Source organism: Ovis canadensis, chromosome 20, assembly GCF_042477335.2.
Source record: "Ovis canadensis isolate MfBH-ARS-UI-01 breed Bighorn chromosome 20, ARS-UI_OviCan_v2, whole genome shotgun sequence".
In the NCBI taxonomy this organism is placed as follows: Eukaryota; Metazoa; Chordata; class Mammalia; order Artiodactyla; family Bovidae; genus Ovis; species Ovis canadensis.
The window spans coordinates 62,525,844-62,781,618 of record NC_091264.1 but is presented as its reverse complement, the minus strand read 5'-3'; the positions used below and the strand labels follow the sequence as shown (position 1 = coordinate 62,781,618).

General features: G+C 50.8%; 1 protein-coding gene, 3 long non-coding RNA genes and 1 pseudogene across 9 annotated transcripts; 2 read left to right on the top strand and 3 right to left on the bottom strand.

Annotated features, from left to right (window-relative positions):
• Positions 1 to 68,502: 68,502 nt before the first annotated feature.
• LOC138425738 (uncharacterized) lies at positions 68,503 to 74,416 on the bottom strand. Its single transcript, XR_011251366.1, has 2 exons — positions 74,236 to 74,416; positions 68,503 to 69,600 (listed from the first exon to the last, which is right to left on the bottom strand). It is a non-coding gene; the product is annotated as an uncharacterized lncRNA (long non-coding RNA).
• Positions 74,417 to 74,447: 31 nt separating this feature from the next.
• RREB1 (ras responsive element binding protein 1) lies at positions 74,448 to 234,947 on the top strand. Of its 6 annotated transcripts, none has more exons than XM_069564003.1 (13): positions 74,448 to 74,571; positions 176,387 to 176,502; positions 180,067 to 180,189; positions 180,760 to 180,972; positions 185,184 to 185,273; positions 186,409 to 186,572; positions 204,823 to 204,967; positions 205,430 to 205,566; positions 218,177 to 218,366; positions 219,196 to 222,055; positions 227,597 to 227,758; positions 232,375 to 233,181; positions 234,166 to 234,947. In XM_069564003.1, the coding sequence occupies exons 4-13, from the start codon at positions 180,802 to 180,804 to the stop codon at positions 234,675 to 234,677; spliced, it is 5,238 nt and encodes a 1,745-aa protein (XP_069420104.1). In that variant the 5' UTR covers positions 74,448 to 74,571; positions 176,387 to 176,502; positions 180,067 to 180,189; positions 180,760 to 180,801; the 3' UTR covers positions 234,678 to 234,947. The 6 variants fall into 6 exon arrangements, with proteins under 6 accessions (XP_069420104.1, XP_069420105.1, XP_069420103.1 ...); XM_069564004.1 differs by lacking the exon at positions 74,448 to 74,571 and adding an exon at positions 75,273 to 75,417; XM_069564002.1 differs by lacking the exon at positions 74,448 to 74,571 and adding an exon at positions 116,284 to 116,358.
• LOC138425737 (uncharacterized) lies at positions 193,385 to 197,301 on the bottom strand. The gene is made up of 2 exons (XR_011251365.1): positions 197,231 to 197,301; positions 193,385 to 194,641 (listed from the first exon to the last, which is right to left on the bottom strand). It is a non-coding gene; the product is annotated as an uncharacterized lncRNA (long non-coding RNA).
• A 4,037-nt stretch (positions 234,948 to 238,984) lies between the features above and the next one.
• Positions 238,985 to 240,526, bottom strand: LOC138425361 (uncharacterized). Its single transcript, XR_011251187.1, has 3 exons — positions 240,265 to 240,526; positions 239,633 to 239,716; positions 238,985 to 239,185 (listed from the first exon to the last, which is right to left on the bottom strand). It is a non-coding gene; the product is annotated as an uncharacterized lncRNA (long non-coding RNA).
• Positions 240,527 to 248,547: 8,021 nt separating this feature from the next.
• LOC138425342 (protein mago nashi homolog 2 pseudogene) lies at positions 248,548 to 249,775 on the top strand (annotated as a pseudogene).
• The last annotated feature ends 6,000 nt before the right edge of the window (positions 249,776 to 255,775 follow it).

The following is a 255,775-nucleotide window of genomic DNA, read 5'->3' as shown; positions in this document are numbered from 1 at the left end:
ATGTCTGCACTCCACTTGTAGTCTATAAAGTGCACAAGAGCGTAATGTCTAGAAAACCAGTGTACATACTTTAATTGAAAATACTTTATTCCCTGGTGATCCAGTGATTAAGTCCTCACCTTCCAATGCAAGGGGTACCGGTTGGAAAGCAGAAGCAACATGGTTACAAATTCAATAAAGACTTTAAAAATATTTTAATGCTGAAAAAAAAGTTAACCATCATCTGACATCACAGGGTTGATACAAACCTTCAATTAAAAAAAAGTAATCACAGTATTCTGCAAAGTGAAATAAAGTAAGCCTTTATTTCTTAAGGAAACGGATAGAAGCTCCATGGCTCCATCCCGTAGATGAACAAAGGAATCAGAAGCTCATTGGTCTAGGAGTCAGTTAGGGACACTGCCAGGGTTCTCTGATAGTCTCCTCCCTGCCACGCACGCCCATCGCCTGCAGCAACTGCCGGACTGGAAGATAAGCCATTGCTCACGACTTAACCTTCAGTCACTTTACTCACCGAGGACGTCATCAGTGCCACCTCCCTGCAAGGAGAGAGGAACACAAAAGGTCACTAGAGAAACACATGAGGTTGTGACAGAGCCCCTGACCCAAGGACCCCCAAAGTCTAGAGGGGAAGAACAGACCATAAACAGATCACTACAGTGATTGCTGTTGTTCAGTTGCTACGTCGTGTCCAACTCTTTGCGATCTCATGGACTGCAGCTCGCCAGGCCCCTCTGTTCTCCACTGTCTCCTGGAGCTGGCTCAAATTCACGTCCATTGAGTCAGTGATGCCATCTAACCATCATGCGCTCTAACCTACAAAGTGCGGCCAGTGGTTTGACATAAAAAGGTAAGTAAGTAACCAACCTCCGGGACACAGGGGAGGGACCTGCCCAGCGGCCAGGAGATAAAGTGAGGTTTTTGATCCTGAGGCCGCCAAAGCCCCAAGGACAAAAGCAGGGACTCACAAGAACTGCTGATCCCTTTCATCTCTTTTTTTTTCCTTTCCATTCCCCATACATTAATTTACTGCAATGAGGAAATCAAAGACTACAGTTTTTAAGGTTTTGTGTCAAAACTCTGAAATGGTTGTACTGTTCCCACCTGCAACTGTGAGAATGTCGTCTTCCACAATCCTGCCTCCTCCTCTGACTCATCCTCCTCCTCCTCTGACTCCTCCGTGAACCTTTTCCTAGTTGCTGCATAGGAAATGGACAGCTCACCTTCTTACACTGCAGGGTAGGTCACAAGTGTGACCAAGAATCCAGTTTCCTACAGAGACATGTTAAATGTGGCTAAGCTGCCTCACCCAAGCAGCTGAAACCCAGAGCAGAGGCAGGGTGTGGATGGTACCTTCCCAGATTCAGGGCTCTGGGAGGTATGTGGTGCTTCTGGAAACAGCACATCCCAGCGGAGAGACCAGAACCCCGTCAAATTCCTCCTCTGCCAGCACTGCACTGGGACCCTGGGAAGCTTAGCTCACTTTCTGAGATTCTGCTTCCTTGGCGTCATAAGTTGGAGTTTCCAGGATGTAGATGCTGAGATGGAGCTTGGCTTGCGGAGCATTTATTAGGCTCCCCAGGTGGCACAGTGGAGAATCCGCCTGCTAATGCGCTAGACCCTAGATCCACCCCTGGGGGGGGAAGACCCCCTGGAGAAGGAAATGGCAACCCACTCCAGTGCTCTTGCCTGGGAAATCCCACGGACAGAAGAGCCTGGTGGGCTACAGTCCGTGGGGTCGCCAAGAATCGGACACGACTGCACGCGTGTGCTGAACACCAGCACCTGCAGAGAGGGGGGTGAAGCAGTCAAGTTCAGGCAGAAAGAGAAGCTGAACTTGGACAAAGGCTGAGCTGGTCCCATGGGGATTTGGGGAGCATATGTTGGTCCATCAGGGCTGGGGCTTGATGGCCAGGCTTTTGTCCTCCTGCTAGGATCCACTCGTGTACACAGCCCAGGGTACACACGACTCTGAACAAGAAGCTGATGGCCGCAGGCTCTGATGACTGCATTCCTCAAGGCAGGAGCTACAAGCCTTTCTTTGGAGGCCCCGGGCGGGGCACCTCCATGCCCACCAGTCTCGTCTGTAGGAGGATGATGATGGTAGGACCTACCCTATGCTGTGGTGACCTTGAAATAAGCCCGGCATTCAGCACACAGCACACCTGGGACAGAGTGGCACCTGGTGCCCTAGGACACGTGTGCTGTGATTGCCAGTGGCATCACAAGCAGAGTAAGATGGGAGGAAAGTGGTTCCCTTTCTTTAACTCATCCAGCGCATACGAAAGGACCAGCCCACGTGTGAGGCGCTGCTCTGTGACCGGAAGTGCTGGTCTAAGTTTCCATGTGGTTAACAGGTGGCCAGGGCCGCCCTCATCAAGAAGAGGACATTTGAGCCAAGACTCGAAGGAGGCACAAGTTGGGTGGGGGAGCTGTGCGTGCCCTTTGGAGAGAGTGTGCCTAGTGTTCAAGATCAGGGGACAGAAACAGCATGAGCAAGAGGAGGGCAGAGCTGAGGTCAGAGAGGTGATGAGACCACTTCCAGGTGGGGTTTTGTGCTGAACAAAATCACACTCGGATGAAGTCAGATCTCACCACCAACTCAGAGGTTCAGAAATGCAGGTGACACAGCCCAGTGATAAACACCACCCTGGGCTTTAATCAGCAAAACGAAGACCGTGGGAAACTCTATAGGAAAAACAGCCTGGCTTCTCCAAAAACAAGCAAAAATTGAAAAATGGCAAGGAAGAAAAGGAAAAGGAGAGCTATAGATTAAACGCCAACATTTTGGCCTCCTGATGAGAAGAGCCGACTCTTTGGAAAAGGCCCTGATGATGGGAAAGATTGAGGGCAGGAGGAGAAGGAGGTAACAGAAGATGAGATGGTTGGATGGCATCACTGACTCTGGACATGAGTTTGAATAAACTCTGGGAGATAGTGAAGGACGGGAAGTATGGCGTGCTGCAGCCCATGAGGTTTCAGAGAGTCAGACACGACTTAACAACTGAACAACAAGAAATAGATTAAAAAAGACAGGCATGTAAGTCAACCCTGCAATGTAAACCTTATTTGGATCCCAGTTCAAGCAAGCAAACTGTCTTGTCATCAGCATCATCAAAAGCCCCATCTTATAACTAAGAAACGTCAGTGCTGAGCAGAAAAGTACTGATAATAAGTAATTACCCTGGAATCCAGCCAGCCCACCCTAAAGGAGATCGGTCCTGGGTATTCATTGGAAGGACTGATGTTGAAGCTGAAACTCCAATATTTTGGCCACCTGACGCAAAGAGCTGACTCATTTGAAAAGACCCTGATGCTGGGAAAGATTGAGGAGGGGAGGAGAAGGGGAAGACAGAGGATGAGATGGTTGAATGGCATCACTGAGTCAATGGACATGAGTTTGGGTGAACTCCAGGTGTTGGTGATGGACAGGGAGGCCTGGCATGCTGCAGTCCATGGGGTCGCAAAGAGTCGGACACGGCTGAGCAACTGAATTGAACCCTGGAATGATTCAAGTGGCCACGTGACCTAGGAAAGGGGGACGATGCATCTGGGATCTGCTGTGAGTTCAGGGCGGCCTTCATTCCCAGAGCTGCAGATAAGCATTAAGATAATAACTCTGCTTCACTTTCCCATATTCCTGTCTGAGGTGAGCAAGGAGGCGCAGCTGCAGGCTACTCTGGTCAGTACGGCCAGCAGGCCCGGGAACATTCCTGATCTGGCCTGTCTCGCCTCCCTTCCTTGTTTTGTGTGAGAATCGAGAACTCAACCGCTCAGCCTCCGGCCGTGTACAGGGCATGAGACGTGGTCATCGCTCCCTGCCGTCCTCTCCCGGCTCTGAGGAAATGCTTTGTCGTCTGCTCAGGGCTGGGATGGGGAAGTCCCAGCTCGGCCTCTAACTAGACCTGAAGACTGACTGTCCTCCTGACCCCTTTATGCTTTTCCTTTCCTTGAAAGAAGGTTCACTCTGTCTCCCCTGCAAGCCGAATGCTCTGTGTGATTTTCTTAAACGTTGTAGGTAGGAAGGCAGTCTCTGAATTAGATGGTTTCTACTGGGCGTCCCTGATGGGTCAAGTAGTAGAGAATCCACCTGCAACGCAGGAGATGCGGTTTCGATCCCTGGGTCAGGAAGATCCTGGAAAAGGAAATGGCAACCCACTCCAGTATTCTTGCCTGGAGAATTCCATGGGCAGAGGAGCAGGCTACAGTCCATGGGGTTGCAAAGAGTCAAACACACACACACACACACACACACACACACACATTGAACTTGCAATGCCCTTCCATCTGAAGCCAAGAGAATACAAAAATGGATTTTAAGAGAATACAAAAATGTACCAAATGTTACCTTTTTTTTTTTAGTTTTGTAACATATGCTTTTTCCTTTTTAAATTAATTTGATTTTACTTTGTGTTATTTAAACCTAAATTCAAGCTGATAGAGAAGTATATCTAATAATGTGGATGGTCATTGTTATTCCTAGAGCTTACCATCAGTGAGATCTTGCAGTCTCAGAAGATGCTGGAATATCACTCTGCTTTCTTTAAATCCTTAAGGTGGTTAATCTGGAACTATATATTTGGTGGCTCAGACAGTAAGGCGTCTGTCTACAATGCGGGAAACCCGGGTTCAATCCCTGGGTCGGGAATTTCCTCTGGAGAAGGAAATGGCAATTCACTCCAGTACTATTGCCTGGAAAATTCCATGGACAGAGGAGCTTGGTAGGCTACAGTCCATGGGGTCACAAAGAGTCAGACATGACTGAGCAACTTCACTTTCACATACATACAACTGCTCTGTTGTTGAACAGGTAGCCACAAATGGCTAGCAGCTATTGAATATTTGAAATACAGATGGTCAAAACTGTGATGTGCTGTAACTGTGAAAGGCACATTGAGTCTCCAACATTTTGCAAGAAAAAAATGTAAATTGCTTCAATAATTTTAAATGTATTACATGTTAAATGACAACATTTTATGTATATTTGGTTAAATAAAATGTCATTAAATTTTAAAAAATGCAATAGATAACTGATACTGGATAAACTCTAATTTTCATCCATCAGAGGGAAAAAAGAGAGAGGCTATAGAAATTTAGCTCCAATTCCAATTATGCTGCCTTAAGACATCTACAGAAGAGCAGGAATTGGCAAGAATGTGCTTCATCCAAAAGCTCATTAAAGGCACATAGCTTCCCTTTAGGAATCTGCTGGTTGGACCTCAGGGTTTAAAAAGTGAGTTTATTTTGCTCAGCCACTAACTGTAATTTGCATTTGGCATTAGCCTGTTAGAATGAGTAACTTCCCGCTTTCTTGCACCAAGCACATGGCTCACATTTTAACATGAAAGTTCTTTTCTCCACCGTCCATACCATTCTTCAAAATGGTAGAGAGAAATGGGAAGGAAATCAGGCATGGAAAAAAGAAAAACCCTGTGAAAAGACTGGCTCCGTGTCCAGAGTGGAGAGTTCCTTTCATGCCTGCAAAACGAACATGGATCCTGAACAATTAGAAAATTCTGCGTGCCTCTCCCCTCCAGGTAATGCCCGTCTGAACCTCAGTATTTCTTGGGGTCAAAAAAAAAAAAGCCCAAGTGGAAGAGAGAAAATCCAGGTCAGCTGCAGCAGAAGGAAGCCTGGCCAGAAAACAAGTCCACTGGGACAGAGGGAGTTATTCAATCTGCAAGCCTGAACAAGACCCGAGTTCTTCAAAAGGGGGTGCAGCATGCTGGAGACAGCAGTGGGGAGCCCTGGGGAATCTCAATCACCTTTTCTGAAAGGACAGCAAGGGATCCAAAGAGTTTCTGAGACGATGCACATTCCTCACACAAAACACAAACTTCTTGCTGCAAATCCACAGCTTTTCCAAGTATATCAAAAATTAATTAGAAAAGTTGTACCTGGCCCCTTTTCTTTCTATTGGGGATGTTTTATTAACCTGAAGTTTCTGAACATACTAGTCTCTGAATAAATAAAATAGGAGAAAGTCTATATAAAAGCAAGGAGAAAGTACTTTTACGGGAATAAACCGGATACAGATTCTGGGCTGCATACTTAACTGTTAAGGACACCCAGACACGCAGCAGAAGCGCTGGCCTTTGCCACATCAACCAAGCTAAACGCCTGTAACAGCCCCTGTCCTGGACTCTTGATGTTATCCAGAAAGAGCCCAGTGTTCTCACGATCACCGTCTCATTCCTATACACAACATCCCCTGACCTTCCATTTTGTAACTATAAAAAAGTTGGGTGCCAAAAGACTAACTGATTTGCCCCAGGTCACAGGGTCATTAGCCAGGACCTACACGCCAGGCGAGCAGACAGAGCTCACGGGAAGCCAGCCACACCTCGATGGGCACAAAAATCATATTTTAGTGTTTCAGCAACCATTTTGAACACGATCTTTCACCCCCAAACCACATTATAATAGAGTTGTCGCTTCTGTTCCAAGAAGGCTCTTTGAAGGTGCAGAGTTCAACAAGCTCTTCCTTCACCCAAACAGGTTTGCCCAGCCTTCCCCATCCAACAGGTGGGAGGAAGTGGAGGCTGGGAACCAGGACCTTCAAACACAGCCAACTCAAAACAGAGTCCAGCCAGCACCGCCGCAAGTTCCCCACCCCGGGTATTTGACTGATTCCCACTGGGTACGTAAGGCAGGCCCTTTGCGCTTGATGTAAATGGCAACGAGCCAGTGAGGCCCCTGAGACATGTCCTCCACGTGCCCTAACACTGGCCCCTCGCTACAGGGCCCTTCAGGATCGCGCCCCAGTTCTCAGCCCCAGCTGTCCTGAGCTGATGCCAGTCAGGGAGTGTGCCTCCCACCTCCGGGCCTGAGCAGATGTCCAGCCCACTCATCCTCCATGTTATCTGCTGCTTCTTGCAGGAAGCCTTCCCGGCCTCCCTAGACCATACTTTTCCATAGTGCCCTGTCTCACTCCTAGTGTGGACTTTAAGACAGCACCATACACGGTCATGTGGGATGAAAGTGCTAGTCACTTAGTCATATCTGACTCTTTGTGACCCCATGAGGCTCCCCGTCCATGGAATTCTCCAGGCAAGAATACTGGAGTGGGTAGCCATTCCCTTCTCCAGGGGATCTTTTCGACTCCCAGGATCTTCTCAACTCCCAGGATCAAACCTGGGTCTCCCCCATTGCAGGTGGAGTCTTTCTTTGCAGTCTGAGCCACCAGGGAAGACTGTTCATTTGTCTGTATCCCTGACCTAGACCGTGAACTCCATGAGAGCAGGGACCAGGTCTGCCTTTTTTTTTATACTCTCAGCACCTAGCATAGTGCCTGGCTGTGAATAAATCATTGATTGAATATTTGCAATCAACAAGCATGCATGGCTTACTGTTAGGGCAGGCTTGCTACTAGACTCTGAGGATGAAAAGATGAAGAAGCTATATCTTCTGTCTTCAAGTCAATTATAATCTTTTAATCTGTGGTGCTTGTTATCTTTATTTTACAGAAACACAACTACCAGACTTCCCTGGTGGTCCAGTGGCTACGACTCTGTCCTCCCAAACCAGGGGACCTGGGTTCCACCCCCAGGCAGAAAACTAGATCCCACATGCTGCAGCCTGATACGGTGCAGCCAAATAAATAAATATATAAACACACACACACAGAGAAGAAGGAAATGCCAACCCACTCCAGTATTCTTGCCAGGAGAACCCCATGGACAGAGGAGCCTGGCAGGCAACAGTCCATGGGGTTGCAAACAGTCGGACATGACTTAATTAAACAACAACAGCAACAATTATATAGCACAGGGAACTATATTCACTACTCTGTGATAAACCATAAGAGAAAAGAATAATATATGTATATATGTATGTATCTGAATCGCTTGGCTGTACAGCAGAAATTAACGCATATAAATCAACTATATTTCAATAACTTTAAAAAAGAAAGCACACACATACACACACCACTACCCAGTGGGTAACTGAGGAGAGGGGACCCAGGGAGCCCTGGGGCTGGTCACAACCCCAACGAGGACCTCCTTCCCTTTGGTATCAGGGATGTTCCCGAAATGGTTAGACTCAGATCGGCTTTAAACTGCTGCTTCTTGAGAACTAACAAATAGATGGGAATATTCTAGGCCACAAAATAGCATCATGCCTTGAGGCCAGCTGGCTGGCCAGCTCCGCAGAATAAGGAGATTCCAAATGCTCATCCGAATAGGAACAAAAGTGGAGAGAGAGAGAGATGAGAGGTACACTCTGTTTTCCTTTCTTTGCAGCTGTCCGTTCCAAAACGAACTGAAAATAACATACAGCCTCCACCCCTCCCACTTCAGCCATTGGAAAGCGAACAGCCCTAACATCCTTGACCCTTCCTCAGTGGTTTTCTAAACTTGCCCCCACCCACCGCCTTATCCTGAGACCCTACTCAGTCGCTCTCAAAGTATGGTCCAGGGGCCAGGATCAACAGCATCACCTGAGATCTTGTGAGAAAGGCAAATTATCTGGGCCCTCCCTGGACGCACTGAACCAGAAACGCTGCTGGGGGTGAGGGCCGGGGGTGCAGGCCATCTGTGTTCTAACTGCCATCCCGCCCCCGCGTGAGTGTGATGGGGGTCTCACATTTGAGAGCCACCGCCTGGTTCTCTGTCTCCAGGGCGCTGGCTGCTCTCGGATTCTCTTGTTTGTTTATTTGGATGCCTAATCTATCTCTTGTCCTCTCTCCCTGGAGTGGACATGGCGGGACAACTGGGAACTTGCCAGTCTTGCTTGGAGCTGTGCATCTTCCAAGGCTGAGAACAGGCTGTCACGTCAAGGAGCTCGGTAAATATTTGTCAAGCAAACAAACAAACCTTCCTCTTTCTGCTTGTTTTCCCCCCAATTTCCCGGGAACTGGCCATGAACAATCCTGGAAGGAGTTAAGCCACCCTCGTGAGTCATGTGGACCAAGTCTGCTATCTGTCGGCTGGCGATAAGCCTCCAAGGACAGGAGCTGTGACCCCACCCGGCCCCCTTCAGCACCCTTTCCCCCAAATCTCCAGAACTCGCTCACAGCCACCAGAATTCACTTTTCCAAATGGCAGAGTCGAGACATTGCGGGCCCATCGACAGGGTGCGGGCTGGCCAAGGAAAGCCCTTCTACAGGGGAATCGACCCTCTGCAGCACCTGCAACACCGGTGGTGGGTGAGTGCCACCAGGCACAGCACCCCAGGGTGGCCCCCGACCTCTGTGCACATGGCCACCCTCCCCTCCCACCCGTCTAGGGAAGGGAACCCAGCCACTCACTACCAGGCATAAAATCCACCTACAGCTTTCACGGCAGAATTGTTGAGAAGGTCCCCTGTTAGGTCAAAGTGGCAAGAAGGCCAGACCTTGGAGAAAGAGGCAAGGAAACAGCCTCATGAAAGGAAGATACCAGCTGCCCCCTACTCGTGGGGCACTGCTGTACATGCAGTGAAGTGGGTTTTCCTCATCTGAGGCTCAGGGAAGAGCCCTCGCAAGGCCTCTGAGCCATCAGCCATGGACCTTGACCTCTCACCCAGCTCTGACCCAAAGCTGTTCCTTTTTTTTTAAACTAGCTATTTTGTACTGGGTTATAGCCCGTTAACAACGTTATGATAGTTTCAGGTGAACCGCAAAGGGAGTCAGCCACACTTATGCGCTGTGCTGCGCTCGGTCGCTCAGTCGTGTCCGACTCTCCTGCAACCCCCTGGACTGTAGCCCACCAGGCTCCTCTGTCCATGGGATTTCCCAGGCAAGAAGACTGGAGCGGGTTGCCATTTCCTTCTCCAGGGAATCTTCCCGACCCAGGGATCAAACCCGAGTCTCCTGCTTTTTTTTTCTTTACCTCTGGGCCACTGGGAAGTCATTCATGTACATGTATCCATTCTCCCCTAAAAACCCCTCCCATCCAGGCTGCCACATAACAGAGCAGAGGCCCCTGTGCCAAGCCTTTCTGGAAATTCACAAACACACTGTGGCTCTTAGGCCCCTCCCCAACATGGGTCAGGCCAATGGCAGCGTTATACTCAAACACCTGGAAGCAGGAAAGGAGAAAATGAATCTCAGGAGAGGGAAGCTGAGCGAGCTGAAGGGCCAGGTTAAGAGGACTCTGGGCTCCCAGCTTCCCCAGCCTCCAGCCCTGGGTCACCACACCCCACTTCCTGGGTTTGCCTGGGGCCCGCCTGGACGGTTAATATTAACCCAGGGGGATGAGCACCCTTGAGGGTTCACAGGGCCTCCAAGGCAGGTGGGATGCTGACTCATTGCCTCTGCGGCAGCCACGTTTCTCCACAGCCCCTGGCAGGCTGGTGGGCTGGCTCCATGCTGAGTAAAGGAGGGGGCGGTGGGGGGGGGGCCTGGTTTTGCGTCTCAATCAGAGGGAGCAAGAAGGAAGTTCCCGAAGCGTCCCTTGATTGGCCCCCTGTGGCCCCCTCTGCCTTCTGCATCCCTAAAGGTTTATCCAATTTTCCCCAATCGTGTCAGCTCCCACACAAGGGAGGTGGGTGCTGTGGAAGGAAGATTTATAAAAAGCTCCCTGGCGCAAACCAGGAAGGATTAACGTCTCCTGGATTGTAACGTGTATGCAGAAGGCTGAGTCCCTCCAGCTAGCTCCTGCGGGTTCCAGAAGCGAAGTCCAGTCTGCTCAGCCCCCACCCTCAGCCCTAGCCCAGCCTGCCCTGGGGAAAGGACCCGAGGCTGGCTTTACACCAGGTGCGTCAGCGGATCTCTGACAAGGATGGAGAAGCTGGGCACCAGGCGCCTTTCTTACTGCTCCCGTGCACCTGCAAACTGAATTAAATAAAATGAAAAGGCTGTGTGCGCTTGAGGTTATGGAAACTGACAACTTTATAAACTTGGCACACGTGGAAATAACAGGAGAGCGTGGGGGACCTATCGTTGTAAAATCACATTATTCTGAATGGAAGCACTCACGCCCAAGGCAGAGGGTCTGCCCTCCTGCTTCTCCAGATGCCTTTAAAGCCCCCCAGATCACGGCCAGGCTGACAGCTCTGGGGACACTGGCATGAACACACCCATCCTCTCAGCTCTGACACTCCCGCCCCGAAGGAGCTTTGAAACCTCACTTCTAAGAAGGCCACTCTCCACCCTGACCTGTCAGTCGTGGGGGATGGGCACGTGGCCAGGGTAAGGACAGTGGGGGACGGTGGAGGGAGGCACGAAGGCAGCACACAGCCAGAACAAATCCAGCTCAGGCCTCAGCCCTGAAGCAGAGGCTGAGACTCCACTGCTCCTGCTGAGCCGAAACACACCCGGGTGCGGCCTGTGGGTGCAAGCTGATCTCGCCTTCTGATTCATGCCGTTATTAAATCAGCAAGTTGGACAAGAGGCAAAATCAGCCAGGGCCCAGCACTCAGGCAAAAGCTAAAGAGTGCATGGCAGACTGGATGGGAGGGGAGTCTGGGGGATCCATGTAGGTGTGTGGCTGAATCCCTTTGCTGCGCACCTGAAACCATCACCACATGGCTAACCAGCTACGCCTGTGTGTGCACGCTCAGTCCTGCAGTCGGGTCTGACTCTTTGCAACCGCACGGGCTTTAGCCTGCCAGGCTCCTCCGTCCATGGGATTCCCCAGGCAAGAGTGCTGGAATGGCTTGCCATTCCCTCCTCCAGGGGATCTTCCTGACCGGGGATTGAACCCATGTCTCCTGAGTGCCTTACATGGGCAGGTGGACTCTTTACTACTAAGCCACCTGGGAAACCCATTAATCAGACATACTCAAATATAAAATTAAAGATGCTTTTTAAAAAAAATAAAACCAAAAAACATTTTTTTAACCTGAAGAGTGCGTGACCCAGAACACATGGACAGACTGGATGGGTAAGTAGAAGGGGTGAGCGGCCCAGACAAGGCTGCGAGTTCCTCCAGAGCCCGGAGGCCCTGATGGCAGAAGCCTCGCTCCCTCTGGACCACACTCGCCTCTCCGGGGAGACGCCGCTTCCCTCTGCGTCACACTATTTCCATGCACCAAAGCCAGCCAGTGGGGCACTGACACCTCTCACCAGCTCGGAGCACGCCGCTGACACCTGGCCTGCAGGCGGGTGAGCTGAACGGGGGGCCTGGGGCCTGCCCTTTCTGCCATGACCCCTGTTGCAACAGTGGGTCAAAGTTTAAAAGCAGCTAGGTGAAAACATCAGTCACACGCGGCCCGTCTCCCAGCAGACAAGCCCAGCAGGAGAGAAAACAGTCCACAGCACCCCTGTCCTCCCAGCAGCTTAGTTTAGGAAATCCTCGAACCAGACTTCCCGGTGCTGAGCCCCAGTTACAACAGGATTCATGGGATTTTAATGTTTTTTCCAAAATAAACAGTGAGCTAGTGCTTTATTTTTTAACACATTGCTTCAACATCCAGCTAAATTTTTTTTATTGACGTATACTTGATTTAAAATATGTTAATTTCTGCTGTACAGCAAAGTGATTGTTATATACATATATATTTTTAATATTCTTTTCCATTATGGTTTATCACAGGATATTGAATATAGTTTTCTGTGCTGTGCAGTAGGACCTTGCTGTTTATCCATTTCCAGCTGATTTTTGTTTGTTTTTATTCAATTTATTTAAATAGTAGCCCCCCTCCAAAAAAAAGTGTTCGCCCATTTCTTATTTTTAGTAAAATAAACCACCAGTCTGCCAAGGGGTGTTTTCAGAGATAAGGTCACAGAGGTTCTCCTTTAAGGCTGCTCATGGATCAGGGCTCGGGGTCACCAAACAAATCCTGTTGGATCAATGAGTCACCCCGAGCGCCGGGTGCCGGCAGGAAGGACATGGGTGTCAGGCTCTTCTGAGGGGTGACACCTCTGAGGGGAGGCTCTTCTGAACTTTGTCCCCCAGTCAAAATGTTCAGCTGAACCCAGAATCATCAGCTAAGCCTCCCACAGCCCTCAGAGGAGGAGTTGTAACTGGGTTTAACTGGTTGAGAAAAAAGAGCAAGAGGGTACAGAAATGGCGCCCCAGACTTAATGAGCTTACAGTGGAGTTTCCCAGAAAAGCTAACAGAAATACAGAGTGGTCAGACTTGAAAGGCCTCCAGGATGGTCATCATTTAAGTGCAACATGGGTGCTTTGGATTTTAAAAGACAGAAACAGGAGAACATTCTAATGGCCTGTGGGTTTGGGACCGGCTCGTGAGAGACAGGACTGCATAGTAATGGGAACCAGCTGCCACTCTCCAGACCCATCCCACCCACCTCACGCTTCCTCTTTCCACAGCCCCCGGCCCCCGGGCCATCTCACCCACAGTTTCCACAACTGACACCCACAAATCTCTGTCTTTGGCCCAGGCCTTTGGGATCTGTTCCCAAGCACAGCATGGCCCCCACAATGAAGAATCATCTGGTCCAAAATGCCAACAATCCCGAAAACCCTGTTGAGACACAGCTCCACCAACCCTCCCTCCCTCTGCTCCCCAAAAGCTCCTCTTTTCTCCACGAGAAAGACGGAGAAGCAGTCTCTCTCCAAGAGGGGCAAGAGTCGTCAGTAGCGTCTATCACGGCTTACTGTCCGTGTCTCTCCAGGCTCCTGGAGGCCAAGGCATCTGTCTCCTCCTTATACCCCTGGAACATGGTGCACAGTGAGGTCTCGGGGACTGATGTGCAAAGAGAAAAGGGTGAGCCTGACTCTGGCCAGAAAACATTATTACATTGAGAATAATACTGCTGCCGCCGCCACCCTCATCACCAACTCACAGCATCTCCTATTTGCACTACAATTACTGGCGTTTCATATGTAAAGAGCACAAGGTGCCCAGTATCACAGAGGACACGGAGTTTTACATGGATTGTTTTTCTGCTTTAGCTTACACAATAAAGACTGCTGCCAAGCCAGCACATCAAGGTCAAAAGAGTGTTTCAAATGCCAACAACAGCTCTTAACCAATCACACATGCACAAAAAAATCTACCCGCTCTCAGTACATGTTCTGCCTTGTGCAAAGTGAGGAAATAAAACATCAGCCAGGAGAAAAATTCTCGGAGAAATTGTTAAAAAAAAAAAAAAGAGAGAGGGAGAGAATGCCAGGAGCGATCACCCTCTCTCTTGGCGAGGATGAGATGGTGACAATCACCAACTCAATGGACGTGGGTCTGAGCAAACTCCAGGGAAGCCTGGTGTGCGGCCGTCCACGGGGTCACAGAGAGTCAGACACGACTGAGCGACTGAACAACAGCAGCAGCAACTCTTGGCCACAAAGCAGTGAAGACTTAGTATAAAACATGTGGAAATAAAAAGGTGAAACCTCCCTAAACTTCCTCAGCTCAGCTGACTCACTCGTCCAGATTCCAGGAGGCTAATGAACGTCAGCGGTAGGAAAGCAAGTATGTAAAAAAGTGAGAAAAACATTTTAAAAATCTGCTTTGGTCTCACCCAGCTCAACCAAGTGGCTCCTTTGTACCTCCCGAAAGGATGCTCAGGATGCATATGCCCAGGCATTCTCACCACAGACCCGTGGATTCTCTCCACGGACCCGGGCATTCTCACCACGGACCCGTGGATTCTCACCACAGACCTGGGCATTCTCACCATGGACCTGTGGATTCTCACCATGGACCCATCCTGCCAGAAAGCTCTTTATCTGGGAGCATGACAATCACCCAGCCAGAGAAATAAGACCCACAATGAGGCAGTAGAGACATTAAAGCCAAATGTGAAGTGGACATAAGAAAAATAGATTCAACACCAAAGAAACTAATGCAGATCACGGACCTCCTGCTTCGTTACGTGTGGATTTCTATTCTATTTGCAAAGGGATCAGGAGGTCCGTGCCAAACGCGTGTAGGTGGAGAAGCTCAGGGTCCCTGCTGGCCCCCGGCAGCTCATGCAGGAGCCACATTGTAGGGCCGGGTGTGGGGCCACCTGCTGCCCCCAGCTACTCTTGGGGGTGCAGCTCCATCTCAGGAATCTGCCCAGGTGCTGAGGTCACACGTACATCCCCTGAGTTTATTCACTAGAAGAGAAGGTCACTTTCAGTAGATGATGAGGAGTTTGGTTTATCTTGACCAAATATTTTTATGTATTGAACCCCTCAGCTCAAAGCTGTTGCCCTTCCCACCCAGCTGGATGGGAAAAGATGAAGAAAACACATCTTTACATGGTGAATAATGACCCATGTGCCACTGTGCTTTGTAGAATGTGTATCTGTGTTTATCACAGCTTTAATAGAGCATCGGAAGGTATCCAGTAAATCACTACACCCGTAACAAAGATGCTGCCATCCCTGGCAAGAGTGTAAGATGGTGCAGTCACTGTGGAACACAGATCAGCAGTTCCTCAAAAAGTTACACACAGAATTCCCATGCGATCCAGCCGCCCCACTTTGAGGCAGGTGCCCAAAGCAGTCACCTGTCAGTGAGGGCGATGGTTATGACGGTCTAGGTGGGGAGGATCAGCGTCACTAAGGGTTTGGTGGCTTGGTCTCAGTGGGAGGAGTAGCTTCAAGCAGACGCCACTTGTCCTTTCTCTTTCTTTATCTTGGCAAAATATATGTATGTGAAACTTACCATTTTAACTCTTTAAGCATCCATTTCAGTGGCTTTAGGTACATTCGCCTCGTTTTGCCACTTGTCCGCAGAGTTTTGCATCTTTCCAGCTGACTCGTCAAACATTAACTCTCCACCCCATTCCCTTTACCCCTTGGAGCCACCGTTCTGCTCGTCTCTGTGAATCTGACTGTGCTGGACACTTCGCAGAAGCGGTCAAAGGCGGTATCCGTCCCTTTGTATCTGGCTTATTCATAGAACATAATGTGTCTAAGGTTCATCCATGGTGCAGCCTGTGTCCGAATTTCTTTCCTTTTTTAGGCCAAATAATTTTCCTTTGAATGCGTATACCTCATTTTGTTTATCCATTCATCTGTGGATGGATACTTGGGTTATTTCCACCTTTAGGCTGCTGTGCTAAATGCTGCTATGAATGTTGATGTACAAATCTCTATTTGAATATATCTCATAAATGAAACAGAAAAGACCAGAACAGCCCTTATTTTCCCTCCCTGGGTTGGTAATCCAAAGAGTGTCAATATAAGCCAAGGTACCTGGCTTATAAGGGTGCTTGAGTAACTGGCACCCTTACTGATGGGACAAAAACAAAGCTGATCCTTTCAGCGCTCCAAGGCCCTCCTGGGTGAAGGTAGGAGACGGTCCCTCTGAACTGTGTCTTCTACAGTTCTTACTCTAATTAAGAGGGAGACCCAGGTGTTGGTGTCAGTGGGAGAGGATAGGAATTAGTACGGAGCAAAAAAAAGGGGTGGGGGAAAGGCACAAAAAGTCCCATCAACCACCCGGAGCAGCAAATCGGACTAACCAGAGTGTCCGTGACTCACTAGTCCGCGGAGTCAGGGTTGCCGGCAGGAGGGAGGGAATTTGTGTTTCTAAAACTTCTTGCCACCAAACTGTAGCCTCTTTCTTATCTTACCTTGTAGCTCAGTTGGTAAAGAATCTGCATGCAATTCAGGGGACCCGGGTTTGATTCCTGGGCTGGGAAGATGCCCTGGAGGAGGACAGGGCAACCACGTCAGTATTCTTGCCCGGAGAACCCCATGGACAGAGGAGCCTGAAGGGCTGTAGTCCATGGGGTCACAAGAATCAGACATAACTTAGTGACTAAACCACCACCACCATCTTAAACCAGCAGTGTACAGCATTTATCACAGCTGCAAAAAAAAAAAAATTACATCAGCCCTAGAAGCTCTAACAACATGCCAGAGGGGAAGGGGGAGGGATTTGGGGTCAAATCTTAAGGCGCTTCTTCTGAAGAATAGCAATTGTTCTGTGGTCAGACTTTCCACCTGCTTCATAGATGGCAAGGCAGCAGGCAGACGAGGCACAAGCCCACTCTCAGTGCTTCGTGATGCAAAAAATACGAGCACTTGAAAGAACAAGTTTCTACACACTACTTGATAATGCTTTCCTATCTCCTTCAACAAGAAGTTTGAAGTTAAAAAGATACACAGAAAAATGTCCTGTGAGATTTAAATGGCTGGGTAAACACTGATTTTTCTCTGTACTGGTCAGCTCGGAATGCCATAACAAAAAACCACAGACTGGGGGCTTAAACAACAGATGTTTATGCTCTGACAGGTCTGGAAGCCCAAGCTCAAGGTCCCAGCAGGGTTGGTTCCCAGGGAGGCCTCTCTTCCAGCCCTGTAGACAGCCACCTTTTCGCTCACTCCTCACACAGCCCTGCTTCTGCATTCATGCAGAGGCAAGAGAGAGTCCTATTCTTACAAGGATACCGGTGCCATCTCATTAGGGCTGCCTTGTGACCTCAGTCAACCCTGTTTACTTCCTCAAAGCCCGTATCTCCAAATGCAGCCATGTAGGGGGTCCAGGCTTCAACATATGAAAAGGGAAGAGGGGAGGGACACAATTCAGACCATAATAATTTGCTAGCCTGTTTGCATAGAAATCTACAGTTTTCCAAGCACTCTCATGAACATACTCATCTTTAATCCTCTGGATAAATTTGCAGATGGACCAGACAGGTGTTACCCCCACTGAACAGAGGAGGGGCCTGAAGGTCGGGTGGTCCACGACTCGCCCAGGGACTGACAAGGGGGAGAGTTAGGGCTCAGATCCAGGGCTGAGAGACTTCAGGGTCTTTAGCAAAAATAAATGATTCGGTGGTTCAGTTAAAAAGAATATGTTTTCAGCATTTGCTATGACCCTTCACGGGGCAAGTCCAAAACATGAGAGGCCCCGCACAAGCTGAACAGCCTCACCAACTCAGTGGACGTGAATTTGAGCAAACTCCAGGAGACAGTAACGGACAGGGAAGCCTGCAGTCCATGGCGTCGCAAGGAGCTGGACATGGCCTAGCAACACGGGGCGAAGAGCACATGGTCTGAAGAGCCAGATACCTGCACATATGTCCACTTGTGTCCAGGACGTGTGTCCAGCCTCCCCTGACACTCCCTTCACCTTTCTGGACCTGGTTTAGGTAACCCCTTGTCCCCTAAAGCCTTGCAGCCCACGAAGAACTTCTCTGGGATTCTGGTCTCCATCACTCTTTTGAAAACGAATACCTTTCTGCCTGGAAAGTGATTTCAGCTTTCATGTATTTACACCCTGTTTCCCCAGCCGAAGCCATTCCCACCTCTATACAAGACCAATTGTGCCCTGCAGCAGTCCCAGATTTTCTCTTTTTTAAGTTTTCCCTGAATCTCAGATATCTGCCAAGAATTACTTCACTGATAACAGCCTGAATCTCAGTGACATTACAGTGCCTTCTCCCAAGGCTGAGAAAGCATGAACTATGAATCTCCCGGTCCTCGAGTCAGACGCTCCATTCTCCATCATCCAGGGCTTGCATGCCTGCAGGAAAAGTGCTATGAACATTCCTCGCCTTGATTTTTACTTTCTTCTAGGAGATTTTCCAGAATAAAGAGTTCCTGCTGGCTGGCACTTCTTGGGTGTGGGGAGAGGGAGAAAATGTCCCTCCCCAAAGTGTAGTGTTGTGTGGTTACAGATATCCAGAAACAGAGAACCGAAGGTTTGGTGATCCGACGTGTGTGTTAGTCACTGAGTCATGTCCACCCTTTTTGCGACCACGTGGACTGTAGCCCGCCAGGCTCCTCTGTCCATAGGCTTCTCCAGGCAAGAATTCTGGAGTGAGTAGCCATTCCCTTCTCCGGGGGATCTGCCCAACCCAGGGATCAAAACTGGGTCTCCTGCATTGCAAGAGGATTCCTCACCCTCTGAGCTACCAGGGAAGCCTTTAGTGATCTGACCATGTGTTAAATTTCAAGCGAATACCTGGGCTTGCCAGGGAGGTAGGCCCTGTGTGCTTGCCCTCAGTCTGGCCAATACCAGCCCTAAAGCATTGAAAAAACAGACACACAACTAGCTAATACCAGAGATGGGCATGCTCTGTAAAATCTGGACTCTGGAAGTTATTCTCTTTGGGGCTGGTAAACACATATTGAGAGTTACAATATCGTGGCTTCATCAGGTAAACTAAATATTAATATAAGAGTCTTGCATGTGTGTTCACTCACTCAGTTGTGTCCAGCTGTGTGTGGCCCTGTGGACCAGGCTCCTCTGTCCATGGGCTTCTCCAGGCAAGAATCCTGGAGTGGGTTGCCATGCCCTCCTCCGGGGGACCTTCCCAGCCCAGGGACTGAACCCGCGTTCCTTGCATCTCCTGCATAGCAGGTGGACTCTTTACCATTTGTTTCAAGACTGTCATAACAGAGCATCAGACCCAAGTCAAGGCCCTTCTAAGCTGGGGACCAGCGCAACAACACAGATTGCACGCTCGTGAGTCTGCTTCATTTCATCTCCCTGAACTGTGAAACTCTCCTCTGTAAAGTGAAAATGGTAGTCCTTACTTCCTAATGTTCTCGCGAGGATGAAATGATAAACACGTGTGTGATAAGCCTGACACACAGTGAGAGCTCTGGGCCTGCGAGATTTTTTTCCTGGCTGCTCACCTCCTTTTGCTCTCAGAATTCATAGTGATCCCCACTCTGCAGGCTCTACTGCAGGCAATCAACAGGTCCTTAGAAAAAGTCAGGGGTAGTCCCGGCTTGTCTGGTAAAATTGGTTTCAGACTAGGCACTCATTAAATGATATACTTCAGATACTCTCAGCAAATTTAGCTGCAAAAACAGGAAATAAGGCGAAGTTGAAGGCAGCTTTCCTTCCCAAGGAGCCAACTTCCATGTGCCGTGCGGGCCCACACTCTGCTGCTAGCGCTTGTGTGTCGTGCTGTAAATAACATATTCTACCAGGAACCCTCAGTCGGTACAGAAACGAAGAGTCTGAAAAGATCAGACAGATGCTGTGTGTCGCGAATCTGTCGGCTTTGTCTATTGCATGTTCATTCAATCCCTGTGCAACTGGGGCCGTTGTGATGAAATAATTAAAGAAAACTGTTCTTTTTATTCCCCTTCTCTCTTCTTTTAAAGAACGTTTATCACATTTAAATAATCTTTACACTTTGTTTTGAACACTTAGGATAACTGGAACTAATTTTTGCACATGGTGAAGCAAGCGTCTAAACTGCTTTTTCTTTTCCATAAAGATATCCTGCAGACTCAGCACCATATATTAAAAGTACAGTCCTCTCTCACTGCACTTCAGGAATTCTATTTTTTTTTTTAGAGTATCATTTGAATCATGGGTTTGATGTGCATGCCCAAGATGAGATAAAATAAATGGATAATTATAAGATATCATCTTGACGGATACGGGATCCAAAGGGTTGACGATCGTGTTTGTGTGTATCTGAGTGTGTATGTGTGCACAGGCTTAAGTTAATAAGTCTCCAAAATGCTATTAATTTCTCCAAATTTATTTTAAAGGCTTAGATTGGTTGACAAAAGGAACTATTTGCTTTGATCGGGACTTGCCCCTGAAAGTCTTCAATTATAATTATATCATCACTTTATTTTTTTCAGATCAGGATTTTAAGTATGAAAGGATAGATCGATTTAACATAGAAAATGCGAGCTGAAAAATACTCATTATACTAGTCATAAATTTGAATTAGAAGTACCAGTTATAAACTCATGATACTTTTATTTTCATCTTAAAAATGTATATATTGCCTTATATTATGTAACATATAACACATAATATTATACTATATATAGTTATACTATATTATATAAATGTTATGTATATATACACCTGTGTGTGTATATATATATATATCCTAGCTCTGTTCACTGAAGAGACCTAAAAAAAATGTCCAAATCAGTAGCAATCAGCATTATTAGCGGCCAGATCATGGTCCTGAAATGCTAGATCTCACTAAAAGAAACCAGGGCTTCCTGGAAGAATGACCGATTATGGTCTGAGGCACAATGTAGAAAATAAGCCTGAAACTTTGGTCACACCAGACAGTGAGGAAACAGACCACAAAGATCCTATCAAAAGGACACAGGAACCAAACTGAAGAGGCTCCTACCAGCAAAAGGTAAAGGAATTGGAGCTTCAAAAATAACTGCAATTGTTTGAAACTCACCAAATACATTTTAATTCATGGGGTCATGGTGATACAGACACATTTTAAAGCTAGTGCATTATCTTCAGAGAATGACAAGGTCAAAAGGAACCAACTCATGATCTTGAAAACTAATGAATAAAAGGAAGAAACCAAAATCAAACACTTATCCTGCCTTTCTATTATGAGCTGAACAACTGGGCAACCCAAAAGTAGGCGAGGTGAAGAGTATCTTTAAAAAATTTTTGAAACTAGAAAACTTTTTTTTTTTTAGAAAACTTTTTTAAAATAGTAAAATTAGAAGATCATCATTTTGCAATCCCCAAACAATTAATGCATTTAGACAACAATTGCCAATGGCTGCAATCATCACACAAATAGATATGCCGTGCACCCCGATTAAGAGCACCTCATAGGTGATGTATGTTATAATGCATCTCAGAGGAGGCCTGCTGTTTCAGATTTTCTCGTGATTAGAATGCAAAGTCTGATCACTTGGTTAAGGCGGTGAGTGCGTGAGATTTTGATCTGGAAAAGCTACAGCTGGAGGACTTCCGTGATGGTGCAGTGGCTAAGACTCCCGAGGCAGCAGCCTGGGTCCCGTCACCGGTCAGGGAACGAGATCCCACGTGCCCCAGCTAAAGATCCCATGTGCCTTAACTAAGACTCGGCCCAGTCAAATAAACAAGTTTCTTTTCTTTTCTTTTCTTTTCTTTTTTTAAGTTAAAATTGAAGAAAGAGGAGAAAGTCACCCAGAACCCCGTGTGGAAAGAGGCAGAGTGCACACAAGGAGGCGTCCAGGTTTCAGGGGCAACTTGGCAGAAGTTCTAGCCTCAACACCCCATCCTCGGCGTTGGAGCAGCTCATTCTCCCTTGGAACAGTCAGGCACTGCAATCAACATAATTCAGCCATTGTTTCCAAGGACAAAACTCTCCTGGACATTTTCTAAGCAACCTAATTGCCATTACTCGATTTCCCCCCAAGAATAGTTTCTGTTGTTTGTGACTGAAAGACCCTGACGGATACAGGATCCAAAAGGTTGACGATCGTGTGTGTGTGTGTATCTGAGTGTGTATGTGTGCACAGGCTTAAGTTAATGAGTCTCCAAAATGCTATTAATTTCTCCAAATTTATTTTAAAAGCTTAGATTGGTTGACAAAAGGAACTGTTTGCTTTGATCAGGGTTTGCCCCTGAAAGTCTTCAAGATAAACAGAAGCCTGGCTTGCATAGAACTCTGTGTATTTGAGAACTGTTGGGAGTGTATGTACAGTCTTCTTTGGTTTTATATAAACCTGCCAAGAGAGCGACAATGACAAGCCTTTCTCAGAAAATTCTTAAAGAAGCAATTAAGTCTGAAAGCACACTCCACATTCATGTTTATTCAGCACGCACATGTCTTTTCTGAAGCACGCTCTCTTGTGCTTCCTAAGGTTATTTTGCAGATATATCGTGCTAAACTGTGACAGTATTCAAAAATATTCACTGTCTCTGCCTAGGGGATATTTGTATTTCCTCTTCCAAATCTCATCAGGCTTGGTCATGTGACCCAATTTGGCCAACTGAGTTCAGTTCAGTTCAGTTGCTCAGTCATGTCTGACTCTTTGCGACCCCATGAATCGCAGCACGCCAGGCTTCCCTGTCCATCACCAACTCCTGGAGTTCACTCAGACTCACATCCATCGAGTCAGTGATGCCATCCAGCCATCTCATCCTCTGTCGTCCCCTTCTCCTCCTTCCCCCAATCCCTCCATGCATCAGAGTCTTTTCCAATGAGTCAACTCTTCACATCAGGGGGCCAAAGTATTGGAGTTTCAGCTTCAGCATCAGTCCTTTCAGTGAACACCCAGGACTGATCTCCTTTAGGATGGACTGGTTGGATCTCCTTGCAGTCCAAGGGACTCTCAAGAGTCTTCTCCAACACCACAGTTCAAAAGCATCAATTCTTCAGCGCTCAGCTTTCTTCACAGTCCAACTCTCACATCCATACATGACCACTGGAAAAACCAGAGCCTTGACTAGATGGACCTTTGTTGGCAAAGTAAAGTCTCTGCTTTTCAATATGCTATCTAGGTTTGTCATAACTTTCCTTCCAAGGAGTAAGCGTCTTTTAATTTCATGGCTGCAATCACTGCATCTGCAGTGATTCTGGAGCCCAGAAAAATAAAGTCAGCCACTGTTTCCACTGTTTCCCCATCTATTTCCCATGAAGTGATGGGACTAAATGCCATGGTCTTAGTTTTCTGAATGTTGAGCTTTAAGCCAACTTTTTCACTCTCCTCTTTCACTTTCATCAAGAGGCTCCTTTGTTCCTCTTCACTTTCTGCCATAAGGGTGGTGTCATCTGCCTATCTGAGGTTATTGATATTTCTCCCAGTAATCTTGATTCCAGCTTATGCTTCTTCCAGCCCACAGTTTCTCATGATGTACTCTGCATATAAGTTAAACAAGCAGGGAGACAATATACAACCTTGAAGTACTCCTTTTCCTATTTGGAACCAGTCTGTTGTTCCATGTCCAGTTCTAACTGTTGCTTCCTGACCTGCATACAGGTTTCTCAAGAGGCGGATCAGGTGGTCTGGTATTCCCATCTCTTTCAGAATTTTCCAGTTTATTGTGATCCACACAGTCAAAGGCTTTGGCATAGTCAATAAAGCAGAAATAGATGTTTTTCTGGAACTCTCTTGCTTTTTCCATGATCCAGCGAATGTTGCCAATTTGATCTCTGGTTCCTCTGCAGTGTGAGGCCACCCAAGACGGACGGGTCATGGTGGAGAGGTCTGACAGAATGGCCAGCTGAAGGTGAGAGGTTAAGTCATGGCCAACATGAAGAGCCAGCAGACTCCAGGAGATAATGAAGGGAAAGCTGATGCGCTACAGTCCACGGGGTCACAAAGAGTCGGACACGACCTAGCAATTGAACAAGAGCCAGTTAGGGTTCTTCCAGGCTATCTTCCCTCTGTCCTGGTGGAACCACGGAGGTTTCCCCATCAGCTTGAGTCCCAGGAAAAGAGAATTTGGATCAGAGCCATAGCTCACCCATGATGGACATGAATAAGTAGGAAGAAAAGTGCTAAGCTGCTGGGATCTGGAGCCCTTTTGACCAAAATGCAGCTTCACTTGACTATTAATTCCATGTTATTGATCATAGCTACTGTTTTCTAGGGGCTTCCCCGGTGACTTCGTGATAAAGAATCCACCTGTAATGAAGGAGACGTAGGCTTGAATCCTGGGTCAGGAAGATCCCTTGGAGGAGCACATGGCAACCCACTCCAGTATTCTTGCCTGGAGAATCCCAGAGACAGAGGAGCCTGGCCGGCTACAGTCCATGGGATCACAAAGAGCAGGACACGACTGAGGGACTAAACAAGAACAACTGTTTTCTAAACACTGTTCACAAGCCAAGCAGTCGCATCCTTCCATCACCATGAACTAGGTACTCACCTCTTCACCTGACAGGTAGGGAGACCACCCCATGGAGGGCAAGGCACTGCCGCCTGCTCAAGCCAGCCCTGAGACCTGGACCCGGCCAGCTGTTTTGTTTTGTTTTTTGAAGTCTCGTTGATTTCCAATCTTGTGTTAGTTTCAAGTGTACAGCAAAGTGATCGAGTGATTCAGTTATACACATATATATATTGATGTATACAATTCTTTTCCTTTATAGGTTATTACAAGATATGGAAAACAGCTAGCTCCCTGTGCTATACAATAGGTCCTTGTTGGTTTTTTGTTTTTTATATAGAAGTATGCATATGTTAATCCCCAAATCCTAATTAATCTCCCCCCCACTTTCCCCTTTGGCAATCACCAGTCTATTCTCCATGACTGTGAATCTGTTCCTGTTTCATGGACAAATTCATTTGTATCATATTTAGATTCCATGTGTAAGGGATATCATATGGTATTTGTTTTCTCTGCCTGGCTTACTTCACTCAGCATGATAATCTTGAAACCCATGCATGTTGCTGCCAGTGACACTATTTTGTTCCTTTTATGGCTGAGCAGTATTCCATGATATATATATATGTATATATACATACCCCACATCTTCTTTATCTACTCTTTATCCATTCATCTGTCAATGGGCATTTGACTTGCTTCCATGTCTTAGCTATTGTAAACAGAGCTGCTATGTACATTGGGGTGCATGTATCTTTTTGAATTGCAGTTTTCTGCAGATGCATGTCCAGGAGTGGGATTGCAGGATCATTTGGTAGCTATATTTCTAGACTTTTTAAGGACCCTCCACAGTGGCTGCACCATTTTCCATTCCCATCAACAGTGCGGGAGGGTTCCCTTTTCTCCACACCCTCTCCAGCATTTATTGTCTGTAGACTTTTTGATCATGGCCATTCCGGCTGGTGGGAGGTACTACCTCAGTGTAATTTTGATTTGCATTTCTCTAATAGTTAGCGATGTTGAGCCTTTTTTTCATGTATCTGTTGACCATCTGTATTTCTTCTTCAGAGAAACTGGACCAAGCTGGTTTAACGCCAGAGGCTCCTGCTCTTAAAACTACGTTCTGCCAAATTGAGAAAGTCCTGACAGACACAGCATTTCTGATACCACCCCCGTGCTCACAGAAGCCCTCAACAAATGTCCACAGCCCCTGCCTGGAGGACAATGACTAAATGGTACTTCCTGAATGTCTGAATCAATGAATGATATATATTGTACACCCACTGACAAATCGCATTTTAAAACTTGTATAGGGTCTCTCAGAACACACACAAACTGTGTAGACTGCGACTTCCCAAAACTATGTCCTGAAAGAGCAGAATGGACCAAATACCAGCTTTAGAAGGAGTGTTGGATACGGGCTGTGCAGCTGCCAGAGGCCCAGAGCCAGAGGCTAAGGGCCTACATCCTGGTCTCTTCCCCTGCTGCGTGACGCTGGCCATCACCTTAACCTCTCTGAGCCTATTTCATCAGGTAAAAATGTTACTAACAAAACTGGTCTTCAGCGTCAATTGAAATAACCCATGTAAATCACTTTAGATTCTCTGGGCTGAAATGTCCAAGCACAGGGCCTGGCTGGACAGAAATGCGTCAGTGCAGGAGAGGTCGGTCCAGTAACCTCCAGAATTTTGTGGCAGGGCACTTGAGGATAACGGGATTTTTGAGTTACTGAAATTTCTCTTTTACACGTTATATAAAACACATAGACATTTTTAAAATTTATTGAAAATTCCTGATTTTTAAAAAACAAAAAAAATCAACCCAGAATAGTCATTAAAAGGAGATGCTGAAGCTGAAGCTCTAATACTTTGGCGACCTGACGCAAAGAGCCGACTCATTGGAAAAGACCCTGATACTGGGAAAAATTGAGGGCAGGAGGAGAAGGGGGTGACAGAGGATGAGATGGTTGGATGGCATCACTGACTCAGCGGACATGCGTTTGAGCAAACTCTGGGAGATGGTGAGGGACAGGGAGGCCTGGCGTGCTGCGGTCCATGGGGCTGCAAAAAGTAGGACAGGACATACCGAATGAACAGCAACAACAGTAAAATATTAAAAGATTAAGGAATTGCTCAATGGAGACATTTCATAAGCAATCTAAAATTCAGGGACTTCCCTGGTGGTTCAGTGGCTAAGACTTTGAGCTCCCAGTGCAGGGGACCCTGATTCGATTCCTGGTCAGGGAACTAGATTCCCACATACTACAGCTAAAGATCTCTCGTGCCACAGCTGAAGACGGAAGGTCCCACGCACTGCAATGAAGACCCAGCAAAGCCCAATAAGTAAACCAATATATGTTCTTGAAAATTAAGTTTAAACATAAAATAAAATTCAGAACGTCTTATAGATGGACATGGTGCAGCTCATTTTCTCCCTGCTGTCATGAAGATGCATGGGATCCATTTGTAAATATAAGAGCTCTATACACCCACATGTAAATTTGCAATGAGGGCAAAGAGTGTGCTGAAGGCAGCCTAGAAGGATTGGGACAGAACTCGGCTGTGTGCTCTGGGTTGCTGAATTCCAGTTTTGGAAAGATCCTCAAGGGAAAGAAAGGAACTGACGCTTACTGCGTGTCCTCTGAATGTCAGAAACTGCATCAGTTATCCCTAATTTTCATCGCAACTCTGCAAGGTCTGAAGTTTCAGAAGACTGTACAACCTGGACAGGTCACACGGCCAGTAAGCAACAGAAACAACTCAAATCCTTATCTGTCTGACCCCAAGGTTCAGTCTCTTCCCACTGGACCAGCAGCGGACAAACGACAGTCCACGGCCAGCTCCAGCTGACCACCTTTATTTTTATCCCACCTGTGAGTCAAGAATAACTTTTACATTTTTAAACAGTCAAAAATAAATAAATAAAGAGGATATTTTGTGACGTGTGAATATGGTGTGAAATTCACATTTCAGTGTCCATAAATAAATGTTTACTGGAACATAGCCACACCTGTTTATTTACATATTGTCTACGGCTGCTTTTGTGCATGTTGCTGTTGGCAGAGATGGGTGGCTGGGCGGGAAATCATACAGCCACCAGAGTGTACAATACTTTTTACCTGGTCCTTTTCAGAAAAACACTGTCCCACCTCTGCTCTAGACCATGTAGCCTTGAAGGTGACCGAGGCCTCTGCTTCTATAGATGAGGAGGCACAAGTTCGTAAAGACTGAATAGATTTGCCCCAAATTAATAATATTGGGAGCAACACCAGACCAGCAAGCGAGAAGCACCAGGTGGCCCACAAGGCAGGTTGAGAAGGAAGGTCAGCGCCGGTCTGGCCACACGTCTGGCTGCGATGGAGAAGGGGAGCAGGTGGGGTACGGGAGCAGGGAAGCCAGCAGGCATGGGGGCCCTGGAGTGCACACTGGAAATGGAGTCCCATCTGGAGGAAACGACAAGGAGGCAGGGTATTCAGAGAAGACCGTCTCATCCACAGCCCGGACGCTGGGTTCAAGCACAGGGTCAAGGTGGAGGGACCCACCAAGGAGGCCGGAAGAAGTCACAAGCAGAACCTTATCTTTCACTCAGTGAAACAGATATTAAATATAATAAAAACTTTTTTTTAAAAAAAAGTACTTGCTGGCAAGGAAACATTTCTGAAGCATCGCAAAGTGAAAAAGGTTTACAAAGCTATTTATATGGCCTGGTCTTAACTTTACTTTCTGAATATACATTTATAGATGCTTACATAAATTAAATGATTTGAAATGATATATACCAATACACCAAGGTAAAATGGTAGTTATGACAATGCCATCACAGGTGTTTTTTCTTTGTATCTGGGTATTTTCTGATCTTTCTGTAGTAAACTTTTATTGCTTTTCTAGCAATAAATAAAGTCATTCTGTAGTATCGGTCTGGGAATAGCAGATCAATAGAACAGAATAGAAAACTGAAAAAAAGATTCAATAGGTAAAAGAATCAGATGTGTGATAAATGTGGAATTTGGAATCAAGGGGGAAAGATGGGTAATTCCGTACCCAATTAGTTCAATTGGCTAAAAGTTTGGAAGATAAAGTTGAGCTCTAAATGCATGTAGATATGGTACAAATGAGGAATGTTTACAACATATTAGTGAGAAAAAAGGTTACAAAGTATGATTTTTCAAAAGAGGCTACATATGTATATGCATGTATATAAATCTTGTATGGGTAGATGCTGGGAAAGATTGAGGGCAGGAGGAGAGGAAGGTGACAGAGGATGAGATGGTTGGATGGCATCGTTAACTCAAGTCTGAGTCTGAGCGAACTCCAGGAGATAGTGAAGGACAGGGAAGCCTGGTGTGCTGCTGTTCACAGGGTCACAAACAGTCGGACACAACTGAGCAACTGAACAACATGCTTGAATAGATAGACAGATGACAGAGACGGATGGAAAATACAGATATCAGCTCAGTCCAGTAGCTCAGTCCAGTAGCTCAGTCATGGACGACTCTTTGTGACCCCATGGACTGCAGCACACCAGGCTTCCCTGTCCATCACCAACTCCCAGAGCTTACTCAAACTCATGTCCACAGAGTTGGTGATGCCAGATATATATACAGTATATATCCATACAAGAAACATAAAGAGAGATTCACATCAAACTTGCAACCATGGTTACTTCTACCAAGTGAGAGAGAAAAGAGGATGCTTTCACACGCAACACATTACACACGTTATATATTTGAATTTTTGTCTTGAGAATGTAATATGTGCAAAACTATAAAAATAAAAACGAAAGCCCTATAATCTCTAAAATAAACAGAGCCTAGAAGATTCTTCAGTGTGTCACCATGGAAGTGACTAGAACAGCCCTCGAAATCCATTAGGTTGGTAAGGTTCAAGTTTGGCCTGAAGCTAGCCAATGGTAGGGTGCCAGGATCAATTTCCTGATTTTGACAGTGAACCATATTATGTAAGATGCTGTCGCTGGGGGAATCTGGGTGATGGGTCCAGGGGAACCTCTATTTTGGTAACTTCTGGCTCATCTATAATTAAAAGCTTTAAAATTTTTTAGGTTGAATTCCACGAGGATGTCTATCCCGGACTGTTTTTGACCTACGAAAATGGTAATCTCGTATAGTTAACTATATAATTGAAGAAAAGGCTTAACCTAATCAATTGCATGTGAACCGGTGTAAGGAATTTCGGTAACAGTAGAGTGGTCTGCACAGGGATGAGGATTCAGTGGTTCCGTGGGGCAGGGGTGGTCCTGGGGCATCCTGGGGGTACGAGTCCACTTCGTTCCGACCCACCTCCACCAGGCAACATCTGCACCTTGATGCCCAGAAAGGTACACATCTCTTGATTTGCAGCTTTCCACCCGGCTCCCTTCTAAGTTTCCATCTCACGAAGCCATCAGGATAGTTCAGCGGGGACAGATGGAGTTACAAAGCCAAGGGTGGCCCCCGAGCCTGTGACGGTCACCTGCCAGGCCAGCCCTGTGAGGCCCTGACTGCAGAGCGGACTCGCCACTCCCTCTGAGACGGGGCTCCCCAGTGACCAGCTCAAGTCAAAGATGCGGCCAGGAGAGTGGGCCTCAGAGGGGCCGAGCACAAGAAGAGGAGCCTTGTGGCAACTGCTGCACAGGATCAAGGGCCCCTGGGGCTCTGAGCCACCAGGGAAGCCCAAACAGAGGTTAAAAACTAACAAAATAAGTTAAAAATAGAAACCGTATTAAAACTGCAATATCTGGAACATCAGGAACACTTCCAAGAGAGTAGAGAAAAGGTGATGGCTTGTCACTGAAGTTAAATGATCTCAGGTAATACAAGGTGTCCTGGCCTGGACGCCAAGACAAGCGGGCTGCAAAGCAGTCAACTGGAGAGATGTGGGCGGTCGCCTGCCAAGCTGCAGTTTTGTGCTCCGTGAGCTGGAGGGGCCGCCCAGGCTGGACTGAGGGCCGCCCCACTGGTGGTACCACATCCCGGACTACAGCCGCATCTCTCTTCGCCTGGAGCTCTCCACTCTGCCTGTATCTCTCTGAGCTTCTAGGCCCCGTCTCTTGAACTCTTGAGATTTCCAACCTAGTCTTTTCCCCTCTAACTACATGCTTTGAAATCTAACCTTCCCTCAAAACCCCTGACCCACCTAGAGATCAGTAAGTCACCCCGTAATCTTTCCCGAAGGCCTGGTGGCTGGGCAGCCTGTAATTTCCTCGCCTCGCATCACCAGCCCCACAGAGCCCAGGACTGTTCTCGGCAGGCACAATTGCTGGTGTTTAGCAGACTCTGGACCTGCTCGTCTCAGCAAACGGTTTTCTATGCTCACGGTCCACAGAGTGCCGCCTGGACCTCTCACGCTGAAACCAACTTTGGGCAGAGGTCCAGGTTTGCAGAAAGTCAGAACCGAAGTTTGGTGGCTCCACCCCAAAACCCAGCAAGGAATCTCCAGGGAGGGCGCCACACATCTGAAAATGGAAAAGACACCAAAATTTCAACCATTCCCCTTCTTTCCCCCACCTCGTCCCTCCCCACAACTGGCTCCTCTTTTCTGCTCCCAAATAGCATAAGAAGCCCTTTTCTTTCCACGAGGACAGTCTGAAGACGGTTAACACAGATTGCTAGTTAGTGCTAACCACAGTGAGGGAAAATGTCAGATATTAATGCTGCTGTTTTTATATGGCAGGGTGAGCATTCAGGGATAAGAATAAACGCTTATTGACAGGGTCAAACACCACAATATGTACATATCACTAAAGTGTGTTTGCAAAATAGGCAATAATGGCTCTAAATAGACTGTCTCGGAATGACTAATAAATAATAAGCATCTTGCCTTCAAAATTAACAACAGAGAAGCGTATTATTTAGAGCACTGTAGTGAGAAGTGGCTTTCACTGGGGGGCCGGGGCCACAGCAGGAGGGGCCCAGACCCTATCCCTGTCTTCACCTTCCTTCCCACACAGCAGGTCACACGGCATGGCGACAAGACCAGAGCTGCCCAAAGAGGTGATGTCAGAGAGCCTCAGAGGCTGGCCCTGGAGAGCACCTCCCTCTTCCCTGAGCTGCAGCGTCCCTGGTCCTCCACTGACCATCGCTGGCCCAGGTTCACGCGAGGTAAAGAAGGAAGTGCCCACAGAACCATCCCATCCAAGGACACTCAGCCTCTGGGGTTGGAATGGATACACAGCCCTAGAGGGCAAGAGTCCAGCACCTCAGCCCCTCTTCTCTGTGACCTGGGATGACACCAGAGCGCGTGGGAAGCCCGTTCCTCTGTCTTAGACGTGGTAGCAGCCCTTCAGAGCCTCACCACAGGGATTAAAGGAGATAAGTAAGAGACCTGGGTCAATGTAAAATGATATTCCGTGAAACGCATGAAGCAATAATATGAGTAAGAAAGGCTGTATTCCTTTCACCTTATTTTTGCTATTTGTTGTTCAGTCGCCAAGTCGGGTCCAGCTCTCTGTGATTCCCTGGACTGCAGCACACCAGGCCTCCCTGTCCTTCACTGCCTCCCTGAGTTTGCTCAAGTTCATGTCCCCGGGGTCAGTGATGCCCTCCAACCATCTCATCCTGTCATCCCCTTCTCCTTCTGCCTTCAATCTTTCCCAGCATCAGGATCCCCACATTCCTTTTAAAATGATCCTGTTATGATGCTAATAAAATCTTTCAGAAACAGCTACTCTCAAAGTTAATAAGCACTGCCATCTTTGCAGAACTGAATAGTTACCCCTGGACTGATAGGAACACCAAATATGTATATTTATTCTTACAGCTTGTCTGGTTTCCAAGTCCTTCGAATACAGCTGTCTGAACTAATGCTCAGTAAGGAAACCAGTGGAGAAACCCAAACTCAAGGAAGCCAGCAGCTTCCCCAGGGTCACCAAGGTAACGGACACTATGGTTGGACTTTCAGTGCTCCGTTGCTCTGTCGACAAAACCACGGTGACTCTGGAAAGAAGCCAGCACGTCTGGGCAGACCAGCATCAGTCGGTGGTTGTCCACTGTGGACAAAGATTCATCAGGACAAGGCCTGTTGCTGGGCTTGCTTGTAACATCACATGGAGAGTTCCCAAGGGTGGGGTTCAGTGCCCAGGCTCCCACACACAGCAGGGACCTCAGACCAGTCATTCGAGCGGGAGCTGCTCCATCTTCACTTTATTCTCAGGGCTACAGGAAGGCAGGTTAGACCCAGATCCCTGGATATCCCAGAGCTCACATCCTCCCCCTGGCTGTCACCACCTCATGTAAATCCTCAAAAACCCCTGAGCCCTTTCCAGATTCTGATCCCACATCCCGATCAGATGCAATGAGGAGGGGAAAGAAATCAGTCAAGTAGCCAGATATGTTATTTGTTTGATACCAAGAGTAGGCACATGTGAAATTGCTCAGTTGAATATATAAACTCAGTTTATAATCAGAATATTTTTTCACTGGAAAGACAGCCATAGAGACATAAAAGAAGTCTTTCTGCTCCCCTGTTTCCTCGTGTTAAAACTAGAGTTATTTTTGGAAGGCATTTTGGCATTATTCATCAAGTGCTTTAAAAATGTTTACACCCTTTAGCCAAGTAATTCCCTTTCTAAGAAACATGAGCAGAAACTCAGACAAAGACACACATGGAGATACCGACGCTTACAGCTGGGAAGAGTTAGCCATAAACGTTCGTGTTCATCACTAAAGGAGAGTGTGAACTATGATGGCTTCTTGGCAATGCGTTTACCAATGAACTTTATTTTTTTCTTTGTCTCAGTATTTTCCAAAATTCTCTATAATAGGAAAGAACCGAAATATCCATTGACAGGTGAATGGATAGACAAAAATGTGGGACATACATACAATAGAATATGGGTCATCCTCAGAAAGGAAGGAAATTCTGATACAGGCTACAGTGTGGATGAATCTTAAAGATGCTAGGCAAAGTGAACTAAATCAGTCACAGAAAGACAAATGCCGTGTGACTCCACTTATAGGAGGGCCCTTGAATAATCAAGTTCAAATAGACAGAATGGAGAGAGGTGGGTGCCAGAGGTTTGGGGGAGCAGATGGGGAGTTAGCGTTTCATGGGGACAAGAGTTTCAGTTTGGGAAGATGAGAGAGTTCTGGAGATGACGGTGGGGACGGTTGCACACACTGTGAAGAAGGGAGAGGCTCTTCTTTAGGCAGAAAGAATGAAGTCGAATCATTTCCTTTTGATGAGTCGCTTTACATTTTGTACGAAGTATGAACCAAACAGAGACAGCAGAGACACAAAGGAAATTCCATATTTAAACTCAGGGTTAAAGTTACAAGTATAAGATATACTTGCCTTTGTGAAAAAAAAAAAATCTGTCTTGCATAATGACAAGAAAGAGAAATTGAGGATCGTGTCACGTTGCCCGGGAGTTTTCTGGATGGCCGCACCTGTTCCCTTGAGATGAGTGGTGAGAGCTGGCAAAATCGTGCCCTCCTTTCCAGTCCCACCGTCTTCAAACGGAGGCCGCGGCAGGGGCACCACTGTGTTCATCCCCAGGCCTTCCTAAGTCCACCCGGCCGAGAAGCTGCTATTTAAGAACCAGCTGAAGGGCTTCCCTGGGGGGCCAGTGGGTGCGATTCAGGGGACGTGGGTTCAGTCCCTGGGTGGGGAACTAAGAGTCCACACCCCTCGGGACAACTAAACCCAAGCGCCCCAACAGGGAAGCCTTTGGGCCCAGCACAGTCAAAACAAAAAGCAGTAACAAACAAACAAGAACAGCCGGAGAGTTGTGGCCACGTGGTTCAGCCACGTTCAGCAGGTATAAACCAACCGGAAACTGTAGCACGATCCCACTCATATTCACATATTTATCGAGTATCAGGTATTGAGCTCTCTGGTGTTAGTCCCTCAGTCGTGACCCAGTGGACCGTTGCCCGCCAGGCTCCTCTGTCTGTGGAATTCTCCAGGCAGGCATAATGGAGCGGGTAGGCATTCCCTTCTCCAGGGGATCTTCCCGTACCAAGGGGTCAAAACTGGGTCTCCCACATCGCAGGCAGACTCTCACCACCTGAGCCACCAGGGAAGCCCACTATACAATTTCGGCAAAATACAGACAACATGAAATTGACCTTCTTGACCATTTCCAAGGGCACAGCCCAGTGGCATTAAGTGCATTCATACTGCTGAGCAGTCCTCACCGCCTTCCACCTCCAGAGCTTTTTCATCTTCATCATTAAACCCTCCCTTCCTCCCACTCCTGGCCTTGTCTCTGTGAATCTCACTGATTTAGAACCCTCATGTAAGTAGAATCGCAGCGTTTGTCCTTTTGTGACTGGCTTAGTTACTTAGCATAATGTCCTCAAGGGTCATCCATGTGGTAGCAGCTGTCAGAACTTCCTTCCTTTTTAAGGCTGAATCGTCTTCTACTGCATTTGTGTAGCCCTTTCTGTTTATCCGTTTATCCATTGATGGACACTTGGATCGCTTCCACCTTTTGGCTGTTGTGAATCAGGCTGCGATGAACTCAGGTATACAAACATTGGATGCAAATTTTAGGAACTGCTGAGCTGTTTGTGTTCAGGAAAATTAAGTAGGTGACTTCTGTCTCATTGGTGCCAAGAAATCACTCATTTCATGGAATCAGAAAATGGCAAAGCAGGAAACTGTTATAAAACCATCATTGATATCTGTCCTCAGATGAGGAAAGGGACATAAAGTGACTTAACTAGAATGGTTTGGGAAATGTTCACTTCTTACATGTAGGGAGAGGGGAACCCCTCTCCCAGGCAAAAATATCCACCCAACTTGTCCTACCACATACGTCAAATTCCTGACACTGGAGATTTACTTACTTAGATGAAGGTACTGGTCCTTTTACCAGGAATCTCCTAACAAAATAAAAATAGCTCTGAGGGAAAGTCATTATTGACCCATACGCCTTGTCTTGAAAGACTGGTTTTCCACAGAACAATAGATTTAGAGTCAGGTTCGCACGGAACGGAGTCCTCCCTATGGGAGAGTCGATGCAGAAGGCGGGAGGCAGTGTGACGAGGGGTTTTAAGCATAGATGTTCCACAAGGAGACAGTCATCTCCCGAGGAGCTCCAGGCACCCAGCACCAGTCAGTACCAGCGCTGAGAGTCTGGAGACCCGGAAGTGGGAAATGAGAAGAGACCAGCTAAAGCCCAGCTCGGGCAACAGGCCAATTTTCTCTCTGACTAGCTTATTCCTAAATAGTATACTTCAAGTCAAACTACAGGTCTTCTTTAGATGACTTGGGGGCCATGAGTAAGTTCTGGATAACAACAAAATACTTTGTTAGGTTTCCTCAGCTATATAAAGAAAGATTTTTGTTTGTTTGTTTTTCTTTCAAGAAGAATGGAAAATACTCATATGGGTCATGAACTGAGGGACTCATTTCTCTTCAACAGGTTTCATCCTCTCCAGTGGTCAGACACATTTCGCGATGGAGTTGAGGTAATTCTGTCAGTCAAAGGAGGTGTTGGAAGACCAGGAGAGCCCCAGCGTAACACACCCCACGGGCACAAGCAGCTGAGCGCTCCTCAGTCAGAAAGTGCTTTCCACAAACACGGTAGCCGTATTGGTCCCGTAATAACAAGGTTGGGTTCTTATAGGGAGTGTTATTTCTGCATCCAGTTCCAAAGCCGTGAGGTGGCTCTACGGGATCTCTGGAAGAACAAGGGGTTAGAAAAGAGGACTATGGGAGCCCAGGGAAAACCAACACCTACCGATGAACTTGACAAGAAGCACAGGCAAGCTACAGAGATTTTTGCAATCCTCTTTCAGAGGACACCAGAAACCCTCTTATTTGTTAAAACGACAGGAACATCTAATTGGGCCCTGGCACATATGAATGTACTGTTTTATATGCAGAAAACTGAGAGGATATGGAAATTGAGTCATTAAACAGAGCCAGGACATCCCTGGTGGTCGGGTGGCTAAGACTCCAGGCTTCCACAATAAGGGGTATGGGTTCAAGCCCCGGTTAGGGATGTTCCGTATGACACGTGGTGCAGCCAAAAAAAATTTTTTTTAATAAAAGAGAGTCAGATACTAGTAATTAGGGACATTTGTACTCATTAGGTATATAGGTTGTGAAACTAGGAATCTGCCACGCTCTGATGAAAATCCAGAAAACAGTATTTCCACATTCCTGCTATGGTGATGTATATAGTATCTGATAAGTAAAGTCCACACTAACAAAATCGATTCACATCAAATTAGCCTAAGCCTTAGAAATAAAACAGTGACATTAATCCAATTCCCATGGTGGTAATGTTTGCTTGATTTGCTTCACTGGCAAGTTAATTGAGTCCCCATCTGCTTTATTCGCTCACGTTTCCCAGGAGGCCAAGCTCACGATATGTCTTAAAGTGGTTCCCAGAGGCTTCCTTATCCTCTGTGTCACCCAGCCTAAGAGGCACGCTGGCCAGTTTTCAGCCAATCCCGCTCTGACAGAGCCAGAGAACAATCCTTTCTCCAGGTCCTATAGCAGCGTTGGTGGCCACTGAGGACCAAGATACAATGGCCAGAGCTGCTGGTAAAAGCGCGAGAAGGCTCGGCTTTACTTTTCCATTAAAAAACTATATATACAAAACAGATTCCTATGTGGTTTCTTGTTATAAAACACTATACAAAAGAAAGCACAGGCGACTTCCGTTATCAGTGCGGTATAGATTCTTCTAGCAGCTTCTCTAAGCATTTCTACGCCTCTCCTGTACCGTTCTACAACAAATGTGTTCTGTTTACCAGGCATGGCTCAGATCCTAGGTCTGCCGTAAATTCCCTGTAAGCTTTTGAGCAAAAATGCGAGATGGGGGTTTGGCCCCCACAGCGTCCCCGCATCCTGGTCTCTTAGTCCAGCTCCTCTCGTTTGAGTTAAAATTCATATCAAAGTAAAGGAACTGTCTGTCTCTACAAAAGGTTGCACTGGGAGGGGTGGGCTCTGGCCAGACCAGAAACCAGGCTGGAGAGCAGAGGGCCAGTGAAGGTGGCCGGCGAGAGAAAGTGCATCCAGGAAGCCAGAGGGGGACGGTGCTGACCACCCTGAAGAGGCAAGGGCTCAGGACCAATCGGGATGGGGACGGGGCGTGATATGCGGGCTGGCCTCAAGAGTTGGAGTCCAGGAGGGGGTGCGCTGGAAGGAGGCCCTGGGAGGGAGGGCACAGTGAGTGGAGAGAAAGAAGAAAAGTGAGGCGGAAGAGGCAGCCTTGAGGGAAAGCCTCCTGGGCGCATTCTGGGGGCGTGAGAGCGGCAGGGGCCCCAGGGTCCCACAGTGGGGAGAAGCTGGCACAGCTGCAGAGACAGGCTTGGTGGGCACGGACGGGACAGCCCACTTCATGGAAAAGACAACGGTCGACCTTTCCTCCTGGTGACTATGGTGCGTCCATGAAGAAGGGTGTCTAGGTGAGAAAGTCAGTTCCTAACACCCCCCTTCCTTTGGGTCGTCAAACTTGTTTAACCTCTCGCTCGGCTGTGTGCCCCCTAAGGGAAGCCCACTGGTCTTTGTCACCCTGTAGCACTTTACAGGGTATTCAAAAGGCTATCAGCTTTGGGAAAACAGCCAGCTCCAGCTTTCGTAGCCAACCCAGAGTTCCAGCTGCAGCAGAGACCAGATCAGCAGAGGCGCTGAGGTCAGTCCAGGCTCCCTGAGGGCCACCTGCTCAGGGAAGGTGAGGCTGCTGATAGAAGCATCTAGAATGGTCAGAGAGGCGGTGTCTGTTCAAGATGCCCTGGGAACAATTGAGACACAGGAAGGAGGAAGAAACAAATGAGGAAAGATGGAGCAAAGCTATGCACCTGAGCCCAAAACAGGGAATTCAGGGCCATCTCATGGAGAGCATTTATAACAATATACATGCATGCGCGCTAAGTCACTTCAGTCATGTCCAACTCCCGGCTGTTTGCGACCCTGTGGACTGTGGCCTGCCAGGCTCCTCTGTCCATAGGGATTCTCCAGGCAAGAATACTGAAGTGGGCTGCCATGCTCTTCTCCAAGGGATCTTCCCAGTCCAGGGATCGAACCCACATTTCTTAGTTTCTTACGTCTCCTGCATTGGCAGGTGGATTCTTTATCACTAGTGCCACCTGGGAAGCCCTATAAAAATGTAAATGGAGCTTACGCCTCAGGGAGGAAGGAACAAGGGAACAAAATTCCTGTAACTTAGCAGTCAGTAAAAGCCGCATGAAAGCACCTGGAGACACCATGACTCCTTCTCAGTGTGGGAGCAAATGCGAAACCCAGGGGATTACATTAGGGTCTCACGTGGCATGATGCAGGCTCTACTCTGAAAGAAGCTTCCACGAGTATCCCTGGAAGGATCTGGGCTCGAGGTTGACCAGGTGGCGCATCTGATCAGCCAGGCTGATTTGCTGGCCGAGAGCAGTGAGGACGTCCATTTCAACCAAGGTCAGAACAGAAGTCAAGAACAAAGGTGGACCGGAGGTTTTTGTCCAGGAAAAGCAGATTCTGCCAGGGATGGGGGCTGGCACCTCTGCCCAATCTGCCCCCAAAGCAACAGGAATACAAGCCTCTCAAAAACCAGACATACAGGGATGTCCCTTGTGGTCCAGTAGGTAGGACTCCACACATCCACTGCAGGGGGCAAGGTTCAGTCCCTGGTGGGGAACTAAGACCCTGCATGCCGTGGAGCGAGGTCAAAAAAACACACAAATACACAGGTGGATGGGAGGGGCAGTGTCGGATGTGTTTTCAATGTAAAACGACGATCATAAAGTCACGTGTGCCGACAGCCCTTTTGGAAGTGCCTTGGGGAGTCCACCAAGCGAAGGTCCTCTGGAGTGGGAGCACATGGAGACCGGGGGGGCCGCGTCTGGGGGACACCCCGCCCCTGCAGGCACTCAGCAGAAGCCCCGCGGGAGGGCCTTGGGGCCTCGGGCTCAGTCTGTCTCCGGGCTGCTGCGGCCTGTAGCCAACACTAGATACAGAGTACTGTTTTATTCTATCCTTTTCCTCTCAGGGCTCCGGTCTGCCACCCGTTTCTCCCCCTGCTGTCGTCACAGACAGGTTCACAACATGAATTCCTTCCAGCTTTCTGAGGCGAGGCCTGCGGCTCTCATCTTGAACAAGGAAGTGAGACTTGGCCTCAGACCTTTGTTTGAGGAGTTGGAGCTAAGAATTGGTGGAGGAGGGGGGAGGAGAAGGGCTCCACAAGTTCAGAAATGAGAAGGACAGTGGAAGGAGAAGCACAAAGGGACATTCATTTAACTGGATTTCCTTTTCTTTATTTCCTGTTTCCACGCACTCTGCTTTATCGTATTTCCTCTTAGCAGTAAGAACCAAATATCTCCCAGCTCATGTTATTTAACTAATTTTACCACTTCAATCTTAGCCCCACACTTATAAAATGGTAATAAGGGTAATGCCTAAGGGTACCATTTAAAAAAAAAAAAAGAAGAAGAAGAAAAGCTAAGTGTTAGTGATACTATCTCTGAAATAGTGTTTGGCACTTAAACTCCAAGCATTTGACTTTTCAACTTTTCATGATTACTTCACCAAAATCGGGTGGCATAAAAACTGCTTTTGCCTAAAACGGTTTTTGGTTTTTCTTTTTTTAATTCCTTTGTGATTGGAAGATAATTGGTTTGCGACGTTGTGTCGGTTTCTGCCATGCAGCAACGTGACAGGTACACATATATTCCCTCCATCTTGAACCTCCCTCCCACCTCTTCATCCCACAACCCCTCTAGGTTGTCACAGAGCACCGGGTTGAGCTCCCTGTTGTCTAAAATGGTTCTGCAGACAGCGATTGTTAAGCAATTGCATTGTTACATTTCGTGCCATTCAATTTCACTGAAAGGCAGATTGATAAAAATCAGCCTGGCCAGTTTCTGGACACTATCCTCTCTGCCATGGGACAAGCCTCCAGGGCAGTCTGTACCTTTTGACCCATCCCACCCAGAGGCCCTCCAGCTACCTGCCTCCTCCAGGAAGGTTCACTGGGACAGACACAGGGGGAAATGACATGCCCAGGGTGCAGAAGGGGCCTTTGCTTTGGGAGAATAGCTGTGGAGCCTTGGGGAACAGCATGCTGTCCTGGAGTCATGAGGAGAAAGGACTTTTCCTTCTTTCAACATCCAACAAATACTGTGTGCAGGACAGACCGTGCTGAGCAAGGAACTCTGCCACAACTGGGAACACCATGATGAGCCATCCTGGGCCTCCAGGCTCCCTGGGCAGGGAGGTATCAGGCAGGAAGGCAGTTACAACCCAATGTAGAAGCTACTGAACCCAAAAGAAGCCCAGACTCCATGTGAGCACATCAGAGCAGAGCCTATACCAGGATAGGGTAGAGCAGGAATCAGGGAAGACTGCCTGGAGGAGGTGAACTTTGGCACCTCCATCCATTCAACTGAAAATGAGAACGCTGCTCTGAGAGCTGAGATAGAGCAGAGGACCCAAGACTTGAGATCCTCCTCTCTAGAAACTCATATCCCTCTAGAGGGTAGTGGATTGTGCCAGAGAGTTCCCCTGTGGCCAGAAAAGGCCTGAGGAAGCTGAGACCTGATGATCAGATGGAGGGAAGGGCTTCTCAGGCAGAGGAATTGGCCTGTAGCAACAAGCATCAGGTGCTTCTGGGGATGCAAAGAAGAGCGCAGAATGGGGCAAGGTGCAGCATGAAGGGACCGAGGCCAGAGACAAGAACCAGATCACACAAAACTCCACAGACGACGGTCACGAGTTTGGATTTTACCGTAGTCATCGTGGAAAGTGAAGGCAACGTGATCAGATCTGCATTTTAAAGTGACCATCTCAGCTGCCTGGTGAGGAGGCAAGGAGTGCGTGCAAAGGCCCTGGCAGAGGCGGCTCCTGCGAGGGGTGCGAGGGCCCCTGTGCAGCCAGGGCCAGAGCTGCAGGCTGGGCCCGACCACCAAGGTTCCCACGGCCACTGGAGGCCTCCAGGGAGGGCTGATGCCACCCAGCCCGACTCAGCCCACTCAGAGAGCTTTGGATGGGTGGGTGGGACTAAGTCATGGATTCCCGAACAGCAAGGACCATGCATGTGGAATAAATTCTACCTTCAAAGACTGAAAATACACAGCCTTTCAGAGTCTCTAAAATTCATGAGTTCTCACTTCCTCACACATGAAGCAGGAGTTTCCTCATTCTCTGGGCTTCACTGGGTAAAGAAGGGAAGTAGTGACCCACTATGGAATTAATGCCATCGTTTTATTGTTGTTGTTCAATATTTATTTACTTATTTGGCTGCTCTGGGTCTTAGCTGTGGCACCCAGGATCTTTTAGTTCTGGCATGTGGGATCTAGTCCCCTGAACAGGGACTGAACCTCTGCCCCTTGCATTGGGAGTGCAGAGTCTTAGCCACTGGGCCACCAGCGAAGTCCCTGTTGTTATTTTATTTGCATTTCACGCTGATCACTCGCCGTCACATGGGCATCTTGGCCTCATGAAGTCAGACTGCTCACAGTCTTCCCCAAGCCATCTCCTTCTAAAGTTCTCCACGACGGCATTCACCCAGACTGCATCACCCATCATTCTCAACTCTTCCCTGGTTAATTAAGCCCCTCCTGTGTGATTTCCTTGGTGTCTTTGGCATCTCTTCCCTCCTCCCCGTCTCCACGACCACTGTCCAAATTATAGCTCTCACTCATCTCCACTATGGCAGATGACTGACCACCAGTCTGCGCCTCCGTTCTATTTCTTTATTCTCTCTTTGGGCTCATTTCAGGTCCCAGCCTCCACTTGTAAGCTGAACCCATGCTGCTCAAAGTAAAAAGAGCCGCTAGATTCGAGTTTTCTCAACTTCCCAAAATATGAAGCCAATGAAAATGTGGAATTGAAGAAAGAGCAACAGGCAAAGCAGAAATCTTTCCTATTATAAACCTTAGGGTAAAATCTAAACAAAAATCATCTCCAGGGTAGACGATTCCCACTTGACTTACTGAGCACTTGAAATGCGAGTGCGCACTAAGGACTGATGCTGAAGCTGAAGCTCCAATACTTTGGCCAATCTTATGTGAGGAGTCGACACATGGGAAAAGACCCTAATGCTGGGAAAGACTGAGGGCAGAAGGAGAAGGAGAAGGTGGCAACAGAGAATGACATTGTTGGACATGAGTTTGAGCAATGCTGGGAGACAGTAACGGACAGGGAACCTGGTGTGCTGCAGTCCATGGGGGTCGAAGAGTCGGACATGACTGAGTGACTGAACACAAGCATAAAATTTACCCTTAAAAGATTTTATACAAGAAAAAGGATGTAAATAATTTTTGCATAGAGAGAACATTGAAATGCTAATACTCCGGATACTTGGGTTAAGTAATACATATTCTTAAAATTAATTTTATTTGTTTCATCGTGCCTGTTTTTAATGTGGCAACAAGACAAATTTACAATTCAGCTTGTATTTTGACTACCATTATATTGCAATTAAACTGTGGTGGCCTAAAATAATTGGAGATCTGTGGCAATAAAACTTAATGTCATTGTTAAGAAATTATTCCTAGGACAGCAATGGAAGGCAGCAATGAAAAGAAAAAGAGCCCAATGGAAAAAAATGGCAAAAGATTTGGACGTATATTTCTCCAAACAAGATGCACAATAGCCAACACTTAATATCATTACTTACTGGGGACACGCAAATCAAAATCAATAAAACACCACTTCATACCCACCAGGATGGCCATAATTTTTCTTACGGGAAAACTGTAAGTGTTGGAGAGGATGTGAAGAAATAGGAACGCTGTGTGCTATCGGTGAAAACGCACGACGGTGCAGGCACTGTGGGAGACAGTTCAGCAGCTCCTTGAAATGCTACACAGGGAGTTATCACGCGACCCAGCAATTCTACTCGTAGAGAGATGAAAACATATTCACAGAGAAGGTTGTGTAAGATAGATTCTCTGGAGGTCCAGTGGTTAGGATTCCATGCTTTGCTGCAAGAGGCACAGGTTCAATCCCTGGTTAGGGAACTAAGATCCCACAGGCAGTGTGATGCAGCCAAAAAAAATTTTTAAGTTGAACAAGGATATTCACAGCAGTGTCATTCATTATAGCTAATTAGTAGAAACAACCAAATATCCCTCAACTGTTGAATGGATGAACAAAGCATGACATATCCAAACAATAGAACATTCAGTTCAGTTCAGTTCAGTTGATCAGTCGTGTCCGACTCTTTGTGACCCCATGAATCGCAGCACACCAGGCCTCCCTGTGCATCACCATCTCCCGGAGTTCACTCAGACTCACGTCCATCGAGTCAGCAATGCCATCCAGCAATCTCATCCTCTGTCGTCCCCTTCTTCTCCTGCCCCCAATCCCTCCCAGCATCAGAGTCGTTTCCAATGAGTCAACTCTTCGCATGACGTGGCCAAAGTACTGGAGTTTCAGCTTTAGCATCATTCCTTCCAAAGAAATCCCAGGGCTGATCTCCTTCAGAATAGACTGGTTGGATCTCTTTGCAGTCCAAGGGACTCTCAAGAGTCTTCTCCAACACTGCAGTTCAAAAGCATCAAGTCTTTGGCACTCAGCCTTCTTCACAGTCCAGCTCTCACATCCATACATGACTGCTGGAAAAACCATAGCCTTGACCAGACGGACTTTTGTTGGCAAAGTAATGTCTCTGCTTTTGAATATGCTATCTAGGTTGGTCATAACTTTCCTTCCAAGGAGTAAGTGTCTTTTAATTTCATGGCGGCAGTCACCATCTGCAGTGATTCTGGAGCCCCCAAAATAAGGTCTGACACTGTTTCCACTGTTTCCCCATCTATTTCCCATGAAGTGATGGGACCGGGTGCCATGATCTTCATTTCTGAATGTTGAGCTTTAGGCCAACTTTTTCACTCTCCTCTTTCACCTTCATCAAGAGGCTTTTTAGTTCCTCTCCACTTCCTGCCGTAAGGGTGGTGTCGTCATCACATGGTTATAAATAAAAATGAAGTACTAATCGTACTACAACGTGGATGAACCTTGGAAATGTTGTGTTCAGTGAAAGAAACTCATCACAAAAGACCACAGATTTATCATTCTTTTTATATGAAATGTCCAGAAAGGGCACATCTAGAAACAAAAAGTAGATCTGTGTTTGCCTAGGGCTAGAGGAGTTTGGGGGAAAATAGGGCTGACAGCTAATGGGTCCAGAGTTTCTTTGAGGAATGATAAAAATGTTTTAGAATTGATTGTGGTGGATTCTAGAACAGTTTTAGATTACAGTCGCATCTTCTGGGAAGGGGAACTTGACAGCTAGGGGACAAGAGTGTTCCTGTGTGTGTTCAGTTCAGTTCAGTCGCTCAGTCATGTCCGACTCTTTGCGACCCCATGAATCGCAGCACGCCAGGCCTCCCTGTCCATCACCAACTCCCGGAGTTCACTCAGACTCACATCCATTGAGTCAGTGATGCCATCCAGCCATCTCATCCTCTGTCATCCCCTTCTTCTCCTGCCCCCAATCCCTCCCAGCATCAGAGTCTTTTCCAATGAGTCAACTCTTCGCATGAGGTGGCCAAAGTACTGCAGTTTCAGCTTTAGCATCATTACCTGTGTGTGTAATATATATATATATATATATGTATATATTACAATATGTCCTCTGTGCTTATTTGGTTTTGTACCACATCTATAATAACCTTTTCACAAACATTTAAGTGAAATAATATTTTCAAAGAAATTACATGAGGAATAACAAAAGGGTCATAACTACAAAAGATCAAATGTATTCAAGAACGCCACAGAAATATCTATACCAACACACAAGCAAATCTAAAGGAAAAGGGTAATGTTTAAGAAAATAGACATGTCAAAAAGCTGAATTGTAAAAAAGGTAGAAAACCAGACCATGCTAGATAAGAAATTTAAAAGTCAGCAAAAAATAAACCTCAAAGCCCTCCACTTCCAAAAGAGAGCATCAAAGGCAGACAGGATTATAAGTGAGTTTTTCCCATCCTCCAAAGACAGATAATTCTTATTTATAGATGTTTCTAGGCATAGGAAGATAGACAAGGCTTTCTCACTCATCTCATGGGGATAAACATCACTGTCCTAAGAAACGGCTGAGGAGCAAAAGGAAGGAAGAGGAGAGGAGGGTTTGTCTGACCCACACCACTGGCTCTATCTCTGAGTGTTTATTGGCTGAATTTGCTGCCAAAATCCAAAAACTGGGATATTTTTAAGGCATCCCCTGGCAATCCAGTGGTTAGAATTCAGTGCTTTCGCAGCTGAGGGCCCTAGTTCAATCCCTAGTCAGGGAACTAAGATCTCAGAAGCCACATGATCTGGCCAAAAAATGAAACTAAAAACTCGGATATTTTTTCATAAAAGTCAGACTGAAATAAGATATATGTAACAACTGTGAGAAAGAACTAAGAGGGTAGTTATGTGTTTAATTCTTATAAATCAGTAATGATGGTGATGATTATAACTAACGTTTATCGAGCACTTATCACTTACCAGGATCTTTCTATACTTTTTTCTCCACAGAAGAAAAAAACGATACAATAAAAAGCAAAGGATATCAATAGGCAAGGATAGCTATCCAAAAAGACTCACCTTCCATAACAATGTGTTGTTGTTAAGTCGCTAAGTCATGTCCAACTCTTCAAAGACCCGGTGGACTATAGTCCAGTAGGCTCCTCAGCCCATGGGATTTCCCAGGCAAGAATACTGGAGCGGGCAGCCATCTCCTCCGCCAGGGGATCCTCCCCGCCCAGGAATCGAGCCCACATCTCCTGCGTCTCCTGCCCTGGCAGGCGGGCTCTTTGCCACTGAGCCACCAGGGAAGCTGATACGGCAGTTAAAACCTGAAACAAAAATGGGATGCGTACCTATCAGATGAACAAAACTTGAAAATCAGTAACAGCGAGTGAGAGTCCGGGGAAACATTTTTATTCTCCCCTGGAGGGAATATTAAACTGGTGTGACTCTTGGGGGAACAGTTATTAAAAACATCACCACGCATACCTGTGAGCCGCAGGAACTCCGTCTCCTAGAGAGAACGTGTTCAAACAGTCGCGGTACTAGTTTTCTACGGCTACATAACGAATCACCACAAACTTAGCCGCTTAAAACAACACAAAACACAAAACTGTTCTCTCACAATTTCTGAGGGTCAAGAGTCAAGCACGTTTTAGTTGGGTCCTCTGCCCAGGATCTCCCAAGACTGGGGTCAAGGGGAGGGGTGTTGGCAGAATTCATTCCCTGGCGGCTGTGTGAGCGGAGACCCTGATCTGCTGCCGGTCGTTCTCAGCCCTTTGGTCCCTCACTCTTCCAATCTCCCCTGTTTACACCAGGCTCGCCCAGCAGAATCCGAGTCCATTAAGCAAATCGCAGGGGTCCCGCCCCGTTTTATGCATGGGTTTCTGCATCTGCTTTCTGCATCCGTTGTATGCATCTACCCCATTTCGTGCATGGGTGAGAGAAGCAGGGGTGGGCACCTTGGGGCAATCTCAGAATTCCACCTGTTCAGGTGGCGCTAGTGGTAAAGAACCCGCCTGCCGATGCAGAAGACGCCAGAGATGCAGGTTCGATCCCTGGGTTGGGAAGATCACCTGGAGTAGGGAATGCCAACCCACTCCAGTATTCTTGCCTGGAAAATTCCATGAACAGAGGATCCTGGTGGGCTACAGTCCACAGGGCCACAAAGAGTTGGACATAACTGAACACCCACAGACACACATCGGTGGTCAAGAACGTTCCTGCCAGTAGAGTTTGTAAAAATAAAAAATTAGAAGCAACTCAGAAAGAGTCACAATGAGTAGAACACAACTGAGAAACTGAACAGAAATAGTTAAGTAAACCATGAATGGTTACAAAGACTACACATTCCTGGAAGGCATTGTGAGTTCAATGAGATAAATCAACGTGACATAATAACTTAAAAAAAAGGCAGGTTACAGAGCAATACATACAATAGGACCCCATTATGCATAAATAAAGGGCTTTTCTGATAGCTCAGCTGGTAAAGAATCCGCCTGCAATACAGGACACCCTGGTTCTATGCCTGGATTGAGAAGATCTGCTGGAGACGGATAGGTTACCCCCTCCAGTGTTCTTGGGCTTCCCTTGTGGCTCAGCTGGTAAAGAATCCTCCTGCAATGTGGGAGACCTGGGTTTGATCCCTGGGTTGGGAAGATCCCCTGGAGAAGGGAAAGGCTGCCCACTCCAGTATTCTGGCCTGGAGAATTCCATGGATTGTATAGTATTTAATCAGATTATACTTTTGTCTTTTGTTACTTCTCTCATAGCTCAGCTGGTAAAGAATCCACCCACCTGGGTTCGATCCCTGGGTTGGGAAGATCCCCTGGAGAAGGGAAAGGCTGCCCACTCCAATGCTCTGGCCTGGAGAATTTCATAGACTGTGTAGTCCATGAGGTCGAAAAGAGTTGGACACAACTGAGTGCCTTTCACTTCACTTCATGTATAAATAAATAAATACTCAATTCCTACCTCCACCCTTGTTCTCTTCAATTCTCTATTTCACTGCCTGAGGGCTTTTCAAAATTCAAATCTGATTCTGTCACCAGCCCTGCAGCCACTCTGCCCCCAGCCTAACATCTGACCTTGAAATCCCATAATTCTTAGGAAAAAGCCTAAACAAATACCTGTGGTTGTTGTGTGTGCTCAGTCATGTCCAGCTCTGGGCGACTCCATAGACTGTAGCCCACCAGGCTCCTCTGTCCATGGGATTCTCCAGGAAAGAATACTGGAGTGTGTTGCCATCTCCTTCTCCAGGGGAACTTCCTGATCAGGGAGCTCAGGTCTCTGTCCTGCATTTGCAGGCAGATTCTTTACCACTGAGCCACCTGGGAAGGCCCAGGTGATGGATCTGCACCTCCCCTCTCTTCACACACCCACCTCGGGTGCCCTGGGGGTTGACCTGGGCCCAAAGGCCCACTGCAACAGGTGGGCGCTCTTCCCATGCCGCTGTGCAAGAGCCAGAGCCCTGAGTGGCAGGGAGGGAGGGAGGCCCTCTCAGGAGGAAGACGGTGGTCAGCAGCACGTGTGGCGACAGGAAGCCCTGCGCACAGGAGTCCATGCCAAGGACAGGGCATCTCACAGAGGGGAGACTCTGTCCTGAGGAAGAGGCCAGGGAAGCGTCCCCTCTGTCCATGGGATTCTCTAGACAAGAATCCTGGAGTGGGTTGCCGAGCCTTCCTCCAGGGGATCTTCCTGATCCAGGAATCAAACTCTTGTCTCCTCTGTCTCTTGCATTGCAGGCGGATTGAAATGGCATTCCACATACTCAAACAGGTGACCTTGAGGAAGGTCTTCTGAGGACAAGTCCAATCAAGGAGCCTTGTTTTCCCAAGATGGTTCAGAGGGAGATGAAACCTCAGCCAGCTGGAGAGAGGACCAAGGTCAGATCTCACATCTGAGTGGCTGTCCCAAGGGCCAGGCTGGAATTCCGAGAGCAAGAAGTCAGTGGAAGCAGACAGCTCAGAAGCACGCGTGTGGACACAGCCGGCGTGCTGGAGCTGTCCTATTACGTGGTGCCCGATGCTCAGAGGGGTGGCCCCCTGCGGGCCTGGTGCCGTGTCGGACTCAAGCCGTCCCCGATCCTCAGCTGGAAGCCTCTCTCTTCTCTTCCAACCCCAGGTCAAGCCTTATGAAACCACTGATGTCCTGCTCTGTTTGTCCTATAAGATTTCACGTGGTTCAGTCAAACAGACCAAGAGTTTCTGACAGCAGAGCCATCTGTTGTTTTCATGCGTCTCTGCAAGTCTCAACCAGTCCATCCTGAAGGACAATTCAGTTTCAGTGTAGTCGCTCAGCTGTGTCCAGCTCTTTGCGACCCCATGAATCGCAGCACGCCAGGCCTCCCTGTCCATCACCAACTCCCGGAGTTCACTCAGACTCACGTCCATCGAGTCGGTGATGCCATCCAGCCATCCCATCCTCTGTTGTCCCCTTCTCCTCCTGCCCCTAATCCCTCCCAGCATCAGAGTCTTTTCCAATGAGTCAACTCTTCGCATGAGGTGGCCAAAGTACTGGAGTTTCAGCTTTAGCATCATTCCTTCCAAAGAAATCCCAGGGTTGATCTCCTTCAGAATGGACTAGTTGGATCTCCTTGCAGTCCAAGGGACTCTCAAGAGTCTTCTCCAACACCATAGTTCAAAAGCATCAATTCTTCGGAGCTCAGCCTTCTTCACAGTCCAACTCTCACATCCATACATGACCACTGGAAAAACCATAGCCTTGACTAGATGGACCTTTGTTGGCAAAGTAATGTCTCTGCTTTTCAATATACTATCTAGGTTGATCATAACTTTTCTTCCCAGGAGTAAGCGTCTTTTAATTTCATGGTTGCAGTCACCATCTGCAGTGATTCTGGAGCCCCCCAAAATAAAATCTGACACTGTTTCCACTGTTTCCCCATCTATTTCCCATGAAGTGATGGGACCAGATGCCATGATCTTCGTTTTCTGAATGTTGAGCTTTAGGCCAACTTTTTCGCTCTCCTCTTTCACTTTCATCAAGAGGCTTTTTAGCTCCTCTTCACTTTCTGCCATAAGGGTGGTGTCATCTGCATATCTGAGGTTATTGATATTTCTCCCGGCAATCTTGATTCCAGCTTGTGTTTCTTCCAGCCCAGCGTTTCTAATGATGTACTCTGCATATAAGTTCAATAAGCAGGGTGACAATATACAGCCTTGACGTACTCCTTTTCCTATTTGGAACCAGTCTGTTGTTCCATGTCTAGTTCTAACTGTTGCTTCCTGACCTGCATACAGATTTCTCAAGAGGTAGGTCAGGTGGTCTGGTATTCCCATCTCTTTCAGAATTTTCCACAGTTTATTGTGATCCACACAGTCAAAGGCTTTGGCATAGTCAATAAAACAGAAATAGATGTTTTTCCGGAACTCTCTTGCTTTTTCGATGATCCAGCAGATGTTGGCAATTGGATCTCTGGTTCCTCTGCCTTTTCTAAAACCAGCTTGAATGTCAGGGAGTTCATGGTTCACGTATTGCTGAAGCCTGGCTTGGAGAATTTTGAGCATTACTTTACTAGCATGTGAGATGAGTGCAATTGTGTGGTAATCTGAACATTCTTTGGCATTGCCTTTCTTTAGGATTGGAATGAAAACTGACCTTTTCCAGTCCTGTGGCCACTGCTGATTTTCCAAATTTGCTGGCATATTGAGTGCAGCACTTTCACAGCATCATCTTTCAGGATTTGAAAGAGCTCCACTGGAATTCCATCACCTCCACTAGCTTTGTTCATAGTGATGCTTTCTAAGGCCCACTTGACTTCATATTCCAGGATGTCTGGTTCTAGATTAGTGATCACAGCATCATGACTATCTGGGTCATGAAGATCTTTTTTGTACAGTTCTTCCGTGTATTCTTGCCACCTCTTCTTACATCAGTCCTGAATAGTCATTGGAAGGCCTGATGCTGAAGCTGAAACTCCAATACTTTGGCCACCTGATACAAAGAGCCAACTCATTGGAAAAGACCCCGATGCTGGGAAAGATTGAGAGCAGGAGGAGAAGGGGATGACAGAGGATGAGATGGTTGGATGGCATCACCGACTCGATGGACATGAGTTTGAGCAAGCTCAGGGAGATAGTAAAGGACAGGGGAGCCTGGCGTGCTGCAGTCCAGGGGGTCACAAAGAGCCGGACACGACTGAGCGACTGAGCAACAACTATAAGTCTCGCTAGGCAGCTCAGGGCAGCTCAGTCGCTCAGTCGTGTCCGACTCTTTGCGACCCCATGAATCGCAGCACGCCAGGCCTCCCGGTGCATCACCAACTCCCGGAGTTCACTCAGACTCACGTCCATCGAGTCGGTGATGCCATCCAGCCATCTCATCCTCGGTCGTCCCCTTCTCCTCCTGCTCCCAATCCCTCCCAGCATCAGAGTCTTTTCCAATGAGTCAACTCTTCGCATGAAGTGGCCAAAGTATTGGAGTTTCAGCTTCAGCATCAGTCCTTCCACTGAACACCCAGGGCTGATCTCCTTCAGAATGGACTGGTTACTCTCAAGAGTCTTCTCCAACACCACAGTTCAAAAGCATCAATTCTTCAGCGCTCAGCTTTCTTCACAGTCCAACTCTCACATCCATACATGACCACTGGAAAAAGCATCGCCTTGACTAGATGGACCTTAGTTGGCAAAGTAATGTCTCTGCTTTCCAATATGCCATCTAGGTTGGTCATAACTTTTCTTCCAAGGAGTAAGCATCTTTTAATTTCATGGCTGCAGTCACCATCTGCAGTGATTTGTAGATTAAATATATACAAACCAAAGCAGTTGTTGGTTTTTTTCAACATAAATTTAATTTTACTTTGACAACCAATTCAGTAAGTCATTTCTTAGAAACTAATTCTAAAGTCCCAAAATAAAACTCGTGATGGGGGAATGTAGGGGGGGGCACACACATGCCATCAGGCACATCCCCAGATGTCAAGAACATATTGAGCAACACACAGGTAGCCAACATGACAATTCCAACTCACGTCTATACAGTTCTAAGGTCGGTGATCAATCCCTCCAGTAAGGAAATTCTTGTCCAATGCATTTCATTCGTATGGAATAAATGAACACACCCTGCAAAAGACGAGTTTGTCCAGGGGAAAACAAAGTTTACAGAGAAGAAATCATGGACAAGTAACAAAATGCCTTCTTAAAGATTCTGATAGTATGATATGTGGTTTGTTTTTTTTGTTTTTTTTTTTTTGCTTTTGTGAAAACGATCTGTTCCCATGTAAACTGTGTGCGGTCCCTGTGACCTGTGCCGGGTGTCATTTTTTTTATCTGTCCTGTATGCTCCAATTCCATTTTGTGTGGTTTTCCTCCTCGTTCTCTGGTGCTCGGGAACTACAAGCTCAGATTGTGTTTCTGCAAAGAAGTTTCCTTTCGGGGAAACGCAGTCTAACCCACAGTGCACACGGAGGTGCTTGAGCAATATTGATGAGTTTACACACCAGGGCCTTGCCTCTGAGGCAGTCCACATTTGGGGATATGCTAATGCTGAAAAAGTGTCCCCTCGCAGCTCTCCTGTGCTCCGAATGGGCTGTCTGCAAAGGAGGAGAAACCCTGAATTCGAAGTCCTCTCGGCCAAGGTTGTCTGAGCCCTTTCCCTCCGCCCCCTCCTGGCTCCGTATCCTCTTCCTCCTTGGCTTCTGGAATCTAAGAAATGAAGAGCCACAGGCTGGGGCAGGACTTAAAGGAAATGATCAAGTTCGGGGAGAAAAACCAGGGACTGAGAAGGCGCCCTGAGAACTGGAGAGACCGGCCCCCTCTGGTAAGCAGAGGTGGTCCAAGGCAAAGGGAGGAGGTCAAGGTCACTGCTAGAGCCACACCATCTCTTGATGCCAAGCACGTGCTTGGTAGGGCCTCCCGCCCACATGGTGGGCCCTGGCTCACGTGTTCCTCTCTACTGTGATGTGGTGTGATGCGGTGAACTCAGGTTCACCTGACTTCTGGAATCTAGACCCAGAACTTACACAATGAAAGGAAGGCAAAAACTAGGAAAACACAATGAAAATTACTCAGTGGGACTCTCAACATAAAGACTCCTCCCAAACAAGTGCATTCAAGTTTCCAGAACATCAGCCCTCACTTTTACTGCCTTTCTGGCTCAGAAGGGCGTGTGCAGCGCCCACGGGCGGCATCCCGAACAGCCAGGCTACACGGATTGCAAAAGAGAAGTCATGCTGAGTGATAAAGGCGACAAGAGGGCAAAGAGCAGTCCAGCACTTTAAAAGCAGGAAAACAAACCTCTGTTCCCACCCCCACCCCCCCACCCCCCCCCACCCACCCCGTGCCACCATCTCTAAATTTCCTTAGTGAAATGCCGTTGGAATTAGGGTTAAAGAAAGCCACTCGAGTTTTTCCTCTTGCTCAGTTCATTTGCCACCTGGGACTTTATCTGAAGTTTCTATCTTATCTGCAGGGGGATAAGAGAATTTAAGGCCTGTGTTAAAGTAACTGGAGTTAGGTAGGAAGCTGGACTCCATTCCTACAAAATAAAGTAGCTACGTTATTTTCTCTTTTTTTTTTTTTTGCTACATTATTGTCCAAAAAATTCCCTTTGGAAAAATTAGAAGAAAAAACCCCCAATGCTTTGGAAAATAATGAGGCATGAGAAAGAGCATCAGGAGGGGGAAAGGTAGCAGGTGAGTCGGTGTGGGAGCCAGGCTCTCTCGCACCGGACACAGAGTCTGGGGGAGAGAGGTGCTCAGGGACTCCTGGGCCTCACTTAAATAAATCTCCTGATTTCCACCATCAGCTTGGGGACTTGTAATGTTGTTCTATTCTCAGCTAAAAATTTTCCTTAATTGGCTTCAGTTAAGGAAAAATATTGGTGGAGGTGGCTCAATGATAAACCAGAAACCAACATGACAAATTTCACTGAAATGGGGAATTGTCCTAATTTGTGACTTCTTCCTCAGAAGCAGATATCCACCAAAAAAGATCCCCTTCTCCTGTCTCTCCTGATCTAAATAGTTCAGGAGAACAGGTCCCATCCTTTCACGGTTACTCTCCATGACTCGTGCGCTGGTCCACTCTGTGTTCACGACGTTTTCACTAGTGTCAGGCAGAATCTAAAAGAACCCACGTCTTTCCCCGCCTCACTTGGGTGTACATGTATAGGCAAGGAGTCTCCATGATCTCATGGAAGCGGTTCCACCAACACAGTGTCACAATCTAAGGCTGACAGTAAGAATCTTTCTGCAAAATATCAAGAAAATAGCGTGCAGCTACACACACTCACACACACACACACACACCAACTTAAACTATCAGACTGTTCCTAGCAAGTTTTCTACTTCAGAGAAATTAAAAATATATTATATATGTATCCCCTTCTCCATTCCCTTCTTCAGGGGATCCCTTCTTCAGGGGATCTTCCCAACCCAGGAATCGAACCGAGATCTTCTGCTTTGCAGGCAGATTCTTTACTGTGTGAGACAGCTTGGAAGCCCATATACATGTTTAATTGTTTGGGATGGCTGATTTAGAATATGTAAATGAAGAAATATGGGTTCTCGGGCTGCGTGGGTAGTAAGGAATCTTTGGATTTGCCTACTTCCCTGCCCCAATAAACAGAGGCTGGGACGGTACGGAAACTGCTCGTACTTAATGAGCACGTGTCGTATGCCGAATTCCCAGTGGACGACCTCATTCAGGCGCATGGTAATCCCAGGAGGAAGGTGCCATTATTACTCCCTCCGTCTAGTCAAGGCTGTGGTTTTTCCTGTGGTCTTTCCTGTGGTCATGTATGGATGTGAGAGGTGGACTGTGAAGAAAGCTGAGCGCTGAAGAATTGATGCTTTTGAACTGTGGTGTTGGAGAAGACTCTTGAGAGTCCCTTGGACTGCAAGGAGATCCAACCAGTCCATTCTAAAGGAGGTCAGCCCTGGGATTTCTTTGGAAGGACTGATGCTAAAGCTGAAACTCCAGTACTTTGGCCACCTCATGCGAAGAGTTGACTCATTGGAAAAGACTCTGATGCTGGGAGGGATTGGGGGCAGGAGGAGAAGGTGATGACAGAGGATGAGATGGCTGGATGGCATCATGGACTCGATGGACGTGAGTCTGAGTGAACTCCGGGAGTTGGTGATGGACAGGGAGGCCTGGCGTGCTGTGATTCATGGTGTCGCAAAGAGTTGGACACCGCTGAGCAACTGAACTGACTGACTGGACTGAGACTAAGAGCATCGAGGCAGTGGTGGTCCTCGGGAGCCCACATTCTCCACCCCTAACTTGCCCACCTCCCTGCTGAGCAGAGGGACAGAGCCCAGGATAGAAGTCAGGCCTGCCCTGGCCTCAAATTCTGCTTCTTTTTTCTTTTCTTAATTTATTTATTTTTAATTGGAGGATAATTGTTTTACAGTATTGGGTTGGTCTCTGCCTAACAGCATATTAAAAAGCAGAGACATTACTTTGCAGACAAAAGTCTGTCTAGTCAAATGGTTTTTCCAGTAGTCGAGTTTGGATGTGAGAGTTGGACCATAGAGAAAGCTGAGCCCTGAAGAATAGATGAATTTGAACTGTGGTCTTGGAGAAGACTTTTGAGAGTCCCTTGGACTGCAAGGAAATCCAACCTGTCCATCCTAAAGGAAATCAGTCCTGAATATTCATTGGAAGGACTAATGCTGAAGCTGAAACTCCAATACTTTGGCCACCTGATGTGAGGAACTGACTCGTTGGAAAAGACCCTGATGCTGGGAAAGATTGAGGGCAAGAGGAGAAGGGGATGACAGAGGATGAGATGGTTGGATGGCATCACCGACTCAATGGACATGAGTTTGAGCAAGCTCCAGGAGTTGGTGATGGACAGGGAGGATTGGTGTGCTGCAGTCCATGCGGTCTCAGAGTCAGACACGACTGAGCGACTGAACTGGAGTGCCATACATCAACATGAATCGGCCATAGGCATACACGTGCCCCCTCCCTCTGGAACCTCCCTCCCTTCTCCCACGAGAGTCCTGCTTCTGCTCCTCACTACGAAGATGTTTGGCCAAACAATGATCTGCCACCATTTTCTCCTCTTCCGTTTGGATTTTCCAGAAACCTCTGACTTCCCGGACTCATAAACTGCTGGGGAAGGAAAAAAGGCAGTCTGTGCAAAGGACAAAGTAGAAAGGGCTGTGTGAGAGGCTGGCCACCCATCAGAAGGTGAAGTGGAAGGAATTCTCCAGTGGTCCAGTGGCTGGGACTCTGCGCTTTCCCCTCCAAGGGCCCAGGTTCGATCCCTGGCTGGGGAATTAGGATCCCTGAGGTCTGGCTGGGGAATTAGGATCCCTGAGGTCTGGCAAAAAAAAAAAAGAAAAGTGAAGTCAAGGTCGTGAAGCTTTTCAGGGAAGCTGAGCCATAGGACTGGGGGTGGAAGGAGGGCCAAGGTGATTTCCAGCTGCCCAGCCATGACAGCAGCTGCCCCTGTGCTGTGTAAACTGCGGCGGCTATTAAGTGCACAGGCTCGTGCATGACAGGTTGACCTGCACAGTCTGTTAACATTTATTCAGCGCCCAATGTGTACGAGGCTCAGCCCTAAACACCACTCACCTCACCTCTGCCTTTCAGGAGCCGGTGATCTGAGGACACGTGGGACAAATAGTCGTGAAAGTGTGCGTCACTCAGTCGTGTCTGACTCTTTGGTGCTCCATGGAATGTAGCCCATCAGGCTCCTCTGTCCATGGGATTCTCCAGGCAAGAACACTGGAGTGGGTTTCCATTTCTTTCTCCAGGGGATCTTCCCAACCTGGGGATCAACCTGAGTCTCAGGCATTGCAGGCAGATTCTTTACCATCTAAGCTGCCAGGAATTCCAAAATATACATCAGAGAATAAAAACAAGAACCAGCTGTTATTAAAAGCTGGGGGTGGCGAGGAGAGAAAGCAAAGGTGGAGTGGGGTGGAGTTAGACCAGGAATCCGACAGTCTGGGGGCAGCAGGGACAGAGCTCCCAGGACACAGTGGCCTCCGTCACACACACGTCTGAGAGGCGGAGCCCCGCTGCCGCCTCAGCTGTGCGTCTTCTGCTCTCCTGGGAGGATCTCAGCCTTCCTCCAGCCGGAGGCAGTAACGCAGTGCGGGGTGCCTGGGGAGAATTGGGCTGAATCCGTGGATGGGGGAGTCTTGTCTCAGTGCCTTGATTCCAAACCCTTTCATGTATTCAAGAATAGGTCCACATTATATGGTGATCTTTTGCTTGTCTCTAGCTAGTTTCACTTTTTCTATGTCATATTTAGTGCTCCCATTTCATTTAGTGTATATTTTATATATATATATATAGTATGTATAATACATATATTTTAGGAAACTTATGACTTTTGCCCAACTAAAAAATTTGACATTTTTGCTTCCACTTGTTTAACTTAGTATGAATAGAATGCTAGATTTCTAATTTTAAAAAAATAGATATGCAACAAGCAACAAAGGTTTACTGTATAGCACAGGGAGCTGGAGTCAATGTCTTGTACTAACCTATAATGGAGATAATCTGAAAATAACCCATGTGTATGTGTATAGCTGAATCACCTGAGACACTGTGAGTCAACTGCACTTCAGCCAAATATGCATCTCAGGAAAAATAGATAAATCTTAGAATGAGAAATGAATATGTGAAAACAACAATAATAATAAAGACCCAAAGGACTGTCCCATATAGTGATTTCAGCCGTCTCCTCACTGCAGTCCTCCTCACTAAAGAGGAGGCCCATGCCCTTTCCCTCTGGGTGTGTGTTTCCGCCTGGCTTTTTTGACATAAATACAACTGCTTCTTGGTGTGCTCTCCCATGTCGCGCTATGTCTCTGATGATAACCTTTGTGCCTGTTTTTACAGTCAGAAAAATAAATAAATAAGTCCTCAAATTATTTGCTATTCTTCGTTTCCAAGCTGCTGCTGCTGCTGCTGCTGCTAAGTCACTTCAGTCGTGTCCAACTCTGCGCGACCCCAGAGACGGCAGCCCACCAGGCTCCCCCGTCCCTGGGATTCTCCAGGCAAGAACACTGGAGTGGGTTGCCATTTCCTTCTCCAACGCATGAAAGTGAAAAGTGAAAGTGAAGTCGCTCAGTTGTGCCCGACTCTTAGTGACCCCACGGACTGCAGCCCACCAGGCTCCTCTGTCCATGGGATTTTCCAGGCAAGAGTACTGGAGTAGGGTGTCATTTCCTTCTCCATCGCTTCCAAGAAGTGAGGCTAATTTCCCTCCCACCACAGGTAACTGTATGAAATCACTTCTGATGTCAGCAGTGTGGCCAGTGTGGCTGAAATCAGGGTCCCTCTGAGGTTAGGACACACAAAGGTCTTTCTCCTGAGTCACTCCCTCTGGAGAAATCCCACCCTGTCACGGGCTCTCAGACAGGCATACAGAGGAGCTTCTGGGATGGAGTCAGGGAGCACCAGAGGCCTCCTGCCAACAGCCACAAGACGGATCCATCCTGGAGGAAGAGCTTCAGCCTCGTCAAGTCTTCAAATGACTGGGGGCACCTTGACTTCAGCCTCCCAGGAGAACCACCCTGCAGAGCTGCTCCCCAATTCCTGACCCGCAAAACCTGTAACATAATAAATGTTCATTGTCTTAAGCCAGTAAGTTGCGTGCTCATTTGTTACACAGCAGTTAATACCCGATACAGGCCTCTCCCCAACATTGGCAAAGGTCCGAAGATACACGATAGTTTGGAAGACAGTTCTCTGCCTGCCGTCATAAGGCGCAGTCTAACAAGCAGCACAGACAAAAAAGAAAAAAAAACAACTAGTAGAGAGAGAAACAGGCTCTGATAAAAAGAATGAGGCATCAGCGAGGGGGAGAAGCAGGGGAGCACAGAGGAGGCCTACCTAGCCCGTTCTAGGAGGTCAAAGCCAAGTGGTAACCAGGCTGCACGTCTATAAAAGATAAGCAGGAAGTATTCAGGTGTGTTAGCGGGTGGGGGCTGCTGTTACAAAGGACACAGATGGGGGAGGGGGCTTAAAAAACAGAAATTTACTATTCATCAGGTCTGGAGGCTGGAAGCCTAAGACCAAGGTGTCCCCAGAGGGGGTTCCTTCTGAGGCAGTGATGGAAGGACCCACTCCTGGCTCCTCTGCTTGGCTTACAGACACATCTCCTCCCTGGGTGTCCTCTCCTGTCTTCTCTCCATGCGCACCTCGTATGCAAACTTCTCCCTCTCGTAACGACACGAGTCATGTTGGATTTGTTGTTGTGGTTGAGTCACTCAGTCCTGTCCGACTCTTTTGTGACCCCCATGGATGGTAGTTTGCCAAGTTCCTCTGTCCATGGGATTCTCCAGGCAAGAATGCTAGAGTGGGTTGCCATTTCCTACTTCAGGGGATCTTCCCAACCCAGGGATCAAACCCACATCTCCTGCATTGGCAGGTGGATTCTTAAAAACTGAGTCACTAGGGTAGTCCCAGAGTGGATTAGGGCCCACCCAAACTATAACCTCACTTTAGTGTGATTACCTCTGTAAAGATCCGATCTCCAATCAGGTCACACTCTGAGGTACTGGGGGATAGCACTTCAACATATGGATGGTGGGGAGGGCGGGGGTGGAGTACATAACTGGATCCCCTAACACCAGGTGGAGGCATCAGGCACATGGATTGGCACGCACCGAAGACTATGCAGGCAAGGCGCAGCCCGTTACATTGGACAATTATGACTGTAAAGTGAGGGAGAACAGCTGGGGCCAGGTCATAGAAGGTCTTTCCAGCCCTGTCCAAGCATTTACCTTCAGTCCTGAGAGCGCTAGCAGCCACTTGGAGGGCCTTGAGAAGGGGGGGGTCGCATCACGAGATCTGCATTCTGGAAACTTGACTCCAGCTGCCCGACTGAGCATCGGTTGGCAGGAACAGGGGTTTACGCAGAAGACCACTAGCCCCTGAGCCAGCAGATGATGGCGCATGAGCTAATGGGATGGTGATGGGACGGCGCAAAGGAAAAGCCTGGAGGAAGAGAAAGCAGCAGCAGAACCTGCTGAAGGAAGAGCTGTTGTGGGGGAAGAAAAGGGAAGAATCAAAGATGCTGCCATGTCCCCTGGCTCAGACTGAAGGATGGCCAGTGGTGACCTTCCCAGAGGAGGATGCAGAAGGCTCGGGGTACAGAGGACACGCTTGGTGTTGGGCCTTCCGAGTTGGAAGTTACTGAGAACCACGCAGATTGGATGGGTAGCTGTTCTAATGCCTTAGGAAAAAATGATCCGGTCTGGAGATAGAGACCTGAAGCCATTCCCATCAAGCTGATCACTGAGGCCCCGGGAAATGAGCGAGCTTTGAAAGCCGCAGCACCTGAACCAGACAGTGTGTCCTTGGACAGCACCCACCCTGAAGAGCATACAAACTGCCCGGAGAGAGGGGAAGAGGATGGGGAAACCGAGAGAAGAGATTCATTCTGAAGACAGCATCAGCAGCCGATTACGCTGCAGCTCAGATAAGACCTGGGCCCTGTCCTCGAACATAGCAGAAGGACAGGGCTGATGACCTTGGCAAACACATCCAAGGCAGGCACGCTCACCTGGGTCTAGTACCCAGTCATCCCCATCGTCTTAGGTGCTGGATTGGCCAACAAGTAAGTGCGGTCGGGTTTTTCAGTAAGATGGTATGGAACACCGGAAAGAACTTTGTGGCCAACCCATGATTTTTTTCTTTATAAACAGATAAAAGGGGAGCACTCAGCCACTGATAGCACGTCAGAAGTCCCTTTCTAAGCAGGTTCCCCACTGCTGGATTGGCAGAAAGGTCTGAAGTTTCCCTAAGACCTTCAAGAGCTCCCTGAGACACTGCTGAGCTGGGATGGCCCCAGAGGGGCAGTTTTGAAGACACCGATGTGCTGCAGGGCACAGCACCCACGCAGAACACAGGGAGACGGGGGGTGGGGGGTGGGGGGGGGGCAGGCGTCATCCGCGTGCTGCCCCGGGGCGCAGGCGGGCTCCGGTCCTGAAGGACTCCCTGCGAGCTTCCCTTTCTCTGCGCCACACATCCTCATCCTCGCACCTAAAGCTGAAATCAGCTAGTGACCCTGCCCTCAGAACTGAGCCTCCCGGGTCTCTGCTCCTTTCTTCTGGAAAATCAGGATGAGGTTACAGCTCCGCACGAAGGGCAGAGTAGGGATTAGATGAGATTACATAGCACAGTGCTTGGCATACAGTAAGAGCCAGGGAAAGTTTTTATATATATATATTTTAATATATTGATTTATTAATTTGGCTGCACCGGGTCTTCATTGCAGCATGCTGGATCTTGAGTTGCCATATGTGGGCTCTAGTTCCCTGACCAGGGTTCAAATGCAGGCCCTCTGCATTGGGAGTGCAGAGTCTTAGCCACTGGACTGCCAGGGAAGTCCTGAAATATTTCTGTTATAATAGGTAATGATACCATGCTACTGATACGATGAATTTTAGAATCATATTAGAATACTATTAATAGTATCAGGCTCTAGCACTAATCATCTTTTTCCTCCCACTGTCACTTGGGAGTCTGTGTGTCCTTCTCAACCCAGCCCATCACTACTTGCAACCGCAAGCCCACTGCCCTGCCCCCAGCCCAGCTCTGAGAGCCCAGCTCCGTCTTAATTCCTGTCACAGGCCCAGCGTCTAGGGTGCCTGGCACATGGTGGTAAGTAAATAAAGCTTGTGGAATGAGTTAATAAATTCCAAGTGTATCTACCAACATGTTCTTATGAGAGCAGGGAAACACTGCCTCCAGGAATGGGAAAAGCCATCTGTGACAAACCACGGAAAGGCTGCTGCCTCTGAAGAGGAAAAGACAGGAGCTCTGACCCTGTTCTGGATAGCAGGCTTGGAGAGCCACCCTGCAGCGAAGTTCAGAAAATGAGCCACCGGTCTGCACAGCAGGAAGAAGAGATAAGAGCCCTGTGGGCTTTGCTGGTCTTTCGCCCTTGCAGGGGAACTCCCTGCAGAGGCACCAACACCAGCAACAGAGCAGAAACAGACAAAGGCATGTCTGTAAATGCTACAGGCTGCAAACTGCCATCACCTGCCATCGGGAGGCAGACAGGGCGAGGGGCTGGGCACAAGCGACAATTTGGGAGTGACAGTCACTTAGTCGTGTCCAGCTTTTCGAGGCCCCATGGACTATATGTGAGTCCTAGAAGTCAGAGTGGAGAAGGAAATCGCAACCCACTCCAGCGTTCTTGCCTGGAGAATCCCAGGGACGGCGGAGCCTGGTGGGCTGCCGTCTCTGGGGTCGCACAGGGTCGGACACGACTGAAGCAACTTAGCATGGACTATATAGTCCACGGAATTCTCTAGGCCAGAATACTGGAAGGGGTAGCTTTTCCCTTCTCCAGGGGATCTTCCCAACGCAGGGATGGAACCCAGGTATCCTGCATCACAGGTGGGTTCTTTACCAGCTGAGCAGCGGGTTCTTTCCCTTACAAGGGAAGCCCAAGAATACTGGAGTGGATAGCCTATCCCTTCTCCAGTGGATCTTCCCGACCCAGGGATCAAACCAGGGTCTCCTGCATTGGAGGCAGATTCTTTACCAGCTGAGCTATTAGGGAAGCCCACAATTTGTGAATACCACCCAACAAAGAAGGGCTTCCCAGGTGGCTCTGGTGGTAAAGAATTCACCTGCAGTGCAGGAGACACAAGAGACGTGGGTTCGATTCCTTGGTCAGGAAGGTCCCCTGGAGAAGGAAATGGCAACCCACTCCAGCATTCTTGCCTGGAAAATCCCATGGACAGAGGGGCACGGTGGCTACAGTCCATGGGGTCGCACAGAGTCAGACACGACTGAGCACACCGCAGCAAATCACGCAACAAACCAACCCCCAACATAATCCAGCAAAACACAACAGATTACGAGACATTTCAGACCAGCAGGAGACAAAACACAGAGCCCCCTGAGGAGGAAGTGACGTATGCACTGTAGCCAAACAGTGAGGTCAACACTCTGAAAGGGGAAAAGAAAACCAAGTGCAAAGGGCCAGCCAAAATTTCTTAGAAGAACTTGGAAGGTTGTGCCTGAACAAGGTGCACTTAGCAGCCTCCCAGCCATTTCCTCCAAAACCTCTCTCGCCTACACTTGTGGGCCAGCAGGATTCTGGAAAGAGCAAAGAGACACTGAAGTCTCCTTCCCTTTAGACACAGTGCTTCCTGCAGAGGACAGGACTGGGGGTGAGGGTGGAAGAGGAGGGGAGGGGGCGTCACGGAGTAGAGAGGTGGACCGTCAGGAAGATGACCCCAGACTGAATGCCATTTATTCGGTGACTCCCTAGAGGAGACCATAAAGATGTAATCTTTCAGGTAGTGATGCTCTGTGGCCCGAGGACCTCTTGATCCCAGTTATCTCCAAGAAGCATAAACATGAATTAGGTGCTCCCAACGCCCCTGGGGGAATTCCACTTCCACCCTTCATTTAACTGAGAAACTGAGGTACAGAGAAATGAAGGAAATGGCCTCAGAGATACCAGAGTGAGTCAGCAGCGGGACCAGGAAGCCCGGGCTGCGACTCCCCGCTTCCTGGTTTCCTCTATAAATATGAGAGCACATTCTCACCCACAGGCAGCTTTCCAGGAGCTCCGGCGTGGAGAGTCAGGTCTTTCTGGGGGGAGGGGCAAGATACCTGACCTCAGGCCCCCAGGTCTAAAGTTTCTTTTGAGATAGGGCTTCCCCCTTCCTTCAGCTGCATCATTGCACAGCCTGGAAAACAAATGTACTGAGATGCCCCGACTCCCTGCTCCTTAAGTGAGCGTACCCCCTATCACTACGCTAAAGCAGGGTCTCTAGCCGAATCAGCCACACTCTGTCCCCGGGAACTCGACCTTGCCCCTGTGTGCCAACCACTTCTTCTGTGCACCGTGCTTTGTAAAACGCCAGCACACGCTTCAGAAAAGAACTGTGTCCTTCTTAACGGCCACCAGAAGGCTTGTTTGAGGATCTGTCCCTCTAAAGCCAAAAAGGAGAAGAAAGAATAAGCGAGGGCTGGCTGCAAACTGCTTATTATCAGCTTCCGAAGCTGAGTGGAAGTTTAACCAACTTCAAGGAAAGTACACAGAGTTCTGAGCCCCGAACTGTTTGAGGACTTTCCACTTTTTCTTTCAGGCGCTGGAGCTGGATTCTGGAGCAAAGGGCAGCGGTGATTATTCTAGAAATTATGTCATAGATGGTGTAACATTACCTCTGCCCACTGGGATCTTATCAGCCATGTGCGTCGGCTCTGTTTTGAGACCCATTGGAGCCTGCTACTTCGGACATGGGTAGTGTTAACAAGTCAGCACACGGTTGACAAGAGTTGAACCTGCCTCCTCCCGGCAAGAGCAATAGTCAGATCAGACTCTCAACACCTGAATTCACGGATTGAAATGCTGCTTTTGCTTCAAAGACATCAGCACAGTGTAAGATGCAACTGTAAACCAAGTCCAGGGGGGAAAAACACACAGACACATCTTCTGACTTCAATCTCTTTGTATTCGGGCAAGAGGACAAACAGTATCAAAAGCATTGAGCTCCTTCCACAGGGCAGGGCTGGGAGCTGGAATCCCAGGCAGGCAGGCAGGCGTGGCAGGCCCCGGGGGGTGCAAGAAACCAGCTCAGAGTCTTAGTCTCCTGGATGGGAGACCCTGGCCTCTCCCTTGGCCACTGGCAAGCAGCCAGTTCTCAGGGCCTGACCTGATGCCATATTCTCAGCTATTTCCATAAGGGATGCAGCCGTTCAGCTGGTTGAGAGATGCTAGCAGCTTTGAAAGTCAGGGTTCTGGTCTTCTCATTGTCCAGTGCCTCCACCCCACCCCACCCAACTCCAGGGCCAGTGCAGGTCCTGCTACCTGACACTTACCACTTGCTGTCTGCAAGGCTGTCTCACTGCTTCCTTGGACCTAGAAACCTAGGACCACGGTTTCTGGTCTTGCTAAGACCAGAACTTCCTCCCGACTCCCAGATGTGAGTGGCCTCCTCTTATTTCTGTACCGAATTAGTGGTGACAGTGTGTCCACGGAACTGTTGTTGTTTAGTCCCTAAGTCGTGTTTGACTCTTTATAACCCCGTGGACTGTAGCCCACAGGCTCTTCTGTCCATGGGATTTCCTGGGCAAGAATACTGGAGTGGGTTGCCATTTCCTTCTCTAATACAGCACATGGGAGACATTATAGATGCCAGCTCATCCTGCCTGCAAAGGGTTTTTGTCTTTCTAGTACAAAAACTGTAGTGCTGGAGAAGATTGAGAGGCCTTTAGACTGTAAGGGGATCAAACCAGTCCATCCTAAAGGAAATCAACCTTGACTGCTCATTGGAGGAACTGATGCTGAAGCTCCGATACTTTGGCCACCTGATAAGAAGAGCTGACTCTTTGGAAAAGACCATGGTGCTGGGAAAAATTGAAGGCAAGAGGAGAAGGGGATGACAGAGGATGAGATGGTTAGTAGCACCACCAACTCAATGGATATAAATTTGTGCAAACTCCGGGAGACAGTGGAGGACAGGAAAGCCTAGCGTGCTGCAGCCCACGGGGTTGCAGAGTTGGACACAACTTAGCAGCTGAACAACAACAACAATACAAGAAGGGGAAGAGTTTTTTTCTGGCAGACAATCCTATTGGATTTAAAGTAGGGTGGTTAGAAAGGTTTCATCGCCATCTGTCTCAAAATTAGAGGTGCACTGAAAAAGACCCAAGTCCTCCGCCGGTGGTAAAACAGTGTGGGGTCCTGAGAAGAGTTTAGAAGGTGAGCGTATGAGTTGCATACCCAGACACCCAAGAGAGCCTCGGGATGAAGTACAGCCAGGAAGATGGCCCATTTTTTTAGCCACCATATGTGTCGAACAGTGTGACCTTTCGGCTTCCATGGACCATTACTGTTAATAGCTTTTATGTGTCAATTCTCCCAATTAACTTCTACTTAGACAAATAATAATCTCCCCTTCTTCAGGAAATCGAGGGCTCATTTGCCTCAAAAATAATTTCCCTCTCCCTTAAGAGAGTAAGACCTAAATAAGTCTTTCAAAATCTTCCCCCTTTTAAGTGACTATTTCTAGAAGTGAAAAGTTAGAAAGGCCAGAATAATTAGGTTAAGTCATAACTAGCCCAGAGCCATCTGTGCGTAGAATGTGGGGATGATCTTGGTAACAGTTAAGCCACTTACCAACCTACTGTTCGCTGGGCAGGGATGAAGGAAGAAGTGACTAATGATGGATGGTCCAAGGAAACAGCTGTCGTTATTCTGGTTCAGTTTACAGCAATTCTTGCCCTTCTGAAGATAAGAAGAGGCAGGTGCTCAAGGCTTTAGACTGGAGAGCTGGTAAGGAGGCCCCACGTGAGTTTCAGCTCTTCCCTGAGGAGGAAAGTGAGTCATCTGAGCTAGTTAAGGGTTTGGAATCACAGAGCAAGGTTCAAATCTTAATTCTGTCACTTAGATAAATTACTTACCTCTTCCAGTGTCAAATTCCTCATCTGCAAAATGGAAAAATAAGAATATCTGCCTGGTAGGATTTTTGTGATTGCCATAACAGACCAGGTGCAGCGTAAGGGCTTAGGGAGTGGCAAATAATCACGGGAGAATAAATGAAATGAAGAGGATTTGCTAATAAATGAGACTCTCCCAACTAATCTCACCACCAATTATGATTGGGGAGCTTGGTGTATCATCCTTTGCCCTGGAACCCTACTCGGCAACGATGCCATCTGCTTGCTTGTTGTAATAATTGAGAATTAAAAGGAAAGAAAGAAAGAGGAAGGGAGGGAGAGATGGAAGGAGGTGGGGGGGAGTGGGAAAGTGATAAACAGCAAGTAAAGAAAAAAGCGTAGTGTTAGTTGTTCAGTTGTGTCCAACTCTTTTGTGACCTCACAAACTGCAGCCCACCAGGATCCTCTGTCCATGTTTCTCCAGGCAAAAACACTGGGGTGGGTTGCCATTCCCTTTTCCAGGGGATCTTCCTGACTCAGGGACTGAACCCTGGGTCTCCTGCATTACAAGCAGATTCTTTACCATCTGAGCCACCAGGGAAGCCCAAGTAAAGAAACGAAGATAATAAAATTTGACTCTGTATTAAGAGGCTTCCAAGACACTCTGGACAACATTTGTGTTTCTGACCATTTCCAAGCCTATAAAGAGTTCCTGTAGAAAGCTATACCTTGGAAAATTCACATCCAGGAGTCCGCACAGATTGTGAAACCATTTATTGGCTTTGGATGCTAAAGTGAGTCTATTCAGCTCAGTTCAGTCCCTCAGTCATGTCCACCTCTTTGCAACCCCATGAATCGCAGCACACCAGGCCTCCCTGTCCATCACCACCTCCTGGAGTTCACTCAAACTCATGTCCATCGAGTCGGTGATGCCATCCAGCCATCTCATCCTCTGTCATCCCCTTTCCCTCCTGCCCCCAATCCCTCCAAGCATCAGGGTCTTTTCCAGTGAGTCAACTCTTCGCATGAGGTGGCCAAAGTACTGGAGTTTCAGCTTTAGCATCATTCCTTCCAATGAACACTTAGGACTGATCTCCTTTAGGATGGACTGGTTGGACCTCCTTGCAGTCCAAGGGATTCTCAAGAGTCTTCTCCAACACCACAGTTCAAAAGCATCAATTCTTCGGTGCTCAGCTTTCTTCACAGTCCAACTCTCGCATCCATACGTGACCACTGAAAAAACCATAGCCTTGACTAGACGGACCTTTGTTGGCAAAGTAATGTCTCTGCTTTTGAATATACTATCTAGGTTGGTCATAACTTTTCTTCCAAGGAGTAAGTGTCTTTTAATTTCATGGCTGCAATCACCATCTGCAGTGATTTTGGAGCCCCCCAAAATAAAGTCTGACACTGTTTCCACTGTTTCCCCATCTATTTCCCATGAAGTGATGGGACCAGATGCCATGATCTTAGTTTTCTGAATGTTGAGCTTTAAGCCAACTTTTTCACTCTCCTCTTTCACCTTCATCAAGAGGCTTTTTAGTTCTTCACTTTCTGCCATAAGGGTGGTGTCATCTGCATATCTGAGGTTATTGATATTTCTCCCAGCAATCTTGATTCCAGCTTGTGTTTCTTCCAGTCCAGCATTTCTCATGATGTACTCTGCATATAAGTTCAATAAGCAGGGTGACAATATACAGCCTTGATGTACTCCTTTTCCTATTTGGAACCAGTCTGTTGTTCCATGTCCAGTTCTAACTGTTGCTTCCTGATCTGCATACAGGTTTCTCAAGAGGCAGGTCAGGTGGTCTGGTATTCCCATCTCTTTCAGAATTTTCCACCATTTATTGTGATTCACATAGTCAAAGGCTTTGGCATATTCAATAAAGCAGAAAGAGATGTTTTTCTGGAACTCTCTTGCTTTTTCGATGATCCAGCGGATGTTGGCAATTGGATCTCTGGTTCCTCTGCCTTTTCTAAAACCAGCTTGAACATCATGGTTCATGTATTGCTGAAGCGTGGCTTGGAGAATTTTGAGTATTACTTTACTAGCATGTGAGATGAGTGCAATTGTGCGGTAGTTTGAGCATTCTTTGGCATTGCCTTTCTTCGGGATTGGAAAGTGAGTCTATTAGGTAGGTATAAAAAAGTGGTAGGTATTTAAAAGACGGTATGCCTAGAACTTCCAGTTCTGATACCAAAGGACGAAACAACTCAAATCAGTGCATTGACTTATCCTCGGCCCCATTTCTTCTCTGTGTCATATACTATGTAATTCAACAACAACAAAAGTGTATTTCGTGTTACACAGAAAAAGGCTAGAGAGGGAATTTGCTTTACAAAACTGACAGCTTCTTACCAAGAGAGCTGGCTCTTCTTTCTAACCTCCTTCCAAATATAAAATAGTTTTATTTTTAGTACTCAGCGGTTTAAAAGACACATAAGAGCAAATTCATACTTTATTTTCAGGAAAACTTTAAATCTTCAGTTTATTAGTTAATGACAAGCATGTGCTTTGGCCACCTGATGCCAAGGCCCGACTCATTGGAAAAGACCCTGATGTTGGGAAAGATGGAAGGCAAAAGGAGAAGAGGGCGGCAGAGGCTGAGATGGTTGGATAGCATCACCAACTCAATGGACATGAATTTGAGCAAACTCTGGGAGATGATGGAGGGCAGAGGAGCCTGGTGTGTTGTAGTCCACAGGGTTGCAAAGCGTCGGACACAGCGACTAAACAGCTTTTCAATGCCGATCATTTCCTTAGTCTATGGAAAACGCCTGATGCACAGAAAGCAGCCCCTGCAAGGACTCAGTGACCCTGTGGGCATTTTCAGACAGCAGCTGGGGACCACTGATTTAGAGCAGAAAGCAGGATGGGATGCTCCACACGTCGTTAGAGTGTTTTCTGTCATTCAAACAAGACAAATACTCCAATTAAAAAAAAAAGTTTTTAAATAATAATTTGAGCAAGATGAGATGAAACTACTTTCCCCTAAACCTCTGAACACAGGAAGACAGTCGTTCTGAAATTAGTTTCATTTCTATGTGCTTGGAAATTCTACCCATGTTGGAGTATTTTCAGTTCAGTTCAGTTCATTTCAGTTGCTCAGTCGTGTCTGACTCTTTGCGACCCCATGAATTGCAGCACACCAGGCCTCCCTGTCCATCACCAACTCCTGGAATCCACCCAAACCCATGTCCATCAAGTCAGTGATGCCATCCAGCAATCTCATCTTTCTGTTGTCCCCTTCTCCTCCTGCCCTCAATCCCTCCCAGCATCAGGGTCTTTTCCAATGAGTCAACTCTTCGCATGAGGTGGCCAAAGTACTGGAGTTTCAGCGTTAGCATCAGTCCTTCCAATGAACACCCAGGACTGATCTCCTTTAGGATGGACTGGTTGGATCTCCTTGCAGTCCAAGGGACTCTCAAGAGTCTTCTCCAACACCACAGTTCAAAAGCATCAATTCTTTGGCGCTCAGCTTTCTTCAGAGTCCAGCTCTCACATCCATACATGACCACTGGTAGAGTCTTTTAGCTCTCTACAAAATAAGAAGTATTGCCAATAAAATATTTATTGAATGATAGTGATCTTGCCTCTGTGGCATCCACCCCTTTAAATTCACCACATTGCTTGTGTTGGCTTTGTGATATTCTGATAATTTTCAGATAACAGGTATACCTTGTTGAATAGAATGGGAAAAAAGCCTGAAGTCACTCAGTATAGAACACAAACTGCACTACACATGTGTTTTAAATACATTATGCACACAATTAAGAACACAATATTGTAAACCAGCTCTATAAATCTTATAATAAAACAGTAACACACCAATGCTTCTTAGCCGCAAAGAGGCCCTTAATAATACTATAGATTCTGTGATCTTAGGGTTTGGGACTGACTTAACACTCCCTGGGAAGAACGTCAAACGGCTGAGACATATCAGAGCACATCACTTTCTGAGTACCTAAAATGAAAAGGAAAAACATCTTCTTGCAAGGCAGAAGCAGCTCAGCGTGTGCCCAGTTTCAGCATTTCTGAAAATGCTTCGGATTTTTACTACCATTTTAAAATGCTAAGAACATTTAATTTTCCGACAGGGCTTCAGGCCTTGTTCTGTGAAGAACACAACTGAGATCCTTTGCCTTTCAACTTCAAGCCTAAACTAATCAGAAAAATAAATCTTTTGTAAATTATAAGGTGCTAGCCTATGCAAATTCCAGCAATTAAAATTAGCATCATACTTCTCCCTAACCTTGATTCCATTGTTAGGAAAATAACTTCATGAAACTTACAAGAAGGCATTTCAACTTTAGGAAGAGATTTTTTTTTTTTTTTCTTCAGAGTAGAGGTTGGTGGGGGTGGGGGGCGGACTAATAAAAATTTTTCTTTTATAGAGACTCAGAAAAGTCTTTTTATTTTGGAAAATTTGGAAGACACACAGAAGTGGCATTTATATTACTATATATTACTATATATTACTGTCTATTTCCCAGTTTCAGCACATGGATTTAGAGTTTTCATTTTCTCTCCTCCCCTATTCCCCCCAAAACTGGATTATTTTAATCCTAGACATTATATAATTTCAGTGCAAACATTTCACAATATACACCTAAGACATGAGAACTCCTTTTTTGAAATAGCACAATCACAAATCCACTCATGGTTAAACAAGTAACAATAATCCTTTAATAGTCTCTAATATGTAATCAGCCAGTGTTCAAATTTCCCCAAATGCCCCATATTAACTTCTTATCAGATATATCTTCAACTTTTAAGGATGGAGACTGTTTTTAAGGAACTCACATAGCTGAAATCCCCTTGCAGTTCCGCTTAGAAATATTTCTTTAAATAAGTGCTTAGTCATGGGGTATTTTATCACAGATTCAACAATCACCCTGGGCCTCTATTGAGATGGGTCCACACATCGTTGGATAGTAGACACGGGCTCCACGAAGACTCTTCTTACCACTTCTTATTGTAGGGCAGCACTTTATAGTGCAAAGAGCTGGAAGTCAGGAGACCTTGATTTTAATCTTAATTCGGTCATTACATAACTGAGCAAATCCATTTTTCTTCTCTCTCTCAGTTTCTAAGCCTGTGGAATGAGTGGGTTAGTCTATATAATCTGTACATTTCTTTTTGGCTCTTAAGGTTCAACATACTTGATTTTATTTATTTCAAATACTCTATCTTCACGAGGGTGTTTGCAAGGATGATAGCATGTCTATTACAGGAGAGAGTGTGATATCATAAGATCACTCAAATCCTTACTTTAGTTTCCTTAAGCCCTTAACCTTTCTAAGCCTCAATGCTATACTGTATTACAGTTATTTTATTAATACTTATCCATCTCTCCCACCAGATGTAAACTTCCACAGAAAGGCAGTTTCTCATATTCATCTTTCTGTCATCAAAGCCTGGTGTCTAGAACTTGGTACCTGCTTGTTATATAAATGAATGGTTGAGTTTGTAATCTGAGGGTGACTGACTGCTCCATCTACCTTGCAGGATTATTGTATGGTGAATACCCTAATATATGAAAACAAACATTTTATGTTACATACTAAAAAATGTTAAACACTGTTATTTACATTAGAAACATTCCAAGTAGAATATTTAGCTACTTATGACAATCCAACCTTGCCTCTAACCTTTATTAAGGGATGAATGACAAGCATTTTTTTTTTCTTTCCTATACTAAATTTCATCTCTTTGGAAATTTGTTATGCCTCTTTCTTTTTTTAAATTAAAATTACACTTTTAGGTATTCATCACTGTTTTTTATTTTTTCCATAATGATCTTTCGGGGAAATTTTTTGGAGTAATTGACTAGTAGCTTAGGCCAGTCTGATATAAATAAGTACAAGTCAAAATAATGCAGGAGATAATGTAACAGTAACTGTATATATCAGATACATAAATTTGCCTGAAAATTTTTTTGTTATTTGGCTGTGCTGGGTCTTAGTCATGGGGTGAGAACTCTTAGTTGTGGCTGGTGGGATCTAGTTCCCTGAGCAGGGATCGAACTTGGGTCCCCTACAGTGGGAACTCAAGAGTCTTACCCACTGGCCCACCAGGGAAGTCCCAAGAGACATGAATTTTTTGATTAACTAAATGTTCACTGAATTAATTCTCTAAAGATGATCCTGATTCAGTTCCTACTATAGCTGAGTGGGAAGAGCTTTGCCTGATTTCCTTAAATGGGCTCTTCCTTGTTAGGTCACTAAGTTTAGTTTATCATTTACAGATTCCTGATTACCCTCAAGCACAGTTTTGAAATGTGAACATTTCCCTTCACTGTGTTCCAATCTGGGACAACCCCTAGAGCAGCATTTCCTGAAAGGAATATAAGTCCTCAGCAGTGATGCTCACAAAACTAGTGACTGCACACACCCATTTAGGAAACTGTGATGCGTAACCTCCTTGTGGTGATTCACAAACACCTAAGCACACACAAGAACTCCAAAAGGCCTTGCTATGAAGCTGTTCGTTGCATTTCTTGGTTACAAATAAACTTGTTTAACTCAGCATTTCTCAAACTTCCTAATTTCGTGTCCCACTAAAAAAAAAAGAAAAACCGTGCCAGTCAAACTAGGACTCAAGGAGGCCATCAAATAGGACATTAAAGATGTCAAACATTGACAACATCTGCATCGTGCACCAGACGAAAGGACTTCCCTCGTGGTCCAGTGGTTAAGACTCTGCAATTCCACTGCAGGAGGAACAGGTTCAACTCCTGGTCAGGGAACTACGATCCCACATGCCTCTCCACACAGGCAAGAAATACAAAATAAGTGAAAAAGAAGTAAAAGAACTAAATATATTGAATCTAAAAGAAAGAAAGATAATTGGCCCTGCTGTGACCTGGGGACTCAACCAACCTCGAACAGAAAACGTTTGAGAAAAATAATTCCAGAAAGTTCGAAAAAGCAAAACTTAAGTTTGCTGAAGGCCAACAACTATCTACAGAACGTTTATTGTATTTATAACCATTTATATTACATTAGGGTTATTAAGTAATCTAGAGGCGATCTGAAGCACGGGGAGGATGTGCATAGATTCTATGTAAATTCGACACCATTTTCCATGAGTCTTGAGCATCCCTGATTTTGGTATCTGCAGGGGTTCCTGGAACCAACCTCCCTGACACCAAGGGACCACTGTACCGCTCACTCGGGTTTGTTTTTTTTTTTTTTGATGCAAAACAGACTTTGTTCACTTAAAGAGTAACTTCCGGGTCCACCTCAGAATCTAACTGTCCATCTGTCCTCAGTGAGCATGTGAAGCTCTTTAAATTCAGATGGCGTGTAATTAAATCATTCAGCTGGTCGACAGGTAATTGACTTTCACTTGAAGCCACCCCTTTGCCTCTCAGAGAGCCCCACACCCTGAAATGACTCAAGTTCTTAACACCACCATTAAAAGCCTTGGCGCTTTCCAAGCAACAGGCTTGGGCGTAAAGCACAGTAAGTCTACAGTGAGTCAGATGAACTTTGTGAGTCTTGCGGGGACGCTGGAGGATTCGTAAACCTGCTCCTAGCGGAAGGGTGCGGCGGCTGGGGCTCTCCAGGCGCCCCTGCAGGAGTGGAAGGGCCTGGCCCCGGTCAGCCGTCTACATCCTTCCCCACCTCGCCAATCCGCTCCCAGAGGGGCTGCAGGCCGGGCTTCGGCGCGTCCCATCCCAGACTGGCCCAGGCGTTCCATCCAGGTGCCCAAGTTGAGCCCCTCCGAATGTCTGAACTAGACTGCTCCATCTTTCCAAACACGAAGCTGGCGCTCTCGCCGGGTCTCCGGGCTGGTAGGACCCGGCTAGGGCCTCGCGCCGTCTTTTGGGCGCGGAACAAACAGCCGCTGACCCCGGAGGTCCGGGTGGCCTTCGCCCTCGCCTTGCCGCCCATCTCAAAGCCCCCTCCCCTCCCGGGCTGGGGTGGTGGGGCATCTCCACCGCCGGCCTCGCTCCGGGCGGGACGGACACTTGGCCACCCTTCCCCAGGGCGCCGTATCCGCCGCCGAGATGCGGGCAGCCCCGGACGGCCCGGCCCTCTCCTCTGTATCCAGCCGACAGTCTCCATGGCTCCGCCGTCATCCTCCGCCCCCTTCCCCGCGCGGGGTCCAGTGGGGGCGGTGGGGTGGGGTACGTGCGCGGGCACTCGGCGGTGCCCCCTTGTCTTACCCCCAGGGCAGCCAGGCCTCTCCGGCAGCCCGGGCGGGCCCCCGCCCGCTCGCCCGCACCCCGATCTGCGCCCCGCGGGGCCGGGCGCGGGGGGCCCCGGCGCCGCGCAGCCCCCAGCCCGGCCGGCGGCGCGGGGGAGGGGCGCGGCGCACGCAGAGTTGCTGAGTCGCTTAGCACGCTCAGAAGTTGCAGCTGAGACGACAGCTTCCCGCCCCCTTCCTGGACTTGGCGGCCCGGAACGCACACCCAACCCGTCACCACCCGCCACCTGCCCTCGCCCCCGCCGCCCCGGCCAGGACTCGCAGCACCCCCTCCCCGCGCCCGCGCGGAGCCCAGGTTTCCAGTGGAGTCGGGCAGGGGGCGGGGGCACCCTATCTCGCCGCTCCGCCCGGGAGAGAGGGGCACGTGGAGGGGGGGCGGGGGCGGGCAGGAGCCCCTCCTGCAGATCGCTGCGCAGGGCCAGCGCGCTTTTGCACTTTGCAAAGCTGAGCAGCTGGGCAGGGGTCGCCCAACGGCCCCCCACGCCCTCCTGGGGCGAAGCGGGTTTGGCAGAGCGAGAACCGGGCAGCGTTCCTATCCCTTCCCGCTGGGGGTGGGGGTGCGGGCGGGGGAGTTGCCCGGGCCGGCGGGAGGGGCTCCGCTAGGGGCTGAGGTCGCCAACAGGTGCTCTGGAGCCCATGTGACGGGGGAGGGGCCGCGCAGGGGAAGCCGGGGTGGGGGTGGGGTGCGGGGGGAGGCGGGCACCCTCCCCCCCACCCCCTCTCCCCTCTCCCTTCCTCCCGGTCCCCTGCAGAGCCCGACTGCGGGTGCCCCCGCCGCCGGTGGCCTAAGGATTGCTGCTCCAGGGTGGCTCTCCGGCGCGCCGGTGCCCTCGCGGCCTGCCCGGGAGGAGGAGGGAGGGGAGAGGGAGGGAGGGATGCGAAAGTGGGTCAGGAATGTAACTGGACGCTGCGCACCCCCACGCACCGTTCCCCCCCCCCCCCCCCCCCCGCCGCCACCCCTTGCGGGCCGCGCCAGCCTTGGAAAGCGAGTCTTTCGCTGTTGTGGTTCCCGGGCATCGCCGGTGGACGGTTACCAGGGGATCCCGAGGGGTGTGCTTCTGTGTGACCCTGGGGGAAGAAAAACCCGGTTGCCTCAGTAACGGAGTTGGGCTTGGATGCGATGATGCAGCGGATGTTTTAGGTGAGCCTGACCGTGAGGAGACTGCACTTGCCTGAGGGAGTGGACTCACTTGTCTTACTACTGAACCAAGATGTGGAAGGAAAGCTGGAGAGGATGGTGGGTTCTTTGCCCTGCTTCGTGTTTGTGGTTTTACCGTCTCAAGAGAACATAAATTCAGCGGTTTTGCTTTCGAGTTTGCCGTCTTCCAAACACAGGCCCGGGCTGCCATAAATTCACTCAAGTTCTTAACAAACGCTCACTTAGTTGCTACGAAGGTTTGAAGTTGATATCTTGGACTTGGAAGGGGCAGGGGACACTGACAGTTTTGTATTTGGGGAAGGCCTGAGAAATAAACATGAAAAGGCCTTTATTAAAACTCCTCAAAGCAGAAGAAGTGAGAGCGAGCAGTCCAGTGAAGTTTCCCCCGGGTCTCAGGGGCTCCTCACACCCCAAGCACGTGATCAGGGGATGGAGGACCCAGATTTTAAAGTGATGGGCTTTGCATGCTGGTAACACAAGCAGAGTCAAGAGGAAATAATAGTAAATGATGAGACTGCAGACATGAAGCTTAGTGGTGTGGAGTTTGCAGCCCAAAGTCTTCTTGAGCACCCTTCCAGGCAGTTGCATTTTTTTCCCTTCCGCCAGTTTTGTCCCGAGGACCTCAGTTACAGAGTGCAGGGTAGGGCTGAAGCAGAGCCCAAAGAGCCAGGAAGCTTCACACTCCCAACAAACGGCTGGAGTTTTATTCAGAAGCCCAAAGAGTGGGTTACCCTTTAAAGAGATCTTAAGGGCTATCTGAAAAGTTGACTTAGCAACCAATGTAAATTTCTGTTTCCCAGGGAACTAGTGATAAAGAAACCTAAAAATTGTGAGGCAGTTTGCATTAAAGAATCCTTATTTATAGGAAGCAAAAACTGATCAGTTGAATTTCTGTAAATTGAATCATACATTTATGTATAAAAGGGGTTATTTTTTAGTGAAAACGTACGGAGATCTAACCATCCCTACTCTATTTTTCTTTTATATTTTTTTTAACGTCACTGAGTTTTCTTATCAGTAAAATGGGATTAAGATAATAATAGGTGGTTTGCTCTGGGGTGACAGACAGGATTTTTTCCATTGCTTTCTAGGGAGAGGATCTTCAGTTCCAAGGACGAAAGTCTTTATTTTCACTTATGATGTTTTCCTGAACTGTAGAACAGCTGAAGTTGGAAAGGAACCAATTGCATATGCTAAATAGTCTTGCATTCTGGAAACTTGAAAAAATATGATCTTAGATCTTGTCACCCTGTTAGCATGATTTCCTTCTGTGTGAGATAATGAGACTTTCAAATCTTGGTGCAAACCGGCGTTGTTGCTATGGAACTGCATTGAAATTTTAAGTAGAAAATGAAGTAGCCAACTTCCTCTTTTCTCCCATCCCTTCTCCCCCACCCCCTTCAATTTCTTCTGCATTCATTAAACGTTTCTGTACGGGGTGATCTTCATTTCAGCTATAACTCAGGTTTATAAAGCAAGTTGAATTGATGAATATCAGTTAAGAAAGCAGTAACAATAGAGTCCTCAATATTGTGTCTTGGATATTTAAGATCAGTTCAGTAATTTGGGGGGGGCACTTTTCAAGAAATTGCCTATGTGTAAGCAGATTTTCACATAGATTATTTTGGACAATGCATTGTAGCAAATGCACCCGCAAAATGGTTTCTTTTTTTTTTTTTCAATGAACATATGCTTTAAACATTTTAGCTACCTACTTTGTTTAGAAGCATGTTAATTTAAGGCCTATGGAGATTACAGAGAGGCATATCCATGTTCCTAAAAAGACTCAAGTCTAATATGTCCTATTAGGGGTGACAGCTAGATGACAAATATAAGTAGTGTAACTATTTAGGGGTTAAATTAAAACACCAGTAAAAAGTTATGTGCCTATAGGGGTAAGAAGAGAGGGCAGATTCACAAATGAAAGTTAAGTGAGTTGAAAAGTGCAATAACGAGAGACCTAAAAATTTTTTTTTCTTCTGTTTATTCTCTACATGTTGGTGGTGAATGGATCTCACTTGTTCATAAGAATGAGGGTTTGCTCATTTTCAGGGAGATGCAGCCAGACAGCTAGTGTACAACTGACTGTCGATGAGAAGTCAGTGGTTAAGTGCTAGGGAAGGGCAGAGAGCAGAGGGTGAGAGGGAAGGTAAAAAGGAGCAGACACACCCTTACTTAGCAGAGGCTCAGATGTGGCAGGGTGCTGGGTGTGCCCTGGGAGGGTCACTGTGAGGTGGCAGCCATCAGGAAGTGCTCCCAAGGGAGTGGGTAGAACTTGAACTTGGGCCTTACAGGATGTGTACAATTTTTATAGCTAGAGAGAGAAAGGCATTCCTAGTGGGAGAAGGGAGATAAAGCACGAGGCAGGAGGTTGCAAGGTACACTGGGGGAATTTGACTAGATTAGCTTTGCTGCTCGGAGAAGGCAATGGCACCCCACTCCAGTACTCTTGCCTGGAAAATCCCATGGACGGAGGAGCCTGGTAGGCTGCAGTCCATGGGGTCGATACTAGTCAGACACGACTGAGTGACTTTCATTTTTCACTTTCATGCATTGGAGAAGGAAATGGCAACCCACTCCAGTGTTGTTGCCTAGAGAATCCCAGGGACGGGGGAGCCTGGTGAGCCGCAGTCTATGGGGTCGAACAGAGTCGGACACGACTGAAGCAACTTAGCAGCAGCAGCAGCAACAGCTTTGCTGCCGGAGGTTGATGGAGTATGAAATCGTCACTGGAATGATAGGTTAGTATTGTTAGTTCCTCAGTCGTGTCCGACTCTTTGTGACCCAGTGGATTGTAGCTTGCCAGGCTCCTCTGTCCATGGAATTCTCCAAGCAAGAATACTGGAGTGGGTTGCCATTCCCCTTTCCAGGGGATCTTCCTGACCCAGAGATCAAACCCAGATCTCTCACACTATGGGCAGATTCTTTACTGTCTGAGCCACCAGGGAAGCCCCAGTATGATACGTTAGGTTAAGGCCTTTGAATGCCTGGGCCAGGTTTGGTGTTAGGACTGTATCTGCAGGTAGAGGGGAATTGTAACAGGATTTTGAGCAAGGGAAATACATGGTCAGAGTCATCACTGGGGGAAGATTAATCTTGTGAGTTCGGCTGCAGTGGGAGTTTAGGGACCATGAGGGTCCAGTGCCATGGGGACATGTGGGTCTGGAGAACAATTGTGTCCTCTGGGCCAGGTGGTAAGGGCGGTGCTTTGTGAGTCGTAAAAGGAACAGTGACAGTATTTTGTAGTGTTTGGATGTGAACTTGAAGCATCCAAGGATTTAAATCTAGATGCCTTGGCAGGTTGTGCTGTCAACCGAAATTGGAACAGGAAGCCAGTGTTTCAGGTAACTGAAGGGTTGATTTCAGAAGCAGAGTTCGAGGCCGTGATTGCCAGCTGGGTTTAGGTGACTTAGGCAGGGTGGATGGGTCTCCGCTGAAGGTAGTGGTGTGAGTCATCTACATAGAGGTAGGTGATTATTGGTCCTAAGTTTGAACTTGGTGGCAAAGGACACATTTTAGGGAACATTCGCCATTAGAACTTACTATATATATTGAGTTGGCCAAAAAGGTTTTCACATGCCCTCTTTATGGAAAAACCCAAATGAACTTTTTGGCCAACCCAATATATATGCACATACGTATGTATACATTTCAAAATTCTCCTGGGAATTCCTGAGTGGTCCAGTGGTTAGGACTCTGTTAGGGGCACAAACAAGTTCGATCCCTGGGAGAACTAAAATCCTACAAGCCATGCAGCCTCTCCAAAAATTCTCCTTCCTTGTAAAGCACAAGGAGGTAGTCATTCCTGAGGCTTTTGGTTAGAGCCAGTCTACCGAATCAGCATTGTTGTAACCCAAGTGCCTTAGCCAGCAGCTCCCAAACCCGGCTCAACAGATTCAGGGGTCCCAGCCCAGCCCAGTTCAGTCGCTAAGTCGTGTCCGACTCTTTGTGGCCCCATGGACTGCAGCATGCCAGGCTTCCCTGTCCATCACCAACTCCTGGAGCTTCCTCAAACCCATGGCCATCGAGTCGGTGATGCCATCCAACCATCTCATCCTCTGTCGTCCCCTTCTCTCGCCTTCAGTCTTTCCCAGCATCAGGGGCTTACTTCACAGGCACCCAATCAGAATCTTCTGGGCCACCAGGCTGGTTTTCTGCAGGGTCTTAGGCCACTGTGATGTGGCTTCACCTCGGGGAACCAGTGCCAGGGCCGGTGTGTTCTTCAGTCTGAGACCTCCGCAGAGCCTCCCGTCTCTTTCCGGGAGAGCAGGAGTTCTTTCTTTCCATGGGTTGGTTTCAACCTGTTCTTGTGCTTCGGTATCTGATGGACAACCATTGATAGACAGTACTGGAGCTTTTTGATATCTACAGGACCTGCTGCTTTCCAAATTTAGCAGCGGGTCTGGAAGCCTGGATGGGTGTGTCAGAAGAACTCTGTCCTGCTAGGTAGGAAGGAGGTTGGGGGTGACGCGCTGTGTATGGAGCTGACTCACCCTCCGTCCATCAAAGCGTGCTGAGATGAAGCAATAAATTGGGCCCCAGGCAGATCACTTCCTGTGCCTCTGGATGCACAGACCCGGGGCGTGGTGTTTGGCAATATTCTCAAGAGCAACCATTTGGCTGGTCCTTTTCAGGGAAGCTGGGTAGTCAGAGGTAAGGCGAGGCAAGCTGTGGGCTCTCAACACCAGGCCAGAGTTTAGAGAGAAGCAATCTAGCGAGAAATGGATAGTCTGAAATTCGGGGTTGGACTTCTAAAAGGTGATGGCCGTTCACACGTTTCTCAAGGAATACCTGTCTGCTCACATATCTCATTGCTTTGCGTGCATGTGTGCTCAGCATATCCAGTTCTTCTGTGACCCCGTGGACTGTAGCCCCCCAGGCTCCTCCGTCCATGGGATTCTCCAGGCAAGAGGACTGGAGTGGGTTGCCATTGCCTTCTCCAGGGGATCTTCCCGACCCAGGAATCGAACCCAAGTCTCCTGCGTTGCGGGTGGATTCTTTACTGCTGAGCCACCTGGGAAGCCCTTCTCTTTGCTTGATTGTCACAAAAAAACAGTGTCCGCCCTTTTGAGCAGCAGCACTTAGTCACTTTCAGGTAGTCAGGTGCTGATTATCTGGGTGCAAGTTGTCATTTGCTCTTTTTTTTTTTTTCCTTGTTTAAAAGCTAAAAAGAGAAATTCTCACGTCCATAAGTGTCTGGTGGACTAGCAGGCAGATGCTAATAATGAAAACTGATGGTGGAAATGGGGGGGGGGTGGGGTGGGGGGGGTGGGGTGGGGTGGGGTGGGGTGGGCACTGTCCCCTCCCCGCTTCCCTCCATGTACAGAGCTTAAACTAGCCGTATTTCTCATCCATATTTCTAATGTGTTTGTTTTGGGCTACGCTAAGTCTTCATTGCTGCTCTCAGAGTTTCTCTAGTTGCGGCAAGTGAGGACTCCTCTCTAGTTGCGATGGGCAAGCCTCTCATCTCGGGGATTTCTCTTCTTAAGAGCACGGGCTCTAGGGCTTGTGGGCTGCAGTAGCTGTGGAGCACAGGCTTAGTTGCCCTGTGGCACGTCCTCCGGGACCAAGGATCGAACCCGTGTCCCCTGCCTTGGCAAACAGACTCCCGACCCCTGAACTACCGGAGAAGTCCTTCTTCAGCATTTTTAAATGTGCAGTTTAGTTACTGTTAAGAATATTCACATTGTTATGCAATAAAACTTAGGTCTCGAATGTCATTTAGAATATAAGAGAGTTTCTAAAAATGTCAGAAAAATGAAGCCCAGGGTACCCAGGAAACCGTGAGAGAGGATGGTATATAACGCAGACCCTTAGAGCATTCAGGTGAGAGAGGAGACAGGTAGATAGGTGGCCCTTTTGCAGGATGGGCTTGCCTGAGAGCATCTTATTTAGCAGCTAATTGTAAAGCTAGAGTGCAGGGGAGAAATGGCAGTTTTCTACTTGAGATTTCTTCAAGAAGTCAAAAATAGGGAATTCCCTGGTGGTCCAGTGGCTAAGACTCTGAGCTCCCAGTGCAGGGGGCCCAGGTTCGTTCCCTGGTCAGGGAGCTAGATCCCACATGCTACAACTAAGACCCAGAGCAGCCAAATAAATAAATAAAATTAAAAAAAAAAAAAAAAGAAGTCAAAAATAGGGCTACCATCTTGATATACCGATTTTAAATTTTCCTTAAAGCTCTGAGTGTAGAATGAGAGAAGAGCTCCAATGAAAATTTACAGAATCTATTGACAATTTGCACAATTTCCTCGAAACTTTGCCCCATACTCTGTGGCATGTATAGAGTTTCGTATATGTTTTGCGCTCTCTGGGTTCACACAAGGGGTGGGTAATATTTACTGCTATTATTCTAGTTTTCCGAGTGACCTGTATCTTATTATTATTTATGAAAATATGGGTATCAACTGCCAAAAAACATCTTAGTGAGCAAGAAGCTCTAAGTGTTTGAGCCTGTCAATGATTACATGGTTAAATGAAAATTTTAAGGTTAAATAGGTGAGATTAGCAAAAAGATTGGAAGTTCTTAGTCAACCCCAAACTAGTAACAGTTCACTGCTTTCTTTTTTTTTTCCTTTAGAAAATTTATTTTCACAACCCCTTACTGTTTGCACTCATTCATAATACCCACAAAACAGGTTTGAAACTGCTCAGTCCAACAGGATGTCAGCGGCAGTTCCAAAGAAGCTATGGGTTCATGTTTTACCAAAGGAGAGATGCTTTCATTTCCAGCCTTGGAAATGTAGGACTTGTTTAATAGCCTTCCATTTAGAAAGTGCTGCTGAATTTGAGAAAACTTAGAGAATGGCTCTGAGTTTCTTATTCAAAACTGCTTTAGTAAACTTTTGCTTATCAGTCCTGAGAAGATGTGTTAAAACCAGCTTGGCAACTTTTTTTTTTTTTTTTTCAAATATAGCAAGCTGGAGGGCCTTGAGAAGAGAGTTTTGAAATAATATCAGTGTTGGAACCAAAACGGAATGCTTTTGAACAGGAATCCTCCTATATGTCTCTGGGTTTGGAGGACTCATCTGTTAAGAGTCAAGTTTTCATGGTTGAACTGAATTAGCAGTGGTAGGTTTTCCTGTGGTAGCAGCAGCAAGCAAAGGCAGGGTTTCACCAAGCACTCAGAAGATGGTTTCTTTTGTGTGGATACCTACGAATTTACAATCCTGTGCCCATGCCTGCCCCCCTCCCCTGTGATTTACTGAATTCGGTTTAGAAGCAATCTTTATACAGATGCTTAACGACTTTGTGCTCTAATGGTATAGAAATACAGTTTTCAGATGAGAGGTGTCTCTAAGGATGACATTGGGAGTCACGGAGTTATTACTCAAGTAGTAACAGTCAATAATAATAATAATAACAGTCACTCAAGCGACTTGGAGGTATGAGTTAATGATTTCATATTGCAGTTTTAGAAGATGTTTGTCTCTGAAGCCACGAGTTTCAACTGAGTTGCCAAAGGAAAGCAGCAATTAATTCATGTTGCTCCATCATTAATCTACAGAAAATGAAAGTTCAGATGGTCCTGGGAGTCTAGCATATCTTTGAAAGCTGAGTTCTTGCCTTTTTCTAGAAAAATACTCCAGCTTTTAAAGTCAATAATGCGGCCGTCGGCAGGTGCCTGTCTCGTGCGAAAGCTGCGATGGTGAACGCAGGACAGCTCTGTGCTGTGTGTTAGTATAGAACTGTATTGTTCCGCCGCTGTGCCTTTGCTTTGTCATTTCTCAGTTGAGCAGGGCCTCCAGCCTCCTGAAATGTCAGCCTAGCCCGCAAACTTGTGTATCTTTTCCTTTTGATTACCTTGGTTGCCGGCCAGCCTCATATTTGACACGTCCAGCACAGGCAATGGAGTTGCTTCTTGGTGTCGAGCTGTTAATCTTTTTATTATTTCCTGTCACTTTCCCCCATGATTGATCCTCTTGGGCCCAAGGCGGGGGGGTAGGGGGGTGGTGGAATTATGAATATGACTTTGACAACCACTTTGAAAAGGAGCATAAAAGAACTTGGGTCTCACCTGAGACTATAAAGCGATAGAAAAAGCACAGTCTGTTTTGCAATGCAGAACCTCAGCACCCATTGAGCTAGGTTCCATTGGATGCTTTGTAGGAGAAGTGAAGAGGTTTTTCCTGGTGTTTTTGCAGTGACTCTGTGCCCAGGTGTGTGGGGTGAGGGTGATGAGAGCTCACGGGTGGTCTGCAGTTTAGTTCTATGGAAAGGCTACAGAACGGGGTCCTCCTTCCTTCAGGATTAAAAATATGATTCTTTTTGAGTTGTAGGCTTTCCCATATATTCTCTCCCTGGTATCCCCTCTACCTCGTGTGCGGTTCACTGATTCTTGCTCCAGCTCTGCCCCCACCCCTGACCCACCCACTGGAATTTGAGAAGAAAATAATAGAACCTCAGTTGTTCATATATGTTTAGCTTGTCCTTCCCCACCCCCCCCATTTGTTACCATTGTGGTAAGAAAGAAAGGTATGAAATTTGCTATTGTGATCCTTTCTAAGTGTGCGATTCAGTGGCATCACTTACAGTCACAGCGTTGCGCAACCGTCACCATGGTCTGCTTCCAGCATTTTTCATCACCCCGAGCAGACACCCTGCAGTTGTTAAGCAATAACTCCCCACGTCCACCTTTAGCCTCTAATCCACTGTCTGTCTCCTATCTGCCCTTTCTAGATATCTCATACGAGTGGAATCATACAAGATATGTCCTCTGAGGGTCTGGCTTGTTTTCATTGGGCATAAAGTTGTCAGAGTTCATCCCTGCTGTGTCATGCGCCACGACTTCATTTCTTGTCATGGCTGAATAATATCCCATTGTCTGCGTGGACTGCACTTTGTTTATCCGTTCATCGGGTGATGGACTCTTGGGTTGGCTCCACATTGGCTAGTTTGAATAATGCCGCTGTGAACATGGTTATAAAAGTGTCCATGGAATCCCTGGGTTCAGTTCTTTTGGGTATATGTATATGTATGTACGTAGATGTAGACGTGTGCGCAAGAGTGGACTTGCTGGGCCACGTGGTAGCTCCATGTTTAACATTTTGCAAAACTACTGAACTGGTTTCCACCATGGCAGCACCATTTTATATCCCCAATAACAACACATGAGGGGTCCAGTTTCTCCCCATTTTTGCCAGCTCTTGTTATTTACCTCCCCCCCGCCTTTTTTGAAGTATTTTAATTAGTTTATTTGTTTGGCTGCTCTGGGTCTTGGTTGCATCACTCAGGATCTTCGATCTTAGTTGCAGCATGCCGGACCATGAGTTGCAGCCTGAGGAATCTAGTTCCCTGCCGAGGGGTCAAACCCAGGCCCCTGCATTGGGAGCTCGGAGTCTCAGTTACTAGACCACCAGGGAAGCCCCACCATTTTCCATTGTTTTATTATAACTTCCCTAGTGGATCTGAAGTGGTGTGTTGTGGCTTTGATTTCCGGTTCCCTGATGACTGAGCGTCTTTTCATGTGCCTATTGGTCAGGTATGTGTTTCCTTTGGAGAAATACCTATCAAGACCTCTACATTGTCCATTTTTATATATGTTTTATAACACCTAATAATAGTATATAGTTTATAAACTAAAATATACATATGCTTGGATATATGCAGTGTCTTTTTTAAAGATGGAAGATGTATTTTTTAAAAGTTTGGAGACCATTATTAGGAACTGTAGCAATGATCTATTTTATTTCTTGGTGCCTAACCTTAGCAGGAAAATATCGATGATAATTCCTAAGCTTTCTCGGGTGGGGTGAGGAGGGGTTGTGAATCTTATTTGGTCAAATGTAATGTGTTTACCGGAGCCTCCATGTGAAACTAACCACAGGGTCCCAAGACTGTCTTTGGGGTTGTTTTCTTTTGGTACATAAGAAAGTAGATCTCTTTGGATGGTTTTCAAGTTAGACTTGCCTCTGCTCAATCCTATTTTGTGGCTCATAGTGGCATTTTAGGGTTCTAGTGTATCTTATTAAGAGATAGAGATAGTTTTTGATGCCATGTCACGTAGGCGAGCCAGAAGGCCTAGAATGAATGAATCGAAAGGGAGAGGCTTAGCTCTAAAATAATAATAATGATGGTGACGATAACAATTATTTTTACTATGTCACTTATAAAACTAATTTGATTGTATGAAAAGATTAGCTTTGAGGTGTGGGGATTGAACTGGCCTATTTCGTGACCCAGTAAGAGTGTTTTAGGCCTTGGGGGTTGATTTAAGAGAAAAAAAAGGTTGGTTGCCCTATTGTTGGTCTCTTCTCTGAAAGTAAACTCTGTGCAGTTACCCTAAAATGCCAACTTCTGTCAAGGGCATGACATCACCACCCTAGCACATCCTGGTGCTTTTCTTGGAAAGTGTCCACACTGGCAGGCGTTTTCCAAATAAAACATTTGTGTCGGTAAACAAGTGTTTTACCCAGCAGCCCAAGTGGAGAATTTTAAAACCAGTGTTTGTTTTGCCAGCAAACATTTTGTTTCAATCCTTGCAGCTAAACAAGTGGGTAGGATTTAAGTGGCCTGCTAGTGAAAACAAAGGCAGAACCATTCTCAGAAAACTTCAGCTGAGCAGAAATCTAGCTGCTGTTAAGAGTGTGAGTTTAGACATTTGGGGAAGTAACTGGTACCATCTACTGAGTTCTGCACTTAGTGTTAGTCAGAGTGAAAGATCTTCCGTTTGGGTAAAGGCTCTGAATTTTCTTTTCTTTTAGAGGTGAAAGATAAAGAAATATAAAAGAATCCTTGAAAAGATCAGTTTTGCGCATTTCAGCGTAACAGCTCGCCTTTGAGTGCACCTAACCACCATCAGGTGTTGGCCCTGCATCTGCTCCCTCCTCTCTAGTTGTTTTGATGGTAATCCCATCCTCCAGCTCCCAGATTAATCATCAGCCTCTATCTTGTGACTTTTATGAAAATGGTAGTAGTGTAATCGGGCTTCAGGGAGCTAGTGTCACTTTTATTTAGGGTCCCTTATAATTGAGCGGCCTTACATCTTTAATGGATTGTCTTTTGAAGTATATTTTTTATATTTGAAAGTTTGCTAGTGATGTGCTATTCTTTTTAAAAAGCAGCCCTCTTTTCCTGTTCAGGACGTAGGTACCTTCTTAAGAAGATAGAAATTAGAGAATAGAACATATACGTCAAAGAGTGTAAAAAATTACAGCTATATATGTTTCAATTAGCAAGTGGACGTGCACTAGCCCCCATCCTGACTTAAGAAATAGAATATGACCTTGGAACGTCCTCTGTTTTGAAACCATGTCCCTCTTCTGGCCATAGAGAGTTTACAGCTGTGTAGTCATCCTTAAACGACATCATTTCGTTTTGCAAGTGTTGGGTGTATATTACACTTTACCTGTTTGTTTTCATCAATGATATAATCTCAAGATTTAACCACGTTGCTGCCTGTACCTGTGGTTCATTCGTTGTCATTGTTCAGGGTTGCTGCCTTATTGATGGACATCTGAACTGTTTCCAGCATTTGACTCTTACTACAAAGGCTATCAAGGACATTCATATATATACATATTATATATATATATATATATCCTATTTATATATATTTACATTTATATATTTACAGATAGATAGATAGATAGATCCTATTTATTGTTGATTAGTCCCTGACTCACGTCTAACTCCTTATGACCCCATGGACTGTAGCCTGCCAGGCTCCTCTGTCCTTGGGCTATTACAGTGGGTTGCCATTTCCTAGTACAGCGATGCAGAAGTTTTTCTGGGATGCGTGTGGTGTGGGCGGTGGATTTGTTGGGTTGCAGGGTATTTGCATTTTTAATTGTGTTTTAATCTGCTTGAAATTTTTTTAGCTTCACTGTAATTCCAACCTGTGTTCCAAAGTGTTTGGTTCAGTTTGCTCTTCTCACAGTGAATGGAGCTCTTACTGTTCCACACATTTCACCAGAAACCAAGTTCTGACACCAAGTTGTCAGACTTTGTCATGTCTGCCAGGCTGGCAAATAAGAAATGGTGCCTTATTCTGGTTTTGTTTTCCCCTGATTCATAATAGGCTTATAGTGGCCATCTTGATGCCCTTTTTTTCAAGTATTTTCCCATTTTTCTGTGGATTGTCTTTTTCTTCCTAATCTGTAGACTTCTTTTATGTGTTGTTTAATATATAGACTTTCTGTATATATTCCATCCACACAGAATGAGTCTGTGCTTGATCACAGGTGTTGCGAATGACTTCCCCTACTTTGACTTGTCTTTTTACTTCATCCTTCGGATGCTCACAAGCTCTTAATTTTTTAAAATTATTTATTTGGGTTGTTCTGTGTCTCTGTTGTTTCGTGGGCCGCTCTCTAGGTGTGATGCACAGGCTTTTTTTTAAAAAAATTAGTTTGTTTGGGGTGTTCTGGTCTCCGCTGTTTCGTGGGCCACTCTCTAGGTGTGATGCACAGGCTTTTTTTTTTAAAATTATTTGTTTATTTGGGGTGTTCTGGGTCTCCATTGTTGCGTGGGCCGCTCTCTAGGTGTGATGAGCAGGCTTTTTTTAAAATTATGTATTTTATTTGGGGTGTTCTGGGTCTCCGCTGTTGCGTGGGCTGCTCTCTAGGTGTGATGCACAGGCTTTTTAAAAAATTATTTATTTGGGGTGTTCTGGGTCTCCGCTGTTGTGTGGGCCACTCTGTAGGTGTGGGGCACAGGCTTTTTAAAAATTATTTATTTATTTGGGGTGTTCTGGGTCTCCGCTGTTGCGTGGGCCACTCTCTAGGTGTGATGCACAGGTTTTTTTTTAATTATGTATTTATTTGGGGTGTTCTGGGTCTCCGCTGTTGCGTGGGCCACTCTCTAGGTGTGGTGCACAGGCTTTTGACTGTGGCGGCTTCTATTTCAGCGCCTGGGCTTTGGCACTCTGCAGCATGTGGGCCCTTCCCAGACCAGGGGTCAAACCTGTGTCTCCTGCATTGGCAGGCAGATTCTTTACTACTGAGCCACCAAGGAAGCCCACAAACTCTTAATTTCAGTATTATTTGATTTCTCAGTGTTTTCCTTTAAGATCAATACTTTTCTATCTTGTTTAAAAAATTCTTCCCTATCCCAGGTTTATGAAGCTGTTCTCCTGTATTCTTTAGAGTTGTGCGTTTCACGTGTGATTCTGTTGTAATTTAGCCATCTGCAAATCTGCAAGTGATTGTTGTGAATGTGCCGTTTTTTGTCTTAAGGGATATCTGGCTGTGCAGGTGCAGTTTGTGTATCTGTGTGTGTGTATAGCCAGGACTACCGACGGCCGGTGTCCTCAGCCACGTGGCCACCTGTGCCCGTCTCTTGCGGCGTTCTCCACTCCGTCCCACCGGTCTCTTTGCCGACCCCCCTTAGTTATCACAGCCTCCTGATGCCTGGAAGGGCGTGGGCTCCCATGAAGCATGTCTCGGTGCTTGTGGCTTTTTGCCCTTCCATATAAATTTTAGAAACAGAACAGGTTCCCTCACAGAACCTGGTGGATTTATTATTAGGACTGCAGTGAATCTGTGGACCTGACATGTTTACAATAGCGAGTCCACCACATCAAAAGGCGGTGTGTAGTCTTTAAAGAAGGGTGCCCAAAATAACAGAAGATAAAAATAAATCAAGAATGGCACTCAACTTCCTGGGTTCAGACCCTGACCCCACTTTTCACTGGCCACAAGGCCCTGAAGAACCTCGGTTTCCTTATTTGTAAACTAGGGATCCTAATAGTACCTGTCTATAGGGTGATCGAGAGGACTGAATGATTAAACATGTTGCATGTAACATGTGGAAGGTGCTTGGAATACTGTCTGGCATGCAGTAAGTACACTGTCTGGCATTGCATGAGTACGTGAGCACTGATTTCCAAACGTGCTTATTTATATCATTTTCAGTGTCCCACGAAAGTTTTAGAATATTCCGTATAAAACGATATATAAGATTTCCCTGGTGGTCCAGTGGGTACAACTCTGCTCTTCCAGTGCAGGAGGTGTGGGTTCCATCCCTGGCTAAGAAACTAAGAGTCCACCTATCAAGTGGTGTGGCAAAAAGAAAAAAGTCTGTAAAATACATAAAATATGTTGCTGCTTACATGCATGATGTATAGAAATATGTGTAATAATATTCCTAGGAACGTTAAGCATTTTGATACTATTGTAAATGGTATTTTAAAAGCTTTTCTGGGGTGCCCGATATTGTTGTGTTTTTTGGTGTGTTTTGTGAGCCGACTATGGTTATCTCTGATGAAGAAGTATGATGTGCTTATGTTGCATAAGATGCTGCTTGGAGTGGACAAGAAATGTGGAGTCTTCTGTCTGGGTGGCTGCCCACATCCCTTGGTTTCATAGGATTGAACATTCTCCCATTTTGCATAATTCTAAAGTGCTGTATCCCACTGACATCTGTTGTTGAAACCCATAGAACATTCTGGAAAGCTGGTTGGTTCTGTCTTACACATCAGGCTGCTTTCAGTTGTGTTACTTCGTTTCAGGTTTTGAAAGCATTCGAGTTCCACGCTGGAGCATGTGCCCGAGACCCTTGTGGGTTTCCTTTCCCCTGAATTCTGTCCTAAAGATGCCACACCCTTTGGGATTGGAGTCACAGCTTCACAACTCAGCTCACATCCTGTAAAGGAACAGTTCTCTGGATGAAAACTCACGTTGTTCTTTTGCCGTTTGTCACGTGTCACGCATGTCTCTGAGGAGTTATAATTTTTTTAAAAAAAAGAAAGAAAAGAGAAAATTTATATACATATAGATATGTATATATACTCAATGGTAAAGGATCCGCCTGCCAATACTGGAGACGTGGGTTCAGTCCTTGACTCGGGAAGAAGGAAATGGCAACCCACCCCAGTATTCTTGCCTGGAGAATCCCATGGACAGAGGAGCCTGGCGGCCTATAGTCCATGGGGTCACAAAAGAGTCAGACACAACTCAGTGACTAAACAACAGCAAAAAAAAAAAAAAAAATATATATATATATATATATATATATATATATATGCATGTACGTATGTGGAGAAGGCAATGGCACCCCACTCCAGTACTTTTGCCTGCAAAATCCCATGGATGGAGGAGCCTGGTAGGCTGCAATCCATGGGGTCGCTAGAGTCGGACACAACAGAACGACTTCACTTTCACTTTTCACTTTCACGCATTGGAGAAGGAAATGGCAACCCACTCCAGTGTTCTTGCCTGGAGAATCCCAGGGACGGGGGAGCCTGGTGGGCTGCCGTCTGTGGGGTCGCACAGAGTCGGACACGACTGAAGTGACTTGGCAGTAGCAGTGTGTATACGCATGTGTGTGTATGTGTGTGTGTGTAAATATATATATGTATTCACACAGGTTCCCTTCAGCTTCCCTGCCTCTGGTTTCCGTTCTCAGCCTTCTGGTCACATGGTAGATCTGCCCCACGTGGGAGGTGAAGCCCCAAACTCTGTATGATTTCACTTTGCGTCACAGGAGGCAGAAACTCAAAGTGAAACCCATGAGAAAACCAATGTGTTCTTAATGGTTTTTACCCAAACCATAAATCCGTCTCTTGGAGGGAGAGGGGAAGCACCCAGCGTCTGATCGGGTTTCTCTAGCATGTTCCAGGCGGTGTCTGCTGATTCAGTGATTATCTTCTGGGACTCACTCACGCGGGGTGTTTACTGAAGATGCAGATTCCTGGGCCTGACCTGGACCAAGGGAAGAAGATGGCGGGAAGGAGGAGGAGGCAGGGATTTGCATGTTTTAAATGACTCTCTGGCGGTACTAACAGGCAGATGGTGTGGGACCGGGTAACAGTGCTGATGGCATGGTGGGTTCAGATTTTCATTGATCACCTGTGGACAATTTCAGAGAGACTTAATTAGGGTAGTAACACCTCTTAGGTTCCATGTGTCAGGCACTTGATGTTTAAGCCTGTGGGTAAATTACTATTATTAGCCCCATTTTACAGAACAGGAAACGGAGGCATGGAGAGGTTAAATAAATTACTCGAACATCTGAAGGCTTCCCAGGTGGCACAGTGGTTAGAGAATCTACCTGCCAATGCAGGTAGATGCAAGAGACATGGGTTCGATCCTTGGGTCAGGAAGATCCCCTGGAGTAGGAAATGGCAACCCGCTCCAGTATTCTTGCCTGGGAAATCCCATGGACAGAGGAGCCGGGCGGGCTACAGTCCACGGGGTCACAAAGAGTCAGACACGACTGAGCAGAGCACACAGCAAACATCTGATGGGGAACTGTCATTGTCTTTGTGGATCCTCAAAGTAAAATCCTGCCCTTTCTTTTTTATAAACTAAGCTGGACTCTAGCAGAAATGGACCTGAAGGGTCCAGTTGGATTAGAATCAGGCCTGCGTACCGCGTTCTGTGCCTTATGAATCACCCATTCGCTCAGCAAGCCCTTGCAGGGCATTTGGAGGCCCCGTGGCTTGAGAGAGGGATTGGGGACAGGAAGGGACACTCAGGGAAGCAGTGTGTCAGATGCGCTCATGACTTCTTAGCAGATGCTGCAGACAGAGGAGAGGATGGTGGGCTGGAATAGTGGGGCTTCCATCCGTTAAGCCGTTGCCTGTGCTAAGTGTTTACAGGTAATTTTTCACGTGTCCCTCACAAGAATCCTCTTCCTTGGCTTCAGTTGACCACTGATTGAACAGACTTAGAGACGTAAAGAAACTCACCCGTGGTCGCACAGCTCCTAGGTTGTGACAGGAAGACAGTGCCTATGTCTCTCCAGAACCCAGGCTTAAGCCACTATACCCTCAAACAGGATTTTCTGTTTTCTAGAGGGCAGTTACTATCCACCCGATAGTGACCCACTCAGCCCAGTCACTAAGATCACTCTGAGTTTTAGAGAGATCTTCTCAAAGGCTCATAGCGTTATTCATCGTTTCCCTGGCCTCCCCACTTTGTCCCCCGCGTCTGTTGTTCCTGCCTGGCCCCTGGGCCAGGTAAGAATCCTTCAAGCCCATATGATGATGGCCACGCTCATAACAAGACTGAGGGACGTCTAGGGACTGGAGGAGACCGAGAACTGGTTTTGTTTTGTCGAATTTTTTGTATTTGTGTATTTGGCTGCGTCGGGTCTTAACTGCAGCTTGCAGGATCACTTGCTGCAGTGCATAGACTCTCTAGTTCGGGTGTGCAGGCTCAGTGGCTTCGCAGTAGGTGGGATCTTAGTTCCCGGACCAGGAATTGAACTCGTGGTCCCCTGCATTACAAGGCAGATTCTTAACCACTGGACCACCAGGCAAGTCCCCCAGAACTGGTCTCTGAATGAGCACCCTAGCTTTGCCCACGAGTACACGATGTGTTCACACTGGGCAGAGATGGGGCAGCTGTCTGTGTCCTGAGAGCGCTCCTTAATTTTCCTGAGGGATGTTCAGCCTCTGGCATTGTGCCATATGCATGTAGGCATTCAATATGATTACTTTTGAACCTGTTTAGGATCATAGAGTGTTTGGTCATGAAAACATCCAGCTCGATTTCTCCCTCTTGCTGAAAAGGGAAGGAAAAACCTTACGCATTGAGAGACTCGCTCCAGGTAACTAGCTAGAGGCAAGTCTAGAACCTAGTTCCCTGTACCGGCACAGTACCTTCCTTCTGCCTCTTTGATCCCACTTCATGCCAGCACTGCTCTCATCAAGCTGAATCATGTTGTGAATAAGCCCTAAGAATTTCCACTTCAAAATGATTCATGTGGCAGGGCTTTCTTTTGGAAGGCAGGCTTACCTTCCTTATTATGTATTACCTAGGCTGCTGATAAAATTATTTTGTTTCTAATTGTATGATGACTTTCCTGGCTGGCTCAGCGATAGTCTGCCTGCAATGCAGGAGATTCGGTTCAATCCCTGGGTCGGGAAGATATCCTGGAGAAGGAAATGGCAACCCACTGCAGTATTCCTGCCTGGAGAATCCCATGGACAGAGGAGCCTGGTGGGTCGATGATGGGAGAGACTCTTCTGAAATATCACCAGGCCCACTGCAGAGCTCCACACCCAGCAAAGTGGAAAATCTCCTTATGGATATTCCATTTGCTTATACAGGTTTTCAGTGGAAAAGAAGAAAACTTAACAAAAAGGTACAATAGCGTTGTAAACATCTTTATTGCTTTTTAATCTTCGAGGCCCCTGACCTTATGATCGAGGCCTCAGACATACAAGTGTGGGCTGTAACTTACGCCTCCCTCTGACCCGGTGTCCTTGGAGAACAGGCCTGTGAGTGGAGGAGAGCTGAGAAAGAGCCCGTTCATTAAGTTGGCTGTTTCATTCATTAAAAATGACCCCACCAGTGGGGACCAGTCAAGGCTGTCGCATCAGGGCCCAGGCCTGTGTTTTGCTCTACTCCGTGCAAATTCTGTCGCACTGTCGTCCTCACCCTGACTTCACACTGAAGTACAGACGAGCTCAGGGCCTTTTTCTGTACTCCTCAGCATTTCTTTTCCTCTTCGCCTTCAACATTTTGTTGAAGTGTAACATGCCCACAGAATGGTATACACAGATAAGCAAGGTCCTACTGTATAGCACAGGGAACTATATTCAACACCCGTTGATAAACCAGAATGGAAACGAACATGAAAAAGAATAGACATATGTATAAGTGAATTGCTTTACTATCCAGCAGAAATTAATACATTATAAACCAACTATATTTCAAGGAACTTTTTAAAATAAAAAAAAATTTAAAGTAAAGTTTTCTTTAAAAAAGATGAGTATACACAGCATAAAGGGACAGCTCCCTGAATTTTCACCAGGTGAACCTGCCCCCGAGAGCTTTTGAGTGCCACAGGCCTGGTTTCCGAATCTGGCATCACCTTTACCCTCTGTGTCAGCGTGGGCAAATTATGGGACCTTTTTGCACCTTAGCTTGCTCACCTGGCAGTAGCTTTTCATAGGTGTTTGTGGAGAGTAAAGATAACATATGCTGCGCACCCAGAGCCCTTCCTTTTTTGTAATCCCAGGAGAGCCTCTGCAAACCAACACTCTCAAAGTGGGTAGTTGGAAGCATGTAATGTTATGTAACTACTCACGTGTGTTTGGAAATGTAGTTGACAACACAGACCATTGAAAACAAATGACTGAGACTGATTTTGGCTCAGTGTCTTCAAGGAGAAACTTGGTTTGAAGTAGGTTAAAGTTTCACCCAATTTGTCGGTACTTATTCATATATGTGGGAGAAGACTATTGAGAGTCCCTTGGACTGAAAGTTGATCAAACCAGTCAATCCTAAAAGAAATCAATCTTGAATATTCATTGGAAGAAGTAATGCTGAAACTGAAGCTCCAGTACTTTGGTCACCTGATGCAAAGAGCCTATTCATTAGAAAAGACCCTGATGCTGGGAAAGATTGAGGGCAGGAGGAGAAGGGGACAACAGAGGATGAGAAGGTTGGATGGCATCACTGACTCAGTGGACATGAGTTTGAGCAAGTTCTGGGAGATGGTGAAGGACAGGGAAGCCTGGAGTGCTGCAGTCCACGGGGTCACAAAGAGTCAGACACAACTGAGCAACTGAACAACAGCAAATTCATATATACGTCGCTTCGTTCCCAGAAAGCTCAGTCACTGAGTCGTGTCTCACTCTGCAACCCCATGGACTGTAGCCCTCCAGGCTCCTCTGTCCATGGGATTCTCCAGGAGTGGAGAATCCCATACTGGAGTGGGTAGCCGTTCTCTTCTCCAGGAGATCTTCCCAACCCAGGGATCAAACCTGGGTCTCCAGCATTGCAGGCAGATTCTTTAACATCTGAGCCACCAGGAAAGCCCTTCATTCCAAAAAGGGAATCATAAAAATATGCATGGTACAACAGTATTTAAAAATCAGTAAAGTGAAAGAATTTCACTTTCCTTCTCCAACGGATCTTCCCAACTCAGGGACTGAACCCGGGTCTCCTTCATTGTAAAAATCAGTAAGGTGGTAAAAATAAAGAAGGAGGGAAAAAAAGAAGATTAAAACACATTTTAAAGAAAAGAATATAAGAAAAGTAAATAAGGAGGTGAACCGGGGTTAAAGTAGAGACGTGAACTGAATCTTGGGATGAGGTTGATTCCCAAGATGATGTCGTGAAATCCAGGCCATTTGCTCAACGTGGGCCCCAGAGCTGACTTTGGGCTTCTGAGCACTCAAAGCAGATGGGGGAAATGATTGACAGTAAGACTCAGAGGGTCCTTGTGAAGCGAAAGCAAACCAGTTGTGCAGGAGAAACTCGATTTTTCTCTTGGTACCAAGACCTTCCTTCTATGGGTCTTCACAAGGAGAATGTGATGGAACATGGTGCGATACCCTGTAACTGATCAGAAAATCTGCTCTATAATGCTGTCTTAGCCTCTGCCTCTCCATACACATGTGGCCCAAAGCCAACATCTAAGTTAGTAAAAGTAGTTTTATAAATGACCATAAACTAATGACATTCTATTCTCCAGTTTATTTCAATGATGCAATGAAAATCGATACAGGCTGGTTATGCATAACAGCTCTGTTCACTCGTGAATTTCCAAAACTACCATGCGGCAGCCTGGTACATGGGAATTCGATGTTTGGGCTGGACGGGGCAAGAAGAATTTTCGACCTCTCTTCTAAAGAAGACTCTGAAGAATCTTTAGGACGTGCCTGGGAAGAGGGGGTTAGGAGAAACCAAAGTGAAGTGGGCTTTCTTGGTGTGAGCTGTAATCTGAGAGACCGTTCAGGCTGGGCCTGTGGGACTCGACTTTGCAGGGAGGAGAAATGTGCTTCACTGGAAAAATTGTAGTTCTTCGTCACCGAGGAGCAGGCTCAGGGGTCAGGCCAAGAGGTCAGTTTGGGGTAGGTTGAGTTTGCAGTCCCCCTCATTGGGAAGTCATGTTTTCCACACATGCACACACACACACACACACGCACACACACACGCACTGTAAGTGTGTACCCTTGTTGTTATATTACACAGAGCATATACACGGAGATGAATGATGAGAAGTGGGTTTTAGTTTTGAAATTTGAAATTCAGATGTTTTCGAATGAAACCACCCTTAATAGTAGCAGCAAATACGGTGTTTTCTCATCACTAATAAAGCAGTGGGTCTCGCAGTCTTTGCTTTATCATAATTGTGCTTATTTATTTAGGCTGTGCCGAGTCTTCATTGCCGCGTGGGCTTTTCCCTAGCTGCGGCGAGCAGGTTTCTCATTGCAATGGCATCTCTCGTTGCAGAGCACAGATTCTAGAGCATGCGAGCTTTTTAGTAGTTGCACCAGGTGGGCTCAGTAGCTGTGACTCCTCTGCCCTGGAGCACAGGCTCAGTAGCTGTGGTGCACGGGCTTGGTTGCTCTGCAGCACGTGGGATCTTCCTGGACGAGGGATCAAACCTGTGTCTCCCGCATCGGCAGGAGGATTCTTTCACGCTGAATCGCCAGAGAAGCCCAGTCCTCGCAGTCTTGTATGTTACATGTCATCATATGTCTTTATAAGTGCAGACAGTGAAACTCAGAGGGTTTGGACCCTTTGTCTACATTGTCAGTTGATAAGAGGTAGAAGCAGAGTTTGTGCCTGTTTCTAGCACCTTCGCTCTAGGTAGTCTTTCTCTTTTAAGGAAAGAGTGTCTCTTACCTTTGTCTCTCCCCGCATCCACACTGGAGGTAGGACCTGGCCTTGCTGCTCTCTTGCAGGGCATCTGTGGACCATGGTCTCGTGCAGATGCAGAGGGCAGTGGTGAGGAAGCCTTCACATCCAGGCTGGGAATGTTCTACTGCAGAGGCAGCCAGGCGCAAGGGACTGACATCATCTGCAGCGGGAGTTTGGACAGTATGGAACCTGGTCAACCAGCTGAGCCCACCCAGAGGGGACTAGACAGCACTGGAAAACCGCAGCAAGGCCACTTTCCTTGTACCATCTTTCTGCACGGCCAGTTACAATTGCAAATCACTTCTGTCTTTGTGGGCACAGATTTTAGCTGGAGGGGACCTCTTGGGGCCTGTAAATGTCTTGACTGGGAGGTGTACTGAGCCTACTTTAGGGGCCCAGCACACTTTCGAATTCACAGCCATTTGGGTTTTTGTGGCAGGTGCCATGTAGGTCCCAGAGACCCTGAGTTATATGATGGACCCCCTCACCTCCCCCAGAGAGCTTTCTCCACCAACAGCCAGGAGCCTCGTGACCTGTGGTCAGAGCCCAGTGTTGTGACTGCTTAGTTTATCAACCCCTCCAGCATGCTTAGTCACTCAGTCGTGTCCGATTCTTTGCGGCCGCATGGACCATAGCCCTCGGTCTGTGGGATTTCCCAGGCAAGAATAGTGAAGCAGGTTGCCATTTCCGCAGTCTAAAAACCTGTGCCCAATTCTGGAATCTCTCAGAGGCCTCAGGAGCTGGAAATACATCTCTTCTATAAGGAGAGCACTTTGGCGTCCCCACCCACAAAGAGTCTTCAATTCCGAATGGAATCGGGGCCCTGGCTGGCCAGATTTTTGAGTTGCATTTTCACCATGTTCACGGCGCTCTATTATTTGAAACGGCCACTATCTGTGCAGCCCGTAAAGCCTACAGGGGTGGCCGGCCACGGTAGGCCGTGCGTGGGGAACAACCACTGATCATCTGTCTGAATTCAAAACGTGGATCTCGACCCGTTTCCTCTGGGTGGTTACTTCTCTTTGAAAATGGCTTGCTTCACTCAGCTGGCTGGCAGAGACCCCTCGCTGTGCAAGTGATGTCTGGACCTCTCATGTTCCTCTCCTTTCCTGGGGCTGCTCCTCCTAGCTTTGCAAATTCATAGCCTCTCAGCCTCCACCTCTGGCTCAGCTTATCAGCCGTCCTTAACCTTTGTCCTGTTATCTTGGCGGAGCTCCACGCACTCGTGGTGCAGCAGGAAAAGAGGACCTCTGTGTTCAGAGCAGCGGTCCTCCAGCCCGCTGGTAACTCTTTCCACCCTGTTTTGTTTTGTTTTTTTCCTTTTGGCTGTGCCACGCGCCATGTGGGATCTTCCTTTACACTGGGAGCAGGGAGACCACTGGACACCCCAGGGAAGGCCCTCCACTGGGGTCTATCAGGGCCCTTCCCCAGCTTTCCTGATATCTTGGTTTGCCTTTGGGGAAAGCAGGAAGAGCCATTCCAGGCAGGTCTTTATGGCTACAGGTGTTTTCAGCCGGTTTCTCCCTGGCAACACCTGGCATTTCATGGTCCTCTCACTTTCCATCCTTAAGGCAAGACATGCAGGCAGGGCAGACCTTCAGCAGATCGGGGCAGCTCAGAGGTGTCTGAACAAAGCAGACACAGTTCAATTTGTTGGTCGGTTTTAACATCAGCCTCTTTGAAGAGAGTCCGAATCCGTATTTCAAGTAGAGGCCAAACCAGCCAGAGGGACGCCGCTGGGATGATTTCGGGAAAGTGCTGGGTCACTTTTGTGTCGCTCTGTGACCCCATGCCAGGCTCCTCTGTCCATGGAATTCTCCAGGCAAGAATACTGGAGTGGGTTGCCATTCCCTTCTCCAGGGGATCTTCCCGACCCAGGGGTTGAACCTGGGTCTCTAGCTTTTCAGGCAGATTCTGTACCGTCTGAGCCACCTTCAGGAACAGGTGATAAAGCAGGGACTTTGGGGCCAGACAGGCTCACTCTGATCCTGTGAGATCCAATCCCACTAACCCTCCCGTCTGCAAGATGGGGCCAGATGTCTGCCTCAGGGAGTGTGGTGAAGGTGAAGTGCGATCCTGCAGGCAGACCACATGGTTCAAGACGGAGTCAGCGCTCTCAGGACAGGGCAATTTCCTTTCGTATCCGCTTCACAATCCAGACCTGTTTCCAGGGCAAGCTGTTGTGGCTCGGAACAACTCACTGCAGTCAGCCTTGCAGCCGCCAAGCTAAGGAGAGCCTTTCTGAGGGCTTATCCTCAGCGGCTGGGCAAACGGAAGGGAGCAGGGGTGACACCCTGAGTCGCCAGGAGAGCTCAGGGAGGCTGGAGGCAGAGGGGGACCAGGAGGAGCATCTGTGGGTGTCTGCGCCCCAGCCTGCAGGCCACTGAGCTGCTTTCTCCTCTTTGCCTGGCTTCTTCCTCTGCCTCTGCCCTCAGACCCCCGGGGAATCTGCATCCGGGCCCCACCTCCTGGTGACGCACAGCTGCTGGGGGCGCTGCATGGCCACGTGGCCCTGTCAAGTGCCTTCTGGCAGCTCTGAGTCCCCGGGAGGGCTTTCAGATTTCAAGAAGTGAGAATACTCAGCCCTGGGAGCTGGGGTGGGCGGCCTGAAGGCAAGCCCCAGCTTCCTGTAGCTTTGGACCTCCTGCCAGTCACCCTCTGACCCCAGTCTCCTCCTGTGTACACGGGGGCTGTGAGTGCTGGGCACACATGTGTGAACCAGAGCCGCCAGGCCCTGGCCCTCCCCACGGGGGCCAAATGTGTCTGAAACCAGCTCTCCAGGCCACCTCCTCCTCCTGCACCGCCCCCCCCCCCCCGCCCCAGGCAGTACCACCTGCCAGGATGAGTGCCTGCCGGGCGGAGGGGGAAACTCCGAGGACCAGCACCTCCCCAGCTCCAATGCGGCTTTGAGAAGTTGTCATTTGGGGACCCTGTTCTGCACAACTGTGACCACGCTGGCTGAAACAGCTCAGCAGTTCCCAGCACAGCCCGGCGACCCCATCACTTCCCACGCGGCCCAGCCTTTCTCAGCCTCCACCGTGAACCTCCTTCTCTTCCGAGACACGAGCTGAGAGCTAGAAACTCATGAATGAATCTTTCACTTTCGGTGTCTTCTTCCTGAATGAGTCGTCACTTCGATTTTTTTTTTTTTCTCCTAACTCTGCTCTCTGATCTCAAGGACCACATCTGACAGAATCCTCCTGTTTAAAATACGAGGGTGGGGGGAGGGTGTTTTTTTTCAACGTCTCTTTATTAATCAAAACGACTTTGGTTTACACTAAACGCCTTATGCAGGACTCATTTAGAAGACTAGAGCTGTTTGTGAGAAAGTGAAAGTAGCTGATAATCCTGTTTTATATGTGTAAAAACTGACAAACCATTTAAACTTTCTTCCTCCTGGTAACAGGAAAAATAAAAAAAAACAGCCAAGGGACTTGAATTTTTGTCACTCTTCTTTTCGCCTCCCGGTGCCTGGGATGAAGATGTCACAGGGCTCTTAGGTGCCACAGTCCTGCTCGACTCTTGAGGCAGGAGGAATAATTGGCTTTTTCCTTGAGAGGAGGGCAGTAGGGCTGTGTCTGAGCTATTCTCTTGCAAATCCCCCTGGGTACTTGATGGTGAAGTCTCACCAGCTTCTAGTCTGCGTCACTTCTCGCTTTCCTTTGAACAAGGGCAACGAGCTGCTCTTTTTCTGCCCAGCCCTCGTGCTGAAAAAATCCAGTAGGTGGCCAGAGAGTCTTTAGAAGACTGAAGACAGCCTCAGAGAGCCACTGGACCGGGTTTTAAAAAGAAAAGTGTGCTAAGATCTTTGTCTAGCCAACAATGCAGGAGGGGCTGAATGGGACCCTGGCCTGGGGACAGGTGACTTAAATTAGGCAAGTTACAAATTGCCGTGTTTGACTCTGGTTAAATGAAATTCTCAAAATAGTCCTTGAACCTGGGCAGCTGAAGCAAGTCCCCAGACCAGACCTCTTGACCGGCCTCATTTCAGCCCCTCATTTATGGTGCAGTGGCCCCGTCTGCCGCCTCTCCCAGGGGCCCCCCTCCCAGCCCCCAGAAAGCTCTGCGGGACGTGGAAGGACTCTGCCAGCAGCGGGGGAGCCCAGCCCTGGGAGTTCTGTGGGCTGAGAACTTTGCCCCTTGGTAAACGACTTTTGTAAAAAAAAAAAAAAAAAAAAATTCTGAGTTGCGGAGACGGGGAGAAGGAAATTGCTCTGCAGTTCATGGTTCGAGCGCTCTGCTTCCTGTGCCGTCCCCTTGCGAGGCCTACGATGCGAGTGTGAACCTGCCCTCCGTCCCCTGCCCTGCCGGGGTCTGTCTCGTGCGCGCAGGCGTGTGCTGTCTCACGGGGCTGTCCCCAGGAGCGATCTGCATCCTCGAATAAAAGATCCGCTGAATGGACTGGTGCCTTTAGCATTCATGTGGCAGTGGCCTATTATAGATGAAACAGACGTTACGTACAATTTACTACTATAGCGTTTTTTAAGCGTACGGTTTACTGGAATTAAGTACTTTCACACTCTTGTGCAACCATCGTCACCATCCATTTTCAAAACTTTCTCATCTCCCCCACTTTAAAGCCTGTCCATCTCCATCACCCTCTGGGAGCCCGCATTCTTCTTTCCACCTCTAGATTTGACACTCCAGGGATGTACTGTGGGTAGAATCATCCAGTATTTGTCCTTTTGCGTCTGGCTTATTTCACTCAGCATAATATTCTCAAGATTCATCCAAGTTGTAGCCTGTGTCAGTTCTTCATCCCTTTTTAAGACTGAGGGATATTCCGCTGTGTAGACCCCATTCGGTTTCTTCATTCATCATCTGTGAACACTTTTTAGCTGTTGTGAATAATGAGTGTCCGAATATGTTTGAGATTCTGCTTTCAATTCTTCGGGGTATAGATGCAGAAGTGGAATTGCTGGATCATGGGGTAATTCTATTTTTAATGTTTTGAGGAACTGCCATACTGTTTTCCATAGAGGCGCTTCTATTTTACATGCCCACCAGCAGTGCACAAGGATTTAATTTTCTCCACATGCTTGCTGACTGTTGCTGTCTTCTGGTGTTTGGGTCCCAGACCTCCTAATGGGAGTGGGCTGGTGTCTCATGGGAGTTTGGGAGAGTGCTAGGTAATGTGGGTGTTTGATGGTGTGCAGAGCTGAACCCCGCTTCTGTGTTTCTGTGTGATGGAACAGGTGGGAGAAGGCTCCTTACCCTTCCATTGCCTGGGGTCAAGCTCTGAGCCCCTGTTTTCCTCCACTCTAGCTAAGCCCTGTGTGTCTTTGGGCAACTGCACATAAGAGGCCTGTGAACAGGGCTGCTGTTAGCTCCGTCCCAGAGGAAGCATCTTGGAGTGGGCTGGGATGCCTTGAAGATCTTTCTTCGAGCCTGTGGGCAGGAGCAGGGGCGCTCTCTTTGATCAGTTTACTGGGGGGTGTGCTTGCATCAGAAGGCTAACTCACTGCTGACACGGTTTTGAGTTTTATAAAGATATCCTGCTCCTCCTGCTGCTTTTTATTATTTTTATTATTGTTGTTGTTGTTTATTTGGCTTCTCCGGGTCTTAGTTGTAGGATTCGGGATTTTAGTTGCGGCATGTGGGATCTAGTTCCTGGACCAGGAGTCAAACCCAGGCCCCCCCTGCTTGGGGAGAGTGGATTCTTAGCCGATGGACCACCAGGGAAGTCCCTGCTATTGAAAAAGATGCTCACCTACCACAAAAGCACTAGTTTTCCAGGTTAAATGGGAAAAATGAAAGACCTGTCTATGGCCAAGTTTATATTTTAAATGGAATGATTGTTTTTTGATTATTTTGAAAATTGTGGCTTTAACATCAGATTTCTGGTGTTATAAAATTCTTTGATAAAATTCTGTAATATAAGGGGATAATACATAAAGTTCAGATGGGTAAGAATAAGTCTAATTAAATTAGTAAACTAAGAAAGTAATGCAATTATGTAAAATTTGGGAAATAGAAAAAATATAACACATTCCCATCACTCTGACACGATTTCTGTATCATTTTGATACATTTCTGTTTTGTTTTCTTACTTTAAAAAAATGTTTGTAATAATATGTACATAAAATGTGCCAATAAAGCCTTCCAAAAGGTTTTGTCCATTTACGATGCCAGTAGCAGCTCAACATGTGAAAGCTTCCACTTGCTTCATTCATCCTAGTGGACTTTGAGAATTTCTTTTCCTAATTTAATAGATAAAATTTTTTTAACTACTTGGCTTAATTTATATTTCTTCTGTAAAAAAAAACTTATGTTTCCCTTTTGATTTAATTTTTATTTTTAATGAGTTTTTATTTCTATTATTTATTTATTTGGCTACACATGTTGTGGCACGTGGGATCTAGTTCCCTCACCAGAGATTGAACCCAGGGCCCCCTGCGTTGGTAGCAGAGAGCCTTAGCTCTTGGACCACCAGGGAAATCCCCTTGCTTTTTAATTTTGACATAGAGAAAGTTCATATTTCTGTGTGGTCAAGTTTTCTATGGTCTTTTTTAAATGTCCCTTTTATTTCTAATTTTATATTTGTCTATTCTATTCTTTATTCTTTATTTCCAAGTGTTAAAACTTCCCCATCCAGAGATATGATACATTTTTTTGTCTCTGGAAGTATGACAAATTTTGTTTTTAATCTGATTTTTCAGTTTTAAAAATACATCTCTATTTATCTAGTTAATCCACAAGGAATTAATTTGTTGTATGGGTTGAGGTAAGAACTTACCTTGACACTTTCCTTCATGTTGCTAACCAAATGTTCTAACAATGATTAGTTACTGAATAATTCTGTCCTTCGCTGATGGTTACTGGTGCCTCCTATATGTATTCTAGTGAATGTAACAGACAGCTCTATTCCTAGTTTATCTATTCTGTTCTGCTATTAAGTTTTTTCTTGCACAGTCCCCATGCTCCTTTAATGATAGACTTATGACTTCCCTGGTGGCCCAGTGGGTAAGAGCCCACCTGCCAGTGCAGGGGACATGGGTTTGATCCCTGGTCTGGGAAGATCCCACCTGCTGCCGGGCAACTAAGCTGGTGCAGCAGATACCGAGCTCACGTGCTGCAGCGGCTGAAGCCCACACACCCAGAGCCCATGCCCCGCAGCAAGAAGCCACCGCAGTGAGCAGGCCTCGGCCCGGATAGAGAATGGTCGCTGCTAGCCACGCCTAGGGAGAAGCCGCCGCAGTGAGCAGTCCGTGCGCCCCGATGGAGAATGGCCCCTGCTCACCACGACTAGAGAAAAGCCCACACAAAGCAGTGAAGAGCCAGCACAGCCAAAAATAAATCTTAAAAATAATAATAACTCTTCAGCTTGTAAGACCCACTGGGGCAAGGATCCTTGTGCTTTATTTATTGTATTCAGAGCCTGGAACACCGCCAGCGCACCCAATTGCTGGTTGAATGAGTGAGTGATGAATGTCAAGTTTCTTTAGTAATGCAAAGAAGTGACATAAAGTCAGTCCATAGACTCTAAAATATCTTATTTTTTTGAGTGTGAATTCCACTACTTAGCTGAGGTGTGCATATGAAAACGTGTGCCTGAAATTGCTAAGTGCGTTGCCTCCTAAGAATCTGAGGCACTGAGTGGGGTCATTCCCACGCTCTGTTCACGGTGGAATGACACCCGTGTACTAGACATGACTTTATTTCTCCCTGAGGGAGAGAGTCTTCCACCCATTAGGATAGGCACGTTGTTTTCGGTGTTTCTGATCATCAGCATCTTTCATGCTATTTAGTTGTGTAATTTACTGCAGCTTCTGGAGCACTGTAAAAAAATTTTTTTGGTTTTGGTTTTGACATTTATTTTTGGCTGTATCGGCTCTTAGTTGCGGCATGCAGGATCTGCGTTGGAGAACATGGGCTCTGTAGTTTGCCATTTGCGGGCTTAGTTGCCCAGTAGCACATGGGTTCTTAGTTTCCCGGCCAGGGACCGAGCCCGAGTTTCAGGCATTGGAAGGCAGATTCTTAACCACTGGACCGCCAGAGAAGTCTGTTCCTGAGCACTTTTTACAGGTAAAAATTCTCTGCTCCTTTGACTTGGGGCCACGGGACCTGACCTGTGAACAGGAGGACCAGTGGCCAGAGTTATTAGAGGTACTTGCGCACTGTCTGTGGGCTCCGCTGACAGATACCGTGTGGGGGACAACTTACCTGAAACTGCAGAAATTTTACTTTGCTTCTGCCCACCCTCAGTTGAACCCACAAAGGTACACATACTTACTACTTATTGAAGGAGTATTTATTTCACTTATTTGTACTCTGGTTCATGATGTAAGAGTGCTGAGAGCAAAATAAATGTTGAACTTGGAGTACATCTTTTAGGGGAAGAATCTGCATACAGTGACAATAGAGCAGTTTGTGTTTTTTTTTTTCCTTCTAATATCTGCCAAGTTGTCTGAAGGCAGAAGGAGAGATGACTGGCCCTAGCTATGGAGGGGTGAAATTCAATCATTTAAAAACTCCATAAGCAATAAACTTACATCATGGAGGAAGCTAAGTCTAACTTAAGACTTAGAAGAATTATTTGACCTTCCCTGCTATTCTGATATCTCTGAAAAAAACTTTACTGGTTTAGAAGTATGCTAGCAATGCATCATTCTAAAACCCAGCTGAGAATCAGGACGTCAGCAGCTTTTGGCTTCTGGGCAGCAAAAGGAGATGCTGGTCCTTATGCTTACTTTTCACACATTTCAAGCAATCTTGGTTACCCAGTTTCCTAACCATGCAGAGAGTGAGTGAGTGAAAGTTGCTCAGTCATGTCCAACTCTTTGTGACCCCATGGGCTTTTGCCCACCAGGCTCCTCTGTCCATGGGGATTCTCCAGGCAAGAATACTGGAGTGGATAGCTGTTCCCTTCTCCAAGGGATCGTCCCGTCCCAGGATCGAACCCAGGTCCTACACTGCACGTGGATTCTTTACCATCTGAGCCACCAGGGAAGCTCAAGAATACTGGAGTGGGTAACCTATCCCTTCTCCAGGGGATCTTCCCAACCCAGGATTGACCTGGAGTCTCCTGCATTGCAGGCGAATTCTCTACCAGCTGAACTACCAGGGAAGCCTAATCACGTAGATAAGAAACAATCAGTTAGAAAGGGAAGAGGAGGTTGCTATTGGCAGGCACACTGAGTTCAGAAAGAAGTGACAGGGCACAGCTGGAGAGTGAGGCAGGACAAGTAACTACAAGCAGACAAAAAACCCTCAACTTGGGATTTACTGTGAAGGCCTTGGGGTGCTAGCAAACCGCTAGGGCCTCCCTATTTAGATGAGTAGCTTCTTGAAGATGCAAGCCTTGTGGCCTAGTATGTCTTGTTTATGAACAGTTATCTTTGACAATCCAATAAAATATTTGAAGTTTATGATAGTATCATTTTGTGCAGATATTAACTTTCTGATTTTCCAGAAAAGGGAGAGAAAGCGAGGCAGTGCATAATACATTTTAGGAAAATTTTGGCTCCAAGTGGTTAACCATCAAACCAGAAATAACGCATCCCTCAAGGTATTTGGGTAGCTGAAGTAATAACAAACTGAGTATGACCGAAGTTGTAAAGGTGGCCCATCCCCAAGCCGCTGCTCAGCTTATCTTAGTGGGAGGATTTCATTGGCTGCTGTACTAAAGGGGATTTGGACATTTGAAATGACGTCTCGCCACTGCCTCTTGGCTTTCTGTTCTCTTTGCCAAAATCCCAGAAAGACTTTCCTCCCTCAATTTCCCGTGTTCCCCGTTGTTTCCAGCCCATCCCCACCGTTCCTTCCTATCTGTCGCACCGCTTCATATTTTGCAAATCATGTTCATTAAGAACCCGCATGGTGAGACTGCCCTGGTGGTCCAGTGGTTAAGACTCCATGCTCCCAAAGCAGGGGCCCTGGGTTCAATCCCTGGTGGGGGAACTAGGATCCCTCATGCCTCGTGGCACGGCCTGAAAAAAAAAAAAAAAAAAGGAAGCTGCACTGTGCCAGCCCTCCACTAAGTGTAAAGGGGGCATTAGCCATAACAGGCCCCAACTTCAAGCCTCCCCGGCCCCACTGAGGCTGTGCACCCCGTCTTAAGAATTCCCAGGCTTCTCCACACACTTCCCCTACTTCAACACCCTGATGGAAACTTCGTTTGTCCTTAGAGATATCACTTCCTGCAAAAGCCTTTCCGCAATAAGACAGGTTCTCCCGGTTCATGGGGAGGCCATGGAGCTGATGGCGTATTTTCTACTCGCCTTCCTCGCCAGGCCCTTGTCATCGTTGGGTCCCTCCTCCCTGCATCTATCACTTGGGCTGCCGATACTAAGCCCATCCGGCTGGGGACCGACACAGCAGAAACGTGCTTTCTCCCCGTTCAGGAGCCTGGAAGTCCAGATCAAGCGCTGGTTGGTTCCTCGGAGGCCGCTCTCCTCAGCTGGCAGACAGCACCTTCTCCCGTGGCCTCACATGGTTGGCCTCTTCTGTGTGTCTGATCTTTTCTTTTTACAAAATTATTACTTATTTTGGCCTCGCCTCATGGCATGTGCTGGAGAAGGGCACGGCAACCCACTCTAGTGTTCTCGCCTGGAGAATTCCATGGACAGGGGAGCCTGGTGAGCTACAGTCCAGGGGGACACAACTGAGTGAGTCACACACGCACGCACGCACGCACGGCACGTGGGCTCTTAGTTCCCCAACCAGTGATGGAACCCGGGCCCTCTGAGCTGGAAGCGCAGAGGGTGAACGCCTGGACCACCAGGGGACTCCGCGATCCCCTCTTCTCGTGAGGACACCAGTCCCGCTGGATTAGGGGGCGCCCGATGACCTCGTTTCACGGAAGGACGGCGGAGAGGGCCGCACCCCGACACCGCCTGCCGCGGGGCCGCGACTTCAGCAGATGACTCTGGGGCGCCCGGGTTAGCCTCTGCGGCGCCCGGGTTAGCCTCTGCGGCCTCCTGTCTCGGGGGGTCGCCCGTCCACAGCCGCCTCTTCTCATCCGCAGACGCCCGGCACAGGGCCTAAGAGGCCAGCCGCGCGTTTCTCTCCTCTCGGCCTCCTTCCCGTCCTCCCGCTCCTCAGCGACAGACCCTCCCGCCTCCACCGTCCCCTCCGTCGCCGAAGCCCACCGTCAGGCTGCCTCTCCCGAGAGTCGTCCGCCGCCGCGTCTCCCTCCGCGCCGCCCGCCCTCAGGCCCGTCTGCCCCTCGGCGGTCGCCGAAGCTGCTTTTCTCCCCCAGCCTCAGGCCGCTCCGCGCGCTCACAGCCCCGGGCCGCTTCCGGTGTCCGCTCGCCGGTGATGGATTTGAGTCCTGTCGGCTTCCGACCGTCAGTAATCCCTCCCAGATGTCTCGTCCCCTCCGCGGCTCCGTGGCGTCGAAGCTGCAGTCGCTTCCGGACTTCTCACCCCGGGCCTTCTGTAGTCAAAGCCGAGGGACGCCGACGCCCACGACCTAACCCGGGACTTGGGCTTCTAGCATCTTCCCCCGTCCCCGCCTGCCGTGCAGCATGAATGATCCCTCTTTCCCCCCAAGGCTGACCTGTCTACCATCTCTCCTCTGCCATAGACAGACAGGCAGACACCGTCACAAGCAGCCTTCTGCAACATCTCTATTCTCTCTCTCTCTCGATCTGCATTCCTTTCCTGTTGACATAAATGTCTATGGAGAACGGAAAGGGGTTTGTACCTGAGGTTTATGCGGAGGAGGGATGGTTAGAAACCAAAGGAGCAACACTGAAAGCCGGCCATTCCCTTCTTTTCCCAATTAAGTGACAGCGCAGACAATAGCGGCCCTTCTGCCAGACTCCGGTCAAGGGCATTCTAGTCAGATTAGTCAAGACACTCAGGTAGGCATTTTTTATTAGCAAATGATTTAATTCTCAATTGACTAACAACAGCAAGGTTGATGACAGCAAGGGGGTCCAGCTCGGCTCTGCCAGGTCCCGGCCAGGCCGCCGGGGACCTCGGGAATCCGCCTGGGTGCCGTCAGCTGCAGGTCGTGGGTGGCGACACCGCCTGCCAGGTTGGGGGCCGGAGCGGACTGAGCAAGATGATCCGCACGGGGGCCCTAGGGCAGCGCCTGGCGCATAGTAGGGGGCCAGTCCCTATTAGCTGCTATTCCGTTGCCATGGTCCCTTTTCTTTCTCCCTAACTTCTTGGAGCTTCAGGCCTTCATTTCCTTTTTTTCCAGTGACTCCTTAACCCCTTGCTTTCTGGCCTCTGCCTTGCCCTGTTAAGTCAATTTACTGTCTCAGATCTCACCCCCTTTGCAGCTGCTTGTCTTCATGTGTCTGCGAGTTAACACCATTGACCACCTTTCATTGGCAGCTCACCGTCCCCACCCCGCGCCCCAACCAGCACCACCAGCGTTCTGCTCCTTCGGTTTCCCTGGGGTTGGTCAGCCTCTAGCCTTTTCCTACCCGTCCCCTCTGCCCCTCAGATGTCTCTCCAGGCCTTCTTCCTGGGTCCAGTCTCTTCTCGTCTTCCACACGCCATCCCCGCTGATGTGTGGACCCATCGCCCATCCAGGGTCCCAAACTGAGACCAGGGAGGCAACTCCTTCAAAACTCTTCACTCTCTGCAACCACTTGAGACCAAGCCAGTGGATTCAATTTTCTTTACCATTTCCCACCTCTAGTCACCGCCGCTCTTCCCCCCACGTTTTTTTTTTTTTTTTTAAATCACACTGACAAGTGCCGATGTGTTATTAAGAAAGCCCACAAGGGGCTGAAATAGAGCATGGTGTGTTTGGGAGAGACTATTTCTTTATGTTTTATTTTTTTAAAACAAAGGAAAACAAATTATATTTTTTAATTTACTTTTGGTTTTGGCCGTGCTGGGTTTCTGTTGCCACACAGGCTTTCTCTGGTTATGGGGAGCAGGAAGCTACCGTGGAGTTGGGGTGCGCCAGCTTCTCGTTGCAGTGGCTTCTCTTGGCGGACCTCAGGCTCTCAGGTGCTCAGGCTTCAGCAGTTGTGATGTGTGGGCCTAAGTTGACCCACAACATGTGGAATCTTTCCCGACCAGGGGTTGAACCTGTGTCCCCTGCATTGGCAGGCAGATTCTTTATCACTGGACCACCAGGGAAATACCCCTCCTGCTTAAAAAAATATATATATATATATAGATTGATTGGGCTGCACCAGGTCTTACTTGCAGCCCATGGGATCTTTGAACTTCATCGTGGCATGCAGGATCTTTAGTTTCGGGAAGTGCAATCTAGTTCCTTGACCAGGGATGGAACCTAGGCCCCCTGCATTGGGAGCATGGAGTCTTAGCCAGTGGACCACCAGGAATTCCCTGTCCCTCTCTTTTTACCTTAACCCCTGAGCTGTCTTGTGTCACTCTACAGATGCTCGAGTGGTTTCCCTTCATTTGATGTCACGCCCCACGGTCAGTGCTGCAGAGGGACTTTTTTCCTTCTCTTCCAAATCAAACTGGACAAATTCTACTGCATCTGTGTCCTAATTATGTCTCAAACTAATCCATTCTTCTCTACCTCTACAGCCAGCAACTGATGGAGTCCCTATCATTTCTTAGGTAGGCTCTTCTGTTAATTCCCAGCTAGTCTTCCCATCCCAAGGGTTCCAGACCTTTCTCCACGGTCCCATGAGGGAGGCTCTGTCTACCTCCTCAAGCTCTTTCAGGGCCTCAGCTCGGGACAGAGTGCAGGTCAGCCACAAGGGGTGCACGGGTCTCTCGGCTGTCCAGCCCATGAGCGATTCCTCCAGCTCCATCTCAGGCTGCCTCGCCCCGTCCACTCTGCTCCAGCCAGAGTCAGGGGTTTGCAGTTCAGGAAACTGACTTTGTTTTAGGCCTTTGTGCCCTTGTGCATGGGCTTCCCAGGTGGCGCTAGTGGTAACGAACCCACCTGCTTATTCAGGAGACTTAAGAAACGCAGGTTTGATCCCTGGGTGGGGAAGATCCCTTGGAGGAGGGCATGGCAACCCACTCCAGTATTCTTGCCTGGAGAATCCCATGGACAGAGGAGCCTGGCGGGCTACAGTCCACAGGGTCGCAAAGAGTCGGACACGACTCAGCAACTTAGGACACACGCATGCCTTTGTGCCTCCTGCTCATGGCTCCCTCTGCCTGGAGCACCCTGCATGCTCCTCTCTCTTGGCAGGAGGGACACCTCCATGTCTCCTGAGATTCAGCGGATTGCATCACCTCATTCCAGAGCCCTTCTCCAATGTCCACATCCTTTTCCTTCTTGGTTCTCTTCCACGGCATAGCTCTGTGGGTTCCATTATTTCCACTTCCAGTTCAGTTGCTCTGTCGCCTTCCATCTCCAGCGAGCTTCCCCTTCTGCCCTTCTCATCAGACATGCATTCTCTCCATCGCCCGGCTGGGACCCAGGCATCGTCTCAGTCCTCACTTCTTCACCCCCCATCCCCACACCAGCTGCTTCTCTGCCGGTCCTTCCTCTGAAGTGACTCCTAACCATCTGTTCTCCATTCCTTCCCCCGCTTCCCACCCTAGTTCAGGCCCACATCCCTGAGGTTTGCCATGGATAGTGTTCAGAGCTCTTTGTGGGCTAGCCTTGGCCTGTTGACTTTTTAAAAATATATTTATTTATTTGTCTGCCCCAGGCCTTAGTTGTGGCACTGGGACTCTTAGTTGTGGCAGATGGGATCTAGTTCCCCGACCAAGGATCAAACCTGGGCCTGATGCATTGGGAGTGTGGAGTCTTAGCCACTGGACTGCCAGGGAAGTCCCCTAGTCTCAGCCCATTGACTTTTGCTCTCACTTCTGCTGCTTTTTAAGTGTTATGATCCAGCCACACTGGAATCCTTCCTGGTCTCTGAAGAGGGCCCATAAGTTGCTGCCACCACGCCTTTCATCTGCTGTTTCTAATCCCCCTCTCCATCTATGAAATTTCTAACCATTCTCCATGGCTCAACCCCCCCCCCCATTACTTTCTTTTCTGTGAAGCCTTCCCCAATGACTTATTTGAAGTGATCTCTTTTCTCAGAACCTCTGAATTTTGTACCTGTTTAATGGTTCTTATTATATGTTGGCTTGCATTTCATCATTATTTCTTATGGATGCAGAGATTAGCTTGTAAACTCTTTTAAGCTATGGATTATAAATTATCCATTTTTGTATCACTTCACTACAGAACATAGTGCAGTTTCATGTATGTGTGTGTATATCTGTTTATCTACAAATAGATATATATCAGCTTTGTTGAGGTATAACTTACATAGTATGCAATTCACCCATTTAAAGTGAACAGTGCAGTGCTTTTACTGTATTCAGAGTTGGTAAACAATCACTGCAATCAATTTTAGAACATTTTTATCACCCCAAAAAGAAATGCTGTACACATTACAGTCAGTCCCTATTCCCTCCAAACCCTCAGCCCTAGGGACTATTAATCTACTTTCTGTCTCCATAGATTTGCTTATTCTGGACATACTGTATAAACAGAATTAGAACAGTCTTTGTCCTTTTGGGTCTGCCTTATTTCATTTTTGGGCTTCCCTGGTGGCTCAGCTGGTAAAGAATCCACCTGCAGTGCGGGAGACCTGGGTTTGATCCCTGGGTTGGGAAGGTCCCCTGGAGAAGGGAATGACTACCCACTTCAGTATTCTGGCCTGGAGAATTCCATGGACTGTATAGTCTATGGGGTCTCGAAGAGTCGGAAATGACTGAGCGACCTCCTGTTTCTTATTCCATTTAGTATGTTTTCAGAATTGATCCGTGTTGTAGTGTGTACTTCACTCCTTTTTATGGCTGAATAATATTCCATGCAACACGTTTTGTTTATCCACTCACCAGCTGATGGATATTTGGGTTGTTTCTATTTTTTAGCTGCTATGGATAATGCTGCCATGAACATTCGTGAACAAGTTCTTGTGTGGATGTATGTTCATCTCTTATGGCGTAAGAGTGGAGTGGCTGGGTCAGATGTAACTCTATGCTTAATGTTTTGAGGAACCATCAAGTTGTTTATTTATTTTTTTTTAAGTATTTTTATTTGGTTGCATCAGATCTTAGTTGCAGTACACAGGACCTTTGCTGCATCTGTGGGATCTCTTGTTGGGGTGTACCCTACGTGTGGCACCCAGGCTATAGAGCGTTTGGATTTAGTAGTTGGGGCCTTTCAGGCCTAGTTGTTCCTCGACATCCAATCAGGGATCAAACCTGTGTTCCTTGCATCACAAGGTGGATTCCTAACCACTGGACCACCAGGAGAACTCCCCATCAAAAAGCTGCTTTTCAAAGTGACTATAGAGTTTTACATTTCCACCAGCAGTGTGTAAGGAGAATTCTATCTTCCCACCGACAGCACTTGTTATTATCTGCCTTATTTCTTACAGCCATTCTAGTGGTGCCTCATCATGGTTCTTCTTTTTTTTTTTGGAAGGATAATGGCTTTATTGAATTTTGGTGTTTTCTGTCAAACCTAACATGAATCAGCCATAGGTGTACATTATGTCCCCTCCCTCTTGAACCTGCCTCCCATCTCCCTCCCCATCCCACCCCTCTGGGTTGATAGAGCCCCTGTTTGAGTTCCCTGAGATATACTGCAAAGTCCCATTGGTTATTTTACATATGATAATGTAAGTTCCCATCTTACTCTCTCCATACATCTCACCATCTCCTCCCCTCTCCGGTGTCCATAAGTCTGTTCTCTATGTCTGTTTCTCCACTGTTGTGTTGCAAATAAATTCCTCAGTGCGATCTTCCTAGATTCCATATATATGCGATATTTCTTTATCTTTCTGATTTACTTCACTCTGTATAACAGGCTCTAGGTTCATCCACCTCATTAGAACTGACTCAAATTTGTTCCTTTTTATGGCTGAGTAATAGTCCCTTGTGTATATCTACCACAGCTTCTTTATCCATTCTTCTGTTGACGGACATCTAGGTTGCTTCCATACTCTAGCTATTGTAAATAGTGCTGCAGTGAACACTGGGGTACATAGGTCTTTTTCAGTTTTGGCTTCCTCAGGGTCATTGTGGTTTTGCTAGCATGACTCTTTCTCCCTATTAGATGTTCAAAAAATATTTGTTGGATCAAGGATATTTATGGGTAATATGAACCAACAGACCTTTGGACAGCTCATTTGACTTCCAAGTTTATAAATTAGCTAGAAAAGATGAATGCACAGCTCATCATCATTTCAAAAGTTGCTTATAGGCTGTTTTCTCAACTAAATAGGTTGCCAGTATTACCGCGGTGATGCTATCGAGGTGATCTGTCCTAAAAATTCATGTAGCTTTGCAGGTTTGAATGTATTTTACAGAATAAGCTAAATTACAAGCAAAATTCCAGTTTTGATATGATTCCTATTCAGAAACGTACCACTGAGTGGGGAGACCAGGAAAGGCAACATCTAACTGGGGGCATGCGGTGAGGCTGGAGAGGAGGCTTAGAAAAATGCCATTACTAAAGTTTCTCTGGGTTGAGTTTTCCTCTGTCAACAGCAGACCCTGGGAAATGTAACAGGTTCTGAAAACTTAATTTTGATGACTCTGGACATCAGAGAAACAGCCAGCTGAATCAGTTCCCTCTTGGGCAGCTGATTATCTCAAGTCAGAGGTAATGGTGCAACTGCTTTTGCTTGGTTCTAGAGAGTTCTGTCTTGGCCAGAACCCATCCATTTAATCCATCCCTGGGTCGACACTTCTGTCTGCTGTCCTGAAAACCAGAGATCCACTGAAGGCCACCAGTTAAAGGCCTGGGACTGGGCTTACAACTTTGGATGGTGAGCAAGTGTATTCAGAGGAACTGGCGTGGAACAGGGTCGAAGGTCATAGTCAGTAGATAGTAGCCAGCTTTCTGTCTGTATAACATCATCTTGCCTAACAAACCTCACATGGGAGACTCTACAGAAGCGTTCTCAGCCCCCAGTTGAGAGGCCCCCCGTCATCTTTAGAATTTGGGGGGTGTGCAGTGTTTGTTTTTTACAACCACCATCACCCTTATCTTTCTGAAGATGTTTCCAAAGGCTGACAACAGGCCCCTTTCAGAAGCTCGGTAGGAAAAGTATTAACAGGTGGAAACATGTCAGCCACTTTATGGAGGAAGCGCAGCCCAGGCCTGGTTTCTCTGGGCTTGGGTGATAACTTGGGCCGCCGCAGCCAGGGCGAAGCTGGTGGCTGGAGCCCTGGAGATGGCGAGCGGCTCAGAGGAGGGCCCCAGCTTTTCAGAGCTGAAACAGGAGCCCTCTGAGAGAAAGAGATATTGCATGTGGCTTCCCTGATGCCTCGGAGGGCGACAAGGATGACACAGCATCAGCCGTGCCATCGCGGGGTGGGGACCCAGGGGGGCCGCCCCTTGGGGGCAAGGCAGCCCCCCGCCGCCGAAGCATCAGTTGTGGAGCGCGGAGAAGGGAAGGCGACAGAGGCCGAGGCAGCGCTGATGGAGAACGCGGTGCTGGGGCGGCAGTCCCAGAGCAAGAAGTACTGGGCCCTGCGAGAGAAACAGCCCGGAGTTGGGGGCGGGGTGAAGCGCCAGTTCCTTCATCTCCCGCCCCGTCGTCTGCCTGTCCCACCTGGATGCACAGGGAGGACCGCGTGGGGAGGGAACGGTGCGGGTGGGGCTCGGCTCCCGCATCTGCCTCTGAGACCAAGAGGGGCGGTGTCGGGTCAGGGGACGCCCCACACCGCGGCACCCCCCTCGCGGCCTCCGAAGTGCCCCTCTCGCGCCTCCCAGGCGTCGCTGCCTCTTCCCCTCCTCCGTTAAAATAGTTTAACAAACCACCGAGTGAAGCGATGGAGAGCCGGGGGCGGGGAGTCGCCCGCAGTGAGGGGCTGGACTGGGGAAGGGGGGCGTGCGGTGGTCCATGAAGGTGGACGGCCGGCAAAGAGCGCCGCGCAGGTCGCATCGCGCTCGGCCGCCGCCGCCGAGACCCTTCCCCGGGGGATGGGGGGCGGCCCGAGCCCTTCTCCCGCTGGGCCCCCGGGGGCGCCCGCGGAGGGCGTGGGGGCCAACCTGGGGCTGCGGTGGAGTGGGGCGGGGGTCTGCAGTGTCCCGCCATCCCGGGGATGGAGACTGCAGTCAGCCCGCTAAAATCGGGGCGGGGGGCTGCGGCGGGGCCCGCAGTACCCCCCGCCCCCTAGCCCAAGCGCGGCCGCCGCCGCCGAGACCCTTCCCCGGGGTGGGGGGCGGCCCAAGTCCTCCTCCCCCTGGGTCCCCGGCGGCGCCCGTGGAGGGCGTGGGGGCCAACCTGGAGCTGCGGTGGGGGTGGGGTGGGGGACTGCAGCGTCCCTCCATCCCGGGGATGGAGACTGCAGCCACCCCGCTAAGATCGGGGCGGGGGGCTGCGGCGGGGCCCGCGGTCTCCCCCCCACCCGCCCCCCGGCCCGACCGCCGCCGCCGCCGCCGCCGCCGCCGCCGCCGCCGCCGCTCAGTAACACGTCCCCAGGAGACGCGCAGGAGCAACACGTGATGTGTCTACTTATCAGGGTGAGAGGGGGAGAGCGGGGCTCCGAGCGTGCAGGCGGGCAAGCGGGGCGGGGGGCCGGGGCGGGGGCCGGGACGGCGGCCGGGGCGCCGGGGTCGCCAGCTCCTCGCCCACCTCCCTCCCCGCGGGGCGAAGCGGAGGTGGGGGGGAAGCGACTGCGGAGTTGATGAACTTTGCACATCCAGAAACGCCATTTTGATTCCTTTTCCGGAACAAGTTTGCATCTCTGCTCGATCCCTTCCCGCAGCCCACCAGTCCCCTCGGCGTCCTCGCCCGGGAGCCCCCAGCGCCCTGGCCCGGCCGTGAGTACGCGCCCCCGGGCGTTCTGGCTCGCGGTCCCTCGGGCGGCCGCGAGATGTCCGGGGCTGAGCCGGGAGCGGCGACCTTTCCGAAGAACTTTTGGGGATGTGGGGAGGGTGAGGTCTGCGTAGGGCGCGCCGCACTTTTCGAACTCCGCGTCTCCCCCGGGGGCCGCGAGGACCCGGGAGCCACCCCCCACCGCACCCCACGGCCGCGGCGCTGCGTGCGCTCGGGGGGCCGGCGTGGGATGAGCCGGGCAGCCCTCGCCCCTCGGGCTGCTGCGCGCCGGGCCGCTCCTCCTCCCCGCGTCCTCCCCCCTCCTCCCTCCTCCTCCCTCCTCCTCCCCTTCCTCCGCTCCCTTTCCCCTTCCCGAGCCGCCGGCTCTGCCAACCAGCTCCCAGCGCGAGCCGCCGGCCGCAGCGCCCCGCCGCCGGGGGACCTGATGCGCATCCATATTAGCCGTCCGAGCGCAGGAATCCGGCCCGACCCGCGCCGCCGCGCCCGCCGCCGCATTTATTTTTAACCGAGCCCCGCCGGGGGGACTCGGAGGGTGCGCGCCTGGCCGCCCAGAGACATCTTCCCAGCGCAGTTCTCCATCTTCCGCCCTCTCTCTCTCTCTCTCTCTCTCTCTCTCTCTCTCCCCCGACATCCCTCCCCCCCCCTCCATGTGGGAGGGGAAACTCTTCTCCTACATACTTTCGAGTCCCTCTCGGGCCGAGAGGAGCGCGGAGATGACGGCGCCCGCCCGCCCGCCGCCGCCGCCAGGTATCCGGGGGTGCCATGCTCGGGGGGTGCCACGCTCGAGAGGGGGGGGTGCTCGCCGGGGGTGGGGGGATACCGCGCGATGGGAAGCATCCGCCGCGCCCTGCGCTGCGGACTTTGATCGTCTCCGGCGGACGGCGCCGGCCCCGGAGGGGCCCTGCGCCTTCGCCGCTCCCGGCTCGTGGCTGCTAGTCACGCCGACCATCGCGCCCCGGGTGACCGCGCGAGGGGCGGGGGGGCGCGTCCGTGCGTATTGTTCTCTGGCCTTTCCGCTGGCGGTGTACGTGTTTTCGTGGGAGCCATCGGTGTGGAGCGGAGCCTGCATCGCGGGGGGGGGCGGGGGGGGGGAAGACCTCGGCGCCCGGCGCCGTCACGAGCACAGGAAGGAGGCCGGGAGCATCCGAGGCGGGGCCGCCGGGGCCCGCTTCGCCGCCCAGCTGTGGAGCGCGCTCGGAAACTTTTGTCCGCCGCCCGCTGGACCAATTTTTTTTTTTTTTTTTTTGCCGAGTTGTGGGGCTTCCCTGCCTCCTCCCATCCCAGCCCCGCAGCGTCCAGCAAGGCCGGGATGGGGGGTGGGGGAAGGGGCTGGCGTCCAGGGGCTGGGGGACCCAGTGCGCCCCCCGCGCTCCCCCCTCCTCCTCGGCCCGGCCCCCCGCGCCCACCCGCCCCCACCTCCCCGCTCGCGGTCTCTTAGGAAACTGCGACCTTAATGGTTGCTAAGGAGCAGGGGAGGTCCTTCCCGTCGCCGGCCCCCTCCCTGGGAGCGGCGCGTTCTCTGGACCCGGCCGAGGGTCGCGTCGAGGATGTGAGGGCTCGCTCCCCGCCGCCCACCGGGTCAGGGGAGGCGCGTGAGTGCGGGGCGCGCTGGTCCAGTCCACTCCTCGGCGGGGCCACTTTGCTTTTCGGATGGGCCGGGGGTCGGGGGGGAGGGCGATGTGTGGGTGGGGGGCAGCAGAGAACTCCCCCCACCTCCCGGGCGCGGGACCGACCGGTTGACAGGCGCCGCGTGCAACTCGCGTCCCGCGTCCGCGGTGCATCCGTGATGGGTTATAAAAGAGGAGAAAAGTATTTCTCCTTGCTCAGCACATTTGCCCTGCCTGGCTCCTTACTGGTTAGAAGATAGAACGTGAGCCCAGATCTGGACGAGCAGTTCACATTCCATTACGAAATTCTACACGGCTTCAGAGCCAGCAGCAGCACACATTCGGGCCACTTTGGAGTTTTTTCGGCTTCTTCTTTGGGGGTGGTGGTGGTGGAGAGATGGAAAGGCGAATTAAAAAAAAAAAAAGCACAACTCTGGGGTATGCTGAAAAACCTGTCTGAGGGTTTTCAGCAGCAGAAACATTCACCCCACGCTTGTTTTAGAGTTAAGATTTAAAAGCCCGTGGAAATGGAGTTTGCCTGTTGGATAGAGATGCTGGAAATAGCGAGGTGTTTCTGTCTTGAAGAAGGGACTGGAGGTGATTTCTGCGAAGGCTGCCGAGTCGTTAATGTGCATCCCATGTTTCCCGGGTAGTTTTCTTCTAGATATGCGGTGGTGTGTGCCTGCGCGCGAGTGTGTTCGAATTTAATTGATGTGGAAAGCAGAGAAAAGGGAACTGCAAAGAAAAGGATGGTTTTTGTTTTGTTTTTCCCCACGGCCCTTAAAAGCATCCTCTAGGGTTGGTGCCTTCTGGAGAAGGCAGGTATGGTTCTAAGTCCTAATGTAACCCGGAAGTCTTGTTAGAGGCTGAAGCCTTGACTGAAAAAATTTTTCCCTCTCGCTTTCTTGTTTTAAACGTGTAGTTCTTTTCTTCCTTCGAGAATCACACAGTCACACAAATTATTCTTCAAGTAATTTATGCAAAGGTGAGTCACTAATTTTAGTTATTCCCCCCCCCCCCCCATCTTTTACCTTTGCCCCTTGGAGGAAACTTCTGGGTATCCTTTCATGGATCTTGCTTTGATGTGTTTTGGGCTTTGGTTACACTGATGAATTCAACATTTGAATGGCTTTTATCAAGTTTTAAATGTGTGAAAAAACACCTTCCTTCCCACCCCACCCCCCTTTACAAAAGAAAGGGAGAGCCCTTTGATTTGCTATTTGTTTACCTTGTGCTTCATTTTAGGTTGTTAATGAACTTGCACTGTTTTATTATTCTAAAAAATACTGCCAAACAGGTTGTATTTTAGGATGTTTTGTTTTTAAAGAGGATTTGCTGGTTACGTGATACTCTTAAGAAAATGCTGCTGGCCTTTTCTGTTACATGGCATATCATTCTCTGGGTTTTTCTGAATATCACTCTGTTTCTCATCAGCAGTTCAGAGCCTGGGCCCTTATGGCAGACAGGCGTTTGTTGTGTGATGGGAAGATGAGTCTGACTCAGCTGGCACAGGTGGGGCATCCATTCCTGACTGTCTGCATCATCTCACAAGTGACCCTTTGATGGAAGGGTCTTTTATTTTAGACGTCTTCAGGCAGGCTCCCAAGGTCTCATTTGTAGGACACATTCTGTATCCAACATAAGGGCAGAATATTGAAGGAGGAAAATAAGGCTACTGAGCCAGTCTGCATCGTCCCGTCAGCAGTTGTGGATGGATTCCTTGCTGTGTGCAGGGCCCTATCCAGTTGCCATTATGTGGTTTGCATTTTTACCCAATTTTGAACTGCTGTGCTAGTCTACTTCCTAAAATCAGTTTGGAAATCTTTGCTGGTTGTGTTATGCTCAGTTGTTACCATCATTCATTACCTTCAGTGAAGGATATTTCCTGGTTAATGAAATTAAGAAAAAAGTCTACCCTTTGTGGGGTTTTGTATGGCATAATTAATATAAACTTAACTCCTGCCGAAAATTGATTAAAAGTGCTCACTCGAAGTAGTCAGAAGTGAATCCTTTTGATGTTTCTATTCATTATCCTTCTGAAAAGTAGGTGGTGCTTAAAAGGTCATAGGATAAGGGTTGCTAAGCAGCTAAACAGAAGGATGCTAAAATTAACCGAAGCATTTTTGAAAGGGAGTCCTCCCCTGTTTTACATTATTTAACTAGATTTAATTAATTTCTGAATCTTTCATGTCCTTTGGCCTAGGAAAGTAGGATGTTAAGTTTGTTTTGTTTTTGTTATCATATTTAAATAATCTCTCTCTTGTAAGTGTCTTTTTATTGAAGTTCATGCTCTGACCAGACCTGGTGTCAGATGGCAGCTTGTCTGGGTGAACGTCTTGCCTGTTAACCTGTGTGTTCAGATTAAATCCACGCTTCCCTAGGAAAGGTGTGTGTAACATCACCTTATTTCATTTATTAATAACAGATGGCTTAGTTTGGAAAACATGCCTAATCTGTGAAGTGATGTCTTATTGTGCTCTTTACTAAACAGGTTTGTGTTTGGAAGCTCGAAATGCAGTAGACAGTCAGCAGGGCGCAGGCAGTAGAGCCTCTCCTGACCCAGGACGGTGGTCTTCTTCCCCTTTTCTGCTGTCAGGTTAAGTTTTGATAGAGCGCCTCCTTTTCAGTCCACCTCCCCATCTCAGTTCATTTCAACCCCTTTTTGAAAATAATTCCATTAGATGTAGAGTATCTTTGGGACCAAGTGTTCAAAAGCAACACTTGAAGGATTTTGGAGTTTTTCAGTGAGAAGAAAAAGGGTTGTAGTCTAACCAAAGCCATGATTGGTAACCATCTCTTGGCTGAAAAGCAAGCTTACTGCAGCTCAGAAATTTCCCTGTCTCAAGGTTACTTGTGTGCATCTGACCTGCCAAACAGGCAAAGTTGAGTAATGTTTTTTATATCCAAATACAATGAAGAAATTAGATGGGTTTTCTTGGGAGGGGCAAGGTTAGTGAGTTTTCTTTCTGTCTTTTAGACTTAGAAAGTGGATTCTGAGTAGAAATACCCATGGCTATCTTCAAAAAGCAAGGGTCAGCCTGTGATCTCCGCACCCTGGGCTGCCTACCTGTAAACCAGAGGGAAAAGGTGTACCCTCTGAAACAAGACGGAGGCATACACTGTGCCTTCTGAAATGCATCACTTATTTTTAATTTCCCCTGCACCCAAGGAAGGCAGAATACAGAGAGGAAAGCCATCTGCGGGGTTGTCTTGATGACCGAAGTGGAAGAGTGAGGAAGATGGGGCGGGAGGGTGATGGGCTTTTTCCTTTTCTGTTAGCTGTCCTCTGGGACGGAGTCACCTGCTGTGCTGGTCTCTGTTTCCCTACTCACCTTCCCTGGGTGTTGTAGGAAGGGCAGCTGAGAGTAGCTGGCAGTGGTTGGTGGAGACTGGGGGCGGGGGTGGGGACGGGAGGGACGCCCCGGAGGAGGGCGCAGGGAGCTGTCCCTTGCAGCAACTGGTGCATCTTGTTTCGGATGGTACTCTGGGTACAGGTGAGCCAGTCTGCCCATCAATAAAGGTGGCTGCCAGTGAATAGGTGCTTAGACAAAAGAAGTGGGAGAGGGTGGAGACTGTTTGTTCAGTGTGATTCAAGCAAGCAGTGCTAATAGAATTTGAAAGCCTCTGTGAAGTCCCTGAGTCTGGGTACGGGCGGTCCGGCGGGATTCACCTGAGGCCTTTCAGACTCGCTGAGGGCGGGTGGTCCTGATGGGGGTGAGAAAGCCCAGGCAAAAGCCCCACATTCTTTGTCAGCCGGCCAGACAGGCAGAGAAAAGGTCTCAGTGGGGGTAATTAGATAAAGCTTTTAAATGGCTCTATTTGTTTTTTCCCCTGGCTGGTTTGATATCTCATCTCTTCTCCCGCCTCTTTCAGAAGCTGCTGGTAAGACGGTCCTAAGAATGTTGGAGGCTGTTAGTGGTTTCGTTACTTGGGACATTTCATTTTTCGTTAGGGCGGACCCTGGACAAAGTGAACTTAACCCTGCTTTTGTGGAGGCCTTGAACAAAGATTTGAATTTTATCCTCAGAGCGGGAGCGGCACAGTGTGAGGGCTGGGTGGGTGTATTAACCCATTTTCCAGCTGTGCCAGCCTCCACCCTGTGGCTGGTAATAAATCAAGCCCAGGACCCAGAACTCCCAGCTCCAGCCTCACTCCAAACAACACCTGCTTTTTCAAGTCAGCTTGGCCTCAGAAGACAGAGCATCAAATATACAGGGCCTGTTTATCTGTGTGTGTGTGCTTTTTAAATGAGACCAGATCCTTTGACAATAATTGAATGCGAAGATGTAAGGCAATTAAAAAAAGAAACTTTTCTAGCCTTTGGCAGCATTTTTCTTGATGAACATGATTATAGACATTTTTTTCCCGTAGGTTTTCTACCTCGTGAGATCATTGTAAGGATAAAATAAATGTCTCAGAAAGTCAAAATCTATATATGGAAGAAAGTAGTGTATTTTGAGCTCAGGAAGCTTTGTGGGTATCCACTCTGGATTTCCTTTCCAGAATTGTGCACAGCTCCAGTACTCGGGCAGAGTTTATGTTTGCTTCGAGTGCCCAGAGACAAACAGGCCAGCACATTATTCTCCGTGAAGTTTACTTGTGTGCTTAGTTGCTCAGTAGTGTCTGACCTTTGTGACCCCATGGATTGTAGCCCGCCAGGTTCCTCTGTCCATGGGATCTTCCAGGCAAGAATACTGGAGTTGGTTGCCTTTTGCTTCTCTCCGGGATCTTCCTGACCCGGGGATGGAACCCGTGTCTCCTGCAGTGCAGATGGATTCTTTACCTGCTGAGCCATCACTCAGGGATGAATTTTAAGGGACAGGCAGGTGGTAAGCTTTGGGTGCACTCTTTAGAGCAGTGGCTCTCAGCTTGGTGGTTCTCCCCACCGCCCTGGCGCAGGGGGTGCCTGGCAACTGTCTGGAGACCCTGATTGCCTTGCTAGGGGAGGGGATGCACCAGCCTTCAGTGGGTCCAGGCCAAGGATACTGCTGCTCTTCCCACAATGCACTGGGAAGCCCTGCAACAAAGGCTCATCCAGCCCCAAATGTCAGTAGGTGGAGGGTGAGAAAGCCTGCTTTAAAGGTCCAGGCCCGTGTGCCGTGTGCAGGCAGCCTGGTGTTCTCGCTGTGGGGCACGTGGCGTATTTGGGGATCTGGAATTCCATGGAGCGGGTAAGGTCTCCCTCCAGGACTATAAGGTGCTGTGTTGGCAAGTCCAGGATTTCACAGGAGATTGGGGGTTGGGCAGGACATTTCAGTGCCGTTCTGTATATTAAAAACCCCTTTAGTCAATAAAAGTTCCAGAACGTTTCTGCTTCTAAAACAAGCCAGATTCGTAGGTGCTGGGAAGGTGCTCTGATAGGCGGTGCTTCTTCGCTCGTTTGGGAAACTGACTCCGGTGCTGTCATCCGCCCCCTCCCTCATGTTCTCAGTTGTGTGGAGGGTACCACCCCCACCCCCCTGACTGCTTTTCCCTCAGTGTTTGAACAAGCCCCTACTTGCTTGACAGTTCATGTTTTCACCCTGGTAGTCTTGCTTATTTAAGTTTTCTTAAGTTTTTGCAAAATTCTTACATAACTTTCCACCCTTGTTAAAGTGCAGTGTTGAGGGGGCGGGGCTTCTGTCCACACGTTTCCCCTGGAGCGGGCACCTGGCTGACCCCAGGGAGGGCTGGGGACAGATCGAGGGGGGCAGAGACGGTGGTGAGTTTTATGTTTTGGGGGCTTCCGGGCCTCAGAGACCCCAAAAGGAGGTTGGTTTGAAGGAAGAAGAAATGTGGTATACAAACACTAAACTGTGTTTTCCCAGACCAGGCATGTCCAAGGAGAGTGGTGGGAGCCATCTTTAGCCACAGGTGCCACTTGCCTGACCCCTGTCCTGGTCTACCCCACCTCTCAGCTCAGAGGCAGGGGTAGGGGGGAGGTTTTGGAGCAAGAAGAAGGCAGGAAGAGAGGGGGGACGATTCCCGAAAGGGCGGGGCGGCCTGTGGTGGGAAGTGACAGTTGCCCCCAAAACCATCTGGGCTGGCACTTACTTAAGAGAAGCGTTGCACATTCTGCAGGCAGCTTTCTTGACATCCTCGTCCTGCTGACAGGCTGTCAAGGTCCCTCCTGGGCTAATGGTGGCAGTGACCTGCCCGGAAGCCACCTTTACCACGCGGCTCCTGGGGTGGTAAGAGCCTTGCGTCTGGTGCCCCGCCGCCCCCTCCCGCACCCTGTAAACCAGCCACTGCCACTGCCTGTCTCCACTGACAGCTTTTGCCAGGCTGAGGGTCGCCTGCAGGTGCATCAGAGGGAACTTGCAGAGAGAAGAGTCCCTCCCCCCACTTCTGGAAGGTGAACTGAAACTCACCATCTGCCCAGCCTTCCAGGCCAGTCCCTGACTCGGGTCTCTCCCACCCCAGCCAGACCCCCCTGGACACCCCTGTGCTGTCCAACTCCAGGGTCAGCTGCCCCGCTGTCCTGACCGAGGCTCTCCTCGGGTCACAGACACCTCCCAAGTCAATTTCCTGGCACCTTTGTGCACCCTCCGGTTGGTGGACACTAGCCATGCGTGGGGTTTGCCGGCCGAAAAACATCTCTTGGCTCCCTGCTGTCTGCAGGAAGAAATCCAAACTCGTCAACTTGGCACACGAGGACCTCGTCGGCGGTTCCCAGACGGCCTTCCTAGTTCCAGCCCTTCCCACTCCCACTCCACGCGGCGGCCACAGTGCAGGAGCTTCTGCTTCTTCGTGGATCACTCACTTGGCTCTGTCCCCACCCCCCCATCTCCTTGCGAACATTTCTTCACTCTTCTTTCAAGACCCATCTTAAATACCACCTTTTGCATGGAGAATCAGGTCCTCCATCAGAATAACCCTTACCCCATCTGGCCGGTGTGTCTGTTGTAATTTACCTGTTGGCATGTTTTCCCCATCTGGAGAATAGGCAGTGACTTCAAATCATATTTTTCCATCTTCTGTACCTGGCTCAAGGGTTGCATTTGTTGTTGTTTGTTAGTCACTCAGTCGTGTCCGACTCTTTTTCGACCCCATGGACTGTAGCCCGCCAGGGCTCCTTCGTCCCTGGGATTTCCCAGGCAAGAAGACTGGAGCGGGTTGCCGTTTCCTTTTCCAGGGGATCTTGCCGACCCAGGGATTGAACCCGCATCTCTTGCATTGGCAGGCGATTCTTTACCACTGAGCCATCTGGGAAGCCTCAGGGGTTGTGTAGTTGATGCTTATTCAGTAATTATTGTTTAATCCATTTTCAAATACAAAAAAACAGAGTTTTTCTGAAGAGGTGAAGGTTATTTTTGGAAAAGAGCACTATAATTTGAGAAGCTAAGTCCTAAATATCGGTACAGATTAAGAGAAGGAAACTAAAGTTTTCCAGCAAACCCGTCTCCCAGAAATTGGGTGCTAAGTGCACACTGGTGGGAAAGTGTTTTGAATTACAGAAATTTTAAAATAAAAGTTTGCTCAGCTTAATTTACTCAGAATTAAAGAGAAAGAAAACGTTGTTAATGCCTGATTGCTCTAAAAGCTGTCACACTGGGGCCCTTACTAATTATAACCACTTTTCATGGCTCTTGGTTTGAAGTTTATATTAAATAGGAGAGATGGGCACACAGATCAAAGACCAGAATCATTTCAGAGCTCCAATGTGTGGGCCCATTTTCTCTGCTTAGTTAGATTTTTGTTTCATTAGTGGTATGAGTTAATAGGAGTGTTGGTCTGTATATAATTTAACTTTTCTTTTTTGCCATTACTGCTTGGATTTAACACAAAATGCCAAACCAGAAACCTACAGGGTACAGATCTTGCTTTATTTGAGTCTGTGTGCACACAATATACATTCATACTTACATGATAGAAGTTGATTATAGATCATATTTATAGAAAGAATCATTTCCACTATTCTATGGGAAATTCCTTTATGCTGAAACTTTATTGTTAAAAAAAAACACAAATACTGCGAATACACAAAATCATCTCAAAATCTTTTCTTAGCTTTCTTCTAAAAGAGGTCTTCAGAAATAGGGGAATATGGAAGACAACGCAAAGATAGGGTGAGAGAGGCATTTTATGGATCCTTTTATACCTTTATATTTGTAACTATGTGGATAGGTTTCCTTTTCAAATAAGGAATTAAGTTTTTGGTTTTTTTTTTTACATTAGAAGATCTTACTATCCTTTATACAAGATAAAATCCTAGTCGATTGAAAGTACATTATTGCTACCCTTAAATATTCCTTAATGTCCTCACCCGATAACGAGTTTAGGCTCAGATCTGGCAGATACATTCAAATATATTAGTCCAGCTTCATCTTATTTCTAAGGAGACGTGTATATTTTCCTCTCGTGTGAAAAAAGGTGTTTTTTTTTTTTTTTAAGCCATTTTCTCTTTGGCTTTAGGGCTTTTGATTGTTTGCAAGGGTAATTACGTAAAACTGCCTAGTGAGCATCTCAAACAGGTTTTCACAACTTGGTCAGTTAAAACTACGTTGGATCAAACTGTTCCACTTAAAATTTTGAAGCAAGTATAATTTAAAGGAGGCTCAGCTCGCACACCTTAGTCTAAGTTACACTTGTTTTTAAAGTCATGAAAATAAAGTTTCTGAAAACTGTTTGTTGTTTGAAAGCTTACCTCTGTCCATGGAATTCCCCAGGCAAGAATATTGGAGTGAGTAGCCATTCCCTTCTTTAGGGGATCTTCCCAACCCAGGGTCTCCTGCATTGCTTAGTGAAAGTCACTCAGTCATGTCTGACTGTTTATGACCCCATGGACTACACAGTCCATGGAGTTCTCCAGGTCAGAATACTGGAGTGGGTAGCCTGTCCCTTCTCCAGCACATCTTCCCGTCCCAGGAATTGAACTGGGGTCTCCTGCATTGCAGGCGGATTCTTTACCAACCGAGCTATCAGGCAGGCAAACTCTTTCACCATTGGAGCCGCCAGGGAAGCCCCTGGTGAAGCTTTACAATCCTGTTTTCCTAAAATACTGCATTGAGTTGGATTCAGTATCCCATTCAGCCTCCTTTTGGAAAACAGGCACTTTCCACCCCTGAATTTGCAAACCTCGTAGTGCTTTTTTTGTTTTTTAAACTCATAGATCTTTATTTATTCAACAAATTTGAATTTCAGCAATGCGACAGCTGTGATAAGCACCAAGGATATTACTAGTGTGAGAAAGAGGCAGTGGCTAGCTTCGCAGACATGGAAAGACACTGGACCGGGGCGTGGGATGTGTTGACGGGATGGAGGATGCCGAGAGGAAGGGGCGGAAGGGGCGCGCAGGGGCACGGACGGTGATGCTGACGCCCTGAGGTTGGTGAGGAGGCCGGAGTGCGGAGAGGAGCCCACCAGGCCTGAGGACCGTGTGTGTGGTGCGGTGGGCGGGGCTGGAGCCGCGGCGCCTCCCTCGCAGGTATCTGGAGTTTTCCCTGAAGAACTCTGGGAATCCTTGCAGGGTGTCAGGCCAAGGACTGGCATGATGAGATTTGCATTTTTAAAGACCACTCCTGGCCAGAGTGGAAGCAGCAGCTCTTCCGCCTTCTGTTTGCAAGACCGTCGAGGTTAGTGGTTCGCGGCTTTGAGCAGCGGCGGCGGTGCGGACTGGCTGGCAGTAGAGGTGGGAGCCTGGGTGGCTTCGGTGGAGCTGGAGGCCGGAGGAAGGGCCGGAGGCTGGGCGACATGATTTTCAGGCCTCTGGCTTCCCTGCCGGCCGGCTGGTGCTGCCCCTCTCCGGGATCAGGTTGCGGGATAAAGCCAGGTTTAGGAACGAGGTACAGTTCCCTGCCCTTTAAAGAAGTGATGTGTTTGAACTTTATCACCGTTTTCTCTACTTGGACTGTTTTCATGGGTTAAAACGTTAATGTACCTGGCGTGGGTGACTCTCGGAAAGGACTTCTATAAAAATGAGAGACAGAAGTGAGGTTCTTACCTATGGCTGCCTCCTCCCCTCCCCTCCCTCCTCTTCTTTCCTTTTTCTCCTTTTTAATTTCCTGAGGCCAAAAGGAAGTTGGAAGAGTTCTTGCCGGTTCCGAATGGTTTTCAGATGAGACATAGGACTAAAGTCTTGAGCACATTTAAGTTTCTGTTTGCTTTAGAGATGCTTTATCTCTTTGACTTGAGCCTGGGGCTCAGGGGCAGAGGCTGCAGGTAAGAACTGAGGCAGGACTCTCAAACTTGCCCCAGTTTTCCCCTGAAGAGGGTCAGAACTCTTCTGCTGACCTGACTGTCCCAACTTTCCTTAGTTTTACAGTCCCCGCTGATGCTCTGAGTGTGTTAGAACGACATCAGTATTTTGCTTGACCAGTAATGTGTGTGGAAACAAAGTCCCTTCAGTGAACCAAACTTGCCGCGTGTCTCCCAAGGGTGCCAAAGGAAGAGAGTACATCCTTGCCCAGGGCTGGTCGCCACTGAGCCGCGGTCCAGCCTGTGTCGGACCATCTCCGGTGATGGCAGATTTGCCGTCTGTTCCGAGGCAGTCCGTGGAGTTTTACTGCATTAGTTACCTTTTTTTTTTTTTTTAAATTCTTCTCAAGGCAAACAGAATCTTTTTGGAATGGAGCTAGAAAGTGGTGTCTTTTCTGCTGAGTTGGTGAAAGCTAGGAGCTGGAGGACAGGCCGCTGCCTTGTGCAATCTGACCCCCAGAGAGTCCCTGGGGACTGACTGCCACCCTCCTGACTTCCTCCTGCACTCGGATTCCTGCTTCGTGGGGGGGTGGGAGGGGGTCCTGCCTCACTTGGCCTGCACGGCCATCCTCTTGGGTGTGAGCTAGAACTCCTTTCTTCCAACAGCCCCCAAGAAAGCATGAACAGTGCTGCTGGATTTGAGCAAAGCTTCTCTCCAAAGTCATAGAAATGACTCATCCAAACCACCCGTGAGCCCCAGTCTGCCACCCCCCGCTCCCCACTTCTATTTTCTATGGGATCCATCCTGACCCAGGTCACCCCACCGCTGGTCCCCAGAGAGCGCTGCCCCACTCAGGGAGAGCATGATTTTTCATCTTTTGCTTAAAGAGCACGGATGTTCCCGCATCAGCAACCTCACTCTTATTTGTACGGATGGCACACTTTATCCCAGCCGTACATTTGATAAGATGAGCTGATGAAGGGAAGAGCTCCACAGAGACCTTGCCTCTCCCACTCTTTCCAGCTGAAACACCTTGGTGAGGGTGTGCTGGGAAGGGGACTTGAGAAACGGAGTTTATGGCATCTTTTAGAAAATTTAAATCTTAAGGTTCAATTGCACGCAGCTCAGCCCCTCACCTCATCATGACCCAAGCCGAAGTGTGGATTTGGAGATCTAATACATCTGTCACAAAAATAGCTTACAGGGATGGCCTTGTAATGTGTCCAGAATTGGGGTGGGTGGTACGTGCAGTAGCCAGTTCACGATGACGAAGGTATAAGCTCGCTTGCAGATAACCCGCCCATAACTGCTGGATAATGGTGACAGTTCTTGCTCTCTGTTGGGTGGTTTCTTTCTTTACATGGCTGTGTGTTTAATCCCTGGTGTTGGTTCTTGAAGGGCTTGGGTGGTCAGATTATTGCACTTAGAGATCATAACCAAAATGGCTTGGCGGGCTTTGCTGCCTTTACAGCGGATGGAATCTGGGGAGGTTCCTTTGGCTGGCTGGGAAGTCTAGTGTTGGCTCCTGCTGTGTCCTGTATCTACAGACAGCAGAGGACAGAGAAATCCAGTAGAAACTGTGACCTGGTTATTCATATGATAAACAAATCACCGAGAGTGCATTTAAATACAGTCAGCAGTCCGCCCTTGGTGAAAAGCTTCAGTAGTCAAAGCCCACCTGTATTTGCTTTAAGTCAGATAAACCAGATGTTGTATTTTAGGCCGTCTCCTGCCCGCGCTAGACTTAATCCATATATGACTCCAATCTTAAGTAAAAAATCTCAGGTTCCCACACTTTTTCACCATTCTGTGGTTGTTAGGTTTTTCATCTGGAAAAACACTCGCGTGCTGGGGGAAGCAGTCCTGTGAACTAAGGTTTCAGGCACACACCAGTTATGTCGTTGTCCTGAACTCTTGACGTGGGTCATCCCATTCCGTCTTCACACCCCCTCGTGGCCCCCAGGATGTAGGTAGAATCATTATTCTCTTTAGAGGAGGAAACAGACCCAGTGAGACAGCCAGCTCATCGTCGTCGAACAGCCTGAGCCCAGAGCCCATGCTGGCGGCCAGTGCTCCGCTTCTCCCACGATGCCTTGACATTGTCCCCAAGTGAATATGCCCCGAAAGCCTGTTGTGTAGAGCCGTGCGGTACACGGCAAGAGGAGAGTCAGGGACATGCATGGGACAAAGCTGCTGGCTCTTGGAAATAGCAGATTAAAACCCAACCTGTGAAACGAGTCTATGTGGTTTTTAGACCATCACTTCTGTGGAAGATCAATGGGGAGGGGAGGGTTGCTAGAGAGAGAGGCCTACAAAGGTGCTTCATTGTTGAATTGCTAAGTCCAGCTCTTTTGTGACCCATGGATTGTGGCCCACCAGGCTCCTCTGTCCACGGAATTCTCTAGGCAAGAACCCTGGAGTGGGTTGCCATTTCCTTCTCCAGGGGATCTTCCCAGTCCAGGGATCGAACCTGGATCTTCCTGCATTGCAATAGGTGGTTTCTTTGCCCCTGAGCACCAGGGCATGGGTTGCAGAGATGCTGCTGGTTGACAAATCAGCCGGCAGGGAGTGGCTGTCCCAGAGCACCTGGGGCCCAGGAGACCCTGCTGAGAATGGGGAGAGGCCTTGATTACCCTGCTGGGGGCTTCGCTGTCCCCAGGTTCCCATCAGATGCCCCAGGGGGTGGGGAGGGTGGGCCTGTACTCGGGGCTTCTGCTGGTCCTGTGTGACGTGGGGAGTGGGGTACACGCCTGCCCCTCAGCTTCTTTCTTGTGGACACCCACGTTTAACCTCACTGAAAGTGCTTGATCACCGATTCCAAGTAAGCATGGTGTGTCGGCCACTTTGGAAGGGCCGGGATAGTGTCGGCTCTGTGAGTATCTGGGAACGAGGGTTCCTGGAGAGCCTGGTTCCTCCAAACAGGTCCCTGTTCTTCGTTGTCATAACAGGGCATTCCCATTTCATTTAATTTATAAAGTCAACATTTTGCCTCAGAGTCACTGGTCTCTGGTTCCAGGGAGGTTGGCGCAGTTATCTGATTACTGACCTGGGGCTTCCCTGGTAGCTCAGCGGTACAGAAGCCGCCTGCAGTGCAGGAGACAAGGGTTCCATCCCTGGGTCGGGAAGATCCTCTGGAGAAGGAAATGGCAACCCACGACAGTATTCTTGCGTGGAGAATCCTATGGACTGAGGAGCCCCGCGTGCTGCAGTCCATGGGGATGTAAAGAGCCAGACAAGACTGAGCGACTGAACAATTGCTAACCTGATGTTTGAGTTTGTCCTTATTTAAGGGAGATAGCCTCAAGGAGAGGGTTTTTTTTTTCCCCCCTGCTTCTTAAGCAGTAGGAGCTACAGGAACTGCAGGACAGCAGTGGAGGCCACCTGTCTCCCTTGGGATGTTACTGGGGCGGGGGGTGTCCTACCCTTTTATGGGGGCCCACTCAAGCAAGTTGTGGAACCAGCAAGTCTTAAATTGTGATGAGGGCTTCATGGCCTGTTTTCTGTTTCCGGTGGGTCTGTTGGAGAAGGGTTGTTTTGAAATTTAGTAACAAATAGAGAATTCCAGCGTCCTGTGCTACCAGCTTGACTGTAGCCGACCTAGCTTCCCCTTACTACCGCCGTGATTCTTACCGTTGCTATTTTGCTGGTGGCGGTTTGACAGTCCAGTGAAAGCGCAGGGCAAGAAGTCTCGGTTGAAGACCAGCATCCCATGCTGTCTCTTTCGCGGGGTTGGAATCAGCTTCCTGCATCGGAATGCTGCTCGACACCTCCCCCAGGCACTAGGCTCCGGGGAGGCGAGGATGCGTAAGACGTGGTCCAGCCCTGAGACGCCACCAGTGCGTCACAACCGGCAGAGACACCAGGACAGGCAGTGGGAAGCAGTCGGGAAAAGAGGAAGTGATGGGGTCCTCGGATGTGAACGGCCAGCCACGTGGAGAAGCACGTAGGGAAGGGGAAACAGACGTCTAGGCTAAGAGGAGTGTGAGTAGAGGCCCTGGGGGACGACAGCACGGGGCTTCCTGGGGGATGGGATGGACGGGCGGTGGGATGAGGCCAGAGAGCAGGGTCGGGGTGCTGTGTCGAGTCGGGGTGGAAGGGGTGTTGAGAGGTGTCTCTGGCAGAATAGACGGCCGGTTGTGGAAGCAGTCGTGCGCCGGGGAGTGCTTTGAAGCTGGGTTGCGATGTGAGAAGTTCTGTCCTGGAGGGAACTCTGCTAACCCTTTAGAAAAATCAGGTTGCAGAGGAGACATATCTGGCAGAACGGACTTGACGTTGGTGCTGTGCTGAACAGAATTATTTCTTCTCCTTTTTTTTCAAGGAGAGTTTTTTCAGTCCAGGACATGGGGGCTGCTGTCTGGGGTGGTGTTAAATGATCATTCAAAGGTGGCAGCTTGATTTTCAGCAAATAGAATTCAGTTCACCAAGGTTTAAACTTCCCAGGTTGTGTTTTACTGCTTGGTGCTTAAGCTCTTCAGGGAGAGCAATAGACTCATCCAGGGAATTAGACTCATTCCTATTCCCTTGAGAACACTGAGGCTGGATGCTGGGAGTCCAGGGGAGCTACTTACTCGTTAGGATCACTGGTTTGTCATCTGGGAGTGAAGGCGGGCTTGGAGGGCAAGCTGATGAGTGAGCCTGTGGATGAAGATTTCTGAAAGTTGCCGTGGATGCAGGATCTGCTCACAAAGACGAAGCTGCCTTGAGCAGGGGTGTCTCACCTGGGTAGCCTCTGCCCTGGCCCTGTGCGCCTCCCTACCCCGTTGTTCCCGGTCCTCTGCAGAGATTTCACTTCCTCCCACCGGTGAGGTCGGCCAGGAAAGACCCGCAGGGATGTGGGGCGTGAGGGCAGGTAGTGGGCCCCAGAGACGCTCGTGGTTGATTAATTACGGTGGAGGCACTCTCTGCCTTTCCCCCTGGGGAGAACAGGTCCCTTTTTTAATATGCATGACTTCATATGTTTCAAGGCCTGAACTCAGGGACCAAGGGACCTGGCCGAAAGGGCTGTGGAAAATGTGGGGAGGCCCCTGCAGGTTGGACGGAATGCATATCTTAAGGTTAATAATTTCATCACCTAAAACTGATTTTTATATGGTAAGGTTTTATGAACTGCTGGCAGCCTCTCTCGTCCGTTTTGTTTCTTAACCATGCTCTCTCGCTGGCGCTGGGATTGTGTGGGAGGAGGTGGGATGCTGTGAGCTGGGGAGGGCTTTGGGGGGCCAGGCGGGGAGCTGCGGCAGAGATGGGGGGCTCTCAGAGTGCTGAGTGGATTCTCCTTGCCCGTGACCAGCCAGGGCAAATCAGTAAGGGAGGAGAGCCCCACTTGGGGCCAGGACCCAGGGGTGCTTGCCGGTGTGACCCCATGGGTAGGGCGGAGGTATCGTCTTCCTCTTCTTAAAGATGGGAAACTGAGGCTTAGGGGAGTTACCTTTTTCTGAGATCACACAGGCGGTGTCAGGCTGCCGGGAAGCATTAGGCCACAGCCGCAGACTGAAAAATGTTCTCCGGTCCCATGGGACCTCGGGACAGCTGGGTACCTGGAGAGAGTTCCCAGCCCAGCAACTTCGACCCTTGATCTGGACTCTTTAATAGTTCGCTGGGATTGGAGCTCAACACGTTTGAGTGCCTCTACGTGTAGGACACCGGGTTAAGGCGTGATGAAGCCCCGTGGTTCTTGCCTTGGGGGAGTCCCCATCTTGAAAAGGTGCAGGGCAGGGTCACCCCCGAGCCTTGCTCCCATGGGCAGGGGCAGGCTGGGGGTCACTTGGGGTGGAGGACCACGACCTGCAAGGTGGTGGAGTTGGAGGGCTCCTTGGGGTGGGGGATGGGGCAGAATTGGAGCTTTCCTTCTGTCCATGGGACACAATCCTAAGGTTTGGAGCAGAGGAGCGACTGGCCACCTGATAAGGCTTGGGAGACATCCTCAAGAGGGAGTGTGGCCACGGCTGTCCCCGGGGCGGCTGCTGGGGGCCCGTCACTGCTGATTGCTGGCCCGAGGCAGAGAGCCCAGCCCGGTCAGCTGGTCCGGAACAAGCCCAGCAGCAGGCAGATCCCTGCATTGCTCCACCAGACTGACGTCCACAAACGGGGGGCTTGCTTTCTTTACAGCCGCAGACTTGTTTCAAAGCTGACTCACACACTCTGGCTTAATATTTCACTTCTTAGTTAACCAGCTCCAGAGGAGCCACGCAGAGAGGGTGAAGGACCCCGGGGAGCAGGAGGCCTGCTTCCAGTTTAGGCCCCGATGGAGACGGTTCAGGCTCAGAGCTCTGCGTTCTGGCTTGCCTCTTTGCGGGGCTTGTCCGCTGAAATGCTGGATCTCGTTTATAATGTTGGCATATTGGTGTAGAGGTTAACCCTGGTTTACTGAAACCAGGAGAGCCTTTCCTGATGGATCCTGAGACTTCTACGAGGACCTGCCTCGGCCCCAGCTGTGGGGTGGGGCCTGAGCCCCGGCTCCTGATCCTTCCTCCACATCCAGCTTCCGAGTCTTTGGCTTCCCTGGTGGCTCAGATGGTAAAGAATCTGCCTGCAGTGCAGGAGAGCCGGGTTTGATCCCGGGGTTTGGAGAAGGACATGACAACCCACTCCAGTACTCTTGCCTGGAGAATCCCATGAACAGAGCAGCCTGGCGGGCTACAGTCCATGGGGTCACAAAGAGTCAGGCACGACTGAGTGACTCACACTTCCTGTGTTATCTGTTGTTCAGTCGCTAAGTTGTGTCCTAGCGGTGCCCGGCTGCTTGCGGCCCCATGGACTGCAGCACACCAGGCTCCTCTGTCCCCCAGTGTCTCCCGTTTGCTCAGACTCCTGTCCATTGAGTCTGTGATGCCATCCGACCGTCTCGTCCTCTGTCGCCTCTGTCTCCTCTGGTGTCTGCCACCGCCCCAAAGGTGCCCTCCCAACCTGTGCCTGAAGCAAAGTGCTCTTATGAGGCCCTTAAAGCCCCTGGTGTGGGCTCCCCAGCTTTTTGTTTCGAGCTCTGGCCTGGGGGTGCCAGCCTAGTCAACCTCCCCGTTCATCGGTGTCACTGGCGTTTTAAAGACACGTACATCGCATGCAGTCCTGTAGATGCTTTTCATGCTTCATTTCCATGCTGCTCACAACAGGCCCACCAGGCTGGTGTCGTTAGCCACATTCTGCTGGTGCAGAGGCACCGAATCGTGCCCTGAAGGTCCGGGGGCACTGGACCCCGCCCCCACCCTTTTGTCTCATTTAACCTCTGCTTCGACTTCTGAGGTCACTGTTATCTCCATCTTACAGGTGAGGAAGCTGAGGCTTAGGGAGTTTAAAGAACTTGCCTGAGGCCGCTCCAGGGTAAATGACATTGAGCCTGAGCTGGTGTACTCCTTAATCTTTGCTCTTCTGTATTTGTTTATGAAGTAAAACTTGCTAGCTTGGGGCTGGCTTAGAGCTGATGGCTGCTCTTGGATTTGTTTTCCAGGGCTTTTCCCATTCCTAAAGGAGGAGGGAGGAGCTGTTTGTCAAGCGCCCACTCCCACTCCCACTCCCGTGCTCAGTTCAGTTCAGTTCAGTCGCTCAGTCGTGTCTGACTCTTGGCGACCCCATGGACTGCAGCACACCAGCCCTCCGTGGCCATCACCCACTCCCGGAGCTCACCCCACTCCCGTTCTAGGCTTGGTTATCTGTTTTCCTTGTACCAGAGTGTAAGCTCCCCGAGAGCTTCTTGCTGCATTTTCCCTGTTTGTTCACCCATGCCCGGAGGCACCCACCCTAGTGCCTGGCACAGCCTGGGTACTCAGGCAGCACTGAATGAATGAATGAGCGGGTCGTCTTATACCCCTGTCTGAGGTGGAGGCACTCAGACAGAGCAGTTTGGTGCCTTGCCCACAGGCACAAATAACTCTTGCTGGTCACACCTCAGATCTCTTGTTTTCTCAGCAGACCTTTTTTACATGTGTAAAATTTCGGGAGTAATCGGATCTATGTCATGGGATTGGAGGGCATGATATAAAACACTATAAATACTTAGCAGTGCCTGGCACCTCGCCAGCCATCGACCAGTGGCCTTGGAAGGGTTGTCTCCACTCCCTTCTCTGTGTTTGTCTTCCTTTGGGGCAGGGTTGCCGTACCGATTAGCCAGGCTCAAATGTGCCGGCCACCGAACTTCTAAAAGGTGCTTTTCATTCATCTGGAAAAGTGCTTTTTATTCATCTAAGGTTGCTGTGTTGGCTGTACTATCTAGCAAGTGATGGAAGTGGTAACATTGATGGAATCCGTTTAAAGCTACCCCGGGCCAGTGGGCACCACTCGCAAGGTGTTGATTAAGCTGGTTTTCATCTTTTCTGTTTCCAGTCAGAATATTGTTCTGGGAGGGGCCTCCGGGACCCTCGTCCAGATTGTCTCCTTCCAGCCCCCCTAGTTTCCAGGAGAGGAACATCAAGCCAGGAGAGGGGCAGGGGCAGGGGCAGGGCTGGGGCACCGTGTAAGATTCTCTTCAGTGGCAGCAATACTGCCAGGTCTGGATGCCCAGAGTCTTGTATTCGTGGCAGGGGGTTGTCTGAACATTTCTGTGGTGGAACTACCATTATTCTCATCAGGGATGTTAGTGAGCAGATTATATCCATAACCCTAAGTATTAAGAAGGGTTTTTCCCATTAGTTTTTTTTTTGTTTTTTTTTTTTGCACATTTAACTCCTATTCACCGTAGAAAAGTTCTAAATAAACAAAAAGAAAAATCGAATAAAGCATGTAAGAAAGTAAAATTACTTTCATGAGTCACAAGTCTCCTTTCTCTTAATACATACACTTACCACGGAAATGGGATTTATTACATTTGTGAACAATAAAAAGCCCATTTTTGTATATGCCTTTAAATTATACCTTATCTATTGAAAATTTAATGTGATAAGTATTTTCTGATGTATCCAAATGTTCTTTGCCAAGAAAATGACTTTATTTTGATGTGGCATAATTCGAGGAGAGGAGAGTCGTAGGTTAATATTTTGATTGTTTTTCCCTGGCGCTCACTGGTCCTAGGTTAGTTTTGGGGTTTTCTTTATTCGGTTGGGTTTTTTTTTTGTTTTTGTTTGTCTTGCATTGTGTGGCATGTGGGATCTTAGTTCCCTGAACCGGGACTGAATTTGTGTCCCTTGCAGTGAAAGTGCAGAGTCTTAACCACTGGTCCTAGGCTAAATAAAGCCAATTTAGGGTTAAAATTTTTACGTAAATTATGAATAGGTAAGCGGAAATTGATTTATTCTAAAGAGGAAAATGCTGAACTGACGAAATGTATTTATTTATTTTTTGATTAGCCTGTGATGTGTCATCCTATTGCTCCAAACAAACACCAGTGAAAAGCAAATCGAGCAGTTCAAAAAGTCCCTCCAAAGTGTCCAGTTCTCTTGATAAGGAGGTGTTTTCCGTTTTCTTAGGTCACAGGGGTGAGTGTTAGGGCTGATGGTAGGTTAGGTTCCTTTGGTTGTGGTTTTAATCAGATGTTTGCTTTAATTGACGTCATCTGACACTTGAGTGCAGCTATCCCCATGGGGTCTTTTCTAACATAAGGACCTCTCAATGTATTAATAAAAAATGTTTCCGGGGTAAGTATAATTTTAGTTGTATTTTTAGACTGTGTTGAGAAGCTCTGACAAAATGTTTTTGAAAAATAATACTTTCATTGGAACTTCTCTTTATTAAATTACAACATCTTCATACGTGTGTACAGTTTACGAGGTTTGTAGATGCTTGATGGGCCTATGAGGACGTTTACCCTCTGAAATAGCTCCTAGGAGGCCCTTGCCCTCGAGGAAGATAGAGCCTGAATGTGAATCACTCTGAGGCCTAATGTTAGGTAGGGAATCATCAGATCCATTCTGAAGGGCGATTGGAATCCTCTAACTCCAAGAACAACCTGGGGGCCATTAAATGATAAGCCAGGGAGAGGCATTTTGTTCCCACCTGCTCACTCCTGAAGTTTCCAGAGGGTCCCACCCCACCTTGCTCTCCTCTTCATTTCAGAGGAAGGAATGATGTTGGAGAAGGGAATGGCATCAGGAACACTTGAACAAACCTGATGAACCATCTCCCTTGGCCCTTTGCACACTCTTTGCATGACCTAGAGAGAGGACTGCACTTGTCAGCTCAGAGACTAAGGTCCTAAACCCAAGCCCAACCCTAATTACAGTTAATGCAAAGATGTTACACCTTCAGTCCAGTTCAGTCGCTGACTTGTGTCTGACTCTTTTCGACCCCATGGACTGCAGCACACCAGGCCTCCCTGTCCATCACCAACTCCCGGAGTTTTCTCAAACTCATGTCCATTGAGTCAATGATGCCATCCAGCCATCTGATCCTCTGTCCCCTTCTGCCGTCAATCTTTCCCAGCATCAGGGTCTTTTCCAATGAGTCAGTTACACCTTGGGCCTCAGTTTTTCCATCTGTAAAATTCGCAGAGTCTTTCATTGTTCTTAGGAGGTGACACACTGATGCCCCCAAGCAGCAATTTTCTCTCTTTTTAATCAGTGAAAACAAACAAGAAAAACCTTTGTGAGGCTAGATGCTATTGTCCCAGGAAAAGTACCATAACATTAGAGAAATTCTAAGCATCTCAAAAGCTTATTTAGGGCAGGGCCACAGAGCAAGGCCTGCCAGCAGAGTGAGACCCTCCTCAAAAATCTTATCTCCATTCTCCTAGAGTTCTGTTTTTTTCTTAGTGATTGTTACAGTGATGCCTCGTATAGCACTAGTCTTGAGCTCTGAGAACAAAGTTCTCCCTATTTAGCCCCAACAGGATTCGGGTGGAAGTTCAGTTCAGTTCAGTCGCTCAGTCATGTCCGACTCTTTGCAACCCCATGGACTGCAGCGTGCCAGGCCTCCATGTCCATCACCAACTCCCAGAGTTTTCTCAAACTCATGTCCATTGAGTCAATGATACCATCCAGCCATCTCATCCTCTGTCGTCCCCTTCTCCTCCTGCCCCCAATCCCTCCCAGCATCAGAGTCTTTTCCAATGAGTCAACTCTTCACATCAGGTGGCCAAAGTATTGGAGTTTCAGCTTTAGCATCAGTCCTTCCAGTGAACACCCAGGATTGATCTCCTTTAGGATGGACTGGTTGGATCTCCTTGCAGTACAAGGGACAAGAGTCTTTTCCAACACCACAGTTCAAAAGCATCAATTCTTCGGCGCTCAGCTTTCTTCACAGTCCAACTCTCACATCCATACGTGACCACGGGAAAAACCGTAGCCTTGACTAGATGGACCTTTGTTGGCAAAGTAATGTCTCTGCTTTTGAATATACTATCTAGGTTGGTCATAACTTTCCAAGGAGTAAGCGTCTTTTAATTTCATGGCTACAGTCACCATCTGCAGTGATTTTGGAGCCCCCCAAAATAAAAGTCAGCCACTGTTTCCCCATCTATTTCCCATGGAGTGATGGGACCGGATGCCATGAAGCTGCCGCATCTGTGGTGTCTCTCTATCATCAGATGAAGGAGAATCATCCCAGTATTCCCTTTTTTAGGAGTCAGGGCTGGGAGCATGTATTATGCTTAAGGTTTACGTGATATCTGTGTATTTTCAAAAAATGTTGACCATCATCTTTGTTTGAAGCTTCTATAGCCTTTCCAAGTTGCTCTGGAAAATCTTCCAAGAGTTTCTTAGCAAAACAAGGTACACAATAAGACCATATCAGCTAGGCCCAATGTAGAAGAATTACTTTCATGAAGTGGGCCTGGGGAGCTGACCTCAGTTACAGAGCTGAGGCCGTCTGTACAATGGGATCACAATTCAAGTCAGCTGACCTCAGTTACAGAGCTGTGGCCATCTGTACAGTGGGACCAGCACTCACCACGATGGGGCAGTGGTCACTTTTGGATGGATGATGACCTCACAAAGGTTTCCAAGGGCAAAACCCCCTCCAAACATCACTTCCAGAATTCCAAAGCAGTTTCACAATTCTGATTCTAAGAAAGGTTTGATTTCTGACAGGACTCCATCAGTGCCCTCTCATGCCTTTGTGTTATAGATGTTAGTAATTGTCGTGTCCGACGGTTTGCCACCCCACGGACTGTAGCCCGCCAGGCTCCTCTGTCCACAGGATTCTCCAGGCAGGAATACTGGAGTGGGTTGCCATTTCCTTCTCCAATCTGAGGAATTTAGCCTAGTTTATTTTGAAGAATTTTTTTTTTTTAATCAGCTGGAGTTTTTCCCCTGCTCTAGTAGCTGGTTTCGGGTCCCACTGCCTAGGCAATATGGAGTGATAGTAAATAACCAAGCTTTTTGTAAGTGATGTTATTTGAAGGGGGGGGGTTAAAACATAATAAATGTAGGGATACATAAGTAAGGTTTTCTCTGAACCTACCTTCCTTTCTGAACAGGAGAAAAGATGAATTTTAGGTATAAGGGTGCACGATGTAATGGGTAGCACTCTCTAAAGACATTTAAATCTGTTAAAGCATATATATCTTTATTCAAAAATAGATTGAGCTCTGAATGCTGATGCTTTCAAGACTGCTTTATGATAGGGTGGCTTGTAAGAGCACGTTGTTAATCAGATCTGTTGTATTTCCCACAGAATTTCACTAAGAGGTTAGGAGAGGGGACAGTGAAACAGAAACTTACACCTATAACAGAAATACTGAGGGGACAGGAGAGGATAAAGCTGCCCTGGTACCTGGGCCACCTCCTTTCTCTTTCTTTCCCAGCTCTGCCTCTTTGAGATGTTCTTTGAGATGAGCAAGCTGGGGTCATGACCCTGGGTGTCCCCGTGTCTCTGGCTCGGCACTGGGAGTCCTTCCCCAAAGCCCAGCGCTGGTTCTTCTTGTCCCCAGCTTTCCAGAGAAGGCCTGGGAGGCAGCAGGGTGGGGGGGAGCTGAGGTGTGGTATCTCCCCGTCCCCTAGGCCCCTGGGGAAAGGAATGGGGTACAGGGAGGGGGAGGCCTGAGCAGAGGGTGGATAGGCAGAGGGCAGTCACTGCCATGGGCTGGGTACAGACCAGGCTGTGTTTGGGGAGTTGGTTGTCTTGGAAGCTGGCATTCAGGCGACTCCCTAACGTGAGTGTGGCACGCGTGTGCATTGCTGGAGTTTGAACAGGCAGATGAAACGAACCATCTAAATACTCAGATGCTTGTTTTCCCGAGAAATTGAAGCTGGCCTAAACTGTAGGACTCATTTGCCCCAGCTGCTCTCGGTCGTCATTTTTGTTCGGTCTACTGAAAAAAAAAAAAAAAATTAAAAAACCATTCCTGGGAAAAGTGCAGGGTCAGAGAAGGGAGAGCAGTTCTGCCTTCTGTGATGCTGGAAGGAAGGATGGGGGAGATGCCTCCTCTTCCTCTCGTGGCCCTGGAGCACAGCTTCAGTTTCTAGAGGATCAGCCTGCTGCTACGCCCAGCGGTGGTATTTTAAAGTATTTCTCAGTCGTTTTTTTAGGATTATCGGTCATCGCTTGCAGGGTTCCTTTTCATTTTCAAGGGCATCCAGTCTAACCGTTTAGCTCCCTTTCAAAAGCCTCCCTCCCTCCCTTCCTCGGGCCCAGGCAGCAAGATTAATAATGTTAACTGATTTACTGTTGCTGCAAAAAAAGCATTAGTTAATTAGACTTTTACACCTCAGTCAGATGGCATTAGACCCTCTTTGTGCACTTTAACTCAAGGATGTTAAAGACCTAAATCGTTGAGAAAAAAAGAAAAGAAAGAAAAAGGACAGGCACTTTTCCAGTTTAAGCTGCATGTTGGTCCATGTTAATTAGGCGTTTGTCCCTCAAGTCTGGAGGTGATAGAAAACGCCAGTTACTGTGGTATTTAGCTGACATCAAACTCCTGTCCAAATAATTCAGTTGGGCCCAGCCTTCTCTTTTAATTGGTGGGAAGGAAAGCTAGGCACACACCCAGAATAAGGAGGAAACTGTTGCATTTAACATTTTAAAATTTCATTCTGAAGGATCTGAAGTACACTCGTGTGTGTGTTTTTTAATTAACTATCCAGTTGAGCTTTTTTAAAAGAGTAACAACAGAATCTCCTCTCACACTTGAGCTACCCCAAATGATTAGCCCTTGTAAGTCTCTAAGAAATGAAAGTTTAATACTTGTTGTTATCCAAGGTCAAAAAGTGGTATGTTATTATCTAGAGTCCTTACAGATTCATATATGTTTGGCACTGTCTAATAGGGTGTTGGTGCCAAGCAATAGACAAGTTTTAGAAACCAATATTTAGTGGCATATATTTTTTAAATGTCATGATAGTTTTATGGAAGTAATTAGATAAAACATGCTTTAAAGAAAAAAAGATTTAAGCAATTTCTTACCAGTTGCCAGAGAAGGTAATTCTCAGTGACAAGAGTGTTGTTTACCTCATTCACGAGGTGTGTAAAAACAATTCCAAAAATAATGAAAGGATTTTCTTCTAACTAAGGGTAGCCTTGTCGGCCTTCCAGCCTTCCTGGCTTTGTCTGTGGTTTCTAGCCAAAGCTTCACACGATTTCGAGCGCTTCATTTTCAGCACTGAACTACTTTTTGGTGCATTGAATGAATGCAATATGTTAAAACTCCTGTACGGCCCAGAATTGCTTGGCTGTCCCTTGGCCTGCCTGCTTGGTACTGGCTGAAAAGGTACCATTGTTTGTTCTGCAAACACTGGGTGATGTTTGTTTCCAAGGTGACTGGTTCTATTGCTGCCATTTAAGCAAGGGGGGGATGGGGAGAGAGAAAGTTGGCTTTAAACACCTGAGAGCATCCTGTTGAGGATACAGTCTCTGTGTGTGTATGTGTGTAAGTTGAATTATTATTTTAACTGAGGTAATGGGAGGAAGAGGAATAGTGTGGAAATGGGAGGAAGAAACAGATATCAGTAGGTTTAAAATATCACTAAGTTCTGATACACAGTATACTTAGAAGGTAATGGTGTGAGAAATATTAGAATTAAAGATCTGATTATCCTGCAGTTAACTGTTTTCACATTTGATAAACTAAAAGACAAGAGAAGAAAAATATTTTAGATGATATCCACTGAAATGTTACATTTATTTTTGCATGAAATATAGTTGTTTATCTATGACTTGTAAGCAGCTATTCAAATGAAAATCTTTGAGAGTAGTATCATTAAACTTGGTTATCCATCAGGTCACCGGACCTTCCCAAAAAAGTCAGAACAAGAGATACAAAGAGATTGGTTTCAGTCATAAAATCTATAAAGAAAAATTTGGAAAAATATGAAACGGTTGAAGTGTACTTGTGTTGAAAATATTCCAGAGAGATAATGAAAAAGATGAAAAGCATCTTTTGGTGATGAATGACATATTCATCAGTGACAGATTTTTAAGTTCAAATTAGAAAGAGAAAAATGTTTCCCTTCCTGGAATTGCACCCCCTCTTTTTTTAAATTTTTATTGTACATGGATGCTGTTAACAGAACTTTGCCTTTTCACTCCTATCGGGTTTAGTACAGTTCATGCCCAGGTTTCAGTAAACATTAACTAGTTTTATCAGGGCTTGCAGTGTGCTGAATGGCTAGCAAAGAGAGTGTACTGCAAGAGACAGATGAAAATAAGAGAGTCCAAGGTCACATGGATGTTGAATTTTAAAAAATTATGGAGAATTTAGGGGGAAAGACATCAAGTTTCACACTTTCAATATCCTCTCTTCAGTTATGTGGGCCTGTAACAGGGCTGCTTGATCTGCCCTTTCTATGTCCTGGGGTTAAAACCATTTCTTCAGATGCGTCTTCTGAATGGCAAGAAAAGTAATTTTAAAAACATTATTTTTTCTTTGCTTTCATTAAGAAAAAAATCTGAAGACCCACCTTCTAGGATGAAAAGTTCTTAAGGTCCCAGCAAAGTACTATAACATATATTGTGACACTTCTGACGACATCTGGTTTTACAGGGATTTCCTTTTTTTTCCTTTCTCAAAGATTAATTGGGATGGCCCTCTGAGCGCTATAATTTCATTTCCGGAGTTGGTACACTCAAGCCTGTTAGATGAAATATGGCCAGATACAGAGTCAATGTGCTGGCCTCGGAAACCGTGTAATATTTAAAACTTTCGCCCGTGCCTCTTTTCCGAAAATAGGAATGTGATTTGTGCTTCTTTTTTAGTGAAGAGTTATCTGCACATTTTAAAAATTGCAGAGACAGTAGGAACTGCCCTCTTCCCGTCCTTCACTGCAGGCTGCCCCTGCGCACCGGTGGCCGACACGGAGGGTGGGGCTGCGAGCTGCGCCCCGAGGGTCGTGTCCCCTCCCCGGTGGCCCCGCATCTAGGCCGTCGGGATGGATTTCGGTCCTGGGGCTCCGGCGACCGGGACTGGCAGGACGCGGCGGAAGGCAGCCGGCCCTCCTGGGGCCGCGGAGCCTTCGAGCACACGGGGGACTGTCTGAGAGAAGCGCGTTTGCACAGGAGCGAGCGCGCGGCGGCCGGCGGGAAGCGGGGTGGACGACGGCCCGGACGGCGGGGTCGCGGGGCGCCGCTGGTCCAGCCCGGGCCTCGGCGCCGCCCGCCCACTTCGGCGCCCCGCGCGGGGCGTCCCGGTGAGCGGGCGGCGGGGCCGTCAGTCAGGGCGGCGGGCGCCGATTGGCCGAGCGGGCGGTCGGGGGCGGGGCTCGGCCGCCTTCCCGTGGGCCGCGGCGGCGTCGCCTCCACGAAGACCTTGAGCCGCTTTCTCCTCCGCCCGCGGTGGCCGGGGCGGCAATCCCGTGGACAGCCGGAGGCCTTCGAAGAGCCCGTCTAGTAGTTGAGTTGGTTGTTTAGAAAGGGGTTCCTCACAGGGAGAGTTTAGAAAATTGTGCGCCCTGAGAGAAGTCTTCCCACTTTTTCTCCCACCACCCCCTGGTGATAGTTTGAGGCCATTTTTAGCCTGTGACCAGGTAAATTTCCAGAAGTTTTGCATAGGCGTGAGCGCGCCCACTTGCACTTTGAGTTACGGCCCAGAATGAGTACGCCTTAAAGGGCTTGGGTTTACCTGATGGCTGTTCTAGTGAGAACAGCGCGGGGCTGGAAACAAGATGTTGCCGAGCCCTTCGGAGGCTGAGGACCAAGAGCCTGAGGACAGGGAAGGAAGGGGACGAGGACGGACAGGGGCAGCGTCGCTGCTGGCCGACGGGAAGCTGGCGGCGTTGGGCTGCTGTTTGTCTCGTTTCCGATGTGACCCTTCTTCAGCACAGAACCGAACAAGCCCCCGTGGCCTCAGGTTTTAAGTCCCCTCTCACAGCCGAGCGGAACCCCCCAGGCACCTGTTCCCCAGGGCCCCTCCGGCGTCCACGTGGAGCGACCAGCCCATTGAGCCGGGCGCCAGCCCCTTGTTCTGTGCTTCAGGCCCCACCATCCGAGGGGAAAGCAAGGCCTGTGGGAGGGCTGGGGCTCGCTCCCCAGGGACTCCAGGCTGCCTGCCCCCAGGCGTCCTGCCAATGTGCCCTGTGACCCCGCAGGCCCTGCCCCCAGCGGGCACGGTGGGCGTGCACATCTGTGAGCATGAGGCGGGTTCACCCACCGAGGGCACTGCTGCCTCCTGCACCGAGGAGCCCCACTTCCATGAGCAGCTTGGTACCCAGAGCACTTCCGGTGAGCCCCCCTCAGATCTGACTTCTGCCTTCTTGGGTGGTCACTCTTCACTGAGCTGCAGCATCCAGTGATTCTTAGGAGCAGGGGATTCAGATTCAGTAGATCTGTTTGTGAGGCTGGGGCTTGTCCACTTGAAAAAGCTTCTGGGGGTGATTAGTGAACACCCCTAATAATTAGCTTTCAAAGAACGTGTTTATAAACAGGCTACTACTTGTACGTTTATGTCTGAGAGACCAATGAATACATTTCAGGCACTGGGTCTTTTTTTTTTTAGAGTTAGGACATGATACATAGACCTTGTAATTCTCCTATCTGATGCTTGCTTGTTGCAACCCTGAGTTTCCTGTTAAGCGAGGTATTGCGGTGCCTGGGCTAGACCCCTGATAGGCTGTCTGCACTGGCAGGTGTAAATGCCACTAATTAATTTTTTAAGAAGTTGGCAGTGTGACAGAATTATCAGGGATGCTGAGTATCTGGTACTGGATGTTTCTTTTGTTAAGGCCGTGGAGAGGTAATGTCACACACAGGTCATAAACCTGCGGACGTTTAATCCTTTGGTCTGAGGTTGTGGATTTAGGGGTGCTGAATATTTTCTTTAATGGGTAAGGGAGGCTGTCCTGGTTTCCTCTGGGCCTTCCCCGCCATCCCCCCCAGCTCTTGCGGTATTATCTTCTGGTGAGGTGTTTACTCAATTATCATCAGGCCCAGCTCTTGTTAGAAGAGGATAAATGGTACTTGGGCCCCTTTATCTGGACCCTCTTGCTCACCATTTTGCCACAGCTGAAGAGACAGCCTGTGCCTCTAACTGAGTCCAGTCTTTTTTTCACTCCTTGATTGTGAAACAGCAGGAAAGTCAGCCGCTCATCAGTTGTGTGCAGATTCACAGCCTCTGCTCTCGCAGCTTATGAATGCACCATTTGTTGTTTGGCGCACAACTGTTAGATACAACTGGCCTTGCAGCCCACTCTGCCTGCGACCAGAGTACATCACTGTGGTCTTTTTTTTCCTTTTCTTTCCCTTTTTTTTTTTTTTTTGCCTCTGCATAGGCCAAATTTTTGCTTTAAATACCACCATTTTGTCCACACTAGTTTCTTTGACCCCGCTTACATTTTTTAAATGTAAATTTCAGAAATAGCCTTAATTTGCTCTAACTGTTAGTATAGGGGTTCTGAATCAGTACAAGTATTTTACTTTATTAAAGGAGGGCATTACTTTGGTGGCTTGGTTTTTGCATATGTGCTTTCTCTCTTTTTTTTTTGGTAGTATCGAAGAAGCATGTGACTTTGAAATTTTAGTTTAAACTGCGTTGAAGTCAGAAAGTTTGGTTTTTTTCCTAGATCATAGTCTCTCCTACGCTTTACACAAAATCTCTTTGTCATCAAGTACTGTCTTCAGTTTAGACTTTAAGGAAAGCTGGTAAAAGAGCAATGTGGTTTTCTAGAGTATTTGAATATATCATTACAAATGACTGTTTATCATTGCTTTCTCTTGTTAAAACCAGGTTCCATCCCCAAATGATACCAGTAATGTTAAAATTTTCACTTCGGTTTTGTTTCTCTCTCTTTGCATACATTATTTGACTTCGTAATTATGTATGTGTTATATATGCATACATTGGCATTATTCCTCCTCCACATTTTATTTAATTGTATTTTGTGTGAAAGAACATGTTAGTGTATTTTTCTGCTGTGCTTTATGTATTCAACAACTGAACCAGATTCTTAGTTCTCATTGTTTTTAGGCCTTGCTCTGGCTAAGGAGACACATTTCTGTTAAAATAGCAGTAAACATCCTACAGCAACCAAGTCTACAAACCTTGGCATCCTGGAGCTTCCAAAAATGAAACAGCCATTTGCCGAAAATGAAGCAGCTTTCTGTGGTTGAATTTTACAGTAGATATTTAGGTTTCAAGGACTGTGTTCACTCGTTGTCTTTCAAAGGGGATATGGATGCCCCGGGTTGCACTTAACCTTTTTGTTAAAATTTAGACATAAAGGTTTGTGTAAGGAAGAACGTGTGATCGCTGGTAAGATTCATGCTTTCATCTCACCATTCAGCTGGGGGGATATCTGTCTTTTTTGTGAAGACTGTCCCACCGCCTGAAGAATCCTTAAGGCTGCCAAAAGATGAAGCAACGAGTCAGGAGGAAGTGAGCCCAGGTTCCAGGGCTTCCAGGGGCAGTTCTCACCTGGGAGTCTGCTCTCAGCTTCCAGAGCACCTTTCCTTGCCTAGCCCAGCGTTTTCATGCTTGGTTTTGATCTGCTCACTTAAGCTGAGCAGCCTCTGTGGACTCTTCTCCCTACACCGTCCACGCTTTCTTGACTGCCCTTCTCATGTGATTAATATGCGTGCTGCTCAAAATGGCAACTGAAATATCACCAGGTATTTTCACCAGGTAGAAACTGCTTTTCCTGTGTCAAAACAACCAGTGTGGCTTAGTTGATGCTGCTGTTGCTAAGCAGGTAAATTTCTGGTCTGCAGGCTGACTGTTAACCCCGTAAGTGCCTAATGTCAAGCAGAGAACAACAAGAAGAAAAACCAACTTTTGCTTCCTTCTGACACAGTGCAGTGTTCCAGCTGGTGAAAGCCGGGCCTCGCTCAGCCTCACCTGTGCTTAGCTCTGTTCTAGGACCCAGCCTCGAATTCTTCGTTTCCAAGGGGAGGAGAGGAGTCAGGCGATGGAGAGGGCTGGGAAGCTGGTGGAGAAGACGCCGCCGAGGGGGAGCTGGCAGCAAAGGTCTCCCGCTGCAGGATGCAAATTACGGGCTTGAGTCCAGTCAGGAATGGGTTTAGCCTTTCTCTCTGGGACTTTTCTCTGCGAGTCTGCCTTCCACTGCAGCCTGGCTGAGGGGAGAAAAGGAGAACGGGCTGCTCTGTCCGTCCCTCTGCCAGAAAGGAGTTAACAGAGCACACCGCAGAACAGGTTGGGCGAGACTGCTAACCGGTGATGGAGCCTCCCCTCTCCCTCTCCTTCCTCCTCTGCTCCCTGCTCCTCTCCCAGGACTTGGAGGCGTCTTCACCCCATCCCCTGCCCCCCCCCGGCCCCCTCCCCACTCCAGTGTCTGGCTTTCCCTCTCCCGGGCAGGACATTTGATGTGATGAAAATCCTCTGTGGCAATGAGGAGCCTGTGTGAGAGGCCTCGGCCTTGCCAGCTGTTTCTGGAGAAATCGCCGTCTGTGCCTGTCGTCATGTAACATAGGCCCCATTCACCAGAGACATTCTTGAGTGTGCATTTATGCCTCTGCGGGGTGCGCAGCCTGCGATGGGGGTGGGCAGCAGGGAGAGGCGGCGGCGAGGGGCGTCCCCGCGCCCCCAGTCAGTGCCCGTGGGGTCCAGAGGTGTTGCCTCCTGAAGCATCCACAGCTCATTAGCCTCAGGGATGTCCTGTGGCCGTCAGCTCGGGGGAGCCGAGCTCTCGAGAAGGCAGCTCTGATCTGACATGAGTTCTGTGTGGTGTTTGTGTCGAACCCCTCCGTAAACATACCATATATAGTCACGCGGAGCCACTGTAACACACGCTGCAGGGGAGCCTCTCCCGACGCGCCGCCCGGCGCCCAGAAGCAGGCTCGGCTATTTCTGGCTTGTCGCCGCTTTCCTTTTTCTCCTTTGGAGGGAGGAGGCAGGAGGCGTCTCTTTTCTTTCTGATCCTCACCCTGTTTGAAGCATGTTTCTGATGCTAGTGTGTCTGGCACGGTGAAAACTCAAGGAACTGTACTGTCACATGAGGAGAGACCGGATTCTCTTTGTACATCTGTTTTAGAACAGAACCCTTGTTTTTCTTGGTACCTCTCACACAACACACGGCTCATGTTTCATGGCCCCTGGTCCTCCACTGCTTGTTTCTGGAGCATCCTGTAACGCTGTGAGGGTGAGCTCCCCCCGGAGCACGTTACTGTCGTGGCCGGAGGAGAAGTTGCTCTTGTGTTTCCTCAGCATCCTTGCTGGGCCGTGCCCACGCGTTTACAACACCTCACCTTCACTCGCGAGGCCCGGGCACCAGCTCTCTGCCGAGCCCAGGGCAGCGGTTCTCCGCCTGGCAGGGCTGGCTCTGTGGAGCAAAGGAGACCGTAATAAGAAAGAAATGCAGTGAGTGTGTGTGTGTGTGTGTCTGTCTCTGTGTGTGTCTGTCTCTGTCTGTGTGTGTGTCTGTGTGTGTGTTTAATCCCCCTGGAATACCTAGGCCACAGCACTTCAGCCTGTGGGAGGGAGGGAGGCATTTGTGGTTCAGATAGAGACTTCTTCCTCTTGTTTCCCTTCTTTTCCTTCCTTCTCCCCCCCTCCCTCCAAAGGCCGCGGGGCACCTTCTCAGGCCTCGGGTATGGATGGCCCTGGGGGAGCGGCGGTCTGCCGCGCTGGGGAGTTTGGCTGTTGCGTCAAGAGTCGAGAGTCGAGTCGAGTCGGGCGCCTCTGTTCCTTGTGTTCTGTCATGGGCCTCATCAGCGTGAACTGTATCTGACTGTGTGACAGTTAATTGTACCATCCTTCCCGTTTCTTAAGCTGATAAGCCCCTTTCTGTCTGCCTACATCAAGCCTCTTTGTTTGAGAACTTCCTAACACAGTAGAACAAAGCGACAGTTTTATTTACTGAAGTCTCTAAGGCACATTTATTATGCTCTTTATTGTTACCTTTTTTTTTATATAACCTCATTCCTTTAACTTATATAATTGAAGTGTTCCAAGTAGTACAAAGTTAAAACTTCCCTAAAAAATATCAGTGTGTCCAGGATAGAAAAAAAAATATATATATATTTTAGGCTGTGTCTTTTCACGTCAAGCTCTTAACAGTGCCTGGTAGATAATGTTCAGAATAAGACACTGGGTACTGCCAGAGTACCAGTTACCAGTTATGGAAGCAGCAGTTGCTTAGCTAGTATTCAGTTGACTCAATAGTAATATATCACTTATGTGCAGGTCACTTATTTGGCATTCTGAGGTCCAGAATCTTTAGCCTGTGCCGGGGTGGGGGTGGGGGGGATATGCAAAATAGAGCTTGCAAGAAGCCAGGCAGGTTTAGGAAGTTTTAGTACTAAGACTCCTCCCCTTGATTCCTGATGGTCCTTTTAGACCCACACTTTATTTAGCACTGTTTATTCTCACTGTAGATACAGTCCTCACCACCTTGTCTCCCGTTTTTCCAGTCAACAAGAAATCAGAGGCCAGATTGGTGGTTGGGGGTGAAAAACACCATCAGAAGGAGAGGTTCCGAGAGCCACACGAGAAAAGCTCTCAGGAGGTGAGACAGGCGCACTCACACAGCACAGCTGGTCCCAAGTGGACAGAGGCACCGTCTGTGCTGTTTCTTACAGCTGCCTCTGTACCCACACGCTCTCAGTAACAGTTTCAGTGAAAAAGACAGAACGCATGGCCGACCGAGGCCCCGGGTGGTGTAGGAGCAGCGCTGGAGGAGGAAGGCTGTTGCGTGGTTCCCAGAGGCGCCCTTGTGTAATGGTTGTTCATTGTAGTGATCCTGAGTCATCACCCAGAAAGGCTTGATTAATCATACGTTGATTCACCGCGCTGTGCTTAAGGGGATGAGGAAGTTTGAAAGATACTTCAGAGAGATTTACACCCAGGAGTTTTATGTAGAAAATGAACTTCTTGATGCTTTCCCCCCTTACCTCCACAGTTCTCCTCATTGATACGCAGCTGCTCTATGAGCTAACGTGCAGTGTTCGAACCCAGTGGGTTCAGATATATACTAAAATGTTACTTGTTGTGACCAACTTTGCAGGGAAAAAAAGTGACAGTAACAGATTCAAACAATGTTCAGATGGTTTTATGAGGGTTGCTTTTCTGTATTCCTAGTGTGAATTGTTCTTTCATATTTTTAATTGAAATATTAATACAGAGAATGTCATAGAGCTTTTAAAGCAGAGACTAGAGAAGTCCCTCCGTCTGGTGGCTACCACAGATGTCATGGTTACCCTGCGAGGTGGAGCCTCTGTGGAGAAGGATGTCCAAGCGCAGAGGAAGCCTCAGAAAACTTAAATAGTAAAAAAAAATTAAGTGTAAGTCATCAAAGGACAAACAGAAGGAAGGAGTGTTCTTCCCCCTTGATCCCAACTCGAGGCTCTTTCCAAGAACCATAGGACTTAGGAGTTGGAAGGTCACTTAGAGGTCACTTGGCCTGATTTTAGAAATCTGCCTTTATCTCGCTCAGTGTTCTTCCACGGTTCAAGTCTGTGCCTGTGGTGCTGCATGGTTCCTTTGGCAGGAGGACTAATACTAACTTGAAAAATTAGATGTGCTTACTTGGCGGAAATGACTGTATATTTTTTAGTTTTTTGTTAATTTTATTCTCAGCAGCTCCATTTTACAGATGGAGACCCCTGTGGCACTCTGTGGTGGTACACCAAACATCTCTTGGCATCATTAAGTATTTGCAGATATTTTCATGGAAATCCCAGAGTAGAAAACTCCCCAGGGTAACTCATACCTGCTAGTAGTTCCCAAGCATTTTGATTTTATCTGCTTAAGTATAGAGCATTGCTGGGCCTGAACTTTAATAATCATACTCATAGATGTATTTTAAATACATATTAGCTTCTAGCAGTATTAAATTTATATCTTTTGTGCACTTGGTTTTGCTTTTTTTTTTTTTTTTTTTACCAAGAGAAATTGTTCCTTTTAGAAATGTGATTAGTTTTAAAATTTGGGTATCCATGGGAACTGCACCTCCTGGTTGCCATGCTGAAGGTGGAATGCATTCTCTTAGAGTTGGATGTTTGTGACTCTGTCAGGGAAGGAAAATGTATATGAATTGCGTGTAAGAAATAAGAATTAGGTCTCTGGATGTTAGACACTCACAGCAGATGGAAAAGCAGTAAAACCCAGTACTTTCCCGGAAGCGAGGAGCGGGTCTCAGGCTGCCCTTTGGGGTGTGGACAGTGCAGAGAGGGCTGCAGGCGGGAGGGGCGTGGCGGGGGTGGAAGGGCTTGGTCTCCTTCTCTGCTATGGCCTATGCAGGCCTGCAGCTCCTTGCGCTGGCTCGGTTGAGATGGTGTCCACACGGCACCCACCGCGGACAGGCCCGCTCCGGGACACCTGTTGAGAAATTGGGATGGTGGGGCTGGAGGAGCAGGGAGGCAGCATCCAGGCTCGGGTTTGAGCAGCCAGTGGCTGCCCGGAGCTCAGCCTGTGTGTGTCACAGAGGCCTCACCTGTGGGCCTGAAGGCTGCTGTGGAGTGGAAGGGAGCCATCCATTAATACCCTGATGTCCCCAGAGCACTCTAAAGACATGTCAGAAATTGTGGGTCTGTTATTAGCAGCTCAGTCCATCACATTCACTGTTGCAGTGCTTCCCCTCCTTCACATAATCCTAATGTTTTATTGAAAGCAAGTGCTGTGGGTCTGCCTTAAAAGCCAACTGAAATGGCTTTTCCTGGACATCGAGTTATTTATAAGGGGGGACTTGAGACCCAAAGAGAAGAGTTGGGTCAGTGGAGTTAAGGTTGTTGGAGGATTGAAGCATTAACTTGATGGCTGGTCTTATCCAGGATTTTGAGATTTCAAGGAAAAGTGGACAATGGCTGCTTGTGTCCGAGGGATTCGGCCTGTCATATGATCTGCAGACCAGTCCCCAAGTCGCCTTGCGGGCACCCGGGGAGTCCACGGAGACCATGAGCTGTGGAGCGCATGGGATGGACTGGCTTGGAAATTGTGGAGCCCATAACTGGTTTTGGTCGTAGCCTCAGGTCTGCATAAAAGTTGCACCTCACAGGGACGTGATGTCTGTATGGCCTGAGATTTATTACTTGGGCGCAAAGTGGAGGAGACAGCTGCAGGAGCTGCCGGGGGAGAGCCATCCTGTAAAGGACCAGGACACGCAGACAGTAGGGAGGAAGGACTCAGCCACGCAGACCTCTTCGGGTATAAGAAGTGGAGAGGGGCTTTGGGCTGTGTAAAGCATCGTGTTTATAAACCCCTGGCCCTTGACTTACAGATTGATTCTCTCAATAGGAACAGGATCATGGAAGAAATAAACTGAACAAATTAGACTGCAAAATCACGAGACTGCTTTTCTCTGGCTCTCGTTTTCCGAACGCAGACCTTCCTAGTATGTGTCCCTTGCGTAGCACACGGTGACTCTGACCTGTGGATGCATCATGAACCAGCCGTGATGCCCACTGTCAGCTCGCTTGCTGAATAAGAGGAGTTTGGGGGGCCTTGCAGGAGGATCCTGGCAGGGTGGATGCTCTGCTGAATTTCTTTAGCTCTGTGATTACTAACAGATAACTGATTATCTGATCGCACATTATTCCTATTCTCCTGTATCCTAAGAGAAGGCTCCCCGGGGTTATTAGCTCCTTAATGAAAAGCAGAGAGGTAAACCCTGTTTTCTGCTTTACATGGAGACTTTATTGTTCTGCCTAGTGTCTCCAAGGTAGATGTGAGATTTTTAAAGAAAATAGAAATGTTTCAATTTTCAGGTTGTTTTTTTTTTAAGGTGACTTTTTCATGTCTCCTGTAAGAAGTGAAAAAAGAAAAAAAAAATTTTCTCACCAGTAAAATCCAGCAGTTGCTGAATAGCTATAAAACATATTAGAGAAATTAGTGTTGGGCCTTCTTATTTTTAGCTCTGATTTTACAGCTGAGTTATAATAGGTGAGCAAATGCATTGTACGAGTGTTTACCTTTTTTTTTTCCTTTTTGGCCACGTGGAAGGACCTCAAGAGGTGGAATGAGACACACCCAGAGCATGAGGCGCTTGAGGGCCTAGGAACTTGAGAAGGCCGGGGCAGCAGGCTCTTCAGCTCAGCTCAGCTCAGCTCAGCTCAGCTTAGCTCTGCCCTGCTCGCCGGGGAGCAGAGCACCCCCCAGCCCCCGAGGAGCTGAGTTTTAAAATGTTTCTGTGTGTTCAAGGGGCTTGTCCTCCTGCTAGGGAGAATTCTGGTAAGAAAGCTCCCCCTCTCTGAGGTACGTCATAGATCCCACTCAGCTAAGTCCTCCAGAGAGCCCTCCAGAGAGGTGCTGTTTGCTTCACAGACCAGAAGGACCTGTATGTGGTTCTAGTGCATATTTAAAAATTCTCTCTCCCCAATTCTTTCAATTTTGTGTATTTCATAAATTTTCTAGTTTAAGTTGATGGGTTGTTGTAGATTACATTTTGTTTTGGCCGTGTGGTTCTTGGAGGTGGGGATTTATTGTTTTGTTCCACATAAAATGGAAGGTGGTATACTGTGGACAGACAGCTCAACTTGGATGGGCAATTTTTTCTAGTTAACTAGAAATTATTATTATTATTTTCAGGAGCAGTTTTGTGGTTCAGTGGTGATGCTTTTACCTTAAAGGTTGGTTGGTCTGTTGGGGGGTGTGTGTCCGCACACGTACACAGTTTCATGGGGCTCTTGACCTGAGTCCTTCAGTGTATTTATCTTTCACATCTTCAGTGCTTCTTAGCATATTTAGATTGTTCTAAATTGTTGGTAACTGTTACATAATCATGCTGCAGTGAAGAAGTTTTATATCTGGTGCAAAACAGACCCCAAAATGGGACGTTGGAAAAAAAAAACTCATTTGATGAAGTGAATGAGAGTAGAAATCCTAGCTAACCAGTTTTGTTACAAGATACATCACATCTGTGTTTGATAGAATGGACTTGAGGCTGGTGTAAAGGTCCTTTTTATTAACGGTGATAGGAATTGTTTCAGTGGGCTTAAGCTAAAGCTATCAAACAAACTTTAAAATCTCAGTGGCACAGCACGTAAGATGTCATTGCTTTTCATGTGAAGTCTGTTGCAGACTGGCAGCTCTCGAGTAGCTCCTTTCCAGGCAGTGACCCAGGGTCCTGCACCCCCCACCCCCACCTCTGCCCGTGCTCCCAGGCGGCCACTGTAAGGAGAGAGCCAGCAGGCCACGCAGGTGCTTTTAAAAGCTTCAGACTGGAAGCGATGTGTCATCCTTGCTCACAGCCCATTGGCCAGAACTTGTCACCTGCAGTGTGTGGAGGTGCAGGGGTGCTGGGCAGTGTGGAAGAGCCCTTGGGCCTTCTCCGTGCAGTAAACCACGTTGCCATTCTCCTTGGATTATCTCATCCAGGCTCACTGTGCAGATAGATAAACCAGGTTAAGGCTTAGGCCTGAAGCATAGAACACAAGGAGTCAAGTGGCCCTCAAAGTGTGAGGCTCAGAGTGGCAGCATCACCTGGGAGCTTGTTGGAAACACAGATGGTTAGGCCCCACCCCAGACCTTCCAGTGAGAAACCAGAGGTGGGGCCCAGATCTGTTCCAGTGAGCTCTCGGGAAGCATGTTAACATTTGAGAAGCACGGCCCTGGATGAACGGGATGTCTTCGGGGCCTGGGCTGCTAGTTAGCAGATCAGCCCTGAAGTCCTGATGCGCACGGGGGAATTGGTGCTCTCCTCCCCAGACTGTGTGTATTTTTCTATGTTTTTGGCCCACACGGTGCAGCATGCAGGATCTTAGTTCCCTGACCAGGGATTGAACCCATGCCCCATGCCCCATGCATTGGGAGCGCAGAGTCTTTCAACCACTGAACCACCAGGGAAGTCTTCAGACTCTGTTTAAGCACTTTCCCAGGGTAACTCCTCTGTCTCGCAGCAGCCACGTGAAATAGGTGTTACTGTCGTCTCAAGAAAACTGAGGCCAACAGAGGTCCTACAGCTGAGGGTGGTTCCGCCACAGCAGGCAAGTGGAAGGGGCCGGATTTGAACCTGGGCAGCGTGGCTCCCAAGTCCGCTTCTTCACCAGCCCCTGTGCCGTCCTGCTTGCAGGCCACCCCGCGGCCGTTTTGTCGCCGTCTCTTGGGCTGGCGGCATGAGCAGGAAGCGTGGTGTGTCGGTTTCAGAGCACACCGCGCGGAGCCCCCCGCAGCAGCTTCGTTCCTGCCAGGGCTGGGGGTGCACGGAGTAGCGGCCAGGAGTAGCGGGGGAGATGTCTGCTCGGAGTGAGGCGGTGCCATCGCACCAGGGAGTGCGCTCTTCAGTCAGCCCGTGTGTCAGCTCTGGGCTGGGATCAACCCCTGTTCCCAGCTAGGGCCTGACTCCATGAGGGGGTCTGAAGACGCTATCTGAGTTTGCATAGGGAAGTATGTTTTTTTCTTCCAAGAAAATGGCTAAGAGGGTTCTCTTTCCACTTGGGAAATTCAGGTCAAGTTAGATGCGATCCAGTCTTTTGAATTTTGACCCGATTGACACAGATTTTCTGAATGGCGCTTAGGAGGAGCTTCTGGGCGGTTCTGTTTCCTTGCACCCTTGTCAGGTTTTTTATGATTAGCTGCATGGTCGTTCTTCCCGGTGGGTCTGTTGTGTGTTGCTGCTGAGGTGTGCCCTGCCAGCCCCTGCTTTCCTTTCCCTTCTTGTCTCTTGTGCTCAGCAGCCTAGAACTGAGCGGACTCCTGCCCGGGATGGGATCAGTTTTGGCCGTAGGTAGAGGATAAAGATAGCATCACCCCTTTCGGTTTCCATGTTGGCTGAGAACAGCTGCAGCGCTTCGTATAGCTCTGAACATAACATCTCATTCCAGAGTCACTGAAGTTTTTAGTTTTCTGCAAGCCAGGGCTTAACCACGGGGTTTTCACATTCAGACTCAGAGTCTCGAGTTTTCCTGTGAGAAACAGTTGCTTGTTCAGTTGAGTAATTTAAGAGAACAGAGATGATGGCGGGGGAGGGAGGAGACCATTTGTGTGTTTCTCCAGAGAGCCAGGTCCTTCCTCTCGTTCATCACTTTCAGCAGTTTTAATTTGTTGAGGTGCTCTAGCAGGGGTGTAGATAATTGAAGTTAATCTTGAGTCAGGTCTAAACAAAAGAAGAGAAAACTGACCTGAAAAAGAACAACTGAAGTCACACTAATTGAATCACTGGGCCCTGCATGCGGGTCTGCTGGGACCAGCTGACCTTGGGATGCGGTGTCCATGCTCAGGGTGGGCCGCATGCCTCTCAGGAATGGCTGACTCTCGGGTCCCCAACAGTTCCGGCTGCATTCCACACCGAGGAGCATCTGGGTGAGAGTTGCAAAGTTCAGCCCTGGTGAAAAAAAACACCATGAAAGCCATTTGGAGTGGGTTGGGCGTTTGGAGGTTTCTCTCTCCCCTCGCAGACCTGGCGCCCTCGCTGTTTGTAGATGGCATACACTTGTTTACTGGTGAGGGGAGTAGCTGCTTGTGTGAATCAGGCATCTGCTGGAAGAAACGTAACAGGCTTGCTGCAAATAGCAGGAATGAAAGATGCAGCCCTTTGACATTTTCTCCCTTCCCCTTAGCCAGCTATCCAGAGTCAGAACAGAATGCTGGACTCACCCTGAGTAGCAGGAGCGGGCTCCAGAGGGCCCCTGGCCCCTCTCCTGGGCCCATTCTCGCGGTCACGTGGTTGTAAAGACCTAAGCTAAGAGCCGCCCCCCCAGCCCTGTTCAGCCACTGTGCTCCCTGTCGCCGCTTCTCTGGGGTCCTTGCTCCTGGAGCTCCCAGTTCCCCTTTTCTCTTCCTCCTCCTTGCAGCGTATGGCCCACTGCCTGTGTTCTTGAGATTACTAATCGGCAGTGTCCGAGTGCCGCTTCGTGCTCGAGGTTAGGACCCTCCACCTCTGCACCTCCTTCAGCTCCCCTGGTCTCTCTCTTCCGTAGGGTTCCACGCCCTGTCCTTGCTGACGCTTCCACACTCGTTCTCGCTCCTGGGGACCTCGTTCCTCCCGGCCCTGGTTCTGTTCCGTGTCCGTGGCTCAGAATGGCTGTTCTTCATGCCCCATCCTGTACCTTCTCATCTCTGAATCTCAGCCCAGCCGGCTCAGGCCTCCCTCCTCTGTGCAGGGCGGATCACACCTGCGCTCCTGAGCCCTGATTTCTCACTCTGGTACCAAGACCCTCCCTTCTCACCCACTCCATTTCTTCACTTGCCAAGTGTCTAAAAAATAAGTGAGCCCAACCCCTTTAACAGTTGAAAACTTCTTCCAGGAAGTTTGAGCCTGTGACCAGAGTGACTTCCTGCTCAGCTCCCTCTGCTCGGCAGCGTGTTCCAGGCGGCCTCCAGGTCTCTGCAGTTCTTTGAAAGGCATTCAGGTTTATCTTTCCCTCTCTGTTCCCTTTGTTCCCATTTCCAGTCTGGTCTCCCTCCCCTGCGGTCCCATGCCGTGTTCAAACAGGTTTCCTTAAAACTCTGACCTCATCATCTCGTGCACGCCCCAAGCCCACACCCCTGCTGCCCCGGCCCGGCGGCCCTCGCTCCCTGTGACCGGCCCTCGTACCCTGTGCAGGCAGGACCCAGCTCCCCGCCTTCTTGTGGTCCTTTCTGGGTATCAGCTCCCCGATCCTCTCTGCCACCTTGGACACTCCTCCACTTAGACAAGCCAGTGGTTTTTCTGGACTTACAATGAGGATTGTGTAGGCAGCCCTGAGCTCTCTTACCTTCTCAGGGTCTCTGCTTTGTTCTGCTCATCCAGGTGCTAAGCTCCGGAGCGCCTCTTCTCCCCTCCCCCCACTATCGCCCCATCTGCCCTCGCCGGTCTCATAGCAGACGGATAGTTACTAATTGAGGGAACAATCATCAGGCAATATTTATGGGCCTTAGGTGGAGTAGTTTTTCCCGCCACCTTTTGAAGGGAGATTGCAGGTCTCATTTGTTTATTTTTACAGACAGGTTTTTTTTTTTAACCTCTGACAGCTTGAAGGCCAGAAAAAAATTGGTTAGTTTTCACCTTCAAAGGAGACATAAGAAAACAAGGACCAAGCCAGCACCACTCCCCCCACCCCCCACCACAACCACCTTTTAATCACACTCACCATGATCACTTTCCCCTGGTTGTGACTCTCGAATTTTGCAGCTGACATAATCCTCCCTTTTATAGCCAATTTATTTTATTATGCATTGCAGTTCAAGCAAGTACTACATAGAGGGAATCGGTTTTAATTCTTGGTTCCTATTTAAAAGGCTCACTAATGCCCCCATTACCTTTTGTTAATTGCAAAACAAACATCCTCCAGAAGACCACCCTCTATTCTGGGACTCCTTTGAGATTCCCAGGAATTGCTAGTACTTGGGCCATATTTACACCTGTACGTGGATCTTAGAACAAACCTCCTCGGTGCCTTTGATGGTCTAGAGTTGGTGAGAATAGGCACCATCTTAACCTAACGGCATCAGGAAACTAACTTGGTTCCATCGGTTATTTCTGGAATCACAGAAACAGAACAAAACCACGTAAACACAGTGACGCAGAGAGGGCTCACAAAGACCTCTCCCCCCTCCTTTCTGGAGGGTGAATTCTGTCCCAGAATTTAACTGTTCATAGCAAGCATTAGGAGCGTGTGGGGGAAGTTGACGTCACTAACTTTCACTGAGTTGTTGTCGTGTATCAGACACTATTTGAAGTGAATTGCATGGTTCATCTCGTCTTCAGAGGAAAAAGGAAGGTTTGAAAATTCGGTCAAATTTATGGACTCTTCCCTGTGCTGGCCCCAAATGATACCACATCAGTTTTACATAGTTCCAAAGGCATGAGTCTTGCACCTGCCTGTAGAGTGGGGCTCATCCACCTGAGCACATCACCCCTACTAGGTGGCCCATAATGGGCCTGGATTTTTAGGATAAACTAAACAAAAGCCTACTGTGTGCCGGGCCCTTGGCTTCAATTAAAGATACGTTAGAAGGGAGAAAGAGAGGGAACAGTTTCACGTCTTAAAAAGAGTGCAGTTGGATTTCTTTCTTTCTTGTATCAAAAAATATATATATATATAAATCAAATTTACAGTGACATTAAATTATACTTTTATTTATTTTACTTTGATTTTTAAAGACTCACTCTAGTCCCATGACATGTCTCATTTCAGGTTGCCTCTTCCAGACTTTATCTGTGAATGTAACATAGAATGCCTGAATGTCCTAGGTTGCTTTTTAACCTCGGTCTAACTCACCAACGTTTCCCCGTGTTTTCAGACGTTGACCTTGACGTGTGAGGTGGGGCCAGGCCTGAGCAGGTTTAGGGTGAATGGGGCAGAGAGCTGGTGACGCACCTGGAAGAAGTCAGCCTGGCTTAGGAGATGTCCTTCTCTTGTTGGTTTCATGGGTTGTTTCCCTTTGTACATTGAAGCTCTGATAAACCATGGGGAGAATGAAGAATCATAGTAAAAAAGTAAATTACTTTTGGGGTCAGCTCACTGCCCTCCCATGCCTGACAGTTAAAACCATACACGATCCATCTTTATTCTTGTTTTAGGGCTTGAAAGGGCTTCTCTGGTGGCTCAGATGGTAAGGAATCCACCTGTGATCCAATGCAAGAGACCCAGGTGTCAGAGACCCAGGAAGATCCCCTGGAGGAGGGCATGGCAACCCATCCAGTATTCTTGCCTGGAGAATCCCATGGACAGAGGAGCCTGGCGGGCTGCAGTCCATGGGGTTGCAAAGAGTCAGACATGACTGAGTGATTTCACTTAGGGCTTGAAAACCCTGGGAAGCAAATGAATTAAGGACTCCAATCCAGTAACTCAGGCTTACTGGAGAAAAAGAGTACCATAGACCTACACTGTCCCGTGCAACCGCCCGCCAGCCACACGTGGCCTTTTGAATTTAACTGAAGTGAATACTTACAGTTTAGTCTCTTGGTCACATTAGCCTCATGTCATGTGCTCATGGGCCTCGCGTGGCTCAAGGCTAAGAGACTAGACGGCAAAAAAGGTTCTTTTCATCTTCAGACAGCGCTGCTCTAGACCATACCCATTCAGTATAGCGTTCTACCCAGCACCTCACGTGCGTCTTGCAGGCTAGGCTCTTGGAAAGAGGGAGGATGGGTCTTGTCGGTCTCTTGTTTTACATTTGTTAGAGTGTTGTGTAGACTTGTAATGTGTAAGGGAAGGCTTTTGAAGCGCTCCTTCCCATGCCAGCAGCCGATTGGACAATGAAAGCCTGCGCGTGCGCAGCTGCATGTGTTAGCTATGCCGTTCCCCACAACTGTTCCAGCTTCCTGTGCCTGGCGGCACCCCCTTCCTTCCCGCCTCCCGTCCTTGCTCACCTCCTCCAGAACCTTCTCCTTTTTTCCATCTGCTCCTTTCTGGCTAGGGACAGTCTTTGGTTTTCTTTTAAACAGAAGCCCTTGCTTGGTCCTGCTGCTCAGTAACCAGTCCCTTCCTGCTGCATTCTCTTTGTTATCTCCTGTGCTGGGAATTGCTCCTGCGTGAAGCTGACTGCTGTGTGGCTGCTCCCTGACCTTCGCCCTCACTCCCCATGGTCAGACTGGTCCCTCGGTGATGTTTTCCTGGCACCCCCCACCCCCGTTCCTCAGGTCCGTCCCTAGACTGCATTGCAGTAGCTTCCTGACTGGGTTATATGCTCTGATCATCAATTTTTAAAACTGCTGCCAAGAGTTTTTGAAAATATAGTTACGATTATTTCATCCCAAAGGTTGCTCTTTTTTTTTGTTTTTTAAGAAGAGGGGTGGGGTCTTCAGTGGGTTCCCACAGCCACAGGGTAAAGTTCACCGCTGTGAGCGGAGCTGTGACCCCTGCGTGGTTGTGCTCACCCTCCGCGCTTCCTCTTTTGCACAGTGGGCTGGTGCAGCCCCAGGACTCCCAAGGGTTTTGTTTGCCGGGGCAGAGACTGAAGGCAGAGCTTTGGCAGTTACACAGGGGATTGCCATTTTTTTCTTATGCCAAGTAAGGGCATTAAAAAAAACTGTCTGAACCATTTACTGTCTTTATCATTTCCTCTTAAAAGAGGGCATTTTAACCTAAAAAAAAAACACACACACACACATTCAAGCATTGTGAGAATCTTAGTAAATGGTCTGGCTTTCCGCATTTTGCTGGGGAAGCGTGGAAACGTGGGCCTGTAGGGGCTGGTGCCTCCACTGCTCCTCTGGGGTCTCCGTGCTCTTCCCTCGTGCGTTTCCTTCTAACTGGAACGCCCTGTCTTCTGGAAGCTGGATCTTTCTACATGCTCAGGGTTGCTTTTGCCCCACTGCCCTCACACTTGATGACTTACCACTGGAGAGCCCTGCAGCCTTCAAAGGTTTTGGCTCCTAATCCATTTTCCCTGGGATGCAAATGGGTCTCTTTGAGTCTTGTCTGCTCCTGTCTCCCCACTCTCGGGGGTTCTGACACCTGGAAGCTGAGTAGACTAACGTGTGAGACTGAACATCATTCCATCTCTGGGTTTCACAACGAGACCCAATCTTGCCCTACATCTTGGGCACAAAAATAGTATGGAGCATCTAACCCTTTTTAACCCCCACAAGGACATGCATTTTCTGTGCGCTCGGCCAGGCCTTGGCTCTGAAGGCAGCAAGAATGGGCCTGGAACTCCCAACTGTGGAAAACTGAAAACCTGTTTGGTGACTGAGGGTGTGGTAATAATTGTGAGAGTTTTAAGGCCTGACGACTCTGATGGATTAATGTGTCCCTTTGTTTTCTCTTTCTTCAAGCTAAAAAAATTACAACATTTGCCTGGTTGTCAGTGAGAATGATATTTGACTGTACATTTGAGTTGCACGGAATGTGTGACTGGCACCATTTGCACGGTACTTTGAAAATCTCGGTGTAAGGCCGGCGGGACTAGAATTACTTTGTATATCTGTCTTCCAAACTCTGGTCCCATTACAGGGCTCTTGGCTGATAGAGTGAAGAAAGTCGTTGCCACAATTAGTAGGTGCTTGTGGATGAAGCCTTTGAAAGGGTTATACTTTGGCTCCAGCACAGCATTAGGAGTTAACTGCAAAGTATAATGAGACACTGAGGTCTCCCCCACACACCCCCCCCCCCCCAACCTCCCCATCTTTCCTGTGAACAGCGTTTTCACTGCAGCCAGGTACCAAACTGTATAACCTGTTAGGACTTTCCCCCCCACCCCCCCACCCCCCCACCCTTAGGAAAATTCTGTTTCCAGATTGGAAACCTGCCAAGATGTCCCTGGCCTCTCATACAGTTTTGGAAAAGTGTCAGTTACAATTCCGATCTGTTAAGTAACCAGGGGGCCACTCTCTTGAGTTACATTCTGACTTCTGCGTTTTCCTAGTGGGGCCGGCAGAGCATGAAACCGGGTTTGTGTGGACATGGGCATGCCTGGGTGCAGTGGACGACTGCGTTTTCCTTCCAGAGCTGTGATGAAGCATCTCCACGGAGCTTTGAAAAAGTTTCCTCAGGCATATTCAGGGAGCTCGGTAGATGCCGTTGTTTCGCAAGTTTTCTGTTTTCTTTGTCTGTACAGGTTGTTCCTGCCTTCACGGCTGGGAGGAAATTGAGGATGTGGAGCGCTTGCCGTTTGGCCGTGGGGCTGGCTCCTGTCCTCAGTCGGGCCAGTGACCCGACCCAGTCCTCTGGCAACAGGAGAGGGGCCCACCGGGCACAGCGTGGCCGCTCCGGTCTCTGTAGACGTTTTTACTCGTGGTATCTAGCCTCAAAAAAGACCCTGAAAGCGCCGGCTCCCTTGTGGAGGCAACTTAGCCCTTAGTCCTCGTGGGCAGGGGTCTGGGGTCGGGGTTTAATGCGTGACCGCGCCTGTGTCGCTCATTTGCCACCGTTTCCCCCACAGCCTGGCCTGTGTCACCGCTCCACCACCTCTCCCACCCAGCCCTCTCACCTCCGAGCCTGGGAGGAGCTGGGGGGTTGTTTGCTTCCTAGGTTAGGAAGTGTTTTCTTTTGTTCTTAATTGGCTCTGGAAGGATTCCTCATATCCCAGAAAGGAATTCTGGGGGACCGGTTCAAACATCTGATCTTATCGTCCCCAGAACCTGTTCACTTCACACATGCTGGTGTAACGCCAAGAAAGTGGAAGTCCTGGCCTTGAACTCAGGGAGCCGGGGGCCCTCTGTGTGTTGTGGAGGGTGCACGCCCTGTGGTCGTCCCACCCTGGAAGTGGCACACAGCCCCACATCCGCCTTCACTCAAAGGGGCGGAGTTTGGGCCCAGATAATTCACGGGAACTCTCCGGGCATGAAGCAGGTGGAAGTCTTTGGAGACCAGGCCTGGGGACACCCAGGCGTCCTGGCAGACTTGAGTCTTCCAGGCAAGTGAGGCCTGGGAAGGCCGTCAGAGGCCACGGCATGTCCTCGCTCTGCAGAGGAGAGGTCTGGGTGTCCCAGGGTGCCTGCTTATTAACGCAGGGAAGCACGTGGCGTGCTGCCTGCGTTCCAGTGATTAAGGGATGTTATTAAATGCTCCTGAATTATTTTAATAATAGCAGTGTAAACGCAGACATTAACTGGAGCTACTGTAGCTGACTTCTGGGCTTTCTGGACTTGGATGAAGAGAGGCCCTTAGTTTAGCTGTGGACAGAAAGCACATGTGTGTGTGAGCCTGGGAAGCAAGTTCTCCTTGGAAGTGGCCACCTCTCCCACTCGCAGGCCCAGGGAGGGCTAGGCCCCCATGCTCGGAGGCTTTTAAAGCTGGAACTGAAATGGATGTTGGGTGGGTGTTGCTCGGCACGGTTCCAGGGTTTCGAAGGCCGGCCATACTTTGAACAAGTTAAACAGCCCCTCTCTGCAAGCGGCAGGAAGCTCAGTGCTGGCTTCGTGCTGTTGCACGGGCAGGTCAGCGGGAGATAAAAGGCCGCGACTGTTGAGGCGAGTCCCCTCCTATCGCTGGCTGGCAGACTGTGGAGGGGAGATAAAAGGGGGGAGCAGGGAGGTTCTTTCTGAGCAGCATGAGGGGGCCTTTATCACAGGCATGCAAGTCGAGCCAGGGGTGCGCGGGAGACCCTTAGCTGCACGCTCGCACGCATGCTAGCTCTCCGGGAGGACCCCGGCAGGGTTTCCCAAACACATGCGATCAGGTCTGTGTCGCGGGAACACCGGCAGAGGCCGGGCTTTTTCAGCCACAGCAGTCCTACAGAGTGTGGGTAACAATCACGTCAGTTTAAGTTAAGAGGGCATCAGCCGGCGTTTCCCAGCGGAGGAGTGGGTCCCACAGGAGGGACCAGGCCTGAGCAGACCGCGGACCCTCAGGGGGCACCCGAGGCCGCGGCGTGCCCTTGACTTCTTGCTGTTCTCTGGGGCAGCCAGGTTCTCAGCCAGGGCATAGAGCCGACGGGAGGGCCCTGGTGTCGATCCCCCGTTTGAGGTGTCCCTTCCTGCCCCGTGTCACTTTGGGGAGAGCTAAGGGCTTGCAGGGGGGTACTGGCTTTCTCAGGATGGGGCTTGTGAAGTGTGGCCCCCACCTTGAAGAGCCGGGGCCTGGGCAGCGTGAGCTCAGGCAGATGCAGAGAAGGACGTGCTTTCGGCCCGTGGTGACTGGCTCAGACCAACAAGGCCAGGGGTTTGGCCCTCGGTGTTGCTTCAGTCAGACACCCCAGGAAGTGCAGTTGTTGTGAACTAATCACCCTCCTGGCTGTGGGGAGAAGCACCAAGACGGTCTGCGAGCCTCAGGCTTCCTCCAGCACTGGCTGGCCCACCACGGCCTGACTCCCCAGCCGCCTCTGCCCAGCAGCTCCTTGAACCTGGGGGCTGGAGGATGGAGACCGCACCCCAGAGTCCCCTCTCCTGCCAGGAGCCGCTTTGGGGTTGCCTCAGTTTGCGTGAAGAAACACCATTTGCTTGCTAGTGTCTTTGGTTGGCTGGCCTGTGATAAACACATATGAGCTTCATATATCTCAAGAGTGTTTGTTTTTCTTCCTAGACAGAGTAGTGAATAATTCTCTTAGAGGCAAAGTAGAAGGGAGAATGGCCGCCCGTGAGGATGCCCGGCAGGCAGCCCTCCGAACCGCTGGGTGCCAGCTCCGTGGCTGGAGTCATTCTCAGCTGACGGCTTGTAACGTCCTTCAGCCACTGTGGGATGAGGACCCCAGCTGACTGGCGGGCCGCCGGCGGGCAGGAGAGGGAGCTGTGACCTCCACTGCCCCTGAGCATTTCCAGCCGCACTTGCATCTTCCACAAAGTCACTGGGGTCTTCTAAGGGGCGTCGTGCTGAGCACCGCCCCCCCCCCGCCCCCGAATTCTGGGAATGTGCAGTCAGACTCGGGGTTAACCACCTGCCCTGGCGCTCAGCTCGCCTCCAGCTCCTTCCCCCTCAAGGGAGAAGCGGAGAATCCTGTTTCTGAAGCTTGACCCTTTACCGAGCCTGTGGGAGAGGAGCGCCCAGCTCAGGGCCTGTGAAAGAGTTGCAGGATATTGCCTAAAACTCCCTGCAAACTGCTTCTGAACTTTACCCCAGCTTCCTCCCCGGGGCTGTAAATGCGACTGAAGGCACCGAGCCCCTGTCAGAGGAGTGTCCAGAGCAGCCCAGGCGCTCCCGCCCAGCTGCTGAGAGGCGGGCGAGCAGCAGGCTGGGCTGCAGCTGCCCCGAGGCCGGGCGCTCCAGCCGCCTGAGGAGAGGCAGCACAGGGTGGGCAAAGCCAGTCGCAGACTTCCCCGATTAAGCATATGTGAGGCCGGCCAGGATTTGTTTCAGCAGCGACCTGAAGCCGGAGGCGTTTTATTTCCTGCTGGCCACACAGCCCCGCGAGCTGGCAGCAGCTGTTCCACTCCTAATTGTGGATGGGGTTGCATTTGTGATAAGCTAAATTATATTTATATTTCATTGTTACACTTAGGGGCTGGAACAGAATTTTTTTTTTTAAAGATCAGCACACTGGGCCTTGCCCGCCAAGTGTTGGCAATCCAAGAGGGCATGGCCGCCATAGGTGGTGGAGGGGCTGGGGAGGGCCAGCCCCAAGCCGAGCTAGCCTGGAATGTCGGGGGTGCCGTCAGCAGCTCACAGGAGGTGCTGTGCTGTTTGTGAAGTGTTTCAGTTAATATTCCTCTGACCGATTTCTGTGAAGTACGGAGGGCTTGTATCACCAGCTGCGTTTTCCAGCTGAGGGGACTGTAGCTCAGGGAGTAGAAGTTGCTCCGCTTGTGGCAGGCCGTGTCCAGTGCAGGCTGGGGGCCACCCAGCGCGCACTATTTGGGCTGTTGTGCACCCTTCTGTGACTCACAGTGGGATGAAGAGGGCGCTGTCCTCTTGGAAGCACTGAATCTGGAAGTCAGAAGGCTCATCTGACTTGGTCTCCCCCCTCACCGCCCCGCAGGACAGCGTTGTGGTTAGCCACCCTCTGTTGATTACTTCCAGAGACCGCAAGCTCATTACTTTACGGGGCCTCGTTCCATCTGTGGGCAGCTCTGGCTGTTCAGAACCCTGGTATAAAGGATGATGGCATTCCAACCAGCTCTTCAGTGCCTCCCACCGAGACTGAGTTCCTATCGTGGTGGACACAGAGGTCGAGTGTGCCTCTCCTGCGTGCCAGGCCTTCAGGTGTCTCCACTTCCTTCAGCCATTCTCCCCCTTCACTGGGTTTCCCAGTACTCTAGTTTGCTAATCGCCGTCTCCAAATGATCTTTCCATGATGCTTTTTTGTGGCATCAGAAAGTGCCAGAATTTCAGAGTCAGACAACTGGTCTAGAATCCTGGCCCCGTCCCTGATACAGCTTGGGGAAGGATCAAATGTATACAAAGCACCTTCCCTGGTTTCTGGCCCGGAGTTTATGCCCCAGTAGATAGTGTTCTTGTTGCTCAGTTGCGAAGTCACTAAGACTCTTTGCGACCCCATGGTCTGCCCCACGCCAGGCTTTCCTGTCCTTCACTGTCTCCCAGAGTTTGCTCAAATTCATGTCCATTGAGTCCGTGAGGCTATCTAACCATCTCATCCTCTGCGGCCCTCTTCCTTTGCCTTCAATCTTTCCCAGCATCGGAGTCTTTCCCAGTGAGTCAGCTCTTCATATCAGGTGGCCAAAGTATTGGAGCTTCAGCTTCAGCATCAGTCCTTCCAGTGAATATTCAGGGTTGATTTCCTTTAGGATTGACTGGTTTGATCTCCTTGAAGTCCAAGGGACTCTTCCAGCACCACAGTTCAAAAGCATCAAGCCTTTGGTGCTCAGCCTTCTTTATGATCCAACTGTCACGTCTGTACATGACTACTGGAAGAACCGCAGCTTAGACTGTGGGCCTTTGTCGGGCATATGATGTCTTTGCTTCTCAGTATGCCGTCCGGGTTTGTCGTAGCTTTCCTTTCAAGCAGTGTGCATGTGCGCTCCCTTAGTTGTGTCTGAGGTTGTTGATGTATCTCCTGGCAATCTAGATTCCAGCTTGTGATTGATCCATCCAGCATTTCTCATGATGTACTCTGCATATAAGTTAAATAGGGTGACAGTATACAGTCTTGTCTTAGTCCTTTCCTAATTTTGAACCAGTCAGTTGTTCCATATAAGGTTCTAACTGTTGCTTCTTGATTTGCATACAGCTCTCTCAGGAAGCAGGTCAGGTAGTCTGGTATTCCCATCTCTTTAAAAATTTTCCAGTTTGTTGTGATCCACGGAGTCAAAGTTTTTCTCATAGTCAGTGAAGCAGATGTTTTTCTGGAATTCCCTTGTTTTCTCTTATGATCCAACAGATGTTGACAAGTCTGATCCTCTGCCTTTTCTAAATCCAGCTTGAACATCTGGAGGTTCTCAGCTCCTGCACTACTGAAGCCTGGCTTGAAGGCTTTTGACCATAACCCTCCTAGCATGTGAAATGAGCATGGTTGTCTGGCAGTTTGAACGTTCTTTGGCATTGCCTTTCTTGGGGATTGGAATGCAAACTGATCCTTTCCAGTCCTTTGGCCACTGCTCAGTTTTCCAGATTTGCTGACATACTGAGTGCGGCACTTTAACAGCGTCATCTTTTAGGATTTGAAACAGCTCAGCTGGAATTCCATCGCCTCTCCTAGCTTTGTAGTAATGCTTCCTAAAGTGAAACTGAAGTCGCTCAGTCCTGTCCAACTCTTTGCAACCCCATGGACTGTACCTGCCAGGCTCCTCCATCTATGGAATTTATAAAACAGAAAAGAAAGCTATTGCTAAAAGAGAAAATAGGATTTTAGTCAGAGTATGTCACAAGCCTGATGTTTATCCAATGACCTGTGTTTCACAAGATCCCTTCTCTAATAACTATGGGGTATTATCTATTGCCTGTTTTCAAACCCCAAGGAATGTACCATGGCTCTTCTGTACACGGGAGTCTCTAGGCAAGAATAGTGGAGTGGGTTGCCATTTCCTTCTCCAATGCTTCTTAAGGCCTTCTTGATTTCACGCTTCGGGATGTCTGGTTCTGGGTGAAGGACCGCACCATCATGGTTGTCTGGGTCATTAAGACCTTTTTTTATGGCTCTTCTGTATTTTCTTGCTGCTTGTTCTATTAGATCCTTAGCAAAAAGCATCCCTGTTGCCTCAGATGGTGAAGAATCTGCCTGCGATGCGGGAGACCTAGGTTCAGTCCCTGGGTTGGAAAGATCCCTTGGAGAAGGAAATGGTAACCCACTCCAGTATTCTTGCCTAGAGACTCCCGTGTACAGAAGAGCCGTGGTACATTCCATGAGGTTTGAAAACAGACAATAGATAATACCCCATAGTTATTAGACAAGGGATCCTGTGAAACACAGGTCATTGGATAAGCACTAGGCTTGTGACATACTCTGACTAAAATCCTATTTTCTCTTTTAGCAATAGCTTTCTTTTCTGTTTTATAAATTCCTCAGCCAAAGTAACTTGTGGAGACCTCTCCCCACCCTTCCTGATAAGCAGATCTAAGAGTGGTGGGTGGGGTAGAGGCTCCTAAACCTTATCCCCTGCAGGCACTCTTGTGAGCAGTCTCCTGCCTTAGGGAAGACCCTGCCATGCCCTGCCCCAGGGGTAGGTGAGCATGTCCTGCTGCTTAGCCCGAGGGCTCCCCCACCTCCCTTCTCAGCAGCTTCCTTGTGGAGCAGAGAGCCATACAGGTTTCTGCCAGGTTGGGCAAGAAGGTGATGAAATACTAGATCCTGGAGGCCAGGAAAAGACTGGCTCACCTGGGGAGAGGGACAGCTGTGCCCGAGGGTCGCCAGGCCCCTCCCCACAGAGAGGCCCCTGGGAGGGGGCGCTGGCCGGGAGGGGGCGCTGGCCGGGAGGGGGCGCTGGCCGGGAGGGGGCGCTGGCCACGCGGTGGCGGGGTCACTTCGGCTCTGGAAGCAGTGAGAGCTTCCTGCACTTGGGCGGTGGGGGTGCACAGGAGAGGAGCCCACTCCTCACAGGAAAGGCCCCAAGGAGGGATGCGGGAGGCACGTGGGTCCCACAGCTCCTTCCAGCGGGGACCAGGACATCTCCCCGCCTTCCCCGCGGTTCATATGTTAAGTAGTGAATTTACTCAGGCTCACGTAGATAGGTTTGGTGAGCAGAACCCAGTCTCCCCAGCCAACACGCCTCCTTGCTGACAGTGTGTGTAATGTCGCAATTAGAACATCCAAGTGGTTTTTATTTTTTAAAGAGAGACTGTCCCTGTCCCTTAAGGCTCTCCTTCCTGCCACATTATCCTGAGAATTAAAGTGTCTCTTGACATGAAGACAGTACACCTTCTTCCTGAAAGGTAGCATCACAGTCTGTGTTAACCCTGGGCTCCATGAGGGCCCCGATACCTGGGCAGGAAGGGGCAGGCACTCCAGGCTCTGGGGACAATGTCCATTCCATTTGCCTCCCTCCACCGTGGGGTCCCATTAAGAGAGAACCTGCTGGAGATGTGAGCTTGTTCTGAGGCTGGGAGAGCTGTGAGGTTGCCCCCCCCCCCCAACCCCGACCCCTGCCAGGAGTGTCAGAGAAGGGAGGGACCTGGGGGGACCTCGGCGGTGTCCAAGCTGGAAATGGAGATGGCTCCCAGCTCCTTGGAAGGAGGCTTTCCAGGGGCACACAGGTTGGTGGAAGCTGTAGCCTTTGAGGGTCTGTGAGTGGTTCTGCCTTCTGTGCACTGCAGGCTGCCCTGCCCTGCCCGACGCTCACATCCAACTTGTCCCCTGCTCCTGCGGAAGCTAAAAGAGGCCCTGCATATACCGACCCCTGATCCCTGTCCTCTCGCCCTTATTTTTATTAATTTTTTTAAACAGAGTCATATCTGACTCTGCGACCCCATGGACTGTTGCCTGCCAGGCTTCTCTGTCCATGGGATTCTTCAGGAAAGAATACTGGAGTGGGTTGACATTCCCTTCTCTAGGGGGAATCTTCTCGACCCAGAGATCAAACCTAGGGCTCCTGCACTCCAGGCAGATTCTTTATCGTCTGAGCCACCAGGGAAGCCCCCCAAATTCGTTGTGGTAAATAAAGCTAAAGTTAGAACTGGGATCTGAGTCTGCTCCAGAGCCTTGAGTTTTGCTCCCAGGAGTATGATAAACGAGGGCCTTCCTCCAGGTCATCATAGAAGGAGCGTTTTTCAGGGAGATCCTTCGCCTTTCTTCTAGAATCTGTGTGAAGCACTGGTTCTCAAAGCTGGACTGAACCCCCTGGGAGCCAGTACACAGGGTCCAGGGCAGTGCCCAGGCCTAGAAACCTGCCTGCCTTCTTTCAGTTTAACTGAGATGCAGTTGACACACAGTGTTGTGTGGATTTAAGGTGGACAGGGTCGTGATCGACTCACATGAATTGGGCATCTGCCTTTCCAAGCAGGGTCTGTGAGGCTGCTGGACGGGAGGCCTCCCTGGTGGCTGTGCTGGAGGGAGGGTCAGGAGCTCAGCGGCTGGAGGAGACTGCGGTTTCCTCCCCGGGGCGCTGCTGCTGGTTTGGTCTGTGCGGTTCTCACTCTGCCGTCTGCGCTCACCGCCTCCTGCACCCCCCCCAGCACTTCCTCCACGCGTGAGCTCTTGGTGGTTGGATCAGTGGGACCTAGCCTCCCGGACAGGGTTGGGCTGTTGGGGTTTCAGGAGCCTGGTGGCATCCTTCCAGTCTCCTGCTTGGAGAAGCAGGGTGCAGACTGTGGACCCCCGTGTCTGCGCAGCAGGGTGGGGTGTGGGTCCAGTCCTGCAGCCAAGGATGAAGGTGGGAGCGCAGGGTGCCTTCTTCTTGCCTAGAAATGGGCGGAAGTGGGAGGTCGGGCGCTGAGCCGCTCGGAGGGGCAGGGATGACTCAGAGACAGTTGTTAGAAGCCGGAGAATGTGACTGCAGGAACGCATCTGGGCTCTCAGGCCTGCGCCAGGCGTCGGGGGTGTGGCCAAGAGACGCTGAGCCGGTGGAGAGTCTGGGTTCGCTTCGCTCTCCCACCATGGTCTTGGGGGGCTGCCCAGTGGACTCAGCCTCACGGGGCTGCTGTTAAGAGGGTTAAATGAGATGATGCGCTCAGCGTGTGGCGAGCAGTGTTCAGAGACTGTTCGCCGCATAAGTCCCCGTTCTAGTCTCTCAGTGTTGCAGGGGTCGAGTTTGGAGCTGAGAATCTTCCATCGCTGGGGATCAGGGAGGCTTGCGGTTGCAGCGGCCCCTGAAGGATGGGGTTGAGGGAGGAAACTGAGCCGAGTGGGGCCCAGTGGGCAGGAAGACCCAGAGGGAAGCTGGCAGAGCATGGGGCGCTGTGAGGGCGGGTCCCAGCCCTCCATTAGGAGGAGACGCGTCGTGGGGGCAGAGCTCAGGGGACAGCTGGGGCGGGGGGTGGAGAGGGGGCAGGCCGCGTCCCCTCACGTCCAGCTCTGCTCTCTGGATCGCGGCCTGTGCCACAGGGTGCTTCTGCTCGCCTCCCCATGAGCCCCCCACCCCCACCCCGGGAGGATGCAGGGCTGGCTGGGGCGGCTCGTGGTGCCCTTCCGCACCAGGCGTGCGGCGGTCCACTGCGAGGCTCTACGTGACACTCCGCGGCTCCGTTTGCTCCATTTGACCCAAGCCCAGGCCGGCGAGGGGGAGGGGCCGTGCACGGGTTGCCGCCCTACCCAAGGCACACACCGAACCCTTAGCCAAGAAACACATCAACTTCCTGGAACTCGGAGCAGTCATCACAGCTGTCAGCCTTCAGAGCACACGCAAAGCTGTCCCGGTTAGAGGAGACGGTTTTGCCCCGAGCTCTTCTACAGGCACGGCCTTGGTGCACAGCTCGCCTGGTTGGGTTTCATCCCAGCGTAGCCAAGACTTCCTGCGTCAGCCCATCCTGAAAGAGATGTCCTTGCTGCTGGTTAAGCCCCATTGTAGCCCAGAGCACTTTAGTATCTGAACTCCTCTAAAGTCACACTCATTTAGCCCATCCAGGTTCCATTCTGGGTCTGCCCAAACCGGCTATTCCCACCAGGGGATCGGCCATCGCCGGTATCTGGATGAGCAGCGACCTGGCCGCTGCAGTCAAGCTCCCCGGCGCCTGGTCTTGGCTCCCGCTGTCATCCTTGGCATGCAAGCCTCCCCCATCTCTCCTGGGGGCCTCAGGACAGATTGTAGATCTCGCGTCGAGAGCCCTGCGGGCTTGTGCAGGCTGGGAGCCTTGCTTCTGGACCATCTTCCCTTTCATCTCTCATCTTTCCTGTGCTATCTCTTTGGACCTGGAGACAGGGTCCTTAATCTCCTCTTTCTGGCTGAGCATAGCAGGGTCCCTTATCTCCTCGGGGGCTGGGGCCTGCCCGTCCCTCCCCGCAGTCCCAGCGTGGACCTCTACCCGCTCCACGCCACCCTGCCTCCCTGGGGTCTGATCTGGGCAGAGCCTGTGTGGGGATGCGATCCGGAAATGCAGGCTCCTTCCCCAGAGCCGGGGACCCACCTCCAGCTTCCTGGATTCCTGTCTCTAGGTACGGTCTCTCCTGGTGGGTCTTTCCCCCCCCACCCACTGTTTTTTTTGAGGCGGTGGTGATAGTAAGACGTATCTTGAATTTCCTTCCAAGGACTGTCCTGTACTTTTCCACTCTCTGAATTGTGTGAGTCCCTTAGGCCTGGTGGAACTCAAAACAAACAGGGCAGTGACTCCTGTTAGTCAGCTTAATCACGCTCTTGATATTCAGATCATTTACATCCAAGACCAGAGGCAGGGACTTCCAGGGTCACGTCTGTGAGGCTGGGCTCTCCTCTCCTTGGTTCCCCTGAGTGGATGGAAGAGGGTACTTGGTGGGCTTTTAAAGCATCATTTTTAAGTGAGGGGAAGGAGAGGGTCCATATTTTAATGGGAATCTTAGTTATATTCTGGACAGTTTCAACTCCAGAGACTTGTCTCTCTGACGTACGTTTTTATTCATTATGTGAAAAACTATAGTTCAAACTACAATTGGAAATCTTGGCAGTTTCTAGGGGAAAAAAACCACGGAGCTATTCTTCTCTAGATTTTCTTTCTGATAATATTTGCCATTAATAAAAATGAGTAACAATATAGGGAAACTTTGCTTGCTTTTTTTTTTTTTTTTAACAGTTTGTAATTTCACCTTTAGGCAACTTTAAATGTAGATGGGTGGGGATAATCTGGTTTGTTCGTTTCTGAAACCTCATGGGTCTTAATTCATATATATCAAGTGAAACCAAGATTCTTATCCTGCTTATTCAGGATGAGTTTCTGGGGTCCCTGATCCTTTTGATACTGAAGGAAAATGTTGGGTATGGGGGTATGTCCTTTTATGTGTAGAAGGGCCCATAATTTTCATCAGCTCCTCAAGGAGGGTCTTGCTCACAAGAAACACGGAGACAATTACTGGGATAGTAATAAGGGTTCCTCCGAGTTTACCAGGGCCAGGGGGAGGTCTCTGGTCTTTCAGGGGCTATCCCTGTGAGTTACTCCTTGCTTCTTTGACACTTTATTCAAATTCTGAAGACCTTTTCAAAAGAGAAAGGCACAAAGAAAAACTAAGGGGCCCTGAAGCAGTGGAGTGTAGAGAGAGAAGCTGATGTGGTGTCAGAAATCATTGAGCATCTGCTTCTGACCTGCTGCGGACCAGTCCAGCGGGAGCCTGCCCGCCTTAGGTGCTTAGTAACCGTGTGGACAGTGCGAGTGAGATTCAGGGTGATAACTGGGCGTGTGCCTGGCAGCTTTTCTGCAGGCGCTCTGCAGGGTTTAATAGAAGCGTATCGAGCGAACGTTTCTCCAGCGCTTGTTCGCATGGCTGCTGCTTCCCTCCTTTGCCCGGTTTTGCCCTCTTCAGAGGCTGTTTCAGAGACAGAATGTGCTGGCTGGGTACCTCTGGGAAAGGTTACGTTCCAGGTTTCTCTAACTTCCTAGAGGGCCAGACACAGCTTTCTCTCGGATCAGGGGTCTGAGACCCCTGGTGGCACCCCCGCGAGCTGACTTTCTCAGACCCTCAAAGGGTGTGTGTGGTTTGCGTTTTCTGTGGCTCCCTTACAGAGAAGGAAAGATGCGCTTTAGGACACTTTCTCCATCGCGCAGGGAAAGGTGTGACGGGCACTCCTTTACGTTAAGCGGCTGTTGAGTTCTGTGTTTCCCTCTCAGTTCCCTTCTTTTCTCCTCCTGTTTCTGACAGCACCGAGTGCTTGCTGTCTTTTCCTCTCCGCCTTGAAACTGGCCATCCATCCTCGCCTTCTGCCAGCACGCCAGTAAGGTGCCCAGAGCTCCCCTTGGCGCCATTCCCACGTGGTGTCGCCTGTGATGTTGTCGGGATGTGCTTTAGGGGTTCCGTCTCTCCAGGTCACACTTGATTCCAGTCGCTCTTGCTCACATGGAGTTGACCTCATTGCTGGGAGCGTGCTTAGAAACACGGGGAGGGGAGGGGAACGCCATGGCCCTTAGCTGGTGGCTCCCAGTGGTGCAAGTGCAGAACGTGGTGCAGGGCCAGGACCCCCTGTGCCGTGGACCCCCTCCTCATGCCCCTGCTTCTTGTTCCTGTAGGTTGCTGCGCTCTGCTCCAGAGGCGGTGGCTTTGAGGCGTGACCCTGCCCACGCTCCGCCCCGCCAGCACCAGCTCCTCAGCAAGGAGGGCCCGCTTGAGAAGACGAATAAGACAGGTCAGTCTAACTTGATTGACTTTCCTTGAGTCACAGTAACTTAGAGTGTTGTCTTCCTTCATGTCCCCACATCCCCTTGGAGTGCTCCACCCTCTGCTTGGGGTCCTCCTGAGGCTTTGATGCAACACCACAGACAAGCTCTCGCTGTGGACTGCGGGTTTTCCCTGGGCTCGTGGCCTGGGGCGTGGGATGAGGAGTCCTGGAAAGGGTGCCGGGGCCCTGGCTCACAGGAAGCCGTGCTGCAGGCACCCCTGTCCCCTGCTTCTCCTTTGCCAGCCCCAGATTTGGACTCTGTGTTCAAAACTGGAAGACCAGTCCAGTCCACTTGGCCGTGCCACAGGGATTTCCTTTTGTGTCTGTGACTTGGGGATCTCACCTGGGTTCCCAGTCCTCTCTGGTCTCAGATACAGGAGATGATGCTAGAATGGGGTCAGTGATTTTTATTTTGTTCATGATGACTAATATTATTATTTTTATTTACAGTAATAGAACAGATTTATAGATCAGTGTCAGGGAGCAGAGTGAAAATATTAGGACTGTAAATATTTATGAAGAAAAATGTGCCTTGTAAATGGACCTTAAACTGTTAATCCTTCTTTTCATCCCTTGAGATTGAGAATCAGAAGGTGTAGGTTGGTCAGTTGGGTCATTGCTCTAGTGTGGTCCAGGGTCAGGCGTGGGCAGGAAGGACTAATTCTAGCCGCTGGCTTCTGGTTAAATGAGTGGATAAATGCACCTTAATATTAAGGTGGATTTGTTTTTTCTAACTGGGAACAATGAGCCACATTGTTTTACACCAGGTCCCTTCTATTCTTCCTGTTCCATTCTCCCCGAAAGAGAAGTCACCCATAAGACACAAGCACACACCCGGAGGAAAATCTCAGAAAAGATTTTCTATGCAGGCTGGCTCGGGTGCTTCTAAAAGGGCTGCCAAGGATGAGTCCACTGGCCGTTTTCTTTTCAAACAGTGTAACTAGGAGTTTCATTTTGTTAATTGCACTTTCCGATCAGAGATGAGAAGAGTGTCTACTACTGTTTACTTACATTTGAACTAGGAAAAGGAAGTAAATGTCGGTGATCTCGGCGTCATCACTGGGCAGGGTCACACTTCACACTTTATCCCAAAGGAGGAAGTAAATTTAGCAAATGTCTTCCTGTCCAGACAAAGTGGGAAACAGCACATTTGCCTGACTTTTCTCGTTTTCCAGTTGGGATGTAAGCGCTTGTAGCTTTCAGCCCGTAGGTTGGTGAGCGGTTGTGACTGTTGCTGGGTTTTCTATACTTAGGGCATTTACACAGTTTTCAGGGAGGATTTCTTTGCCATCTTGGTGATTGTGACAGAAATTCTTACCAGGACTTTACCTCTTCTTGGTGAATATATTTGTGCTGATTTTCTTGTTGACTGGTTTCCCTTCTATCCCATTTTCTTTCCCTTCTCAGTGAGAGATGTAGACCATGTTGTTTGTAACTTCTAATTTCATGTTAATGTGCAAGGTACTTGCTTAAATCTATTCCTGGTCTGAAAAACTCAACCACATTTTTCTTCTCTAAGTGCCATAATAGGACAAAAGCAAGGTCATCGAAACTATCCCACTATAAACGGTAGGAAGGTTGAGATAATTTTTACTGACGTAATATAATTACAGTAAAGAAGACGCCTAGTCATTTTATGATTTGATGGATATTAAAACCATGGTGGGGGCAGGGGGCCTTCCCTGGTGGTCCAGTGGCTGAGACTTCGCACTTACAAAGCGAGGGACCTGAGTTCGATCCCTGGTCGGGGAATTAGATCCCACGTGCTGCAACTCAGACCCAGCACAGCCAAATAAATATTTTAAAAAATAAACCTCTAGGCAATATATATTTAAAAGAATGAGAGGGCTTTAGTATAGAAGGTGCCCCTTACATGAATCTAGGAAATAATTGTTCACTGACTGGATTACAGTTCTAGGGAACTGATGATACTTCCGTTAGAAATCCTTTAAAGAAAGAAAATGAGGTATGTGCATGTATATTTCCGTGTGTGTACATGTGTTGAATGTTTTTTCAGCATTCAAAGGGATTTCCCAAATGAACTTTCAAAGACAGTCAGAATGGGAATTTCGAAGCGCAGTTTTTAAAAAGTTTAAATGGTCTTCCATGTGGGAGAAGCTTCATGGAAAGAAAGCAGCATTGGGGTTGAGGGGCTTGTCTTGTTTTTTTGTACCGAGGTTTCCTTTCGCTCTTTTAATGTGGAAGACACAAGGCTGAGGCTGGGTCAGGGGTCTAAACAGTTGTCTGTTTGGCAGTTAGTGCTTTTACTTACCATTTGGCAAACCATTGGTTCGTATCTTCAAAATGTCTGGGGCTTCCCAGGTGGGGCTGGTGGTAAAGAACCCGCCTGCCAGTGCAGGAGACGCAAGAGACGCAGCTTCCATCCCTGGGTCAGGAAGATCCCCTGGAGGAGGGCACGACAACCCACTCCAGTATTCTTGCCTGGAGGATCCCATGGACAGAGGAGCCTGGGGCGCTATAGTCCGTGGGGTCGAGCCTGGGGCGCTACAGTCCATGGGGTCGGAAAGAGTCGGACACAGCCGAAGCAACTTAGCGCGCGCACACGCGTGCTCTTCAAAGTGTCTGCTAACAAGGAAGGCAGATTTTGTCTCTTGACAAGGAGAGTGTTACTGCTGAGGTTCTCTTTGGCTCTTGGGTAAGAGCTTGGGGCTTCTCAGCTGATGGCCCACCAGTTGTGTGAAGCCGTCAGATGGCTGTGTCCCCAGCCTTCCCTGCTCTGCCGCCAGTCACCTTCATGGCTGCTCTAGGAGTCTCCATTTGTCCCACCCTACCTGGGTCACTTCTCCTAGAGGCGCGGAAGGGGAACCACAGGAAGTCATGTTCTCCCCAGGGCTGCTCCTGAGATAATGAGCTGGATCTCTGAGGCAGTTGTGGACTTGCAGAATTTAATGCACACTGGAGGATAACAGGGTACGTGGCCAGAGAAAATCTTCCCAGATACAATAAGGGAGATGGGTTACCTGGAGACTTAACTTCCGATAGCCAATAGTACTTGTGTGGAAGAAGCGTGGCTAGAGGAGGCCTGGAGGAGTGAAGCTGGGCTAGTCCAGGGGCTGTGTTCCCTGCAGCCATCCTTCCGGATTACCAGGTCTTCTTAAGGTCTGACCTGTTCCCTCCTAGACGCTGAGTCTTTAGCGGATTCCTTCCCTGCCTTATCTTTGGCCAGTTTTAGGAGGAGGCGGGACACGGGTCAAGAGGGAGTCTGAGACTCCTTGTGGGGAACAAGGGCAGAGTGTGAAAGAAAGTTCGCTGTATGTGGACAAATGTGAGCTTCAGAAAATAAAATACCCCAGAATCGTTTTGGCTGTTGGGAGTGAGGGCGACGGCGCTGCAGGAAACATCAGTTAAGAGTGAGAGACGACCACAGAATGTGGTTTGGAAGAAAAAGAGGACTCAGACGTCTCCTCCCGTGCGGTTCCCTGCAGTCTGGTGAGTGCAGCAGTCTGAGACTACAGCAAACGTGGTTTCCGTTTTTCCTTCTGAACCTTTCTGCCCTCGCTTCCCTTCCAGTGTCAACGAGAGATACGAAGAGAAGAGAGACAGGAGCCCCCCAGCCTCGCTGCCTCTGCCGCACACACAACCCCTGCAGCAGATGAGGCGCTCCTAGCGCACCAGCCGGGGCGGAGGATGGAGGTGACTGCCAGTGCGGGCGGGGTTTTCCTTCCTTCCATTTTCTGGGGGAAGGTGTATTACGTCTTCATGCGTTTTAAGAAACAGCGTTTTTTATGTTGATTTGAAATTTGGTTGTAACGTTGGGTGGTAGTGTGGCTTCTCAGTTGTCTTACACACTTTGGACTCCCCCATTAAAATCAGGTATTGCGGCCTGGAGTTAGGTGAGAGCCAAGGTTTCTCACCTTCCGTCGTTGGGTCTAGAACACATGCACAGTAGTGAGTAGGCTGTTAGGAGGCCACTGGCCAGATGGGCCCTCCCGGCCTTACTGACTGTTGGAGCCTTTCCCACTTTGCCTCGTGAAAGATTAGCAAAGAAAGAGGACCTGCCTTGGGTCACCTCGTCGGTGGCCCATACTCAGAAAGGAGCAAGGCAGTCAGTTTAGTGTGACAGCGCTTGGTTGAGATGAAAGCTTCAGTCATATGGGCCCGCGAGTCAGCTTGAACTGAAGGGGAGGTAGCCGCGGCCCCTGCCACCTGCCTGACAGACGCCTCAACTTCCCAGCGATCACATCAGCAGTTTCTCACTTTCAGTTCTGTGGCCGAGGCTTCCTAGAAGCTTAAACCCTTGTCCCAATGACGTCAAGCTCACCCATTGGCCTGGAGGGTTCAGACTTGTCTTCCATCAACACCATGATGTCAGCAGTCATGAGTGTGGGGAAGGTCGCCGAGAATGGCGGGAGCCCCCAGAGCGTCAAGTCCCCCACGAAGCCTCCGGGACCAAATCGGATCGGCCGAAGGAACCAGGTAAGCATCTGTGCGCCTGTGGTGGCTTCCGTGAGAGCACTGGGGGAGCGATGTCCCCTTGCGCCCCAGCTCCCTGATCCAGAACCTTGGACGAGGTTTGAACGGCACAGCCGCACCCAGAGGCCATGATCCCTTTTCAGGTGCTAATTGCCTGTAACTTAGCAATTAGGTTTCCATTCGCAGAGAAGGTTTTCTGTGCTGAGGTGTCAGTGTTGGTGAGAGCACCGCCCTGCCCTGTGACCTTGTGACTTGATTTGAACCCAAGCTTTCTTGATTCAGATGGTAAAGAATCTGCCTGCAATGGAGGACATCCGGGTTTGATCCCTGAGTCAGGAAGATCTCCTGGAGAAGGGAATGGCAACCCACCCCAGTATTCTTCCCTGGGAAATCCCACAAACAGAGGAACTTAGTGAGCTACAGCCTATGTGTCCAGTCACAAGGGTTGGACACGACTGAGCGACTCACACACACACACACACACGCTTTCTTCACTATACACACACACACGCGCGTGCGCGCGCTTTCTTCACTGTACAGGAGAGGCAGAGAGCTCCACTTGCTCCTCTCCTGTGGTGTGGTTCCTTTCTTCACTCACATAGCTGCTTAATTGGTTTTATGATGCCTCCTCCTTGATTTTTTAAGTGTCTGCAGCACAGGTACCCAATGAGTCCTCGCTCTGCTGGACTGCTCTCCAGCTTTCCAGCCTTGACAAGGCACGCAACTGGGTGTCCAAGGATCCCCCTCGGGATGCCATGTATTCCTCTTGAGTTTTCAGAGATCACCGCGGTGGGCAGGGGCATAGGACGACAGGGATGTTATGGAAGGCCGTGTCTCCTCCCTTGGGAAATAAGATGCATCTTAGTGTCCACATGGCGCACTTGAGAAAGTATTGCTGTCCTGCAGCTGCATTTGCGACAGTGCCCGAGGAGCTAGGTGGCTATTCCCCTCTCTGCTCTGCGCCCACATGGTGTGGATGTCCTTTGCTTCCCTGACTCGGTGGAGTCCCACCACACCCTTGGGAGAAGGCAGCCTTCTGACTTTGTCTGGAGACCAGGGATGGGCAGGAAGGTAAACCTGTTGGGCTTTTGTGAGTTAGTTTTCTTTTTTATATTAATAATCCCAAAGTGACTGTCCTCATGCAGAACTGTCTGAGCACAGTCCTTCCAGCCCAGCGCGATGGTCCCCTACGCTATAGAAGTCCAGCGTGAGTCATGGCCCGGTACAGGGTACCCTCCAGAAAGAGTCCCAGCCTCACATCCCTCCAGCGACCGAGGCGGGTCCGTTTCTCCAGCTTGTCCTCAAGGCTGAAGATTCGGAGTTAAATGATGCTGTTGGGTGGGGGCATTGATACTTTTTCTCTCTTTTTTTCCTTTTCTCCTCGTGCCTCTCTTCCTGTGGGTACCTGAGAAAATTCTCAGCCTGTTTGACTGTGGCCTGAGCCAAGAAGGAGCTCTGGGAAGAAAAGGTTTATTTCCAGTCTCACGTGACTGTCCGTCCATCCATCCATCCATCCCCCCATCCATCCATCCCCCCATTTCACAATGTCTGCCCCCCCCCTTCCTTCCAGCCAGGCACTGTGTGCCAGGTGCCAGCTCTTTCTGAGAGAGCCCAGCACGGCCCAGCAGAGGCCGAGCTGGCCCGAGTCCAGGCTCGGTCCCGTCCCAGGGACTCAGAGAGTAGGTAGAGCCGTGGAGGGGCCTGCGGCCTTCCGTCCGCACGTGGGGCGTGCAGGGGACTCCACAGGGGCGCCTGGCCGTTCGTCCCCCGCCTCCTGTGTCCTCTGGGGCTCCTCAGGGCACCGGCTTAGGCTTTTGAAAGGAGATCTGGGCGAGAGGCAGGATGGGGAGGATAGCGCGTTAGAAAAACCCAGCGTGGTCCCTACCGGGACGAACAGGAGTGCTGGAGGGCGCCCTGAGGAGCAGAGTTCCAGGGCAGATTAGCCACTGCCGGAAGCCAGCAAGGGTGCCAGATTGTTTCATTATGGAATGGTTAGTTATCACATTAGCTGCTAATGTTATCTGTCAGCTCGGGAAGCAAGCTCCCGCTACCAGCACAGCCGCAGTCTCTGGACTCGGGCCTCTCCAGCAGGGCTCTGCCGGCATTGTGGTGCTTCCCCTCCCATCTGCTTTGCTTTTAAAATTGCATCTGAGTCTGGAGACGCCTTCTCCCAGGCCATCATGGACGTCATGACTCTGCTGAGGGCTGCAGCACCCCGCTGCCCGCCTCCCAAAGGGGTCGGGCTCCAGTTCACGGCAGACCCCAGAGTCAATCCCTTCAGTCCCAGGGGCCACTCAGCGCCTCCGGTGTCTGCCTCAAGGGGCTCACAGGGTGATTTTTTTTTTTTTTTTTTTAAAGGAATTTTCGTCCTCAAGAGGCTGGCTGCTTGGAGGGCCTGGTTTTTTACATTTATTTACGTCCTTCAGTGAATCTCTTAAAAAAAGATTCTTTTTGGACTTCCCTGGTAGTCCAGGGATTCAAACTCCACGCTTCCCCTGCAGGGAGCACGGGTTCGACCCTGTTGAGGGAAGTTCTGCATGCCACACAGTGGAACCCAGAAACAAACCACTTAAAATACATTTATCTGATTGGGTGTGCTGGATCTTAGCTGTGGCATGAAAGAGACCTTTTATCTTCATTGTAGCACCTGGGATCTAGCTCCCGGACCACGGATCACACCCAGGCCCGTGTGCTTGGGAGTGTGGAGTCAGACCCCCAGGGAAGAAGCCCCCAGAACTGCTTTTCAATATGCATTGTTGCTAATCTAATAATTTAACATAAACACCCCAGAGACCAGGTCTGGGCCAGCCCTGAGGCACCCCGCAGTGCCAGGCGAGGGCCCTCAGCCTGTTGTTCGTGCCTTCTGTCTGGTGGTTCTCGGCCAGCTGCATCCTGACCAGAGAACACCCCGCTCCCAGCGCGCACACCTTCTGCCTCTGGAAGGGGTAGAGGCGGATGATGACTGAGTGAGGCTGCAGCGGAGGGGTTTTGTTTGTTTGTTTTTTAATTGTCTCTGGGTTAATATACTTCCTTAAAATACATATCTGTGATTTTTTTTTAAATATGAGAGTGAAAAAATGTGTAGCATACTTATTTCTGAGACCCAAGGAGAGAAGGTGTGTGTTACTTACCATGGGGCTTGTTCACCTCTGAGGAGTGGGAGGGGCCTCCCAGAGGAGCCGAGGACGGGCCCCCTCTTGCCTTCACTCCACCCCGCACGGTGCCTGGCGCCATTTGTCTCTGTGGTTTTCAGGGTGGCTTTTATTTTATTGTCATCATCTCTCATGAGCCAGCCACAAGGGTGTTTGCTTTCTGTGCCTTGGGGTCAATCCTTTCTGGGTCAGGCTTGTGTAGCCTAGTGGTTAGGGCATGGGCTGTGAGCAGCTGGCCTGAGTGTTAATCCTGGCTCTGGTTTGGGGCAGGTTACTTGCCTCTCGGTACCCGTTTCCTCACCCTCAAAATGGGATCCATAACAGTAGCCATCTCTAATGTTTGTGTGAAAAAAAAACACCATTTCACATGTGCATAATAACTGTTTAATAATTGGTATTATTCACAGGGAACAGAAATTCAGTTGAATGAGTACAAGTAAAAAGAGGGCTGTTGAAAATGCCTGAGGGTCCAGCCCCAAAGCTGGCTCCTTCCCTTCCTCACGCTTAGGGCAGGTGCTCCAGCCGTAAAGGGTCCCACTGATGCCCGCTGGGCACCCAGGTGGGCACTGGGGCCTTCCACCCTCAGGAGGGTGGGTTTTTGTCATGAGAACTCCATTCCCTTTCATGTATCTTGAGGGCTCAAGACCAGGCAGAAACAAGCAACTGGAGCCTGGGTCAGACCTGGGGAGGAATACAGCCCGTTTCTAGCGTGGCTGTGGCTTGACGCTTAATTTTTCACTGTCCCCGATGATTCTAAGTGGTGTCTAACGAGAACACTGACGTTTATCGAGCACTCACCCCTGAACCGAGCACTGTGCTCATGCCTTCTGGTTGCTCTTTGATTTACTCCTCATTGTATCGTGCTGCCGTGGATGCTCTGCCTTCCCCCATTTTATAAACAAGGAAACGGAGGGCAGACAAGCTCACACCCAGCCAGGCTCCAGAGCCCATGCGCTCAGCCGCTCTGTTGCTGCAGCTCATGAGACACACGTGTGTGTAACACACGTGAGAGGCACCAGTTCACTGTGGGTTGAAGCGGATGCTTTTCTCCTCTCTTTTCAGGAGACGAAAGAGGAGAAGTCTTCCTACAACTGCCCCCTGTGCGAGAAGGTCTGCACCACCCAGCACCAGCTAACCATGCACATTCGCCAGGTCAGCTGCCGCCTCTGTCTGTTTCACATCGCTCTTCGTTAAGAGGGGAGGTGACTTTATCTTAATGGATGAATTGTGGCTGTTTAATATAGATGTAATATTCTAAGGATTTTGAGGAGGGTTATGAAACAGTTTTCGTGTATCCATGTCACTGTGACAGAGTCCCAGGTCACACAGAACACCTTTTCAGAATTTAGCAAACATCTAGTTAGCCAATCACAAATAACAGACTTTTCATCATAAACATAAACCGGATCTGCTCACAGCACGGTGAGATTGTAGATGTAGACCCCGATTCTATGCGCTGCTGCAAACTTATGTCGTGCGCGGGGAATTCCCTTGGCTTGGGATCTCTTTGGCTTTTCTTCTTTATTAGGAGATTTATCCTTCTCCCCTGCCTGCTGTGGACGGTCCATGAGATCGTAGTGAATCTGGAGCTGTGGAGGACTGACAGAAGTCAGGTCATGCCGTGGTGCTGAATAATAGCATCGTTTAGTAACTTGGGTTTGGGCAGAAACGTTCCTTCATAACATATTTCATGCATTGAGAAGGAAATGGCACCCCACTCCAGTGTTCATGCCCGGAGAATCCCAGGGACGGGGGAGCCTAGTGGGCTGCCGTCTATGGGGCCGCACAGAGTCGGACCCGACTGAAGCGACTTAGCAGCAGCAACATATTTCAGAGGCGGAACTCTGAGCCGGGCAGGTTTCAGTTCTCTCTCTCTGACAGCTGGACTGAGTCATCGCAGAACTCACGTGAAGGCCGTCCTTCACGTTTGCCTCGTAGTTGCGTCTTTCTGCTCATGTTAGTGTTTGTGGCCAGTTCATCTTTATGTGTCTCTGAGAAAGACCTGCAGAGACCCCACCTTCATTTCGAGCCTGCGGAAGGAGTACTGTCAGTACTGGAACACGGAAACGGAAGACCAAAGATTTGTCTCCGGTCCCAATAGATTTTGACATTCGGGAAGACATTTAAAATGAAACAAAAAAATAGCTGAGAAGCATTGCTGGCGTTTTAACACACGTATGTGTGTGTTTATACGTGTGTATATATGTGAAGCTCTGAATTTACACCTCCCCATCGCCGAGTTTTGACCCGTCCCCCTCGGTGATGCTGTGATCCTTGCTTTCCGCAGCACAACACGGACACGGGTGGGGCCGACCACTCATGCAGCATCTGCGGGAAGTCGCTGAGCTCGGCCAGCTCCCTGGACCGGCACATGCTGGTGCACTCCGGGGAGAGGCCCTACAAGTGCACCGTCTGCGGGCAGTCCTTCACCACCAACGGGAACATGCACAGGTGGGTGCGCCGCGCGCGGGCGGGCCTTCACCCTTCCCCACCATCGGGAACATGCACGGGTGGGTGCGCCACGCACGGGCGGGCCTTCGCCACCATCGGGAACATGCACGGGTGGGTGCGGGCAGCCTGCATCCGCCGCCTCGAGCCCGGAGCGGGGTTGACCGAAAGCAGGGCGGCCCTCTGGCCGTCTTGCCCAAAGGCAGGAGGAGGTCTGTTCCTGTGCAGAAAAGCTGGAGCTGGTTTTGTCTGCCTGCCTGTACAGTCTCCAGTGTGTCAGAGGTGTCTGCTCACGATGGCCAGCAATACCTGGGCTTGGTCTGTGGCTGATGGGGGACTCCTCAGGGTGACCCTTGGCCAGTCGGAGTTTCTTTGCTGAGATATGACGGTGGGCAGCTTATCAGAGGCAGAGAAACCCTAGAGGATTAGCATAGTAACCCTTGCCTTTTTAAAACTATTTGCATATGCCGAGAGATTCCCTGCAGGGCGAAACATTTCTGGAGCATCGAATAAATAGTTAAGTGGGCTGGAGAGCTTCAGGATAAGATAGGATGAAACAAGGGAAAAATCTGATAAATGTCAGGAATTTACTTCCTGAGGGAGAAGGAGGCTCGCTCTGAAGTGGGAGAAAGCTCAGTGGTGGGCATATTAAAAATGTGGGAGGAACCAATGGAAAACATACTTAATAGAAAGAGGACTTAGGATTTAGGGGTCAGAACAAACTTATCTTCTTTTTTTACACAGATATTTTAGGAACATTGGAACTGTAGGAAAACATTTTAAAGGGAGCCAAATTTCACCTTCTCAAAAAATCAGGCTGTTTTTATTTTTCGATATTCCATTTTAAGCATTATATTGATTTCTTTTAAAAAGTTGGCTAACTTTTTTTTTACATATGTATTTTAAAAGAAAAGCTGACAGAGTTGTGAAATTGGTATTTTATCGTATATAAATACTCAAACGAGATGGTCCCGTTTATTCTATGTAAAATTATGATCCCCTGATGGTGTACTTGAGACACACTGGTATAGTGGTAAATTTATGGGGTTTTGGAATTAGGTCCTGATTTCAAATCTCACCTCTGCTACTTAACAAGTTTTCCATCCTTGAGCAAGTTGCGTAACATTTGTACCTGACTTTGCTCCTCTTTAAATTGGGATTTTTGATAGTATCCACTTCATTGGACTAGGATGGGGATTAGAGATAATGAGTTCAGCACATGGTTGGCAGGCAGCCAGTGTTACTTATTATTGTTATTTGCATTTCTGGGTAATGCTGCAATCATTTGAATCCTATGGATGTCTCAGTCTGAACTCCTCGAAGCAGGGTAGAGTATGATGCTGTGAAATGTATCAGGATATTAAAGGATTTTGATGAAGGGTGTTACCTTTATATATATATATATATATATATATATATATATATATATGCACAATTTCCTATTCTTTTTGCCCGTCATCTCCTCCTAGGAATGTTTATTTTAATGTTTTAGCTTCTGGGCTTCCCAAGGGGCTCAGTAGTAAAGAATCTGCCTGCCAGGCAGGAGACACAGGGTCAGTCCCTGGGTCAGGAAGATGCCCTGGAGAAGGAAATGGCAACGCACCCCAATATTCTTGCCTGAGAGATCCCATGGACAGAGGAGCTGGCCGGGCTACAGTCCACGGGGTCTCAAAGAAGTCAGACATGACTGAGAGACTAGACAACAATAATTTTAGCTGCGGCTTTTTGCTCCCGCGCTAGAGTCTGTTAGTATCCTTTTGCCTTCTGTGTGCCATTTGTTTTGTTTTGCTTGCTCTCTTTTATTCCTCCTGCTTTAAAAAAAATGCTTTGTTCTTCTGTATTTGAGCTCTCAAAATCTAATCCTGGAAGTAGTACCTTGTTGGGTGGTTTCCTCGCTTTCTCCTACCCCATTTGAGGGTGTTTTCATTGTGCCAGAAGGAAGCCCGCACCCACTCGCAGTGGCTTCTCCTTACTTCCCACCCCCGAGCCCTGGGAAGACTCTCATCACTCTTCCCCTGTGCATCCGCCTTCTGTGGACTTCTCACGGAATGTGTGGGCTTTCCTAACCAACTTCTTTCACTTAGCTTTAATGCTTTCAACATTTATCAACGTTGTAGCATCTTTTTTTCTTGTCATGTAACAATCCATTGTAGGGACATAGTACTCTTGCCTAGAGAATCCTGTGGACAGAGGAGCCTGGTGGGCTGCTGTCCATGGGGTCGCACAGAGTCGGACACGACTGAAGCGACTTAGCATGCATGCATGCATTGGAGAAGGAAATGGCAACCCACTCTAGTATTCTTGCCTGGAGAATCCCAGGGACAGAGGAGTCTGGCTGGCTGCCGTCTATGGGGTCGCACAGAGTCGGACTCGACTAAAGCGACTTAGCAGCAGCAGCAGCAGCACATTTTATTCACCTCTTCATCAGTCAGCAGACATTTGTGTGGTTTTGTTTTTTGGCCCTTACAAGTGATGCTGCTGTGAACATTCTTGTACAGGTTTTGTGTGGACACGTGATTCCGTTTCCCTTGGGTAGCCACCGAGGAGGGGAATTGCGGGGTCATGTTTCACATTTTGGGAAACAGCCACGCTGTTTCCCAGAGGAGCTGCATCATTCTGCACTCCCACCAGCAGTGTGAGAGGGCTGCAGTCTTACACACCCTTGCCCACACTTGTTACTGTCGGTCGTCTTCATGACCCCACCAGCTATGAAGTGTAGTCCCATGAGTCCATAGTTTTAATGTTTTCACATTTACGTCTACACTTCATTTTAAGTTGACATTTGTGTATGGTGTGAGCAGGGAATCCAGGTTCAGTCTTTGGTACTGTTTGCTTAAAAACTTTTCTTTCTCCATTGAATTGTCTTAGCACCTTTATCAATATTCAGTTACCCATAAACGTAAGGATTTCTGTCTGTGCTGCCAGATCTCTTCCGTTGGTCTGTGTGTCTATCCCAAGGTCTAACATGGCACTGATTACTGTGGCTTTGGGTGAGTTTGGAAACTGGGAGATGTGAGTCTCTGAACTTAGTTCTCTCCCTAGATGTTTTGGATATTCCGGGTTGCTTGCATTTCTTTGAGGTAAGTAAGAGCCATATAGAGTGAGTTGTGAAATATTCCCTCCTCCTCTCCGTTTTGGAAGAGTTCGTGAAGAGTTGATGTTAATTCCTTTCATTTAAATATGTGGTAAAATTCATCGGCAAAGCCGTCGGGGCTTTTCTTCCCGAGAGGTTTTTGAAGGACTAATTCAGTTTCTTTGCTTGTGATAGTTCTGTTCACCTTTTCTGTTTCTTCTTGGAGTCGGTGGCAGTAGTCACGTCTTTTGTAGGAATTTAGCCATCTCATCAGAGTTAGCTGGTGGGCTGGCGCACAGTTGCTCTTAGTGTCCCCTTGCGATCCTCTTTTTTCTATAAGGTCAGTAATGTCTCCTCTTTGCTTCCTGATGTTACTAATTTGAGCCTTCTCAGTTTTTTTCCCTTAGTCCATCTAGCTGAACATTTAATAATTTTGTTGGTCGTCTCTTCAAAGAAACAGGGATTTCCCAGGTGGCGCTGGCGGTAAAGAACCCGACTGCCAACGCAGAAGACGTTCGATCTCTGGGTCGGGAAGATCCACTGGAGAAGGGCATGGCAACCCACTCCAGTGTTCTTGCCTAGAAAGTCCCGTGGACGGAGGAGCCTGGCGGGCTACAGTCTGGGTTGCAATGAGTCAGACAGTAGTGAAGCAACTTAGCGTTAAAAGAAGTAACTTTTCAGTTTGTTGACTTGTTTTCCCCCGTTGCTTTTCTGTTCTCTGTTTTTTTCAATTTTCCGCTCCAAGCATGGCTGTTTCCCTCCCGTCTGCTCTAAGTTTAGCTTGCTCATCTCTTTCTAGAGTTTCAGGTAAAGACTGTTCATTCGAGAATGTTTTTATGACAGGCATTTACAGCTGTAAATGTTTCTTGTTTAAAGCTTTCATAACATTCCATAAATTTTTGTACGTTGTATTTTCCTTTTCATTCATCTCAAAGTATTTTCTAGTTTTTCTGTGATTTTTTTCCATTGGTTAAGAGTATGTTTGATTTCACATATTTACAACTTCTCAAATTTCTTTCTATTACTAATTTTGAACTTCATTGCATTGTTAATTGAAGAAAGCGTTCCATGATTCGAATTTATTTTCCTTTAATTTATTGAGGCTGGGTTTATAACTGAGCATATCGCCTGTCCTGGAGAACGTCTCGTGTTGTTACGAGCGTGTATTCCTGCTGCTGTTGGGTGGAGTGTTTTTCAGAGGTGCTGTCAGTTCCAGCTGGTTTATGCCTCGTCCTTCTGTCTCCTCGTAGATCTTTGCTTATCTTCTTGTGCTCTTACCTGTAAGGTTTGTACAGTTATCATCCCGTTTTGCAGATGAGGAAGCTTGCTTAGGACCACAGTCAGTGCCAGGGTTTGAACATAGACTGTCAGCCTTAGAGGCCATGAGAAATAACTGATGCAGCCTGTGTATTAGAAAGAATGTATGTCACTTTGTATATTAGAAAAAAGCACTCTTTCAAGCTTTACTCTCTTTCAAAATAATTTCCTGTAGTAAAACATCATTTTCAATGTTAAACTATTTGAGCCATCCAGCTAGCATAGTCCACTCTATTTGGTGAGCCTGGAATCACCATCAGAACCCACCTGCCAATACAGGAGACATAAAAGACTCGGGTTTGATTCCAGGGTCAGGAAGATCCCCTGGAGGAGGGCGTGGCAACCCACTCCAGTATTCTTGCCTGGAGAATCCCATGGACAGAGGAGCCTGGCGGGCTGCAGTCCATGGGGTTGCAAAGAGTCTGACACGACTGAAGCAACTTAGTCTGCGTGTGTTGTTAAAAATTATATTGAATTTTTTCTAGGCCAACCATTGCTATTACCCTGAGATTCTCATTTATGTAAATTACTGTTTATAAATGACTGTTTATTAGGGATGTTTGTGCTAATTTTTTATTTTGCGCTGATTTTATTGTGTGAGTCATCTTGATTTACAGGAGAGGGCTAATTGTTGGGGACTGAATTCTATTTTCAATTCTGCAGAACTTTTCAGACATCTCTGACTTTTCTGCGCTCCACCAGAGTGGCATGGTGAAGCCTCACTTAGAACTTGCACTCAAGTGCAGCGTTTGTGAAAGCGTTGTGAGGCTTGCAGCGGCCTGGGGAATGTCCTGGCTGAGAGGGGTTTCTGAGTTTGTGTTTTCGGAGCTGACGGCATCCTGTGATAATCTCTGAGAGGCACGCACTCCTCGCTGTGTGACCCTGGCAGGTTAACTGACCTCTCTGAGTCTTGGTTACTTCATCTGTAAAAAGCAGTGATGTCTGTACCAGTGGCAGCATTGTGGGGATTCAGTGGGAACCGACTGTGGGAATGAGCGCGTGCAGCGCGCAGAGGGTAATGTCAGTTCATTATTGCTTCACTAATGCTGCATGTGCCACTGAAGGGAAACACAGGGGCTGAGTGACTATTCGTAAGATGCCAGAAAATAATGAAGAGGTTTTTTTCTTTTGTTTTTGCTATCCTAAACCTGTAACTTAAATTTAAAAGAATTTACTTGGGATATTTGAGCTTATTACAGTCCTGCAGAAAATTGCAAACCATGGGTTAAAAGAAACATTTGGTGTTTGGTAATCAGTCACAGTCATCACCACCTTCGTTTGTTGGTGCAACTGTACTTTTGGGGGTAAAGAAAAATTATAAAAATGTGAAAACACTTACAAAAATGTGCCAGAAAGAGCAGAGTAAATTCATTGGTCCGGTGGATCTGTTCCAGGATCTGATGCCAGGGTGGTGAGCTGTGGTCTCTCCTGGGCACTTACCTGTGTTACACTCGTCAGGGGCCAGAGCTGCTCTGGGGTTGAAAAGACTGTGCGCCCCCCAGTTCTGATGGGCCGCATCCTTGCTTGACTTTCAGAGCCTGGAAGGAAGTCAGTGGGCTGTGTGCTTGCTTCTCAGGACCAAAGTTGTGTTTCTTATTTGCCTTCAGTGGCTGCCCTGCCACTCCCCGAGGTCTGCCGCAGCATCTGGGCTGGGAGAGCCAGGGACTCCCCGGTGGGGGCTCTGGAGCCCAGGCAGAGGCCGGGCCTGTGCAGCCTGGACGCCCACCCCCATCCCTGCTCTGCCTCATTTCTAACCCGTCCCGGGCCCCCTTTCCTGCGCCAGCCTCCTGTGACACAGCTCTGTGCTCTGATCTTCAGTCCCTCCCCTCGGGGGTGCAGACTCAGTAAGACCCCTGCCGAAACACGAGCCCCCGTGGTGTGGATCTCTAGATCCAATTTGCCAAGCCCCGACTCGCCAGGGCTGGTCTGGGAACTTGTAGCACCCCTGCCCTCGGCCTCCTGCTCACCCCTTTCCTGAGGCTGTCCACACACACATGCGTGGGGCACCGGCCTCCGTGTGCCCTTTCCCCTGGGTAAGCCCCACCTTCCCCGGATTTAGGGCTGAGCAGCCATGGAGGAGGCAGATCTGGGCTCCACCCCAGACCCTGGCTGCTTCAGCACCCAGCGGGGCGCACACACCTCACAGCACGGACGCCGGGAGCTCCGTCCTGTTCAGTTCAGGTCACGCCTAGCTAATTTCAATGAGGTACCTTTGCAGCCACCCTCTGTCTAAAAGCAAGTCACTCTGTCTTTTTCTGCCACTGGTCATTGTGTAAGAATGTGTTTGTTATCTTCACTTATTAGGTTAATCGACCTTTTTGTAGTTTCTTTTACCTTAGTTTTATGAGAGGACCATCACCTTGTAGTCAACCCAGTAGAATTATCATATTAATAAAAAGAAAAATAAACTTCACTGAATCAGAAAGCAGATTAAATTATGTGTCGTCATGTTGATAGTTGCACTGTAGCTCAGGTACAGCCCATAACTTACTATAATTTCATTCCAGGAAATGCATTTAAATTATTTTTAAAAGTAGTTGTATATCTGGTAAACAGGGAGACTGCAGTGATACAGATTCCAGCTTATTTTAAAGAAATTTCAGGGGAGACCATCTCAATTTATTACCGTATCTGGGACGGTTTTTCAAGTTACCACTTCCCTGTCTGCGGATTCTCATGTTTTTGAGGTTTGAAAATCCTTTCCCAAACCTTTCGAACCGCAGCTTAGTTCCTGAGCAGACTAATAGGTTGCCATCGCAGTGCAAAACAGGTATCACGGAAACATTGCTGCAGCTCCAGCTTTGAACTTCCCAGAATTCTTTATCAGTTGCTCCCATGTTGAAATTTTGGATTGAGCGGTGCTTGTCTTCCAAAACAAACTTGGGAAACTGAGCCAGCTCTGGGAGAGCTCAGTGTAGGAAAAAGGGCACTGAGCTTTGCAGTCTGCAAAAACTTTCCAGAAAGTGCTGGACGGCAGAGCTGTGAAGAAGCGATGATGCTTGAAAGAGAGAATGGCACAAATCTCCTCTGGAAAGAATCAGACCTCTGAAATGGGGATTTTCCTTTTGCAGACTATAATGGCCTCGGAAAATAGGAAATTAATTTCTCCTTTGCTCCTCATCTTACAAACTGTAGACCTTTAAGCTGTAAAGAGAGTCTCAGAGTCCTTGTCATGTTAGGAACACACAGGAGAGAGACGCTGTCGGGAGCACACTTTCCCAACCTCTCCGTTGTTTTAGAGGGGAGTGCAGAAAGAGCAGGCTGTGTCCTCAGCTCAGCTGTGTGTGCAGAAGTTAGAGGTGAGGCGGGGGCGCCCCTGGAGAGTCATCCCATCGCCCCGCTCTCCTGCTGCCGTGGACACGCCTGCGTCCATCCCTCCCCACAGGAGATGGGCCCGGGGATGCCCCCGCATCATGGGCCGTCTTCAGAAACAGAGGCTTCTGTGTTCCAACATTGGCCGCACAGAAATGTGACCTGCTCCGTGACAGATGAGAGCACGGAGGCTCTGAATTTAGCACGGCACTCTCAGCCGCTCGGGCGCAGCCAGGCCTCGGCCTTGGCCTCTGCCGCTGCGCTGTGGGTCGGAACTGGTGGCCGGGACTGAAGGCAGGAGGAGCGGAGACCGGGCCGCGAGACGGGAGGGTCGCTTCTGTAGCCTCCAGGTCCAGCAAGAGGAAGCCCCCTGTGAAAAGTAGCCACGGCGATGGTCAGGTGCCCGGGGGCGTGCTCTCTGGCCTCGTGCCTGCCCCTTCTCAGGAGTGGGGGTGCGCACGCAGGGCTCGGCCCGCCCCCCCAAGAAACGCGTCCCAGTCCCAGGGCCTGCTCCCTGGCCCCTGTGAGAAGGAGGGAGGCAGCAGGAGGAGGTCCCTGTAGGATGAGAGTCTAGGGGTCAGCCTACCCAGGACTATGTGAGCATTGTGTTTCCTTGAGAATATTCCTACTAAAAAGCAGGGGGGATGCTAACACAGTTCTTACCTGTAACTGAGTGTCCCCTTCCCTAGAGGGAAAGACAGACGAGGAGAAAACGCCTTTCGGGGGCGCTCAGAAGCCTTTCCACTTTTGGGTGCCCTTAGAAGATGATGTACTTGGCAGCCCTCTGAAGACTGAGGGGTTTGTGTGAAAGAGATTTTACCATTGTCTGTGCAGTCAGCACAACTGTGAACTGTGCTGGACGTGTGGCCCTCAGTTCTGGCAGCTGTCTTGTGAAGATTTGGTCGTTTCATGATAGTACATGGTTACAAGGACGTTTCAGTATATTTAGTACTCTCTACTGGAATGGGCATACTTCAGGTACAGTTTAAAAAGCCTTTTCTATTACGAAAGTATAAACTTTTTTTTCTCTTTAACCAGGAAAAAAAAGTCATTGAAGTGTATTACCCCATTGCTTGATCATTCCACTTTACATGCTTTTCCCTCTCTTGGAAGTCTGCATTGAGAGGCCCAGAACTTTCCCCTTAAGACTGAACATTTATAAGTCCGTTTATCACAGCAGAATGTCTTAAGTTACCACTTTTCCCCAATAGCTTTATTAATCTTTCACCAAATGGTTTATTGTTTAATTATATTTAAACGTTTTTAGCCTTTTTTACATCTCGTTGGCTGGAATTGAAATTTGTACGCTATTATTTCAACTTCGGTGGTTGCTGAAATAAAGGCGGCCTCTCTGTGGGTCCCCTGAGAGTTCTTCCTTCCTCTCTGGCTGAGGCTGGTAAGGATGCTCCTCAGAACGGGGACGAGGGCCTCCATCCCTTCGTCTGTAACGGGAGTGGCGCTCTGCTCAGAGTTGTTGTTACGAGGATTAAATGCTGGCTCACATCAGATATTCCTCAGATGGTAGTTTGCTTCCTCTCTCTTCTCCCTGAGGAAAGTTTAACCCACTAGTCCCTCCTCTGTGACGGTGAGCATGAGTACTTACAAAACCGAGGGAACAGACCCTGTGCCCTTTGACCTTGAGGATTTCAGGCTGACGTGACAGCAAGAGTCTGTGTCCTGTATCTTCTCTGGGCTGTGCACACCCTCACCGTTATTTGAAGACTTCCAGTTTGTTGTTTTTCTTTGTTTGAATTGCTTGTTTTGTGGTGTTTTTACATTTTTCGTGTGGATTCGCACTTGCTGTTGGACGACGGCCTGTGGTCCTTTTCAGAACTCTTACTTTACATCTGAGAAGCCTGCACATGGTAGAACGCTACCACTCTTCCCTGAGAAAAGGAACAGGTGGCGGGCGTCGGTCCTAGGATTTTATTCCTCCCGTAGACACTAGGATAAGGAAATGGCAGAGCTACCCCTTCAGCCCCTCCAGCAGAGCTTATTTTATTTTTTGAAAGGATATTTGAAAAATGTCTGTCAGTTTGATTCTGCGTTTTCTTCTGAAGGGCCAGTTTAAGTCCACTTAAGCTGGAGAGAGTCTGTTCATAGGACCATCCCAGCATGGGCAGGTGGTAAACACCAGCCAAGCATTTTGTTCTTTGTATCACTGTTTCTCACGTTCATGATCTACTTCCTAATTAAATTGTCTCTTACCATGTGGCCGACTGGATGCTGAGGTTTACAACTTAGCTTGTCTTCTGTTTTGGCAGAGGTGGTGTTTGTCTCTTAGTTTGTGCTGGAGATTAAGCAGACGCAAAAGAAATGTTGGCTGCAGGTGGCACAGTATTTTTGACGTCTCTTGTCTAAATATTTCGAAAGCTCGGTTGCACCAGGTGGAAGTGGTGAATGGCATCAAACTCTGGAGCATCCTTGCTTGCCCACACTTGAGTGGCCTGGCAGTTGTGCCCGGTGGAAATCAGGACATGGGTGGCAAGGCCCTGGAACGGGATGCGGCGTGGGGAGCCAGCCTCGGCTCCCTTCTCTCGCACACGCCCCCCTCGCCAGGAACGTTGAGCCGATCCCGAGGCTGTGTCCCGTTCAGTTGGATAACCGTGAAAGCAGCAGAGCGAGGAGGACGGAGGAAGAGAGGGAGCCAGCGTTAGATCGCAAACTTGGACCTGCAGGACGCTGGCTGCAGGCCACTCGGCACGTCCTGCTTTATACCTCGCATTTTTCCACCTTTGTTTAAATATTCAACTTGTCTAACCTGTTTGGGCTGAACAAGCCGGTGCTAGCAGACATCGAGACTGTCAGCGTCTTTTCTGATTTGTTAAGGAAGGTGATTAGCAGCAAAGTTTACACCACCCCCCTCCAAAAAAAAAAAATAAAGGCGTGAATGAGCAACACAAAAATCCAAGCACGTGTGTTTACCACACAAGAGCCCACCCGTGGGGTGTGTGCGTACCTTCCCGCTCCTCGGTGGCCTTTCTCCTCTGCTTCCTGCAGGGCTCCGGGTTGATGGCGAGCTCGTGGGCCTTCAGCGAGGAGAGGGTGTTTCCTTAAACCAGAGATGCGGTTGCGTAATGGGTCACTTGGACGCAGCAGCTGCTCTCCAGCCTCACTCTCGGTTTCTATAACTCAGCGCCCTTGGGAGGCCTGCCCATTTTGCAGGTGGGAAGACCGAGGTCTGCGATGGCTCGGGGTTCAGCTGAAGGCACCAGCACCCCTGGGCCCTCCTCCCCCACAGCACAGCACGTGGGCCAGCGCGTCACCCCCTGCAAGCCTCCGTTCTGCTTAAATATGGGGCGTTAGCCGCGCTCAGAGGCAGGGCTGTGTGGTCCAGTCGGTGTTGCCAGGTGGGGCTCACCTGCAGAGCCCCGTGCATTGTCTGTCTCGCCGGCCCCTAGGTCGCGCCGGATGGTGTCCCCGCTGCGGCGGTGACCTCCTGCACCCGCACCCATGGCAGCCTTCCCCCTGCTGCCCGGTAGGCCAGAGCGCCTGGACACCCTCTTACTCCCCAGAGAGTCCATCTTTTCCTCCTCCTCGCTGAAAAAGGACATGAACAGCTGGGTTCTGCCGTCCGGGTAGAAAGGGAAGGCAGGCTCCCCTCGGGGCCGAAGTGAGGAAAGATCTGGGTGCCTCGTGTGCTCCCATCCCGCCGTGAAGCATTGGTTCTTAGCTCTCTGCCATGGAAGGGCCTTCTCTGGGGACACGAGTGGCAGATGCTGCCCTCAAAGGGGATGGCTCCCAGCTGAAGGCCTCCCTCGCCCAAGACCCCAGATCTAGGCCCTGCTGGGCCACAGCTGGCCCTGGGCGTACAGGGAGGCTGAAGACATGGAGGCATCCAGCCCAGGGATGAAAAGAGTCCACGCACCAGGCGGCTGCCCTGAAATCGCTAGGGGCTGTCGGAGAGGAGAGCAGCCACTCTGATTCTCTGCATTAGCACCGGATGGGCCAGGACAGCAGTCAGCTCACGCGGCCTCTGGGGTCTTCCCTTTGTTCTTCTCAGAATCCATAGTTTTACGTGGAAATGGATACTGAGTGTCTTCGTGAGTGTTCTAAACAAGGGAGCCAAATAACTCATGGGGAGCATTACAGTAAGTGAAAGATTACTTTAGCAAAGCAAGGGCAGGCAAAGCGGGGAAAGTACAGGAGGGTTCAGGGAGTTCAGATTGAAAGGCCGGGCTATGAGGAGCAGGTCTAGAATAGGGGTTTTTACGAGCTGGTATTTACTGACGGGGGCTGACTGCCCAGCTCCCCGCGCTGGATTTGAAGGTCAGGAGGGGAGGACTTGAGAAGGAGCATTACAGGCTCTGTCTTCTGAATAGTCGGCCAGAGGCTTGTCCTGAGATCCTGTGCTAAAGGCGGCGGCTTCCAGTGTCAGCGGGACGTCGGAGAGGAACAGGGCCTGCAGAAAGGGGGCGGGAGGGGAGATGCTCCTCAGGCGTCGTGACCCTGGCCTGGCCCATGGTGCAGAAGGGTCTGTCCCGAGGCCTCCCGTGAGACTTGAGACGGAGCAGGAACCCGGAGCGGGGCTGCGGGGAGGGCAGAGGTGGGTGCATGTTCACGAGTCTGTGGCCCTGGACCCCGGCTGCGCCTGCCCTGAGCCTAGATCCCCTAACTTCCCACACAGCCGAGTCGTCCTGGCGCGGTAGCGCCAGAGGACCAGGCCGTGGTAGGCACAAGAAGAGCGGGCGGCCCCTGGTCTCAGGACGCGTTTCCCTTGAGTATCAGCAACGAGGAGGAAGCCTCTGTGGTCACAGCCTCCACCAGCCACGTGGCGCCCATCAGGAGCCCGGCCCGCTGGGGGTGTGCAGCGTCGAACTGTTCCACCCGGAGCGCCCTGCCGTCAGCTCCCCGCAGAGGATGCAGACTGCGGGGTATGCCTCTCCAAGTCCTGTGCCTCATGCCCGGCTGCCTTCTAGACCCTTCCCCAGGCTCCGTCCCTTTAGCCTATTAGGCGGATCACGCCTCCTTCCCCCAACCCCGCCGTGGCTGGAGGGCCTGCTTCTGGGTGAGCGTGACTGAGCCTGACAACACCTGCTCACCTGAAGGTGCCTGTGGGCCCATGTCCACTTGTCTTCACTCCCCCGCCTGGGCGTTGCCAGCCCAGGGCCTGATTGACTTACACAGTCATTCTCCGCACCCTGGAACTTCTCCCCCAGCTTCTGATGGGAAAACACACAAATCCTTCTGGAGATTTAACTTTTCTTCAGCCCAGAAAGTAGGCCATAGGGCCGCAGTGCCTCTTAATCTCGTCCGCTCCCTCGCTGGTTATCATGAGGCTTTGTTGTAAAAGCACAGCCAGCCCGGGTAGGGATGGGGAGTCATCTGTAATGAGGCTGTAAAAACCTGTGTGAGCCTGTTGACTGCGGTCTGGCGGGGCCCCGAGTGGCGCTGGGTGCTGCTTTAGAGTACGGTTCGCGTCCTGTTGGCTGAAAAGGGTGACCTACCTCACGATGCCGTTCACTCAGAGGGTCAGGTCTTTCAGAGCCCAGATCAGTGATACCTGTGGGGAAATTCAGACTGAGAAGCGAGCAGACCCTGGCGGTGTCTAGATCCTGCCTGAGCTTTGACCTTCACTCGTAAATCAGACGCCAGCAAGCTTGGAGGAGGCTTGAGACCTGCCATGGGGACACCTTCTACGAGGTGCTCCTTTAAACTTACTGCAGGTTTTTCAAGGACTCTTACCCCCGAGATAAGAAGGTTTTATTTCCCAGTTCTTTGGGGTGTTTTTCTCCCTGGTGGACTTATGCAGGGTTGCTGATACACTGAAGAATGAGCCCAGGAGAGGTGTAGCGCTTAATGTCCAGAAAGCGTCAGCTTCCCGCTCTGATAGTGAACGGCCCTGTGAGCAGCAGGAAGGGGTGAAGAGCGTGACTGCGGTCCAGTGGCTGTCGTGCTTGAGCAGACGTGGGGAGCGCTGGAGTGAAAGTGCCCGGGGCCAGGGCAGGGGCCCGCAGGGGAGGCCCCAGAAGCGGGCAGGTCCAAGAGTGGACCACCAGAAGCGTTGACAAAGAGTGTGGGCCTGGATCCCTGCTTTAGAAGCTCAGCCGGCCCAGTACGGAGGAGGAACAAGGGGGACAGCGGCGTGGTCAGCGTCGTGTCAGGACCAGTCAGGAATCCTGTGGCTCACAGTCTTTGTTGCCTTTCCATCTGAGTTCATCCCTGTGCATAGATCTTTCAACCTTTTTCCAGGTATTAGCCTTTAAGACAAGTTTCTGGGAGTGGAATTATTGGAATAAAGGGCATATGGATTAAAACTCAGATCCCTGTCACTCAGCTGCTTTGGGGAAAAGTTGCTACCAGTGTTCAGCCCCATCCGCAGCGCGTGAGAGCCAGCTTTCTGTACCACAGCAGCCTTCGCGCTGTGCCAGCTTCTGTACCACAGAAACTGTCAGCCTTTCTCATTCTTGCCTCCCTGGAGAGAGAAGAGCTGTTCACTGCTCAGCTATGGGGTGGAGCACACGGGGCTCGACGGCAGTTTGATGGGAGAACTTGCGGAGGTCTGAGCGGGAGCTGAGGGGGTGACGTCGCTGTTACACCCCGCCCCGAACCCCAGCTCCATCTCCACGACCTCAGGACATGTCGTCCCAGCCCCGTGTGTGCCCCCCACTCAGACCACATCCAAATGGGTGTTTACTTCTGACCCGTCACTTCATGAAGGGTATTCACAAATGGGAGAGTATTCCAAGATGAGTAGCAGCCGGTTCTACCAGCAGAGAACTCCGGAGGGCAGAACTGGGAGGCGCTGGCTGAAGGAGTCAGAACTGTTTGGTTCCAAGGAGAGGAACTTTGGAGAGACGCAGACCTCACCGTGAACTGTCTGAGGAGCAGCCCTGCAGCAGAGAAGGCAGCCTGACTTTTGCCCCCGAGGATGGACAGGTGTTTAAAGGAAGGAAGAAAGTTCTGACTCAACACAAGGAAGATGGTTTTAACACTTGGTCTCGTTGAAATGGAGAGTCCTTGTTTCTGGAAGCATTCAGTCAGAACTGAATGGTGGCGCAGGGCTGAGGGACGTTCTGTGCCACGTGGGTGGTTGGACCAGCATCTCACCCCACTTCCAGGCCTGAGGCTCGTGTAGATGGAACTTAGAAATTGGATGGATTAGCCCTTGAAATGAAACCTGGAAGAACAACAGAGCCAGGTCTTCTAAAGAAGAGAAATGGGCATCTCCTCCTTGCCCACCGTCCCCTGTTCTGGCCCTGCTCTTCAGGGAAGAGGCCGTCGGTGGTTCCCCATGGCAACTCCCCCCGCTTCCTGTGAGCGTCTGGGAGGAAGTGGACGCTCCTGTGACTGCTCCTGCTATTGGCGAGGAGAAAAGGGGTCAGGGTAGGAAGAGTCTGTAAGTGCAGATCACATCCAAGTCCAGAAATGCCCCAAATCAAGCTCTTAAGTGCGCGTCCAGAGCTCGCACTGCCCGTCGCTACGAGGACAGGCTGGGAACCCTGTGTCTTGGCCAGTGAGCAGGATTTGACTGGAGGAGCATGGCTCTGAACCGACGCTCCAGCTGGGTTCACCGAGGGAGCTGGAGCGGCTGCCGTGTTCAGGAGCCTCGTCCTCGCCGCCAAGCCCCGGAGATGACCTTGCCCTTGTCCTGTCCCCCTGCCATCAGCAACAAGTCAGGGCTGGAGGTGGGAGCGTCGAGGCCCGACCTGGAACCATCCCTTCTCCTGCAGGTTAGAGCTGGGTCACGACACAGTGGGCCACAGCCACTCGGGGAGGAAGTGTCTGGGGCTCAGAGAAGAGCCCCAAGGTTCCGGCCCGCACTCTGGAGCAGAGAGGCAGAGGCCCGGCCTTTGAGGGAGTCTGGGAGACAGCACAGACCTTGGCGTTGGCCTTGGCGTTGGCCCTGGCGTGTCAGCCTCTGCACCTCAGCGGCCTCATCTGCGAAATCGATCCTAGTCTAGGTGAGGTTCCTGGCTCCAGTTTCCCCTTCTCGCTCTGCTCCCTGAAAACCACCTCCCTCCTGCATCCCAGGAGCTGGGTAATAAAGCACCAATCTCATGACCGTTGGTGTCACATGATAAAAAAAGGTGTGGCTTGAGATGAGCTTGTGAACTGCTTGCAGTCGTCAGCTCTGGTTCCCAGTGTTCTCACGGTGATCGTGGCCTCGTGTCAGCCGCACCAGTAACCTGTCGGCTGTAGAAAGGGTACTCGTTTTTGAAGTTAATTTTGAGTGATCTGTTGAAACGATGGGTTTGGTGCTAATTTACATCCCTTAGTATTATCACACTTCCTCAATTCTTTAGTCAGTTCAGTTCAGTTCAGTCGCTTAGTCGTGTCCGACTCTTTGCAACCCCATGAATCACAGCGCGCCAGGCCTCCCTGTCCATCACCAACTCCCGGAGTTCACTCAAACTCATGTCCATCGAGTCAGTGATGCCATCCAGCCATCTCATCCTCTGTCGTCCCCTTCTCCTCCTGCCCCTAATCCCTCCCAGCATCAGAGTCTTTTCCAATGAGTCAACTCTTCGCATGAGGTGGCCAAAGTATTGGAGTTTCAGCTTCAGCATCAGTCCTTCCAGTGAACATCCAGGACTGATCTCCTTTAAGATGGACTGGTTGGATCTCCTTGCAGTCCAAGGGACTCTCAAGAGTCTTCTCCAACACCACAGTTCAAAAGCATCAATTCTTTGGCGTTCAGCTTTCTTTATAGTGTAACTCTCACATCCATACATGACCACTGGAAAAACCAGAGCCTTGACTAGACAGACCTTTGTTGGCAAAGTAATGTCTCTGCTTTTTAATATGCTGTCTAGGTTGGTCATAACCTTCCTTCCAAGGAGTAAGCGTCCTCAATTCTTAGATGCCTTAAAAAAAAAGTTTTTACACTTCTTAAATTGGAATACGCCATATGATGAATGTTGAAAGAAACTTGCCAGCCATTTTTTTTCTCCATACACTGATAATTAAGTGATGATCTCCCTAACTCTCAGCCGCCTTGAAATAGAGGGGGTGCTTAGAACAAAGCTGTTTGTCTCCCATTAACTCTCTGAAGGCATTAAGGGGCCAAAAAGAATAATAAAGCTTCATTTCCCGATAACCTGAGCAAGGAATTGTGTGGGCGTGGGCATGACGGTTGTCTGTGATTCTTTTCCATTTTCTCCCACTGGATCTTTCTGACCCACCACACTGAGTCCCCCTAAGAAAGCAGAGGGTCGGCCTGAGCTGCCTTCCCTGAACCCACTCCTCAAAGGTGAGGCCACATCTCACCTGCTGGTGGATGACTGGGCTGGTGCGCTTTGGACAGGGGGTAGTGTGGTCAGGGGCTGCCCCAGGGACCCCTCCACCCCCAAGAACACGTCTGCAGGACCAGAACCAGGGAAGCTCTGGCTCTCACCTCCACACACTCACAGGAGGGAGACTCACAGGGGTCCCTGGAGGCAGAGGTGAAGAACCCAGCCTTCTGGTCGGATCTGTGGCCTGAGAGCCTGAGCACCTGAGCTGTTGCTCCTCATGGTTCATGAGCTTCTCAGCCCTTTCCTCCCAAGCCTGACTCCAGTAAATAAAGTACAGCAGAGAGTGAGCGTGAGCTGAACAGAACTTCTTTTTAGAAGTGTGACAGGATCATTTATGAAAATGTCGCTGTTTTTTCCCATTCCTGAGAATGTCTCCAGTACAATAATCCCATCAGAGAGTTATTTATAAAGCGCCGTGGCCACATTCCCACATCTGGCACAGTTTGACCCTGTTCGGAGATGGTGATGCCAGTGATGACTGTCATTAGGAAAAGTCAACCTCTCATGTCACAAAGCGAGGAAATTGAGACTGACTATCTTTTTGTAATGCTATTCTTTCTTTCCTATAGCTCTTGGGACCTGGTTCCTAGAATGTTTGTTTTAGAACTTGATAACGTGAGGTCACTTAAGTCAGGTCACCCATAACACTCTCCTTTTGGAGCAGGCATGTGCATACTAATATAATCCTTCCTTGTACGTATATTCCTGGTCCTGTAGATGTCAGGGTTGGAACAGGTAACTTAACCATTGTCCCAGCCACTCTCATGATCTGGGAGTTCATGCAAGACCTCGGAGAGCAAGGGCAGGCTTTCAGGTTGGAGGCACTTCAGACATGTGCTGGGTCAGCACTTCTCACATTCGACCCCAGCATGCTTCCAAAGGCAGGAGAGGACACGTTCTCCTGGTAGACAGGGACTGGGTTCCAGAGCCACCGAGTGAACTGGTGGTAGTACCTGGGACTCCTTTTGCCTATAGAATTATGTGTCCCCAAATAGTGCAGCTTGTCTGCGTAAGTGGAGCAGGTCGTCAGATGGCTTGCTTTCCTCTCTTTGGTGCCAGCAAAGTTCACGAACATCTCCCAACAGAGAGCAAGGCGCTGAGCCACGTTTTTGGCCAGTACTTCGTTGTGAGAGCTTTAAGAGGAGTTCAAGGAGATTATAAGGCTTTTAAAACGAAGTCACTAAATAAATTACACCCCCGTATCTCTTAACTAAGGAAAACTTTTAAGTACCAGTGCCCAAATGGAAGACATTTAAAATAAACCAACCCAGTTTTCGTTCCTAGATCACATTGTGTATGTGTATGTTCTTTGCAGACACATGAAGATCCACGAGAAGGACCCCAACAGCTCTCCAGCTGTAGCCCCCCCATCCCCACTGAAGCGCAGGCGGCTGTCCTCCAAGAGGAAACTGAGTCACGAAGCGGAGTCGGAGAAGGAAGACCCGGCGCCAGCCAAAAAGGTCCTCCCCACCCTGCCCCTGCACAAATGCGCGTGCAGCCCAGGGGCTCCTGGCTGAAATCCCCCAGCCTTCAGTTTCTCAGTCTGGGGACTTGGCAGAACCCCGCTCCCAGGCTTTTCAGCTGTGTTTCCTTGCGCTGTTTCATAAGGTACCTGGAGAAAAGCACGCGTGTCCGTCCTTGCTTTGTGGAGCCCCCGGCTGAGCCCACTGATGATGCAAAGAGCTTGTTCTGTTGTTCCAGGCTGCGTTTGTTTCTCCAGCTAGAACAGGGGCTTCCCCAGCCCTGGGGCCTCTCCTGTCGTCCCCCATTTACTCCCAGCGCCTGGCAGATACTGGGTGCTCCATGGACACCAGTTGAATTGAGGGGGCTGAACAGGAAGGAGGGGGCCAGGGGCGTGTTCGGCCGCCTGGTCAGAGCGTGCAGGGGCCCCTCGTGACCCTGTGCTTCTCCTTTCCCCTCAGATGGTGGAGGACGGGCCGCTGGGTGACGCGGAGAGGAAAACCGAGGAGGTGTCTCACTGCCCACTCTGTTTCAAGGAGTTTGTGTGCAAGTACGGGCTGGAGACCCACATGGAGACACACTCGGATAACCCGCTGAGGTAGGAGCAGGCCAGGCAGGCCGTGCTGGAGCAGGGTGCAGCGCCCCTGCCTCCCATCCCTCCAGCCTGTGACTGCGCCCGTCACAGTGCTGGGGGCACTGGCAAGGCCACACAGGTGGCTGCGGCTGCGGGAGGCTTCCCCAGGGTCCCAGTGCTTCCTGCACTCTGAGCAGGGCCCCTGGGCCACCCCTTTGAATCCCTGCACACGGGGAGCCTCCTAGCACAGGGCTCTGGGGAGCAGACACGTTTTCTGCACAGAAGGTGTTGCAGCCCCAGTGCTCATGAGGTGCACCCGCGTGGGTGGTAAGCATGGGGGTGCAGGGCAGGTGCTCGTGGGACTGGGCCAATAGCACAGGAAGCTAGGAAAGTGCTGGGGGCAAGGCCGAGCTCTGTCCAGCAGGACAAGGCACCTGAATGAAGCCTGGTGCAGCCGCAGTGACGGGGGGTGGATTTTCTGATCCTCGGTGGTCCCAGGCAGGGCAAGCGGGTGGTGATGAAGCCTCTGGCAGAACTTGAGGCTGGGCGGGGGACCTCAGCTCTCCTTCCCCACCTTTACCGCTGTGTCGTCATCAGGCAGGGAGCCCAGTGATCCTGCTGGGCAGGCCCCTCTGCCTCCAGAAGGGCTACCCTGGGGAGTCCCAGGCCTCACGAGACTTGAAAGTGGCGCGTCCTGAGGGGCCCGGCCGAGGGTCCCCAGCGCAGAGGCCAGGGCGCACGTGGCTGCAGCTTTGGGTCTCAGAATGCAGCTTGGGGGTTCAGAAATGTGGACATCTGTTTGTCTGACTCACCGGCTCATGCACCAGATTTCCTTCCTGGGGGCACGTGTTTGGTTGTGTCTGAGGAGTGAAAAGGTCCGAGGCAGTAAAGACGTTTGTGTTCGAGGAAGAAGCCAGCAAGTTAAAGCCGTGTCAGATTCCATTATCTTTCATCACATTAGCTTGACATTTTTCCATTAGAGAGAAAAAAAAATATATGGGCAGATTAAAGTCTGAGCAGTTGAAGTGCTAGAAAATGTCTCCAAGTGACTGCCCTGTCCGAGGGAATCGAGGAGTGTGACGGGCGGGCACGGCCGGGCAGTAAGGCCCGGGGCCCGTCCCACCGCTGCTCTCGTGGGCCTGGACCAGCGGCGTCGGCGCCACGAAGGGGAGCTGGGCCAGCTCGCCCCAGGTTCCCTTTCAGGCCGGAAATCCTTGGACTCTGAAACCCACCTCTTCACAGTTGGCATTCTGTCTACCAAGAAAAGCCCTGAGCGCTTCCTTTCATAGGCCCTGTCGTCCCAGGAGAGTCAGGAGCTTGACTTCCTGGTTTCCTAAGCATCCGTACCACCCCTGGTGTGGGCTGGCAGGGGTGGTGACTGCTGAGAGCATCCTCTGGAGCCAGGACGCATGCGCGGAGCCCACGTTACCAGACCAGCCTCATGCACTGCGTCGTGGGCAGAGGCAGGCATCACCTCGGCGACCCTGGCCCCCGCTGGGGGGTGCCCCTGACCCGGCTCCACGGGGCGCCTGGTCCACTCGCCACTCGTGTCTGCCCTCCCCAGCTTTGCTCTCACTCTGGGCTTTGGTCTGTGATCAGACACGTCTCTGGAAGTACCCCGTGACTGTCTTCTAGGAGATTCTCTCCGACGGGAAGCAGCCTGGCTCTCGGGAGAGCGTTCTGGGCAGCTGGAGCCTGCACCGCAGTGGGTGGCGGTGACGGGGAGGTGAGGTGCCTCCCGTCGGGCGTGGGCGCTTCTGGAGCGGGGCCTGCCGCTCAGAGAGGATGGGGACGGGGACTGCCCCCAACCCTGGCTCAGTGGTCCATGTGATCTGGGACATAGTTCACCCACCGGGACGCCACGGCTGTGACGGTAAACCTGCAGTCTCCCTCGCCCGCTTGGTGCTGGCCCCGTTTGATTGGGGAGGGGACCGCAGGAGGCCTGTGGCCGGCAGGCCCCTCAGGCAGAGCTGTGAGAAGAGCCTGCCCCGCATCCACCGCAGGCCCACCAGCTGGCCCGGTCTAGTGGGTGGGGCTTGTGTCTGGAAACCAGAGGAGTCAATTACAGAACAGAGTTAACCTCCCTTCTCCCCTCTCCGCTCTGCCCTCCACGCAGTCCCCTGCTCTCAGGATGCCTGGAGGCAGGCCTGAGCCAGCAGGGCCCAGCCGGGCAGTGAACTGTGACAGTAGCTGGTGGGAGAGACTGCTTGTTAACCCAGAGCTAAAATAGGCGCCCAGTCCATTTGCAAACCCCAAAGGCAGCAGAACCACAGTGGGATGCTACCAGTTTAGACAGAAGTTTATAACTCGAAACAGCTGCTGGCTTCTTTCTCGCGCTCTCCTGCCCTTACCCCCACCCTCAACGCTGGCAAGGTGCCCGCTGTTCCTTCATAAAAATCACTGGAAATCCAAATTCGTGTAAACGCCGAGGCTGCTCTCCTGCAGGCCCCTGTGTTTCACATTAACGAAGTGGGCGCTGGAGCAGGAGGACACGAAGCCGCCGTGGCGAGTGTGTCTCCGCGTGCTGGGTTTGCTTTTGCCCTGGCGTGACCAGCAGTGACTCGGCTGTGTCCAGCCCCCCAGATGAGGACCAGAGGCTCCTGAGAGCTGGCCCCGGGGACCAGAGGTGATAAGACAGAGTGTTGAAGGAGCAGGTGGATGCAGCGGGGACATCCCTGTGTGAGACTGTGCTGGTGTTGAATATCAGGCCTGGTTATAAGAATAGAACAGTAGCAGGCAGTCCGCCGCCCGAGGAGAGTCAGCGGGAGGGAAGTCCGGGTCAGCAGCGGCCACGAGGGAAGCCGCGAGCGCGAGGGGAGCCGCGGGGGCCACGTTCAGTTTTCTAGGAGCCACGCCCTAAAAGGAAGAGGAAGTTGTGAAGGAGGCTCAGGCTTTGCTGATGTATCGATACGTCCAAAATACAACGTCAGTACAAAAGTTGTCAGTGACGCGGTGTACATTCTCGCTCTCATACAGTCTTTGCCAGCCAGTATCGGGAGCAGCCCATCTCTTTGGAACATGCGCTTTCCAAGCCCCCAGCAGTCCACACGCGTGCACGGGCCTCGGGCAGGCCCACATGCGGCTGGGAGGGCTTTGTCGCAGAAGACACCTTTCAGTGAATGAGTGGCCGGTCTCTGGCTGACGGGGCCTGGCTGGGAGAGGGGACAGCTGGGTGGTCACAGGGGTGTTAGCTGCAGCCGAGGGGGACGTTTCGCAGAAGTTCTTGTGTAATCTTACATGGCTTCTTAATTAAAGGAGACCAGGTAATAAGTAATTTTTTAATTCCATTAAAACGTATCCAGCAAATGAACGGGTGCTTGTTGTGTGCCAGGCCCGTGACCAGACTTGAGAGCAGCAACGGCAGAGACAGGTGAGAGGGGGTCGTGTGTGGGCCGGCCGGGACTGCCTCCCGGGGGCCAAGCAGAGGCTGCCGCGTGGTCACGGCGGGGCTGAGGCGCTTCCTGCGCCTGCCCGGGGTGGGCCCCCGTAGTCCCGTGTCAGTGTGGATACTGGTCGTGAAGAAGACATGCCCTGGGATTATGGGTTAGGAGGTGGGGCGCCGAGGGGGCTCTGCAGGTACAGCTGCACCAGGGGAAGGCGGGCGGCTCCAGAACCTGCCGCTGGTTCCCAGAACTGGCCGCCTCCCTCACTGAGCTTCTTCCCCCGCACACTCGTCACCTGCATGGGGCCCCTGAGACCGATTCACATGGCGCTGGCCCCACAGTTGCTAAATGTCATCCTAAATATAGGAAAGGGGTATCGCAGAATACGCCTCAGCATCTCGTATTCAAGATCCCCGGGGCCCAGGTCCAGCCAGCCAGAGGCAGGTTTGAAACACGCTGCTGGCCGAATGGGGGAAGACCCCTCCCCTGACTGGACGGAAGCTGGAGCGTCTTTGTTGGGGCTGACCCCCACCCTGCCCAGGGGCCTCTCTGTGACTCAGCCCCGTGGGGTGGTGTGGCCGCTGATCCTGGGCTGACCCCAGCCCCTGCTGAGCCGGTCCCTGGACCTGCCCAGCTTCACCCTGCGTTACTTGGGTCGAGCAGGCCTGCAGGGCATTGAGACGGCTTGTGCAGCCCTGCGGATTCCTGGGCGTGGGGAGGGTAGGCTCCCGCGGGCCAGGGCCCTGTCACAGGGCCCTCACTGTTGCTCCCAGCAACTGGGAGAGATTAGTGCAGCTGTTGGATGTCAGTTCTCTGGCCGGGACGCAAGGGAGGGCAGAGAGGGTGGGCAGGAGGGGAGAGGAATGTCTGAGGTGGGTGGAGCCCGGACGAGAGGTTGTTTGCACTCACCCCTGCTCGCCTCTGAAGACCGAACAGGAAAAACGAAGCATGAAATCCTTTTAAAAGAGGAATGTCAGTCCCTCAATTAAAACACTATAATGAGCGAGACATTCAGTATCTCAAGGAAGTGAGCAGGGTGCCTGCCCCTTTCTCAGCAAGGCGTTTCACAGATTCTGATGACGAGGTGTGGGGAGGACTCCCAGAGAAGCCGCTGTGCAGGGTCCCGGGTGGTGAGGATATGACCGGGCGTACAGAGCCCAGGGGCACCTGCCATCTCCGTGCTCCAAACGGCAGCCCCCTGCAGTCTGACCTATGGCCGGCATCTCAGTGACCTTGGGCTCAGCCTCCCCATCTGGAAGATGGACTTGGGGACCGTTGTGAGGATGAGGAGGCTGCTGCAGTGCTCAGATTGTAATACTCAGTGAACATTTACTTCTGATACTAACGTTTAGAACACGTGTTGTTTTTAATGTTTTAAACCTCACAACACTTAACAACAGTTTTGGGTTCCCATCGCTCCCTGGGAATCCCATTCCAGTGACAGAAGGCAGCAAATTCCAGGGCTTCTCCAGGTACTGCTGATGTTTACTTGACCGAGAAAAGGCGAGCAATTTGGCCTTTAGTCTTTATCATAATAAAGAGCCACCTTTATCTCCTTTCGCTTTTGTAAAGATTGGGTAACTGAATGGCAATCTAAATTTCGTTTTGCATCCTGCCTCCCAAATGATGTGATCCAACTGTGCAGAACCCCCAGCGGTCAGAAGCTTGAATGGACTTTGAGCCTTCAAACTACTGCGCATCACCTCCCTTCGATGACTGGGGAAACCTGAGATTCTAAAGAAATGTGTTTCCTGATGTTTAAAATTTGCCAAAGCAGTCCTTCGAAAATATGCTTAGCGGAGTGAGGAGAAAAAAGTTTTTTAACCCTTTCTTGGGGTGGTGGGGGTCAGCTGTCTGTCCCTTAACTAGGAAACATGATGGAACAGTGTGGGAGTAAGGGTCACCAGATGAACAAGGAGTTACCAAGCAAACCCCGCGATGGGTTAGGCCCAGAACTATTCAGCCACGGCCTTAAAACACGTTTTTTTAAAACTTTTTCATGGCCTCGTCTTCCACTTTAGATCCCTCTGCTGGTGATCTTGCCCCTACGTTTATCTTGACTTGACTTTGTCTTCCGTGGATGTGTGAGCTCCCCGCCCACTGTGGATCCTTCAGGAAGGTTACTTGGGAAACCCCGCGCCAAGAGTGGCTGCCGGTTCCCTGCTTCATGGCTGAAGCCTTTATTGTGAATCAGTCCTTGCTGATTCCCTGTCAGCCCTACTGTGAGGCCAGCTCCTTCCTGTCCCCCTCGCCCTGCACAGAGCCCACGCCAGCCCAATGCGTGCCCACCCCAGCCCAGGATTCTGCAGTTTTTGTCTGAAAAATAACCAAGGAGGAAGGAAGGGCATGTGTAGTAAAGAACGGCCTCCGCGGTCGTCTGCCCCGTTGGCTGCACTGTGGTGCGTGTCAGTCTTCCACCCCGTGTAGTTAAGATCCTGACTCTTGCTTTGTTGAGACTAGTCGTGGATCTGGGCCTGAAAGTCACTCACTTGCATTAGAGTCCTGTGAGAACTGAAACGGACGATCCCAGCCACCAGAGGCGAGCACTCCCCAACCTCCTGGAGCCTCGGCCCCGCCCCAGCCTCAATGTCCCTGCCTCTGGGGCCAAAGCTGAGCTGGGACCAGCAGGGGGCTCAGGATCAGAGTGGGGGTCAGCCTTCTCTGACCATGTCCACGGCGCTCTCTCTGCAGTGCAGGCACTGTTGGGGCAGAGCCCCAGTGCCGAGCGACCGTGAGTGTGTGTGGTCTCTGAAGGAGAAGGGACGGGGCGGGCCCGTGGTGCGGGTGCCTGGGATCCACTGCCTCCCTCCAGCCCAGCGCCGGCAGCCCCCGGTCCTGCCATCTGTTCCTTTGAATGCCGGGGGCCACGATGGAAACTTGGCTCACTCCGCTGCATGCTGCCCCCAAGGCATTTCTCTCCCCTGGGACCCCCAGCCCAGCCCTTCCCGTCTCCACCTCACCCCTCCCCACACCCCTCAGTGACGCTGCAGGTGCTGCCGTGGCAGGCGGAACAGACAAGCCTCAGACAGCGGCCTCCCCCCTCCGCTTCCAGAAGCTCCAGCTCTGCAGGCCCCCAAACCTCAGCCCCCCACCCCCCACCCCAGTAAACTGCTGCCCCTGCCCCAGAAAAGATCATCCCCGTGGGAGGAAAGAGCCCACAGTTGGAGGAGCGAGGTGCCCTCCCAGCGTTCTGGACTAAACGGGCTTCCTTTCTCCTCGAAGCACTGACCAGCATGTGCTGGAATTCAAGTGTTCTGGGTACAGCGGGCCCTGGTGAGCTGCCTGGGGCACAGAAGCAGCACTCCTGTGAGCAGAAGGATTTGGCATTCCCATGTAGGTGATGGTCCTCCCGTAAGGCGAGGGCAGGCAGGATGTCCACATTACTTTTCATCCCTGAGTTTCGTTAAGTAATCGCACGTTTACTTAAATTTGTTTTCTTTATGGCAGTCTATTACAGTGTGTAGCTCAAAAAGAAAAAAAGAAAGGTTTGTTCTCTGAAGAGTAGATGGAATTTTATTACCTTCTTTAAGCCCTACAGCTAGATATACTTCCCCCATTAAATGCATTTATCTTACTGACAGCGAAGTTAGTTTCCACTTGGAAAAGTCGCCCTCAGCTTCCAAGTTTGGGCCACCTCGGATCTGTACAGTCTCCCTCTGGCGCGTCGTCAGATCACTTGCAAAATGAAATTGTCCTCCAGCACCCCCTCTGCTGTGTCTCCAAGCACAGTTCCACTCCACCTAAATATTTTACAGCGTGCTGTTCACGAGTTCCTGGCAGGGTGGAAAGATCCCCGCCCCTTCAAACCGGGGGGCGAGGGGAGAGTGCTGGGGACCACCCGACCAGCAGCTGTGGCCCTCGCGACGGCGCCAGGCCCGAGTGAGGTTAGCAGCCAGCCCTGGGCCTGCGTCTGCAGCCAGCAGCGCCGCCCGCAGATTTGCAGTGACCCCCACTGGACCTCCAGAGGAACCGAGTTTCTGGCTGACAAAAGCAGCCTAGCCATCTCTGGGTGACGCTCTCCTGCTGTGGTTTCACTTGAAGTCTGTCCACAGACAGAGGTCCAAGTGTGGCAGAGGAGGCAGCGTTTTTCCCCCAGGAGGGTTCTTTCCTTCTGTTCAGCCAGCCTCTCGAGGTGCTTCAGATTTCAAAGCAGGGTATTTTGCTTTTTTCCCTCTGTCACTTTTTGAGAAGTTTGTTTGTGAGATGACAGGCTGTATCCTATCAGAAGTGAAACAGGAGCACCTTGGTTGAAATCCTGTGGAAACAGAGGTGTGATATGGTGGACGGAGGGCTCGTCTCGCGTCATGAGAAGGCTCTCAGTTGGGGCTATGGCGGAGGGCTGCTAAGGAAGGAGGCGCGGGGCACGGGGCGGGGACTGGGAAGGACACCCGCTCCTCCCAGGGCGTCCCCAGGTGGACCAGCATCAGGGGAGACCCTCTGTTGTTCTGTGAGGTTCTCAAGTGCACAGGACAGGGCGTCCCTTTGAAACTAAGATTCCACGTTTCCTGCATTTTCGTGTTTGCTGGTAGTTCCCAGGAAGCGGGTTATGGCTTTTTGTTCCTAGCATGGTAAAGTGATGGTGGGGTTTGCTCTAGTGCCTTGCAGTTCTCCAAGCATAGTGTTTCCTTTGTCAACAGTTACAGTAACTGAAGGTGCCCACACACAGATGGGAGAGAACAGGACCCCGCAGCAAGAGAGAGAGCTCTCCCAGGCTGCAGCCACAGGTGCTCAGAGATTCTAGACCTCTTGCTTGCTTCTCGCTGTCATTGATTTTCCCAGCTTGTCTGACATAAGAGGCGCCTGGTATGCTTGCTCACCTGCAGATTCCTGGGTCCCTCCCTAGTTCCTCTGATGCCAGCCCATCCGCCGTGGCCCTGGGAACCTGGTTTGCACAAGGTCCTGAGGGAGTCTTATCTCAGCCACGTCTGGGAAGTTTTACACAGCAGGCAGCTGGAATACAGATGAAACAAGCTGTCCAAGGCCACCCACTCCGACTGCCCACTCCCAGTGTCTGGGTCCCATGCCCAGGCCCCACCGCTCCGCACCCACCTTCCTCGAGGATGCGGCCTATGGCTGGCAGCGAGCGCTTCTGGCACATGTGTGCTGAGCACCCACCATGCGTGAGACTTGGTCCCACGTGCCAGAAACAGGAGGGGATTGAAGGCCAACAACAGGAGAATGGAGGAGGAAATAGATATTCCTACATAAATTCACAACTGTGAGAGCAGGCAGTAAACCCGCTTCACCACCTTCCAAGGCACCCTCATGCCCTGTGTGACCCACGTGTGGGTGTCCTCATGTGGAATGCCAGTACAGCTCACACTGAGGCCATGGTCTCAAAAGAGGAGGGTGCTCAAAAAGATCTCTGGGGCACAAGAGCAAAGTAATAGGATTTTTTTTTTTTTTTTTTTGCTCAGCCTCTAAAATTTTCTATTTTTATATTTTATAATATTCCTTGGAAGAAAAGCTATGACCAACCTAGACAGCATATTAAAAAGCAGAGACATTACTTTGCCAACAAAGGTCCGTCTAGCCAAAGCTATGGTTTTTCTAGTAGTCAGGTATGGATGTGAGAGTTGGACTGTAATGAAAGTTGAGTGCCGAAGAACTGATGCTTTTGAACTGTGGTGCTGGAGAAGACTCTAGACAGTCTGTTGGACTGCAAGGAGATCCAACCAGTCCATCCTAAAAGAAATCATTCCTGAATGTTCATTGGAAGGAGTGATGCTGAAGCTGAAACTCCAGTACTTTGGCCATTTGATGCAAAGAACTGACTCATTGGAAAAGACCCTGATGCTGGGAAAGATTGAGGGCAGGAGGAGAAGGGGACGACAGAGGATGAGATGGTGGGATGGCATCACCAGCTCAATGGACGTGATTCTGAGTAAACTCCGGGAATTGGTGATGGACAGGGAAGGCTGGTGTGCTGCAGTCCACGGGGTTGGTCTGAGAGTCGGACACGACTGAGCAACTGAACTGATACACATGCATGCAGATACATGTGTGTCTATAAATCCAAAAAGATGCATAACACACACACACTTCTCAAGACAGCAAGCTGATTTGAGACATATGCTTAGAAAAAAAACCTTTCAACTCTAAGGTTGAAAGTCCAACAAGAGTGCAGCCCTCTGCCCACGCCCACCTGCTCACCTGCAGGATTCTCTCTCCCCAACCTGTTTATGTCAGTAATGCTTGTAATTATTTGCTGTATAAGCCAGTCAATTTTTTTTTTTATATATAAAGAATAGTCTCTATGAAAACGAAGTTGGGCAGACTTGCACATAATTCAGATTGGGTAGGTTTTGTTATTTGTTTTTTTGTCAAATGTAGGGTGGACGAGACCCATGTGAACAGGCGAGAGGAATGATCATGAGAACCTAGGTGCCGGTTGAGTTTGGTGTGCAGAAATCTCAGTTCTTGCTCTACCTTAGATCATCTAAAGCCAGAAAGCAAAGATGTCGTATCACAGTGCCTCACACCGTGAGAAGGACATCAGTCTTCACTCGGTGGAACTAGACCTTGGCCCCCAGAAAAGACGGGTGAGGGAGCAAATCGTGGGCTCTCGTTCCACAGTAGGTATGTTCTGTAAAGGTTCCAGGAACGCAAAGTTAGCCGGCACTGGACCGTTGCTCCTGGAGGAAACACGGGGTTTGTTTCCTGCAAGCCTCTGCTCACATTTTCATGTAGTAACCAGTACATAAACTTGTTTTATTAAGTGTCTTTGTGTTTAATATATACCATTGACGCATCACCATTGAACTGAAACAGCTGACGGCACTGTAGCTCATCTCACACGCGCATTTTTCTCCGCAAAGCCTGTCACGGGCTTCCAGCTGTTGGGGACACTGAGCGGCTCTCAGCACTGCTCTTGGTGACCATTTTAAACAGAATCATCAGGAAGAGGCCCAGGCAGCGAAGAGACAACGAGAAGGACACTCGCTTACAGTCAGAGCTGAAACGAACGAGCAGAGCATCTCCTTGACCAAGCCCAGCGGGGAACATGTGTGTCTAGCGGCTGACTCCTCCCGCCCTGTCCCAGAACATGCCACAAATGCTGATGTGGGTTTGCAGATTTTAGCAAGGTGGCAAGTTCACAAACACTGAATCTGCAAATAATAAGGGTCAACTGAATGGTTTAGATTGAGTAAAATATTTAATGTGCGTAATTTTTTTTAAGTGAAGTTCCCGCCCTACCCCTTTACCTGACTTTGCTCAAGGAGCCTGCCTCCAGCAGATGGAGCGCGCCCTGCTGTCTTCCGTTGCTGAGCGGGGACGGGGCCTCGACTTCCAGTGTGACGGGGCCATCACACACTCGCTGGGTTGCTAGGGGGCCGTGAGCTTAGATGTTTGTTGCAAGGTCCTGGTGCTGGTAAAGATTAATTGTAAATACTCTGCAAATATTCTACACAAAATATATGTCGTCAGTGCTAATGGTTAACCAGGAGGAGGGAGCCATCATAGACCTCAAGGGTGAGACGCCCAAGGGCCCGCCCCGGACAGCTCCCTGTCTTCCTTACCTCTCACCTCACCTACCAGAGAAGGCACAGACCAGCTTCCAGGCTGTTCTTTCACCTGCTCCGGGCCCAGACAGGACAGAGGAAAGTTGACGATGTGGGGTGGGGAGAGGAGGCGGTGGGGCAGGAGGATCTGAACAGTGACAGGAAGCAGGGCCCAGGGACACAGAAGCTGCACTGTACCGGCCACAGCTGGGAGATCTTTCCACACCTAAAGGCATTGGGCTCCCTGCAGCCGTCACTGCCCCCAAGCCTTTATCACCGTTGGTGAGCTTAAGCAGCGGCCCCTCAAGAGGGTTGTGTTCGGAGTGGCTCATGGGAACCCGCTGTGCTAAATTTAATGGAATGATAACACTGAATCTCAACAGTGAGAGGGTAGGCGTGTCAAGGTGAGGGGGTGGAGACACGGGATCACGATGGCTGGGCCATCACGGCCCAACACAGGAATGGAGCTGCACAGACGTGGCGCTGGCCTCGGTGCCACCTGTGAAGCTCAGCCACCTCACGCGTGATGTGTCGTCTTCGGTTTGCAGAGCATTTCAAAGCCAAAAGAGTTTCCCCTCAGCTGTGTGCAGTGTCAGCTCGGGCAGGTCGCTCTACCGCTCCTGTGCCCCAGGTTCCTTCTCGAAAGGCAGGAAAAAGACCTGCCTGGGATTTCTGTGGGAGCATGTGCAGATGTGTATGTGTCGGAAAGAGGTGCTGTCCAGGGGGACCGCCTGCCATCCTGGGAGCACCCCAGGTCTACACTGCCTGATGCAGCTGAGCCTGTGAGACGGACCCCCTGTGACTGGGGATGTTTAAATAAGGCTCTCATGGCGTCTGTGTGCAGTGCAGGTCCGGAGGGTGTGGGTGATGTCCTCATGGTGGTTGGGCTCAGTGAAGACCTAGGAGACTGATCTGAAACGTGGAGGAAACGGAGACCCCATTATATTATGAAGTGGCATTATATTATGCATCCGTGTGGCCCAGGCCAGGTCAGGTGTATGCAGTCGTCTCTGAGTTTGAGCCTGACAGTCTTTCCTCTGTTGGTGGACCGCACTGTAAGAGCCCTTCTAGGGCAGGGAGCCCGTTTGGTGGCAGGAGAGGGTGGGCATGTGAACAGCGCTGGCGTCTGGCTTTGCTGCCTCCTGGCTGGTGTGGCCTCCACCGCGTTGCCGGCCATTGTCGAGCCTCCGTGTTTCCCTCTGGAGGATGAAGGTCAGGTGGTGTGCTGGCTCTGCGGGGTGCCCTCGGGAACTGTGATTACTGCTTAGAGGGCAGGGGCATCACGGCGGGGCTGCTCGGCCTCCGTCACCCGCTCCAGTTCGGCAGCGCTTGATCACCGTCTCCCCCAGTCAGACGTCAGGGATGCTGCTGTGACTGCTGCAGCTGCTGTGGACATCTGTGTTTTCTGGCCTCGGAACATTTCTGATCATCAGAACCCACGGAGCTGGGGGCGGGACGTGTTCCCTCCACGTGATGTAAATGCAGGTTAGAGCAGGTGGCCTCAGGTTCCCAGCCCTGTTCACACCTGTGCCATCTGCACAGACCGAGTGCCGGGGGCGAGTAGGACCTCTTTTTTTTTTTTTTTAAAGGAGTTTAGTGTTGCTCACCAGGAGCTGGTTGGCTTCTTGACGTCATAGCCTCTTTATTTTGCTCACTTGAAATGAAGCAGGAGGAAACCCCACGCGGCTGGCGGACGGGCGGAACCTCGGCCGCAGCCGCCACCTCACGGCCTGCACTCTCTCCTGGCAGGTGCGATGTCTGCTGCGTCACCTTTCGCACACACCGCGGCCTGCTGCGCCACAACGCGCTGGTCCACAAGCAGCTCCCCAGGGACGCGGTGGGGCGGCCTTTCATCCAGAACAACCCCGCCATCCCCGCCGGCTTCCATGATTTGGGCTTCACCGACTTCTCCTGTCGGAAGTTTCCCCGCATCTCTCAGGTACGCCATCAGCCAAGGCGGGACCCAGGTTCTCCACCCGAGGCGGGCTCTCCTTAAAACGCTACCCTTTGGTCTCGGTCTGCCCCTCACAACCCTGGCTGAATTGAATCTGTATTGTTAACAGGGGTTCTTTAACATGCATATCACAGCTAACTATCTCTGGCATTGTAGTTTCTATTCAGACGTTCTGGGTCATCGTTAGCCTGAGCTGCATGCGTTCTCTGCTTATAAAACACCTGCCAAAGCTACTTTGGCGGTCATTCTTTCAAATTTTTAAAAATCGAGGTAGAATATGCCAACAGTGAGATTCTTCAGAAGCCCCAGGCCCAGTGTCTTATTCTGTCTGTACACACTCATGCGCATACGTCTGTGTGCACACACCCACACGTACACGCATTCATACATCCTCGTGTGTACCCACGTCTGTGTGCTCCTGTAGCCCCAGCCGCCGCCACCCCCATTCTCCCTTGAGGCCCTTCCCAGGCGGTGCCCGCCACCCACAGTCAGAGGAATCCCAGTCTCCACTGATGACAGGGAGTTACCATCAGTTAGGTTTGTAGGGACCACATTTTAAAAGAGAACCCAGCTTCTGTGGTGGTGGTACTTCACGGCACTTTCCTGCCGCTCTGCCCAGAGGCCCTAGAGACTGCCTCCCGCATCAGGCAGCTGGGGTTCCTAAGGTGCTTAAGTAGCTGGTGCTCCTTTCTCAGGCCAAGCGGTGTTAGCGCCAGGGTAGGGTGGGCTCCCCTCGGGCTCGGGGAAGGGCCTGGCCAGGCCTGCTGTGCAGCCGGGAGTGGTTGTTGACTCTCCTCTGCCGGCTTCCCCGCAGGCCTGGTGTGAAACGAACCTGCGCAGGTGCGCCAGCGAGCAGCACCGCTTCATCTGCGACGCGTGCGACAAGGCCTTCCCCATGCTCTCCTCGCTCACCCTGCACAGGCAGACACACGGGGCTGCCAGCCAGAGCCCGGACCGGCTGCAGGCCAGGGCCCCGCCGGGCGGCGACCCGGACCAGAAGATCTTCCTGGCAGTGCTGGGCCTGCAGCACGCGGAGGACGTGCGGCCCGCGCCGGCCGAGGAGCCGCCGCCGGACGACAACCAGGCGATCCAGCTCCAGGCGCTGCGGTGCCAGCTACCTCAGGAGCCCGGCTGTGCCGGCCTGCTCAGCCTGGCCCCCTTTGACGCCGCTGCCCTGGGCGGGGCTCTCGCCGTCCTCCCGGCCACCGCAGACAGCGTGAAGCACCTGGCCCTGCAGCCCTTCCAGAAGGGCTTCATCATCCAGCCGGACAGCAGCATCGTGGTGAAGCCCGTCTCCGGGGAGCCGGCCATCGAGCTGGCGGACATCCAGCAGATCCTGAAGATGGCTGCGGCTGCGCCGCCACAGGTCGGCCTCCCACCGCTGGCCAAGGCACCCGCCGCGCCGCTGCAGGCCGTCTTCAAGCACATGCCCCCTCTGAAGCCAAAGCCTCTGGCCGCGCCGCGCACGGTGGTGGCCACGTCCACGCCCCCACCCCTGGTCAACACCCAGCAGGCCTCCCCTGGCTGCGTCAGCCCCAGCCTGCCCCCGCCGCCACTGAAGCTCCTCAAGGGCGCAGCAGAGGCAGCCTCCGGCGCCCACCTACTGCCACCCAAGTCGGGGGCGCAGCTCTTCCTGCAGCCACCGCGCCTCGAGCTGCCTGGCCAGGCCGAGGTGAAGACGCAGCTGGAACAGGACAGCCTCCTGGAGGCGCTGCTGCCGCTAAGCGTGGAGGCCAAGATCAAGCAGGAGATCGCGGAGGGGGACCTCAAGGCCATCGTGGCGGGCCCCGGCGGCAAGAAGGCGCCGGCCGTGCGCAAGGTGCTCTATCCCTGCCGCTTCTGCAGCCAAGTGTTCGCCTTCTCGGGCGTGCTGCGCGCGCACGTGCGCTCCCACCTGGGCATCTCGCCCTACCAGTGCAACATCTGCGACTACATCGCCGCCGACAAGGCCGCGCTCATCCGCCACCTGCGCACGCACAGCGGCGAGCGGCCCTACATCTGCAAAATCTGCCACTACCCCTTCACGGTCAAGGCCAACTGCGAGCGGCACCTGCGCAAGAAGCACCTCAAGGCCACACGGAAGGACATCGAGAAAAACATCGAGTACGTGACGAGCAGCGCGGCCGAGCTGGTGGACGCCTTCTGCTCCCCCGACACAGTGTGCCGGCTGTGCGGCGAGGACCTGAAGCACTACCGCGCGCTCCGCGTCCACATGCGCGCACACTGCGGCCGCGGCCTGGGCGGCTGCCCCAAGCCCCGCAAGCCCTTCGAGTGCAAGGAATGCAGCGCCGCCTTCTCGGCCAAGCGCAACTGCATCCACCACGTGCTCAAGCAGCACCTGCACGTGCCCGAGCGCGACATCGAGAGCTACGTCCTGGCGGCCGACGGCCTGGGCCCCACCGACACGCCCGCCGAGGCCCCAGGCCGCGCCGACGAGGGCGAGCGCAAGCCCCTGGCCGCCTTCCTGGAGCCCCAGAACGGCTTTCTTCCCGCGGGCCCCGCCCAGCCCCTGCCCCCGCACGTTGCCGTCAAAGTGGAGCCTGCGGGTAACTTCGCCTCCGACTTCAATGAGCCCCTGGACTTCTCCCAGAAGGGCCTGGCCCTGATCCAAGTGAAGCAGGAGAACGTGGCTGCCTTCCTGAGCCCCTCCGCCCCCTACGACTGCTCCATGGAGCCCATCGACCTGTCCATCCCCAAGAACTTCCGGAGAGGAGACAAGGACGCAGCTACTCCCGGGGAGGCCAAGAAGCCTGAGCAGGAACCCGGGAGCAGCGAGCAGACTTCCCCGGGCCCACCGGCCTGCCCCACGCTGCCGGCGACCTTGGGCGCCAGCGGGGCCCTGGAGAAGCCAGGGGTCCCCGCCGCGGCATCCTCAGCGGCCAGCCCTCTGGAAGCTGCGGCGCTGCCCCCGCAGGGCCCCGTTCAAATCGCCGTGCCCCTCTACTCCTCAGCCCTGGTCAACAGCTCTCCGCTCTTGGGCAGCTCCACTCTCGGCAGCCCGGCCTTGCTGCGGCCGCTGCGTCCCAAGCCCCCTCTGCTCTTGCCAAAGCCCCCCGTGACGGACGAGCTGCCCCCGCTGGCCTCCATCGCCCAGATCATCTCATCCGTGTCCTCGGCCCCCACCTTGCTGAAGACCAAGGTGGCCGACCCGGGGCCGGCAGGAACCGGCAGTACTGCCGCGGCCTCAGACAGCATCGGGGGTGCTCTCCCCAAAGCCACCACCGACGTCACCAGCCCGAAAGAATCCAGTGACTCACCCCCCTCCTCCAACAGCCCAGAGGCAGCCTCGCCCACCGAGCAGGGACCAGCCAGCTTGTCGAAGAAGAGGGGCCGGAAGAGGGGGACGCGGAGCCGGGCACGCAGCAGCGGCGGGGTGGACCTGGACTCCAGTGGGGAGTTCGCCAGCATCGAGAGGATGCTTGCCACCACGGACACCAACAAGTTCAGCCCGTTTCTGCAGAGCGCGGAGGACGACGCCCAGGACGAGGTGGCCGCAGCCCCCGCAGACCACAACGGGCCCAGCGACGAGGAGCAGGGCAGCCCGCCCGAGGACAGGCTGCTGAGGGCGAAGCGCAGCTCATACACCAACTGCCTGCAGAAGATCAGCTGCCCGCACTGCTCGCGGCTCTTCCCCTGGGCCAGCTCCCTGCAGAGGCACATGCTCACGCACACCGGTAAGAGGGCGGGCAGCGCGGAGCGGCGCCACGGCGGCCCTCCTCCGCACCCCGCTTCCCAGTTTATCCTCCTCTTCAGGCCCAGGAGTGGGGGGGCCTGCCTGATGGCCCAAGAGTCAGTACCCAGAATGGGCCCCCAAGGGCGTCTGGCAAAGGGAGGTGCTGGGGTGTTTTCAGGTGCGGTGGTCCTGGGCCATCTCGTCCCTTGGTTGGGAGGAGGCAGGTAGGGGAACGGGGACTTCGACAGAAGAATTTGCATCCCATCCTCAAGGCAGCTTTTAAAACTGCAAACATTCTGTGATGTTCTTTTGACTGTTGTGCATTCTAAAGGGGTCTGTTGCAGATTGTGCAGCCACTTTTCAGTTCACTGAGGCGACCACGCCTTCTTCCGGATATTGTCATCAGTGTCAGACTAGTTGTAGAATTTAAAAATGTTTTTGCTTGTACTAAGGTGGATTGTTCCAGAGAAACATGAGATTATATTCCTCTAAGTAACAGATTTAAGTTGTCAAACAGATAGCCCCGGAGTATTTTTCAAATGTTTTCATATATTGATTTTTAAAGAGAAGTTTAAGATAAGAAATACACTTTAAATAATTTGACTCCAGGTAGTTAATGGTCGAGTGACCATGCAACTCCCATCTTAATTCTGAGTCACTGAGGATTCAAACAGGATTTATATCTTTGAACTAAGGGTAGTTTGGGTGAGATTCTTAACCTTTTGGAGATGACCACCCAGATATAAATTGATCAGACCTGAACCAGAAGAGTTGTGCAGTACAAGATTGCCAGATAAAATGCAGGACCCCAGTTAAGTCTTGGATTTCAAATAAGCAACAGATGATTTTTAGTGTATGCATCTCCCATGCACTGTTTGGGGTAGGCTGAAGGGGCACATGGGGAGGGGATGGCAGAGCCGTTGTGGGTGACGAGGGCCCCGGGGGGCTTCAGGAGGAAAGCGTTTCTCAGAAGGCACCCCCCACGGCAGTCTCTTGCCGCCCTGTTGGGGTGGCGCCCGCCTGTCACCCGCAGGGTCTTTGAGAAGTGAACACTCCTCTCCCGACTTCTCGGCAGACGGGGTCTGAGGAACCGGCGCTGCCTGCCCGCTCACTCCTCCCCCGGGTCCAGCACGTCCCCCTGGCTCTGGAATGTTCTGTTCTCTTCCCGGGAAGCCCACGGTCTCCCTGAGTGGACCGTACGGCGGGTACTTCCTCTCCAGACTTGTGCCAAGTCTCTGCAGGCGTCTGGTAGGAGTTCCCATAAAGTGCCCAGGCGTCCTCTTGGTTTAAGATTAGGAGGCGGGGGAGAGGGGAGTGGGAGACAGGGCGGGCGGGAGCAGGTGTGACCTTGTTTTCTCCGCTCAGTCACCGCGCCCCTGGGGTCACTGTCCCTGTCTGTCTGCCCTGTGTTCCTGCCGTGGGCATCGCAGGCCTCGTCTCTGGCGGGCAGAGCAGCCGTCCAGAGCTCGTCTTGGGGATGGGCCGTGAGGGCCGTGCTGTCCCCATCTTGCCCAGAGGAGACCGAGGCTCAGGGAGGGTTGAGTGATTGGCCTGCAGGCGTTCTGGTGGTCCTGGGTTGGGAGCCTGGCCGGGTCCCCTACTGCCGCCCCTGCCCTGTCTGAGGATATGGGGGTCGTGCGTGTCCTGACCTATCCCCAAGGCACAGGATGTGGAGGTGGTTTGAGACAAGGTGTAGCGTGGCTGTGGACCCCGAGCTGCTGACAGGATGGTGTTAGCGCCCCGTGGGCTCGGTTGCCCTCCTCTGCTCTTTCACAGTCTCAGCTTCCAGAGGCAATCTCTGCATCAAGCTGCTTAGTGCTTTTAGGGAGCGTTCAGCAGCAGGGACAGCGAATTCCGACATCTCTGCAGGGTCTCCCAAACATGTTTGCAGGCCATCCCGCCACCTAAACAGGCAGCATTAAGCAGCCCAGGGTTGAGTGTCCAGCCGGGGGTTCGCTGCTGCTCAGGCAAGGGGCGTGTGGTCTCAGCACTTTCTCTGCGTGGCTCAGGTTCTAGGAGCCGTGTCTCAGGAGGAAGCTGGCGTGGCTGGCACATTCCGTGTCCTGGCTCAGTCTGCACTCAGCTCCTTCCTCCTTCCACTCCCCTGCTGGCCCGAGGCATCTAGTTAAGGGGGGCCACCCTGGCTCCTTCCTCTCAGCCTAACCAGTCCGCCTCTTCAGAAGATGGCTCACTGGTTTCCGCCTTTTCCCCTTGTGAGCGTCCCGTGTGTTTTCAGGCTACAGGTAGAAGAGACAGTGCCAGAAAATGGTTCATTTCAGCCCCACCCGACTTCCTTCTGGTGAAATGGAGCGTCGGGACCCTGTGAGGGCTGAGGTGCCTCCAGCTCTGCCAGTCCTAGTCCCTGGCCTCGCCCACTTCCTCGTGGTTGGTCTCACTGATCTTTCTTGCCAGCCTGGATCCCACCTACCTCTCCCACCCTCTGTTCACAGACACCACGTTGGGCTGGAGTCTGTGGGATGCACGCCTCAGTGTGGAGAGCGCTCCCAGTGGGATGCGTGCCTCAGTGTGGAGAGCGCTCCCAGTGGGATGCACACCTCAGTGTGGCAAGCTCTCCCAGCCTCGCTGGGGTTTGACTGCTTTTCACTTTCTTAGGAGGCAGCTCTGGGAGTGTCTTCCTGGCCAGCCCTGCGTCATCTCTGCCCGATCCTGAAAGAAAGAGACCCGGGGGCAGGAGGGCGATGGAGGGCTGGCTGAGGGGGCGAAGGCAGGTCATCACACTTACTCTGGGCGTTCACCCTTTATTCCCTCCTGCCCTGGCTGCCAGACAGCGCCATGTGCCTCTTGTAAAATTTCTGTCTTCATTTCTTGACTGTTCTGACACCGCGAGCGTGGGTCGAAGGATGTTATAGGTCTTTGGTGCGAAGGCAGCTGCCTGTGGTCACAGGTGCATTTAGAAACAGCCCTTCTGACGCAGTCTTCTGTGCCTGTTACCAAATGGATGAAATCGTCAGGTACCTTCCATACGGATCACCAGTCAGCAAGGCTTTTCTGAAGACTGTGACAGCAACATACTAGAAGGGCTCTTGTTTCCTCTGTCCATGCAGTCTGCAGGGCACGCTGCTGTTTAAAATGTGTGACTTACACAGTGAAAGGGGGACTTTTAAAGGCTCCTGTTGGTTGTCACTTTGGGAATCTTCCTAATTGGATACAATACTTCCAGGTCATTGAGTTGGTTTGTAAACTTAGCCTTAGCATGCATCTTCCTCATTATTGAGACATCCGCCTGGCTCTTGAAACGTTTACTAGCGTGGAGATCGTAGAGTACCTCAGATAGTAGGGAGAAGCAAGAAGCCAGCCGCTCTGTTTGAAATCAAGAACGAGATCACAGCTCACAGTCACAGCTTCTGACCTGGTTTCTTCTCGGGCCTGTTTCTCTTGTTTTCACACTGGCCTGACTCAGGGAGACTGAGTCAGTGATTGTATTCCCCTTGGAGAAAGAAATGTTAAAGGGAAAATATTTTCTTCTTCCTTACAACAGAGCCTGAATAATTATTAAACATTAGGTTTGACATTTAGTGAAAAGTAATTTGAAGGGCACACACACAAAGAAAACTAAAATACTTGACAACTCGTCTTCACACAAAAAGCATGACTTTCTCTTTTTTTTTAACATGGGAATTTTTATAAATTTAGCACAAAACACCTGCAAAGTTTGTGAAGCACGGGTTCTCCAGTTCATCCTCTCAGGCCCACGTGGAGCTCCCTAGAGTAACTGTTTTTAAAATTTTCGGCTGTGCTGGGTCTTCGTTGTTGTGCACGAGCTTTTCTCTAGTCCCAGCGCGTGGGGCTGCTCTCCAGCCACGATGCACTGGCTTCTTACTATGCTGGCTTCTCTGGTTGCAGAGCACAGGATTGAGGCATGTGGGCTCGGGAGGCGTGCCTCCTGGACGCCAGAGCACAGGCTCAGAGGTTGTGGCCCTCGAGCCTCACTGCTCAGCGGTGTGTGGGACCTTCCCGGACCAGAGATCGAACCCCGGTCTCCTGCACTGGCAGGCGGATTCTTTACCGCCAAACCCCCAGGGAAGCCCCGCACACGACTGGTTTCTGATTCCACTTACCCGTCCTTCTAATTGCACTGTCTGTAATGGTTCTAGACATCTGTATTTAAAAACTTCTACCAGCAGTCTGGAACCATCTCTCAGAAGGGAGTGGACGTCCCTTTCTTTGGCTACCGCTGATGCTCAAACTTGGGGTGTGTGGATTCAGGCAGTGCGAGTCCTTCCAGTCCTGGGGATCCCGGGCAACAGGTCCGTGTTGTCCATTCCCCAGGTGTGTGGGTGCGTGTGCCTGCACTGGCTCTGGGGCCTGGTGATGCGAATCAGACTCTAAATGGAAGACCAGCCCCCACGGCGGGTTGAGGGAGCAGTGCTGGCTGGCTGCCTTGGGGGCAGGGGGGCGGGTGTCTTTCTGTCTGTCTGACCCGGGTGTGTGTGTGTGTGTGTGTGTGTGTGGTGTATGTGTGTGTGTGTCCAACCAGGGCAGCCCTGGGGTCACAAGAGAGCAGTGAGCCCTGTTTGTTGCTACACAAAGCCTTTTCCCAGTGACCTCAGAAGCTGCGACCTTGGAACGTGGCAGCTGGGGAAAGCAGAGGACTCCAGTGAGGCAGCAGACAGTAGCCCACCCCCGTGTCCTGAAGCCCACCCCCTCCCTTCCCCACCTGCCCTCTTCTTTCCTTCTCTTTTGGCGTCACTCTGTGCCCTGGCTCTGCCGTGCGTCCATCCTTGCAGGCACAGATCAGGCGCTGTAGAGCCCCCAGAAGGAGTCCTAATGGAAGGGGAGGGGGTGCTGGTCACAGCAGATAGTGGCCAGGACAGGCAGGTTGGTGGGGTGCTCGGGGACCCAGCTTCTTCACACTCAGGGTGCTGAGTGAAGCACGTGGTCCCTGGGGAGACTCGTCCCTGGTGGCCCCTCATCTCCCACGGGCAAGAGTGTAAAGCGAGGGGGCAGACCCGACACCCCCCTTCCACCCCCGTCTGGCTGGCTAGAGCCACAGGACCCTTGAGCAGAGGTCCCACAGGAGGCACCCTGGGAAGTCCAGGACTCAGCTCTTCCTGTCCAGGTGGGCGGGTCAGACCCCCCAGAGACCCCCAGGGGTTGAAGATGGCCCTCCATCCTGCCCCGCTTCTGCAGTGCTGCCACGCTGGGGATGCACGTGGGCATCCTCGCTGTGGTGGCCACGGTCGGCGTCCTGCGCACGTCCCTCCTCTCATCTCTGTTCTTGTTATTATGTAAGATTTTTTTTTAAATTGTGAGATTTATTTTAAAGATATGTGTCTTGCTTTCATCGTTATCTTTCAGTGTTTTAAAGACAAATACCTTATCCCAGTCGGGATGAGGGAGGGTGGTCGTTTGCCTTATTGAAGTTCTCCGTGTACATTTCTTACTGTGTTTTATTTTCTTGAAAGGGGTGGGGGGTGGGAACCAATGCCAGTGATCCCCGGAGAAGGAACCGGAAGCAGACTTTCCTTTTTCGCTGCAGTAGAAAGCCAGGTAAATATGTATTTTTTTTCCCCCGATTCAGGTCAGAAACCCTTCCCTTGTCAAAAATGCGGTGCCTTCTTTTCCACCAAATCTAACTGTGAACGACACCAGTTGCGCAAACACGGAGTTACCGCCTGTTCCCTGAGAAGAAACGGGCTTATCCCCCAGTCAAAAGAGAGTGATGGAGCCCGTGATAGCACAGGTAGTGCCTCCAGGCGGTGGAGCGGGGCGCCCTTAGCCGCCCGCCTCCCTTTCCCTGCAGGAGCCCGCGGGTCCCATCTGCTGGGGAAGGCCTGACCTTCCCCTCCCCGCCCCCCCACGCCTGTTCGCGCCCTTTGCCCCCTAGAGCTGGGCGGTGCGGGAGGGTGTGCAGTCCCGCTCTTTTGTAGGAACACGGTTGAGAGGGATGTGGAAGCGCTGGGCTGGTGTTTTCGGAAACCCCAGCTGGGCCGCGTCCTACAGGGCAGGGATGGGCCGGCTGGGAAGGTCCTGCAGGAACCCGCGATGCCCCGCCCCCCATGGGGAGGGGCCGGCCAGGCGGAGTGTTTTCTTTTCAATAACTCTCTTCCCAGTAAAAACCTTAGTCTTGTTTGAGAAAGCACTGTGCATGTCCTTTCTTTAATCCCATCTCCGCTTGCTCCGAATCCGGGTATTATTCTCCTGTGCTGATATGTGCTTCCTTCCTCCAGCCCTCCAGAGCAATTAACGGCTGCCCGTGCGTCCCCCGCCACCTTTTTCCCTTCCAGCTTCTGTATTTACTCATGTTCTCTGTTGAGTGCCTTCCATTATCTCCAACCGCTGGGGGTTTGTGTCCCTCACCCCCCAAAACAAAACCAAGCATCGCTGCCTGTGGGTGGCTCAGACGCGGGGCTGGTGGGCTGATACTGAGTAAGTCTTGCAGGTGTGGGTTCAGTCTGACAGATAGCGAAAGCTTGACTTTTTCCCTTTTTTGAAGCCAAGGAGATTCCCCGCCCCCCCCCCAGGTGTGTTTTCCGGCTATTACCTGGTCACTGTGTCCCATGCTTCCTGCCCTCAGGCTGAGTGGGGCGGTGGTCCCCCTCTCCTGGGAGTGAGCATGGACTGGAGGGCCGGCGGTAGCCCCCGGCCGCCTCGTCCGTGTGGTCAGAGACGGGGTTGGGGGGCCGCGGAACCTCTTCTCGGGGCCACGCTTCCCCCCAGCCAGTGAGACAGGCCCGAGACACCCTGGCCACGCCCTCGGCCGCGGTCAGACCCTCGGCTTCCAGGCCCACGTGACTGGCCAGGATCTTTGAGTGGAGAGGGGTCCGGGCGCTCACGGAGTCTTGCTGACTGCTGCCCTCGGGCCCATGGTGCTGGGTGACCTGCCGTTCACCCCGCGAAGCTGGCCACTGGGCTGGCAGGGTGCAGCTTCGCTCGGATGGCCCTGCCAATGTCTGAGCCTCGGCTGCCACGTCAGGTTCCTCCCGGCCCCACTCTTGCAGCCGATCAAGGTTCCCAGGGGGCCGTGGGGCGCTCTTGGCCCCCACGCTGGCAGACGAGTCTTCAGGTGTAACAGCCACGATGCACACTTTGGGTTCAGCATCTTGAGCTGTGTGCTCAGGGAGCACCCAAACCAGGGCTCCTGCAGACGCGGAGCTAGTCTTAGCCTTGGGGCAGCTCCATGTCTTCACGGTGTGGGTACTTGTTTTATAAACTGCAGTTATGAGTTTGGTTTTTCCAAGTCTCACAGCACCCTCCTCACCCCCACCCTGCCCGGAGGGTGTATAGGTTTCCTTTAAGGGACAAAGCCTCTGGAAAAAGAAAATTCAGTGAGAGTTGTAACGGGAAACCAGCATAGAGAAAATATAGGTTTGGTGTAATTGTGGTCACAGTCCGCTGTGAGAGAGAAGATGGAGAGAAGGAGGGTCGGGGAGCAGGAGCTGAGTGCTTTCGAGAGCTTTTCACACCAGGTGAGGGCGATGGAGGGTGGAGGTTTCTTTCAGGCTCCTTCCCATGAAATTTAAAGTCAGGCTTTGGAGAAAAACCATAAAAACACAAAGGCAGGAAACGACCCAGGCCGTTCTTGAGGGATTTCTATGTTTATATGCCTAGGTTGCGTTTTCTGAAAATCCCAGAACATGTTTTGCAACGTAGGTCTGACTTTCTCAATCACAGAAGGTCCCCCACCGCAGTTCGCCGTAGATTTTCCCCAGAGGAACGGGGACAGTGCTGGGATGGGGCAGTGCTAGCTGAAAGGGACGTGTTGATTGTTCAGAGCCAGGCTGAGACTGAGGTGCACTTTGTCCCCGCGGAGGCTGCTCCTGGGTCTTCCTCAGGTGATCCTTGTCGCAGCCTTCCTGTTTGCGGGCACCTGCGGGTGATTTTTCAAATCAATGTGAGTGTGAAGTTTTTTCGCGTTTTTTGGCCGGGCTGCGCGGCCTTTGGAATCTTAACTTCCCTGACCAGGGGTTGAACCAGGCCCCACCGAAGTCAAAGCCAGGGAACTCCCCAGCATGGGCGTTTTGAAACTGTCGCTTCAAGGTGGCCCCCTTCGCTGACCTGAAGCCCCTCGTGCCCGTGTGGGTGGGGCCCCTTCCTCCCGGCCTCTCCCCTGCCCAGGCAGATGGATGTTTAGGTTGTAGGATGTCAGCTCAGTTGGAGAGCGTGAGATTTCTCAGAAGCAGTAGATGTTTACTTGTTGACCTGACACGGAGGTCTTCACTCTCACACGGGAGGAGCTTTGGGGTTCTTATCTACCAGTGCCTTCAGAGTCTGTCTGCTTCCTCTAGCAGTTTTTCTTAGATTCGTGTCACAAACAAGGGCCTGGCTGACAGGAACAGAAAATGTTTAAAGCCACATGGCTTACAAAAGTCATCAGCTCAGCCGCCTGCATTTGGGGAGGGTGCGTGGTGAGGAGGGCGAGGTCGCGTAGGGCCTGGCCTTGTACGCTGTGCGTCCACGAGACCCAAGAAGTTAAAACGTCCTTGAGCCCGAGGATTGCCAAGAAAACTCCTGGAGTGGCTTGCAACTGGAAGGGCCCGGCTACTGAAAACGCCCCCTGGTGGACGTCGGGCAGAAGGCGGCCAAGCTCCCCAGAGGAACCGAGCTGGCCTCTGCTGCCTTCAGAGAGCATCACCCCCGCTGAGGAAGGCCCCGCGGTCAGAACACTTGGGTTTGGTTTTAGAATTCACTTAGTTTATCATCTTAAATATATTCTACTGCAGTCGAAATCTTAAATAACCCATGTTCTTTTGGTGAAAAAGAAAAACAGTGACTAGTGGGACAGCCTAGAATGTTCTGGGACAGACAGGAAGTAACTACACACACACACCCCCCGTGGCTTCCCCCTGACACACCTGTAATGTAACTACCCACCGAACCAATAAATCGGAAACCAAGCATTCTGCACTTTGTTATTTTGAAGTTTACACCAAAATCCATGTAAAAGGTGCTCTCGGAGCAATTTAAAGAAAATGAGCATCTGATTTTTCCTTGGAAAATGGCCTAGATGTTGGTGTGGGCGTGTATATATGTATGTATCTCAGGAGTCTTCTTTAATTTTGGGGGTAATTGCCAAAAGCCATTTATTGTCAGAAATTTTATACTCACCCCACAATCACTTGCTTCCTTCTGAAACCTTCTGAGATACTTGCACGGTGGCTGCCGAAAAGTAGTCAGAGTGAAACCAACGGAGAGAAGGAAGCGGGAGAGCCGTGTATCGGGCCTTGGTGGGGCCGATGCCTTTGCTTCGCCGCCAGCCCAGGGCTGCCCTGACGGCGGAGCACAGAGCCTGTGCCTCCGGCCGGCGTGGTGCCGGTCTGCGCGCGGCAGGGGAGGGGCCCGGTTCGGTGTGTGAACCCGGGCTCGGAGAACGGGCGGCGCAAGCCGTGTCTGTGCCGCAGAATGGGTTCTGTCAGCCTGCTGCCGCAGCGGTACCCCGGCCGTGGTACCTGTAGTTAAAAGTTGGGCTCAGCAAGCTTCAGCTTCACCGTCACAGCTCATGATGGATAGGGGCTAAGACCTTGTTTGACCAGAATGGCGAGGAGATGGTGTTTTTGATCAATACCGTCATCTCTTGGGTGTCGACAGTGTTCCCAGGGGGCCAGCCCTTAAGAAGGCCGATAGAAACCGGCGGACTGTCCACATCTGGTTTTGCTGTGGAGAGTGGACAGGTAGGAACCAGCCGAGAGACGGGAAGCGTCTCCGCTCCCTACCCGGGTCCCGACAGCAGCCAGGGGGCCCACAGCTGCGCATGGTCTCCTGCCGCCCGCGCGCTCTCCCGGAGACCAGCCGCCAGGTGGCAGCGTGCGGGCCGCAGACACCGAACTCTGGCCCTGGGCCGCGGCCTGTGAGCCCCTCCCCAGATCCCATGGAGGGGGGTCTTGGTCCTTTGTCTGCTGCATGTGTATACGGCTCTCTGCTCTGGAAAATAACTTCTCCCGCTCGGCTTCCTCAACCTCCCTCGCGCTGCGAGTCTCTGGAATGCGCCCGCTGTCCTCTCCCGGTCCTTTCTGTCTGGCTGCCCTGAGCCGCTCGCCCGCCCCTGGGGACCCGGAGCATCCCTGTGTGTTCCCGTGGGTGGGGGTGGGGGGCACCCGGCTCCAGGGGTGGAGGGGAGGGCAGGGGTCGCAGGCGCAGGCAGCCTGGGACCCCCTGCCTGTGTGTGCGCCCACGTGGAGGCTCCTTTTTAAAATTAACCTCAGGCCCGCCTGGGGGATGCAAGGGGTGATGAGGATTCGGGTGAGAGAAACCCTTGCTGGGGTTTGGGAGACATGTCCCGAGGGGTGGGTCACAGGCGAGCCTTCGGAAGGGGTGTGTTTGGGGGCCCGGTTCTCAGCCTGCCCCGTGCTTGCCCCGCAGACAGCCAGTCGGACGCAGAGGCCTCGGCGGCCGGCAGCGAAGTGCTGGACCTCACCGCCCGGGAGCCGCCCGCGCCAACCCCAGAAGGTGCCTCGGAGCCCAGCCCGGCCGCGGCCCCGGCCCCGGAGGACCCCCCGAGGGGCGCGCAGGAGGAGGCGGAGCAGGTGGCGGCGGAGGGGGACGCGCAGCCCGAAGAAGAGGACGCACAGCCCACGGAGGAGGAGGAGGGGGAGGAGGAGTGTGCGGAGGAGGAGCCGGCCGAGGCCGCTGACGGCCCCGAGGAGGACACAGTCAGCAACAAGAGCCTGGACCTCAACCTCGCCAGCACGCTGATGGGCTTCAAGCTGGCCGAGGGCGAGGCGGGCGCGCAAGACCACAAGCACGCCTGCCACGTGTGCGGCAAGAGCTTCAAGCTCCTGGGGACCCTCAGCCGCCACCGCAAGGCCCACGACCGCGAGGAGCCCAGTGACGAGAGCGCGCCGCCCCGGGAGCACGAGGGGTCGCACCCGGCTGCCCCCGAGCCCCCAGTCCCCGAGCCCCCAGCCGAGGCGGAGGCCACGCCCGAGGCCCCAGCGGAGAAGCAGAACGAGGCAGCCGAGGGCCCCTCGGACGCGGACGGTGACGCAGACGGGGAGGGCCCCGCCGAGAAAAGACCGCTGGAGAAGAGTGATGATGACAAGAAGCCAAAGACAGACGCGCCCAGGAGCGCAGCCAGCAAGGCGGACAAGAGGAAGAAGGTGTGCAGCGTGTGTAGCAAGAGGTTCTGGTCCCTGCAGGACCTGACGCGGCACATGAGGTCGCACACAGGTGAGGGGGCGGGGCAGGCGGGGGGGGGGGGCAGGGCCGGAGCTGGCCGCCGCGGTAGTGGTGTTTTCCAGAACCTTCTGATCAGCCTCTTTGCCCTCTGCACCTCAGTCTCCCTGTCTCTAGAAAGGGGGGTGATGGCTGCCCTTCTGGAAGCTTCCAGAAGAATACGGGTGCCAGGAAGGGCTGTGGGGTGGCCCAGGGAGCAGCGGTGAGGCAGGAGTTGAGCAAGGCTCCTTGCCCGGGCCTGTCACGGGGAGGGGGCGCTCCCAGGTGTGCCCATCAGCCAGCTCTAGTTGCCCAGGTCGCTGCAGGGAGGCACGCAGGTGTGACCGTCAGCCAGCAGGTGCTGGGTTGGCCGTGCAGCTTCCGGGCTGATGGGGCTGAACCAAGAGGGCACCTGCTGGCTCCCCGGGCACAGCCCCACTCCTGAAGCCACCACCTCTAGGCTTGATGCCACAAATCCTCTGCAGGGGCCACTGCTTGGGTAGAAAGGAGGCCTGGACGCACTCACTGTGCCTTGCCCCGCTGAGCAGGGAGACTCCCCAGTGTCTTGGTCTCCGTTTCCCTCCACTCCCAGTGGCTAAGAAGGTTTCATCCCCTGCCGACGCCCTGCACTGGGCTCCCAGTAGTGGTGTCGGTGGGCTCCGGGCTAGTGGTTCCCTCAGCTGCTCTGCGTCCGGGCACAGCGAGTCTGCAGCTCTGAGTCTGCAGTGGGGCCAGCCCTGGGGGCCCTGTCCGGCGCCTGTGTGCCCAAGGGTCCTGGATTGGGATTGAGAAAGCAGTCTGGACCGAGGCTGAGGAGAAGTTCCCTGCAGCCCTGTTCCCCATCCTGTGCTGTGGTTGGGACAGAGGAGGCTCCTGTGAGCGGACCGGGGGCTCGGCGGCCCACCAGGCTACCCCTCGGGCCTTGGCTGTGCTTGGGCGGAGCTGGGCGGTGGTCGTGGGCGGCCGGGTTCGCAGCCCTGATTCCCTCTGGTTCCCCAGGAGAGAGGCCCTACAAGTGCCAGACCTGCGAGCGGACCTTCACCTTGAAACACAGCCTGGTGCGCCACCAGCGGGTCCACCAGAAGGCCCGGCACGCCAAGCACCACGGCAAGGACAGCGACCGCGAGGAGCGCGCGGAGGAGGACAGCGAGAGCGAGTCCGCCCACAGCGGCGCGCACCCCCTGTCAGAGGGCGAGGGGGACGCGGGCCTGCACGCCAGCACCCACGTGGCACTCACGCGGAGCCGGAGGGAGAGCCTGGCCGCCAAGGACGCCGGCCGCCGGGAGGAGCGGGCGGCAGCGCGGACGGCGGGGGCCAGCCAGGCAGCGGCCGGCAGGAGCGCGCCCAGGGCCGCCGCTGCAGGCAGCCCCCGGGAGCCAGCGCCCCAGGGCGACCCCGGCCGGGAGAGCCCCGCGGGCCTCCTGCAGGACCTGCTGGAGCTGCCGGGCCGCAGGTCTGCCCACCCCCTCCTGCCCACTGCCGACAGCGCCTCGCTCTTGGGCCTGGAATGACGACCCGGCCCGCCCCCCAGCACGCAGACGAGAGCCAGCAGAGCAAAGCGCCCTGAATCTGCTTCCCGAGGTGCCCTCGGTGCCCCTCGGCTGTTGGGGGGCCGGAGAGAGAGGGGGCAGCCGCCCACCAGGTGCCATGCCTTACAGACTGCGGGGAAGGGCCGCACCAGCGATTCGAGTGCCTTAACTACTTACAGCCCTTGGTGTCGTCCTGGGTGTTATGTGTTTCCAAAACGACTTTTTGAAAAACAAAGCAAATATTTTAATGAATTATTTGGAGAGGACCTTTTCATTTAAGCATTAACATTACCTTCTGTGTTGGTGTGTGTGAGCTTGTTTTTGCGAATCTGTGATAGTCACGTTTGTTCTGTGAGCTGGAAACAGACAAAAAAAAAACATGCCCTTGGATATCTATGGCCAATAACTGGAAGAAAGTGACGCGAATTCCATGTAAATTCCCAGAGGAAATGTGGATGAGATGCTCATTTCTCAGACTTTTTCTTTCTGTTTGCTGCGTGGTGGAGCTGAGATTGGGTCCTCGGTGGACTGCAGGGTGTGGCTCATGAAGGTTTCCAGTTTGGTTCAAGCCAAAACCAGGAAAGAGTCTAGCTTCGGCCTGGGACACATTTCCACTCTCTCAGCGTTAGACACGCCGTTACTGCTGCAGTTTCCAGACAGAGGAGAGTCCCCCTGGCAACTGAACCTGCGGGAAACATGCACAGGTGTCATATATCTGACTCCTGCCCCCAACCCCCACCCTTTTCGGTATATGTATTAATAATATTATTATTATTATTATTATTTGTAGTTCATCAATTTGCTGGTCTCTGCAGTCAGCAGAAACAAATGGGCAATATTTGTCCTGGGAGACCTGGGCCGCCCCCGCCCAGGCTCCCCCGCGTGAGCGTCCGCCCGCAGCCTCTGCCAGGCCCCCTGGGGCGGCAGCTCTTCTACTGTACTTAGACACGCCTCTCTTCTGTGACTGCAGCACCCAGCAGGGGCCCCATGGTCCTCTGCCCGCTCCTGGGGGGCCGGGGGGCAATGGGGAGGGAAGAGGAGGCACGGTGGGCGCCGGGGGCCTCCAGAGAAGCCGGGGGCAGGACCCACTGCTCGCCAGGTCTTCCTGCCAGACCCAGCCCAGGCCTCGCCCGCTGGCACCCCTGTCCTTTGCAGAGCAAGGGAATTCTACTACTGGTAACAAGACTGCACCGGCGAGATGGAGGAGGGAGAATAGGGGCCTGTCTACCTTCCTGTAATCCGGGGTTGGTGCTTGAAGAGAAACACGTGTCTCTAGTTTCTGAGTCGTTCGAGCCCCTGGGTGCACAGAGGTGGATTTTCTTTTCATGAGCATCGTATGCAGGCAATAGACCCCCTCACTGTAGCTGCCAGCAGTGACTGGAAACTGACCCTACTGTAGCTGGGCTGTGCTCAGCGGCCTGTCCTCTAGCCGGGACCCCCCCCCCCCCCCCCCGAGCCTCAGTGCCTCAGCCCTTCCCCCCCGCCCCGGGACCCAGGGCTCCTCTGTCCTCAGACCTGTGCCCACCACAGGGACCCCCACCCTCCACTTCCTCACCCACTCCTGGTGGCCAAAATCCAACTGCCCAGACTTCAAAGGAAGCTGTGTATTCTTGACGTGATGAAAAAGCGGTATCTTTGCATGTGAAAGGAGAAAGGTTGAGGTATATTAAGATTTTTAACTGTATTAGGGATGTGTGAACCAGTTTTAAATGAGGTTTTATTTACTTTAGATGAAGACGAATCAGAACCAATGACACCCCCCCCCCGCCCCGCCCCTGCCCCGTATCACTTCATACCAAGTGTGGTGTGCTTACCTAAAACCAGTTCATTCATCCCTTAATTTTTTATGACGATTGTTGTTATTTTCATTGTTATTATTTGGGTGTTTTGTTTTCCTTTGCAGCTCTCCACACTAAAACTCGGAACGTTGTGGGGAGAAGCCACGAGTTAACTCTGCGCTGGGGTGAGATGTAGCCGGAACCAGCCCGGCACCGCGGCCAAGGCAGCCGCTTGCAATAATCACTATTGATTTAAAGCTTTATTTAGCCTTCATCTGTACCCTCGTAGTCGATAAGGTCTTGCCACATTTTATTAGCGAGGTTGAGAGATGTATCATTTGTTTGTTGTTCTGTCCCCTCCCCCAATATTAAACTGTGAAATTTGTGATTTGTTTAAACTCTGGGTGAATCATAGCTTAGTTTGCATGTCCAGCTAATTTGTTCCTATACATTTTGTTTGATTCTTTTTCTCCTTCTCTCAGGGCTTTTACAAAAAAAAAAAAAGAAATATATATATATGGATCTTCTGAAAAGTTTTTTGAGGTGCAAGTTTCTCTCTTTTGTTTTTTCTCTTTGATTTATGAACACGATGCTGAGATTCAATCACTACATGAAACTCCCGGCTGTGAAAACAAAACAAAAACCCGGGGCTGTTTTTCCCACCAGCCCCCAGGGGAAGCTGTGTGGCAGTCGGATGCCCGTTTGTTTCAGAAAGTTTCACCGTTCTTTCCACGCTCTGTTCCTCTCTTTCCTCCAGAAGGAAGTTGATCCTAGTGATTTCAGCCCATGCATTAAACAGGAAACAATAATAAACGTGTAGAATTCATATTTTTCTAAAGGGAACTTAAAAAACTGCTGCTACATGTTGTGTACAAAACTGGTTGATGCCACATGAACAGAGAATCACAAGTTCGGTCTTGGTACTCCTCATTGCTCTTTGTATCCAGTTGTATAGTACTTCCAAATTCAAAATGAGAAGAAACGCTGTTCTGTATCAAACCATCTAAAAGCAATAAATGTTATATTTTAAAAACGGCAGGTTGCCGGTCCCGCGGCCATCCTTTGATTTGCTGTGGTCCTGTGAGCTCGTCCCCGACCCGGGCCTCTGCCCAGGGCATCTGTGGCGGGGGGGTGGGGGAACCTCAGGCCTGCTTGCTGCCCGCTGGGCAGCTGGGGTTCCGACGAGAGCCCTCACCCAGGCAGCATCTCAGCCTCGGGCCATGTCCTCGCCCACCTGGGGGGATCTTTTCAGGGCCCCGAGTGGTCGGTGGCGGCAGCTCCCCCTCCAGTCGGGCTGTGTGGGGTTGAGTTGTCCCCTGGGTGGAGAGCTCCCGTGACTCAGGCCTGCTGGTGTGGGCAGGGGCCTGGACAGCACGGTGACCCCAGGGCTCGGGGGACAGAGCTAGTTAGAAGCCACGTTTGCTTCTGCTGGGATCTGCTGTCACAAAGCCACTGAAGGGCCAATGCTCACTGGGCTCACACTGTAAGCCCAGAGTGGGTCTTAAAGCAGTTCGGAAGGAAGCGGGGTTCGGGGAAGCTGGTTGTAGACGTTTCCAGCAAGGTGACCGTGTCACAGTTCTGAGCGCTGAGTGCTCGGGTCCTTCAGGCCTCCAGGTCCCGATGTCAGGGACCCCCACCCCCGCTGCTGTACCCCCATATTACACACACCAGCCTCAGGAGACTGATTGTGGGGAGATGAAGTGAGGAGTCCTAAGTCGTATTAATACAACCAAATAACTCGGGAGTGACTTGCATAGACAAGCAGCTCACAGGAAGCAAGCCCTCCGACCTGTCCAGTCGTGGGGGCCACTGAGCCGTGCTGACAGCCACCCCGCTTCTTTGTGGGTGGGGTCGTTCCTGGCTGGGAACCAGGACCATACGTGGTCAATGTGAAGGGCGAAGGGTCAGCCCCTTTGGAATAGGATGCCCAAGATGGGGTGCAGACTCCAGGAAATGCCCACATGTCCGTGTGTGTGTCCGTGTGTCCGTGTGTCCGTGTGTGTGTGTGTGTGTGTGTGTCGGGTCCAGCCCTGGGCGGGCAGTGCTGAAAGCAGCTTACAAGATAGGACCTCTCAAAAGCGCAAGCCCGTTCCTTAGAAAGGAGACAACGTTCATCTGCCCCGTCACCTCCCCTGCTTGGGGTTCTGAGCTGACCCCCTCCCTCTGGGGAGCAAGCTGCGGGCCCCTCCTGCAGGCCCCCACCTCCCGCCAACCCTGGGCAGGAGGGGAGGGCCCATCCTGCAGGCTGGAGCCCGCGGGCCTTGCAGAGCGGGCGTTGCCGGCAGAGTGTGTACTTGGCCTCTCAGGGCGATTTCTGTCGTGAGCCTCAGCATTCAGGGTGACGTGCTCATTAGGTAAACACGTGGGCTCAGGTTTCCCACTGCCCCTGCAGAGAAGCCTGGTCGGGCACAGGTGGCCCCAGAGAAGCGAAGGCCGCCTGCAGCAAGCCCTGCTTCCCGTTCAGCCTCCTCCCCTCCCTCGGGCCCTCTGAGAGATGGGGAAACAGAGACGTTCACGTGTGAAGCTCAGTTTACTTTTGCACCGACCAAGACAAGGACGAGGCCTTGAACTGAATGGAGCTTCAGGGGCGGTTTCTGCTCGTTTTTCTCCAGGGTCCAGTTAACCAGCCGCAGCCCGGGCCCCCGCCGTCTGCCCGGCGCTGACCTTGGCCCTGGGGGCCAAAACGAGGAACAAGACGGGAGAGGCCTTTCCCTGTGGGGAGGCGGGTTTTCACGGTGAGACGCGGGAAACGGATAGTCAAGCCAAGTCCAAAGGCGGAGCAGCCTCGAGGGGGTGGGCCGCCAGCCCCGAGGAAGTCACCCACCAGGGCCGCGCCTGGGGAGGCCCCCACAGGAAAGGTTCTGGGAACAGCCTGGCCCCGCGGAAGCCGCTGCAGCAGGATGGACTGGGAGAGGCCGGGTCCTAGCAGAGAGGGGTCGTGAGTGCACTGGCGGGGCCCAGGACCCGGGCAGGCGGGGGGCTGCACGGAGACCCCCAGGAGGTGGCCTGGAGCCAACGGGGGCAGCTGTTGACAAGGGGCCCATCTAGGCTGTGTGCTCAAGCGGAGCCAACAGGAGGAGAGGGCATGTCAGACCCCTGACCGGCAAGAGGTCAGAGCGCAGAGGTCAGCCCCGCCCCCGGTCCTCAGAATGAACTCACACAAGAGGAGGCTTCACTTGTGTTTTTAAAGTAACCTTTTCTTTTTGTTTCTTCTTTTTTTCCCTTAAACTCAGTAGAGGGTACCTTGCCAAGAGAAGAGAAAGGAAATAAGTCCTTGGTTGTTCCTGCCCCGTTTCCAGGAAGTGGCTGGTGCCAGGGCCATGTGAGTCTGGGGTCGGTCCCCACTGTGACTCCCGCACCCTCCCCCGACCTCCAGCCCTCATCCTTGTCTGGGTGCCCTGAGACGCGGGTGAGGGCCAGGGGCAGCACAGGGAGCCGGAGCCCCAGGCGCCGCGTCCACACACAACTGTCCCGGTGCAGGGGGGGCCCGGGGATGTCCAGCTCCCAACGCAGCCCGGCCACTCTTCCTGGACAGGACTGGCTTTGATGGGCCGAGTGGACATTAACCCAGGTGGCCCTGGCCTTGATTTCTGATTGCGTCCCCAGACAGGGGGTCAGGGACTCAAACACATCCCTCACCGTCTGTGCCAATCACCGCCCCACTCCTCCCACCTCCGACCTTATCGGATTCAGCCCTCGCTGGAGCCAAGGTCTGTAAATGGTGCGCTAACTCGCCTGACTCCAAGGTCCGTGTTCCTGACCTACTGGGAGACCCATCAGCCCCTCCGCACCTTTAAATTTAGGTCCAAGCAGGGCAGGTCCGATGCCTGCCGTCACTGCCTTCCCAACCCCGGAAACAGGATTAAGGGCTGCTTTCCTCTTGCTGCTGCTTCTCACACAGCGTGCGTTCTCCTGTGTGGCAGAATAACTGCATAAAGTTTGTCAACTTGACCTTTTCCCGAGAGCTTAAGTCTGGCATTAGACGCATTCACGTGGTGCAGCCATCACCCCCATCCTCCGTGGAAGTCTTCCTCTTCCCAGACTGAACCTCGGTCCCCATGAGACACTCATCCCTGTACCCGCCCCCAGCCCCCAGCCCCCAGCCCCCAGCCCGCAGCACCTATCTTCTGTCTCTGGGACTTTGGCTGCTCTGGGTTCTTGTGGAAGCGGAAGGAACAGCACGTGTTTGAAAGACAACTTACTTGACACCCTATTAGTGAGGGTCTGATGGTGGGTGGTTGAGTCACGACCTTGTGTCCGACTCTTTGTGACCCCATTGACTGTAAGCCACCCAGGCTTCTCTCTTCCATGGGGTTTTCTAGGCAAGAACACTAGAGTGAGTTGCCATTTCCTCCTCCAGGGGATATTCCCAACCCTGGGATCAAACTCGGGTCCCCTGCACTGCTGGCAGAGTCTTTACCACTGAGCCCCCAGGGAAGCCCAGGTGGGGCTAGTGGTGAAGAGTCCTCCTGCCGACGCAAGAGACACAGGAGATCTGGGTTCGATCCCCGGCCGGGGAAGATCCCCTGGAGATGGAATGGCAGCCCACTCCAGTATTCTTCCTGGAGAATCCCTTGGACAGAGGAGCCTGGCGGGCTACAGGCCATGGGGTCGCAAGGAGCCAGACACGATTGAGCGGCTGAGCGCCTAACAGGCAAGGAGCTCAGACGCAGGGGTGTTCGCCTGGAACTCACTCGGGGGGCGGATGGAAGGCAGCACGCCTGGGCTGGGGGTCCCCCTGCCTGAGGGTGCAGCAGCTGCCCGCCCCTGTGCTGGGGTGCAGGGGGAGCGCGGGAAGGGCTGAGAGCCGGGCCTGGCTGCGAGGCTGCCTCCTGCCTGCTCCCTCACCCCTGAGGAGGGGGTAACCATGGTGCCCACCGCCAGGGGTAGCCGTGCAGACCCCACGGGGGAATACACAGGGTTCTCAGCCCGGGCCCTGCTGGCAGACACGCAGGCGGGAGGAGTCAGGTCTTGTTACCTCTGAGGACGCCTCCTCCCTGCAGCGTGAGCCACAGGTCTCTGCCCTCAGGGACGGAGGAGGACAGGCCTCCCCTTGTACCCCCAAACCCAGGCCCCTGTGTCCTACCGCCCGGGGGACTAGGAAGTACAGGCACTCAACCCCAGCCAGCCGCTCCCTGCAGACGAGGGTCCCGGAGCACGGGCCCCCCCTGCTCCATGGTCCAGAGCTGCCGGCCCGAGGTGGCCTTGGAGTTTTGGTGAGGCGGGAGGGGGCCCCGTGAGCTCCCCGACTTCCCCCAGACCCCCACACGCACACACAGCCCAGGGGTCCCCCGGCCCAGCCTCCTGTCACAACCTCCTCTGAGGCAGTTCTCTCTACTTGGGGTGCAGGTGGGTGCCCAGAGGGGGTGGGCACTGTGGGCCCCCAGGAGCTCAGGGACCAGCTGAGCAGCTGGGACATGTGAGAGCCCAGCCCCACCTCCGAGGGATGGAGGACTGGGTGAACCCGGGCCCCTCTGGGGGCTCCTCCCCACCCCCCACCCCATGCCTACTGCAGCCTGCACACAAGCCTGCACACAAGATTCCCGCTGCCCGAGGCACAGACCCCGAAGGCCCCCTGAAGGGGCCACGAGTAGCGAGCAGGACCCTGCGGCGTGCCCCCCCGCCGCTGCCCCGCCCTAGGTGCCAGGCTGCCCAGGGCCCTTCCCACCCCCAGCTCCTGGAGCGGCCGGAGGACCAGGTTAATTTTAAACTTGAAATTGAAGGTTACTGTCTAACAACAATAAAACCGGCCTCTCCGATTCTTGGCTGCCAAGGCGGTGTCCTAAATAAGAAACCAGCGGGCGCTCCTTGCCCAGTTCGCTTGGCAGGAAGCCACAGACCCAGGACGGGAGGAAGGCCGCCTGCCTGCCCAGCATTGGCCTCCACCGTGCCCACCGCCCGGCTGTCAGCGCGGGGAGCGGGGCCCGCCAGGCTGCAGCGGCTCAGCAGGCCTCCGTGCCAGGACCGCAGCTCTGTGAAGCAAAAGTGACTCCTGCTCAGTTTGCAGATTCTGGAAGCTGCAGAAAAATACGAGGGGTGAAGTGAAGTCGCTCAGCTGCATCAGACTCTTGTGACCCCTTGGACTATATAGCCCACCAGGCTCCTCCATCCATGGAATTTTCCAGGCAAGGGTACTGGAGTGGGTTGCCATTTCCTTCTCCAGGGAATCTTCCTGACCCAGAGATCAACCCGGGTCTCCCGCATTGCAGGCAGACGCTACCATCTGAGCCCCCAGGGAAGCCCGTAAATATGAAGCGGGTGGGGGGGTGGGGATTAACACAGTCATCTCGCTTCTCAGCGTTGTTTTTATTGATTGAGTATTGCTGCTTCTGTCGGGCCCAGCGTCCCTTCCTCTCTCACTCTCGGACGTGTTTATACGGCGCTTTGCGCATTGCAGCTTGTCTTCCCGTGAGTTTTGTCTCTCATCTTCACCCTCATCCAGTGGACTGGGAAGGGAAAAAACCCCTTGTCCCCTGGAGCAGAGATGAGGATGAAATGAATTACCCAGGTCAGCCAGCTAGCGGGCAGCCTTGTTAGGATGAAATTGCCCACCAAAAAGCGACAAAGGATCTCAGGAGGGAAAATTCCCAGAGGATTCTGAAGACCAGGAGAGTTTGAAAACCACTGTCCCAGAGATTGGGCTTCCCTGGTAGCTTGGTTGGTAAAGAATCCGCCTGCAATGAGAAGACCCCGGTTCGATTCCTGGGTCGGGAAGACCGCCTAGAGAAGGGATAGGCTACCCACTCCAGTATTCTTGGGCTTCCCTTGTGCCTCAGCTGGTAAAGAATCCACCTGCAATGAGGGAGACCTGGGTACGATACCTGGGTTGGGGAGATCCTCTGGAGAAGGGAAAGGCTACCCACTCCAGTATTCTGGCCTGGAGAATTCCGTGGACTGTATAGCCCAATGGGTCGCAGAGATTAGACTATCCCAGGCTCCTGCCCACCAGCTGCCCTCCAGGAACCTCTAGGCCATTGTTCAGACTGCAGTAAATCTCAGATCTAGGAAAGGCCCCAGGACCTTCCTTCAAGCACCCCGCCTGACCTCTTCTCCAGCCAGTGGGGCTACTCATCCACCTGTATCAGCACAGGGGCCCCATGGGACCCTGGGGCCAGGCCACACTCAGGAAGAAAAGCTCCAAGAAGCTGCGACCCAACCTGGGCCCCAAGTTCAGGGAGCAGGTGCCTCCACCCGACCTGCCGTCGTGAGATTTGTGTTGTTTTCATGCCTCTAAACAACCATTAAGGAGCCCATGGACCAAGAAGTTGTTTCAACTTCCAAGTCTCACTTTTTAAGAAATGCATTTCTTAAGGCTAAAGCTGCCATAGATGGTAGTTTTTCTGATGGATCTGGGCAAAGTAAACTGAAAATCTTCTGGAAAGAGTTCATCACTCTAGATGCCATTAAATGCTGTGCCTCACCGGACTGACTGAATGTCTTGGGCAGCTGCCCCCCAACCTCTGTTCAGTTCAGTTCAGTTCAGTTCAGTCACTCAGTCGTGTCCGACTCTTTGCAACCCCATGGACTGCAGCACACCAGGCCTCCCTGTCCATCACCAACTCCCGGAGTTCATCCAAACTCATGTCCATGAGTCAGTGATGCCATCCAACCATCTCATCCCCTGTCGTCCCCTTCTCCTTCCGCCTTCAATCTTTCCCAGCATCGGGGTCTTTTCCAATGAGTCAGTTCTTCGTATCAGGTGGCCAAAGTATTGGAGCTTCAGCTTCAGCATCAGTCCTTCCAATGAATATTCAGGACTCATTTCCTTTAGGATGGACTGGTTGAATCTCCTTGCAGTCCAAGGGACTCTCAAGAGTCTTCTCCAACACCACAGTTTGAAAGCATCAGTTCTTTGGCACTCAACTTTCTTTCGGAGAAGGCGATGGCACCCCACACCAGTACTCTTGCCTGGAAAATCCCATGGACGGAGGAGCCTGGTGGGCTGCAGTCCATGGGGTCACTAAGAGTCGGACACGACTGAGCGACTTCACTTTCACTTTTCACTTTCATGCATTGGAGGAGGAAATGGCAGCCCACTCCAGTATTCTTGCCTGGTGAATCCCAGGGACGGGGGAGCCTGGTGGGCTGCCGTCTCTGGGGTTGCACAGAGTCAGACACGACTGCAGCGACTTAGCAGCAGCAGCAGCAGCAGCTTTCTTTATAGTCCCACTCTCACATCCATACATGACCCCTGGAAAAACCACAGCTTTGACTAGACAGACCTTTGTTGGCAAAGCAATGTCTCTGCTTTTTAATAAGCTGTCTAGGTTGGTCATAGCTTTTCTTTCAACCTCAAGCCCCAGTTCATTTCTCTCGGGGTCTGCACAGTCACAGCGGCTGGGGGCTGGCTTCACGGTCAGGACCAGATGCCAAGTCTGCCGTGGCCTCCACGGCCCTGGCCAGCCCAGGCCACGGTGACATCTGGGCTCTGCCCTGGACGGCCTGTGCCCCAAGGCCTGTGCACCGTCCCCTGGGTTCTGTGGGCCTTGGGGCTATACCAGCCAGCAGAACACTGGCCTGCCTGGCCTGCATCCTTCTAGAAACTTCCAGATGATTCCCAGCTGTTTTCCCTCCCTGCTCATCAGCACCAGGGCCCAGTGCCCCCACTCCAGCTTCCCCCAACCCTCCACCCAAGTTAAGCGCTGACTCTCCAGGGTTTGGATCCTGCCGAGCAAGATGGGGCTGAAAGGTGCCACGTTGTGACCCTGAACAAAGGGTCAGGGGACCCGCCAGCCTCAGAGGAGAGGTGGGCAGTGGGGTGGGGGCCAGGGGGGCGGGCGAGAGGGGTGAACACGAAAGGGGGAAACACCTCGTTTTTATTGACACTGAAATGCACCAGGCCAGTTCTCTCTGTTGTTTTTTTCTTTTTTCCTGTTCAGGGCTCAGGCCCCAACCCTCACGCTCCTCCTTCTCTGGGGGACCCAGAAGTGACTCAAAAGTCGCTCAGAGGAGGACTTGGGGTGGGGGCGGCTGTCACCTGGAGGAGGGGAGTTTGCAGGCGTCCTGGTGGGGATGTCTCCAACTCAGGGGACAGTGAGCGCTGCAGATGCGTTTGAGTCCGGGGGGAGCTGAAGCCCTGGGGCTGAATTTTTAAGACTCATTTTTCTTTCTTGAAAAATAAAGAATAGCTTTAGGTTCACAGCAAAAGTGAGAGGAAGGGGCTGCGATTTTATCCTCCGCCTACCCCTATCCTCACGCCCCCACCGCAGGAGGGGCCTCTGTTGCAACCGCTGACTCTGCGCGTGCCTGTCACCCAGACCACAGTTCACACGAGGGCTCCCTTCTGCCGGCCAAGGGTTGGACAGCTGTCCATGCGTCCAGCAGCCCACCTCCCCCCGGTACCCGGGGCCGCCAAGTCGCCACTGCAACCACAGTGTGTCCGTGTCCATGTGTGAGTGAGTGTGTAAGTTTTTGTTTAACTGGGGGAGCAAGAAAAGCGTGGAGACTGGCTTCTTGGAGGCAAGTTTCACAAGGATCCCACAATGATCTCAGAGGGGCTGGGAGTCGGGATGAGCATCACCTGGAGGGGGCGGGTCAGCGGTTAGGGGTCACAGTGGGTGGGCCCGGGAGGTGAGGGGGGAAGGCCGCGGCCAGTGGCCTCCAGAGGGGCCGGGACCGCGAGAGGAGCACGTTGGCCGGGATTAGCGTTGAGGGTCCAGAGCCCGGCCCTGGTGGCAGGTGGGGTCAAGGAAGGCGGTTGTTGGAGCACAGCTGGTTCTGGAAACATCCCAAGGCGGAGTGCAGGGCGGAGCAGAGCCGGAGGCCTGTGGAGGAAAGGGCTGAAGTTGTGAAGTCATGGCTCAGGTGAGGAGATGGGGAGGGGTGTCCCAGGTGCAGAGAGGCACAAGGTGGGGGGGGGCTCTCACCAGGGCCCCCGGGGAGCAGCCAGGAGCTGGCCACTGGGCCCGGAGGCCGTGGGTCCTCTTGCTCAAGGAGCCCGTGACGGCAAGGGACAGAACCCGGAGCGGGCCAGCTCCTGCAGCAGGCGGCTCTGAGCGTCCCAGCCCCAGCATGGTTTCAGGGTCACCTTGTTCGGCTCTGCTCCCCAGCTCACCCCCAGCTGCTCCTTCTCCAGGGACCCAGAAGTGACCAGAAGGTCGCTCAGAGGAGGATGGGTGGGGTGGCTGTCCCCAGGAGGAAGGGCGTTTGGGGGCGTCCCGGTGGGATGCCTGTGGCTCGGGACAGTGAGCGCTGCAGCTGCGTTTGAGTCCTGGCGGAGGGAAGCTCTGGGGGTGAATGAGATCACTGAGGCCGGGGATGAGGCCCAAGGTAGAAAAGAGATGGGGGGTTCCAAGCAGCTCCTCAGGGCTCCCCTCGGGCAGAGAGTCCACACGCCCTCTGTGCACAGCGGCCGATAGCAGCAGGAAGCCCTGGCTACCCCCGTGTGTGTGTTTCAGCCATGGCTCACGGTCAGCCAGCTCTCAACGGCAAGCACCTGTCTCCTCCCCGCCGTGCCCACGGTCACCTGGGGGCTTCCCCAGGTTCTCCCTGCCCAACACCCGCAGCTGGGCGCTTGCTTGGTTCTTATCTTGTGTGTGTTATTCACTCAGTCCTATCTGACTATTTGTGACCCCATGGAATGTAGCCCGCCAGGCTCCCCTTTCCCTGGGATTCTCCAGGCAAGCGTACTGGAGGGGTTGCCGTTTCCTCCTCCAGGGGGTCTTCCCGCCCTGGGGGTGGAACCCGAGTGTCCTGCGCTGCAGGCAGGTCCTCTACCGCTATCATTCAGTCCCTAAGCCGTGTCTGCTCTCAGCGACCCAATGGACAGCAGCGCCCCGGGCTTCCCTGTCCTTCAGTGTCTCCCGGAGTTTGCTCAGACGCCTGTCCATTGAATCAGTGGTGCCACCAACCACCTCATCCTCGGCCGCCCCCTTCTCCTGCCCTCGGTCTTTCCCAGCATCAGCTGAACCACCTTCCGGTCATTTAGTAGAATATATTTGGCCTCCCCTGCCCCACATCTTTTTTAGCTGAGCTGTGTCTCCTGGGCTGGAGAACACGGCGGGCAGCTACTCGGTGCTGTGATCCCTCCAGAACCTAGCCCAGTGCAGGTTGCAGCTGCATGAGCGTGTGTTTTCACAGGTGGAGGCAGAGCCCCGGGGGTGACCCTGCGGGCTGTGTGGTCCAGGCGGTGGCTGGGATACAGTGCTGGGCCTCGTCCCTCCAGCCGGCCAGCGCCGGTGCTAGGGTTTCTGCCCAGGCCAGGTGGACGTAGGCATTGTCGCTGAATGGCTCCACCCACGCTCGGGGTGAAGGGCACAGGTTTTTGGCCGTGCCCTTCCCAGATGCTGCCCTTGGCCGCAGACAGGGCTTCATTACAGTCACCTGGGAACTGCTCAGGTCCAGGGAAGGGAAGAGAGAGAGTGCTTCCAGATTTATTCTAAGTCCGACTCTTTGCGACCCCATGGACTATACAGGCCAGGCCAGAATACTGGAATGGGTAGCCTTTCCCTTCTCCAAGGGATCTTCCCAACCCAGGGACTGAACTCAGGCCTCCCACATTGCAGGTGGATTCTTTTGCAGCTGAGCCACCAGGGAAGCCTGGTGAGGGCCCCAGGCAGCTACTCAGTCTCTGGGGTGGGTCTGTGCAGGTGCTGAAGGTGTGAGCGCTCCCTGGAGCTCCCCACCGTGCAGAAGGCTGGGACTGCCCAGCTGCAGGTAACGCGGAGCTGGGCAGCCTGGGGTTCACCTCCCACCCTTACCTGAGATTCTGCGCCTCTGGACTTGGCGTCTTTAATTTCCAAAGTGCATATTAAACACCTGTCTCCCAGAGCAGCAGGTGGGTGTGGAGTTTCAAATACACAGAAGCCGCTTCAAACAACAGTCCCCGGGTCTCCCAGGGAACTGAGGCCTTGATCGAGGTAGACCGTCAGCTTCTGTTCCAGTGATGTGTGGGGAGAGGGAGGCCCTTTCAGAGGCGCCTGGGACAATGTTAGCCATCGTCACATGGAGCTGAGATGAAAAACCCTGTTTTAGTTCCGATTATAGGCTCCCTGATGTGACCGAGCTAAGTGCCTTTACATGTTATGAAAAATCAACATCTGTTCATTTCAGAATGCTTTTTAAAGCGGGTTTAGAACTCCATAGTAGTGCGGTTTCTGTATTTATTTTGGCTGTGCTGAGTCTTCGCTGCTGCGCGTGGACTTTCTCTAGATGCGGTGGCGGGGAACACCCTCTAGATGGGGACACGCGGGCTTCGCGTTGTGGTGGAGCGGGGGCTCTAGAGCCTGGGGGCTTCGGTAGTTGTGGCCCACGGACTTGGTTGCCCTGAGGCATGTGGGATCTTCCTGGACCAGGGACTGAACTCAGGTCCCCCGCATTGGCAGGCAGAGTCTTAACTACTGTGCCACCACGGAAGCTTCTTTAAAAATAAAAAAGAAGGCTTCAGCAGGCTTTTCGGGGACAAAGATGGCTATGGCCAGTGATTTCTACCTACACTACTACGTAGGGCACAAGGGCAAATTTGGACACGAGTTTCTAGAGTCTGAGTTTCAGCCGGACGGAAAACTTAGATATGCCAACAGCAGCAATTATGAAAATGATGTCATGATCAGAAAGGAGGCTTATGTACACCAAGCGTGTAATGGAAGAACTGAAGAGAATTATTGATGCCAGTGAAAGTACAAAAGAAGACGATGCTTTGTGGCCTCCCCCTGACAAGGTTGGCCACCAGGAGCTTGAAATTGTAATTGGACATGAACACATTTCTTTTACCACATCAAAAATAGGTTCTCTTATTGATGTCAGTCAGTCAAAGGCTCCTGAAGGCCTTCGAGTATTTTGCTATTTGGTACAGGACCTGAAGTGTTTAGTGTTCAATCTCATTGAATTACATATCAAGATTAAACCAATCTAAACTATATGTTTTTTGAAACTGGGTTTATATTTAATGAAGGGGTGGGTGAGGGAGGATTTGTTCATTTATAATATTGGGGGTTTTATGAATGTGAAGCAAACTTTTTTGTATGCAAATTGAAACTAAGACAATATCTAAGCAGGCTTAACTGTTATCTTCACTTGAGTCCAAGTGGGTTGAGCAGTCACCGCACACATTAAACTCTGTAAATAAAAGCCACCTTTTGTTGAAATTTTGCTCCAATAAAACATCACAGCCTGGATGGAGAGTGCTTTTGGTCCTTCAGGAGGCCAAATCTCTGATTCATTTTAAAGATGAGAATTGTTCTAGAAGATGTATCCTATGACAGAGGGTCTTTTATGTAGAAACATACAGCCAGATTCCCAACTGTTTAAAAGCAACTGCAGATTTCCCCTTGTTTCTGCCACACCTGACCGAATTTAATTTTTTGGTGCTCATAAAAGTTGTTTATAGAAGCTTTTGGAGTTTTTGTGTTTGTCACAAACTCCTTAGGGGTTACTCACATTTAAATGCTTTTGTGTGAGCAGTGATTTCCTCAAGGTTACAAAGGTAGGGTCAGTATCCAAAGTCAGACACGTCTTTTATTATGTGCCTATTCCCATAGTTCGCAATACACATGTTTTGTATATCTGTGGGAAATAAATGAGTTCTCAGCTCTACAAATTACTTAAAATTTGGAAAAAGAAATAAAAAATAAAAATGTACTCATTTGACTGCACTGGGTCTTGGACGCAACATGTGGGATCCATCTCCCTAACCAGGAATTGAACCCGGGTCCCCCGCGTTGGGAGTGCGGCGTCTCAGCCACTGGACCACCAGGGTACTCCCCGGAATCTGTTGTTTTCTGGTGGGCAGTGGGGACCCTGAGTCAGGCGGGCGGCGGCGCAGTTGGAGATGTTGCTGTCATGTCCATCCCTCATGCAGTGACCCCAGCAGTGGTCCCCACCGGAGCCGGGAGGGACCTGGGTTCCTCGATGGTCCACAAGGTACCAACCGTGGGAGGTGGGAAATTTGGATGCTCGGCACGTGTGTGAGGAATGTTGGCTGATGTCGGGCCTGGGCCACTAACATGTCCCAGGGTTGCTGGGTCACACACTGTCACTGGGAAGTTCTGGGCCACAGTTCAATTTTGTGTTGATATGAGGGACAGAGGCTCAGCAGGAAGCTGCGGAGAACCCTAAAAATGTCCACAGTTTGGAGGCTGCACGTGTTACATGTTTATCTAAAGATAAAATGAACTGGACAAGAAGGACAGAAGGGCAGCTTAAACTTGAGAGAGAGCACTTAGATGATCAAAGCGCTTCTCCACGTGCATGTTCAAGATTATAGCAAAGGAAACACCACCTGTTGTGGGCTGAACTGTGGGAGCCCCCCATTTATATGTCCAGTTATGCCCTCAGCTGTACCCCCAGCACCTCAGGTGTGGCTATATATGGAGGCAGGGTCTTTAAAAGGGTGATTGAGTTAAAAGGAGCCTGGGACTTCCCTGATAGCTCAGCTGGTAAAGAATCTGCCTGCAATCCAGAAGACCCTGGTTCAATTCCTGGGTGGGGAATTCAGCCATTCAGTATTCTAGTGGCTCAGATGACAAAGAAACCGCCTGCAATGAGGGAGACCTGGGTTCGATCCCTGGGTAGAGAAGATCCCCTGGAGGAGGGCATGGCAACCCACTCCAGCATTCTGGCCTGGAGAATTCCAAGGACAGCGGAGCCTGGCAGGCTACAGTCCATGGGGTCGCAAAGAGTCGGACGGGACTGAGCAATTCAGTACAGCACAGGGCAGCCCTGATCCAATCTGACTTGTCTTTTACAAGAAGAGGAAGTCTGGCCCCAGACACCAGGAGTGTGTATGCACAGACCGCATAAGGATGCGGGGAAAAGACGCCCCCGGGAGGGGGTTAGCCTCAGGAGGAACCGGCCGGCCGACGCCTGGACCTCAGGCCTCCAGCCGCTCAGCTGGGACCCGTGGGCAGTGTGGCTCAGGCGCCCGCCTCCAGATCTCAGCGTGCTGGGCATTTCTTGATTGTGTGAGGCATCCCACTTCTGGCCCTGGAATCCAGGATGGGTGTAGAGAGAAGGCAGGCGTGCTTGGCCAGACCTGAGTGCCCCAAGTGTCGCGACCGTCCCACTGCCATTAGGCGCTGGAAGCGTGTCAGCAGAGCGAACGCCCAGAGTCCCGCCCTGCGCGGGCAGCAGCCCCTGGGGGAGGCCCCCATCGGCCAGGGAATGACTGACACTCCAGGGCCCCACCCCACCTCCCCTCAGTGAGTCCCAAACTTGGAATCCACTTGGAGAAGTTGTTTGAAAATGCAGATTCCTGGGCCAGCTCCCTGAGACTCTGCTGTCGGCCTGGGGGACCTTCCAGGTGATTCAACGTGTGGGGTTCACGGGCCACTCCAGAGATGCCCCTGTCAGCACAAACGGGTCTGCCTGCGACCGCGTCCTCCGCCGGCCGGCCCCGCTCCACTGCCATCTCTGCTGCTCCCGCTCTATCCCCTCCCGTCCGTGGTGTCCCCCGTCCCTCCGTCCCCTCCCGTCCGTGGTGTCCCCCGTCCCTCTCCTGCTGCAGCGGCGCGGTTGGGGCCCGGCTGGTGCGGAGACAAGGACGGTCCTCACCCCCGGGCCTGGCCTCAGTGAAAGAGGTAGGCGTGTTGGTAGCCTTTCAACTCCATTTATTTCCAGCCAATTCGATTCAGTGCGGTTCAGGTCAGTCACATCAGCATAATCAGAGCGCGTGGTGAGGCCGCCCGTGCAGCCTCGCCGGGGGAAGTGCCCGCTCCCACGGGCACCACGGGGCGGCCGCGCGCCCTCCCTGCGCTGAGCCCTGAAGGGCCGCCAGGGCGGCTGAGGGGTCTGCGGCCCCCTCGTCACTCCCGGGCTCAGCGCTGGTGACCGGGACGCGCAGGCGGCGGCCCCGGGCTCCCGAGTCCTCACCGCCGAGGCCCGTCCTCCGGGGGCGGAGGGGAGCCGGCCTCCCAGCCCCTCCCAGCGGCGGTCCGGGCACCTCCCAGCCCGGCCGCAGGCCAGCGCCGCGGGGCTGCCCCGCGAGCCCGCCGAGGGTCCCGCGGGGCTCGCGGCCGGGCCGGGCCTCCGGGCGCGGGTCTTCCTGCGGCGCCGTGCAGCGGCCTCGGGGCCTCAGTGCGTCTCCCTCCGCCTGCGTCTGGAACGACAGAGGGAGACGGTCAGCCCCGGGGCCGCCCGGCCCGAGGACTGCCCCGAGGGTTCCTCTTTGGGCTCCGGTCTCAGGACCGAAGACGCCGCGGAGAAACCCCTTCCCTCCCACCCCGCCTCCCACAAGGAATCAAACGGAGAAATCCCGGACCCGGGTTCAGCTTCTAGAATTTCTACTCTGTGGATCCTGGAAGGAACCTTTACTGGCACTGAGGCTTCCGTGCTCTCAGTGAGAATGGGGCGTAAGAACCCCGCAAGCGAAGCCATGCGCCGTGCATAAAGCGAAAGCCGCCCAGGCGCGTCTGGGCCATGCGGAGGGTTTGCTTTGGGACGGAATCAGCTCCGAACAGTCTCACTCATCCTTTCTCTCACGAAGCAAATATTGATCAAGCCCCTGCTCTGCTGGAGGCCCGGCCCCCGGAGCCTGCGGTGGGCCGGCGGCCTGGGTCCCATCGGGTCTGTGTCAGGCCTTGATGGGGGCTGGCCCCTGAACTGACCCTGGGTGTCCGGGGGCGGGGGTCCTGAGAAAACCTCCTTGGAGGAGGAGACCAACACGCCCTACCACCCCACCGCTGCCACGCTGGCCGTGTCCACATCAGGACGCAGCGGAGCCTCTGGGCCAGGCGGGGGGCCAGGGCCTGTGTGGCTCCTGACCCAAGTCCAGTCACAGGACAAGCCCCGACTGCGACACGCAGAGCCTCCAGCCTGCACTCCCTCAAAGCGCCAGTGTCCCCCAAAGGCCCAGGAAGCGTCCAGATGGTATCCATCCCCCCACCCCCAGAGGCCCAGGAAGCGTCCAGATCCAGTGTCTCTCCCAAAGGCCCAGGAAGCATCCAGACTATGGACCCATGATGAGTGAATGGACCGCAAGAACCTGGACTTGTCCCACAAGCAGGCAGACAAGCCGGCAAGGGAGGTGCTTGGCCAAGTGGCAACCACAACTCGGTCACCTAGAATGCGTGCTCCCCACAGATGCACACTGGTGCTCGCAGGGCGGGAGGTCTGAGCAGTCAGGGGGGCTGTGTGTGGTTCACGTGTGTCCATCTGGCAGGACGTTAGCAATTAGTGATCTGGATGAAGATGGGAGGTTTAGGGGATTTCTTTGCAGAATTTCTCCACTCTTAGCTCTAAGCTCCGAATGATGTCAAAATTGAAGGCTGCTCACAGGCTGGGTGCTGAACCAGCAGGCGGGTGGGCAAGGCCTGGTGGGGGGCAGGGGGAGCCAGGTGGGAGCAGGGCCAGTGCAGCTCCAGGTTCGAGGGTCGCGGCAGTCGACGGAGCTTTGGGTCTGGGTCCTGCAGGCTGTGGGGGGTCAGGCCGCCTCCTCCTGGGGGTCCTGGCAGCAGCTCGTGGGGGGGGGGCGGGGGTGGACCAGTGGTGGCATCGCAGGCATGACCACCATGTGGGCACCGCGTTTGTCCCCTGCTCACTGACCTCAGGGAGCCACCCAGGATGAGGGTCCAGGGCTCAGAGGACGGCTGGGTTTCAGGACCCTTAGAAGGTGACACGGACAGGGACCATCCGAAGGAGTTTCCTGCGGAGGGAGGGGGTGAGACAGGACATCCCGAGGGAGGGGGTATCTCGGGGAGCAGCAGGGTGCCTGCGGGACGTCGGGGCTCTAGCAGGCTGGTCTCACGCCCCCAGCTCAGGGAGAGAGAGCTGAGGCTGAGCAGTGGGGGCTCCTAGAGCCAGGCTGCCTGTGTCCATGCCCCGCCCCATTTCTCATTAGCTGGGTGACCCCGGAAAACCCGCTCCGTGGATCCGCACCCCTCAGCTCTAACCGCTGACGTTGGAGCCTCCTCGGACAGGGCTGGGGCCCTGAGCAGCCCGAGTCAACCTGGAAATGCTGAGGAGCCCCGGGGTCAGTTACGGCCCCGCCACCTCCTCCTCCAGCCTCTGGGGCCTCCAGCACATGGAAGGGGCTGCTCAGGGAGCAAGGTGGCCCCTGTCCAGGCCGAGCCCACCGCCGCGGTGCCCCAGCTGGCCTACCGCTCACGGCTGGAGGGCTTCCCGGGGGTGGGCGGGGCGGCCTGGCTCACTGCAGTCAGCGGGACCAGCGGGACCGTCGGGCGAGACCCAGATTCTCCCGGGGAACGTTCGGCAGTGCGAGCACTGGTGCTGCTCGTTAGAATGCGGATTCCTGAGCCCCAGCCTGCAGTGTGACTCAGCGGCTCTGGGGACGGCACCCTGAGAAAACCCCCCTGCAGCCACCACCACCCCCATCTTAGGGGCGGTGAAGTTGGCCAACGCTGCCTAAGACAAGAACTCGTTGTTGAAGTGATGCATTTTTAGAGGGAGAACTAATGACAGCTGTTTTCATCCTTAATTTCCATTACTTTGGACCCTTTAATATTAGTCAGTAAAATAAGTAAGATTTAAGTGAGCAGACAAATTCCCATTATCTTAGTAAAGGCTTCCCAGGTGGCTCAGTGGTAAAGAATCCATCTGCCAATGCAGGAGAAGCAAGAGATGCAGGTTCCATCCCTGAGTCAGGAAGACCCCCTGGAGGAGGAAATGGCAACCCACCCCAGTATTCTTGCCTGGAGAATCCCGTGGATGGAGGGGCCTGGCGGGCTACCATCCATGGGGTGCAAACAGTCAGACGTGACTGAGCAGACACACAAGCAAGCAATGATAAAGGCGCCATTTGCTTTGGGAAAAAATTAGATGGAGGTGGTTATAATTACTTTGTATTTGAGCCCAGGTAAAAGATGATTTCTGACAAAGGCAGGGGAGAGATCTTCACAGACACAAGAAGGACCTCTAAGGGAGAGAAGGCAGGCTCTTTCCTAGGATGGTCTGCAGAGCAGGACCAGGATGCAGACCACAAGGAGGTGGGTTTGGGTTCAGGAAAGGAGTGTCTACTAGCTGAACTGTCCAAAGATGGGCTGGGCTGCCTGGCCAGGTGGGCAGGAAGCTGGCCTGATAACTCTCCAGGTTCTCCCCAGCTCTAATAGTGTACGAGGCTCTTCTTTTAAGCACAGGAGGAAAAAAGAAATCACACCTTTTAAACAGAATCTCACAATTCTAAGGGAAAATAAGTTGCTGATAATAGTTTTCAGTTGGCTGACAGGTAAATGTTGCTTATGCAATGAGGAAAAGACACCTTCCTAGTAGTGAAAATGAGGTTATACCCTTGGCCAGCACTGGAATCAGCTTCTTTGTATGTGCAAAATCTTTTTAAAAATTCAACACTCAGCATATAGCGAGGGCTTTATAAATTCTCACTGAACATTAATAACTAATAACTGTAGTTAA

Excerpts from the sequence above, each read along its gene's own strand:
- RREB1 (XM_069564003.1), top strand. The coding sequence starts at position 180,802 with ATGACGTCAAGCTCACCCATTGGCCTGGAGGGTTCAGACTTGTCTTCC. Across the intron at positions 185,274-186,408 it reads TAACCATGCACATTCGCCAG|CACAACACGGACACGGGTGG; the intron begins GTCAGCTGCCGC and ends TGCTTTCCGCAG. Across the intron at positions 218,367-219,195 it reads AGTTTCCCCGCATCTCTCAG|GCCTGGTGTGAAACGAACCT; the intron begins GTACGCCATCAG and ends GCTTCCCCGCAG.